This window comes from Leucoraja erinacea, chromosome 13, assembly GCF_028641065.1.
Source record: "Leucoraja erinacea ecotype New England chromosome 13, Leri_hhj_1, whole genome shotgun sequence".
In the NCBI taxonomy this organism is placed as follows: Eukaryota; Metazoa; Chordata; class Chondrichthyes; order Rajiformes; family Rajidae; genus Leucoraja; species Leucoraja erinaceus.
This window is the reverse complement of record NC_073389.1, coordinates 37579186-37867543: the sequence shown is the minus strand read 5'-3', so window position 1 is coordinate 37867543 and position 288358 is coordinate 37579186. Positions and strand designations below refer to the sequence as shown.

The 288358-nt window shown below is 43.2% G+C and overlaps 1 protein-coding gene and 1 long non-coding RNA gene across 2 annotated transcripts; one reads left to right on the top strand and one right to left on the bottom strand.

The window, feature by feature from the left end:
* Window positions 1–186415: 186415 nt before the first annotated feature.
* LOC129702880 (uncharacterized) lies at window positions 186416–272150 on the bottom strand. The gene is made up of 4 exons (XR_008724467.1): window positions 272113–272150; window positions 247429–247509; window positions 187124–187199; window positions 186416–186507 (listed from the first exon to the last, which is right to left on the bottom strand). It is a non-coding gene; the product is annotated as an uncharacterized LOC129702880 (long non-coding RNA).
* LOC129702879 (synapse-associated protein 1-like) lies at window positions 255634–285151 on the top strand. The gene is made up of 9 exons (XM_055644941.1): window positions 255634–255819; window positions 267931–268049; window positions 271015–271081; window positions 272426–272499; window positions 274268–274407; window positions 280189–280337; window positions 281123–281181; window positions 281307–281451; window positions 283673–285151. The coding sequence occupies exons 1-9, from the start codon at window positions 255678–255680 to the stop codon at window positions 283795–283797; spliced, it is 1020 nt and encodes a 339-aa protein (XP_055500916.1). The 5' UTR covers window positions 255634–255677; the 3' UTR covers window positions 283798–285151.
* Window positions 285152–288358: the final 3207 nt, after the last annotated feature.

The following is a 288358-nucleotide window of genomic DNA, read 5'->3' as shown; positions in this document are numbered from 1 at the left end:
GCCAGGACGCATGCGTGTCATTCTCCAAAGCAGCGGTGTGAAATCACAGATAACTGTAATGACTAAACATAGTAAGATTAGAGAAGAGATACCAGTTGAGTATATGATCAAGGGTGGGAGCGGAGGGCACGTAATCCCTCAACGTTACTCCTCATAAAATAACGATCAAACTTCAAACTGGTAAGTTCTCGTTTAATCTTACTATTTTACTTCGGAGTCACGTGAGTGACTACGTGAAGATTTTAAAGCTCTGTGATTTCATGCTGTGGAAACGAGTCCATGCATCACATCTGCCTTGATTATGGGGAGAATAGTGTTAACATCATTAGACATCAATACGATATTGAAAACCCAACGATAAATATATTAACACCAAATTATAGCCCCTATTTATGGGGTAAAATTATATTACAGAACTTAAAATTGTTTCTGCAAATGTTCCAGGTTCAATGACTGGTTTGTTATAAAATCGTTGGAAAGTTTTCTCCGTTGACCATCCTGCTGTCTTGAGGATTTGGTCCATAGGAACATCCAACTTCATAGCTGCCGATGTAGCTGCAGCCCTGGTGAAGTGAGATTTTAAAAATGCTAGTGTCTACTCCAGCCTTTATTAGGACCTGTTTTAGCCATCTAGAGATGGTCTAGACTGTCACTTTTTTGAGTGGCTGTTTGTAGCTGATTAAAAGTGACATTTCTTTGCCTCTGATGATCTTAGTATACTCCATATATAATAGTAAGTGTGTTACAATACTGAGATGATCATATGTCGGGTAGGCCCTGAATTCTGTTTTTAGGCCTGCTGACCCCTGTCTGTTCTATTTGACTAATTCATTGATGTGAAAAGTTAAATTTCCAGATGAAATAGTCATGTTGTCCAGCCTTAGTTTCTGTAGCGACTGGACCCTTTGTGCCGTGACCAAGGCCATCAGCATGACTGTTTTCATAGTCAGTTTCTGTAGGGACAGAGCTGTAGCTGGAGACCAGTTTCTTAACATGGTCAGTACAATGCTCACATCCCATATTTGGGAGTACCTGGTTCTTGGGGGATTAACATTAGAAAATGCCCCTCATGAATTTGGTAACCAGGGGTGTGTCCCAACAGAATGCCGCTCTGTTCCTTGCCACAGATATGTTGACAGAGCACTTCTGGCGCAGTTGATGGCACTATGACTGAGCCTCTCATCGTAATGGAGGCTTGCCAGGAATTCCAGAACAGACGGGATGTTCATAGATCTGTGGGTGATGTTATTGTTGTGGCAGTACTTTTGCCATTTCTTGATGACACCAAGTACTGTTTTTTGGTGGACTGTCTGTGGGCCGCTGAAATAATATCCACTGTTCGGTCCGTCAGTCCCAGGTGTAGTAGAGGTGCTTTCAAACTCTACAAATTAATAGGTTTATATAATTATGACATGGATAACTTCCCCTTGTTGCGGGATGAACCAGTAAATTAAGTCTATGATGGATGGTGATGCATGGTTCTAATACCATGTCGAGTATCACCGGGACCCATGGTTGAGTAGGCCAATCGGGTACTATCAAAATACCAGACGCGGTGTCTTGCTGTATTTTCCTTAATACCCAACTGATGAGGCAGAAAGGAGGGAATGCATAAATAAACAATATCCCCCAATGCAGTGAAAATGCATCTGTTGCCGCAGCCCCAGGTTCTGGTTCCCATGAACATAATTCGATAACTGGTGTGAGCCTGGATGCGAATTGATCGATATCTGGTGTTCCATACTGTGCTGTAATTTCAACAAATACATTTTTAGCCAACATCCATTTAGTGTTTTCATTTAATTTGCGTGACCTGTTGTCTGCCACTAAATTTAGTTTACCTGGTAAGTAGGTAGCTGATATCCAAATATCTCTCTGGATACACTATTGCCAAATTGTGTTAGCCAGATTGTCACATGATGTCGATTTGTTTCCACCCATATGGTTGATATATGCTACCACGTTGGTGTTGTCAATTTGTAGTCTAACATGCTGGTGATATAACCCAGAACAATATGACTTAAGGCCATGGAATGCACTTAACATTCCCAGGTAGTTTTTGCCCAGCGTTTGTAATAATGATGCCTCCTGTGCATTCCATCTCCCCCACAGCTGGAGATGGAATTGGTAGCACCCCAACCAAGTGCACTGGCATCAGTTTGTAGTACCATAGACGGGTTGCTGAAAATGTTTGGATTGGAACAATGCCTAATGTTATCTTTCCACCATTTTAGTTCCATTATGGCCTCTGTTGGTAGCTTCATTGGTCTGTCAAAATGACCACCATAATTTTTGAGTGCTCGTATTTTAGCCCTCTGTAATATTTGATAATGGAAAGGTCCGATTTGTGTGGCTGGAAACGCAGCCACTGTTATGCCAATTATTCTTGCTACCAGTCTGATGGATGGTTTTGTGATGTCAATGATTTTGCTGCAAGCCTCCATTAAGGCTGTAACCTTTTCTTTCGGCAAAGTCACTGACATGTGAACTGAGTTAAGGGTGTACCCCAGATGATCCATTGTGTTAAATAACATCTGTGGTCACCTCTAATGGGTACTTTATAGTAAGCATCTTTTAAATCGATGCTTGCCATGTAGTAACCTTAGGAAATCAATTGCATAGCAGTAACAAAGGTTTCCATCTAGTAATGAATATATAGTACGAAAGTATTCAAATTAGTCAAATCTATGATGATGCGGCAACCACCATCTTGTTTATGATAAAGATTTTGGACACAAATTCCTGTGATTCGTGTTGGGTTTCCTCCATTACTCCTGTTTTATATGGCCACTGTAGTTCAGCATGCGCTTTTGATTTTTCTTTGCTTGTAAGCACAAACATTCGGTTCGGTACATGCTGAACTGGAGGATTATGTTTTTGTATAAATTCTATGGTATAACCCTATACTTCTGAAAATATAAGTGTCGGTAGTTAATTTATTCCATGCATCCAGATAGAATTGTAATCTCCCACCAACCTCGTAAGGAACCAGACCCACCTACCTCCGTGGTTACTATTGGTAGGTTTGTTACTTTTTCGACATCCTCCGTGGACGTTGAGGCGCCGGTGTCCGGATCTGTAGTTGGGTCGGTGTTGAGAGTTAGCGCATTCCCCAGGAAGGCCGGCCTGGGCCATGGCCTAAAAAGACCGATGTTGAGTGTTCCTGGCCTTTGTGCTTTCACCAGTTTGTCTTGGCCGACTGGTGGTGCGTAGGGGTGCTGTTTCTGGCTGAAGTAGTTTTTAGACGTTGCTTTAATGAGCCCCAGGGTTTGACCCTCGTCGTCAAGTTCTTTTACCTGTTTTGATAAGTTGCCTCCAAATAGTAATATTGGTGGCTTGGAGGTTCCAGGTTTGCATAGGCCTGCAAATTAGGGTCTAAAGCCGGTTGGATGGCACTTTTTCCTAATGCTGTTTACTCGTATTGGTAGTTGCAAAATAAAGCCAGTGCATCCTGGTGATCTTGTGTCATGTCTTTTTTGTTTATTGTGCGGGCGAAAACCGTAATTCCCGCTGTTAGGACTTTCAGAACTTTCTGTAGTTTCAAGTCCCTGGCTCTGATTGAGGCTCCGACATGTTTTCAAATACACTGGTTGACACTGGGAACATTCAGTGATTTGCAGTTCCCTGGTGGTAAGTGTCTTGCTGTGGTGTCCAATAATGCCTGTCCTTATAGCTGGTTGAATGACAAGTAGTTGATACTTGCAGCTATTTTAGGTTCCAGGTTTTGGCCAGTTTGGTCGGGTTGAATAAACTGGGACACCATATCCAATAGGTTTTCTTGCACCCCATGTGCACTAGGGGTATGTTCTGCACACCCCTCTTCAGGGTCAGCCCAGATTTGACCCCCTGAACTCCCCTCTGATGAGTGAGAAACACTGTGCAGCCCTACAAGAGGTACTGCTGTAGGACTTACTAGCTGCCCAATGTGACTAGTCTCCATCTCCCGGAGCCTGTCACTTTGGAGTATTTGCTCCAACAGCCGCACCAACTGGCTCCAATGCTCTCGGGCACTGGCCACTTGCGGCTGCTCCAGTTCCTGCAGCCGCACCAACTGGCTCCAATGCTAATGGGCACTGGCCGTCGCGGCTGCTCCTGAAGCCGTTCCTGCTCCGGTTCCTGCAGCCGCTCCAACCGGCTCCAATTCTCACGGGCACTGGCCGTCGCGGCTGCTCTTGTTCCCCGCTCCCAGCCGCTCCAACTGGCTCCAATGCTCACGGGCACTGGCCGCTCGCGGCTGCTCCTGAAGCCGCTCCAACCGGCTCCAATGCGCACGGGCACTGGCCGCTCGCGGCTATTCAGACGGACTCATCGGATTCAACGACTCTGTTCATTTTTTGCTTCGCTCTACCGCCCGGCCGTGTCCGGTGCGGGAGCGAAGTCGGGTACAGCTGTTCCCATTACGGGAGATTGGTGTGCCGTTGGCTGCTGCTGCCGGCTGCCCGCAACTCTGCGGTTCTCCCCCGCCAGCTTTTTCGCAACCTTCGTGGATCTGGTCCATGTCTCCACCTGTCAGGTAAGTGGAAGGAACACAGAGTCTCCTTACCTGCAGTTCCGGCTTTCAAATTCTGCCGCTAAGGGGAACGTCGTTCCTCCTGCTGTGACTCATTGCAATGTGTGTAGCGATATGACACGCATGCGTCCTGGCGGGGTTCTTCACGTAGTCACTCACGTGACTCCGAAGTAAAATTAATAATCACTTGCATAAGTATGGATTAACATGGGAAATCCTGTTTAGTTTCATTTACTGTAGAGAGACGGCACAGAAACAGGCCCTTCGGCCCACTGTCCACGCTTACCAGTGATCACCCACACACTAACACACAAACGACAATTTACAATTTTGCCACGCCAATTAGCCTACAGACCTGTATGTGTTTGGAGTGTGGGAGGAAACTGGAGCATCGGTAAAAAACCCACGCAGGTCATGGGTAGAACTTACAAACTCCTTCCAGACAGCACCCATGGTCAGGATCGAACCATGTCCCTGGCGCTATAAGGCAGCAACTCTACCGCTGTGTCACTGTACCGTACTACTGTCATCTGTTCAGGACCAACAGACAGAGCACTCCTGATAATATGCTGGCCTCAAGAGTCAAGAGTCAAGAGTCAATTTAATTGTCATTTGGACCCCTGGAGGTCCAAACGAAATGCCGTTTCTGCAGCCATACATTACACACAAATAGACCCCAGACACAACATAATTACATTTAACATAAACATCCATCACATAGCTGTGATGGAAGGCCAAATAAACTTATCTCTCCACTGCACTCTCCTCCCCCCCCGATGTCAGAGTCAAAGTCATAGCCCCCGGCTGGCGATGGCGATTGTCCCGCGGCCATTGAAGCCACGCCGGGTGGTGCGAGGTGGAGCGAGGCCTATCCCCTGACCTACATTGAACAGTATCTCTACCCAAACTTGAACAGTGCATCTTGTGGAAATGGCAGCAAAAAATAGACCAGGCCCTTAAAATTCCTACAAGGTGGTGAGTTGTACTCTATTTACATTGGACGTTGATTTTTTTCCAAAGCTGCTGTTTCCATTAGAATTCAAGAAACATAAGAAAATATGAAGTTAATCAAAACAGAACAAAATTAACAGCCACTTGGATAAATGCGGATAAATACAGGCAAGATGGCAGGGATCTGTTAAAAGCAAATCATGCTGAATTAATTTGATTGAGTGTTTTGATGAAGTAAGATAGCAAAACATGCACAAATAAATTAAGAGTAAGAGTAGTCCACTCAGCCCCTCGAGACAGTTCCACTATTTAATAAGATCATGACTAATTTGACTGTATCCTCAGCTCCATGTTTCCATCTAATCCCAGCAATCTTTCACTCTGTTGCACAACCATGAATTTACTGGATGCTGCCTTTGAAATATTCAAAGACTGCTTCCACCTCCCTTTAAGGAACTGAGCTCCAATGGTTTGTAGCAAAAGGGGAGAGAAAAAACCCTCTCATTTCTATCTAAAACTGGCAACCCGTCTTGAGTGAATCTTTTTAATCAGTGATTAAAGATTTTCTTACAAAATAATACAACCTCACTACATTCACCTTGTCAATACCTCTCGGGAACTAATATGTTTCAATTAAGTCACTTCTGCTCTTCAGTGGATACAAGCCTAGCCTTTCCACACGACAATTTGTAAGATTGTAAGAATGGATGATATGGACATGGAATGGAATGGAATTGAAATCTTTATTGTCACATGTGACAAAGCACAGTGAAATTCTTTGTTTGCATACCCAAGGTATACAAATAGTGGCCACCTACGGTGCTGACAAAGTCACTAAGTATGCCGGCTCCTACTTTGTTCTCCCCCCCCCCCCCCCCCCCCCCCCCCCCAATACAGTGGTTCGCCCACTCTGGGTTCTCCATTGTCCATTGTTCTCCCTCCCTCGACCCTCATCTCTCCCCATTGTCCATTGTTCTTCCCCCTCCCTCATGGCGGTCCCCCCACGCTCTCATCGTCCGCTGATTGCGCGTCGACCCGCGAGGCTTCGCCAACGCCGCGTGGCATGTTGGGTCAGAGGGTCGGTTACTATGCTGTATGGCTCAATAATGATGTGCTCATGGCATAAAGCTCTCAGAACTGCTAAAATTGAAATCATTTAAAAAAGCAATAAAATAGATCTTAGTATGATTAGAAAAGCTAAGGAGAGGTGGTTCTATTCAAAACAGTCAGCCACAGTATCAAGATTTGCCATTGTAGTTAACCACATATGATCTTTCCTTCTGTATTTCTCTAATGAACAAAAGGAGAGACATCGGATAGACACTCAGAACCTTTTTCCCAGGGTGGAAATGTCAGACTAGAGGGCATAGCTTTAAGATGAGTGGGAACCTTTGAAATAGTTTAAAGGAGATGTGCAGAGCACGTTTTTTATACAGAGGATGGTGGATGCCTGGAACACACTGCCAGGTGAAGGCAGGTACAACAGTGACATTTATGAGGCTTTTAGTAGGCACATGGATATGCAGGGAATGTAGGGGTTTGGATCTAGATGTCTAGATGATCACTGTTTAGCTATGCAGTTGATGGTAATTTATCTTGCATTATGCTCAGCACTGACAATATGGGACGATGGCCTGTTCCCACGCTGTGCTTTTCTATGTTCTATGTTCTAAAAATTGTGAAAGCTACGAACGACTCAAGTAAAAATCATTTTACAAAAGTTAGTACATTATGCATGTTTCAGTGCCTAAAATAGTAAAAGCATTTCATGCTGTTTCAGCCCTGTATTACAATCCAAATGGTTGATCCACATATCTCCAGTGCATCCAGGTAGCTCCATGTGAAGGCAACCTGGTAGTCTGATTTAACATCCCACCAGTATCATAAAATCTTAATTTGAAAAAACTGCAGGAAATTGCATGCAAGTCATTATAATGCACAATTAATGTTATGATGTTCTAAGTGTGCCATTATATTAAAACAAAGCGATTCAGGGTTGAGTCTATGATTCGTACTTTTTTCCTTGTTTATTTTAATCAGACACATCCTTGGTTTAATAACAAACAGGTTGATTTGTTGAGAATCACAGCATGGTCATGAGTTATTTGCACTTGTTTATTAATAATGTATGAATGCTTGGGCAGGAGCTATAGAAGCCTGAAGTCCCACACCACCAGATTCAGGAACAGCAACTTTCCTAAGCTACCATGTTCCTGATCCAACCCACACAATCCTAGTCTTATCTCAACAACAGAACACCATGGCCAAGACTTGTCTTTATTTTTAATTGTGTTTTGCACAAACGTGTTGGTTTTTGCAGTCTTTTCTCTTGGAGACATAGAGCCATACAGCATGGAAACAAGCCCTTTACGCCAACCATATTGTCCCGTCTAAGATAGTTAACCTTCATTTGGCCCATATCCCTCTAAACATTTCCTATTTTAAATATATTTTAAATGTTATTATTGTAGTGGCCTGGACGCGGTCAGAAAAAGGCTAAGACGCCAGGCAGGTTCAAAGGTTCTTTAATGAGGGTTGTGAGCATCCACTCACCATGAGTTCCACCGAAGGGATGAAACACTCCTAGCAAACCCCAGAGCAGAAACCAGAAGCCTGTGAGCAGTCCCTCGTCCCTGTCCCTCAAGTGCCGAGGGGGATGACCCAAGGAGTGGCCTAATATCCAGGGACCTCCACATTATTGTACATGTTTTAACTACTTCCACTGGCGTTTTAACTACTTCCACTGGGTATCATTCCATATACTCACCACCTTCTATGTGAAAAATTTAACCCTCATGTTCCCAGTCAATCTTTCCTCTCTCACCTTAAATCTACACCCTCTAATCTTTGATATCCCTGCGCTAGGAATTCACACTACGCATTTATGCTGTCTACTCCCCTGATAATTTTATACACCTCTATAAGATCATCCCTCCTGGCAACAACTTTGCAAGTCTTTCCTGAAGCTGTTCTATCTTAATGGCATATTTCATAAAGTGGGGTGACTATATTCCAAATGCAAACTCACCAGCACCTTGTACAATTGTAACATAACATTTCAACTTCCATACTATGACTGACAAAGGTCAACATAACAACTGCCTCCTCGTCACTCTATCTACCTGCAGGGATATGTGTACTTGTGCTCCTAGGTCCCTCGGTACTACAATACTACCCAGTTTACTGTGAAGGCTGTGCTCTGATCTGACTTCACAAAATGCAACACCTCACACTTAGCTAAATTAAACTCCATTAGCCATTCCTCAACCTATTTGCCCAGCGCATCAAGATCCTGCCGTAATTCTTGATACCCATAGAAATGTTATGTGTAATTTATGGATAATTTATGCTTTTATGTATTTGTTTGATTTTGTCTGCCTTTGGCGCAGCTGAAAACAAGGCTTTCATAGTACCTGTACCATACCTTGTGTATATGACAATACATTTGATTTGACTTGTCTTGGCTTGTCCTGTTACTTGTTAAAAACCTGGGGAAGGCAATGTTGTCATAATTATGAACAGTAGCAAACTCAGTTACAGTTCTTGTATATCCAGCTGGTGGATCCTGGATAGGGCTGCTATTGTGCCTGGAACAACACAGAGGCTACAAGTAAGAGACCAGCAATTATGCTAGCTGCTCTGATAAGCATCAGAGAGAGTCAACATCTGCCTGCACACCCTATGCGATGTGCACTGCTTCACACAAACTGTTCTTCCCTCTGCATTCACAGGAGGTTGACTCGAAGCATAAGTTGGGTGTGCCAAACCTGCAATACATTGACAGTATAAATCAGAATTACACAGAAGACCTATTCGTTACAAGTATAGCCAACAGTCCCTTTCCTACATGTAGCGTTGTATACCATGTGTTTACTGCTGCTTCCGCAGCTGATAACTACTTATCTTGTTTTCACTGAAAGGTTTTAGATATTAAAGTTAACTGTTTCTGTAATTCCAATTGAAATATAAACTAACGGTACCTGTCAAACCGCTGGTCCCAGGAGCTATCCCTAATTTGAGGAAGGATATTCTTGCTATTAAGGGTGTGCAGCGTAGGTTTACAAGGTTAATTCCCGGGATGGCGGGACTGTCATATGCTAAGAGAATGGAGCGGCTAGGCTTGTACACTCTGGAGTTTAGAAGGATGAGAGGGTATTTTATTGAAACATATAAGATTGTTAAGGTTTTCCCCAAACATGTTCCCGATGTTGGGGGATTTCAGAGCCAGGGGCCACAGTTTAAGAATAAGGGGTAAGCCATTTAGAATGGAGACGAGGAAACACTTTTTCTCACAGAGAGTTGTGAGGCTGTGGAATTCTGTGCCTCAGAGGGCGGTGAAGGCCGGTTCTCTGGATACTTTAAAGTGAGAGCTAGATAGGGCTCTTAAAGATAGGGGATATGGGGAGAAGACAGGAACGGGGTACTGATTGGGGATGATCAGCCATGATCACATTGAATGGCGGTGCTGGCTCGAAGGGCCGAATGGCCTACTCTTGCACCTATTGTCTATTGTCTATCATTAAATACGCAACTTAGTAGGTTGGAATCTGAGAGATTATGATCAGCAGTATGAATATTGACTTCTCTAACTTCAAGTAACCTTTGCCTTCCCGCTCTCTCCATCCCTCCCTCTTCCCAGTTCTCCAACTATTCTGACTGTCCTCATTTACATTTCATCTCTGTTTGCTTTGTTGTTACCTTCTCCTAGCTAACAATGATTTATTCTACATTTTCCTAGAGCTTCAACCCCTTTGTCTTGTTTTCACATCTTACATTTCCTTATCTGTATCTCCCTCTCCCCTGATTCAGTCTGAAAAAAGGGTCTCGACCTGAAATGTCACCCATTCCTGCTATCCATAGATGCTGCCTGTCCCACTGAGTTACTCCCGCATTTTTGCGTCTTATAGGTTGGATCCAGCTTCTAAATACTGAGCTATTTCTTAGTTTAATTGTTTCACTAACTGCCCCCATTCCTACAATCACTCCTGATTAAATTTCAGTCATATCTGCACACAATTGTTGTTAGACAAACTGACCTATTTCTTCCCAGTGCACACCTACTGACTGATGTAATAATATTATATTAATATCATAAGCACATTGCCTGCTACCTTGCAGCCCCTCAATCAATGGTTTGTATAATTCTGCATATGAAACTGTATTTGAAATTGTGGTCAGGTACTCTTAGTCCCTTCACGACCTGTCGCCAAGGAAGGAAGAGAAAATGCAAAGTCCAAAAAATGTTGAAAATGATTGAATGGATAGATTTTGCACATGTGTCTGATACAATGGCATTGCATTATCTTGTGGAGATTAGCCTCTGCTGACTCTGGTTTTCAGTTCTAAATGCCTTTTACTACCTTAAAATGTCCCACAGCACTTTATAACCCATTACATACTTTTTAACAGAGCAGTCATTGTTGGACTGTAGGGAACATTGCAGCCAATTTTCCCAACAGCAGAGGTTATCGGAAGAAGCAATGTGATAATTACGAGATAATCTGTACGAGTTATGTTAAGTGAGGATAAATATGAGTCAGGTCACTGGGATAAATCCCCTGCTTTTTCATTGCCCTGAAGTTAACTCTTCAGGGAAAGGTAATGGCATAATGATGGAGAAACTCAGCGGGTGAGGCAGGATCTTTGGAGCGAAGGAAATAGGCCACGTTTTGGCTCGAGACCCTTCTTCAGACTGTTGTGAGGATTGGGGGGGGGGGGGGGGAAGAAGAAAGGAAGAGGCACAGACAGTGGGCTTAGGGAGAGCTGGGAAGGGAAGGAGAAAGCAGGGACTACCTAAAATTGGAGGTCAATGGTCATCCCGCTGGGGTGAAAACTGCCCAAGCGAAATATGAGGTGCTGCTCCTCCAATTAACGGTGGGCCTCTCTCTGACCATGGAGGAGGCCCAGAACAGAAAGGTTGGATTCGGAATGAGAGGGGGAGTTGAAGTGCTGAGCAACTGGGAGATCAGGTTGGTTATTGTGAACCAAGCGGAGGTGGTGGGCGAAGTGATCGCCAAGCCTACGCTTGGTCTCACCGATGTAGAGCAGCTGACATCTAGAGCAGCGGATGCAATAGATGAGGTTGGAGGAGGTGCAGGTGAGCCTCTGCAGCACCTGGAAAGACTGCTTGCGTCCTTGGATGGAGTCAAGGGGGGAGGTAAAGCGACAAGTGCAGCATTTCCTGCAGTTGCAAGGGAAAGTGCCAGAGTAGGGGGTGGTTTGGGTGGGAAGGGATGAATTGACCAGGGAGTTACGAAGGGAGCGATCTCTGCGGAAAGCAGACAGGGGAGGAGATGGGAAGATGTGGCCAGTTGTGGGATCCCGTTGGAGGTGGCAAAAATGTCGGAGGATTATTTGTTTATATGTGACGGCTGGTAGGGTATTAGGTGAGGACAAGAGGGACTCTGCCCTTGTTACGAGTGGGAGAATGGGGAGTGAGAGCAGAGATACGGGGTATAGCAGAGACCCTGGTGAGGGCCTCATCTATAGATGAAGAGGGGAACCCCCGTTCCCTGAAGAATGAGGACATCTCCGATGCCCTGGTTTGGAACACCTCATCCTGGGTGCAGAAGCGGCATAGATGGAGGAATTGGGAGTAGGGGTTGGAGTCCTTACAGGAAGCAGGGTGGGAAGAAATGAGGTCCAGATAGCCATGGGAGTCAGTGGGTTTATAGTAGATGTCGGTCAGTATCACCTGCGATGGAGATAGTGAGGCCTAGAAATGGTAGGGAGATGTCGGAAATAGTCCAGGTGTATTTGAGTGCCGGCTGGAAGTTAGTGGTGAAATGGATGAAGTCAGTGAGTTGTGTGTGGGTGCAGGAGGTAGCACCAATGCAGTCGTCGATGTAGCGGAGGTAGAGTTCAGGGATAGGGCCATGGTACGTCTCGAACAAAGATTGTTCGGCGTACCCTACAAAGAGGCAGGCACAGCTCGGGCCCATGCGCGTGCCCATAGCTAAAGATTATTCGACGTACCCTACAAAGAGGCAGAAGATTGTTCGACATACCCTATAAAGAAGAAGTACCTCTCTTATAGAACAGCACAGCACAGGAACTGGCACTTCAACCCGTAATATCCATGCCAATCATGATTTAGTTTCTTTTAGATTAGCTTAGAGATACAGCACGGAAACAGACCCTTCGGTCCACCGAGTCAGCACCGACCAGCGATCACTGCAGATTAACACTAATCTGAACACATTAGGGACAATTTACAATTTTACCATGCCAATTAACCTACTAACCTGTACATCTTTGGAGTGTGGGAGGAGGAAAACCGACGCAGTTCACGGAGGGAATGTAGAAACTCTGCACAGACAGCACCTGTAGTCAGGATCGAACCCGGGTCTCTGATGCTAAAAGGCAGCAAAACTACCGCTGCGCCACCGTGATGCCAAGATAAACTAATCTCCTCTGCTTGCACGTGATCCATAACCCTCCCCCCACCCAATTCTTGACTTCCCTCTAGTTAACTTCAGCAGCATAGACAAAGCAGCATGTCCTCCCTTTGAACTGTTTCTCAAGGTTTATGTCTGATTGGCATGTGATTGAATGCAGTAAAGCATTCAGGCCACTGCCTCATGTCCTGACAGCAATAATAATACCTTCCTGATGCAGTCTACAGCAGCCTGTTGTATTTCAACCCCCGGCTGACACATAGAATGACGAGGAGGAGAAAAACTATGTGGAAATTCATCACTTCCCGTCAATCTGAAATGCAACAGGCTTGGCAGATTGCCTCAGAATTGAGGCATTATTATTACTGTCTAGAAAAGGACCAGGAGATCGAAAGCTACTGTAAAAATTTTAAATTAAAATTAGCAGCCATCTTCAAAATCTTCTCTTAAGCATTTGGGATTTGATTGTGTCTAAATGAATGGCACGATTCTTCCAGCCTCCAGATATTACTGCTAATTTTCTAATCGATTTAAATTACAATTAGTGATTCTAGTGAAGGATAAGCTGAAGTCTAAGAGCTCCAGGCATCACTGGTGTTACCTCCAATATAGATTGTACTGGTGGAGTTGAAATCACACTTAATCATTAGTAGCATAGACCAAATATTTATAAATTGATGACTTTTTTTTTGTTTAGTTTAGTTTAGTTGGTGTGGACCTGATGTGCCGAAGGGCGTGTTTTCACCCTGTATCTATATGTGAGCTGCACATATCACAGATTATTAATCAAACTGTTTCCCGTTCTTGGTTGGATAAGCAGACGGTTTTGTTTTCCTAACAGTTCGGATGAAAGGTCATGGGCCTCATCCATCAGCTCTTGGTTCTTTCTCTACAGATCTGGCCTGAAAATTCCAACATCTTTTGCTTTTATTTCGCATTTCTAACATCTGCAGTGTTATCAAGCTTTGAACATCATTAAGTCTTTTACTCTGTTCATCTGGTAATCTCTTCCTTATGAGCCTGTCCCACTAATGCGAACTTTTCGGTGACTGCCGGCACCCGTCATAGGTCGTTGCAGGTCGCCGAAAATTTTCAACATGTTGAAAATCCAGCGGTGACCAGAACAAGGTACGACTCTTTTACTGAAAGGACCCTCAAGCAGGTGAAAGATTAACAACAGTGGCCCGTTCCACAATTCTATTGAGTCAGTACATTTATAAATGAAATGAGATTGCAGAAGAGTCGTCTTGGTTGGCTTAATATCCCTGCTGTGTGCTTTGCCATTCTGACGAACAGTCGACACCAGTTCACACCAGGTAATAGTGTGTCTTGACATGCTTTGCAGTAAATTGAGTCATTTGTTTAGAAAACCTGTATATTGAGCTGGCTTTGCAACTGATGTGAAGTCCTTTCACAGCCGTAAAAGCTCAACACAGTCTTCTTCATCTTTCCCATTTTTTATCGCTATCATGCTGGGTTCCTGAAAATCTGACAAATTGTTCCCCAACGATATGCATGAAACAGAACAACTTACAATACTACAGATGATAGAGAACTAATATGGCCTGGAGACCAGAAACTACTGCATTGTGCCCTGATTTATAGGAATTTACTCACTATTGTTGACAAGCTAACTGCAGAAAATGGAATTACTATTGATATGAAGAGCTTTATTAGCAGTAAGAAAATTTAACGAACCAAATAACATTTAACAGAACTGGGCAACTCAGAGAGATGAAGATATGGGTCCTCTCCAGGTATTTGCTGGGTTTCGTTCCTGAGAACTGTTCCTAACTGGAACAGTTCGTAAATCGTCAATGCAGACACAAACCGAGTTCCCACACAATAGTAGATGCCTCTAGCCCTGCACCAGATGGCAAATCCATCCTGCCACTCATCCAAATTCTCGATCTTATGTACGAGCTCTTCTGCAATATTGTTTGCCATACGTCCATGGGTATAGAGTAAACCAGGGGGCTGAGCACGCAGCCTTGAGGTTCAGTAGGTGTGAATTATGCCTTTTTAAATGTAAGCATTTTTCTGGGCAATTCCTTCACAGGAAAGATAGGAGGGGGGGGGGGAATGCGATGAACTTCAGTGAGGTGGGGCGGAGGATCATTCATCCATGTTGAACACTTTTCTAAGGCTTTCTTCCCTCCCAGAGAAAGAGACAAGAGAAACCGGTGACTTTTATTTATTAGTGTGTTGCGGTAAATTCACAGATTTCAGAGGTTGAATCAAAAAACGAGTTAAATGAAGATTCCAATTCACCATTTGGTGATATTCACAATTTTTTTCACAGTTGGCATAGCAGATTTTGGAAATCTACTGCAACAAGAAAGTTATAGATGGGAGATGGAAAAAAATAGCTGCAGTTAGGCTAGGAGTTAGCAATCCCAATACTGAACATACATAGTGAAGAATGATGCACATGGAACCTCGGGCTCAACAGGGGACTGATAATGAACAGATTCACCTGGTTAAAAAGGTCATCGTCCAATCAGCCATTTGTGGTGCATTGGGAGTGGCAGGAAAGGTCACTTCTACCACCGGTGTTGATGTCAAATGAGCAGTGTGAGCACCAAGATGACATTTTAGGAGTCAGACATCATTTTTTTAAAATTATTTTGAAGACTGAAAAATCTCTCCTCTTCACAATACAATACAATACAATAATACTTTATTAGCCAAGTATGTTTTGCAACATACAAGGAATTTGATTTGTCAAGTCAGTCATACAAATAAAAAACAACGGAAAACACAAAATACATTTTAACATAAACAACCACCACAGTGACTCCTCCACATTCTTCACTGTGATGGAAGGCAAAAAAAAGTTCAATCTCTTCCCTTCTTTGTTCTCCTACAGTCAGGGGCCTCAAGCCTTCCGTTGACGGGATGATCTTAACTCCCATAGCTGGCGGCGTTTGGGCCTTCGCATCAGGGCGATCAAGCTCCCGCATCCGGGGGATGTCAGCTCCCTGCGGCGAGAGATCGGACCCCGGGTCGGGGCTGGTCAAACCTTCTGCGTCGTTGGAGCTCCCGACATCTATGGTCTCTGCCCAAGACTGCAAGCTCTCGATGGTAAAGTCTGCAGGCTGCGGTTGGAGCAATCCCAGGCAAGGCATCGGCTCCGATGTTAAGTCCACGCCCCGCAGTGGGGCTCAAAGTCAGTCCGAGCAGGCCTCTGACTCCAGGATGTTAGGCCACAGTGCAACTGGGGATACGATCCGGAAAACAATCGCATCTCCGGCCAGGTAAGAGAATGAAAATAAAGTTTCCCCCAACCCCCTCCCTATCCCCAAACATAAAACAAACCTGAGAACATTTACACAAACTTTTTAAACACACTAAAAATAACAAAAAAAGGAAAAAAAACTGTCAGACTGTTGAAGGGGCTGCCAATCGTGCGGTGCCCCTGGTGGAATGATATGCCAGAGGCTAAGGTAAAAGTAAATCACTTATCTTCAGTTGCCCGGCAATAATGCACGAAGTGTTTGATGTGCTCTGGTTTTGGGCTTTGAACTTCTCCACACACGTAATACATTTGCTCGACTAATAAAAGTCTCATCAGTTAGAGCAACATCAATGAGTGGTAGCATTGCCAGCTCAAATTTTGCAGGCGATACAAAATATTCTCTCCTTAACTGACTCTCTCAAGTATACGCTGGTGATTCCTAGATGTCTTATTGAGTGTACTTTCAGAGATAGGGTGGGAATTAAGAATAGCTAGCAATAATAACAAAGCACATTGTGTTTTTATTGGGGGGAAATAAACTAAAATATTAACTGCAAGAAAATGGATGAAATATGGTACCTTAGTTGCAGCAATAAAAGCAAATTACTGCAAATTCCTACACTTCTTGTTGCATCTTCAGTTCCTTCCTACACATTTTGTCTGCTCCACTGCACCAGTTGCTAATCACTTTGACTCCCCCTCTCATTCCCGCTCTGACCTCTCTGTCCTGGGCCTCCTCCATTGTCAGAGTGAGGCCCAGCACAAATTGGAGGAACAGCATCTCCTATTTCGCTTGGGCGGCTTACACCCAGCGGTATGAACATTAACTTCTCTAACTTCAAGTAACCCTTGCTTTCCCTCTCTCTCCACCCCCCTCCTCCTCCTTCCCAGTTCTCCAACCAGTCTTACTGTCTCCAACTACATTTCATCTCTGTTTGCTTTGTTGTTACCTTCTCCCAATTAACAATGATCTATTCTACATTTTCCTTGAACTCCATGCCCTTGGTCCTGTTTTCACATCTTACACTTCCTTATCAATACACTTCCTTATCTCTGTACCTCCCACTCCCCTGACATCAGTCTGAAGAAGGGTCTCGACTTGAAATGTCACCCATTCCTTCTCTCCAGAGATGCTGCCTTGTCCCGCTGAGTTACTCCAGCATTTTGTGTATATCTTTGATTTAAACCCGCATCTGCAGTTCCTTCCTACACTGCAAATTCACTGTCATATTGATCTTAAAAGTATGATAAACCCAGAATCTACCAAGAAACTGGTCCCAACCTTGTGAAATCTATTTACTATAAATGAGCAGCTGTGGTCAACTTTTCACCCAGTGTACGAGTGGTGCAGGGCTGTAGACTTGATAGAAAGAGAAACATCGTTAAACCAAGTGACATCTTGCGCATCCTTGTGGAGCCTAAAGCTCCCATGTGCAATAAATTGCACTTTGCCGAGATGCAATGTAGCAAACTTAAATAGCTGCAAGTGTACTCGTGGCAGAAGCTAAATTGGGATTCTACATCATGAAATCACTTTATATTGCAAATGAATATTCCATCATTTATGTTCCTTTCTCTCCCTTGTATATATAACAGTTTTGCTCAATCAACAAGATGAACATCTGAAAGTACTTGATACCTAACTTTTATCTGGGACCTGAACCAGCTATGTGAGACAGGCTGTTCACTGAACTTGTACTTATTTTTGCGTTCTGTATAGCTATGAAGATGCGGGCAAGCTCCAAGTAAATGCTTGACCACTGAACAGTTATCGTTGCTTCTGTGTGCAAAGACCAAAAAGAAAACCATCCACATCCGAGCTGGGCCTGGGTACCACTGAGCTTGCAGCTTGCCATCTGTCACAGGCTCACTGATTAAACTCAACCATATAAGAGCAGACGATTATCCCAAGGGCACTGCAGCACAATGGAGTCGCAATTATATCAGAGTCATATAAATCTTTGATTAAGCACGGAGTGCTGCACTCATTTCTCAGAGCTTGATAGAATCCAATTAGATACAGCATGGAAACAGGCCCTTCTGTGTCCATGCTGATCATCAATCACCTGCTCACACTAGTCCTATGTTATCTCTCTTTCTCATCCACTCCCAGCACGTTAGGGGAAATTTTGCAGAGGCCAATTAAACTAGAAACCCGCATGTCTTTAGGATGTGGGAGGAAACTGGAGAACCCAGAGGAAACAGGGAGAACCTGCAAATTCCATGAAGACATCACCCAAAGTCAGGATAGAACCTGAGTCTCTGGAGCTATGAGGCAGAGGCTTTACCAGTTGAACCACTGTGCTGCTCCACTTTCATAATAAAGCTTTAGTAGATTGCACAAAAGGACACAAAGTGTAGAGTAACTCAACGGGTCAGGCAGCATCCCTGGAGAACATGGATAGGTGATGTTTCTGGTCGAGACCCTTCTTCAGATTGTAGAGGGGAGAGAAGAAAGCTTGAAAAGGGGAGAGGCAGGACCTGCGTGGTAGATAATAGGCCGACACAGGTGAGGGAGGGAGGTCTCGATAGGCAGCTGGTTGGAACAAAAGCCAAAGATAAGAAAGGAAGGAAGATGTGAGACAGGTTTGACAAGTTACAAATTGTAAAGCCACAGGGAGGAAATTGGCAGGAGAGGGGAGGGGTGAATGGAGAGGTGAAATAAGTGGGCATCCATGTGGGGCACAGGAGAGGAAGATGGTGCGAAGAGTGAGGGAGGGGGGCTTTGGGGGAGAAAATAGAGGGGTTACCTAAAATTGGACAATTCAATGTTTATACCATTGGGTTGCAAGCCACCCAAGCGGATTATGAAGTGCTCTTCTTCCAGTTTGTGTGTGACCTTACACTGGCAATGGAGGAGACCAAGGACGGAAAGGTCAGTGTGGGATTGGGAAGGAGAGTTAAAATGGTTAGCAACTTGGATATCCAGTACTCCATCAATTTGTGTTCTTTTGTGTATCAATCAGCATCTACAGTTCTTTGTTTCTACATTTTTGGTAGATTGTTGGTGTATAATTTCCTTTTACTCTTTAGGGTGTATGAAAAGTTGATGTTAAAGGATAAGTTTCATATAGTCAGGCAGTGTATGTAGAGAGTGGACCACCAATGCTGTTTCAGGTCATTGAATCCAGAGATGCACCCTGTCCCGCTGAGTTACTCCAGCATTTTGTGTCATTGAATTTCTAAAATGTTCTCAACTCTGTTCAAAGATCATTAATCTGAAGCATTTCCATCTCCACAGCCACTGCCTGACCTTCTAGGTATCTCCGTTAATCTCTCTTCATATTTCCAACACCTGATCTATTTTCCTTTTGTGTTTTCTTAAAGTTGGAGGTATTGTTGTCTTCAAGATCCATGCAGGGAATGACCACCTACTCGAGTAGGATGTAAACACTTTGCCGAGGGCTTGCAGAGGAAAGGGACAAGCACAACTGACAAGTGTGGGTTATCCATGTAACTAACAAATTAAATCATGGATTGGATGCATTTAGCAAAGGTTCCTTTTTAAGAGATATAGACCAAGGGGGACTTGTTGGGTCCCGTCCCCTCAATGTGCGATTGGGGGGGGGGGGGGGGGGGGGGGGGGGGGGGGGGGGGGGGGGTGGTGTGGTGTCACACACACTAACCACCCCCACACACATACAAACCACCCCCCCCCCACACACACACACACACAAACTAACCACTCCCCTTGATATCTAAATAATTAAAAGTCTGATCTTGACCACTTCCTGTTTGCACTACATATTGATTTTAGAAAAAAGGCTACCACTGTGATTTTTGGCCATCTTACTCGGGATCCCCCTCCGCTGCGCAGGACAAGAGGATTTTTCCCATTGATGAAAAATAAAAGACATTAATGTTTAAATAATGATGAGATTCTCTCTCCTGTCAATCACGCCATGAAGGCCACGCCCTCTTTGGTGGGAGGGGGAGGGACTATAAAACCCGGAAGTGTGGAGGTGCATCAGTTCTCTGCAAGATAGGGGAGCAACAGGTCACGACTCGCAGTCTGAGCTGTGAATAACACTGAACACATGTCTACTAAACTGTGAGTGGTTTTACTGACCTGACCGTGCCCTTAATGTGGTTTGAAAATGTAGTTTGAAAATACAAAAGCTGTTTTTGGTTTGAAAATGCAAAAGTGTTTTTTGGTTTGAAAATACAAAAGCTGTGTTTGGCTTATTGAAAATGAAACACACTTCAAAACTCTTTAGATTCTAGAGTAGTTCCTGAGGATTGGAGGGTAGCTTATGTCATCCCACATTTTAAAAAGGGAGGGAGAGAGAAAACGGGGAATTAAAGACCAGTTAGTCTAATTTCGGTAGTGGGGAAAATGCTAGTCTGTTATTAAAGATGGAATAGCAGCACATATGGAAAGTGGTGAAATCATTGGACAAAGTCAGCATTAATTTATGAAAGGTAAATCATGTCCGACAAATCTTATAGAATTTTTTGTGGATGTAACTAGTAGAGTGGAAAAGGGAAAACCAGTGGATGTATTATATCTGGATTTTCAGAAGGCTTTTGACAAGGTCCCATATAGAAACATAGACATAAAAACAGAGAAAATAGGTGCAGGAGTAGGCCATTTGGCTCTTCGAGCCTGCGCCGCCATTCAATATGATCATGGCTGATCATCCAACTCAGTATCCTGTACCTGCCTTCGCTCCATACCTCCTGATAACTTTAGCCACAAGGGCCACATCTAACTCCCTCTTAAATATAGCCAATTAACTGGCCTCAACTACCTTCTGTGGCAGAGAATGCCAGAGATTCAACACTCTCTGTGTGAAAAATGTTTCCCTCTTATCCTTAAACTGTGATCCCCTTGTTCTGGACTTCGCCAACATCGGGAACAATTTTCCTGCATCTAGCCTGTCCAACCCCTTAAGAATTTCGTAAGTTTCTATAAGAGATTAGTATGCAAACTTAAAGCACACGGTATTGGGGGTTCAGTATTGATGTGGATAGAGAACTGGCTGGCAGACAGGAAGCAAAGAGTAGGAGTAAACGGGTCCTTTTCAGAATGGCAGGCAGTGACTAGTGGGGTACCGCAAGGCTCAGAGCTGTGACCCCAGCTATTTACAATATATATTAATGATTTGGACGAGGGAATTGAATGCGACATCTCCAAGTTTGCGGATGACACGAAGCTGGGGGGCAGGGTTAGCTGTGAGGAGGATGCTAGGAGGGTGCAAGGTGACTTGGATAGGTTGGGTGAGTGGGCAAATGCATGTCAGATGCAGAATAATGTGGATAAATGTTAGGTTATCCACTTTGGTGGCAAGAACAGGAAAGTAGACTGTTATCTGAATGGTGGCCGATTAGGAAAAGGGGAGATGTAATGAGACCTGCGTGTCATGGTACACCAGTCATTGAAAGTAGGCAGTGTTAAAGAGGGAACTGCAGATGCTGGAGAATGGAGCGAAGGAAATCGAAGGTTAGTGTCTCCTCCCCTTCCTCAGCTCCCCTGCTGTCTCCTCCCACCCTCCAGCCTTCCGGCTACTCCTCCTTTTCCCTTTCTTGTCCCCACCCACCCCCACCCCTGATCAGTCTGAAGAAGGGTTTCGGCCCGAAACGTTGCCTATTTCCTTCGCTCCATAGATGCTGCTGCACCCGCTGAGTTTCTCCAGCTTTTCTGTGTAACCATTGAAAGTAGGCATGCAGGTGCAGCAGGCAGTGAAGAAAGCGAATGGTATGTTAGCATTCATAGCAAAAGGATTTGAGTATAGGAGCAGGGAGGTTCTGCTGCAGTTGTACAGGGCCTTGGTGAGACCACACCTGGAGTATTGTGTACAGTTTTGGTCTCCAAATCTGAGGAACGACATTCTTGCCATAGAGGGAGTACAGAGAAGGTTCACCAGGCTGATTCCTGGGATGGTAGGACTTTCATATGAAGAAAGATTGGATAGACTCGGCTTGTACTCGCTAGAATTTAGAATATTGAGGGGGGATTTTATAGAAATGTACTAAATTCTTAAGGTGTTGGACAGGCTAGATGCAGGAAGATTGTTCCCGATGTTGGGGAAGTCCAGAACACGGGGTCACTGTTTAAGGATAAGGGGGAAGTCTTTTAGGACCAAGATAAGATAAACATTTTTCACACAGAGAGTGGTGAATCTGCGGAATTCTCTGCCACAGAAGGTAGTTGAGGCCAGTTCATTGGCTATAATTAAGAGGGAGTTAGATGTGGCCCTTGTGGCTAAAGTGATCAGGGGTTATGGAGAGAAGGCGGGTACAGGTACAAGATACTGAGTGCAGGGGCAGAGGGAGGGCCGGGGCAGAGGGAGGGCCGGGGCAGAGGGAGGGGCAGAGGGAGGGCCGGGGCAGAGGGAGGGCAGAGGCAGAGGGAGAGAGGGCAAGGGCAGAGGGAGAGAGAGGGGCAGGGGCAGAGAGAGGGGGGAGAGTCTTCAGCAATGATCTTTGGTCTCAGTCCACGGCCCTAATTGCTTGTTCTTTGTACTTCTCTTTTGAATAATGGGCGGGCAGCGAGCGGCCGTGAGACGTCACTCGCAGCACGTGAAACACAACATGCAGACCCATTGTGACGTCATCACATCATCAGCCAAAGCAAGTCGGTTTTATTTTCAAAGTTTCTTCAGATTTTTGAACATTTTGATTAATAATTCGAGAAATAATGCATCCATTTTTCAGATGAGGCAATTTCAGAGTCCACTGGATAAATCTCTACCGGAATATGTAAAAATGTTACCGCATAGTTTTTTTCGCGAAGATGTGATTACACACAAACACACACACACACACACACACATCCAAGATCAGAGTTTTATATTGATAAGGATATAGCACTTGTCAATGTAGAACCAGGGGAAGAGGAAAGTTATGTTGATATCTGAAGAAGCAAAGGATATCAATAATTTTGAACACTGCCAAGCCAGGCCAGGCTATTTTTAGTGAATCCTCTATTCTTAGATACTTATTCACAGCAACCTTTGTTTAACTCCTCAACATAAAATATTTCCTGAGACCAGATGACATTGGATCCAAAAAAAGTTATTAAACTTGGCTTATACGAAAATGAAATATCTGAAGATTTTCAAGATGAATAAGTTCTGGTATTGTTAAGAGCTTCAAGTTCCTCAGCATAAATGATACCAACGATTTGGCATGGACTAACCACATTGAATCGACAGCCAAGAAAGCACACCATACCTCTACTCCCTCAATGGATTGAGAAAACTCAGCATGTCTCCAACAAATCTAACAAACTCCAACAGATGCACTGTAGAAAGCATACCGCTGAGGTACATCACAGCTTGGGTTTGGAATGGCTCTGCCCAAGACCACAAGAAATTGCAGAGAATTAAGGATGTAGTCCAATTCTTCACACAGACCAGACTCCCCACCACTAACTCCATCGACACACCATGCTGCCTTATGAAAGCAGCCTGTTTCATAAAGGTCATTACTTCTTCTCCCTGCTCCCATTGAGCTGAAGATATAAAAGATTGAAAGGGCACTCCACCAGTCTCAGGAACAGTTTCTTCCCACTGTTGTCAGATTTTTGAACAGTCCTTCCATAAGCTCAAGGACCCAACCTATCTCACTGTGTTCATTGGTCTTTTTCTCTGGAACTGTTACCCGACAATGTTGAGAAACTATATTCTGCACTTTGTGCTTGTACTATGTACTTGAGTTTGGCTAGATTTGATTTGATTGAATAGCATGCAAACAAAAGCTTTTTATCCTACTGACACATGTGACAATAATAATAAAACTTAACCAAAGGGAACTGTATAAGATTAATTTCCATTGAATGTCTGCATTAAAGTTATAAAATGTGTTTTAAATTATGCTATAATTAATCCCAATTATGGGTACTCCATTTATGGCTCTGAAATTAACTATCCATGAATATCCAAGATGAAGGGGCATAAATATAATCAGAGATCATCTCCATAACAATAGCTTGCATTTATGTAGTTCAACAATGGATGATGGCACAAATCTTTACAGTAATAATATCAAACAAATCTTGGTGTTCGATGAGATAATGGGTTATGAGGATACAAGGAATGGATGGCGTTTGAGGAGGGTTTAAGCTCCATGCAGCTGAACTTGCAGCCTCCAGGGGTGGATGGGTGGAAATGGATGCACTGAATTTCACAATTGGGGTGCTGGAAGTGATAATGTAGAAAGATATGAAGGAACAGAGCAACACACAAAATGCTGGAGTAACCTAGTAGGGAAGGCACCACCTGGATAGAAAATGGACAGCCTATCTGAACTCAGTGTGAATAAAAGCCCTGACCCAAAATATAATTTACCCATTCACTCCCCAGATGCTGCCTGGCTCACTGAGTTCCTCCAGCACTTTATGTTTTGCTCAAGATTCCAGCATCTGCAGTTTCTTGTGCTTGTGTGAAAAGAGTTGAGTGAATGGTGAGAGCAGGTTAGAATCTGATCAACACTGTTCATTGATGAATCCCAGATTATAGTTGTTTCAAGGAGGGAATAAAGAAAGTGCAGATGGAAGAAAGCAATGGGTCAGGCAGCATCTGTGGAGGGAACTGGACAGGCGACGTTTTAGAAGCTGAGAAACTGATTAGGAGGGCACTGGAATAGTTACATATTGAAATAAAACTTAGAGAAACAGTCAAAAGGTGGCACCCCACAGAAGCAGGTTTTACTGTCCGCTTTGAGCGTGGTGGCCATCGAGCAACCACTGACGTTCACCCCATTTTATTCTCCCCACATTCCCTTCAACTCCTCCCGGACACTACCACTCACCCGCACACATGAGGGCCAACTTAGCCTGTCACGTTTTTGTGAAGTGGGAATAAACAAGACCCCCCGAAGAACCCTATACAAGGAGAGCACTGGCAGTCAAGATTGAAGCCGGTCCACTGGAGCTGTGGGGCTTCTACCTATTTGTGGCAAGGCCTTTCTGCAAGAGGCATTTACGCCAATAGAAACAATTCTCACGTATTTATTTCCAGTTTTCCCTTAGAGTATTATAAGTGCTCATTTATGTGGTTTACTGAAAAAACATTACATTATCATTATCTCTGTATAATGAAAATAATGATACGCATTAGACAGTGAGTTATGAGATATTTACATAACTCATTCTCCAAAATGTAATTGCTTCTGTCGGGGCTAACTGTTGATCTTAGGAAGTTTATGGATAATATACAATCGGAAACAATTTAAATATAATTTAGTTTCTCGAAAATTGATTAAATCTGCTTAGGTTTACTGCACTCACATAATTGTGTGCTTCACACCAGAGTCACGTGGAGATAAGAAGCTGCAGATGATGCTCTAGGCTGCGTCTGTCTTTCTGCAACAAACATGGCGAGCCTGTGGCATCAATGCCTGTCAGAAATGCTGGTACTGGAATACGTGAAAAGCACGTCCAAAAATTAGTCCTTTTGTTAAATATATGAAGTGAACACTTCTGGAAGTTAGAAAATTAATCATTGTGATGCAGATCTTGTGGATTGGTATTGGATATCATCGAACTGGAGAGAAGGCTGTGGGTTGCTTCAGTCGTAAGTTTAGAATGCACTACTACCTCAACCTTGAGAGTGGCTTGCATGGAGTAAACCAGTTTATCATTTATTAGTAGACTGAAAGTGCTGGAGTAACTCAGCAGGTCAGGAAGCATCTCTGGAGAACATGGATAGGTGACATTTCACTCTGAGGAAGGTTTCCAACTCAAAACGTCACCTCTCCATGTTCACCAGAGATGTTGTTCAGCTACTCAAACATCACAATAGGATTGTGGCTGGTGAATACCATTTAATAAGTGCAGAGGTACACTGGAAAGCCAAAGCATGGTTACCTCAGACCTATATTGTCCTGCACTGACTTTACACATCAGCATGCTGTTGACTTTGTTGACTCTTGCTCCACAATGAAATGTCAGGTGCAGAATCATCAGTTTCTTATCCTTGATTATTTCATAGTCATAGAGTGATAGTGTAGAAACAGGCCCAACTTGCCCGCACTGGCCAAAATGTCCCTACCACACTTGTCCCACCTGCCCGTGTTTGGTCCATATCCCTCCAAACCTGTCCTATCCATGTACCTGCCTAACTGTTTCTTAAATGGTGGGATAGTCCCTGCCTCAACTACCTCCTCTGGCAGCTTGTTCCATCCACCCACCACACTTTGTGTGAAAAAGTAACCCCTTGGATTCCTATTAAATCTTTTCCCCTTCACCTTGAACCTTGGTCCTCTGTTCCTCAATTCACCTACTCTGGGCAAGAGACTGTGTGCATCTACCTGATCTATTCCTCTCATGATTTTATACATTTTAAAATGACTCCGGATCTCACGTGACGCATTTTTGTTACAAGTAAATGTACAGCATTTTACACTCTTTAAAACTTTACACACGAATGTTCTACGCAATTGCATAACTTATTTAGGGCATGGATCTCACAGTTCACCCTTCCCCTGGATAGGACTCACTTGCTAATTTGAACAGTGTGCATTGGCCAGAAAACTCCAGGCAGTGCAATGAGGTTTAATATGCAGCTCCATCCCCATTGCCCCAAATTTGGTATTTAGAAATCAAGCATTCTTGAACATTCTTGGTGGGTGTACGGAATGAGCTGCCAGAGGAGGTAGTTGAGGCAGGTACTATCGCAACATTTAAGAAACATTTGGACAGGTACATGGATAGGACAGGTTTAGAGGGATATGGGACAAATGCAGGCAGGTGGGACGAGTGTAGATAAGGGATGTTGGTCAGTGTGGGCATGTTGGGCTGAAGGGCCTGTTTCCACTCCATATGACTCTATTTGCTCTCTGTTCAAAACAGGTTTTACTTACAATGACCATATATAATTTACCACGCACTTTAAATCTGCACCCCCAGTCCTTGAACCATTCATTATTGGGCCTCAATAGCCTCTGACAACCATGTGATCTCAAGCACTGTGGCAGATGTCATTGCATCCTTCAAAAGGCTGAATCCACACAAATTGTTCAGCCTAGATGGCATACATGAGCGGGCAGTAAAGACCTGTGCAGACCAACTACCTGGAGTATTCAAGCACATCTTCAGCCTCTTGCTTCTACGGTCTGGGCTTCAAACCAGACTGTTAGACCTGAAAAGTCACAGAATCACTTTCCATCTTGTATTATGTTACCTTTATTCCTTGTTCTGGCAAAAAGCATGGTGAACGATTGTTACACGCAGCAGCTCCCAGACCAAGATCCGATTAGAAATTAAACATTGAAAATTATGACGTTTGCATTAAATTTAAATTAACATTTCTTTTAAAGGTTAATAATGTGGTGCAAATTGTCAGCTTTAGCGCCAAAGGAGGTTTAACAGGAAGCATTTATATAGATTGGAATATTGATCAGTGGCCTTCTTTACCAACAGAGCAAATATCAATTAAGGATTCATCATGTGACGTGAATGAAACCTTAACAAGAAACCTATTGCTCACAATTTTGTCATTTTCTGTAAATTACACAAAAAACTCACACAGAAATATTGAGAATTAAGTATGTTTTGGTTAGTTTTTTGATAAACTAAAATAACAAAAAATATATATTATTTCCTGTACCTTGTTGTTTTTGGTTGGAAGAGTATTGAGAATGTTTGTTATGGGGAAAGGTCGATAAATGCTTCAGGATTTACAAATGAGATTAGGCAAGGAGGGAGAAGAAAAGATAATAAATGTTAGTGTAATCACTTGGCATGTTATCTTATCTCTGGGCTATAATGGCTTCATTTTCAATTTTCACATCTTTCATGTACTAATGAGGCGCGATTCTGTGGTGTGTGAAGTTGCACATTTCCCCAATGCCCTCACTGCTGTGTGCTAGATGCTTATCCGATCTCACTGTTCTCTGAAGCAGCAGATGGCACAAAGACAGTGGGATCATTCATTGAGCTGACTGGTTCTGTAGATTTGGATGTGGTCAATTCACTTAATTGGCCGCAGCACCTGTATCACACTGCTACATTAATCTGTGATCTGCAGATGCTCACTTCTACCCATGGCTGAGTTCTCTGGCTACTGTAAAGAAAAACAACTGCAGACTTGCTTCTCGGACTGGAGGCCTGTGACTAGTGGTGTGCCTCAGGGCTTGGTGCCGGGCACGTTACTGTTTGTCATCAATGATTTGGATGAGAACATACAGGGCAAGATTAGCAAGTTTGCTGATGATACAAACCTGGGAGGTTTTGCAGATAGTGAAGATGGTTGTGAAAGATTGCAGCAGGATCTGGATCAATTGGCCAGGTGGGCGGAGGAATGGTTGATGGAATTTAATACAGAGAAGTGTGAGGTGTTGCATTTTGGGACGTCGAACAAGGGCAGAACCAAAGATCCTATAGCAGAGCAAGATGGGTTACTCTCACGCAAATGTGAGGTACGCTCATGGGCGGATTCATGGGTGATTATAGGACACATTTTAGCAACCTGACTCCGCCATCTTGGTCCGCCATCTTGCTCCGCCATCTTGCTCCGCTTTCTTGCTCCGCCTTCTTGCTTCCGGCCAAAGATTGGATCCGCAGCGGGGAGAAGGAGTGCAGGGAGAGAGAGTGCGTGGCAGCGGGGAGAGAGAGAGGCAGGGCCCGGGGGAGCGGGGAGAGAGAGTGCGGGGCAGCGGGGAGAGAGAGTGCAGGGCCCGGGGGAGCGGGGAGAGAGAGTGCGGGGCAGCGGGGAGAAGGAGTGCGGGGTCCGGGGCAGCGGGGCAGCGGGGAGAGAGAGTGTGGGGCCCGGGGCAGCGGGAAGAGAGAGAGTGCGGGGCCTGGGGCAGCGGGGAGAGAGAGTGCGGGGCAGCGGGGAGAAGGAGTGCGGGGTCCGGGGCAGCGGGGAGAGGGAGTGTGGGGCCCGGGGCAGCGGGGAGAAGGAGTGCGGGGCCCGGGGTAGCGGGGAGAGAGAGTGCGGGGTCCGGGGCAGCGAGGAGAAGGGCATAGGAGGGGGGACATTGTATGAGGGAGCAGGTGAGAGAGTGCCGGGGGAGGGGATAAGGCCTAGTGTGTGTGAAGTTGCAGGGAGGTTTACAATGTTTCTTATTTAACCATATAACCATATAACCATATAACAATTACAGCACGGAAACAGGCCATCTCGGCCCTACAAGTCCATGCCGAACAAATTTTGTTCCCCTTAGTCCCACCTGCCTGCACTCGTACCATAACCCTCCATTCCCTTCTCATCCATATGCCTATCCAATTTATTTTTAAATGATACCAATGAACCTGCCTCCACCACTTCCTCTGGGAGCTCATTCCACACCGCCACCACTCTCTGCGTAAAGAAGTTCCCCCTCATATTACCCCTAAACTTCTGTCCCTTAATTCTGAAGTCATGTCCTCTTGTTTGAATCTTCCCTATTCTCAAAGGGAAAAGCTTGTCCACATCAACTCTGTCTATCCCTCTCATCATTTTAAAGACCTCTATCAGGTCCCCCCTTAACCTTCTGCGCTCCAGAGAATAAAGACCTAACTTATTCAACCTATCTCTGTAACTTAGTTGTTGAAACCCAGGCAACATTCTAGTAAATCTCCTCTGTACTCTCTCTATTTTGTTGACATCCTTCCTATAATTTGGCGACCAAAATTGTACACCATACTCCAGATTTGGTCTCACCAATGCCTTGTACAATTTTAACATCACATCCCAGCTTCTATACTCATAATTAAATGTTTCTTATTTAATGTCCCTTGTCTAGTTTGAAATAAAGTTCATTATTGGATTAGAAGAAATATAATTGTGTGTGTTATATACATTTATATAATTTTCATGTATGTGTGTTTATAAACATTTTATTCTTTAACAAGAATCAACAGAATTATGAACTAACAGAATTATGAATCTAACCCTATAATCACGCACAAAAAGTCCCCCCCTGTCAATCACCCTGCGAGTCGGGTCGGTTCCGGTTACTACAAAATCAACTCAAACACTGCTTGTGAGCCATTTAAAAAGAAATGATTTAAAAAACATTAAAAAAGACTATTCCCAGAATCAAATTTTATTCTTGACAAGAAGTTTGAACTGACAGATTTATGAATCTGACCCACACAAACTGTTGCCCCGCAACATTGATTACAGTGCGAGTCGGGTCGGGTTAGGTAGGCTCAGGTTGCTAAAATGGGCGTGGAAAAATGCCCATGATCCCCTCCATAGCGTACTACACGTCAGTCCATTGCATTTAGCAGGAGTAGCCTATCTTGCTCTGCTATAGGATCTTTGGGCAGAACCTACACAGTAAATGGTAGGTCTCTGGGTAGTGTTGTAGAACAGAGGGATTTAGAAGTACAAGTGCATGGTTCCATGAAGATCGAGTCGCAGGTGGATAAGATGGTCAAATAGACTTTTGGCACTTTGGCCTTCATCATTCAGAGTATTGAGTATAGAAGTTGGGAGGGCATGTTGCAGTTGTATAAGACGTCGGTGAGACAGCATTTAGAATATTGTGTTCAGTTCTGGGCACCATGTTATAGGAAAGATATTGTCAAGCTTAAAAGGGTTCCGAAAAGATTTACGAGGATGTTGCCAGGACTAGAGGGTGTGAGCTATAGGGAGAGGTTGAGTAGGCTGGGTCTCTATTCCAAGGAGCGCAGGAGGATGAGGGGTGATCTTATAGAGGTATACAAAATCATGAGAGGAATAGATTGGGTAGATGCACAGAGTCTCTTGCCCAGAGTAGGGGAATCGAGAACTAGAGGACATAGGTTTAAAGGGAAAAGATTTAATAGGAATCCGAGGGGTTACTTTTTCACACAAAGGGTGTTGGGTGTATGGAACAAGCTGCCAGAGGATGTCATTGAGGCTGGGACTATCCCATCGTTTAAGAAACAGTTAGACAGATACATGGATAGGACAGGTTTGGAGGGATATGGACCAAGCGCAGGCAAGTGGGATCAGTGTAGCTGGGACATTGTTGGCCGGTGTGGGCAAGTTGGGCCGAAAGACTGTATCACTCTATGACTCTATGACTCGGAAAAATAAAACACAAAGTTGCTGGAGTACCTCAGTGGTTCAGGCAGCCTATGGAGGGAACAGATGGGTGAGATTTTGGGTCAGCATAATTCTTCAGACTGATTGTATTAGGGGGGGAGAAGCTGGAAAAGAGAGGGCTGGACAAAGCCTGCCAAGTGATAGTAGATACAGGTTAGGGTGCTTTGATTAAAAGATGGTTGAACAAGGGCTAGAGATGACAAGGAGACTAAAGCATGTAAGAAAGGAAGAGGAGTGAAATGTGAAGCCAGTGGCACGGATATAGGTGACGGGGATGTGGGGAGGGAAAAAGCAAGGCACGCGGCAAGATAGTGGGAGAAATAAGTGTGCACTCAGTTGGGCAACAAGGAAGGTGAGAAAAAGGGGAGGGGGGGAACCTAAAATTGGAGAGTACAAGGTTCATACTATTGGTTTGTCAGCTCCCCAAGGGGAATCTGAGCTACTGATCCTTCATTTTGTATGTGGCCTGGCAATGGAGGAGGCCCAGGACAGAAAGATCAGTATTGGAATGGGAAGGGGAGTTAAATTCATTAGCAACTGAGAGATCTGGGAGGCCTTGGTGGACTGAGTGTGTGTTCAGTGAAATGGTCACGCTTAGTCTCACCAATGTAAAAGAAGCCACATCAGGGACACCAAATGCAGTAGATTTGGTTAGAGGAGGAGCATTGAAACATCTGTCTTACCTGGAAGAGCTACCGGGCGGGGTCCCTGGATGAAGATGAGGGAGGAGTTGTAGGAACAGGGATTACATCTCCTATAGTTGCACGGGTAAGTAGCTGGGCAGGGGGTGGTTTGGGTGGGAAGGGATGAATGGTGTCGATGGAATGTGGAAAGGGGTGGGGATGGGTCGAAGATTCCACTGGTGATGGAATCATGTTGAAGGTGGGGGAAATGTCAGAGAATTATATGTTGGATGCGGAGGAGGGTGGCGTGAAAGGTAAGGACCAGGAATACTCTATACTTGGTCCGGCTGGGTGGAGAGGGAGTATGAGCAGAACTGTGGGACATATCAAAACCAGTGTTGATTGCTGCAAAGTCTTTAACATTTATTATTTGCTTTGATAAATTTGGGTACACTGGAGACAAAGATTGACAAAATGTTTGAATTTTTCACATGACTCACCTTGTTTTCCTTCAGCTGGATATTCTGCTCTTTGTAAGTAGTTGCCAACAGGATACAAGCGCTGTTTTAAATTCTGCTAATATCACTGATGCAAGAGATTGTTCTCTGTTAGACGCAAAATGCTGGAGTTACTCAGCGGGACAGGCAGCATCTCAGGAGAAAAGGAATGGGTGACGTCTTGGGTCGAGAACCTTCTTCAGATAGATTGTTCTGTGTTAATGGTTTCAAAAGAAAAGTTGTGTTCCACTGCTCGTTTTCTTTTCCCATCACATTCACAATTGTATATTTGGTCTTTAGTGATAATAATCTTGCTAACTCAAGCAGCTCAGTTTGATAGTGTTTCCAAGGGGTTGCCTTCACAAGTGTTTTGATGTGCATCCTTCAACAATCTCTTTTTGTGGCGTTTGTTCAAGGTTAAAGAATTTGCATCTTGCAGCAAGTTGGCCCAGCGGCACGCAATATCGATCAGCCATTTATTTTGCTTATATCCATGTACAATGGGATATGTGGCACGGTGGTGCAACTGGTAGAGCTGTTGCCTCACAGCTCCATTGACCTGGGTTCAAACCTGGCCTCTGTGCTGTCTGTGCAGCGTTTGCGTGTTCCCCCGTGACCACATGGGTTTCATGTGGTTACCCCATTATCCTCCCACAACCCTAAGACGTGCGGATATGGTCGGTAGAAGGGCATGTTTCCGCACAGTATCCCTCTAAACAGTGAATGTACTGAGGATTACAGCTCATTTAAATGCATGTCATTGTTATAAACTGGCTTGCCTAAATTCAGTTTGATTGAATTTTGCGTATTTGTTATCTCTGGGGTGGCAACGGTGTGAACTGGTAGGCTGACTTAGCATCAGATACAGCTGCACGAAGTCTTACATACTGGATGAAAATACCAACGCAGAAATTTGTTATGGCTGAAACTCTTCAAAGAACAGAATCTGGCAGCAGCTGTACTTATCATTGAGTATCCAGGACCACTGCCAAGCATAGTGTAATAGCCCTTTTTCACGTGGCGACTTGACGCAAGATGTAGCCAGAGTGGAGTGGTCGTGGTCTAACACGATATCACACGATATAACGGGGGTAGAGTAAAGAGTTCCCACGGTACTCGGCAATTCTGTCATTTGTGCGAGTGACTTGTCCGTCTCCCGATCTTTCCCGAATGAACATCGTGGACTGTAGTGTAGTTAATCACGTGGCACAAATGATGTTACTTTGTTGTCACACACTCTATTTGTTTTTTTCACCCGAGCTCTTTAATGAGCTGAAGAATAATCTGTTTTTTTAGACAAATGTTGTTTGGTGTGATGCACCTTCTCTCAATATGTGCAAGAAGTCGTCTTTTTATTTTGTCAAATATGAATAAAGACTGTATCTCACATTGACCGTGATTATTGTGTTATTTTATGATCTACTGAGAGGTGAAACTTTCAGTCTGAAGAAACTTTCAGCCCGAAACGCCACCCGTTCCTTCTCTCCAGAGATGCTGCCTGTCCCGCTGAGTTGCTCCAAGCAACTGGTGTCTATCTTCAAAGGACTGACCAGGACTGCCTCTCTCTCTCTCTCTCTCTCTCTCTCTCTCTCTCTCTCTCTCTCTCCCTCTCTCTCTCTCACACAGGCATGAATGGATGAACTCCGCAGGCCAGGCAGCATCTACGGTGGGAAATGGACAGCGACCCATTCTTCAGGCTGCCTTATGTCTCCCCCCCCCCCCCCCCCCCTCCCCCCCTCACCCCAACTCCCACCCACACACGCGAATGCTGGAGAAACTCAGCGGGTGCAGCAGGGCCGAAACGTTGTCTATTTCCTTCGTTCCATAGATGCTGCTGCACCCGCTGAGTTTCTCCAGCATTCGCGTGTGTGTGGGGGTGGGAGTTGGGGTGGGGGGGGGGGGAGAGAGACATAAGGCAGCCTGAAGAATGGGTCGCTGTCCATTTCTCTCCGTAGATGCTGCCTGGCCCGCGGAGTTCATCCATTCATGCCTGTGTGAGAGGGAGGGAGAGAGAGAGAGAGAGAGAGAGACAGTCCTGGTCAGTCCTTTGAAGATAGACACCAGTTGCTTGGAGCAACTCAGCGGGACAGGCAGCATCTCTGGAGAGAAGGAACGGGTGGCGTTTCGGGTCGAGAGCCTTCTTCACACTCTCCCTCCCTCACTCTCACACAGGCATGAATGGAGGAACTCCGCGGGCCAGGCAGCATTTACGTTCCTTCTCTCCAGAGATGCTGCCCGTCCCGCTGAGTTGCTCCAAGCAACTGGTGTCTATCTTCAAAGGACTGACCAGGACTGCCTCTCTCTCTCTCTCTCTCTCTCTCTCTCTCTCCCTCCCTCTCTCTCACACAGGCATGAATGGATGAACTCCGCGGGCCAGGCAGCATCTACGGAGAGAAATGGACAGCGACCCATTCTTCAGGCTGCCTTATGTCTCTCCCCCCCCCCCCCCACCCCAACTCCCACCTACACACACGAATGCTGGAGAAACTCAGCGGGTGCAGCGGGGCCGAAACGTTGTCTATTTCCTTCGTTCCATAGATGCTGCTGCACCCGCGGAGTTTCTCCTGCATTCGCGTGTGTGGGTGGGAGTTTGGGGGGGGGGGGGAAGACATAAGGCAGCCTGAAGAATGGGTCGTCTGTCCATTTCCCTCCGTAAATGCTGTCTGGCCCGCGGAGTTCATCCATTCACGCCTGTGTGAGAGGGAGGGAGAGAGAGGGAGGGTGAGAGAGAGAGACGCACACACAAGGTGGTTGCGAAATCTTACCTGCCTGTTTCAGTGACAGACACCCACCGCCAGTAAATGAAGACACCCCCATCTTTCAGACAAAAAGAGACACACTGACATTAATGAAATGCTTAGCTAGTTTTATTAGATTTGTATGTAAATAGCAAACTGGCTGGATTCACTCTATCCAACTTCCGGGTTCACCGTTCGCAGGAGTTCCCACGGTGACCGCAAGAGTTACTACGGATATCGCACGGGACACTTCGTTCATAAAATGTTGCAATGCTCAACCACAAGTGCACAAGACACTCTTGGACAAATTCAAACATGTTTGAATTTTCTCCCGAGTACCCAAGGTACACGATTACCTGCCGTTAGCGCCACGGTGGTCCACGAATGCCGTATTGTTACCGCACGAGGTTCCCACGATGTCAAACTCTGGTTACCTCTTGCGTCAAGTCGCACCGTGAAAAGGGGGTTTAACAATAGCTGCTTTCTTTATTTCCATACCTGGGACACAAGACATGCACAGAAGAGGAAGCACATGGAGTGTTCTTAAATGGGAAACGTTCCAACATACCATAATAAGAACATATCAACACTACAGTCATCATGGTCTTATATTTAGTTTAGTTTAGTTTAGAGATACAGCGTGGAAATAGGCCCATCGGCCCGTGGAGCCGCGCCAACCAATGCTTACGCTAGTTCTATCCTACACACTAGAGATAATTTACAGAAGCCAATTAAACTACAAATCTGCATGTCTTTGGAATGTGGGAGGAAACAGAGCTCCCGGAGAAAGCCCATGCAGTCACAAGAAGAATGAGCAAACTCCATACAGACAGCACCTGTCAAGATCGAACCTGGATCATATTCATGGGGTTGTGAGCATAACTGGAGGGATCTGTAGTCCATCCATTATCTCCTATGCTACCTTTATTTAATTGCAAAATTAAACTTTATTAGTCATTAAAAAATATACTAAACAAAAACAATGCAAAATTCTTTATAAGTTTTTAGTCCACCTATACATTCAATATTGTTGGTGTTTTACCAAGTGGTATTAGCACATCTCTTTTCCCTTACAAACACCATTGTCACTCGTGTGGCACCCTGGGATGATATCACTTTCCTTATTTGAGGGGTGTTCCCACCAGACTCTGCCCTTCAATGTCCAGTGACAAAAGGACCTTAGACTGTGGTCCTTCTCCACAGTGCCTTTGTACTGAGCTTCAGTGTATCCCTCAGAATGTACTCCTGCAGTCTGGAATGAGCCAGTTGGCAACTTTACTAGCGGACCAAAGGGCATCTATCACTGGTGTTCCATCAGCAATTGATGTCCATCTCCGAACGTGTTCCTGAGAACAGCCCGTAAATCAGAGCCCTATTACACAGTGTTTGAGATTAAGGATCCCATAAGATCCATCGATTCCTTGTCCCGCAGTGCTTGCAAGATGTCGTATGCTGACCACTGCCTGAAGGGCTTGTGGTCAAAGGAGTTGGTCTGGAAGAACTTTTCCATTTTTGATCCCGATAAACTGGGAGATAGCCCGGATGATCAAGAGGGTGGAGTGTGGGGAATGGGCCATACCTGCACCAAGTACAGCAGTCCCACGAGCACCTCACGGGTTCTTATCAGTAACCACGAGGGAGTGCAGCTTCCTTAGTACAAACCTTTGTTTAATCCCGGCTATCCACTCCAGCCAATTTCTGTTACATACCATGGCCCATGCAATCCAGATCTCCAGCACCTACAGTTAGTCAGACCTGGTGGCGAAGGGGACGGGAGATTGGTCAGGCATTTGCCAAAGAGCATGGCCTCGCTCTTCCTGCGGTGCCAACCCAAACTGGTCACAATCCACAGACCGACCGTGGATCCGAAGAGAAGACAGCGACATCATCCATGTATGGGAAGATGGGGGGGAGAAGAAAGGAAAAAGGAGGAGGAGCACGAGGGCTGAGGGAGAGATAGGAAGGGGAGGAGACAGCAAGGGCTAACAAAATTGGGAGAATTCAATGTTCATGCCCCCAGGATGCAGACTCCCATATTAACTGGTTGCATCACAGCCCAGTTAGGCAACTCGAATATCCAGGAACAAGGAAGTTTACAAAAAGTGGCGAACACTGCCACTATTACTGGTATGGACAATTGATTTTTATTGCAACTTATTTAATTAAATGAATTTGAACTCCCTGGCATAAATGGAAGAATTGAACTCTCTTCACCAAGCCTTTGGACCTTCGATTTACTGGCCTTGTGCATCATCACCATGGTAACATAACCCTCCTTACTGTAAAACAGGGGAGCTGTTAAAATACAGAAAACTCACTTTTCCTGATGAAATATGGTTCAGAGTGAAACTTCTTCGCTCAAACAACAAAGGATTAAGTTTCAGGGTTTATGCTTCCTTTGCAGAAGTGTTTATTGGGACATGTAATTCACCAGCAGACATTAGGATTGCAAAATGGTTGCTTCCAGTTAATTATTTCATTGCAGGCATGATAGCCAAAAGATTGGTGAGCAATCACGCATGTATTTGTCTTGGCTTCAATAGAATGAGTGTAAAACACAGTGGGAGGCAAGAAATGTTTGGACAGGATGATGAATGGTGCTGTGTGTTAATCAAGCAGAAATAGCCAAAACCTACGCAGGCAATGGCAATGCCGTACACTTGCAGTTACTCAAAATGCCTCTCAATCACTGGATTACAAAAGATAACCTTTCTTCTGCTTCGTATTTCACTGCTTCTACAAGAATCAGAGCAGGTCCAGGAACAGAGAATCAATCCAGGTGTCACATCCTACAACATACTTGGTGTCACCCTTGAAGAATCCAAACAAACCAAGTATCTTGGCATCAAATTGCAGAATGATCTGCGTTGGAATGGTCAGACTCATCATGCAACAGTGAAAGCAACAGGTGTCCTAAACTTCCTGAGGCGCAACTTTCATCATTGTTCAGCTTCTGTCAAGGAGAAGCTGTATTTCACCCTCGTTAGACCTCATTTGGACTACGCAGTTGCAGCATGGGACCCATACACAAATAAAAACATTTCATCCATCGAACGTGTCCAAAGACAGGCCGCTCGATTTGTTACTAACACCTATGACAGAGAAGCGAGTGTCACCAAACTTCTGAATTCTCTGGGGTGGAACCCTCTCCAAGACAGACGTGAAGCTCACCGTTTGACCTGTTTTTACAAAATGTTAAATGGTCAGCTAGACATAGATCACAAGACCTACACCAACCCCAAACCAATTAGGAGCAGACGAGGGCATTCGATCCAATTTGTGATCTCAGCTACAAAGACAGATGTGTACAGCAATTTGTTCTTCCCCCGCACAATTAAAGCATGGAATAATCTCCACCAAACTATAGTTACTATAGTTACCCAACTAGATGCAACTAAATTTAAAGTAGCACTTTCTTCCCAATAACCCTTTCTGGCTTAATCCCTCCCTTCACCACCTCTAGTTTAAATTCCAGTTGGAATATTTTGGAGGACCAAGTAACCAAGAACCAAGGTCCCTGCAGCAATGGACAAAACCTGTAATTGAGACTAGCACCTGTATGTGACTGTCCAAAGCTCTTTTCAAACATTGCCTTATTTTGCTCAATATATTGCTCACGTGAACAATTAAATGGTTACGTTGACAGAGAGAGACACAAGGAACTGTAGATGCTGGAAACCTGAGTAAAATACAAAGTTCTCGAGTAACTCAATGAGTCCGGCAGCACCTCTAAAGGGAATGGATCGGTAACCTTTCGGGTCGGCTCTCTTCTTCAGGCTGATTGTAGCATGGGGAAAGAGCTAGAAAACAGGTGAGAACAGACAAAGTCTGGCAATTATGAGCAGGGATTTATGTTGGCTGGGTTAGAAGAGGTATATTTTGATTTTATGACCATTTTAAGTCCAATACACTCTCCATCAAACCTTGCCTTCCGAGAAAGCAAACTTTGGCAAGTTTAAACTTTAATTCGAAGCTTGCACTCAAGTAATTGTAATATACTCCAGTTTACAGTTAGTAGCTACTTTCTATGCTTGAAAATGATAATGAGTGATGGTGGCCTTCTGAACATTGGAACAATTAACATGAGGGTCAATCTCATGCATTTAGTGCTGAAGCATTAAGGAAGCATTGGAAAATATGCTTATCTCTATCTATAAATATGAGTAACTCAGCGGGTCAGATAGCATCTCTGGAGAAAAGGGACAGAGTTTACATGGAAGAATTCCATGAGTAATGAAGCCTATGAATATAAAGTAAGTTGACTAATTAAATGAGGCACCATGTTACCTCACTGAAATGGGATGGGACCACATTGTTTTAACTGTGAAGATTGTCATGATAAAACTATCTGAACAATAACAAAGCAAAACACGAAAGTGCTGGAGTAACAGTATGTCAGGCAGCACCTGTGCAAGGAATGGATAGGACATTCTCAGCCATTCCCTTCACAAATGCTGCCTGACCCATTGAGTTACCCCACCACATTGCGTTTTGCTTAAGATTCCAGCATCTGCAGTTCCTTGCGCCTACTCTGAACAATAACAACCCTGTGTAGGAAGAAATCGGAAATGCTTGTTTACACTGAAGATAGACACAAACTGCTGGAGTAATTCAATTGCATCTCTGGAGAAAAGGTATAGGTGATATTTCGGGTCGAAACCATTCTTCAAACCTTGTCAGATTAGGCTAATTAGTGCAGCCGTGTGCGGATGGGGCGCCGATGGACAAGAAGCCGAAGCAAAGAAGTAGGAGCCAAATAACTGAATGGAAACAAGGCCGAAACACCAAATAACTGAATGGAAAGGAAGTCGAAACGGCAACTAACCGAAAGGGTGGGACGACTAAATGCAAACTAAGTGAAAGGGCGGGACGCCTAAAGGCCAACTAACTGAAAGGCTGCATCACCTAAAAGCAAACTCACCAAATGGACGCTCTGCCGAAACGCCACCTATCCGAAAGGCGGCGTCACCAAGAAGCCAATGAACCAAATGCCGCTCAACAGAGAAGTCAAATAACGGACATGACGTTGCCGGGGGGGGAGGGGGGACTTGTCAGTGATTGGTTCAGACCCCCACCTCCATCACATCTCTGTGGAGGGATGAACATTGTCCCACACCTCCGCTGCACCCAACCCGCAGCCCGCGGAGGGTGGCCGTGGGAGAGTGGGGGCTGTCCCGAGGGATGCGCACCTTTGGCCGCTTACAACTTGGTGCTTGGGTTCAGATTGCCCAGTCACCTATGGCTTGTGTGGGAAAATGACCCCCACCCTTCCGTCCCCCCTCTCTCTCTCACCTCTCTCTCTCTCTCCCCCGTTCTCTCTGCCCTTTTCTCTCTCCCTCCCCTCCCCTCTCTCTCTCTCTCTCCTCTCTCTCTCCCTCTCTCCTTCTCTCTCTCCACCTTCTCCCTCTCTCTCTCTCTCTCTCTCTCCCCTCTCTCTGTCTCTCCCTCTCTCTCCCCCTTCTCTCTCTCTCCGCTCTCTCTCCCCCTCTCTCGCTTTCCACTCTCTCTCTATTCCCTCTCTTTCTCCCTTCTCTCTCTCCCCTTGCCTCTTTCTCTCCCTCTTCTCCCTCTCCCCCTACTCTCTCTCCTCCGTCTGCACCAGTGGGAGGTTGGAGGTCATTTTCCCACACAAGCCATAGGTGATTGGGCAATCTAAACCCAAGCACCAATTTGTAAGCGGCCAAAGGTGTGCATCCTTCGGGACAGCCCCCACTCTCCCGCGGCCACCCTCTGTCTCATCTCCCTCATGTGGCCGCACTGTGGGTCGGATGGTGTGGAGGTGTGGGACAGGCTGGTCCCTCCGCCCACCCAGAGTCACTGACTGCGATGCACCGCCATTGGACCCCCACCCCCACACCGCCATTGGACCCCCCCCCCCCCCGACCCCCGGACCCTGACACCCACACCGGGTGATTCACCCTCACCCCGGCCACCGGAACAGATGGCTCGGGGCAGAGTAAATCGCTTTTAAAACATGGGGACACACACACATTCCCTGGTGGGCCGATGACAAATGTGCATGCCAACGAACAATTTTATCTCCCACTCCCCCGCCCCCATTGACAACAAGCAGCACGTTTTATTTATTACCGTCTGGTTGCTTGCGGAATGCACACAAGCTCCCACGCACAAAACACCAGATAATCTGTAAACTGTTTTAATTGAAGATGGACACAAAAATCTGGAGTGACCCAGCGGAGCATGCAGTATCTCTGGAGAGAAGGAATGGGTGACGTTTCGTGTTGAGACCATTCTTCAGACCTGAAGATTGAGTCTGAAGAGTCTGAACCCGAAACGCCACCCATTCCTTCCCTCCAGAGATGCTGCCTGACCCACTGAGTCACTCCAACATTTTGTGTCTATCTTTGCTATCAGTGCCAGGCAACTTCCATAGCTGCTCTGCATAAGTGTAGTCAGACGTGAATCCGCTCTATGATCTTTCGCAGTGACCCGTCCGTGCTGTGATTGCCATAGAGGCTTTTCAACGTCATTTTCGTTACCCATTATAAATTAAATTCAGTAGCTAATAAAGCTACATCACCTTAAGTCCAAAATATTCTGGCGACAAGCGGACATGACGTCAAAAAGCTGAAAAAAAAATGCTAGAGAAAGATTTATGATGTTTGTAAATAAAACAAAACAAATATCAATCTCTTTGAATCACTGACATCACAAAGCTGAAAAAGAACATTACATATCGAAAAGGAAACAAATATAATTTTGTTTTAATCCCTCAGGTAGGGGTAAATAGTAATCGACTTGTTTACTTTCTGAGAAACCTTTCAGTTTGACCATGGATTTTGTGAAAACAACATGTGGTGGAAGGAAGCTCCTTCTCAATGGTTACACATACATTGTGGACAAAAAGGTTAACAAAACCATATACTGGAGGCGTGAGAGACGTAAAGTGTGTAATGGTCGATTTAACATTATAAACAATACTGAGCAGGGTAATGCTTCTAACCATTCACACCCTCCTGATGGTGCTCATAATACTGTTTTGAAAGTTTTGGGCAGTCTGAAAACTTGAGCTGAGCATTCTGAAGTGGTCACAAGCAATGTGATTAATAATATCACAGAAGGATTACCACTTAGTGTTGCTGGAGCCCTGCCTAAGAGAGAAACAATAGGAAGAATGGCCGCACTGCTCACCGCACAAGAAATGTGGACACGAGTGAAGATTTGAGTACAATATCACGAGGAGAAAACTTTCAAAATGCATGAAAGTGCCACGTAATTATTTTATCGACAGAGAAGAATTTGGAACTTTTATCGAAAAAGGAAACATGGTTTGGCGACAGCACATTTGACTCTGCCCCCCGGGAAAGCAACTCTATACTATACACACTATTATTTCAGAAAGCAAAATTTAGCCATTAGTATACTGTGTTGCAAGCAACAAGGAAGAAAAAACATATGAAGACATTTTTAAGTTTGTGAAAGATAAAGGAGTTCAGGTCCCAACTTCGAAAACAATTGACTTTGAAAAAGCAACAATTAATAGTATAAAAAAGAACTTCCCAAACACGTCAATTTATGGTTGCTTCTTTCATTTTGGCCAATGTCTATGGCGAAATATTCAAACTCGTGGATTGCAACAATGGTATGCCAAGCCTGACAATGCACTTCTCATTAAGCAATTACAAGCTCTTGCATTTGTCCCTCCTGAAGATGTTCAAGAAATATTTGATGAATTGGTGCTCTCCATAAATGCCGAAAGTGAAGAAATGTTAGGTGATTTTTTTGAGTTTATTTCAAAAGTACATGGTTAGGAATAGTTCAAAGAGGGAGGCGAAGGAGACCACTTTGCGATTGCGAATTATGGTCAGTCTACACTCGAATTCAGGATAATTTGCCAAGAACAAACAATTCTCTAGATGGTTGGCATCAGGCCTTTAAAAAGAAACTTTGTGTAACTAATCCCACAGTGGTCAAATTACTTAAAACGATCAGAAGTGAACAGGCATCAAATAAAATGTTAATTGTGCAGGCATCTACAGGAATTGACATTTCAAAGCCTAACAAAAAATGTGCTGCCATTAACGAAAGAATAAAATCTATTTGCAATTCTTAAAATAAAGAAGAAGAATTGGCTTTCCTAAGAGCCTTAGCTTACAATATTTAAATTGATTTTTATTCCTATAATTCTGTTGTATCTTGTGCAGTTTAAAATAGTTAAATTGTTGTTCCTTGTTACATTTTAAATTAGCTATTCTGTTGTTCCTTGTTACATTTTAAATTAGTTTAATTGTTATATCTTGTTACATTTTAAATTAGTTATATTGTATCTTTTTACATTTTAAATTAGTTAAATAATAAATTTGTTTGTGTGTTGTTGCAGCAAATATTGCCTTTTTAATTTGTTTCAGTGTTTCATATCCATTTATCATTTGGAGTTCATGTGCGTTCGGCATCAGATTGTTTTTTGGCTTAAATCTGGTGACAGCCAAAAGCCTCTGTGGCAATCGCAGCAGTTTGAAGTCGCTGCCACCATTTCACAAACGCAAGATGAAGCTGCCCCCACCCTCTATTATTCTCCCCCCACTACGGCCAGTGATGCATATCACTGCCTCTGTGGCAATCTCTCCAGAGAACTGGCCTCCGCCGCCCTCTGAGGCAGAGAATTCCACAGACTCACAACTCTCTGTGTGAAAAAGTGTTTCCTCATCACCGTACTAAACGGCTTTCCCCTTATTCTTAAAATGTGGGCCCTGGTTCTGGACTCCCCCAACATAGGGAACATGTTTCCTGCCTCTAGCATGTCCAAACCCTTAATAATCTTATATGTTTCAATAAGATCCATTCTCATCCTTCTAAACTCCAGATTATACAAGCCCAGCCGCTCCATTCTCTCAGCATATGACAGTCCCGCCATCCCGGGAATTAACCTTGTAAGCCTATGCTGCACTCCCTCAATAGCAAGAATGGCCTTCCTCAAATTAGGGGACAAAAACTGCACACAATACTCCAGGTGTGGTCTCTCAAGGGCCCTATACAACTGCAGAAGGACCTCTTTGCTCCTATACTCAACTCCTCTTGTTATGAAGGCCAACATGCCATTCGCTTTCTTTACTCCCTGCTGTACCTGCATGCTTACTTTCATTGACTGATGAACAAGGACCCCCAGATCTGGTTGTACTTCCCCTTTTCCCAACTTGACACCATTTAGATAATAATCTGCCTTCCTGTTTTTGATACCAAAGTGGATAACCTCGCATTTATCCACATTAAACTGCATCTGCCCACTCATCCAACCTGTCCAAGTCACCATGCATTCTCATTGCATCCTCCTCACAGTTCACACTGCCACCCAGCTTTGTGTCATCTGCAAATTTGCTAATGTTAATTTGAATCCCTTCATCTAAATCAAATGCTTTCTGAAAGTCCAGGTACACAGCATCCACTGGCTCTCCCTTATCCATTTTCCTAGCTATATCCTCAAAAAATTCCAGAAGATTAGCCAGAGTGGAACACACACACACACACACACACACACACGCACGCACACGCACGCACGCACGCACGCACACACACACACACACACACACACACACACACACACACACACACACACACACACACACACACACACACACACACACACACACACACACACCGTTTCCTTCACCAGCCCAAGTCTGAAGAAGGGTCTCGACCCAAAAAATCACCCATTCCTTCTCTCCAGAGATGCTGCCTGTCCCACTCAGTTACTCCAGCATTTTGTGTCTATCTTCGGTTTAAACCAGCATCTGCATTTCATTCCTACACAGTAAATCACAAAACCATTTAAGCGAGGCAGAGTCAATGGGTACACATACTGTAAGAAAACAGAATACAAAACTGATTTCAAATACAAGTTACAATAAACAAATTCCCATCAGGTAACTTGGGTTCCTCTGGCAGGCCCACCTGAAGTGAAGGTTGCTATTTAATGCAACTCTGACACCAACTGGTCCTCCCCAGCTTATAAACCTTACAGATTTACTTGTACCCGTACTGACCTGTACTTGCAAATGTGCATTTTAGGAGACCGGTGGCATGGATTTGTCAGCTGCTGCAGGGTTGCAGGCATCTCACCCAAACAAAGGGGGACTTGGTTTGCTGCCGCATCTCCAACTTGCGAACTGTTCGTGTTTAAAACAATTCACAAGAACACAACCCTGCAGCCACAGGAATGCAGCCTCAACCTTGTTAAAGGAGTTGACAAACAACGCAGAGAAATATTATGGTGTTAATTAACTCCAGCAATAAAAGAAAGACTTGCATTTCAATTGCACCATTCGTTACCTCAGAATAAATCCATAAACACCAAGCGGTGTATTTATTTCTGTCAGTGCGACCAAGTTCCCATGCACGATATGTGATAATGATCGGAAAGAATATTATTATTAAGTGCTAGTTGAGAGATAAATATTGACCCAGATACCAAGGAAACCCTCTCTGCTTTTCTTCACTTCAAAGTAACGGAACCTTTTGTTCTCTGGTATGGTGTATAGTTTTGGTTCACTTAAATAACAAAAGAATGGACCTGCTACAGAAGGAGTGCAGGGATAGTTCACGGGACTGGCTTCAAGATATGACAGGTTGAGTAGAGATTGAATAAACTAGGAATTAATTCTCAATCGTTTAGAAAATTAAAGGGATCCCATCAAACTATGCAGAATTCTTAAAGGACGTGGCAGTCGAAATACAGGGGGGATGTTTCCTCTAGCTGAGGAGTCTAGAATCAGGAGGCAAGCAGTCAGAATTTAACGATTCAAGAGATTAATGGTACTTTTATTGTAACATGTGCAAACACACAGTGAAATTCGTTTCTTACATACAGTCCAGTAAATATACCATACTAAAACATCCCCTTGGATAAATATCCATCCACTGCCACGCCAATTCCACTAATAAATGAGAGTCTGCACACGGTGGAAGCTTCATCGATTTCCTTGAGATAGGGAGAAACTTCATTCTGCACTCTCCTTTTTCAACCAAAATAGTGAACATGGACTATAACTAATGGGATGGATTTCACAGGGTGGAGATATCCCCCTTCTCTTCTTCAAAGCAATGCCTTCGAATCTTTACTCACAATTTTCTCAAAAAAACAGCACGTCCATCAACTTCTCCCTAATTCTCTTACTACACACCTCTGGGGGACGTGAGGATCAATCAAAGGTGTCACTGCAAAAAAAAACAAGCTACAAGCAGCAACATTATCCACTGCACCACTCTTAAGGGACTGTCCCACTTACGAGTCCTTGGCACGCAAGTGACCTCGTGGTCGCGTTGAGGCGCACGGGCATCGTATGGCCATGCGGGGCCAGTCCCACTGAGAAGCGCGGAGGGGTATGTAGTTGTGCGCGAAATTGCGAGGGGCTCCGAAATTTTTGTAGCGAGCAAAATCTTCGCGCGCCAACGGCCTGTCGCATAACTGACGGCCAAAGTGGGACAGGCCCAAGACCCTGGTGCGACGCAACGTCTCACCTCCAACAGCAGCAGAAGCAGGCAATCGATCGCCGAGCTCGGCCTGGGGCTCACGGCCGTTGCGGTCCAGATCTGCCCCCACTCCTACTCCCAGAGCGGGGCCAAGAAAATTGAAGATAGACACAAAATGCTGGAGTAACTCAGCAGGACCGGCAGCATCTCTGGAGAGAAGCAATGGGTGACGTTTCGTGTCAAGATCCTTCTTTCAGACTGAAGAAGAGTCTTGGCACGAAACATCACCCATTGCTTCTCTCCGGAGATGCTGCCGGTCCTGCTGTTACTCCTGCATTTTGTGTCCATCTTCAAATGACGTGCTCAGACGGCTGTGCGAATGCATGAAATCGCACGTGAACTTCGCGGGACCGTCGCGCCTCAATGCGACCACGAGGTCGCGTAATTAGCATGCCAAGGACACGTAAGTGGGACAGGGGCTTTGCAGCCACATGCTGCCTCAACAAGGCCAGTAACATAATCAAGGATGAGTCACACCTCGGCTACTGCCTCTTCTCCCCTCTCCCATCAGGCAAGAGGTATAGAAGTGTGAAAACGCACCCAATCAGATTCAGAGACATTTTGCTTCCCAGCTGTTATCAGGCAACTGAACCATCCTAACAACAAATAGAGAGCAGGTCTTGAGCTACTATCTACCTCATTGGAGACCCTCGGACTATCTTTGATCGTACTTTACCTGATATTACCTTGCACTAAACGTTATTCATGTTATTTCCCTTTATAGTGTATCTGTACACAGTAGTTTGCTGAATTGTAATCATGAATATTGTCTTTCCGCTGACTGGTTAGCATGCAGCAGAAGCTTTTCACTGTACCTTGGTATTCGCGACTACAAATTAGATTAAAATAAACTAAACATCCATGGAGATGGGGATTTCTCTGCACAAGGTAATTGGCCATGGTTTTGCAATATGACTATAGGGGAGATAGATTCTTGATTAGTACAGGTGTCAGAGGTAATGGGGAGAAGGCAGGTGTTAGGAGAGATAGATCAGCCATGATTGAATGGCAGAGTAGACTTGATGGGTCACATGGCCTAATTCTACTCGTATCCCTTTTGATCTTGTGGACCAGTTAGGACAATGTCCATCTCATCTCTCCCATCGTGCAGGGAGGTAATCACAACCCATCCAGACTGAACGCAACTGCTTAGACTTTTAACCTATAAAATAATTCAGAAACACATAGAGATCTTCATAAACTTTCTAAACACTTCTAAATGCTATAAAAAAAATTATGTTGTAAGTGAGATATCAAAAAGAATCTGGAATGTTCAGCACTTTATGTCCTTATTTTGTAAATGTATTTTTAAATTAGTATTTCATTTCTGGGAAATTTTCTAAATTAACAAATAGTTTAAAGTCTGCAGTCGGGTCTTGTACGGCAATTCTCTTCCATTAAAATCTACCCCCTAATTCAACCTCCTGCAGCAGAAACCCGCTGAAGCCCGATTCAGGGGGGAAGCAGCCCTTTTACCTGCAGCAAGAAGTGTGTGTTTAACAGCAACGGAATGATGCGGGGCAAAGCACCGTGAAAGAGGCAGGGTGAAGCCGCCAGGAGAAGGCCTGGTGGCGATCGAGGTCGGGCTTGGCGTTCGAGGTCGAAGAGAGTGGCGGCGGATGAGTTCAGGGGCCGGTGGCCAAGGAAGTCAGCAGTCAAGGACGTGTCAGAGGAGGTCTGATGGGCCTGTGGTGGGTGTCGGACATGACACCGAGAACAAAGGGAGGCCTGGCATGGGGCGGCGCCCTGTATGTGGCGACTCTGTGCATAATTGTGTGTGCAATACAAAGAATCTCGCTGTGACATGTCGCATGTAATAATAAAGTATCAATGATTCATTCATTCACACCATAGAGGCCAAAATTACAGATACAACATAGAACATAGAAAAGGCTGCAAAGAAAAAAATACAGCCCAGGAACAGGCCATACAGCCCATAATGTTGTGCTAAATATGATCTCTTCTGCCTACACATAAACCATAACCCTCCATTTCCCATATATTGATATTCCACGCGTTTCATTCTCTGGGTAAAATAACTTGCCTCGCACATCTCCCTTAAAGTTTATCCCTTCTCACCAACAAACATCGACGTCTGAAATTAGACAGGTTTTTTCTGGCATTTCTACTGCTTTTATTACTTCTGCCTCGCTATATCTATGCTGATATCACTCCCCACTGCCTGCATATGTGCTTGTTTATCCCTGTGGCAACTTGAACAAAACATGAAGCTATGCTCAGCATGCAGGATTTCAAACAGTTTTTTTTAAATTGTGCACAATATATTTAAACTACATGCATGAAGGGTCTGGAGAATACTAGGAAACAATTTAAACTGTGGGGGAGATCCAGAACAACATGGTCACTTGGGAGGGTCACAGTGAAACAAAACATTCAGACAACGCTTAGTGAATATCTATAACTGATAGTACAATGAACAATAGCTGGAAATCTGAATCAAAAACATAAAATGCTGGAGATACCCTGCAGGTCTAGAAAGGTCATCAACCTGTAATATTAATGCTGCTTCTTTCACCACAGATGCTTCCTGAACTGCTGACTATTTCAGCATTTTCTCTAATGTCTGGCATAACAAACCCAAGGGGCCGGTACATAATTCAAAATGTTATAAACTGTAATTAATAAATGCTTTAGGGAATCATAAAATATTGTGCTAGGGCCAGTTTAATGGATTCATAGAACAGGTTCACTGAAATCCATCCCAAACCTGAAAGGACTGAAAGTGCTGAATAGACTTATCCTCGATTCATTGTCCAAATCCCTCTATTAATCAGTTACTTTATGCCACCCTGTGATCCCTAAGTCTCAAGGGAATGCAGATGTTTTTTAAGCAACCACTTCTTCTAAAGTAACCCTTTAAACCATTCAGATAAATATGCAGTTTAAAGTATTCTTACTGATGTATGTCCCCCTAACTAAAAGTCGATCTCTGGTGGTAATCCAGCTAATGTAGTGTGGAACTGGACCAATGTTTCCTCACAATTAAATTTCATCACAGACAACACAAAGGCCAATATTACTAATGCTGTCTCTGTTACGTTTTGTACCTGGGCTGCCAATTTGATGTACTTTAGAAAAGTACATTTTATTAATATCTTGCCATAACATAATGAGTAAGTGTGATTTTATTAACCATGAATGCTCCCTTTGGCACATCCTGCTTATTTGCAATGTCCAACTGACATTAGATATATTAAAAAATAGCAACAAAAAAAATCAGCATTAACATTTCCAGATCATCTTGTCTGTCACAAAGTGTGTTTTGTAAATTGTATATTTAAGATCAAAGTTTGGTGCTGAAAAACAATAAGGATGCATCTCCTTATCTCAATACTAAGATTTACTGGGGGTTTTTTAAATTAGACCATGTGTTTATTTACATACCACGATATATGGTTTACTGCTTTTGAATTTCATGGTGCTTAATTCCATACAAGTTTTTCTATTTGCAAGTTCTGTAACAATTAGAGATAGTTTTACCAATCCAGTGTTCAAAAAGGCTGTTGGAAAATATTTTGAGATTTCAATAGTTGGCAAGCGGGCAAGAAATTACGAACAATGTTAATATGAATGAAATAATTAGGCAAATGGCACATTAATAAAAATCAAAGACTAGACTGGCAATTGATTCTTAAAGGGTTGACGGTGGATATGCAATGGAAGGCATTAGAACTACAATAATTGTTCATCCCTGTTTGGCAAAAGAATAAATCAGGGAAAGTAGTGCATCCATGGATAATAAGGGAAATCAAGTCATGTATCAAGTATCAAGTATCCTTTATTGTCATTCAGACTTTTTAGTCTAAACGAAATGACATAGAATAAGATAACAAAACACACAATAAACACAGATTTAACATCCACCACAGTGAGTCTACCAGGCCCTCCTCACTGTGATGGAAGTCAAAAGTCTTAAAGTCCTTGTCTCTTCCCTCCTTGTTCTCCCTCTGCATTGAGGCAATCCAGGCTTTCGATGTTGCGACCCTGCCTGGTGATGGTAAGTAAGTTCTGTCGCTGAATCCGAGCTCCGCGAATGGGCCAGTTCAAACTCCGCGGCCCGGGGCAGTCGAAGCTGCCGAAGCTGCTGCCCTCCAGTCCAGCGGACGCAGCTGTTGTTGCGGGAGCTCCGGAAAAACAGGTCACCAACCTGGGACCTGCAAGCTCCCGACAATGTCGTCCACTGGGCCCGCGGCCGAGCCTCCGAGGCTCCGAAGTCGGATCGCCACCGTCGCAAGGCCGCCACAGCCCTGAAGTCAGCCAGCCTCGCATTGGTAAGTCCTGGCTGGCTCTGCATCTGGAGCCTCGAGGTCGGTCCCAGTTGGAGGCCGCCAGCTCCGCGATTAGGCCTCAGCTCAGACGGAGATGGGGGATACGACAAGAAACGGTTGCATCCCCCTGAAGGAAGAGACTAAAACAAGTTTCTCCCCCCCCCCCCCCCCCCCCCCCCCCACACATACACAACTAAAATAAGCCAAAATAAACTGTGACAACGGGACAAAAAAGAAAACAAAAAAAGAAAGACAACGGACTGCAGGCATGCCGCAGCTGCTAGGGCAGTGCCACCACATCCAGAAATCAGGGATAGTATCAAAACAAAAGATGAAGCATACAAATTAGCCAGAAAAAGCAGCCTACCAGAGGACTAGGAGAAATTCAGAGTCCAGCAGAGGACAAAGGGCTTAATTAGGAAAGGGAAAATAGATTATGAAAGAAAACTGGCAGGGAACATAAAAACTGACTGCAAAAGTTTTTATAGATATGTGAAGAGAAAAAGATTAGTTAAAACAAATGTACGTCCCTTGCGGTCAGAAACAGGTGATCATGGGGAACAAGGACCAATTGAATAACTACTGGTCCGGTCTTCACTAAGGAAAACATAAATAATCTGCCGGGAAATAGCAGGGGACAGGGGGTCAAATGAGATGGAGGAACAATGAAATCCAGGTTAGTCGGGAAGTTGTGTTAAGTAAATTGAATGGATTAAAGGCCGATAAATCCCCAGGGCAGATAGACTGCATCCCAGAATGCTTAAGGAAGTATCCCCAGGAATAGTGATGCATTAGCGATAATTTTTCAAAATTCTTTAGATTCTGTTCCTGAGGATTGGAGGGTAGCTAATGTAACCCCACTTTTTAAAAAGGGAGGGAGAGAGAAAACGGGGAATTACGGACCAGTTAGTCTAACACCGGTAGTGGGGAAAATGCTAGAGTCAGTTATTAAAGATGGGATAGCAGCACATTTGGAAAGTACTGAAATCATTGGACAAAGTCAGCATGGATTTATGAAAGGTAAATCATGTCTGACGAATCTTATAGAATTTTTTGAAGATGTAACAAGTAGATTAGAATAGGGGAGAACCAGTGGATGTGTTATATCTGGACTGTCAGAAAACTTTCGACAAGGTCCCACATAAGAGATTAGTATGCAAACTTAAAGCACAGGGTATTGATTGATTGATTGATTGATTGATTGATAGAATTTATTGCCATATAACCAGGGTCGGTGTAATTTTGGGTTGTCAGCCGCGGTACAATAATAAAGAACACACAACCACAATAAAATATATAACACAAACATCCACCACAGCATTCATCACTATGGTGGAAGGCACAGGCGTATAGGGGGTTCAGTATTGATGTGGATAGAGAAATGGCTGGCAGACAGGAAGCAAAGAGTAGGAGTAAACAGGTCCTTTTAAGAATGGCAGGCAGTGACTAGTGGGGTACCGCAAGGCTCAGTGCTGGGACCCCAGCTATTTACAATATATATTAACGATTTAGACGAGGGAATTGAATGCAACATCTCCAAGTTTGCGGATGACACGAAGCTGGGGGGGCAGTGTTAGTTGTGAGGAGGATGCTAGGCTGCAAGTTGACTTGGATAGGTTGGGTGAGTGGGAAAATGCATGGCAGATGCAGTATAATGTGGATAAATGTGAGGTTATCCACTTTGGTGGCAAGAATTGGTGGAACGCACTATGGGAACTTCATTCGCCCCCCTGCACGAACTATACAACAGGAGGTGCAACTCCAGAGCAAATAAAATCATGGGAGACCCCTTCCACCCCTGCAACGGACTGTTCAGGCTGCTACGGTCAGGCAAACGCCTCCGTTGCCATGCGGTGAGAACGGAGAGGTTGAGAAGGAGTTTCTTCCCAGTGGCCATTTGGACTGTAAACGCCTCTCTCACCAGGGACTAACTCTACTGAACGTTTTTCCTTCCATTATTTATTATGTAAAAGAATATGTGTGTTATGATTGTGTTTATAATTTGTTTGGTTGTTTGGTTGTTTGTCTTTTGCACAAAAGTCCGCGAGCATTGCCACTTTCATTTCACTGCACATCTCGTATGTGTATGTGACAAATAAACTTGACGACTTGACTTGACTTGACTTGACTTGACTTGAAAAGGAAAGTAGGCTATTATCTGAATGGTGGCCGATTAGGAAAAGGGGAGATGCAACGAGACCTGGGTGTCATGGTACACCAGTCATTGAAAGTAGGCATGCAGGTGCAGCAGGCAGTGAAGAGAGTGAATGGTATGTTAGCATTCATAGCAAAAGGATTTATAGTATAGGAGCAGGGAAGTTCTATTGCAATTGTACAGGACCTTGGTGAGACCACACCTGAAGTATTGCGTACAGTTTTGGTCTCCTAATCTGAGGAAATACATTCTTGCCATAGAGGGAGTACAGAGAAGGTTCACCAGACTGATTCCTGAGATGGCAGGACTTTCATATGAAGAAAGACTGGATAGACTCGGCTTGACCTCGCTAGAATTTAGAAGATTGAGGGGGGATCTTATAGAAACTTACAAAATTCTTAAGGGGTTGGACAGGCTAGATGAAGGAAGATTGTTCCCGATTTTAGGGAAGTCCAGAACAAGGGGTCACAGTTTAAGGATAAGGGGGAAGTCTTTTAGGACCAAGGTGAGAAAGAAACATTTCGCACAGAGAGTGGTGAATCTTCTGCCACAGAAATTAGTTGAGGCCAGTTCATTGGCTATATTTAACAGGGAGTTAGATGTGGCCCTTGTGGCTAAAGGGTCAGGGGGTATGGAGAAAAGCATGTACATGATACTGAGTTGGATGATCAGCCATGATCATATTGAATGGCGGTGCAGTCTCAAAGCGCCAAATAGCCTACTCCTGCACTTATTTTCTATGTTTCTATGTTTCTAATAACGATAGGTCGAGAATTAACAATCTTGTCAACCATGCACATGAATTTGCATAATTTGAGAAAGCTCTTACGATATTGTGAGGGAGAACTGTAATCAGCTCAGAGGCACTTAATAAGGCACTTCAACAGATCTCAAAGAATCTAAAAAATTGTGTTCCTGGGTCATTTTCTTTCTTTAAAGGGCGATTTTTTTCGGCGACTGCCGGCGTCATATCAGGGTCGCCAAAAGATTTTGAACATTTCAAAATCCAGCGGCGACACAAAAAATGTTGTGAAAAAAAATGGCGGGTAATACGTCATCATGCCGCGTCACGCCGCGTCACGCGTCACACTGCAAATTTTTCGGTTGCCTGATACGTCAGTCAATGATGCCGGCAGTCGGCAAAAAAATCGCCAAATGGGACAGGCCCTTAAACTATTTTATTCTTTGCTCTTTCAAATGCCTTCTTCCAATGTATTCTTAACATTTGCAATGTACACAGTGCAAGTTATAGATTCAAGTAACAAGTGTTTGCTGTGGAAGAGCCAGTTTTCAGAAGCATTATCCTATTTTGCCTCCGTTGTTTTTTTAAGTTTTGCACATTTTCTATATTCTAAATCACTCAATGTAACCAAGTGTACTCTCTTCATTTCACTCGTCACTAATTTAGAGTGGCACTTAAGATTATGTTCTTCAACTTCAACATAGACATTACTATACCCAGGTGTAACTTCTCAAGATCCCATTATTTTGTATACTCTCATGTAAAAAGCAACCACATCTAGAAATTAATCGGTGATCGGTAGCGTTAAAAGAGTTTTATAACAGTGTTGCCACATAATACTCTTCTTTTGAAATTAAATCTATCGATTTCAATGGAATAAATTTCAGAGGCAGACCATGAAGCGCTGCTACTACCACAAGTTTCATGCTACTGATCCTCCCACCCCACTCCCCACCCTTTTCCCACAATTTAAAATATGTATGTGGAAACAAGGAACTGCAGATGCCAGTTTACAAAAGAAGGCACAAAGTACTGGAGTAACAACAGCACCTCAGGTAAACTGAGACAGGTGATATTTTGGGTCAGAATCCTTTTTCAAACATCAGGAATTAAACCTGTTCGATTCTTAACATTTCCTAGTCCTTATGGTGCTGTTGATTTGTTGAGTATATCTACTAGTTTGTGGTTTTATTTGCATTTTGGTGCAATGTGTCTGAAGCTGCCCTCTCATGTGAAAGGACACATTCCCAGGCATTATTTCCAAGAAAAATTGACATATTGGTTCTTGTATTCTGAACATTATTCATTCCACAGTCATTTTACTGGTTGTTGGAGCGTGCAGCCTGTGAGCTTGCTATTGTGTTACTTACGATACAATTGTCTCCATGTATCCAAAGTGCCTCATTGGTCGCAGCAATTGAGACCACCTGAGGTTGTAAAAGGCATCGATGAATTGCAAGTCTTTCTTTCAATCTGACTCTCCTTGTTTCCAAGAAGAAATGACACAGAAAAGCAATAGTTCCAGGTATATTTTATTGGCATTCTCATATCAATACCTATTGAATATACCCAGTAACAACAGTGTAAGCACTGTCAAGGTATGTTCAAAGGATTCTTTTCTATGGTGTTGGGGATCTCAGGAACTGAAACCCCATTAGAAAATTGACTGTCATATGCTGTGAGAATGGAGCGGCTGGGCTTGTACACTCTGGAATTTAGAAGGATGAGAGGGTATCTTATTGTAACATATAAGATTGTTAAGGGTTTGGACACACTAGAGGCAGGAAACATGTTCCCGATGTTGGGGGAGTCCAGAACCAGGGGCCACAGTTTAAGAATAAGGGGTAAGCCATTTAGAACAGAGACGAGGAAACACTTTTTCTCACAGAGATTTGTGAGTGTGGAATTCTCTGCCTCAGAGGGCGGTGGAGGCCGGTTCTCTGGAAACTTTCAAGAGAGAACTAGATAGGGCTGTTAAAGATAGCGGAGTCAGGGGATATGGGGAGAAGGCACGAACGGGGTACTGATTGGGGATGATCAGCCATGATCACATTGAATGGCGGTGTTGGCTCGAAGGGCTGAATGGCCTACTCCTGCACCTATTGTCTATTGTCCATTGTCTATAAAATAGGCCTTCGTTAAAATTGATGTAGCATCTCAAATCCCCTTTCACTCTGCAATTACATATTTTGTCTGTCCTATGTGACCATTTACAGATTTAAACCTACTCCAGTAAACCAAAAATGATTAGAATACAGTGGGGCTGCACAGTGGCGCAGCGGTAATGTGTTAGAGATCTAAACTGAGCAATCTAAACTCATCAAAAAAGACAATTCCTTGTGGCAGAGATTGTAAGCTATGACGTTAGCAGCAAATGCAAAGGCATTAGGGCCATTAATGTTGGAGATTTCTGCAACATTAGGGCATTATGTGGCTCTTGCTAAGTTTTGTATGGTTGTTTACCTGACACAATAATCGACAATATTATGATCAGGCAGGCCCTACAACTCAAACCCAGTGCGGCCACCAGACAACGGGACGTTTTGGCTAAGTTAAGACTATTATTTTTAACAACTTTGAACTTGAAGGGAACAAGATGGCACCAAGAAACATGACGACACTTGTGTACTGCCTCAGTGTAATGTATTATTCATACACTGTTGTACCTGATCGTGATTGTGCCTATGTGTGTAGGTTAATAATAATTTTAAAATACAAAATGGATTCCAATAAAACTAAGACAGGCTTTCACCGTCTTCTACTAAATTGCCGCCATTGGAGCTCCGAACCGGAGCAGGCGGTCGGACTTGGTAAAGTTGGAGAGGCTCCGAACGGGAGAAGGAAGCCGGACTTGATGAAGTCGCCGGTGAGGCTCCAGATGGGAGCAGGCGGCTGGCATTAATAAAACTGTCGGGCGCGGCCCCTACAGCTGCCGCCTTGAGGCTCCGAACAGGAGCAGGCGGCCTGAATTTGGAAAGCTAATGGGCGTGACCCTTGCAGCTGCCGCCAGTAAGGCTCCGGATGGGAGCAGGCGGCTGACCGCGGAGAAGTTGACAGGCGCAAACCGTGCAGACATCTCCGTGGAGACTCCAGAAGGGAGCAGACGGCCTAACGCGGAGAAGCTGAAGGACGCGACCCGTACAGCTTCCTCCATTGAAGCTCCAGAAAGGAGCAGTCGGGAGTCACTAGCTGGCCCCGCATTAGCAGCCTGTTAGTCCAGGCTTACAGCACTGGCAGGTGTGACCTGTCCAGTGAGCCCCGCTGAGGCTTCGAAGGAGCAGCTGGCCAAAAGAGCAGCCTGTCGATCCAGGCTGGGAGGAACTGGCAGCGCGATCTGCCAAAAAATGCAGAAGGCTGTCGATTTAAGCTCAGAGTACTAAGGCTCCAAAGGAACAGAAGGGGCTGAAAGGAGCGACCTGGCTAACCAGGCTGGGAGTAAAACTGGTAGCATGCCCTGCACAGTAAGCTCCAGCAAGGCTCCAAATGAGGCTGTAGGCCGAAGGAGCAGTCTGTCCTATTGGGCTCAGAAATGCTGGCAGGCGTGTCTTGCACAGCAATGTCGATTTTGAGCTCTGGAAGGGAGCTGTTTGGCAAGCATGGGGCTCAAGATGTGGTCAGACTTGGTCTGCAATGGAACATCACTGATGCTTCAACAAGGAGGGCGACCAGGGATCAGAGACGCTGGCAGGTAAGGAATTTTGTTTCAGGAACGGGCTGCTACTCCGAAAATAGGTGCAGCGGGCCCGAAGAAGCTGGCACTGCCTGTGCAGCTATTGCCATGGAGGCTCCGAAAAGGAGCAGGCGGCTGGAAGAGGCTCCGTAAAGGAGCAGGTGACCGCATTCCCACCCCCATCCACATTAACGGGACGGAGGTGGAACGTGTTTCTAGCTTCAGGTTCCTGGGTGTTAACATCTCCGATGACCTCTCTTGGACCCACAATACCTCAACTCTGATCAAGGAGGCTCACCAGCGTCTCTTCTTCCTGAGGAGACTGAAGAAGGTCCATCTGTCTCCTCAGATCCTGGTGAACATCTACCGCTGCACCATCGAGAGCATCCTTACCAACTGCATCACAGTATGGTATGGCAACTACTCTGCCTCCGACCGGAAGGCATTGCAGAGGGTGGTGAAAATTGCCCAACGCATCACCGGTTCCTCGCTCCCCTCCATTGAGTCTGTCCAAAGCAAGCGCTGTCTGCGGAGGGCGCTCAGCATCGCCAAGGACTGCTCTCACCCCAACCCTGGACTGTTTACCCTCCTACCATCCGGGAGGCGCTACAGGTCTCTCCGTTGCCGAACCAGCAGGTCGAGGAACAGCTTCTTCCCGGCGGCTGTCACTCTACTCAACAACGTACCTCGGTGACTGCCAATCACCACCTCCCCCCGGACACTTATTATTATTTATTCAAATCATTTGCTATGTCACTCTTCCAGGGAGATGCTAAATGCATTTTGTTGTCTCTGTACTGTACACTGACAATGACAATTAAAATTGAATCTGAATCTGAATCTGAATTCAATAAGCTGACAGCTCAGCCTGTTAGGCTCCGAGTGGGAGCAGGTGGCCGGATTCAGTAGGCTGATGGCACAGCCAGTGCAGCTACGGCCATTGAGGCTCACCTCCGTTTTGGGGCTCCAAGGGAGCAGGAGACTGGTCATGGAGAGCTGATGGGTGTGGCCGTACAGACACCTCTGTTGAGGCTCAAAAAGGGAACCAGCCAGATGCCTATTGGAAGCAACACCTGGCTCAGAGTTGCGTTATATTCCTCCCCTCTAGACTCCGTTGGGGCCCCAGAAGGGAGCAAGCCCGGACTCGGAGTCATTAGCAGGTGCGGCTTGTCCAGTCAGTATATAATACAATTGTGCTCAGGAGACACTTACAGGCTGCTCCAGTCAGATGCCGGTGGAAGCCACACCTGGCTCAGGGTTGTGTTATATCTCCCGCTCAGAAGAGGGGAAGCAATATCTGGCTCAGGTTTGCATTGCAATATCTCCCGCTCAGAAGAGGGGAAGCAACGCCTGGTTCAGGGTTGCGTTATTTTAGCTCCCGCTCAGAAGAGGGGAGTACTGAAGATTATTACATAGGTAACTCCGATTATGGGGATATCGACAAGGAATTCGAATCCCCTGAACTTATGGGGGATATGCTGCAGTTTAATCATATGAAGGAGTTCCGTCTCTTATCACATAATTTTCTATCCCTTCGGGGATAGGAGATCCACTGGAGAAGATCTGGCTAAGAGCATCAGTGATTTAACTTATTATCAGGTAAGGAGGGGTATATGTGGGTTACAGCTGGGAAATATACCAGCCCAGATGAACTACCTGACGTTGGATGTTCCAAATGTCAATCTCACCATTTGGGTGACTAAAATTAGAGCACATGGTGTAGTGGCCATTTGGCCTATTTTGCATGTCATTGTGGATGGCATGTTCCTTTAAATTTTAGCCAGCCCGTTATAATGTGGGTGGGATTTTATGACGTGTCTTGGGGCGTGTTTATGCAGCTTAACTGCTTGCGTGTTAGTTTAGTTGGGGATTCGTTTTGGACAGGAGAGGGAGAAGGTTTATCCTTCGACCATGTCAAGCCATGTCAAGCCATGTTAAGCATGTCTAGCCTCATGTGAAGAAGGAGACACGAGGAGTTTTCTAGTATCTGAAGCAATGCGTTGGAGTTCGAAGAAGATTGCTGGAACAAGTCGGAAAACCTTGGATGTATCTTACTTTTATATCTACAATAAAGAAAATATTCATTAAAAGACTGTGTGCTGAAGCTTTATGAAAGTAGAAGCTCTGAAAGTCTCTGAGGCAGCTTGCATGCGTACCGAAGATATTCCCCTTATCCCCTCTCGCCCAATTAGTGGCTAGGGAGTTAATTTCCTGAAAGATCTGAAAAATCTGCCGCTACACATGGTATTGGGGGTAGGGTGTTGACATGGATAGAAAATTGGTTGGCAGACCAGAAGCAAAGAGTGGGAGTGAACGGGTCCTTTACAGAATGGCAGGCAGTGGCGAGTGGATTGCCGCAAAGCTCAGTGTTGGGGCCGCAACTGTTTACCATATATATTAATGAGTTCGAAGAGGGAATTAGGAGCAGCACTAGCAAGTTTGCAGATGACACAAAGCTGGGTGGCAGTGTGAACTGTGAAGAGGGTGTTAGGAGGTTGCAGGGTGACCTGGACAGGTTGAGTGAGTGGGCAGATGTGTGGCAGATGCAGTATAATATAAATAAATGTGAGGTTATCCACTTTGGCGGCAAAAACAAGGGGGCAGATTATTATCTCAATGGTTAGGTTAGGTTAGGTTAGGTAAGGGGGAGGTGCAGCGAGACCTGGGCGTCCTTATACTGAATGTTGGCGTGCAGGTACAGCAGGCAGTGAAGAAAGCTAATGGAATGTTGGCCTTCATAACAAGAGGATTTCAGTATAGGAGTAAAGAGGTTCTTCTGCAGTTGTATAGGGCGCTGGTGAAACCACATCTGGAGTATTGTGTACAGTTTTGGTATCCTAATTTGAGGAAGGACATCCTTGTGATTGAGGCAGTGCACCGTAGGTTGATGAGATTGATCCCTGGGATGGCAGGATTGTCATATGAGGAAAGATTGAAAAGACTAGGCTTGTATTCACTAGAGCTTAGAAGGATGAGGGATGATCTTATAGAAACATATAAAATTATTATAGGATTGGACAAGCTAGATGCAGGAAAAATGTTCCCAATGTTGGGTGAGTCCAGAACCAGGGGCCACAGTCTTAGAATAAAGGGGAGGTCATTTAAGACTGAGGTGAGAAAAAACTTTTTCACCCAGAGAGTTGTGAATTTATGGAATTCCCTGCCACAGAGGGCAGTGGAGGCCAAGTAACGGGATGGATTTAAGAGAGAGTTAGATAGAGCTCTAGGGGCTAGTGGAGTCAAGGGATATGGGGAGAAGGCAGCACGGGTTATTGATAGGGGATGATCAGCCTTGATCACAATGAATGGCGGTGCTGGCTCAAAGGGCCGAATGGCCTCCTCCTGCACCTATTTTCTATGTTTCTATGTTTCTATAACTTCTCATTCTCAACTCCAATGGCCATTGGCCGAGCTGTTCAACCATCCCCCTTCATCTCAGGAAACAATCTAATGAACTTTCCATAAGCTGACTCCATGCTAATGAATCCCTCCTTAAATAAGGCCAAAACCTTAAACTATACTCTGAACTTAATCTCAACTACAACCTGTATAGTTGTAGTATAACATACACAATATTTAAAAGCACAATGATATTCAGAAACCTTTATTACAATAAACAAGGGGCATTCAAAATTACCCCAACTGATTTTATGTAGTAAATTAAAGTAACAAACACATTTACAAGGCGACTGAATCCTGGTGTCTCTTGATGTTTCACCAGTAGCCGTGAGGCATCTTAAAGTGCGAAAATAAGGTAGTGAATTAGAGAGGAAATTTCAGCCCTTATTTTGACAATCTATTTGGGTTCTAGATGAAATCTCCCCGAAATTGCTATTTTATGTCTTTCATAGTTCACATACTTTTATCCACATTGCTTCCACGATTAGATGATTTGTAAAATATTCCATTATTATGATCGATGTCTTCACACCTTTCCATCAATTCTTGTCTCCATTGTAACAAGGGTAAATGCTGCTCTTTCCACAGTTAGAAGTTCAATAATCTATATAAAAAAACAATTGTCTGCTTCCCTTTTCAGTTATCACCTTTGCTCAGTCAAACGTAAGGGTCTGCTCTTGCACACCAGCAGTAAAACCGATATAAAGTCTAAATTAATCCCCTGAGATAACAATTACCCATCCTTTCCAATGGTCTGTAACCACTTTGCAATCTATCAAGCATAATGATGTTCAAATGGTTTGAATTAAGTTGAAAATAAAAAAAGCTGTGTGTGCTAGAAATCTAAAAATAAAAAAAAACACTGTAAATACTCAACTGGTCAGGCAGCATCTGCGGAAAGAGAAACAATTAACATTTCAGGTCAAAGGCCCTCTGCCAGAACTTGGAAATGGAGAAAACAAATTAAAGTTTACCCGCAGGGAGAGGGATGGATAGGACAACAAGAAAATCTTGGATAGGATATGGGCCAAGGTTGCCATGGTGATAAGCTGTTGATGAAGAAGTTTGCCTCATAGATTAATGACGAAGGTCAAAGAGACAGAAAATAAAGGCACGTGCAAAAGCTGTGAGACCTGCGTCAGAATTGTGGGAAATGCCCAGCCAATCAGCCAGGGTCAATTAATAGAGTTAATATTGCAGAATGGATAACCAACAGCAAAGCTGTTACATACAGAAAAATCAAGTTATCTGCAATTGTTGAATTCGATATTGATTGAAGAAGGCTGCAGTTTGCATAAATGGAAGATAAAGTGCTGCCCTACCTTATTGGAACAGTTTGGGAAGGCACTCACAAATAGATCACTGTGGGAGTGGGATGGAGAATTAAAGTGTCCCGCCACTAAGTGCTCAGGGTCACTGCTGCAGATTGACCACTTGTCCTATTACCTTGTCTCTTCACATCTTCTAGGAGAAGCAGTAATTCGCTTGAATACTGCTTCCAAACTGGTGTATGATATTGATGCTCACACACTGGAGATCTCTGTCTTGGAGATACCAAATGCAGATTAGAGTAATTAATGCTCGAAGATAGACACCAAGTGCTGGAGAAGCTCAGTGGATCCGGCAGTATCTCTGGAGAAAAAGGATGGGTGACATTTTGGCTCAGGACCCTTCTTTAGACTGAAAATAGAGAGAAGGGCAGTGGAGGTAAGAAAAGGCCAAAGCCAGATTAGGTGATGGTGGGACCCTCCATTCTGTGCTCAAAGTGACTGAGCTTCCAATCATCTGTCATTTTAATTCTCTATCCCACTTCAACTCTGACCTTTCTGGTTCTAACCACCTGCATTGCTCCAATAACCTTGAGGAAAAGCACCTCATTTTCTGCTGCAGTCTTATTAAATTCAGCAATTTCCTGTTTGAGTTAGAATTGGCCATTTACCTTAACTGTTGGGTATCAGATCAGCCAGTGTCTCTTTCCTCACAAATGCTACCTAAATTGGTGGGTATTCTTTTCAATTTACAATTTCCAGCAACTGCTATGTTCTACGTCTCACAGTTCCAGCAAGATCTTTTGCATTTTATACTCGTTCATTTTATACTTTGTTCATACAGTTCTCATTCATCTACTGACTAGCAGGCACAAGAGGTATTAGCCCAGTGCTTGGCATTCTCGATGTCTGTCTTATCACATACTTTCCCTGTTTTCTCCACACTCCCTCTCTCTCTGCAAACTAAACATACACTGAATGTCTGAAGAAGGGTCTCGACCCAAATCGTCACCTAGACCTTTTCTCCAGAGATGCTGCCTGACCTGCTGAGTTATCCAGCATTTTGAGTCTATATTCGGTGTAAACCAGTATCTGCAGTTCCTTCCTAAACACACATGTGTTTTCTCACTTCTCAAATTCTGATGATCATTGATCCGAAACATTAATTCTACTGCTCTCTCCATGGATACTACCCAACCTGCTGTGTATAGTGAGCATTTTACATATTTATGGTATTAAAAAATTCATATAATTCATAAGAAGAGGAGACCTACCCCAGTGTCTTGGCAAACATTTATCCTTCAGTAACTGTCAGACTGTTTCTTATCACGTTTCTGATTGTGGGAACTTGTTGTGTGTGATGTGCTGCCTTGTGACCTTCATTGCAACGCCAACTACATTTCAAAAGTGTTTAATTGGTTATAAAGTGCTTTGAGACATCCTGAGGTCATGCAGAGGTGCTACATAAAAGCAATTATTTATTTCACATTAGGCATTTTCCTTCCCTAAGCTAGCCATGTATAAACTGTGAGTATTAGTCATGGACTAGTTTGAGGCAGTTCTTCCAGGCAATAAACTACCACACAATGTGTCATCTCATGCAGCTTCCATAACCTGATCTATTTAAGTATGTACAATGAAGAAACACAAAGAAAAATGTTGAAGAAAGTTGATAAATAATAGTCAAAGAATTACAGAAATCAATTTGGATGCTGAGACATATTGTCATCATCACAATGGCAGGAATGGCCATCAGTGGTGTACTTTCTGTGATAAAAGACATAATCTTTATAAAAAATGATGCGGCAGATCTCGTTAGCAATATAAAGTAAATCATCTCATTAATATATTGTGGTATGAAAATGAGACATCATTGGAACCAAAGAACATTTATTTCCCATTCTATCCATGCATCTCTTTCTTCTTTGTATAATTATCAAAGTGCCGTTTACTTAAGATGAAAGAGGCAGAATTAAATCATTACATTTATTTTGATGCACTCTGTTACAGTCATGTATTTTTCACGTCAGCTTTAGCTGGCTGCGCCCAGTGTTGAAACCAAGTTCAAAATGGTAAAGCTCCCACCATTGGTAGACATAAAGTGCTGGAGTAACTCAGCGGGTCAGGTAGCATCTCTGGAGAAAAGGAATAGGTGATATTTTCGGTCTGAACCCTTCTTCAGAAACGGTGTGAAGAAGAGTTCCGACATGAAACTTCACTTACTCCTTATCTTCAAAGGTACTGCCTGACCCGCTGAGTTACACCAGCCCTTTGTGTCTATCTTCGGTATAAACCACCATCTGCAGTTCCTTTCTACACGGACATACCATTGTTGCCAGTCAAGCAGCAGGACTCCCTCAAAATGATAATCTGCTGGTTGCCACAGATTCAATATTTTGTCATTAATCCATGGAAACAGCATATATTCTGCTCCTCTCTGGAACAAACTGCTTTCTTCATCTGCTACTGTTCCTCACAGCCTTCTAGATCAGATAAGATCAAGATTTGTTTATTGTCATATACACCAGGGTGCAATGAAATTCCTTGTTCACATGATGCTCACTGGGTAAACATTATTTGAGCAGTAATGATTAATACAACAATAAATACATTGTCAAGTGTCAAACAACAGAATGATGTAAGTTTGCACTGCAAAAACCAAGCAGACCCAATGAATAATAATAGTGAGATAGAGTTAAGAACAAGAGTATGTGGCCAGGAATGTTCTTAAGTGTGGACATCCAAGCATTCAAACTCCTGTATCTTCTCTCAGAAGGTAGAAGAGAGCGAAGCGAATGGCCAGGGTGACAGGTATCACTGGCCATATTCCAGGCTTCCTGATACAAAGCACCGTGAAGATGGACTGGATAGAAGGAACTGGCAAGCCTGTGATGGACTAGACTGTGTTCATCAGAATCTGCAGGTTCAGCTGGTCAAGAGCAGAGCAGTTGCCAAGCCAGGCTGAGATACATCCCATCAGAATACCTTCCAGAGCGCAACTATAGAAGTGCAAAAAAATCCAAAGATAGACACAAAATGCTGGAATAACTGAGTAGGACATGCAGCATCGCAAGAGAGAAGGAATGGGTGACATTTCGAGTCGAGGCCCGCCTTCAGACTGAGAGTCAGGCGAGAGGGAAACTAGTGATATGGAAGAATACAAAGGGAACGTTAGGTGTGAAAAGGACATATCAAAGCAGATGATGCTCAAAGGAAATGTAGAATTGTTCTTTGTTGGCTGAGGGGAAGGTGACAACAAGGCATATAAACAGTAAAATTAATCAGGAGGACAGTGAAACTAGTCAGAGAACTAGAATGGGGAACGGGGGGGGGGGGGGGGGGGGGGGGGGGGGGGGGGGGGGGAGGGGGGGGGGGGGGGGGGAGGGAGGGAGGAAAGCAAGGGGTTACTTGAAGTTAGAGAAATCAATATTCAAAAATCAGTCTGAAGAAGGGTCTCGACCCAAAACGTCACCCATTCCTTCTCTCCAGAGAGCTGCCTGTCCCCCCTGAGTTACTCCAGAATTTTGTGTCTATCTTCAAGATTAAAATAATCCACTTGGGCATGCCAAATCTTCTCAGATTCAGATTCAGATTCAATTTTAATTGTCATTGTCAGTGTACAGTACAGAGACAACGAAATGCATTGCATTCTCAGACCAAAACATATGCAAAAAGACATTCATCTATTAGGAATAGGAATACTTTATTGTCACATGTGACTAGGCACAGTGAGATTCGTTGCTTGCATACACAATGTATATAAATAGCAGCCACCTACGGCACTGACAAAGTTACAAAGCTCGCCGGCTCCCCCTTTTATCCCACTCCACAACAGTTCCCCCATACCCGGTTTCCATTGTCCATTGTCCCCCCCTATTGTCCATTGTTCTCCTCATGGCAGAGTCCCCCCACGCTGGGTGGGGAGACTGCCATTGGTCTTCCCTCCCCCCCCCCCCCCTCACGGTGGTCCTCTATGTTCTCATCGTCCATCAACTGCGGGTCGACCCACAAGGCATCGTTGCCGCCACGAAGCTTCACCACCGACGAGGCTTCAACCGAAGCCTCACCGCTGTCGACACCCCACCTCACACCTCCGTGGTGCCGACCCAGGCCCCAGCCGCAGGCTGCGTCGGCCGCATCGACCGACCCGGGCTTCTACCGGCAAGGCCCCGGTCAGGCCCCAACTCGGGCTTCTACGTGGCGATCTGGTCAGGCCCCAACCCGGGCGATCCGGGGCGCCTCGATAAACATGGACTGTGGTCCCAGTCCACAGCCGCGGGATCCGTCGGGAAGCCTTCTGTTGCGCGGCCCGTCGGGAATCTATTAAAGACCTATTGTATCAGTATTACAGGTCTCGCCCAGCCTGCTTGAGCGAGACCTGAGGCTCCTGCCCTCCTCCCATCAAAATAAAAATATGGTTAACAATGTGTGGACTGTGGATTCATCCACAGTCCACACATTGTTAACCATATTTTTATTTTTATTTATATTTTTATTTTGTATTTTTATTTTTATTTCTACTATCTTGCACTATGACCAGACGCTAAACTGCATTTCGTTGTACCTGTACTCGTATTTGTGTAATGACAATAAAGTTGAATTGAATTGAATGGAATTGAATTGAATTAGCAAATTTATCATTTAACTTTTAGCTTGTTTTCATCTGGTATCAACACAGTGTTTCACACAAGGTAATCAACGGCTCATATTGAGACAGTAATTCGTACAGTCTGGTAGGCAGCCAGCAAGAAGTGAAAAGGAAGAACATTCAAATCCATTAATTGATCCTTGGCCAGAGGCAAGGGTCAGAGATGTAATCCTTACAGGAAAGTCAAAGGCAGCAGGCAAAGAACCAAGAAGTAAGTTGCTCAAGTTTATCAATGGCTAAGTACTGAAGTAGTATTAATCCAGTGTTTTTGGCTGTATAAACAAAGAATTATCAGCAGGAAGAAACTCATTGCCAAGTATCAGCTACAACATTTGTTTGTATTTCTAGTGACATCTATTGCCACACTGAGACATGGACCCTTCGTTTCTCTAGGTATTCTAGTCAGTATGTTGGGAAAGCGGAGTACTAGGATACCAAAAATCATTAGTTTACTGATCCATGAGCTTAAGTGGCCAGTTGTTGCTCATGACTAACAGCATCGTGCTCCTTCTTGAGTTCAGGGTGGCCAATAGCCAAAGGCCTGAATGGCTCAGAATCATGACTGGGGTTGTGGATGGGGTAATGGCTGTGCAGCTCCACAGTGAGGATGGTTGAGATGGGATTAGACATATATGGAGGAAGAGATGGTGTCTAAATGTTTCTTAAACGTTGTGAGTGTTTTTTTTTTAAATTCACACTTTGTGTCATTTGTGCATGTGCATTTCTGAAGTGACTGAAAATAACCCTGCATCCTTCCACCCTGACAACTGTAACCGTTGCCACAGTTGTTTCAATTCCACATGTGCTGAGCCACAGACCATGGCCTGAAGAGTCCTGGGGGCAGCTGCATCCTAGCCGTCAAGTGCATGATCAGGATTAATGCACCTTGGTAGCGAATAAGCACAGCAAATCTACCTAGGGATTTGGAAAGAAAATGATATAAATAATTGAAAACCGCACTCTGTAAGAGATGAATGGGAAAGTAACTGAAGCAGAGATAATTATGTGAATGGTGGTGGGTTTAAGGGTGGAGGCATTTGGACAAAGTGATTTGTTTCGAATTATTCAGCAATAAATGGTATTCAAGCAGAATCTTGAAATAGGAAACCTGGCAGAAGAATATGGAGAGATAGTTTCAGAATACTGGGTCAGGGCAACTGAAAGCACAGTCTTCACTGAGGGTTTAGTTTATGGTTTAGTTTAGAGATACAGGCCCTTCAGCCCACCGAGTCTATGCTGACCACCACTCATCCATTCACACTAGGTTGTCCTATTTTCACATCCACTCCCTGCACATTAGTAATATTATTTTAAAAAGAGGCTATTTAACCGACAAGCCACATATCTTTGTGATGTATGAGAAATCCGGAGCACATATCTTTGTGATGTATGAGAAATCCGGAATGAAACGCCGAACAGTCACAGGGAGAACATGCTAGCTCCACACCAACAAGTTTAGGATTTAAGCAAGGTATCTGGTGCGGTGAAGCAGCAACTCCAGTTTAGTTTAGTTTAGTTTAGAGATACAGTGTGGAAACAGACCCTTGTGCCCAACAAGTTGATGCCAACCAGCGATCACTGCAGTACCATCCTAGACACACACCAGGGACAATTTACAATTTTTACCAAACCTATAGTAGGTATGTTACAAAACCTACCTGAATCGTCATTGGGAATCTGCCCCAGGCCGTGTCAGCGATTTTGGTGCTGTTTGGAGGGGGCGGGTTTAAAGCTCGATTTTTACTAGGCTGTTCCAATCGAAGATGTTCAGCCTAGTAAATCATTAACAGAAAATCGCTGAAAGACCCCGTCGCAAAAGGTATTATTAGTTTTATATGCCTCGAATAATAGTTATAATAGTTTTAAAATCACTCTCTCACCCCGCGACCTCTCGCAGCCCCAGGGTTTTATAAAGCAGACAATTAAAGGTATGTACCTTATTTTTACATTAAAAGGGGCTTCCTAAGAACCCTATATATAAAGTTTACTATAGCGAGTAGTTCATTTTGGGCTCTTTATATACCGCAGTATTTTTCTGGGCATTTGAGGGCACAAATCCAGCGCAATGTGAACGTTCTAAACCAGCGCGTTCACAGGAACCCACTAGAAAGCCGATTTAAATGGACTTTAATTTACAGCAATTGAACACTAAATTACTTCCATTTGGCCTATAAATTGATGTAAATGAGATTTAAAAATCATGTTTTATTGTGAATTATTTGTGAATATTATTTGGACACTTAGGCTATTTAAAAATGTTAATCATTTATTAAGAAATGGATAGATGTTTAGATCTAGTAATTGAAGTTTGAAATTAGCTACAATTGGGTAACTAACTAATTATATGCTTTAATTTCAGGTCATCCAAGTAAGATTATTTTATATTTGTTTCAGAATGGTTCAATCTATGATAACTGAAAATTTCATTCAGTTCTCTTATTTTTTAAGAAGGTTATGGGCTTTTGTCTGTCCATGATCACAGCTTTTTTGTTATGTCCATAGAAAATCAATAGGGAACAAGATGCTAATTTCCGAGTATGAAAATGGCCATAACTTTTGTATTACTTGAGATATGAAAGTGAATTAGGTGTCAAATTAAACTTATTTTTATGCTTTATCTGATGAGATAAATTGCAGACTTGATTTTTTAAATCTCAAAATTTTGTAACATTGCTACCTATAGTCTGAGGGAGGAAACTGAACCACCCGGAGAAAACCAATGTGGTCACAGGGTGAACGTACAAACTCCATACTGACAGTACCCGCAGTCAAAATCAAACCCAGATCTCTGACGCTGTAAGTCAGGAACTCTACCGCTGTGCCACCGTGCCGCCCTCTACCAGCACTGTTGAGGCAAGGTTGATAGATACAAAGGGAAGAGTCAAGGGAACTGGAAGTTCTGGGGAATGGGAGATAGCATAGATAAACAAGAGTAAACTATACACGAGGATGGAAAAATTAGTTGACAATAATTCCTAAACGTTAATTCTATGTGTTGTCTCCTTTTTCTATTACTCAGCGTATAATAAGGAAAAGTGTAAGATTATATTCAATTGGCTGTAAGACAAAATAGTTATTTTGCACAGTAACAAACTAATTTGTTAATAAAAGACCTACCATGCAGATTCAAAATGTTATTCCAAAGATTTGGTAAACCTGAATATTAAAGGCATAGATCTTAGTTTCAAAATGTTGTCTCATTAAACAGTAGTTAAATATAAAATTTAGCAAATATTAATTGCAAAATCTGAATTTATTATACCTCAGTATCAACCTTGTGTCGGCGATCAAAGTTAAGATAATACATCATGATATTAATATCTAATATAGTAAATAATGACCTTATGCATAAATCAGCATTTAAGATGAAATTTAATTATTGCAGATTGCTGTGTTAAAGGAGCAACAAATGCAATCCAAGACAAAACCAAATAAACCAAGTAAACCAAGCAACTTCCCAAGGGAGACGTGCATAGAGACAAGGTGAGTTCTTTAATTCTTCCACTTTTGGTTAGTAACGGTGCTTTGACGGGTTGGAAAAGTTAAAATAAATAGTTAAATTACAGTGCAGTGTTAAATTACTTAGCAGGTTCATAGCTGCTAAAGTCCTTTTGTACCTTCAGCCAAGTCCCATGGGAAATGGGACTGCTCTAATGTACAACCTTTTTGCCACAGTTCTACCAGACTAATGGCAACGATGACCAGAAATGCAACAGATTTGCAGGCCTCCAGAGAGCATTCCAGATCAATATAGCAAGCAGTCCAGCAGAACGCAACGCTCAGAAGTGTCAATAAATTGTTTTCTGTTAACCTCCCTCTGCATTTGGTTGTCCATTTTAGACATTGTAATGGAAGGATATTTAAAATTTCAGTGGCTCTTCACCAGTCCGCCGTCCCCTCCACTCTCTCTACTATAACTGGGGCGGTACAGTGGCGCAGCGGTAGAGTTGCTGCCTTACAACGCCAGAGACCCGGGTTCGATCCTGACTACAGATACTGCCTCTACCGAGATTGTACACTCTCCCTGTGACCCAATGGGTTTCCTCCAGATGCTCAGGTTTCCACCCACACTCCAAAGAGGTACAGGGTTGTAGGTTAATTGTCTTCTGTAAATTGTAAATTGTTCCTAGTGTGTAGGATAATGCTTGTGATCGCTGGTCGGTGTGGGCTTGGTGGGCCGAAGGGCCTGTTTTCGCCCTGAATCTCTGAAATCTAAAGTCTAAACTGCTATCACTATAAGGGTCTGGCCCCTTTGTTTCTGCCCCCCTGTCTCCCTCTGCCACCCTCCTATCCCCTTGCTTCCTCTCTCCTGATTCCTCATTGTCTTTCCCCTGACCTCACTTCCTCTGTCCTGCTGCCTCATTCCCTTCCTCCTGAACTCTCACTGACCCTCATCTCCACATTTGCTGCCACCCTCACCATGTATAGTGAATAATGACCTTATGCATAAATCAGCATTTAAGATGAAATTTAATTATTGCAGATTGCTGTTTTAAAGGAGCAACAAATGCAGCTTGCTCCCAACTAGTCAACGGCCTCTGTCTTCCAAGTACCCAAATCATCTCCCTGGTCAGAAGACTGCTCCATTTGAAGTCTATCAAAAAGGAGTGAGGGGGACCCTGCCATGCCCCACCTAATCCCTGCCAAGAGTGAGTATGTGTGTGCACCACAAGGGTGGAAATGATGGGTAGTGGTGGTTTGGGGTTAGGCCAGTGGAAGGCCAGAAGCAAACCCCCGTGCACAGATAGCGAGTTGTCCCAAGGATAGTGAGTGGCCCATGAGTTGTGGACCCTCTATGTGACTCGTCCTGACCACGTGCTCTAAGCATCAAATGCATATGAGATCCATCTCTCTTATCATGATTCCAAGCACGTCAGAACACTGGACTTATGACTCAAGTAATTTGTTTCCAATATCTGATAGATCAATATGTTTGCATGCTGGGTGACGTAAATGAAATCTTGATCAAGATACTTGTTCTCAGTTGCCTGATCACTCTCATTATTCTCGTGTCTCTAGTTCTCTCTGAGTTGCCCAACCAGAGTCAGTATATCCTGCATTCTGAGCTGATTTTTAAGTAATTCAACGGGTTTCTGCTCAATCTTAAAAAGTACCTTCTTCATATAATGTGATCCAATTATTGCAAATGTGAGCCTCTTTGCTTCTTTTTCTCAGCAAATCATTGATGATTAGCCCATATTCCTTTTTATCATCCTCTGACGTCAAGAACCAAGGGAACATTGGCTTCATTACTTTATCTCTAAATGTGCTGCTCTTTACTGTCATTATCCAAAATACATTTCCAACACAATATATAATTTTATTTTTTATCTATTCTCCCATAGACATCACTGACAATGCCAGCACGTTTGTTCATCACTAATTGGTCCTGAACTAACGAAGCTGTTAAGAGTCGATATGTCTACAGAGACTTAGGCCAGACAGTGTTGGGGCAGTTTCTCACCCAATCTAGCTGGGCGAATGTGTAAGAAGGAACTGCAGATGCTGGTTTACACTGAAGATAGACACAAAAAGCTGGAGTACTCAAAGGGTTAAGCAGCAATTCTGGAGTAAAGGAATAGTTTAGTTTAGTTTAGTTTAGTATAGTTTAGTTTAGAAATACAACATGGAAACAGGCCCTTCGGCCCACTGAGTCGACACAGACCAACGATGCTCGCACATTAACAAAAGCCTACACAAACTAGGGACAATTTACACTTATACCAAGTATACAAACCCAAGCCAATTAACCTAAAAGTCTTTGAAGGTGGGAGGAAACCGAAGTTCTTGGAGAAAACCCACGCAGTCATGGGGAGAACGTACAAACTCCGTACAGACAGCACCCGTATCGGGATCGAACATGGGTCTCTGGCGCTGCACCACCATGCCACCCAGCACCACCATGCCGCCAAACACCACCATGCCGCCCTGCTTTTGCCTAAAACATCACCTATTCCTTTTATCCAGAGATGCTGCCTGACCCACTGTGTTACTCCAGCATTTTGTGTCTATCTCTAGTTGGGTGAATGGCAGATTTCCCTCAGTGAAACAAATTATTTTTTATTCACAAAAATATTAGTATAATGATTACTTTTAATGTTTAGTTTAATTAGCGATACAGTGTGGAAACATGACCTTCGGCCCAAGGAGTCCATGTTGACCAGCAATCACCCATACATACTCTACATACATGCACTAGTTTGATCCCACACCAAGGACAATTTACAGAAGCCAATTAACCAACAAACCTGCACATCTATGAAATGTGGGAGGAAACCGGAGCACCCGGAGCAAACCCACACGGTCATAGGGAGAACATTCAAACTCCATACAGACAGCAACCATAGTAAGGATTGAACCCGGGTCTCTAGCAATGTAAGGCAGCAGCTCTACTGCTGAGCCACTTCACTGCCTGGTACAGACTGGGATTTATATTTATATCCAGATTTACTTAATTATCTTAATTAAATCTCCCAGGTACCAGGCTGGGGTGTTGGGGTTTAAGTCGTGATTCAGGATCAATAGACCAGAACTAAGCCAGCAGGATATGATACTGGAATCCTGTAAATCAGACAATTACAGACATCTTCCTTCCTTCCTTCCTTCCTCAATCCACTTTCGACAGAGCAGAAGTGGTCTTATAAGATGACCTGAGTTTTCAAAGTCCATTTTTGTACAAATAGTATGAAAATAAATCTCAATTTAACTTCCAGCAACATCAGCATTGTTTAACATCACAGACAAACTTCACAGTTCAACACTTAATACCAACCTCCTGCTGTTCTGCTCAATTTCAAAATCTCAGCTTGGTAACTCATTCAAAATTAAACTTCTTAATGCATGCACATCCCACACTATGCACACTAAAATCCTTGCCCATTTCATCTGATGCGACTGCAGAGGGAAACAATGATTTTTCCAATCTTATCTCGGTTATTATCACAGCAACCTCATCAATTAAAAGGTTCAAATCTCTCCAGAGATCTCTTACAAGAACTTTACTGGCCTGAGTTATTGATTTTTTGTGTGTGTAAACTTCATTGCGTGTGGCTGATTTCAATTTTGCAAATGGTGTTCTGATGACTATTCATTAAGGTATTACCATATGACCAGTAATTTTCTACAAAAAAACAATGAAGCAATCAGTCCTTTGTTACAGTGCTGTAACTGAACTGTTACCTATATGTTGTTCTAATATATCAGTGGATAATCATCCATACAGATTGAGCTCATTTTTTTTCTCATTATCCAATTTCTTAATTCATTGGAATTAACTAAAATCTAATTATAATAGAGCATGCAAGACAGAGGGCGGCACAATGGAGCTGCTGGTAGAGCTGTTGCCTCACAGCGCCTAAGACCAGTGTTCGATTTTGACCTCAGGTGTTGTCTGTGTGAAATTTGTACATTCTCCTTGTGACCGAGTGGGTTTCCTCCGGGTGCTCCGATTTCCTTCCACACCCCAAATTCGAGTTAATTGGCCTCTGTAAAATCGCATCTAGTATGCATGAGAAAGTGGGATAACATAAAACTAGAGACAACAGGTGATCGATAGTCGGGATGGTCCTGGCAGGCCATAGGGGCCTGTTCCCACACTATATCTCTAAACTAAAAATAAATATATTATGGGATTTACTTTGCAAAATGGAATGATGATAAGAAGAAGTGAAGTGTCATTTCAGTCATAGACTCAGAGAGCTGTGTAGCTTGGAAACAGGCCCTGCGACCCAATGTGTCCAAGTCGACCAAGTGTTCATCCAAGCTAGTCCCTTTTGGCCCTCATCCTCTTCTATCCAGCTACATATCCAAATATTGACGTGGGAAAGGATGGAGTTGTGATGCGAAAATGTGTTGATGGAGTAAAAACCAAATGTGTGTGTGTAACGTGAGAACATACAAGAACAGTATTTACAATGATGCAATGATCACCTGAACATATCTCAGTTGAGACTTAGAGCTACACTCTGTGCGGAGTTTGTACGTTCTCCTTGTGACCGCATGGGTTTTCCCTGGGTGCTCCAGTTTCCTCCCACACTTCAAAGACTCCAAGGAGGAGATGCCAGTTTGATGAGATGGCAGCTGTATTATTCTTGCCTCTGGCATGTCACTCATGTGTTATATCACCAGGTGCAGATTTGCCTCCACACCAGCGGAACAGTGGCGACGCAGTAAAGTTGCTGCCTTACAGAGCCAGAGACCCATGTTCGATCCTGACTACGGGTGCTGTCTGTACGGAGTTTGCATGCTCTCCCCGTGACCGTGTGGGTTTTCTGCGGGTGCACCGGTTTCCTCCCACACTTGTGTGGGTTTGGCAAATTTGTAAATTATTCCAAGTGTGTAGGATAATGCTAGGGGCGCGGACTTGGTGGGCCGAAGGGCCTGTTACCGCGCAGTATCTCTAAAATTAAAGCTAATACCAGCCTCCGAATCAGGTGTGGGCTATTGATGGACAGTAAACCACATGGCCATTTATTGTGGCTACTGAATTTAACCAAGAAGTGTCACACCACCTCTGGTCCACAGTAATTAGAGGGGACACAGCTGAATGTCTGCATGAAGCTCTAAGTACATATGACAGCAGGCAGCGAGAAGCCAAACCAATCTGATATCAGATGTTTATACTTTCTTGAAGACTAAGGATGATGGTGATAGCGCGATAGGAACAAAAGGATACTGTCCATCCCCTCGAGCATGTCCTGCAAATCGATTTGATGACAGTTGACCTGTGCCTCAACTCATTTGCCACTCGCAGCTGAGAGATGTTAAATTGATCCTGACATCTGTGGTTTTCTGGGTGAAAGTTCTACTCTTGCATTAGTTTGTGTGAAAAAGAGCTTCCAGATTTCACACTTGACTAACCCGTTTCTGAGTTTATATCTCTTTGCTCTAAATTCACCAACAAGGCCATGTTTCTCTGTGTTCATTCTAATCACAAAGTTGTTTCAGAATCTGTTCAGATAGAGATACTAGGCAAAAACTAGTCCCACTCGCTATTCTCGACCCCCAGCCCTGCAAATTCGTTCCAATCTTGTAATTATCCAGCTCCCTTTCAAATTCCAAAGACATGCAGGTTTGTAGGTTAATTGGCTTCTATAAATTTTCCCTAGTTTGTCGGATAGAACTAATGTACAAGCAATCACTGGTTGGCATGGACTCAGTGGACTAAAGGGCCTGTTTTAACAAGATATCTAATAAAGATTATTTTATAAAGCTCCTGCACCCTCTCTCCACCCTTTATAACTTTCCTACGGTAAATCTGCTGCTGTAAAACTGTAAATTTGCTATTGCTGCAGAACCTTCTCTTAATTAGCGTTCTCTGTGAGCACCTTTATGTTGCATTCTATCATTTCAGCTGACTCATTTAGATGAATCCCCAAGCAGATAAATCTGAAAGTTCGATTTCCAATTTGTACAGTAAACAAGTGATATGCTTAGGGCTAACGCCCAATCAGCGAACACATAAAAATGCAACAACTGGGTGATTTTACTTTTAAAAGATGGTTTCCACTCAAATTGCTGTGTTAAAACTCAACCCACACAGACCCCGCTAGCAGCTGCCTGTATAGATCACTACTGCTGCCTCATGGTTGATCGGATTAATGAGCAAAGAGCCTCAACCTTAAAGAACCCCCACCATGGCAGCCCCTTATGTCAATAAAATAAACTATAGATGCTGGAATTTGGAACAAAACCAGTATACTGGAAGAACTCAGTGGGTCATGAGGCCAGAGAGTATAGAAACAGGCCCATTGGCATCCGACCGTCAGTAGCTCTCTATACTAATCCCATTTACCACTGCTTGGTATTTAGCCTACTATGTATTTGGCGATTCTGGTGGCACAGTAGCACAGTGGGTAGAGTTGCTGCCTTACAGTACCAGAGACCTGGGTTCGATCCTGACTACGGGTGCTGGCTGTACGGAGTTTGTACATTCTCTCTGCGACCACATGGCTTTTCCCCATGTGTTTAGAGATGCAGCACGGAAACAGGCCTTTCGGACCACTGGATCCACGCCGACCAGCGATCCCTGCACATTAACACTATCCTACTCCCATTAGGGACAATTTTTACATTCACCAAGCCAATTAACCTACAAACCTGTATGTTTTTGGAGTGTGGAAGGAAACCGAAGATCTCTGAGAAAACCCACGCAGGTCACATGGAGAACGTACAAACTCCGTACAGACAGCGCCCATAGTCGGGATCAAACTCGGGTCTCCGGGGCTGCATTCGCTGTAAGGCAGCAGTTCTATTGCTGTGCCACCAGGATAGAACTAGTATACGGGTGATCGCTGGTCAACGAGGGCTCAGTGAGATGAAGGGCCTGTTTCCATGCTGCATCACTAAAACTAAAATTAAATTCAAGTGTTCATCCAGATACTTATTGTGCTTCAGAGGTCCTGCCTTCACCTTCTTCTCACGCAGTGCTTCTCAGTTTCCAACCAACAAACTCTTCCTCAGATCTTCTCTTTTTCCTCACCTCATCCAGTTTTAGACATCTGGCTGCTGTGGAAAGTTTCTCACCATCAACCACATCATTGCCTCTCATAATTTCACATAATTCTGTCAGGTACCTCCCCAGCTCCAAGGAACAAAAACTCAGCCTGTATGCTCCCTGGAGATGAAAGAAAGCACTGGAGACAGGTACTTGTTATGTGCATGGCCACCCTGCTCACTCTCATCAAAGTTTGCCATTGATCAAGTCCTTTGCCACAAGTGGGGGGGTCAGTATGTCTGTCTTGTGTCTGTCTCCTTTCCCCAGACTCTGTCTGAAGAAGAGTCCGGTAGGCGGCGCGACTCTGGTCAGCAGCGGCCTCTGCAGCCTGTCCGCGTTTTTATTTTTTTTTAGTCTGTGTTTTTATGTAGCTTTTGTTATTTTATGTTGGGGTGTGTGTGTGGGGGGGCGGGGGTGGGGTGGGATGGGGGGGGAAACTTTTGAATCTCTCCCTGCACTGGAGACCCGACTTTTTCTCGTCGGGTCTCAGTTGTCGTTGGGGCCGCAACGAGGAGCGGCCTCCAACAGGAAGAAGCCGGGGACTCTGGTGCTATGACTCACCGTCGCCGTCGCGGAGCTGGCCGAGACCGGAGCGGGTGGAGCGGTGGAGGAGCGCTGCTGCTGCTGCCGCTGCTGCTGCTGATGCGGAGGCTGCTACTGCGGGTCTGCGGACGGCGGCACCGGGAGCCCGCGGATCCCTGGAGGGAGACCGCTTTTCGGGGCTCCTGCAACGGCGACTTCTCCCGCCCGAGTTGCGGGGTCGAAGAGCTCCTGGAGCGGGGCCTAACACCACTGCCCCGCGCGGCTTGGAATGGCCGCGGGACTCTGCGAGCGCACGCCGGGGGCTCTAACACCAAGACCCGGTGTGCGACCTCGCACCACCCGGCGTGGCTTTAATGGCCGCGGGACAATCGCCATCGCCAGCCGGGGGCTTTGACTTTGACTCTGACACCGGGGGGGGGAGAGTGCAGTGGAGAGATAAGCTTTTTTAGCCTTCCATCACAGCTATGTGATGGATGTTTATGTAAAATGTAATTATGTTGTGTCTGGGGTCTATTTGTGTGTAATGTATGGCTGCAGAAACGGCATTTCATTTGGACCTCCAGGGGTCCAAATGACAATTAAATAGACTATTATTGACTATTGACCCAAAATGTCACCTATTCCTTTTCTCCAGAAATGCTGTCTGACCCGCTGAGTTACTCCAGCTATCTTTGTCTATCATCAAATGTCCTAATTAGGATTCTTTACTTCCTGCGTACTTGCTTGCTGTGTGGTTTTCTCAGTTTTTACGGTGCGTTAGATATAATGGTCATAGGTTGCCTGTATTGGAGCTCTCTGCTGTCAGTAAGCCACTTTGATGAGATCATTATGTATGTGAATGATGCCAGAGAAACATCAGCTGTAATAGGAGGCATTGTGATAGGATGTGCCCAATCCAATTTCATGATGGGAGGAAGCTCAACGTGAAATGGATGCTGTTGCATTAAAACAGGGATCAAATGACTTTATGTATGATTTGTGCAATGTAAAAAGTGCAAATGAATTTAATTTCTTGGGTTATATATTAGTTTCCATCATTCACTGCTACTTGTTTCCACAAATGTAACCAATAAGCGAGTTCGGTATTCCGAAAAACGCAAGGAATCATGGGATTTGTCAAACGACAGTCATGATGAAGAAAAAGCGAATGAAGTGCTGGCTGCATGAACTGTGTATAAATTGTTAAGTATTCTATGCATGAATGAATCTAGAATTCTGTCAACTCAATAGCGGACTGGTGCAGCAGCACTTCCGTTTAATGACTTACATAACATCTGACTTACGCAAGAAACCAAGGGACGTAACTCTTATGTAAGACAGGGAGCGCCATATTCAATTCAGATTTGACAAGCATTACTTTCGGATCTGTAGTATACCTTGCATTATTTAGAATTGCACTGCTTAACATTGCTGAGACATTGCAAAATTCAAATCAGTAATATGTTGAATATCTCCGATATGTTAAATCCAATAATTTCTTATTGTAACTATTGATTTATTAATTTAATTCCTTTATAGTGATCAAGGTGAACGATGATTTTATGGAATTCATGAAATATTTTATAACATCTTCTACATTATTTTGGATCCGCTTTAATAGATGCATTAGTGATGAGAAACATTGAAATTTCATTTTTCTGTTGAATTAGTGTTTCTAAACTATTTTATGAAATGAATTAATCAGCTATTCAATGCAAAAGACTTATCATAGCATGCGGTGTGCATGAAGAGAGTAAAATGGCAGAATAACACCTGACCATAAATGGCTCATGGCTTGTTTCTAATTCCCAGATAAAACACAGATGAATCTGTAAATAGAAATTAATGTATTTGATATGAAAGCAAGAATAAGAATCAAAGAAGGATGTTGTCCTTTATGTCTACCTTTGGTTATGTTCTGTTTGTATTTTACAATTAATTCCAAATGATAAAATTAAGGCGGTGTGAAACTTTCAAAGTATTCAAAATATTATAATATTAACTTTACTTTACAACTACAGACTGGTTTCTCGGCTAATATGGGCCTTGTGGGCCAAAATTATTCGTTTCAGGCAGGCCAAACAACTCATTTAATTTCATTTCCATTTCAATTTCAAGCACAGGGCAGGCCAAACATCTGATTTCATTTCCATTTCCATTTCCATTTCCATTTCAATTTCAAGCATAGGGCAGGCCAAACACTTCATTGCATTTTCATTTCATTTTCATTTCCATTGCAGTTTCAAGCACAGGGCAAGCCAAACAGCTCATTGCATTTTCATTTCATTTCCATTTCCATTGCAGTTTCAAACAAAGGCCAGGCCAAACAGCTCATTGCATTTTCATTTCATTTCCATTGCCATTACAGTTTCAAGCACAGGGCAGGCCAAACAATGCATTTCATTTTCATTACGGGCTAACAAATGATTTATTGCAAGTACATTGCAGACTCACAGTTCAGTTGATTCACAGCTTAGAATCACAGTTGTGGCCTCTCCCTCATGATCTTTCAGAGTAACAGGCGTCCAGGCATCTTGGGTTTTATAGTCCTGCCCCCCCCCCCCCCCCCCCCCAGAATGGGCGTTACCTTCATCACCGTTATTGACAGGTGAGAGGACAAATCAACTGATCTCAAGATTTTTTAAGCACTCATAACTTTTTTATTTTTCATTGATCGGAAAAATCCTCGGGGCTGCCTCAGCGGAGAAGGACTGGGAGTAAGATGGCCACAAATCACAGCGATATAAGGTAGCGTTTTTTTCTAAAATCAATATACAGTGCAAACAGGAAGCGGTCAAGATAAGACTTTTAGTTATATAGATATCTGACAATCCACAGGGACAGTTATTTTTTAAGATCATTGTTTACCAGGCAGTAATCGCAGTTTAGATTACCATTACAAATTTGCCTGCATATCATAGAAAAGTGCAACATTTTCAGAGTATATTACCATGAACAAAGTTAGCAAGTTTTTAAGCAGCTTTTTGCAGGTTTTTACAGAAAAGTTTTATTATTCTTAGTTTCTTATTCTATCTCCTGTTTCTTCTGTAGCCATGCTAAGTAAAATAATTAAATTCAAATTAAGTATTTTTCCTCATTGGGATCCCTTTAAGAGATGTCTGCAAGGATTGCACCTGCTGGACAAGACACTCACAGGTGAGAGAACTTCGATCACATTGAATGGCACATTGACATCAACAATGCCATTCTTGGCAAGGCCCATTCACAGGGAATTCTAAAGATTTTGTTCTGTGAACTGCACAACTGAAGTCTTGCCAATTATGTAGCTTTCACAAACAACCCACAACTCTATTTAAATGCCACAAAAAAACCTGGTCCTGCTTCTACATAACCATATAAACCATATAACCATATAACAATTACAGCACGGGAACAGGCCATCTCGGCCCTTCTAGTCCGTGCCGAACACTTACTCTCACCTAGTCCCATCTACCTGTCTCAGACCATAACCCTCCATTCCTTTCCCGTCCATATACCTATCCAATTTATTTTTAAAAGGTAAAAACAAACCTGCCTTCACCACTTCCACTGGAAGCTCATTCCACACAGCTACCACTCTCTGAGCAAAGAAGTTCGCCCTCATGTTACCCCTACACTTTTATCCTTAATTCTCACATCATGTCCTCTTGTTTGAATCTTATAACCATATAACCATATAACCATATAACAATTACAGCACGGAAACAGGCCATCTCGGCCCTACAAGTCCGTGCCGAACAACTTTTTTCCCCTTAGTCCCACCTGCCTGCACTCATACCATAACCCTCCATTCCCTTCTCATCCATATGCCTATCCAATTTATTTTTAAATGATACCAATGAACCTGCCTCCACCACTTCCACTGGAAGCTCATTCCACACCGTTACCACTCTCTGAGTAAAGAAGTTCCCCCTCATATTACCCCTAAACTTCTGTCCCTTAATTCTGAAGTCATGTCCTCTTGTTTGAATCTTCCCTATTCTCAAAGGGAAAAGCTTGTCCACATCAACTCTATCTATCCCTCTCATCATTTTAAAGACCTCTATCAGGTCCCCCCTTAACCTTCTGCGCTCCAGAGAATAAAGACCTAACGTATTCAACCTATCTCCCTACTCTCAATGGAAAAAAAGCGTATCCACGTCAACTCTGTCTACCCCTCTCATAATTTTATAGACCTCTATCAAGTCCCCCCTTAACCTTCTACGCTCCAAAGAATAAAGACCTATCTTGTTCAACCTTTCTCTGTAACTTAGGCGCTGAAACCCAGGCAACATTCTGGTAAATCTCCTCTGTACTCTTTCTATTTTGTTGGCATCTTTCCTATAATTTGGCGACCAGAATTGTACACCATATTCCAGAATTGGCCTCACCAATGCCTTGTACAATTTTGACATTACATCCCAACTTCTATACTCAATGCTCTGATTTATGCTCCGATTTATAAAGGCCAACACACCAAAAGCTTTCTTTACCACCCTATCTACATGAGATTCCACCTTCAGGGAACTATGCACAGTTATTCCTAGATCCCTCTGTTCAACTGCATTCCTCAATTCGCTACCATTTACCATATATGTCCAATTTTCATTTGTCCTGCCAAGATGTAGCACCTCACACTTATCAGCATTAAACTCCATCTGCCATCTTTCAGCCCACTCTTCCAAATGGCCTAAATCTCTCTGTAGACTTTGAAAATCTACTTCGTTATCCACAACACCACCTATCTTAGTATCATCTGCATACTTACTAATCCAATTTACCACACCATCATCCAGATCAATGATGTATCTGACAAACAGCAGTGGACCAAACACAGATCCCTGAGGCGTCCCACTAGTCACCGGCCTCCAACCTGACAAACAGTTATCCACCATTACTTTCTGGTATCTCCCATTCAGCCACTGTTGAACCCATCTTGCTACTCAACTATTATTACCCAACAATTGAACCTTCTTAACCAACCTTCTATGTGGAACCTTGTCAAAGGCCTTACTGAAGTCTATATAGACAACATCCACCACTTTACCCTCATCAATTTCCCTAGTAACCTCTTCAAAAAATTCAAGAAGATTAGTCAAACATGCAACGAGACCTGGGTGTCATGGTACACCAGTCATTGAAAGTAGGTATGCAGGTGCAGCAGGCGGTGAAGAAAGCGAATGGTTTGTTAGCATTCATCGCAAAAGGATTTGAGTATAGGAGCAGGGAGGTTCTACTGCAGTTGTACAGGGTCTTGGTGAGACCACACCTGGAGTATTGCATACAGTTTTGGTCTCCTAATCTGAGGAAGGACATTCTTGCTATAGAGGGAGTACAGAGAAGGTTCACCAGACTGATTCCTGGGATGTCAGGACTTTCATATGAAGAAAGACTGGATAGACTCGGCTTGTACTCGCTGGAATTTAGAAGATTGAGGGGGGATCTTATAGAAACTTACAAAATTCTTAAGGGGTTGGACAGGCTAGATGCAGGAAGATTGTTCCCGATGTTGGGGAAGTTCAGAACAAGGGGTCACAGTTTAAGGATAAAGGGGAAATCTTTTAGTACTGAGATGAGAAAAATATTTTTTACACAGAGAGTGGTGAATCTCTGGAATTCTCTGCCACAGAATGTAGTTGAGGCCAGTTCATTGGCTATATTTAAGAGGGAGTTAGATGTGGCCCTTGTGGCTAAAGGGATCAGGGGGTATGGAGAGAAGTCAGAGGTACAGGATACTGAGTTGGATGATCTTCCCCCTTATCCTTCAACTGTGACTCCTTGTTCTGGACTTCCCCAACATTAATCTTCCTGCATCTAGCCTGTCCAACCCCTGAAGAATTTTGTAAGTTTCTATAAGATCCCCCCTCAATCTTCTAAATTCTAGCGAGTACAAGCCGAGTCTATCCAGTCTTTCTTCATGTGAAAGTCCTGACATCCCAGAAATCAGTCTGGTGAACCTTCTCTGTACTCCCTCTATGGCAAGAATGTCCTTCCTCAGATTAGGAGACCAAAACTGTACGCAATACTCCAGGTGTGGTCTCACCAAGACCCTGTCAAGATCGTCCCGTCAACGGAGGGCTCGAGGCCCCCGACCGAGGAAGAACAAAAAGAAAGACTTGAACTTCATTTCGCCTTCCATCACAGTGAGGAATGTGTAGGAGTCACTGTGGTGGATGTTCATATTAAAAAGTGTTTTTGAGTGATTTGTTGATTTTAATTGTATGACTGACCTGGCTAATGAAATTCCTCGTATGTCGTAAAACATACTTGGCGAATAAAGTGTGATTCTGATTCTGATTAGGAGGGAGAGATAGATCAGCCATGATTGAATGGTGGAGTAGACTTGATGGGCCGAACGGCCTAATTCTGCTCCTATCACATGATCTTATGATCATCTGAAGTGACTATTCTGCAGCATCAAATGGTTATCCAAATTTTTGCAGTTCAAAAAAAAAGATACTCTGTTCAGAGCAACAAAGATATACATCAAGTAAATGATTTGCCAACTGTGTCTCCATTTTGATCTCACCAATTGCAGCTCCTTTAACTGCTTCACAAAAGAAAATTAATTAACTTCCATTGCAAATCAATATAATTTTATATTAACAAACTTTGATATTTTCACAGTTAAATAGATATTCTATTCATATCTGGCTCTGTAGCAACAATTCTAAACCTATGCCTAATATTTGTGATAGATGATTGCAGTTTCTTTAGTGCTTCTAATGTTTGTCATTCTAATAATCAGATATGGGACCACGTGATCCATCTGATAAGATCAGATGTATATGAAATCAAAGTATAAATCATTATGAATTTGAAAGTCAGGAGGAAAGGTCATGCTTAATTCTGCCGTGTAATGAAGCCAATTAAATTTTAGCAAATGTTTACAAGTTAAACTAGGCACATTTAGTTACTGTCATTTGCATTTTATCTTTACGTTCAATCAACAGCGTGTATTCCACCATTTCATGACTGCAAATTAAATCATTAGGATATTCTGCCATGATAAGAGGTGTTTTTCCTATAATTCCAGTATCAGCTGAAATAAAATCTTTTGAAACATTACTATTGTGTCACAACACTGCAGGCAGCAGATTCAGTACCCAGCAGGTCAAAGCTTATAAAATGTGCAAGGTCATTTCAAATCTGGCGTATTTAGATCACACCTGAAGTATAAATTTAATATCAATGGACGGGAAAGGAATGGAGGGTTATGGTCTGAGCGCAGGTATATGGGACTAGGGGAAAACACGTGTTCGGCACCGACTAGAGGGGTCGAGATGGCCTGTTTCCGTGCTGTAATGGTTATATGGTTATATATGATCAGTTTAGCATGATTTGACCCATCCACTCGTTTATGTTTGAAATTACAAGTGATAGGAGCAGAATTAGGCCATTCGGCCCATCAAGTCTACTCCGCCATTCAATCATGGCAGGTCTCTCTCTCCCTCCTAACTTCATTCTCCTCATAACCTCTCTGCCACCTTCATAGAATTCATAGAAGAAGACACAAAAAAAACATTTTGAAATATTAGAAAACCAGTGGCGAAAGTGAGGAACAGATCTGTTCAATCATGCTAAATCCACTACATTAGTGGTGATGGCACATTGTATTCTGCTTCATTCACATGATGGTGACTCCATTTCCATCTACAGGCACCAGTAAATACATTTGCTGAAGAAGGGTCTCGACCCGAAACGTCGCCTATTTCCTTCGTTCCATAGATGCTGCCTCACCCGCTGAGTTTCTCCAGCATTTTTATATACCTGTAAATACTTGTTGGTATTTTTAGAGCAATGCTCTCAGATTTACTGTCACGTATACGTGTTTCTGAATTACTTGCTGCTTTTCAATCATGTAACCCCTGCGTCAAAATGTGAGGTACCTGTACTTCCTTTATTGCTACTCGCCTGGTAAAATTTCTAGGCACAAAACTTGTGCGTGTCTGATACACAGCTGTCACTAACAATATTCTAAAATCTATTTTAGTCATTCAAATCTCATGGTTCTAATCTTAATGACGATGTAATACACTAAATTATTCCGCCACTTTAAAATGTACTAACGTTCCACTTTACATGCAGGAACCTACATTGAACTACCATTAATGCCAACAAAATACTATACTACTATAACAGCATTTAAAAGATATTTGGACAGGTACGTGGATTGGAAATGTTTAGAGGAGGTGGGCCAAATGCAGGAAGGTGGGACTAATGTAGATGGGGCATCTTGATTGGCCTGGGCAAGTTGGGCTGAAGGGCCTGTTTCTGTGCTGTATGATTCTATGACACTAAAATGAGCCTAGATGCACGTGAAAATATTTCAATAGGAACTGCACGGGATGTCATCTTGATAAAGAATTTTCCACCTGCTTATATGCATCAATGACAAATGACAGCTTGCTGTGCAAGAGGATTACATGGGAGATAAGGAATACAAAAAGACCATTCTATTCAACTGCTCGTGTTCATGCTCCAGTCATGCCCCCTTTCTGCTTTCCCTCATATACATTTGTCAGTGTAGTCCTCTATTACCTTCTTCCTTATTTGTTTGTCCAACATCTTTCAAATACAGCAATATGATTCACTTTAACCACTCTCTGTGAAAGCAGGTTCTGCACCCTTGTGGAATAATGGGTATTAATGTAGACTAAATAATAATTTCTCATTGAGAGGTTCCTGATTTGTATATATATATGGAGTTATGCTGGCATTTCCACAAGAACATCAGGAACCTCTCAATGAGAAATTATTATTTACATTAATACCCATTATTCCACAACGGTGCAGAACCTGCTTTCACGGAGAGTAGTTAAAGTGAATCATATCGCTGTATTTGAAAGATGTTGGATATTCGAGGTGAGGAGAGCAGGAGTTGGACAGGACTGCCACGTCTGAGCACCACGCAGAGTTGACCATGAGCCTGACCTCTCCTCTCCTTTTCCCAGATACCAGTGTACGGTCCATACGGTGGATGGAGAACCCTTCAGGCTGGACCGCTGGGTCTGGGGAGCTGGGGGTGAGCCATGTCTGTGAAATAGAACACAGAGCATTCCTTCAGCTCCCTTTGATAAAGCAGCCTTGCCCTCAAGTCCTCTTGCCCTGAGTCTGGGAGCTGGTGGAAGAGAGGGAGGGGAAGGGGGGCGGGGGGGGGGGGGGGGGGGAGGAAAGGGAAGAGGAGAGGGGGGAGAGGGAGGAGGAGAGGGGGGGAGGAGATGGGAGAGGAAAGGAGAGGAGGCACCCCCCCGCTCCTCCCCCCCCCCCCCCCCCCCCCCCCAGGGGACGGGACCCAACGGGTCCCCCTTGGTCTAGTATGACAATAAAAACATTCTCGATTCTCTCCACCACCGTCCCCTCGATGAAGACATGTTTCTGGATCCTTGGCCTTCAGTCAACAATCAGTTCCTTGATTTCACTGATGTTGAGAGTAATGGTGTTGTTCTAGCCCCATTTGATCAGCCTGACCTGCACAACCCACAATCCTACCTCAGGCAGCAAGTGCTCATTGACATTTCATGAGATGATTCCAATGAGTATAGGACTGTGCTTAGACCAGCGTTGGCACAAAGCTTTCTGTACAATTTCAAAGCATGAAATGTGGCTTCCGTCAATAATCAACTCAGCATGAAGTTTAGCAAGAAATTCACCAAAGTAACAAATATGTTCTGGATTCCATCGTGCTGAACCTCATCGAGATTTTACACATTTAATGACAGCAATTTTCAGTTGAACGTCCTTTTGCTACCGTCCATTAAAACTGCCAAGGTAATATAACAGAAATTTGAATGCTATTGATGATGGAGCTATAATTGAAAGTACAGAACCATATCACTCACCAACACATTAAGTAGGTGTATTGTTCACTGTCATAGTGACAGGTGTACCTGGGTGAGTTGGTGGGTCAGCTTTGGAGAGAGTTGGCAGCTTCAAATTCTTATGCATTAACATCCTGGGTGCCACACGTAAGTAATCAGCGCCTCTACTTTCTTAGAAAGTTAAAGCTATTTGACATGCCATCAACTACTCCAGTGAACTTTGCCTGATGCACTGAAATTATCGGCAATTCCAATGTACAGGAATGCAAGTGGCTACAGGGAGTTGTGCACTCCGCTTGGTTCATCACAGGCACAGCCCTTCCACATTTGAGAGTAGCTACAAGAGGCACTACATCAAGAAGGTAGTATCTAGCATCCAGGATCGCAACCATCCAAGCCAGACAGAGGCCCGGAGGCCTGAGGTTCTGCACCACCCAGTTCAGTCACAGCTATCAGGTTCATGAACTGACCTACATAAGGGCGGCATGGTGGCACAGCGGTAGTGTTGCTGCCTTTTGCTCTTACAGTGCCAGAGACCTGGGTTCGATCCAGGCTACAGGTGTTTGTCTGTACGGAGTTTGTACGTTCTCCCCGTGACCGTGTGGGATTTCTCCGAGAACTTCGGTTTCCTCAACTCCAAAGACGTGCAGATTTGTAGATTAATTGGCTTGGTAAAAATTGTCCCTTGTGTTGCATAATGTTAATGTGCAGGGATCACTGGTCGGTACAGACTCAGTGGGCCAAAGGGCCTGCTTTCGTGCTGTATTTCTAAATTAAACTAAACTAAACCCTAATCCTACCTCGACAACAGAACATGATGGACCACATCTTGCATTACCATGGACTAATAATTCCAATAATGTTTCTCATTAATGTTTTGTTTTAATCTTGATTTTTTTCACTGTCTTGTGGGATTTATGTGTAGCTAATGTTGTCTGAGTCTATGAGCCTGTGATGTTGCAGCAAGCAAGATTTTAATTATACTTCTACCTCACTGTACTTGTGCACATGGCAATAAACTAGTTTTGACGTGACTTGACTGTTGGCCCTAAATACAGCTCCCATTTAATAATACATGAAAGTGAAATCCAAATACCTACACATATCTACACATTTAATAAAACCCACAATTTCTCTACCTTTTATTTGAGCAATAACTGGAGACTCTATTAGTCAAACCAACTCATTAAGATGAAATATTTTGCTGCTTCAAAAAGCAGGCTTCTGTTCTATGCAAAGTGTAATCTGCTGCCTACTTCCCAATCACACCCTATAATTGCAGCAACCAGTCTATGATCCCTGTTGATTTTCAACCACAATGCAAATCTACGTCAGCTACCATGGCATCAACTATGACTCTCTTTATTCTGTGCTCGGCTTCTGTGCTGCTTTTATTCCCAACAGGTCATCAGATTAAATCTGCCATTTGAGCAACAGGACTTATCCCTCCCAGATGTGGTTGATGACTACGTTTAAGAACCGTAAACAGCTCTGTGGCAGGAGATCAATGAGTATGCTGTGACAAGAGCCGCATTGGACAGACAGTCGGTATCTGACAATATCTCCTTTAACTGGGTTCTTCTGAAACGGCACTACCCACATCTATGGAGTTGTCAGCTGCGTGTTCCACAACTTCTTCAGTACTCTTACATCAACTATAACAGCTTGGCTTCTGTCAAAATCCTGAGGACTTTTTTCCACAGACCTTAATTGAGATTTTAAAATGATTAATATTTAAAATATATAAAACATGCATATGTCATCATAAACACTAAGCTAAACCAAAATAATTTCCTCATTCCAGCGGCCAAGAAATTAGTGTGTACTTAAATGTGATCCATTACAGAGAGAAGGTAGTAGAATGGGATTGAGTGGGAAAATAGATCAGCCATGATCGAATGGTGCAGCAGACGTGGGCCGAATGGCCTAATTGTGCTCCTATATCTTATGATCTTATGATTTTATGATCTTGTGATCTCTGCCGGACGAGTTCTCAGGATAACGCTGGGGAGTTTCTGGAGAGTGGCTCCACAGCTGGTTGCCGTATGCCCATGCCAGCAATGGTGCGACAGACTGTATGCCATCTGCCACACTGACAACTTCTGCCATCCAAGCAGCTGGGCACTGGTTGCTCACTTTGGAACCAGAGCCTGGAAAAATCAGCCTGGCATCATGTTGCCGCAGTGCTGTGGCCCTGGCATTCTTCGATGCAAACATAGTTCAGGGATACAGCTAGGTCATCCTGACCCAATTGCACAGTGAGGGAACCGTTCACCGCCCTTCCATGTCAAATACAAAACAACAATAATACATTCTTCATGATTTAAAGGAAAATAAATCAACCAGGCATCAGGCTGACAGAACACTCTCAACGCTTCAGGGTTTATAAGCTTTGCATTTGCTCTCCCTCATGTTTGCTTTTCATCAGTAATATTCTTGATTGCCTGCTTGAAGCTTGACACTCAACCTTGTTAGGTTGTAAAGTAAGAGCATTCATGGAATCTAAAAAGGCGACTAACAACCAGTGTTCCTGCAGCAATCTGAATAATAAATTCAATTACAATTGCAAAGTTGCAAGCGCGGTGTTTTCAATATTAAGTATTCCTGATGTCTGCAATGTGGTTTAATGGTCTAGAAATTTAATATCACAAGGAAACAAGTTGAGGATATGGGGCAAACTTTGTACATGTTCAGAGATGTTACCCTAGCCAACTTGTAATAGTCAGAATCCAGCTTCCCACTCCACTTGTTATCCATCAAATGTTGCAGTTGTGACAAAGCCAGCATTGATTGCTTATGCCTCATTGCCTCTAAATCAGGATGTGTTACAGCATGGTTGGGAACAGCTCCATTCAAGACCCCAAAAATTGCAAAGAATTGTGGATGCAGCCCAGACCAACACACAAACCAACCTCCCATTGACTCTATTTGCACCTCACGCTGCCTCGGTAAGGCCACAAACATAATCAAGGATGAGTCTCATCCCTGTCACTCCCTCTTCTCCCCTTTCCCATCAGGTAAGAGATACAGAAGTGTGAAAACACACACGTCCAGATTCAGGGACCGTTTCTTCCCAGCTGTTATCAGACAACTGAACCACCCTAGCAAAAATTAGACAGCAGTCCTGAGCTACTACTTACCTCATTGGGGATCTTTAAACCATCTTTGATTGGACTTTACCTTGTACTAAATGTTATTCACATTATTCCATTTATCAGTGGATGGCTCGATTGCAATCATGTATTGTCTTTCTGCTAACCTATTAGGACGCAACAAAAGCTTTTCACTGTACCTCAGTACATAAGCGTAGGAAGGAATTGCAGATGCTGGTTTACACCAACGATAGACATCAAAATGCTGGAGTAACTCAGCGGGACCAGCATTCCAATTCCTTCCCATTCAGAAACCCATTTCTTCTCTACAGAAATGCTGCCCATCCAGCTGAGTGTCTGTCTTGCATGTATATGATTCAGGCTTGTGATACTCATACCCTGATCTGAGCCCCGTGGGACAGTAAGGATGTGTGGACCTCACTGCTGGGCAGGAGGCTGCAACAGATTGCCTAAGAGTGGCGATAAAAGATGCTTGTCAGTGCCTGGGGGTGTATCTCCCTGGGAAACATGATATTTTAAATCTAATTTGGTAATCTCTAGCAGGGCCAGTGGCTGTGCATAGTCCGTAAGATGGTGGGTTCAATGGGGCAGAGCAAGGTCTTCGTACCCACATTACTGGAGATTTGGCAAGACTAGAGACCATCCAGTCTGACTTATGTATCTAAAAAGGAAACTTTTTCAAAGACAGAAAATGGAAGTGAACATGCACAGGAAGAGCATGCACATCAGTGTAGCTGAAGTAATCTTCATTCACCCGTCACCTTATCCCTAAATGAACTGTAATATCTGTCTCCTTAATGTAATCCTGGGCTGATGGTTTAAAACATGTGTCTGTGGATAAGATTATCAGTTGATTCCTCTCTTTTCAGTTTCACTCTCTTATAGCTTTAATCTTGTACAGGAGTGAGAGGGAAATGGAATCTTTGAAGTGATTGCAGCCAGAGAATACGAAACCGGTTCTATCCATTAACGCTGCCAGCTTCTTAAAGGAGAGAAGGGATGGTTTTAAATTTATTCATTATAACTCTCAAATATTATTGCTTTTGATGTATCTATTATTGGCTGCAAATGGAAGACCTAAAGTTAAATTTAGTCTCTTCCTTTTAACAACGGACTCCCGCATGAAGAAACAATATATTTACCCCTCCGCCCTCCTTGTTCTCCACATCTTCCAAAAGGATTCATATGCTTTAACCGGTGTGATTATACTTTGCCATGGCAAGTAGATTAAATGCTCTGCCTGCATTGTTCTTTGTAGGCAATTTAGTTCATTTTAGTTTGCAGTATATTTTAGTATTGTGTCTTTGAGGAATTGTTTTAAATCAACCACTTTAAATTGCTCTCAACAAATTATATTTACCACCAAGAAATACATTCCATAGAGCAGGAGGCCAATGCAAAGAACTCTAAATGGATTTAGTAAAGCTTAAATATTAACGATGCCCCAATCAAGTTCACTCCCTCAACAAGAATCGTCCAACCAGCGTCAACACACTGCGATCAAATTGTCTATTATGGTCAACAACACTGTCTAAAGTTGTGGACGTAGCTGAGACCTCCCTTCCATTGGCTCCATCTACACCTCACGTTACCTCGGCAAGGCCACCAGCAAAGATCCTATAGCGGAGCTCCGCTATAAGATCTTTGGCCACCAGCATAATCAAGAACCAGTCTCATCCCAGTCACTCCATCTTTTCCCATCAGGCAAATGGTGAAGAAATGCAGACCTCCAGATTCAGGGACAGTTTCTTCCCAACTAGTATCAGGCAACTAAACCATTCTATCGACAACTAAAGAGTGGCCCTGAGCTACTATCTACCATTTGAGATAGGGGCATGGCTATGCAGGGAATGGATAGATATGGATCACCTGCAGGCAGAGGAAATTAGTTTAACCTGGCATCATGTTTGGCACATTGTGGGCTGAAGGGCCTGTTGCTGTGCTGTAATGTTCTATATGATCTAGGCTCAGATATAACTCCTTGATTTTTTTTTCTCTGTCATTACACTAAATAAAATCAAATTATTGCAGTAAGGTTAGCTAATGTTATATCTTATGCTGTTTATGGCTGTTATAAGGCAAAAAAAGATGTCCACAAATTATATTTGATGAAATCCTATTTTGAAACTGGTGAAATATCCCTCCCATCCAAACCCTCTCCCCCCCCCTCACCCAATCCACCTCCCTCTTCACCTAAAGGTGCAATAGTACTGTAGCACCGAAAGCCAACATCTTTTTAATATTATTCATCTGATTAGAGTGGCGGTGACTAAAAAAAATCCAAATCTCTCCAATGAAGATGATATGATATGCCATTTATTGTCACTATACATGTACAGTGAAACTGAAAGCTGCTCGTACTCAGTGCATACATACAATTTTACACAAAAAACAAGAAACAGAAAAACAAAACAGAAGGCAGATGGGGGGGGGGGAATAGGTGCACAAATTCTACGGCGCTACATACATATATACATATATACAGATGGAAGTCCGTGTTGGGCGGTGTAGTCAGTGCATGTGTGGATTTGAATTTATGGTAGATATAATTCTCGGGAAGCAGCTATTCCTGAATCTGTTTGTCCTGGATTTGATGCACCTATAGCGCCTTCCAGAGGGCAGCAGGTCGAACAGTCCAAACGCAGGATGGGAGCTGTCTTTGGTGATGCACCTATAGCGCCTTCCAGAGCGCAGCAAATTAAGTTTGAAAACCTTTGCGTTTCATTTTGTGTTGTTTTAAAAATGAAAGATATTTATAATAACCTGGCTCATCAACTGCACTGCAGGAGTTCATCCTGTTGAATTTCTTCCTGTGGTAACAGTCAAAATGGTGCTTTCACTGTTCTAACTCAGATCTCAAAAACACCTCCATCCCCCACCAGGAGGGCCTTAAAGCCCTCCGATTCTTCCTCGACCGCAGAACCATCCAATTTTCCTCTACTATCACTCGACTCCGCTGGTCCTCACCCTCAACAACTTCTCCTTTGACTCCTCCCACTTCCTCCAGGTTCAAGGCGTAGCTACGGGCACCCGCATGGGCCCAGCTATGCTTGCCTCTTTCTGGGTACGTTGAACAATTCCGTTACATTGATGACTGCATCAGTGCTACCTCCTGCACCCATGCAGACATGGAATTCACCACCAATTTTCATCCTGCACTCAAATTTACTTGAACCATCTCCGACTCCTCCTCCCTCCCCTTTCTTGATCTCACAGTCTCCATCACTAGAAATAGACTATTGACTGACGTCTATTATAAAACACACTGACTCCCACAACTATCTCGACACCACTTCTTCCCACCCGGCTTCCTGCAAAGACTCTATTCCCTATTCCCAATTTCTCCGTCTACGCTGCATCTGTGCTCAAGATGAGGTGGGTGAATGAATAATTAATTAATTCATAAGTTTATTGGCCAAGTGTTCACATACAAGGAATTTCCCTTGGTGCTCCACCCGCAAGTAACAACGACATATAGTGACAGTTAGGAATGACATAAAACATTAAACATTAATAATAAAACATTATTGATTAAACATGCGAATTAAGTAAAATACCAATGCAAAAGGAGGCTTCAGATTTTTGGTTATTGAATAGGTGTTCCATACTAGAACATCCAAAGAGCCCTCATTCTTTAGGGAACGGGGGTTCCCCTCTTCCATCATAGATGAGGCCCTCACTTGTGTCTCCACAGTACCCTGCAGCTCTGCCCTTGCTCCCCCTCTTCATTGTCACAACAGAGACAGAGCCCCCCTATTCCTTACCTTCCACCCATCAGACGTCGCATACAACACATAATCCTCCAAAATTTCCGCCCCCTCCAACGGGATCCCACCACTAGCCACATTTTCCCATTTCCACCCCTTTCCACCTTTCACAGAGACCGTTCCTTCCACTACTCCCTGTTTAACTCATCCCTTCCCATCCAAACCACCCCCTCCCCAGATACCTTCCCCTGCAACCGCAGAAGATGCAATACCTGTCCCTATACCTCCTTCCTCGACTGTCCAGGGACCTCAACAGTCCTTTCAAGTTAGGCAGAGGTTCCCTTGCACCTCCTCCAACCTCATCTACTATATCCATTGTTCAACATGTGGACTCTTATGCAGTGCATCGGCGAAATCAAACGCAAACTGGGCGATCGTTTCGTGGAACACCTTCGCTCAGACCGCGTGACCCAACCTGATCTCCCGGTTACTGGACACTTTCATTCTCCTTCCCCATTCCTACACAGCACTTTCTGTCCTCGGTCTCCTCCATTGTCAGAGTAAGGCTAAATGCAAATTGAGGGAACAGCATCTCATATTTCGCTTGGACAGCTTACAGCCAAGTGGTATGATTTCCCTCACATCAGGTTGTTTTGGAATTCCCTCTCTCTGTATCTCTCCTCCACCCAAGTCGCACTAGCTTATCATTTTCACCCTACGAACAGTTTACAATGGCCTGTTTCCTTTAGCATCGTTACGTTTTTGCATATCTTTCATTCATTGTTCTTTATCTCTCCACATCACCTTCTATATCTCTTGTTTACCTTATCCCTAACCTGTCTGAAGAAGGGTCTCGATCCAAAATGTCACCCATTCCTTCTCTCCAGAGATGCTGCCTGTCCCACTGAGTTACTCCAGCTTTTTGATTCTATCTTGATACCTGGAGCCATTTATCTCAAACTTTAAATTGATCATAGCCCAAGGAAATCAAATCTTCTCACATTTGACTGGTGGACGTCCCACCTACCTTAATCTGTACATTATAGAGCAACGAGGTATCTCAGGGTCAATCCACAGTTACTGCAAGGGATATCATTGATTTATTGCACTCGTCTTGGTGTTTTTTTAATAAATCCTTTTGGTGGGGAATAACTACCTTGGGCAAAAAGATACATCAACAGAGGTTGGATAAAAAACCTAAACAGACATCAGTCCATTATTATTGAAGACAACTGAAAAATATTACTTTGTATCATTAGATATAAACATTAGCTTCAGTAAGATTTCTAGCAAATTAAAGCTTATTGAAATTCTGATGGTTTGCATTGCCAATTCCATTTTACTTTGAATTATTCAATCACAAAACATGACTGCTGCTGGTAGGCCAGGACATGCAGTATCTCATGGAGAAATATAAAACTTTTTGCAAATTAATCATTCATTTTACCTGGATTTAAGATCTATCCGAATGGATGTAGCATCAATTACCATTTGAGTTTAGCATAAAAGGTCCAGCAACACTATTTTGTCAATCTGCCATAACCTTTCTTATCTTTGGGATATGATGGTGTAATTAACCATTCAGTCATTTGTTATTTTTCCTCGCAGTTGCCAAGTGAGCAAGCAGCATGAAGCTGAGATTCTTCCGACATCTATTGTGAAGATAAATCGTTTCTATGAAGTGGAAATGGTAAAAATGTATCTTCAATTGTAAGTGCTAAATACAGGACATATTAACACATATGGAACTAAACATACAGTAGAAGGTATAATGCAAAACTGACAGTAATTGCAAAGAGGCAGATAATGAAACAATCTGAGGTTTAATACTTCTTGCGTTTCATGTAAGTTCTGTTCATCCCCCGTAACCATTCCTGCTCTATCCACTGTGCATCAAGCAGCCCTCATCTATATTCTCCGCTCCACACCTTCCCAACTCTTTCACTCTTCCGTGCGAGAACACTCTAATATTGCTTAGTGCAAGTTTTTCATCAAAAGGTTCTTTTTAACAGATTAGCCTCCACAGAAAGGTACAAAGATATGCCAAACAGATATAAAACCTGGACATGGTGGGATGCACTAATGGACGATTGAGCTTGAGAATTTAATGGGAAGTCATCATTCAAATGCTGGCTGACTGCGCACTATCATTGTTTTCCGTTCCTATTTCTGGCAGTGAGCTGAGACTCGGTAAACTCACAGCATAGCATGGTGTTTAATCTGGCTGATTCAAGAGGTAAAGAAGTGGAAAGAAGACAGATGTGCATTTAACGAACACGGCACATCCCAGTGAGGTGTTTAGCTGGTCAGGTACTCGCAAGATGTCGTCACTTTTGGAATGCAGGCCAATAAGGACCATAAATCCTACCATCAATTTATTTTAAAAGAGGAGCATAATCAAGATGAGCATGTAGGGCACATGGTGACGCAGCTGCTGCCTTACAGCGCCAGAGGCACGAGTTTGATCCTAACCACAGGTGCTGTCGGTACGGAGTTTGTGACCACGTGGATTTTACCCGGGAGCTACAGTTTCCTCCCACACTCCAAATACGTACTGGTTAATTGGCTCTGGTAAAAATTGTAAATTGGCCCTAGTGTGTGGCATAGTGTTAGTGTATGGGGGAAATCGCAGGTCGGCACAAACCCAGTGTGCCAAAGGGCCTATTCCTGCGCTGTATCTCTAAACTAAATAGAATTTACTAGAATGTTGCCTGGGTTTTTTACTAGAATGTTGCCTGGGTTTCAGCAACTAAGTTACAGAGAAAGGTTGAACAACTTAGGGTTTTATTCTTTGGAGCGCAGAAGGTTAAGGGGGGACTTGATAGAGGTTTTTAAAATGATGAGAGGGATAGACAGAGTTGACGTGGAAAAGCTTTTCCCACTGAGAGTAGGGAAGATTCAAACAAGGGGACATGACTTGAGAATTAAGGGACTGAAGTTTAGGGGTAACATGAGGGGGAACTTCTTTACTCAGAGAGTGGTAGCTGTGTGGAATGAGCTTCCAGTGAAGGTGGTGGAGGCAGGTTCGTTTTTATAATTTAAAAATAAATTGGATAGTTATATGGATGGGAAGGGAATGGAGGGTTATGGTCTGAGCGCAGGTATATGGGACTAGGGGAGATTATGTGTTCGGCACGGACTAGAAGGGTCGAGATGGCCTGTTTCCGTGCTGTAATTGTTATATGGTTATATGGTTATTATAAACTAAACTAAACGTTGATTACCAAGGCATAGAAGACAACATACCATGTGTTGGTAAATGGGAAAAGTGCAGATAACTACTTAATGGTCAGCATAGACATGGAAGGCCGAAGGGCTCCATGCTATATTACTCGATGATTCCTTGACTTTAAGCTATTTTGCAATTAACTGAGCAGGTTTGATTCCTGTTTGCTAAATAATCTGAGCCTTCCAAAACCAGAGGGAAATTTTTTTTCTGGTAATTTAACTTTTAATTCTGTGAGCTACAATTCATTTCCAGTCATGCAATTCACATAACATTTTCAACGTTAGATCAAGGCACAATTAATATTTTAACATCCCTGCTGTAGCAATAAAAAAATATTAAATTTCTTGCATGTCAGTGTAAAATATTTCTTCCCACGTTTTTCAATGTTCACTCAGCTGTTTTTCTAATCAAATGGGAAAACCATGGAAACATAAATATTTTCTTCTCCCTGCAAAGGATACAACTCATCACAGAATAGATAAGAATGTTTCTCCAACTAAATATGTTGGTCTGCTCTGTACGTGTATTTATAGCTGTCTCTAGACTCAAATACACAATGCTGATGTCTCACTAAACATTCAGGATTGGCAATTATTTCTCACACTGCTGAAAACAAACAGGATTCTGGAGTTGAATATATGCTTTACCTGAGATTGAGTAGATTATGTCAATTTCCAGGCTCCTGGCAAGAAATTCAACCCGTCTTTCCAGCAGGAATTTTGTTTGTAACAGAAACGTGGTCCCAGTTTAAAATGTACCCCAAACTACATTATCATCCATTTATTATCTGCAGTGTGATTTGTAACTTTGTCTGAAAAAATGTTAGCACTTGCTTTTTCATAGAACACTACCTTACACCAACCACGCTCAACCATTTAATCAGCCAATTAATCAGCCATGATTGAATGGTGGAGTAGACGCGATGGGCTGAATGGTCTAATTCTGCTCCTATGTCTTATGGTCTTATAGTCTCATAGTTTTCCCTACAAACATGTCATTTTAAGGCTCAAAACGCAAACCACTTTCTTTGCTGAATCACACCATAAATCACTATGTGCCCCATGAAGAAATGGTTTCCAAGGTTGCAGCTGTAATAATAAGTGGAATTTATCAGGTTGGCAAAGTAGAGTTGCTGCCATACAGTGCTTGTAGCACTGGAGACCCGGGTTTGATACTGACTACATGTGCTTGTCTGTACGGAGTTTGTATGTTCTCCTCATGACGGCTTGGGTTATCTCTAATATCTTCGGTTTCCTCCCATACTCCAAGACATACAGGTTTGTAGATTAATTGGCTTGGTATAAATGTAAAATTGTTCCTAGTGTGTGTAGGATAGTGTTAATGTGCAGGGATCGCTGGACGGTATGGACTCGGTGGGTCGACGGGCATGTTTCCGCGCAGTATCTCTAAACTAAACTAAAAAGTGCCAACACCTTTAAGATCCTGAAATACTTCAGAGCAATGGTGTATGCAAAAATTGACATATTGCATTAAAACCCAGGGAGATCTGGACACAGCAACACAGCTCTGGTGCCGATTTAAAAAAAAGAAAGACATTTTCTAAACTTCACCTTCCTCTTCAAATACGAAACCGCGGTCTATATTTTCAGTGTTTTACTAAGGGAGAACAAGGCTGGAATACCTGAGTAACAAAGTCTTACTGTTATGACATAAACTATCCCACGGTTATCCTATGTTTCTTCTGACCATATCTCCTACCCTTGATATAATGGGCCCAATATTTTCTACCTGACACAACAAAAAGAACAGAGGACAATCTTGCCCCACCTCAGATAGTCAATGTGTAGCATCAGATCTGCCGTATCCCCTTCAGTGCTCTGACTAATCTCAGGCACTGGCTCCTGTGGTCATCTAAAAATGTGAATAACCTTGTTGGGAGATCTGATGAAAATGGGGTACATGACAAATTCAAATATTCCTCACAAGGATTCGAGCACAAAACCAATCACAAGAAAACCTGTCCTAGAGCACTTTAATCAGCATTCTGTCTATTTGATTAGAGATCGACAGATATCGGTGAGCAGTGTACACGTTCCCTGATGTTTAATTAATTTGCAGCACCCTGAACACACCAAAATCCAGCAGGAAATGTAATCTAAATTTCACGGAATCATAGCTGTCTAACACCTTTGAATTGAAGTAGTGTTTTCCACACACTAAATATTATGAATTGATTTTTGACTCACTGGAGTTACAATTGATAGCCCTGACCAGACAAAGGTCTGCATTGCAACGCTGATTAATTCACGTTCTTCTTTGTCAGGCAGGGAGCGTGTTGATTTTGATCAATATGCTATTATAACAATTGTTTTATCTATCCACAATGATCGTGATTTTATCAATTGAATGCATCGGCAGAAGGTCAGTGATACGAGTCCAGTTAAAGCTGGCCTGCACCATTGGAACGCAATAATCAGGAACAGGAGCTGGAGGTTATTCTGCAAGTAAATCCACCCGCGGAAATAATGAAAAGTGCCACCACTTGGGAGAGACCAAAACTGAAACTGCTGGACCACAGTGATGATGGAACATGGGAGAGATGCCTTGAATCCGTGATGTGTCACGAGACTTTCCCGGCACACACGCAGGTCACTGTGGCAGCTGGTGCCAGGAACTATCGGCTTGAATGCAGTTCAGTGCTTTCACACAAGCAGTCCAAGCCATTAAAAGCCAAATGTATGACAAGCCTTAGATCTTGTCTGTCATTTGGTTGTCAACACTCTCTCACAAATATGGTATCTAACATTACATAAAGTGTTGGAGTAACTCAGTGGGTCAGGCAGCATCTCTGGAGAACATGGATAGGCAACGTTTCAGATCGGGAGCCATGCTCAGAAACAGAGATGCGCCCATGGGTCCTCACCCTCATGGAGAAGATGAGCTGTGGACGAGGCTGGAGCCCATGGTGAGGCTGAAACAATCACAAATGCTGATGTGTCTCATGCTTTCCCTCGTGTCCCACCTCCCCTGTAATCCAGTGGTGTAGAGACCATAGATGGCATAAGCTTGCACATTTACTTTACCTCTTTCTCCTTCTACACACGTCTTCCCAATTCTGAATCCCCACGGTACAACCGGGCCTGGCATTGGCAGAAGACACTGAAGATAATGAAGGGGAAGATACACCAAGATCAGTGTCAGCCACAAGCTCAGATATAGACACAGCACATGATGATGAGTATAGAGTGTCCAGGCATGGTGAAACATTGGGCATCAGTGGTCTTATTCTAGGGCAGGAGGCATGCCTAAGGAGGTCCTAGTTCCAGTGTAGTGGATTCAGATAAAGACTCAGGCGAGAGTGGATTGAGGACCAATGCAAAATGAAATCAATGTCAAGGAGCAAGGAGGGGTCCACATCAAATTGGTTATGCACAGACCTGGGCCATTTATTGTACATGGGGGTGTGGCCAACTCTGGTTGCACACCAGTGGACTCACATGTGTGAACCAAAACATTTTTTTGTTACATCAATCCAGCAGTTTCATCGTCACCATTACCAGGATAATCTTCCACTCCAAATTTATCTTATTACAGGAATAATAATTACCCGGATGCAGACTAGAAATTCAAACTCCATGCCTCAGATCAAGGAACCATTTTTTAAATTAACAATTACCACCATACGCTTGAACGATTGTAAAAGGGTTTGGGATATATTGAAAGGAGCATGAAAGGTGTCTCATAAAGGTGTCTACTTTTTCTTCACCAAACATAGAGACAAAATGCTGGAGTAACTCAACGGGACAGGCAGCATCTCTGGAGAGAAGGAATGGGTGACATTTCGGGTTGAGACCCTTCTTCAGACAGAGTCTTCCTGAGTTAGACCAGCATTTTGTGCCTATCTTTGGTGTATAACCATTTGCAGTTCCTTCCTGCAGAATTTGTCTACTTTTTTTTCATATTTTTCAGTTTAGTTTAGTTTAGTTTACTGATACAGCACAAGAACAGTCCCTTCGGCCCACCGAGTCTGTGCCGACCAGCAATCCCTGCACACTGACACTATCTTACACGCACTAGTGACCATTTACTAAGCCAATTAACCTACAAAACTGTACCTCTTTGTAGTATGGGAAGAAACCGAAGATATCGGAGAAAACCTGAGCAAGTCATGGGGAGAACATACAAACTCCATACAGCCAAGCACCTGTAGTCAGGATTCAACCCAGGTCTCTGGTGCCGTATAGCAATAGCTCTACCGCTACAACACTGTTGAGCATCTGGTGGCTGGGAATATGAGATAGCACTGGCTGGTATAATGCACATCTAATTTACCAACTCAGCAAATTATATGTCTACTGTCAGTCTGAAATCCTGTTAAGTAATGTATATCAAGGATACAAAACTATTGTGTTTTTGATTGTTTTGAAGCATGATATTTTGCCTATCCTACTAATAAATTACTTCACTACATCATCTATCTATGTTACTAAAAGTCTGATCATGACCACTTCCTGTTGTTTGTATATTGATTTTAGAAAAAACGCTGCCACTTATGGCTGTGATTGTTGGCCATCTTACTCAGAGTCCCGCTCCGCGGTGCAGGACAAGAGGATTTTTCCCATCGATGAAAAATAAAAGAGTTATTAGTGTTTAAAAAATGTTGAGATTCACTCTCCTGAAGGCCACGCCCCTTCCGGAGGGACTACAAAACCGGAAGTGTTGACTGCCTCAGTCAGTCTCTGCAAGATGGGGGAGCGAGAGGGTCACGTCTCTCAGTCTGAGCTGTGAATAACACTGAACACATGTCTACTAAACTGTGAGTGTGGTTTTACTGACCTTGAGTGCCCTTAATGTGGTTTGAAAATGAAAATGTGGTTGGTTTGAAGTGAAGCACTGCAAATGGCTGTTGGTGGTGGTTGGTTTGAAGTGAAGCACTGCAAATGGCTGTTGGTGGTGGTTGGTTTGAAGTGAAGCACTGCAAATGGCTGTTGGTGGTGGTTGGTCAGAAATGAAGCACTGCAAATGGCTGTTGGTAGTGGTTGGTTTGAAGCGAAGCCATGCAAATGGCTGTTGGTGGTGGTTGGTCTGAAGTGAAGCACTGCAAATGGCTGTTGGTGGTGGTGGTTGGTTTGAAGTGAAGCCATGCAAATGGCTGTTGGTGGTGGTGGTTGGTTTGAAGTGGAGCACTGCAATTGGCTGTTGGTGGTGGTTCGTTTGAAGTGAAGCACTGCAAATGGCTGTTGGTGGTGGTATATTGACAACTTCCTGTTTGCACTGTATATTGATTTTAGATAAAACGCTACCGCATGGCTGTGATTTTTGGCCATCTTAATCAGTCCCCCTCCGCTCATCAGATGCAGAGGATTCTTCCCAACAATGAAAAATAAAAGTGTTATTTGTGTTTAAAAAATGTTGAGAATCTCTCTCCTGTCATTTGCGTCATGAAGAGGAGGAGGATTATAAAACCCGGTAGTGTGGGTGTGGCTCAGTCTGTAAGACGGGGGAGGGAGAGGTCACGACCCTGTCTGAGCTGTGAATCAACTGAACACACTGAATGTCTACTGATCTGTGAGTGTGGTGTTTATGTGGTGTTTTGTGGTGGTTTCACCCTGCATGAAATGGTATGAAACTGCATTTGAATTTGGTGGCCTTGCACTCTGCATGAAATGGTATGAAACTGAATTTGAATTAGATGGCCTTGCACGCTGCTTGAAATGGTATGAAACTGCACTTGAATTTGGTGGCCTTGCACCCTGCTTGAAGTGGTATGAAACTGCACTTGAATTTGGTGGCCTTGCACCCTGCTTGAAATAGAATTTCAAGGAATAGCCGGGAGTCAACTACAAGCCCACCACCAGAGTAAGCTGCCAGCACATCAGGCTTGAGTGACTGAGCTGCCACCCCAAGAATCCATTTGGCCCACAATGTCCATACTATCCTTCGAGAAAGCAGACCCTTCAGCCCACAATATCTATACTAGCCTTTGTAAAATGTGTACAGGATAGTTTTTTGCAGCAATACATAAAGGTAACTACTAGAGAAGGGGCAGTGCTTGAAGGAAATGAGCTGTTAGGAAATGAGACAGGTCAGTTGACGGAGGTATGTGTTGGGGAGCACTTCGGGTCCAGTGATCACAATACCATTAGTTTCAATATAATTATGGAGAAGGTCAAAACTGGACCAAGGGTTGAGATTTTTGATTGGAGAAAGGCTAACTTTAACGAGATGCTAAAGCATTTAAAAGGAGTGAATTGGGACATTTTGTTTTATGGGAAGAATGTAGTAGAGAAAAGGAGGACATTGAAAGGTGAAATTTTAAGAGTACAGAATCTTTATGTCCCTGTTCGGTTGAAAGGAAAGAGTAATAATTGGAAAGAGCCATGGTTTTCAACGGAAATTGGACACTTGGTTCGGAAAAAGAGAGAGATCTACAATAATTATAGGCAGCATGCAGTAAATGAGGTGCTTGAGGAGTATAAAGAATGTAAAAATGCTAAAAGAAGATATGAAGTTGCTTTGGCAAGTAAGGTGAAAGTAAATCCAAAGGGTTTCTACAGTTATGTTAATAGCAAAAGGATAACGAGGGATAAAATTGGTCCATTAGAGAGTCTGAGTGGACGGCTATCTGCAGAGCGAAAATAGATGGGGGAGATATTGAACAATTTCTTTTCTTCGGTATTATTCACCAAGGAGAAGGATATTGAATTATGTGAGGTAAGGGAAACATGTAGTGTAGCTATGGAAACTATGAGGATCAAAGAAAGACACTTTTGGAAAATATAAAAGTGCATAAGTCTCCAGGTCCTGACAGGATATTCCCTAGGACATTGAGGGAAGTTAGTGTAGAAATAGCAAGAACTATGACAGAAATATTTCAAATGTCATTTGAAACGGGAATGGTGCCGGAGGATTGGCGTACTGTGCATGTTGTTCCATTGTTTAAAAAGGGTTCTAAGAGTAAACCTAGCAATTATAGACCATGTAGTTTGGCGTCAGTGGTGGGCAAATTAATGGAAAGGATACTTAGAGATAATATATATAATCATCTGGATAAACAGGGTCTGATTAGGAACAGTCAACGGATTTGTGCCTGGAAGGTCATGTTTGACTAAACTTCTTGAATTTTTTGAAGAGGTTACAAGGGAAATTGATGAGGGTAAAGCAGTGGATGTTGTCTATATGGAGTTCAGTAAGGCCTTTGACAAGATTCCACATGGAAGGTTGGTTAAGAAGGTTCAATTGTTGGGTATTAATAGTGGAGTAGCAAGATGGATTCAACAGTGGCTGAATGGGAGATACCAGAGAATAATGGTGGATAACTGTTTGTCAGGTTGGAGGCTGGTGACTAATGGGGTGCCTCAGGGATCTGTGTTGGGTCCATTGTTGTTTGTCATATACATCAATGATCAGAATGATGGTGTGGTAAATTGGATTAGTAAGTATGCAGATGATACTAAGATAGGTGGTTTTGTGGATAATGAAGTAGGTTTTCAAAATCTACACAGAGATTTAGGCCATTTGGAAGAGTGGGCTGAAAGATGGCAGATGGGGTTTAATGCTGATAAGTGTGAGGTGCTACATCTTGGCAGGACAAATTAAAATAGGACGTACATGGTAAATGGTAGCAAATTGAAAAATAGAGTTGAACAGAGGGATCTAGGAATAACTGTGCATAGTTCCCTGAAGGTGGAATCTCATGTGGATAGGGTGGTAAAGAACGCTTTTGGTGTGTTGGCCTATATAAATCAGAGCATTGAGTATAGAAGTTGGGATGTAATGTTAAATCTGTACAAGGCATTGATGAGGCCAATTCTGGAATATGGCGTAGAATTCTGGTTGCCAAATTATAGGAAAGATGTCAACAAAATAAAGAGAGTACAGAGGAGATTTACTAGAATGTTCCCTGGGTTTCAGCACCTAAGTTACAGAGAAAGGTTGAACAAGGTAGGTCTTTATTCTTTGGAGCGCAGAAGGTTAAGGGGGGACTTGATAGAGGTCTTTAAAATTATGAGAGGGATAGACAGAGTTGACGTGGATACGCTTTTTCCATTGAGAGTAGGGAAGATTCAAACAAGGACATGATTTGAGAATTAAGGGACAAAAGTTTAGGGGCAACATGAGGGGGAACTTCTTTACTCAGAGAGTGGTAGCTGTGTGGAATGAGCTTCCAGTGGAAGTGGTGAAGGCAGGTTTGTTTTTATCATTTAAAAATAAACTGGATAGGTTTATGGACGGGAAAGGAATGGAGGGTTATGGTCTGAGTTCAGGTAGATTGGACTAGGTGAGAGTAAGTGTTTGGCATGGACTAGACGGGTCGAGATGGCCTGTTTCCGTGCTGTAATTGTTATATGGTTATGTATGGTTTTTTCGATGTCTCTGCTGTCAACAGAAATGCCCTTGCTGTCCAAAAAGCAAAGCACCTGTTGCTCCAGTGACTCACGGTCGTTCTCCGAGGCATCGGCCCCGTGCCTCCCGGCAGCAGTGTCCTCAGAGGCTGCGGCCGCCCTGGCATAACTCTGGTGTTTGGTCTTTAGACCGCTGATGATCAGATCATTCATCCGGGAGTATTGCTCGAGGTCGGCCACTCGATTCTCCAGAAAAGTGATCTTTTTATCCTTTTCCATGTTTTGTATTTTTAGTGTTTGGATTCCTCCCATCAGATCCATGATTTTCATTTGTTGGGATGCGACTTTTGTGATCTCGACTGACAAGAAGTCGAGAGATTTCTTGATCTCCTCCACCTCGTCAGGGTTTACGTTTTTCTTTGGCGGCATGGTTATAGCGCTCCAGAAAGAAAACATTGGAATTGGTGGAGAGGTGGAATATTGCATTGGGGGACCAGCCCTCCCGTCTGAACACTTAGTCTAGTCAAGTAGACTACAGAGTTGTCGACAAACACATTCAATATGGATCTAACATTTAGCGAAAGAGAAAGATTTAGAAAAAGCACTTCTCCTCTGTTTATTTAGCATTCAGATATGCAAACATTTTTAATTGTGATCCATGCATCCTACTAGGTTACAAGAGAGATGGTTGCATGTAATCTTCTGGACTGGCATGTGAGTTCAATCTCCCAAATGGTTTTACACAATATATAAATCTGATCCTTATAGCAGTACATCTATCTCCAGGCAGTTTTAAATAAGTAATGCATCTGGAGTTGTTGCTATTCATATCATTTTGCCACCTTGTTTTGTTCCACTGAGAATTGAGCTCATATTTTTCTGAGCCTGTGGAGGTGCTGCGGGATATGTGAGCTTGTTTCGGCTGCTCGGCATCTAGTGAATGATAATCGGCAGTGGTCAAAATGGGAGAGAGAACGTGGTTAAATCATAGTGCAGTTTTTCTGAAGTCAGGACTGAATTATATAACAGAGTTGTGAAAAGTTAGTTTTGTGGGTGCCTTTCATTTCAAAGTTGGGATAGTTTGTAGAGTTGATCCATCTGCGATTCTTGAAGGGCTAACCGTGTATGTATGTCTGATCTCAAGCAGCGTAACATGGATTGAAGTACCTGCTCTTAAAAGAGCATACTAAACTAGGTATTCCTTTAACTATTCATGGACTTTAGGGAGAAAATAACTGCTGTCACTGGCACACTAATTGATCTTGCCTTATGTTACTCAGTGTGATGGATGGCAGAGAACGCAGTGAATTTGACAACATGAAAGAGGTTACAAAACACCACTCAGATCAGTTATTCCCATCCCATATTGTGCAACTTAGCCATTGGAGGGGTTTAGTCCGCCTTTGCTGAGTATGTTTCTGATGGGCGTCTGATGTGGATTACTGTGGCCATCAAGCTAGATCTCCCCAGCTGACTCACGGCATGAGTTATTTAAATACAGTGGTGAAATGGGTAGGCATGGAGCAGATTTAATGCAATGCAACAACGAAGTGAGGGATTTTGAAGAAAGGATTGAGGTGAGACAATAAAAATGGTAAAGGGAGCGCAACAACAGGGAACACCAAATCAAAACAGACTTCAGAAAATGCTGGAGCTGGTTGAAAAATAAAATCACTGCCTTATAATTGAAGTTAGGAGTCCAGAAATGGCTCCAAACAAATATTTGGTGTCAAAACACCTTCAATTGACACCCTGACAGTGTTTGTGAATGTCAAATAATGAGCATGAACTTCATTCATATGTTTAAGAGAACAGTATTGCCATTCCTTCTCACCAGAGGTGCTGCCTGTCCCACTGAGTTACTCCACGATTTTGTGTCTATGTTTGGTTAAAACCAGCATCTGCAGTTCCTTCCTACACAACAGCATTGTTAGGTTTGTTTGTGTAAGGTCAAGCTGAAATTGTGATTAGAAAAAAGACCAAAGGTGTTGGAGGAACACTGCGGGTCAGGCAGCATCTCTAGAGAACATGTATGGGTGACGTTGCAGGTTGGGACCTTTCTTTGAAACATCACCTATCCATGTTCTCCTGAAATGCAGCCTGACCTGCTGAGTTACTCCAGCACTTTGTGTCTGTAATCCAGCATCTGCAATTCATTGTGTCTCCATTTCTCTGAAGTTGAGATTGTCAGATTCAGTGCAGAATTCCATTAAAAAATGATTCTCGTTTGATAGTTGTTAGCACATAACCCACAAGGGCAATCCTCGCAACTGGCTTTCAAAGGGACGTACTACAAAACAAACAGGACTCTTCTGCACAAAGGAGGGTGATTCTACTTAATATGTGGATGCTGCAATGATGGATAGGTTGTGAAAGTGTTTCCAAGACAAGCTGATGAGCTTGTCTCTGTAAGGGCATGAGTGCACTATGAATGTCTGAACTTTGGGGAATCTTGCAACGAAGACAAAGAGGCCTTGCAATAAAACCTCTTCTGGAATAATACTCAGTCTGGAAAGCTGAAAGTGACCTAAGCCCTGACCTCTTAACGGTAAAGCAGTTACACTTATGAAGGTGTATTTAAGGCTGTAGGAGTCAGAGATTTCAGAGAAGGAATTTAAGTTGCACAGTTTTCAGGGGAAACAAAGTGAGTAAAATCTGTAGGAAAGAACTGCAGATGATGGTTTACACCAAAGATAGACACAAAACACTGAACTCAGCGGGACAGGCAGCATTTCTAGGTAGAAGGAATGGTTGATCTCGACCTGAAACATCACCCATTCCTTCCGTCCAGGGATGCTGCCTGCCCCGCTGAGTTACACCAGCATTTTATGTATATCTTCTGAGTAAAATCAAGTTGTTCTGAGAAGAATGTGTCTTCTCCTGAGTAGAAGGTGGCTTCTTGTCTCTCCCTGCCAGTTCTGACAAAGGGGAGGTTTGATGAATAAGCCATTTTCTAGAGGCACTCAAATGATGTGTGCTGCATTGCAGTTTAGAACCATTAGGGGGCTGTTTTCAACCACGAAAAAAAGTACTAGGTATAAGGACAATATAACCAAAAAATAAACTAGACCAATTTCTTATTGATGCTAACACACCCAGATTGTCAATAAGCAAATTTGTGCGGTAGCTTTGTTCCACAGGGTAATGTGAAATAATTTCTGATCCCATGGACTACATTTCTCTAAATCTTTACAGTTCACTAATCAGTCCTCAGTTAGTCAGCAGGACACATATGGATACGTGTGAACACCACGCTTTGAAAATGGTGTAAAGATCTCAGAAACTGAAAGGCATCAGTTCAATGAAGGGATTAGAGAAAATGTCACTGTACTTTTTGGAGCAGAGAATATTGTAAGGATTTTCACAGTAGTTCCAGGCTTTGAAAGACATGGAGGATACTGGGGACAAATCATGTCATAGAGTTATAGAGTCATAGAGTGATACAGTGTGGAAATAGGATCTTCGGCCCAACTTGCCCACACCGGCCAACATGTCCCAGCTACACTAATCCCACCGGCCTGCGTTTGGTCCTGATCCCTCCAAACCTGTCCTGTCCATGTACCTGTCTAACTGCTTCTTAAACATTGGGATTGTCCCAGCCTCCTCTGGCAGCTTGTTCCATACACCAACCACACTTTGAATGAAAAAGTTACCCCTCAGATTCCTATTCAATCTTTTCCGCTTTACCTTAAATCTATGTCCTCTGGACCTTGATTCACCTACTCTGTGCAAGAGACTCCGTGCATCTACCCGATCTATTCCTCTCATGTCGGCGACAGGAGGGTCAGTGACTAGGGGGCACGGCATAACACAACAACTATCAAGGAGGTGAGAATTATTTTATGCAGCTTGGAAACTGCATGGGTCATCATTGTGTAGGGTTTGGGCACAATTATGTCAGATAAAAGAGAAGATGCACTATACATAAGTTAGTGATATATGTAGGGTTTCAATGAAAAGAAATGCAAAGTCTGAAAATCTGACATAAAAATCAAAGCAATTGCAGGTGCTGGTTGTTCCAGTTTTACCCTATCAGAAACAACCCCCACCTCCACATTCCCTGCAGCTTATGAGCTTTTATTTTGATCTCCTATCCAGTTCTGATTAAGTGGCTTTAACATGAAATGTTAAAGGGCCTGTCCCACTAACGCAACTTTTCAGCGACTGTCTTCGACCTTCAAGCTCGAGGGCACTCGCCTGAAAAACCCCCGAGCTGGATCGACCGTCAGTCATGAAACCGCGAGCCAGATCGACTGTCTGCACACACAAACATTTCACAAAGGCGGGGGCCAGGGAAAGCGGGGGAGCGCTGTCTGAAATTCACACCTATGAGAACAGGAAGGTAAAAGACGGCTGGCACAGTTACGGTAAGTCCTTTAGAGAGTGCGGAGAGGGCGACCTTTTTTTACTTATGGGTATATTTCAGCTTGCTGAAAAAAACGCCACGACCTAGCTGAGGCCTCGAGTACGTGGGGACAATTCTCAAGCATGAAGGAGAATTACAAAGACCTCGTGTCGACCATGTTGCGAGTATGAGTCGAGGGCAAACTCTTCTAAACTGACCGGTATGCCAATTAGGTCCCCGCAGTGGGACAGGCCCTAATTTGCGAGTGTAGAAGATTTTAGGATTTTTGAAGACCTCCTTCAACTATGTAGAAGACCTCCTTCGACCTCCTTCAACTATTTTAAAGACTAGCTTCGACTAGCTTCGACTAGCTTCGGGAAAATTGGACACCAAATAGTGGAGAGTGAAGACGACCTCCTTCGACTCCTTTGACCTCCTTCGACTATGTTGAAGACTACGTTCGATTACCTTTGACTACCCTCGATTACCTTCGATTGCCTACGAATAACATGCCGACCTACTTCGACTAAACTTACGAGTATCAAAATATCGATTTTTTTCCATGGCGATCTTTTTTTACTCGCGGGCATTTTTCAGCATGCTAAAAAAAACCCGCCGTGACCTAACTGAGGCCTCGAGTACACGACTACTCTCGAGCATGAAGGAGAATTACAAAGACCTCCTAGGACCTCGTGTCGACTATGCTGTGAGTATGAGTCAAGGGAAAACGCTTCTAAACTCGCCAATTAGGTCCCTGTAGTGAGACAGGCCCTTGAAAGATCGTATTTTTCTTCCAGTGTCAAATTTAAATTTCTGCATCATCACTTTAAAAAAAAAGTATTTGGAAAATAAACCTCTCATTTTGCATTAAACATTTCCACTTGCTGCCCTGTGACTTTTGTTGCACGCAGTATGTTACATTACTCTTGTGTTCTTTCCTATTATTCTACACTGGCGGCTCCTGTTTCCATTCTTTCACTTATTGCCCCGAATCTCTCTCTTCAACGCAAAAAAGTTAACATTTTATTGGCTTATATTTATTTGATGCCTCTGCATTATTTGTGTTTCCAATAAATTATGCAATGACATTGTGAATCCTGGCAGTATATATGAAAATATCTGTCCTTCCCAAAAAATGGGATCCCTCATTTGCAATTCATGAATTATTTCAATAAAGTAAGATATCTACTCCTGTGGGACATCAGGTAACAGGATTATTTAATATCCATTTGAAGAATATTTTTACACTTCCCTTGCTGCATATTCATCACATCAAGCTGTTTCTTAACATTTTAAAGAAGCATTAATATTTGTGAAATCTCCATGCTGTAGTGCATAATAATCCATGAAAACCAAGTGCTCTCTTTGGGTCAAGGATGTTTCAAAGCTGAAGATTGATCTAACAATCAGAGAATTTAAGAAAGTGATAATGGAATGAGAGGGGAAAAGATTTAATAGGAACCTGTGGGGCAACCTTTTCACACAAAGGGTGGTGGATATATGGAATGAGCTGCCAGAGGAGATAGCTGAGGTAAGTACTATCATAACATTTAAACAGCATTTGAACAGGTACATGGATAGGGAATATTTAGAAGGATATGGACCAAATAAAGGCAGATGAGACGAGTGTAGATGGGGCATGTTGTTCGACATGGTCAAGTTGGGCTGAAGGGTCTGTTCCTATTCTGTATGACTCAATGACCCCAGCTGTACAGTGGCCATTGACAAAAGACTAATTTGATTTAATACCGATGTAGACCATTTACGAGGACCATTTTCCTGGCTTCTTCCCGCAAACCTCACCTTCCCCTGCACTTTTCCCCGTAAACTTGGGTCATTTAATATGACGATCCTTATCTAAATTAGTATTGCCATATTCACCACTCAGTCTTTGCTCATTAGCTCCTTGTCAAAGCATGGCGCGATTTTACAATTCTCTTCCATGATTTGATAGAGGACAATAATCCTGCAGCATTCATTCTGTATTTCTCTCTCTTGGTGCTGCCTGACCTGCTGAGCATTTCCTAAATTTGCTCATTGCTTCCCAAATTCTCCTCACTGTTTTCAAATCTCTCCCTGCTCTTCCCTCTGCATCTTGATAATCTCTTCAAACTATGTAACCTTCTGAAATGTTTCATTCTTCTGTTATTCAGGCCTGTATTAGAGAAGACATCCTGAAGTTAGTCACTCTTTCACAGCTCTCCATGCCTTCTGCGATCTGACCTTTAGTTTTAGAATTCCCCCTCTGTACTTTACTGCATTTTCATCCATCTTGAAGCCAACCGATGGCCATGATTTTTCCCATCTGCTTTGACATCTTTTAAAACTTGGCATCATTTTTTATTTGCTAACCAGTCTTGGGATGTTTTGCTCTATTATATGTGCTCTAAGAATGGAAGTTGTTATGTTACAGCTCTTTAAAACAAACTTGGGGACAGAATTTGATTTGAATTTGAAATAAAATTTAGCTTTTCCAATCTTCTGCGCAAAATCTGATATTTTCTACAAGGGCAGTAAAACAATATTCCAGTCAATTAATCATTGTGTTGTTACTATTAATTATTCATTTTTGGCTTGTTTGGGATAGCAAGCCCCTTCATATAAATACTTAAAATGCAGCAGAGCACCTATGAGATGAATTAATTGACTTTCAATTTAGTGCAAACACAGTGGCCAGCCTGGTCTTTACTAATGAGCATCCATGTAAAATAGACAAGGATTTGCATGCTGTTTAAACGGAAAATGCAGAAATACTCAGCTTAAGTAGCACCTGTGGAGAGAAGACAAGGTTATGACAAAAAGTCATTAATTTGAAACGCTGATTTAATGGCCTGAACCTAATTAGCATTCCCAGCATTTTATATTTATATTTCAGTTTCCCAGCACATAGATCACTATTTATCTTTGCATTTGTTTCTAAATAGTGTACACGGGTTTGTAGTTGGGATAAATTATCTGCATTTACAGTTTACCAGGTGGTACCAGCACAATATATTAAAACTTATCTTTATCTGGTACTATAGATCAATGTTAGTGCATTGTGGGATATAAGAAATTCACACTTCTACTATTGCTCACATGTTATGACTTTACCGAGCAGTATTTGTTTGACACGCTATGGGTTAGTGACTTCTGTACAGAATGTTTTATTAAAAATCATCTAATGATGTGACAATACTTTGATATTTGCTGTATTTGTTTGACATGCTGTGGGTTAGAAGACAATGAGTAAATGAATTGATCCTGCAATCTTCAATTAGATGTGTCAGCATTACTTCATGAAAAGCAGGAACCATTTTCCATTTCCTCACAACACAGAAGAAATGTCATTCCGCCCATCAAGACTATGCTGGTTTACAGAGCAATTCCATCAATCCCATTAGGGATCATTCTGGGGTTATACAATTATGGTGAAGTAGCAGCTATTAATTTAAAACAATAACCAGTATCTGGAATGTGTAGGAAAGGTTGGCAGTTGTTGGTTTAAATTGAAGGTAGACACAAACTGCTGGAGTAACTCAGCGGGACAGGCAGCATCTCTGGAGAGAAGGAATGGGTGACGTTTCGGGTCGAGACCCTTCTTCAGACTGATGTCAGGGGAGCGGGCGGTACGGAGATAATATGTAGTGTGAGACAGTAAGACTGCTGGGAGAACTGGGAATGGGAAGGGGATGAAGAAAGAGGGAAAGCAAGGGCTATTTGAAGTTAGAGAAGACAATGTTCATACCGCTGGGGTGTAAGCTACCCAAGCAAAATTTGAGGTGCTATTCCTCTAATTTGCGCTGGGCCTCACTCTGACAATGGAGGAGGCCCAGGACAGAAAGGTCAGATTGGGAGGGGGAGTTAAAGTGCTGAGCAACCGGGAGATCAGGTAGGTTTAGGCGGACTGAGCGGAGGTGTTCAACGAAACGATCGCCGATACTGCACTTGGTCTTGCCAATATACAAGAGTTGACACCTGGAACAGCGGATACAGTAGATGAGGTTGGAGGAGTTGCAAGTGAACCTCTGCCTCACCTGAAAAGATTGTCGGGGTCCATGGACGGAGTCGAGGGGGGAGGTAAAGGGACAGGTGTTGCATCTCCTGCGCTTGCAGGGGAAAGAACCTGGGGAGCGGGTGGTTTGGGCGGGAAGGGACGAGTTGACCAGGGAGTTGCGGAGGGAACAGTCGCTGCGGAAAGCAGAAAGGGGTGGAGGTGAGAAGATGTGGCCAGTAGTGGGATCCTGTTGGAGGTGGCGAAAATGTTTGAGGATTATATGCTGTATGCGACAGCTGATGGGGTGGAAGGTGAGGACAAGGTGGACTCTGTCCTTGTTACAAATGGGGGGAAGTGCATTTCGTTGTCTCTGTACTGTACACTGACAATGACAATTAAAATTGAATCTGAATCTGAATCTGAATCTGAAGTGAGAAAAAGTAGAGCTGCGGGATATCAAGGAACCTCAACTATTATGGAAGAGGAGAACCCCCATTTCCTAAAGAATGAGGACATCTCCGATGACCAGGTATGAAAAATCTCATCCTGGGTGCAGATGCGCCGTATCTGGAGGAATTGGGAGTAGGGGATAGAAGCTTTACAGGAGCCAGGGTGGGAAGAAGTATATAGAGAGTCAGCGGGTTTATAATAGATGTCAGTCAATAATCTGTCTCTTGCGATGGAGACGGTGGGATCTAGAAACGGTAGGGAGATGTCATAGATGGTCCGGATTTTAAAACCTGGTGAAATCTCCGCTTTCAGTAGGGGCGGGAATGGCGAGGGCGCCGATTGGATGAGAGAGACGTCGGTCAGCAGGCAATGGGGATGGGACATCATGATTCAGCGTGATCATTGGAGGAGGGAGGTGTCGGTCAGAGGTGGAAGTAGGGGGGGGGTGGGACTGATGATAGATTGGATAGATCGCAGTGATTGGAGGAGGGAGACGTGCCGAAACACTCTCGGCGCAGACCTGCGCCTCATCCGCAGCCAGTATCGATCCCGGCTCTCCGGCGCTGTTCCATCCCCACCCGAGTGTACCCCCCTCCCCCCATGCTCGGGGGTGTCCAGAGACGTCGGGAGTCAGACGGGAGCTGTGCCCCAGGCCCACAGCCAGTGTAGAGAAGCAGCGCTAAACCCAACTCAACTCTGCCTGTCCCGCCAGGTTAACCTACAGCCCTGCCTGGACTTGCGGGAAATATGGCCCTGGTTTACAGCCAGCGCGGAGAAGCAGCGCTAGTGTCCCGTCAGTCCAGGCAGGGCTGTAGGTTAACCCGGCGAAGCAGGCAGAGTTGAGCTGCATTTAACACTGGATTGAGCCTCCAAATTTTCGCGAGCGTGGCCACCAAGAAATTGTGTCCCCACTGTCCCCCGATCCCCTTCATATTTTGATAGTGTTTTCCGTGCCTGGTCGTCAATGTAGCAGAGGTAGCGTTCGGAGACAGGGCCGGTGTGCGCCTGGAACAGTGATTATTCGACGTACCCCACAGAGAGGCAGGCATATCTGGGACCCATTGGCCCTTTCTGCTTTCCGCAGAGATCGTTTCCTTTGCAACTCCCTGGTCAACTCATCCCTTCCCACCCAAATAACCCCCTCCCCAAGTACTTTCCCTTGCAACCGCAGGGGATGCAACACCTGTCCCTTTACCTTCCCCCTCGACTCCGTCCAAGGACCTCAACAGTCTTTTCAGATGAGGCAGAGACTTGCACCTCCTCCGACCTCATCTAATGTATCCGCTGTACCAGGCATCAACTCCTTTAATTCAGGTATTGTGTGCCCAAGAGAGTCAGCCCTCACAACACCAATGTCGAGCGTTTGGGTTCTCTGTCCTCAGAAGCTTCTCAACCATCCATATGAATTATTTTGTCCCAGCACATTTTTTTAATGTTCAGAGGTGTCTTGGCAGCTACAGTATATTGTCATTAGAAATGTGTAATTATGCAGCGTCACTCACCTATAGTCAATATATTAAAGACTGGCAGATTGTTATACCCATTGAGATTGTGCATAATCATTTATTGTTGTCTTTTTGTTCATTCATTCAATGTATTTTAAGTTTGGAAATTACTACTCTTGATGAATATAGACTTTTATATCAACCAGTTTCAGTCTCCAAGTGGCTTAATTTCAAAAGACATAACAAATCCCATTCCCCCAGTTATTTCCCTGTAACATTGTCTTTCTCACATGCCTATCAATTCAACTTTGATTCTCAAAATACACACTTGGGGATAATTTACAATAACCAATTAACCTACCAAACCAGCAGATCTCTGGGATCTGAGAAACCATTAAGTATTTTATCGATTATACCAATGATGGATGATATCTGGCTTAACACAAAATGATCTAGACTACTAATTATTTTTCAATCATTTAATGATGAGCTTCTCCTATCTATTTTAATGATGGTAGCAGTAGTGGAGCATTGGCTTCTTATGGATCCTGTTGGTCTATTTGGAAATCAATTTTGTTTTTCATTTTACCAGATTGCATCAATCTTTCACTGAAATAATGAAACAATAGATTTATTTGACAACTATGGGGGTAACATCATGCATATATATACACTACTGTAATCAGGTACATGAATAACAATGTGCAATTTTTTTTACCTTAATTACATGCAAGCACATAATTAATGAGCAGGGTTAAAACAATTAGACTGGATTTAGAGAGGATGTTCCAGTAGTGCAAGAGTTTTTTTTAGAGCTACAGTGTGGAAAGAGGCCCTTCGGCCCACCGAAGCCATGCCAACCAATGGTCACCCATACACTGGTTCTATCCTACACGCTAGGAACAATTTACAGAAGCCAATTAACCTATAAACCTGCACACCTTTGGAATGTGGGAGGAAACTGGAGCACTCAGAAAAAACCCATGCCGTCACAGGAAGAACTAGCCTCGGACCAGAGGGCACAGCCTCAGAATAAAAGGACGTGACTTTAGAATGGAGGTAAGGAGGAATTTCTTTAGCCAAAGGGTGGTGAATCTGTGGAATACTATATGTGCAGAACAGCATAAATACTATATTTTGGCTGACATAGTGGCTCAGTCACACATTGCCAGAGACTTGGGTTCAAGTGACTTTATGGTAGCTCTTTCTTCCCAAAAACCCTTTCTGGATTAAGTCTTCCCTCCACCACCTCCAGTTTAAATTGCATTTGGAATATTTTGGAGGACCAAGAAACCAAGAAGAAGAAATCCTGACCTTCGGTGCTATGTACATGGAGTTTGTCATGGATTTCATCCCCTCTCTGAAAATATGGGTTTCCTCCAAGTAGTCAGTTTTCCTGTCACGTCACAAAAATATGTGGGCATGAAGATTAATTGGCTACTGTAACAATATCCCCAGTGTGAAGGCAAATAGTAGAATCTGGAACAAATTGAGGAGAATGGGGGGAGAACAGAAAATGAGATTAATGTAGGATTAGTGTTAAATGGAAATTAATGGTTGGCACAGACCCAGTGTGCTGAAGGGCTTGTTTATGTGCCCTATGATTCTTTGACAAATAGTTTTTTTCTTTAACAATCCATGGTTTAATTTAAGATTCCTCATTTGAATCATGTTTCAGAGGTAGCGAGATATGAGAATTTCCACAGAGCAACATAATTTTATAAAAAAATGTATAGTATTCTATTGGCAGGATTCAGATTTATGTATTACATATTAAATAAAACACACTATCTATTTTAAGCAAAATTAACCTGCAATCTTACACTTGCAGTTAGAAAAGTTCCATTTATAGGGAGTATGGGTCAGAAAATTATATTTAGTTTTGAGATACTGCGCGGAAATAGAACCTTCGGCCCACCAAGTCCGCACCGACCAGCAATCCCCGCACACTAACACTATCCTACACACACTAAGGACAATTTACACATATACCAAGCCAATTAACCTATAAAGCTGTATGCCTTTGGAGTGTAGGAGAAACCGAAGATCTCGGAGAAAACCCACGCAGTCACGGGGAGATCGTACAAACTCTGTACAAATAGCACCTGTAGTCGGGATCGAACCCGGATCTCCAGTGCTGTAAGGCAGACACTCTACCGCTACGTCACCATGCAGCCCACGATTGTGACAATACAGTATCAGCTCCCTCAACTACTCATTGTGAACGCAACTTATTGGGAGAATTATTTGCAGAATTACCCCTTGAGTCAGAACGTGCTGACACACTAGGGATCAATAAAGTACAGGTTGTTATCCAGCTAGACTGAAGCATGTGATTTTAGCTACACCAACAGAGACTACCAACAACTCCATCACCTCCTATTTCATTAAGGAAATAACTGGATGTTACATGGTGCTTCAAATCACCATTCCTGCCATCCTAGAAATTTTGCAAAATCCATTTGAAAAGCTTTAAAAAGACAGCAGTTTAAGAATATACTTTATTACCACACATAATGCATAGAAAAATAATCAGTGGGTGGATTTTGGAATACAAGTTGTAAAATTTCATTCATTGGCCCATAAATTGTTTTTCTCATTCCAGATTCTGCTCAATCTTCTGAGCATCAAGTATTTTATGTTTTATACACATTTTTCACTCGTATTGCGACTAAGAAACCGATCAAAACATGAAAGTTGAAAGGAAAAAAATGGTAGTGCTTTTTTTAATGGGTAAGATTGAAAGGCATGTCTTAATACCTCAATAGTTATCCACTGTGATTGATTTTAAACCCTTCTATCCTCTGGATGTGACTTCAGAAAAATAGTCAGAATGACTATGACACGGAGAGAGGCCAATCTGCCCATTGTGCCCATGCCACTGCAAATGCTGGGATTTTTATAACAATAAAAAGGAGGAACTCACTGGGCCAGGCAGCATTAAGAGTGAAATAGACAGTCACTGTTTCAAGTCTAGATCTTGAAAGACATCTCAAGCCCTACATCTAGATTTCAATTTTGTATCGAATTGTAGTGCAAAGCTTTGTATCAAGAAGTTATATACCATTTTTAAACGCACCTCAAACTGGATATTGTGATAAATAAAATAGTTCTGGGCATTCAAAGTTATGTTATGGCCAATGATATACTTCTAACATGGATAGTGCTGCAGTGTAGGAAACAGAACAGCAATTTACACACAGCAAGTCCCACAGGGAAAACTATACTCATTAGATTACTTATAAACTCACTATATAACCCGTTCTTAGTGACACCGATAGAGTAGTAACTGTTGTGCTACTTCTTGCAAAATAGTGTTACTTCTTGCAAAATAGTGCAATGGGCCCATCAGAGAGGCTGCATGGTCCACTGATTATTATTTCATTGAGAAGACAAAAGTACAGCGCTTTGTCTTACATTTCTAGAGCAGATGTTTATGCTCTACTTTCCAGGAGTGGACTTGATTCTACAAAATTCTATCTCAGAAGCAGCCCTGCTTTCAATCGAGCCATTGCAATGCAAGCTCAAAGGCAATTTGACATAACACAAGTTGCAAATCATTTTCCTTTCAAGGAGCTTCATTTTATTTGTTACAGAGCAGAATGACCTGTCATTTTACCTGTGGGGTCTTGTGGGTGTAATAGGAGATGACTGAAAGAGGAGGATTGAAAAGGAGATCCATTCAATTTTTTTCTCCATTAATTTTTTTTAAATCTCAATGCCTTAAGAGTTCTGCAAATTACCTATCAATAGGTCCTTGTGCTTTCTAATTGTTATCATCGTGATTGCATTCCAGAGATAACACAAAGTATTTAGCTAAATGGTGGTGCTTGGACATTACAAAGAAATTGTATTTAATTTTCATCCCCCTCACCTTCAGCCCCCAGAGGATTATAAAATGAAAATGCTTATAATCTATGTGTACAGAAAATAATACATACATTTTGAATTAAGATAAAATACATCTTTACTTGTCATTGTAGTGTATCTACTTTAGATACTAAGGGAGGGCTGGCAGTTTTTGGTTTATTTTTCTCCATATTTGTTCCTTTCTTTTCTTCTCCTTGGGAGAAAGCATTGGGATCCTTTGCCTTTCTTATTCTCATTTTTACCAAAATGCACAAAATGTGTTAGGGTGTTTCTTTGAATTTACTTACTTTCTCATTAGTATTTAACAGGGTGACTCCTAAGTCAATGTGGGCCAGTGGTTTGCTTTGCACTGGGATAAATCAGATCCCCTGCTGAACGACTGTGAGAAAGAATTAAAAAAAGCTTAAACCTCCACAGAAGGGTCCCAACCGAAACATCACCAGTCCGTTTTCTCAAGTGAAGCGGCCTGACCTGCTGAGTTTTTGTGCCCATCTTTGGTATAAACTAGCATCTGCAGTTCATTTTTATTACACATTATTAAAGATAAATGAGTTAGCGCAAGGTTTGTTTTTTGTTTTGCTTTTGAGTGTAAAATGCAAGTCACAGGTTACACTTAGTTTTTAGTTTTAAAGATACAGTGCGGAAACAGACTCTTCTGGCTCACAAAGTCTGCTCCAACCAGCGATCACCCCGTACACTAGCATTAGGGCCAATTTACAGTTATACAAAGCCAATTAACCTACAAGCCTGTACGACTTTGGAGTGTGGGAGGAAACCGAAGATCCTGGAGAAAACCCGCACGGTCACGGGGAGAATGTACAAACTCCGTACGGACTGCACCCGTAGTTAGGATCAAACCCGGGTCTCTGGCGCTGTGGCGCAGCAACTCTACCGCTGCGCCACCGTGTCACCCACCCTGCTACTTCTGAGGCAATTTCAAACATATGCGACTAAAAGAGCTTTGCACACAATCACACATCATATGTGCAAATGACACCTGCATTAGAATGCATCTGGAAATGCCAGTCTGATTTTTTAATGGCACGGCTTCCAATAGAAATGGGCACACATATGCAATGTTTATGTGTACTGTGCATCTAACATGTGATGTTTGGTCTAAGTTGTGTTGCTCTTAATTCCTGTGAGGGGTCTTGCCCCAGTGCTTCCCCGGTGGAAATTGCTTATTTTTTGATCTTCTCTATGTTGTTTCATCAGAAGTAGAGAACTCTAGTGCCAAACTCAGCACAGAAATATTTAAAGGGCAGATGTATAACACAATGTACATGGAGGGTTTCAAAATTCATCAGATGCACAGATTCATTTTTAAACATGAATCTTTGCAGGAATCAAATATTCATCATGTGCATTCTGTTTTCATCCAACAGAAGATAACTAAAAAGGCAATACAGGGAGAGAAGATGAGGTATAAAAGGTAAGCTTGCCAAGAATATAAAGGATAGTAAAAGCTTCTTTAGGTATGTGAAGAAGAAAAAAATAGTTAAGACCCAAAGGTGGACCCTTGAAGACTGAAAAAGGTGAATTTATTATGGGGAACAAGGAAATGGCAGAGGAGTTGAACAACTACTTTGGATCCATCGTCACTAAGGAGGACACAAACAATCTCCATGATGTACTGGTGGCCAGAGGAAGGAACTGAAGGGAATCCACATTAGGCAAGAAATGGTGTTTGGTAGACTGATGGGACTGAAGGCTGATAAAAAAATCCCCTGGGCCCGATGGTCTGCATCCCAGGGTACTTAAGGAAGTGGCTCTAGAAACTGTGGACATATTGGTGATAATTTTCCAATGTTCTATAGATTCAGGATCAGTTCCTGTGGATTGGAGGGTAGCTAATGTTAACCTACTTTTTAAGAAAAGCGGGAGAGAGAAAACAGGGAATTATAGACCAGTTAGTCTGACATCGGTGGTGGGGAAGATGCTGGAGTCAATTATAAAAGATGAAATAGCGGCACATTTGGATAGCAGTAACACGATCAGTCCGAGTCAGCATGCATTTACAAAGGGGAAATCATGCTTGACTAATCTTCTGGAATTTGTTTGAGGATGTAACTAGGAAAATGGACAAGGGAGTGCCAGTGGATGTAGTGTACCTGGACTTTCAGAAAGCATTTGATAAGGTCCCACATAGGAGATTAGTGGGCAAAAATAGGGCACACGGTATTGGGGGTAGAGTGCTGACATGGATAGAAAATTGGTTGGCAGACAGGAAACAAAGAGTAGGGATTAACGGGTCCCTTTCAGAATGGCAGGCAGTGACTAGTGGGGTATCGCAGGGCCCGGTGCTGGGATCGCTATTTACAATACATATCAACGATTTAGATGAAGGGATTCAAAGTAACATTAGCAAATTTGCAGATGACACAAAGCTGGGTAGCAGTGTGTACTGTGAGGAGGATGCTATGAGAATGCAGGGTGACTTGGACAGGTTGGGTGCTTGGGCAGATGCATGGCAGATGCAGTTTAATGTGGATAAATGTGAGGTTATCCATTTTGGTAGCAAAAACAGGAAGGCAGATTATTATCTAAACAGTGTCAAGTTGGGAAAAGGGGAAGTACAATGGGATCCGAGGGGGCACAGTCGAGCATGGCTGCCCAGCCTGCAGCTGTCCGTTCTATCACCCCTTTTTACATTTTTTAGTATGTTAAAAGTTATTTTGGAGGTCTAATCTTTTTTTTTGGGGGGGGGGGGGGGGGGGGGGGGGGGGGGGAAAGGGGAAACGTCTTCTCAGTCCCTATCTGGTCAGAGATGCACCTTTTCTCCGGGCCGGATCTTCGCCCCTTCCTCGCGGCATCCCACTGGGACTGGAGCGGCGTTTCCTGCCGGGACCGGCCAGTACTTCGGCTTCGGTGGCAGCGCAGCATTGAAGCACCATCGCGGAGCGGGCGATGCCTTGCCCAGGTCGCCGTGTGGTGGGCTGAGACCGCCGACTCCCAACATCGCGGAGCTGTTGTTGCGGAGCTGTTGTTGCGGAGCTTCCAGCCGCGGCGGCCCTGACTCTGAACACCGCAGAGCCTGGGATCTCTCGCCGAGATCGCCAGTGTCGGAGCTCCGACCAGCGTGGCCTGTGGACTTCAGGTCTCTGGCAGCAAGTGGCCGTTCCAGAAGCTCCAAGCCACTGAAGAGTGTTCTCCCGACACCGAAGCCCCATCAACCGGCGAGAGAACCTGAACATCGGGCCGCCGTTGCGGCGACTGCATTGGCCTCAATAGGCCCGATCATGGGTGAACAAGGGGAAGAGGAGTGGACTTTGTGCCTTCCCTCACAGTGTGAATAATTGTGGGGGGATGTTTTTATGTTTTATGTTCAATTCTTTTTTAATGTGGTGTCTTTATTGGTGTGCTGCAAATGGCAATTTTCTGAATTTCCCTGAGGGGATTAACAAAGTATTTATCTATCTATCTATCTGGGGGTCCTTGTTCATCAGTCAATGAAAGTAAGCATGCAGGTACAGCAAGTAGTGAAGAAAGCGATTGGTATGTTGGCCTTCATAACAAGAGGAGTTGAGTATAGGAGCAAAGAGGTCCTTCTGCAGTTGTATAGGCCCCTAGTGAGACCACACCTGGAGTATCGTGTGCAGTTTTGGTCCCCTAATTTGAGGAAGGACATTCTTGTTATTGAGGGAGTGCAGCGTAGGTTTACAAGGTTAATTCTCGGGATGGTGAGACTGTCATATGCTGAGAGAGTAGAGCAACTTGTATACTCTGGAGTTTAGAAGGATGAGAGGGCATCTTATTGAAACATATAAGATTATTAAGGGTTTGGACACGCTAAAGGCAGGAAACTTGTTCCCGATGTTTGGGGAGTCCAGAACCAGGGGCCACAGTTTAGGAATAAGGGGGAAGCCATTTAGAACAAAGATGAGGCAACACTTTTTCACGCAGAGAGTTGTAAGGCTGTGGAATTTTCTGCCTCAGAGGGCGGTGGAGGCCAGTTCTTTGGATACTTTCAAGAGAGAGCTAGATAGGGCTCTTGAAGATAGCGGAGTCAGAAGATATGGGGAGAAGGCAGGAACGGGGTACTGATTGGGGATGATCAGCCATGATCACATTGAATGGTGGTGCTGGCTCAAGGGGCCTACTCCTGCACTTATTGTCCACTGTCTATTGCAGGTTTCATGTCAAGAATTGAAAGCAAAATTTTGCGGATCCTGGAAATTTGAAATAGGAACAGAAAATTCTGGAAATAAAGGATAGGACATAAAAAAAATACCTAAATCAAATCAGTGACTGCATCTCTAAACAAAAATAATGGTATGTCCAACTTATATTTGCATTTCATAGTATAAAGTCTGAAAACGTAGGCAAATATCAATAAGACATGACAAATGAAATTAGCAATATAATTATTCTTTTGGCCCTTTCATTTATTTTACCTTGAATCAAATTTACACCTTGGAAACAAATTCCTACATATGTTCAATCAAAACAGTTGTAAAATATTACAGATGTTTAAATCTGAAAGTAAAGAAAAGAATGCTGCTAAGACCATTGACCTGAATATTAACTCTACAGCTCGCACCAAAGATATTGCCTATCCCCATTGAATGTAGCAGCATGTTCTGTGATTATTTAAAATATTTGGATATTCTACTTAGAATGAAACAGCTGCCATTGAGGGAATCTTTTCTACGTCCACTATTTGGGCAGGATTTCCTCTGTGTATATTTGATTAATGCATTTCTTATCTAACTCATAAAGAAGATGTTTACAATCCATCTCCAAACAGACAAAGGGAAGACATTTCTAATCTTCCTCTTCATCGACAGCAATTAGACCTGATGATCTCAAAAGTACATTCTGGCTTAATCAAAGCTTCACAACAACAGCAGAAACATACCTCGTGTGTTTCTGTCATTATTAAATACTGCCACCTGATTTACTATGAAGCTTTGATTAGAACAATCTTTTACCAGCAGCATACACAGAATTCATGCTGCTAAAATTACAAAATAATCTAAAAATGCTGGGCCAAAAGACCTGTTCTTCTGCTTTATTGTTCTAATGTTGGGCACTCCTAAACTACAAGTTGAATCCAAAATTTCTTTCCCATCAGAAAACCTCCCTTCAATCAGCAAACTTCCTCAGCCTTGCACACAGCAGAGTAATGCAATGAATGTAACATCAAAGTGCATTGCATATTCAGCCCAAAAGGCCTTTGCAAGTCTTAATGCTGCACATAAACCTCCTCCAACCCTCTTGAACTCACATGAATCAGTGAACTCTCCTACTCTTTTACCCCCTACGTACTTGTCTGTCTTCCATGAAATTATATCCACGCTATGGTCCACCAGGTTGCATGTTAAATAGATTTGTTACAAAAATAAAAATGCTCACAATTTTTTTATGGATGAATTTGCAGCAACTAGGTCTTCAGTTTTCTTTTGCTTCCCCAAGAGGGAGCATTTCCTTCCTATCAGACTCCTTCATAATCATAGAAACATAGAAACATAGAAAATAGGTGCAGGAGGAGGCCATTCGGCCCTTCGAGCCAGCACCGCCATTCATTGTGATCATGGCTGATAGTCCCTTATCAATAACCCGTGCCTGCCTTCTCCCCATATCCCTTGACTCCACTAGCCCCTAGAGCTCAATCTAACTCTCTCTTAAATCCCTCCAGTGTTTTGGCCTCCACTGCCCTCTGTGGCAGGGAATGCCATAAATTCACAACTCTCTGGGTGAAAATGTTTTTTTTCACCTCAGTCTTAAATGACCTCCCCTTTATTCTAAGACTGTGCCCCTGGTTCTGGACTCGCCCAACATTGGGAACATTTTTCCTGCATCTAGCTTGTCCAGTCCTTTTATAATTTTATATGTTTCTGTAAGATCTCCCCTCATTCTTCTAAACACCAGTGAATACAAGCCTAGTCTTTTCAATCTTTCCTCATATGACAGTCCCGCCATCCCAGGGATCAATCTCGTGAATCCTGGAAAGGACATCTGGTATAAGTTAATTTAGAAAACAATGCACGGTTTAGTTTAGTTTAATTTATTGTCACGTGTACCGAGGTACAGTGAAAAGCTTGTATGAATTTTACAGTTCATAAACAGGCCATTCAGCTCAATTAGTCTGTCCTTTCTTTGCTCTCCTCTTTGGAATTCAAAACAAAACTGAAGGTTGGAAAAATATTGGTAGCAAATTAACCCAGTAGATAAATTCTTTAAAGTTCAATGGCTATTTTCCATTTTCATTACACAGCAGTTTAATTAGCTAAAACTTCAGGTTTCAGCTTTTTCATTCATGTAATGCCTTGTAAAGGAATGCATTTGGATACAGTTCATTTGTTACCTGTCCCAGTATTAACCTCAAGCTAAAAATCAGCTCACAGCAGCAAATACATTCAAAAAGTACACCAACATTATTGGCTTTTAAAAAGGGTTGCATTTTAATTTAAAAGTTAGTAATAATGCATTTTCCATTTGTATGTTTAGGTGATAAAATCATCAAATTTTTAATATAGAGCTAAGGTGCAATAATAAGTTAAAATACAAAGGCTACCAGGACCGGGTAATGGGGGGGGGGGTATAAAATAAAATACATTTTTAATAAAAACATGGTTGGTATATCCTTTTTTGCGGAGGTTTGTGTTACAATAGAGCGACTGATTTTCCTTTTTTCCTTTTTTTTCCTTTCTTTCTAGGGTCTTAATTATTTTCTTTGCTTCCTTCTCTAATTCCTTCCCTAAGGGGTTCTTTTCTCCCAACACTTTCCTGCACCTTCACGATTCTTGCTTACTTTTCTTACTTCTTTTATTTCTTTCTCTTTTAAAGCTCAAAAAATGAAGTGGTACAACATAATGTAATAAGATATATGCGATGTATTAATGTGATTTACTGTACTGCTAATAATAATAAAATTAAAAAAAAATAAAATTAAAAAAAAAAAAAAGAATTTTTAATATAGTCATGTGGCATATGCCAAAAGCTTTCACCGACATGTTAAGTTTGTACTGTGCAATTGCATATTGTAAAAGTATGATGCTAGCCAACTATTAAAAATGCCAAACGAAAACAGCAGAGTAGATAAAAATGCATAAGTAGGTGCACTACAAATTGGAAAATTCAACTCAATATTATGGAAAGACATTCTTGCCATAGATGGTCTCCTAATCTGAGGAAAAACATTCTTGCCATAGAGGGAGTACAGAGAAGATTCACCAGACTGATTCCTGGGATGGCAGGACTTTCATATGAAGAAAGACTGGATAGACTCGGCTTCTACTCGCTAGAATTTAGAAGATTGGGGGGGGTCTTATAGAAACTTACAAAATTCTTAAGGGGTTGGACAGGCTAGATGCAGGAAGATTATTCCCGATGTTGGGGAAGTCCAGAACAAGGGGTCACAGTTTAAGGATAAGGGGGAAATCTTTTAGGACCGAGATGAGAAAATCATTTTTTACACAGAGAGTGGTAAATCTGTGGAATTCTCTGCCACAGAAGGTAGCTGAGGCCAGTTCATTGGCTATATTTAAGAGGGAGTTAGATGTGGCCCTTGTGGCTAAAGGGATCAGGGGGTATGGAGAGAAGGCAGGTACAGGATACTGAGTTGGATGATCAGCCATGATCATATTGAATGGTGGTGCAGGCTCGAAGGGCCGAATGGCCTACTCCTGCACCTATTTTCTATGTTTCTATGGATTTCTATTTCTTTTGTTAGTCATGTAGTCATACAGCACGGAAACAGGCCCTTCGACCCAACTTTCCCATGCCGACCAAGGTGAACCATCCACACTAGTCCCACCTTCCTGCGTTTGTCCCATATCTCTCTAAACCTTTCCTATCCATGCACATGTCCAAATGTCTTTTAAATATTGTTATAGTTTCTTCCTCAACTACCTCTTCCGACAGCTCACTGTAAAAAAGTTGCCCCTCAGATTCCCATTAAATCTTTCCCATCTCATCTTAAATCTATGTCCTCTGGTTCTTAATTCCCCAACTCTGGGTAAAAGATTCTGTGCATCTACCCTATTTATTCCTCTCATCGTCTTATACACTTCTATATGATTGCCACTCATCTTCCTACGCTCCATTGAATACAGTCCCAGCCTGCCCAACCTCTTCTTATAGCCCTGGTCCTCAAGTCCTAGCACCATCCTTGTAAATTTTCTCTTCAGACTAAGTCTGTTATCAGTGCTGAGGCAGTTTAAGCTATAAACAAAGTCTGAGCACATGGGATCCAAGGAATTAAATCAAAAATAACTGACATAGCATATAACATACCAAACGAATTCAGATACCATCTGCCCTCTTATGCCAGTCTATGGGTTTCATTTGCAGCCATCTCAGAACCCACAGAATTGAAGGGGGGAAACAAGCCATCCTCCAGTCCAAAGAAGCGTCTAAGAACAAAAAAACATATGCCAGTAAGTAAAGTAAAAACAGGGGGAAAATATTACAGTGGAAAAATAAACTTTAAAAAGAAAGCTGGAATGAGCTGTCACCAAATATAATTGATGCTAGAACATATTGTGAAACCTGGAAATAATTTAACATTTGTGTGCTGATGGGAACAGATTTAATTTCACCCACACAGTTTATTGTGTCACGTGAACTATATGATTGTGTACAGCAGCCTTGAACCGTCTAATCTGGTGAATGTGTGTTCTATGCATCCTAAAGTGAATGCAGCTTTCCCAATAAATGTCTTGCATTATGTTTCTTGTCATGTACCTTGTGAAATAGTTTAACCCCACATTAAGTTGGACAAACAGATGAACTTGCCGTGTTTTCTTCCACTAAGTTTACCATAAGAATTTCCAGTATACTTCCCTTAGTTGAGTTCTATTTCTCCCTATTTTCACTTCCCCATTATGGCAAGTTTCCAGTTGCATCTATGGAATGGTTCCATTCACCTTTGACATGAAAGTTACCTTTTGCTAACCACCTCTTAAGAGCAGCATGCTGGCGCTGCAGTAGAGTTGCTGCCTTACAGCGCCAGAGACCCGGGTTCGATTCCGACCACAGGTGCTGCCTGTACAGAGTTTGTACATTCTCTCCGTGACCTGCATGGGTTTTTTTTTCGAGATCTTTGGTTTCCTCCCACACTCCAAAGATGTACAGGTTTGTAGGTATAAATTGTATATATTTATATTGCTATAAATTGTCCCTAATTTGTGTAGGATAGTGTTAATGTGCAGGGATCGCTGGTCGGTGCGGACTTTGTGGGCTGAAGGGCCTGTTTCTGTGCTGTATCTCTAAACTAAACTAAACCTCTATAGCAATGTATTTTGGCAATCCAATTAAATTCTCATTATTGTGAATCATTCAACTCATTTGAAAAGCAGCTGGTAATACTTTCATCTTGTCAAATTAGCCTACCACCTGTAGCCAAGTTTACTCAAAGCTGGATCTGTGGAGATTGAGGCATGCAACCATAATGGAACAATGACATGCTTTGCAGTTCACTATCCCAGCCATGGATACTGGTATTGGAACAACAGCTTGAGTGTGCATGGAGACATGACCAATTGATCTTCTTGTGCCCCTTAAACCAGCAGAAATCGTTTGCATAGAACGTGCTCTTTTCACTCCAGCGCAGTACCGAGGGGCTACTTGTGTTTCTGATGAGCTGATAACCCAAGGTCATGAAGAGCAGGGAAATTGTCTCTGGTGTCCTTGCCAATATTCACCTCATTCAACATTTAGTCATTACCATGTTGATATATGTGGTTAAATATGTGGCATTTCCTAAAACACAGCAGTGACTACATTTCCAAAGCATTTTATTACCCAAGCTCTCAGGGGAAGAGGCGATAAAGCTGCCATCAAAATGCAAATCGTTTTTAATTTGCTTGATGCTAGCCACAGACATGATGAATGGTAAAACATTTAAATACAGTATATATATATATATATTCTTACAAAATGTGGAACACATTCGAAAATCGTTTATTTATGGTTTGTAGAGGGTTCAGTTATTTTAGCTGAATGGGACAAGGATTTGTTGCTCAATTGTCCACACAACAGCAGGCGTAAGAAGTGATTTATTGTATGAAATGAATGAGACGTGCTGATATGCTGCAGTGCTACATAAAGGAAATAGTTATCACTATGTAATTGGTTGTAAAAGGCAATTATTACAGTGAGGGCTTTTATTTAGTTTAGTTTGGTTTAGAGATACAGCACGGAAACAGACCCTTCGGCCTATCGAGTCCGTGCCAACCAGCGATCCCTGTATACTAGTGCTATCCAACACACTAGGGACAATTCGTACCAAAGCCAATTAACCTACAAACCTGTACATCTTTGGAATGTGGGAGGAAACCAGAGCACCTCGGGAAACCCCACACAGTCACAGGGAGAACGTACAAACTCCACACAGACAGCACCCGTATTCAGGATCAAGTTTGGCACTGTAAGGCAGCAACTCTACCACTGCACCACTGTGCTGTTTATATTTTAAAATATTAATTTCTGTGATCCCCCTTTGTTTAATTGGGGTTAGCCCTTATTATCTGAAATGTGCCATCAAAGTAACTCTGTTCATGATTTAGTCACATACTGACATTTACAAACTGCATAAGTAAAACAGCTTAATCCCAGCTCTCTTCATCATAACACAGAGGTCAAGAAATTTGATCACATAATATTAGGCTGCTCCCCATTGGACTATCTCAATCAAGGTGGCACATTATTGATGTTGCAAATGGAAAAATGCTATACCTGTACTACAATTGGATAGGTATATGGACGGGAAAGGAATGGAGGGTTATGGTCTGAGTGCAGGTAGATGGGACTAGGTGAGAGTAAGTGTTCAGCACGGACTGGAAGGGCCGAGATGGCCTGTTTCCGTGCTATAATTGTTATATGGTTATACATTACTACAACTGGCAGCAGAATATCCATGACCCAAGAAGAATCATGCTGCACAGACACAACTCTTTGTCCCATCTCTACCCCGACCATAAAGTACCTAATTACCAGCACTTAGTTCATAACCTTGTATGTCTTGGCGACTTCTAACATGTTGTGAGAATGCCTGCCTCCAGTCCCCCCTTAGGCTGCGCAGCCCAGATTCCAAACATCTATCTTCTGGGTGAAAAAAAATCTTCCTTGGATTCCCTCTAAATCTTTTACCCCATAGCCGAAATATAGGTCCTCCAGTTTTAGATACCTCTGCTGATGAGGAAAACAAATTCTGCCTACCTACCCTGTCTCTGGCCCTCATCAATTTGTGTACCACTATTTAGGTTCCCCTCTTATCTTCCTCTGCTCCACCCAATACAGTCCTTCCTCATAACTGAGACACGCTGCAACCATACCAGTGTAATTATGTGCTTCATAGAGTACAGGGACCAGAACCTCATACTGTACTCCTGTACAAATAGTTATGGGAGACCCACACAACATGTAGAGATAGAGAGATACAGAACAGAAATACAGGTTCTTCAACCCACCACTGACCATCAAGCACCAATTTACACAAATCTTACACAAATTACTTTTATTATTCTCACCACATTCTCATCAACTCCCCCCAGACTCTACTATTCACGCACACTGTGGTATTTGTGGTGACAAATCAACCTACTAACCTACATGTCTTTGGCATGGCAGGAAAGCTATAGACACAGGGAGAACGTGCAAACTCCACACAGACAAGACTCAAAGTTAGGATTGAACCAGCATGCTTTTGAGAGAGCTCTTCGGCCTAACAAAATCAAGGGATATGAGGAAAGAGCAGAAACAGAGTGCTGATTTTGGATGATCAGCCACAATCATAATGAATGGCGATGCAGGCTCCAAGGGCCGAATGGCCTACTCCTGCACCTATTTTCTATGGTTCTATGTCTAGTCTGGCACTTCAATGCAACAGCTCCATCAGCTGCCCTACTGTAATGGTACACCATAGATTCCGGGCTTCATTGCTTTCAAACAGGACTTCTACCTGTAAAGTTCATTTATTATTATGAATGTCAAATCTCACACTGCAAAACATTAGGTAAGTTAGAAAACAAGTGAATTGAATGGGTTATAGAAACTAAATAAATGAACGAGATTTCAGCTGTATAGGTCAATCAAACTGAATGGTATCAATTTATGGTATAAACAAAAAAGGCAAGTCCCTAAATAATTTTGATCGAATTAGGAAATAAAGGTCTGAATCCTACCTGTTCTTTAACTCTCTTTCCTTTCTGCCCACCTCATGTTGACACTTAGTACAATAAAAGGTCATGCTTGATCTTGATTTGAAAGATTATCTGTTTACCATTGAGCCTTGTGGAATATCATACTTTGAGTTTATTCCCCAATTATATTTCAAAATTATATACTGACACTTTCTAACAAAACTTTCAATGCACATCCAGTCAACCTATAATATGATGCATAATGTAAAACACACCCTTCTTTGTTAAATCTCTCTTCAGCTGACAAAATGGCTTACTTAAATACAGGGATTTCAGAAAGTCACAAGCTTAAAAATGTAATGATGTGTTCAGGAGCAATAAGGATGATTTAATACTTAACTTTGGTTATGCCATCCTGTAATGTGCATTTATTATGTCTTTTAAAGGTAAACAGGCAGTACCATTTTCACAGGATGGGATATCAAATACTCAAGGGCTTAATTTTAATTTGAGAGGGGCAAATTTTAAGGGAGATGTGCGGGGTAAGTCATTTACACAGAGGGTAGTGGGTGTCTGGAGCATGCTGCCAGTGGTGGTGCTGATGGAGACAGATACGACAGTGGCATTTAAGAGGTTTTTGAATAGGCACATGGATATGCAGGGAAGGAGGGATATAGATCATGTGGATGCAGATAAGAGTTTGGCTTAGCATCATGTTTGGCACAGACATTGTGGGTGAAGGGCTTGTTTCTGTGCCGTACTCTTCTATGTTCAATGTTCTTAATGTAATTGCATTCAGTCATGTACCTTTGTTTACCTACTTTTTCTGGGGGGAAAAATAAATGGGGATAAAAAAAATTAAAATGATTTAGAAGATATATTGTGCTAATAGATTGATTCTTCTTCTCATAACTTATTCTCTGCAGGATTTATTTGCATCTTTCTTCGTGATGTTTGACAAAGTGCTTAAAGGTTGTATGGTGGTTCCAGTTTATTTCCAACCACAGAATTTAATTTAAACTAGTGCAAGAGCAGTTCAGCTCTCCAAAAACTCTCCTATGGGATCACCAATTATTTTCCTAAGCCTTTAACACCATGGTCAAGGAAAACAGAAAATAGACTAAGATTTATAAAGTGCTTTTCATTTCCGTTGTTACTTAACGTTTATGCTGTAAAATAGTTGTGTAAGAACAATAATATTATTAAGTGATGTGTATTAGCGCTTGGTGTTTAAAACATGAACCATACTTAAGTTACGATCATACGACCAATAATCATTGGGTGCGACTATAATTGGAGAAACCACTTTCAGATTATGCAATAGGAATAGGCAGAAGAAACACACCAAAAAGAAAATGGGAATATTCTTAAATGGGAATAAGTCAAAAGAAAAGGGAAGGAAAGGGGAAAGATGAAATTACACCCAATGAAGCACATTTTATTTGAAGATTGCAAAAGTTGCAGAATAAGTAAATATAAAGATTGCATGAATGAACAACGTTTAAAAACAAGCTAGAATTGAAATAAGGACATATGTTCCCTGAAAGTGGAATCTCATGTAGATAGGGTGGTAAAGAAAGCTTTTGGTGTGCTGGCCTTTATAAATCAGAGCATTGAGTATAGAAGTTGGGATGTAATGTTAAAATTGTACAAGGCATTGGTGAGGCCAATTCTGGAGTATGGGGTACAATTTTGGTCGCCTAATTATAGGAAGGATGTCAACAAAATAGAGAGAGTACAGAGGAGATTTACTAGAATGTTGCCTGGGTTTCAGCAACTAAGTTACAGAGAAAGGTTGAACAAGTTAGGGCTTTATTCTTTGGAGCGCAGAAGGTTAAGGGGGGACTTGATAGAGGTCTTTAAAATGATGAGAGGGATAGACAGAGTTGACGTGGATAAGCTTTTCCCACTGAGAGGAGGGAAGATTCAAACAAGAGGACATGACTTCAGAATTAAGGGACAGAATTTAGGGGTAATATGAGGGGGAACTTCTTTACTCAGAGAGTGGTAGCGGTGTGGAATGAGCTTCCAGTGGAAGTGGTGGAGGCAGGTTCATTGGTATCATTTAAAAATAAATTGGATAGGCATATGGATGAGAAGGGAATGGAGGGTTATGGTATGAGTGCAGGCAGGTGGGACTAAGGGGAAAAAAAGTTGTTCGGCACGGACTTGTAGGGCCGAGATGGCCTGTTTCCGTGCTGTAATTGGTATATGTTATATGGTTATATGGTTAAGATGCAAACAAGGGGACATGACTTGAGAATTAAGGGACAGAAGTTTAGGGGTAAAATGAGGGGGAACTTCTTTACTCAGAGAGTGGTGGCTGGGTGGAATGAGCTTCCAGTGAAGGTGGTGGAGGCAGGTTCGTTTTTATCATTTAAAAATAAATTGGATAGTTATATGGATGAGAAAGGAATGGAGGGTTATGGTCTGAGCGCAGGTATATGGGACTAGGGGAGAATACGTGTTCGGCACGGACTAGAAGGGTCGAGATGGCCTGTTTCCGTGCTGTAATTGTTATATGGTTATATGGTTATATGGTAGAGAACGAGATGGTGTTGGGTCGGTTGAAAAGTATTCAGATGGGGAAATCAACAGGGCCCTATACGGGATCTATCGCAGGTATTGACAGAAGTAGAGAGGAGATTGCAGGGACCTTGATGAAGATCTTTGTATTCTCTCCAGCTGTAGGCGAGGTCCCAGAGGTCTGGAGCGTAGCCAATGTTGTTCCTTTGTTTAAGAAATGAAGTTGAGATAATCTAGGAAATTTATAGGCTAGTGAGCCTCACGTCAGTGGCAGAGAAGATATTGGAGATGATTGTCTAAGATAGGATATACTTGCATTTAGAGGAGAATGGGATAATTAGGGACAATCGGTATGGCTTTGTCCAGGTTGATGCTGATCTCTGCCACAGTTCACTGCTGTTTGCTGCTCATTGTTGCTTTAAGGAGGTCACCCCAGCTCCATGCTAAGGAAAGAAGATATTACCTGCTTTTCTTTCAGCATACACAAGTAGGCAGAATGGGCAAGGGAATCTGCTACTAATGGAGGTATTTCCTTTGTGTGGGTATTCATTGTCGTCCCCAAGATATTGTTACTCCCAAATGAGGCCTCCCTTGTAACCTCCTGTCCGGCTGTATCCCTGGAGAGTCTCTGTAACTCCCTTACACAAAGAACATGCCTCTGCAGGGTAATTTCTTCTACCAGCCTATCTAAGGTGCTACGTTTGACCAAGGCCCCTTCACACTACCATAATTAAATCAGACGGAGGGCTGTTAGTTAAAAACAAACTGCTGGAGAAACTCAGCAGGTCAGGACAGGCAACTTTTTGGGTCGGGAACCTTCTTCAGACCGGTTCTGACCCGAAATATCATTAAATATTAAATACTTTCTTTAAAACACGAGAGTATGGTAACTCTTATCATTTTGATTTCCGAGTAGGTTTTATTTTTACTTCAAATTTCACAAAATTGAAAGATATAATGAAACTTCATGGACCTAATCTACTGAACAAGTAAATAAATTGTTCTTAATAAAGCAAATGAGTAAGTAACTACAAGATGACTGGCATTGTTAGAAAAATGCCTCAAGAGGGCTTGCTTTCTATTTACTCCTCTGTGCAAATCTATAAATGCTCTTTGTTTTGTTGAGTTCAGAATGTGTGAGATTGTACCATGTGCTGAGGAATGGCTGACGTAGTTTAAATCAGATAAGTATGAGGTGTTGCATTTTGGAAAGTCGAACCATGGCAGAATCTTCATGGTAAAGGGTAGAGCCCTGGCGAGTGTTGTAGAGCAGAGGGATCCCGAAGCACAAGTACATAGTTCCCTGAAAGTGGTGTCACAGGTAGATAGGATGGTGAAGAATGCTGGCTCTATCAGTCAGAAACTCGAGTGTAGAAGTAAGGACCTTTGAAGATTGGGTCTCAACCCAAAACGTCACCCATTCCTTCTCTCCACTAATGCTGCCTGTCCCGCTGAGTTACTCCAGCATTTTGTTTCTATCTTTGGTTTAAACCAGCATCTGCAGTTCTTTCATACACATAGAAGTAGGGACATTAAGTTACAGTTGTACAATACATTGGTGAGGCCACATGTAGCATTGTGTTTACTTTTGGCCACCCTGTTATGGAAAATATGCCTTTAAGCTGGAGAGAGTGCAGAGAACATTTATGAGGATGTTGACTGAACCCGAGGCCCTAAGATATAGGAAAGGTTAGGCAGGCTACGACTTTATTCTTGAGAGTGCAGGAGGCTGATGGGTTATCTTATAGTGATGTATATAACCATGAGAGGAATCGACAGAGAGAATGCACAGAATCTTTTTCCCCAATATACGTAGCAATGTTACAAAATTTTGAGATTTTAAAAATCAAGTCATCAATTTATCCCATCAGATAAAGCAAACAAATAAGTTTAATTTGACATCTAATTCACTTTCATATCTCCAGTATTAGAAAAGTTATACTCATACTCTGAAATTAGCATCTTGTTCCCTATTGCTTTTCTAGTCTTAACTCAAAAGCTGTGATCGCCTAACAGCTTGGATTGGAGCAGCCTTTTCTGGAGTCGGGCCTGGATCATCATCAGGGAGCGCAGCATTGACGTTTTCCATCGTGCAGTGAGCGAACCCTTGCTGGGGGACGCCAAAGAGGAGTGCTCCAAGGGAGCCTGGGATCCCTCGCCACAGAAGAGCTCTGACCACCAGACTGCGGCCTATAACATCCTGAAGCCGCGGACTCCGGTAGGAAAGTGCCGATTAGGGCAATCCAAGCCGTGGAGTGTGTTCGACCATTCATGGCCTCGACCACGGGTGAACAAGGGAGGAGGACTGGCTGAACTTTGTTGCCTTCCACCACAGTGAAGAATGTTGTGGTGGATGTCTGTGTTAAATCTGATTGTGTATTGTGTGTTCTTCTTAAGTGTATCGCTGCTGGCAAGTTCATTTCACTGCACCTTCGGGTGTACGTAATGAATAAAAGTGACTTTGACTTTTCAACATTGGTGTATCATGCCTACCTTAATTGCTTTCAGTTGATCTTCTCACAGCTTTTAATATATACTAGACTAAGTGGGAGCGCTAGTATGGGTGTTGTGGGCTGAAGGGACTGACTTCCAGAGGGCTAGTATGGACATTGTGGGACAAATGGATTCTTGGGGTGGCAGCTCAGTCACTCAAGCCTGATGTGCTTGCAGCTCACTCACGGCTGCTGGGCTGGCAGTTGACTCACGGCTATTCCATGGAATTCCATTTCAAGCAGGGTGCAAGGCCACCAAATTCAAATGCAGTTTCTTACCACTTCAAGCAGGATGCCACCAAATTCAAGTGCAGTTTCTTACCACTTCAAGCAGGGTGCAAGGCCACCAATTTCAAGTGCAGTTTTGCACCCCTTCAAGCAGGGTGCAAGGCCACCAAATTCAAGTGCAGTTTCATACCACTTTAAGCAGGGTGCAAGACAACCAAATTCAAGTGCAGTTTCATACCATTTCAAGCAGGGTACAAGGCCACCACATTCAAATGCAGATTCATACCATTTCAAGCAGTGTGAAACCACCATAAAACCACACAAAACACCACACTCACAGTTCAGTAGACATTCAGTGTGTTCAGTTGATTCGCAGCTCAGACAGAGTCACGACTTCTCCCTCCCCCATCTTGCAGAGACTGAGTCACACCCACATTACCAGGTTTTATAATCCCTCCCCCCCTCCCACCGGAAGGGACGTGGCCCTCATGGACAGGACATTGTCATTGACAATGGACATTGACAGGAGAGAGATTCTCAACAATTTTTAAACACTAATAACTCTTTTATTTTTCATTCATGGGAAGAATCCTCCGCACCTGATAAGCGTAGGGGGGGCTGAGTAAGATGGCCAAAAATCACAGCCGTAAGTGGTAGTGTTTTATCTAAAATCAATATATAGTGCAAACAGGAAGTTGTCAAGTTTAGACTTTTAATCATTTGCTGTGCTTTATTTCAAACCAACCACCACCAACAGCCATTTGCAGTGTTTCACTTCAAACCAACCACCACCAACAGACATTTGCTGTGCTTCACTTAACATAGAAACATAGAAACATAGAAATTAGGTGCAGGAGTAGGCCATTCGGCCCTTCGAGCCTGCACCGCCATTCAATATGATCATGGCTGATCATCCAACTCAGTATCCCGTACCTGCCTTCTCTCCATACCCTCTGATCCCCTTAGCCACAAGGGCCACATCTAACTCCCTGTTAAATATAGCCAATGAATTGGCCTCGACTACCCTCTGTGGCAGAGAGTTCCAGAGATTCACCATTCTCTGTGTGAAAAAAGTTCTTCTCATCTCGGTTTTAAAGGATTTCCCCCTTATCCTTAAGCTGTGACCCCTTGTCCTGGACTTCCCCAACATCGGGAGCAATCTTCCTGTATCTAGCCTGTCCAACCCCTTAAGAATTTTGCAAGTTTCTATAAGATCCCCTCTCAATCGCCTAAATTCTAGAGAGTATAATAATAATAATGTTTATTTATATAGCACTCTTCAACAAAACCAGTATTTGAACCAAAGTGCTTTACAGAGATTGATTAAATTAACTGAACAGATCAAATGTCAATAAATCCATACAAAACAAAAAAGAGAAAAAGAAAAAAAGACACAGAACAGTACACTATAGAAATCAACATGAAACGTCCCCCCACAGCAGAATTCACTGTGAGGGAAGGCACTAAAAATATCCAGTTCTCCCCCTCATAGTCCACCAAGTCTATCCAGTCTTTCTTCATAAGACAGTCCTGACATCCCAGGAATCAGTCTGGTGAACCTTCTCTGCACTCCCTCTATGGCAATAATGTCCTCCCTCAGATTTGGAGACCAAAACTGTACGCAATACTCCAGGTGTGGTCTCACCAAGACCCTGTACAACTGCAGTAGAACCTCCCTGCTCCTATACTTCAAACCGACCACCACCATTTGCTGTGCTTCACTTCAAACCAACCACATTTTCAATTTCAAACCACATTAAGGGTACTCACACTTGGAAGAGATGAGACTCCTCCTAGCAGGCAAAGCAGATCACTTCCAAAAGACGTGGTCTGCATTTATGGAACTATTACAAGCATAAGGTGCAATAATAAGTTATAACATAAAGGCTACCAAGACCTGGAAACGGGGGGTATAAAATAAACTTTTAATAAAAACACGGTTGGTATATCCTTTTTTGCGGAGTTTTGTGTTACAATAGAGCGATTGATTTTCCTTTCTTCTTTTTTTTTCTTTTCTTTCTAGGGTCTTATTTCTTTTCTTTGCTTCCTTCTCTAATTCCTTCCCTAAGGGGTTCTCTTTTCCCAACACTTTCCTGCACCTTCACGATTCTTGTTTACTTTTCTTACTTCTTTTATTTATTTCTCTTTTAAAGCTCAAAAAATGAAGTGGTACAACATAATGTAATAAGATATATGCGATGTATTAATGTGATCTACTGTACTGCTAATAAAAATAAAATTAAAAAAAAAAAAAAAAAAAAAGGGTACTCAAGGTCAGTAAAACCACACTCACAGTTTAGTAGACACGTGTTCAGTGTTATTCACAGCTCAGACTGAGAGATGTGACCTTTCGCTCCCCCATCTTGTCGAGACTGACTGAGGCACTCAACACTTTCGGGTTTTATAGTCCCTCTGGAAGGGGCGTGGCCTTCAGGAGAGAGAATCTCAACATTTTAAAAAAACTATTAACTCTTTTATTTTTCATCGATGGGAAAAATCCTATTGTCCTGCACAGCGGAACGGGACTCTGATCAGACTTTTAGTAATATAAACTTTTAATAATGCTAAACTGATTTCATCTAATAATGATTATTGTACACTTTTTATTCTTTGCATTATTTTTAAACCATTTTACTAGAGGAAACTGAGTGTAAAAGATGTTCCTTGGCAGAGAGGTCATCAGGCTCCGATTATGTGACGCACAGCCCCAACTCTTACCTTTTTCCGACTATTGTGTATGCACAGCTGTCATATTCTAAGTATTCTTTATTGAGTCGGTGTTGGCATCAAACAGAGAATGTAGTAACAGTATTAATATATTTTTGATTGCTATTATATTTCAATTTATCATGTTCCTTGACGAATCTACAGACTTACATTGTTTCCTTAATTCACAGGTCAAGCATATATCTTAGTGCGTAAGTCGTGCACACAATCACTATTATTTCCCCAGTTTAAAGGAGACTAATTGCCAGGTAGTGTGTGCAGAGAGAATTTGTCAAATGTTCTGCTTTATTCCGTCAATGCAATTGGCATTTAAAATTAATTTTCATCATTAACTTCTGCCCAATATCCTTTGATATCATTGCCAATAAACATCAAACATGGCTCTCAAACTGAACCAAATCAATGCCTTGTTGCAAAGTAAAATTTGATATATTTTATAACAAAAAATGATTTTAAAATGGAATCAAAAGTTAAAGTTTTGGGTCGATGGCTTCTCATTCAAACATGCATTGATCATGAAAAATGCAGACCACTCATTCAAAACCAAAGCATTGGAAAATAGTTCCAGGTATATACATTTTAAAATTGAATAACCCTTCATTGCTGCTTTTACTCCAGTGCTCCTTCCACCTGGATATGATCCCAACCACAGCTCAAATAGCGGCCTCGCCAGATTGTGACTGCAAATCTACATTAGTAGCCAGTAATGGCTTCACACAAAGCTCCAATTTCATCCCATCTCATGTCTGTATCAACAGGCTATACCTCCCCAACTTCTGTCTCCCAATTATGACAGCAACCCACTTGATTCCTTCTCTTTAATAATGAATGTAGTGAAGTAAGACCTTAGCGGTAGAATTACTGCCTTGCAGTGCCAGAGGCCCGGGATGGATCCTGACTACGGGTGCTGTCTGCACCTTGAACCCGTGACCGTGTGGGTTTTCCCCGGGTGCTCTGGTTTCCTCCCACACTCCAAAGACCTACAGGTTTGGAGGTTAATTGGCTCCGGTAAAAAATGTATATTGTCCCTAGTGTGTAGGAGAGTGCTGGTGTATGGGGTGATCACTGGTTGGTGCAGAATAGTTTGGCCAAAGGGCCTGTTTCAACACTGTATCTCTAAACTAAACCTAAACTAAACATTTGAGTCCATTACGAGCGTGTTCCTGTTCAGTTGCAATCAAAGCCTTTTGCGCCATGGAACTTTAAACCAGCAGCTCTTCATAGTAAACAAGCACGAGCCCATCACTCACCACAGGTTTAACATGGCTTTTCAGGTGCTGATACACTGAGTGTTTCCTTTGTTAATATTGTGCACTGCCTTGAAAGTTTCTTATCAATCCGTAGATTCATTTTTTTAATGCAGATACTGGAAATTTGACATAAACCCAGAAAATGCAGGTGACACTTGGCAGATCAGGAAACATAAGTGGATAGATTTAATGGGAACCTAATGGTCCTGTCCCACTTAGGCGATTTTTCAGCGGACTGCCGCTTGAAAAACCGGGAACTGGAACGGCGATTGTCAGAGTGAAACACACACGCACACACCACACATCACAAAGGCGGGGGCCATGGCAAGCGGGGGAGTGCTGTCTAAAAAATTCCCACGGTGCAAAGCCAAGGTGATACAGACGCACAATGTGATGAACAGGAAGGTTGGCGCTGTAATTAAGACAGCTCGACCACAGTACGTCCTTCAAAAGCGGGGGAAGGAGGGGGAAGGAGGGGAAGGAGGGGGAAGGAGGGGGGAAGGGGGGGGGAAGGAGGGAGAAGGGGGGGGGGGGAGGAGGGGGGAGAAGGAGGGAGAAGGAGGGAGAAGGAGGGAGAAGGAGGGAGAAGGAGGGAGAAGGAGGGAGAAGGAGGGAGAAGGAGGGAGAAGGAGTGTAGTCAACTTTTAAGAAGCCAGAGATGCATGGTTGTGAAGTCCGGCAGACATTTAACATTACCGATCGGCTATTTGGTTCTGAAAATTACTGCTTACCTTTTTTTTGCTCCAAATGAGCCAATGAAAATCACCGGTCAGCATCGGCTCCAACCTACAATACCTCCGAGAACCTCCGAGAGCCTTCAACCTCCTGGCAACCCACTAGGACCTCCTTGCGACCCACCTATGGCTCGAGAATCCGCGCTACACTCCATGGCGACTTCATTTTTCGTCGCCGCTAATTTTTCAACACGTTGAAAAATTCTCGGTGACCATAATGAGGCTGTGACTAGTTCCCAAAAGATGGGAACTCCTCACGACCATGAAGGCAGCTTCCCGGCGCCATGTGGCGACTGCAAAGTCTCCTGCAGCCCCGTAAAAAGTCGCCTAAGTGGGACAGGCCCAATGGGTAACTTTTTCATTCAGAGGGTGGTGCATATATGGAATATGTTGCCAGAGGAATTAGTTAAGGCAAACACAATAAGAACATCTAAAAGACATTTGTACCGGTACATGGATAGGAAAGGTTTAGAGGATAGGGGCCAAACATGGGCAAATGAGACCATCTTAATTACAATCAGCATATCTTTTGATAGCACAGCTTTAAGAATCTGCAATACAAACTGCACAACATCTTTTCACCCCTTAATCCTTAAAGACAGTGTATCCAGGCAATTAGTTACCACTGAAACTTCAGAAGTAACAAGTTGTCAAAATGTATGATATCAAAAGGTGCATCCATCAAGGCAGGTTAGTATCCAATAGGCGTTTTAAATGCAATTTGAATCCCACCATTGCCAGAGATTATTCATTGGTTGTCTGTGTATAGGCCATAGTTACATTAATCTTACACCCTTTGGTACTTTCAGATGTCAGTGAAGAGCAGAGCTGTCAATGGTGATGTTCTCATTGTTCAGTGCACATCACCGATGAAACATGACTTATTCTGATAACTAATTCAGTCGGTAAATGTTAAAGAATTTTCTGAAAATTTGTCGCAGAACAACAGTGTGAATATGATGCGATGGGATTTTTGAATGAATGAATGAATGAATAAGTTTATTGGCCAGGTATGTACACATGCAAGGAATTTGACATGGTGCTCCACTCGCAAGTAACAAAACGACAGAGTAAACAATTAAGAATAAAACATAAAAACATTAACAATAAAACATTAATGAATGAATGAATGAAAACTTTATTGTCATTCCGATATACACCTAGACACAGTGCACCTTGAACGAAATTTTGTTGCATTTTACTCTCCAAAATCAGTTAAAAGTTAAAAGTTCCAGGTGCGTCCATAAAAATGCGTCATGCGCATGGTTCTGTAAAATAAATATATATTAAAAAGTTTTTAAAAGTGACGATATTTAAAAATTATAAAATTATAATTATAAAATTATAATTATAAAACTCAGAGAATTGTGAATCTGTGGAATTCTTTGCCTTAGAAGGCAGTGGAGGCTAATTCTCTGGATGCTTTCAAGACCGAATTAGATACTCTGAAAGATAGCGCAGTCAAGGGATATGGTGAGAAGGCAGGAACGGGGTACTGATTGTGGATGATCAGCCATGATCATATTGAATGGCGGTGCTGGCTCGAATGGCCAAATGGCCCACTCCTGCACTTATTGTCTATTGTTTATTATAGTTTAAACATGTGAATTAAATAAAATACCAGATCAAAAGGAGGTTACAGACTTTTCTTTATTGAGTAGAGCTACTGCTCAGAGGGAAGTGCTTCAAAGAGTTTGAGGCCAGGGTGAGAGGGGTCAGAGATGATCTTACCCACATGCTTCCTGGCCCTTGCAGTGTAGAGTTCATCAATGGGAGGAAGGTTGCAGCCAACAACCTTCTCAGCTGATTGAACAATTCGCTGCAGCCTCCGGATGTCGAGCTTGGTGGCTGAGCCAAACCAGACAATGATGGAGAAGGTGAGGACAGACTCTACAATGGCAGTATAGAATTGGACCATCATTGCCTGTGGCAAAGACCTGGATCTATATTCAGTGAGAAGAAGCTTTCACAAGCACTCACAATCGATGCCAATCGCCAACCACTTCTCCCTGACCACCCATATTGAAGCAGTGGTCAAGAAAGCACACCAACCACTCTACTTCCTTAAAAGCCTTAGGAAGTTCAGCATGTCCCCAACAACTCTCACAAACCTCTACAGATGTGCCGTAGAATGCATTTTATAGGGATGCATCACAGCATGGTTTGGGAACAACTCCATCCAAGAAAATTGGGGATGCAGCCCAGACTATCTCACAAACCAACCTCTGTTCTATTGACTCGTTTCACAAATTGTTCTATTGACTCGTTTCACAACATTGACAAATTTCACTATACCAATTGGTGTACGTGACAAATAAATGTCCTTTGTCCTTTGTTCTTTGTCCATTTAACACCTCATACTGCCTCTGCAAGGCCTCCAGCAAAATCAAGATAAGTCGCACCCAAGTCACTCCCACTTCTCCTCTTTCCCATTGGGCAAAAAGTATAGAAGTATAAAAGCACACACCACCAGATTCAAGGACAGTTTCCTCCCAGCTGTTATCAAACAACTGAACCATCCTACCAATAATTAGAAAGCAGTCCTGGACTACTATTTACCTCATAGGAGACCCTCGGACTATCTTTGCTCGGACATTTCTGGTTTTATCTTGCACTAAACATTATTCATATTATTCCTTTTATAGTGTATCTGAGCAACTGTGGATGGCTCGATTGTAATCATGCATTGTCTTTCCACTGACTAGTTAGCATGTAACAACAGCTTTTCACTGTACCTCATTACACGTGACAATATACTAAATTCAACTCAAACTCTCACTTTCAAAAACCTTCCCTCGTATACCTGCATCACAAGCCACTTGTGCTGCCTTTTCCAAATTATATTTGGTGAGTGCGTTTTTTGGACATTTTACTTAAAGGCTGGAGTCCCAAAAGTGCAGGTATTGCAATAAGATACTCATATCCTCACAGACACCTCCCTGGCAGGAAAACCTGTTCTACATGAGCAGGCAAAGGTTTCTCTGCACTGTTGGGAGATTTCTAGTTGATGGCAACGTGTGTCTATTCCTCCCTGTGGTTGAAATGGTGCTGATTGTCTGTGAAGACATAAGAAACTGCAGATGCAGGTTTAAAGAAAAGTCACAAATACTGGAGTAACTGCGGGTCAGGCAGCCTCTCTGGAGAGAATGGATAGAAACATAGAAACATAGAAAATAGGTGCAGGAGTAGGACATTCGGCCCTTCGAGCCTGCACCGCCATTCAATATGATCATGGCTGATCATCCAACTCAGTATCCCGTACCTGCCTTCTCTCCATACCCCCTGATCCCTTTAGCCACAAGGGCCACATCTAACACCCTCTTAAATATAGCCAATGAACTGGCCTCAACTACCTTCTGTGGCAGAGAATTCCAGAGATTCACCATTCTCTGTGTGAAAAATGGTTTTCTCATCTCGGTCCTAAAAGACTTCCCCGTTATCCTTAAACTGTGACCTCTTGTTCTGGACTTCCCGAACATCGGGAACAATCTTCCTGCATTTAGCCTGTCCAACGCCTTAAGAATTTTGTACGTTTCTATAAGCTCCCCCCTCAATCTTCTAAATTCTAGCGAGTACAAGCCGAGTCTATCCAGTCGACTCTTCATATAAAAAATATGAATGTGATGTTTTGGGTTGGAACTGGTCTAAAGAAGGGTCCCAACCCAAAATGTCGGCTATCCAAGTTCTCCAGTGATGCTGCCTGACTTGTTGAGTTACTCCAGCACTTAGTATTTTTTTTGGATTCTTTGTGATACCTCCTGTCAAAGCTATGAAAAAAGATGGAGGAGATCTTAAGAGCTAATGACTGGCATTGACTAACTCAGAAATGAGTACAAAATTTGTTACCGCCACGTTACCAGGCCAGAGATCCAGGTTCGATTCTGACTACGGATGCTGTCTGTACAGAGTTCATGCATTCTCCTTGTGACCACGTGGGTTTTCTCTGGGTGCTCCGTTTCCTCCCACATTCCAAAGCCGTGCAGGTTAAATTGGCCTTTGTGTGTAGGATAGAACTAGTGTATGGGTGTACATTGGACGTCGTGGACTAATATGGCTGAAGGGCCTGTTTCCAAGCTGTATCTTTAAATTAAACAAAACTAAACTAAAAAGTTAACATAATTTGTGTCAGCAAGATGTCTAAGTGCTGCACTGAAGAATTTCTACGCCTCATTACAGCTGCTTTTATTTGATGTTGTTTTCATTATACGATGTTAATGCCATTAGTGTCCATAAAGTTTGAAATGTGGTGTTACCCAATATTAATGATATGCTCTTACCACACTTCATTAATCATATAGTAATAGATACATGATTGAAAATTAACTACTTATGTCCATTGTTAGAAAATGTCAGAATCTCCATTCATTAAAGTTTGAAGAGATGTTGCCATGTTATAAATGATTTTATCTCACTGAGTGTGTAACTCTTCAATTATATTTCCAAGGCAACATCACATCATACTCAGTATTACTGTCATCACTCTTATTAGTCAATTGCCTCCGTCTCGACATAAAGGCTAAGTTTTGCAAATAACAGCAAAGTGCAAACAACTTACCAATCACAATGCTTTGCCGCCCACTAGTGGAATTAATTTGCAACTTATTGGAGACGCAAAACACTGCAGACCTTAAGCAAAGAGCAAAAATGCTGGAGGAACTCAGCGGGTCAGGCAGCATCTGTGGAGGGAATGGACAGATGACATTTCATAGATTGTAGTACATAGAACAGTACAGCACAAGAACAAGAACAAGTCCATCGGCCCATAATGCCTGTGTCAAACATGATGCCAAATCGTATTCTTATCTAAATATAGACACAAAATGCTGGAGTTACTCAGCGAGACATGCAGCATCTCTGGATAGAAGGAATGGGTGACGTTTCGGGTCAAGACCCTTCTTCAGGCTGGACTGTCTGAAGAAGGGTCTCCACCCAAAACGTTACCCATCCCAACTCTCCAGAGATGCTGCCTGTCCTGCTGAGTTAATCCAGCATGTTGTGTCTATCTTCGGTTTAAACCAGCACCTGCAGTTCCTTCCTACACACATCACCTCTTATCTGCCTGTACATAATCCATATCTCTCTATTCCCTGCATATCCATATGTTTATTTAATGCCGCTATCGTCCACCAGGGCGTCACCCACCAGGGCAGCATGGTGGTGCAGCGGTAGACTTGTTGCCTTACAGAGCTTGAGGTGCCGGAGACCCGGGTTCATACTGAGTTTGTACGTTCTCCCCGTGACGGCGTAGATCTTCTCTGAGACCTTCGGTTTCCTTCCACAATGCAAAGATGTACAGGTAAATTGGCTTGGTATAAGTGTAAATTGTCACTAGTATGTGTAGGCTAGTGTTAATGTGCGGGGATCGCTGGTCGATGCGGAGTCGGTGGGCCGAAGGGCCTGTTTCCACACTGTATCTCTAAATTAAAAACTTAAAATCATATCTAACTCAACCACCACTGCCGGCAACGCATTCCAGGCACTCACCACATTCTGTATAAAAAAACTTGCCCCAGACATCTCCTTCAAATTTTCCTCCTCTCACCTTAAAGCTACATGCTCTATCTTGTATTTGGTGTTTCAAGTGAAGACATTTCTTCAGACAGGCTAAATGCAAATGTAAATTCATTCAAAATTCTTTACCACATTGGATGCTCTACCAGGGGATCACTGCTGGGAGTGAACAGAATAATCAGCACTTTTCTCTTTAACCACTCACTGAGTCAGGCAGAGTCTTAACTAGAAGTACAAATTAGAGAAGGAATGGGTGACATTTTGGGTCGAGACCCTTCTTCAAACTGAAGATGCAGCACACATCATTTAGTGTCATAGAGTGATACAGTGTGGAAACAGGCCCTTCGGCCCAACTCGCCCACAGTGGCCAACAATGTCCCAGCTACCCTAGTCCCACTTGCCAGCACTTGGTCCATAACCCTCCAAACCTGTCCTAACCATGTGCCTGTCCAACTGTTTCTTAAATGATGGGATAGTCCCAGCCTCAACTACCTCCTCTGGCAGCTTGTTCCATACACCCACCACCTTGTGTGTGAAAAAGTTACCCCTCGGATTCCTATTAAATCCTTTCCCCGTCACCTTGAACCTATGTCCTTTGGTCCTCGATTCCCCTACTCTGGGCAAAAGATTCTGCGCATCTACCCAAACTATTCCTTTCATGATTTTATGTACTGTACCTCTATAGGATCTCCCCTCATCCTCATATGCTTCATGGAATAGATACCCAGCCTATTTAACCTCTCCCTATAGCTCATACCCTCTAGTCCTGGCAACATCCTCATTTGTGTGCTTATAGACAAAAAAATGACATTCTTCACACCTCCCTTTCATCAGAACAGGGAAGGAGACATAAGAAGACACCTTCTACTTAGGAGAAGACACATTCTCAGATTTTACTCAGAGGATAGACACAAAATGCTGGAGTAACTCAGCAAGACAGGCAGCATCTCTGGATAGAAGGAATTGGTGACATTTTGGGTCGAAACCAACCTTCTATCCAGAGATGCTGCCTGGCCCGCTGAGTTACTCCAGCATTTTGTGACTATCTCTGGTTTAAACCAGCATCTGCAGTTCCTCCTACAGAGTATAAAATAGAGCATTTAATTCAAGGAGTTATGTGCACAAACAGAAATGTATAGCTTAAGCAATTTCAGCATCTCAAGCAATCTTTACCAACTTTTATAGATGCACCACAGAAAGCATGCTAAGGTTAAACAAATCTCCTCTGCCTGCAGTTTGAGGATAACCACAGTTTGAGGATAAGGGGGAAGTCCTTTAGGACCGAGATGAGAATTTTTTTTTTCACACAGAGAGTGGTGAATATGTGGAATCAGAGGGTGGTTGAAGTCAGTTCATTGGCTATATTTAAGACGGATTTAGATCCCCTTGTTCTGGACTTCCCCAACATCGGGAACAATCTTCTTGCATCTAGCCTGTCCAACCCCTTAAGATTTTTGTAAGTTTCTATAAGATCCCCCCTCAATCTTCTAAATTCTAGCGAGTACAAACCAAATCTATCCAGTCTTTCTTCATGTGAAAGTCCTGACATCCCAGGAATCAGTCTGGTGAATCTTCTCTGTACTCCCTCTATGGCAAGGTTAGGAGACCAAAACTGTACGCAATACTCCAGGTGTGGTCTCACCAAGGCCCTATACAACTGCAGAACCTCCCTGCTCCTATACTCAAATCCTTTTGCTATGAATGCTAACATACCATTCGCTTTCTTCACTACCTGCTGCACCTGCATGCCTACTTTCAATGACTGGTGTACCATGATACCCAGGTCTCTTTGCATCTCCCCTTTTCCTAATCGGCCACCATTCAGATAATAGTCTACTTTCCTGTTTTTGCCACCAAAGTGCATAACCTCACATTTATCCACAATATACTGCATCTGCCATGCATTTGCCCACTCACCCAACCTATCCAAGTCACCTTGTAGCCTCCTAGCATCCTCCTCACAGCTAACACTGCCCCCCAGCTTTGTGTCATCCGCAAACTTGGAGATGTTGCATTCAATTCCCTCGTCCAAATCATTAATATATATTGTAAATAGCTGGGGTCCCAGCACTGAGCCTTGCGGTACCCCACTAGTCATTACCTGTGAAAACTGTTGTGTATGTAAGTAGCACTATCAGCGAGGTCTATGTTATTAATCTATGTAGTCAGTATTACTTCAGAACTGCCCAGTAAAGAAAAAAGTATGCCAATCTGACAACAGCATTTGAAGATCTTACAAAAATTGCTTTCTACACCGTCTCATCATTGTTGCAGATTCAGCCAACTGCCTTCCGGGGTCTGAATGATTCGACAGATTTTCTTAATGTGGGATGTGTGTCTTTGAATGTTGCAAGGGTGGCACGGTGGTATCATGGTATAGCTGCTGCCCTACTGCGCCAGAGACCCAGGTTCGATCCTGACTACGGGTGCTGTTGTAACGGAGTTTGTACATTCTCACTGTGATTGGCGTGGGTTTTCTCCAGGATCTCCAGTTTGCTCCCACATTCAAAAGACGTTTGTAGGTTAATTGGCATCAGTAAAATTGTAAATTATCCCTCGTGTGTGTAGGATAGTGTTAGTGTGTGGGGATCGCTGGGTCAAAGGGCCAGTTTCTGCGCTGTATCTCTAAACCAAACAAAATTAAATCAGGCTATTTTGTTGTGCATGTGTCTTCAGATTGTTTTGGATTTGTAATGATATGTGGCATCTAGCGCATGATCAGTGAACAATTTAAAACATATTAATCTAGGCATGTAACAGTAAAAGTTAATGGTTGTTCTTTAACATGGTTAGTTGCTATCTTCCTGCCAATGACTGATTGTAAATAAACATGAGGCAGATCTCCACGCTAAAGTAATTGCCTGTCAAATTGAATCAACGTGTTTTAAACATAGAAACATAGAAACATAGAAATTAGGTGCAGGAGTAGGCCATTTGGCCCTTCGAGCCTGCACCGCCATTCAATATGATCATGGCTGATCATCCAACTCAGTATCCCGTACCTGCCTTCTCTCCATACCCTCTGATCCCCTTAGCCACAAAGGCCACATCTAACTCCCTCTTAAATATAGCCAATGAACTGGCCTCAACTACCCTCTGTGGCAGAGAGTTCCAGTGATTCACCACTCTCTGTGTGAAAAAAGTTCTTCTCATCTCAGTTTTAAAGGATTTCCCCCTTATCCTTAAGCTGTGACCCCTTGTCCTGGACTTCCCCAACATCGGGAACAATCTTCCTGCATCTAGCCTGTCCAACCCCTTAAGAATTTTGTAAGTTTCTATAAGATCCCCTCTCAATCTCCTAAATTCTAGAGAGTATAAACCAAGTCTATCCAGTCTTTCTTCATAAGACAGTCCTGACATCCCAGGAATCAGTCTGGTGAACCTTCTCTGCACTCCCTCTATGGCAATAATGTCCTTCCTCAGATTTGGAGACCAAAATTGTACGCAATACTCCAGGTGTGGTCTCATCAAGACCCTGTACAACTGCAGTAGAATCTCCCTGCTCCTATACTCAAATCCTTTTGCTATGAAAGCTAACATACCATTTGCTTTCTTCACTGCCTGCTGCACCTGCATGCCTACTTTCAATGACTGGTGTACCATGACACCCAGGTCTCGCTGCATCTCCCCTTTTCCTAGTCGGCCACCATTTAGATAATAGTCTGCTTTCCTGTTTTTGCCACCAAAATGGATAACCTCACATTTATCCACATTATACTGCATCTGCCAAACATTTGCCCACTCACCCAGCCTATCCAAGTCACCTTGCAGTCTCCTAGCATCCTCCTCACAGCTAACACTGCCCCCCAGCTTAGTGTCATCCGCAAACTTGTAGATATTGCCTTCAATTCCCTCATCCAGATCATTAATATATATTGTAAATAGCTGGGGTCCCAGCACTGAGCCTTGCGGTACCCCACTAGTCACTGCCTGCCATTGTGAAAAGGACCCGTTTACTCCCACTCTTTGCTTCCTGTTTGCCAGCCAGTTCTCTATCCACATCAATACTGAACCCCCAATGCCGTGTGCTTTAAGTTTGCATACTAATCTCTTATGTGGGACCTTGTCGAAAGCCTTCTGGAAGTCCAGGTACACCACATCCACTGGTTCTCCCCTATCCACGCTAAAGGACAGGCAACAAGTGATTACTGAGAAATAACAAGAGCAATGCGCGTCACGAGAATGGCACTACACCTCTCATTTGATTAAATTGACTTCCAGCTCCATTACACATGGCAAATCATTACTCATTTGCCTTTACTCAGATAGAGGAGGCAGAAACGGGGTAAAAGAGCAGGCTCTTACACGAGGCGGAGACGGGGGAAAAGAGCAGGCATTCGCGCTAGGCTAACAGCTAACCCCACCTGACCGGCAGTGCCCTCGCTTCTCCTCTCTAATGTCCGCTCCCTGGACAACAGACTTGACGAACTGCGTCTTCTCAAAACAACATACAGGGATATAAGAGACTGCTGTGTGTTTGTTTTCAGGGAATCATGGCTCCACGGTAACATCCCGGACTCGGCAATACAGCTGGAGGGAATTACATCGTTCCGTGCGGACAGAGAGGCAGCTAGCTCTGGTAAGAGCCGAGGTGGAGGCCTGTGCTTGTATATAAACAAGGACTGGTGTGTGAACGCTACGATAGCCGGGAAACATTGCTCTCCGCTGATAGAATTCCTCATCGTGAAATGTCGGCCTTTCTATCTGCCGAGGGAATTCTCCGTTGTTTTTGTTGTGGCTGTATATGTTGCTCCAAGTGCTAATGTAAATTCTAAGGCCAACAAAGCACTGGGAGCCCTGCATGATGCCATCAGTGAGCTCAAGACCAAATATCCTGATAGCTTCATTGTGGTGGCCGGGGATTTTAATCACACCAGCCTTAAGACTGTGCTCCCAAAATTCAAGCAATATGTGGATTTTGAGACCAGGGGAGAGAACATCTTGGACTTGGTTTACACCAACACCCCAGAGGCTTACAAGGCAGCCCCACGCCCTCACCTGGGCCACTCAGACCACATTTCAATGCTTTTAACACCAGCCTACAGACCTCTGCAAAAACAATTCAGAGCGGAGAGAAAACACCAGATTCAGATTCAATTTTAATTGTCATTGTCAGTGTACAGTACAGAGACAACGAAATGCATTTAGACAACGAAATGCATTTAGACAACGAAATGCATTTAAGACAACGAAATGCATTTAAGACAACGAAATGCATGGTCTGGGGTACACCAGGGTCTGGCCAGAGGAAGCAGCCTCAGCACTGCAGGATTGCTTCCTGCACACTGACTGGGATGTGTTCAGGACAGCAACATCCTATGATGACCTCATCAACATCGAGGGGTACGCAGAGACTGCAACCAGCTACATTGCCAAGTGCACCGAGAATGTCACTATCATGAAAACCTTCCCGCACGTGGAAACGAAAAGCCATGGATGACAGCAGAGGTGCGCTCGCTGCTGAGGGCTCGTGATGCAGCCTACAGAGCCGGTAACACAGCCGCTCTTCGATCTACCAGGACTGCACTGGAAAAAGGAATCAGGGCAGCAAAACGTGCCGACGCGGGGAAAATCCAGGGACACCTCTGTGACACAGTAGACACCAGGAGGATGTGGAAGGGAATCCAAACACTGACGGGGTACAAGGCAAGGCAGCAGGTAACCGACACGGACACTTCTCTCCCAGATGAACTGAACAACTTCTTTGCACGTTTTGATGCAGCAAACACCACACCCAAAGGGAGAGCCAGCCCCTGCTTACAAACCGACCAGCCAGTCCTGACCATAGACCCGATGGACACACGGAGAACCCTGTCCAAGGTCAACCCGTGGAAAGCAGTCGGACCCAACAACATCCCAGGACGTGTGCTAAAGGAATGTGCTGAGGAGTTAGCAGATGTGCTAACAGACATCTTTAACATCTCCCCTAGTCAAGCCATTGTCCCCACAAGCCTCAAAACTTCCACAATGATCCCCATAGCAAAGAAACCAGTTGTTGCCTGCCTAAATGACTACCACCCTGTCGCCCTGACCCCAAAAATAATGAAGTGTTTTGAACGTCTGGTGAAACCCCACATTACTGCCAGCCTCCCCTCATCGTTAGACCCCCTCCAGTTTGCCTATCGCCCCAAACGTTCTACAGAGGATGCCATCTCTACCACGCTGCACACAGTGCTCACACATCTTGAAAACAAAAACACATATGCCAGAATCCTGTACATTGACTTCAGCTCAGCGTTTAAGACCATCATCCCACAGAGACTTGTGGAGAAACTAACCCTGCTGGGCCTCAACACCAGCCTGTGTCACTGGATCTTGGACTTTCTGACAGAGAGACCGCAGTCAGTCCGTGTTGGCAAGAACACTTCAGGCTCGATCACGCTGAGCACAGGCTCCCCTCAAGGCTGTGTGCTCAGCCCACTGTTGTTCACATTGCTCACACATGACTGTGCTGCCAGATTCAGGGACAATAAGATCATAAAATTTGTGGATGACACGTCAGTGGTGATACTGATCAGCGGAAATGACGAATCAATGTACAGGGAGGAAGTAAAACAACTAGTGGACTGGTGCGGCAAAAATAATCTAGAATTAAATGTCGACAAAACAAAGAAACTAAAACAGGCCTCACTCCCCACCAACATCCTCAGGACTTTCTACAGGGGTACGGTGGAGTCTGTACTCACGTACTGCATAAATATGTGGTACTCCACCTGCAACTGCTCGGACAGGAAGGCTCTGCAGAGGGTAGTGAGGGGAACAGAGAGGATCATTGGCGTCTCCCTACCCTCGGTACAAGAACTGTTCCAGAGCCGCTGTCTGAAAAAAGCTCAGAGAATTGCTAAGGACAAACTGCACCCCCTCCACATACACCTGGATCTCCTGCCATCAGGCAAGAGATATCGCAGCATCAAAGCTCGGACTACAAGACTGCTAAACAGCTTCCTGCCACAGGCTGTGAGGCTGCTAAACAGTCACTCTGTACTCACAGTCACCCGATTCTGAGGCTTGGCACGGACACTTTAATAACTGGCATTGGCCACTTTAATAACTGGCACTGGCCACTCAAATCAGCTGCCCCGGACATTTTTATGATTGGTTTTACTGTATTTTAACGTTGTTGTTTTACCTGCTTTTAACTATTTATACTGTTCCATCAGGGACTGGATTGTTTTTAGTGTTATTATGTGTGAAATGTTTTAAATTTCATGTGCGATGCTCCGGTATTCCCTGGGAAACGTCTTTTCATTTTGCACTGTACAACTGTTGCTTGCAAGATGGCAATAAAGGTTGATTGATTGATTGATTGATTGATAGAAATACAAGAATGAAGCAGGAGAGAACGCGAGGGCGTGTATTTTAAGGGCATGTTGCCCTTAAAATACAGTCTACTCTGTATCACTCCTGTGAACAATGAATGTCATAGGAACGTTCCCAAAGCTGGCAGCACATGCCAGGAACAATAAAAGTTTTTAAAGCCCAGGTGACAATGATGCATCTAATGTTTTAAATAAAAATAACTTGCATCTATTATGCATTATGGAGAATCTCAGGATGTGTCCTAGTGCTTTACAACCAACGACTATTCACCCACTGAAAAACCACCCAAAAAAAGGAGACTATCGCTCATATCCATGGCCACACCAGTCCAACCCTCACATCACCTTCTCCCCTACATATGTGACCATGTGGGGAGCAGTAAGCAATCTAATGGAGACCAAAGAAAGCAGTGAGACTGTTAACCTTGTGGACATCCCTCTAGTTGCTGCTTTAGGAAATGCACCAACTGAGGGTACTTGATGGTCACCTCAGATTTCCTCCCACACTCCAAAGATGTACATGTCTGTAGATTAATTGGCCAGTAAAATTATAAATTGCCCCTGGTGTGTAGGATGGTGCTAGTGTACGGGGTGCTCACGGGTCAGTCCAGACTCGGGGGGTAAAGGACCTTTGTCCATGCTGTTTCTCTAAAGTCTAAAGTCAAAAGGGTGGGACGTGATAAATTGCTGTGTTTGTAGCAATGTCCTGCCCCAGTTGAATCTTGTGCCTCCCTCCAGTGGCCCTGCCAATGCAAAGCACAGGATGATTACTTGGACAGAGATCGTAGCCCACAGCCCTGTGTCACTTGAAAGATCCATCCAGTGTAGATGGCATTTCCATTATTCTAATCATTGCTTACTATTGCAAGCAATATTTCAGTGGGCAACGTAATCTTAGTTTATTGTATTGCATTTATTTTTGTACGGTCGAAAATAATACTATACAATATATATATAAAAATATATATGTTGAAAGGTATATATTGTATTAGTGTGTGTATATATATATATAGTATGCGCACACCTATAAATACATACTGTATACACACACACACACATATATATATATATCACACATATATACGTGTCACATATATATATATATATATATATATTGTACAGTATATACATATGATAATACAATGTACTATATACCTTTCAACATAACATTCATCCTATGGACAATTCTGTAATATTACCTGAATCGTTATAATAGAGGAGTATTGTTGTTATTGCTGCTATAGTTATATTACTCATTGTATTGTTATTACTATTGTGTGGGATTTTGGTTAGTCAGCCTCACCCCACATTAATTTTGGTTGCTATTGGCAATGGCTATATTGGTGACTTATTTTGTGTCAGGCAGGAAGTCCCCTGGAGGACCCGTGGAGACGGCATTTTGCATTACCTGCTACTGTGATTGTCTATGATTGAAGAAAAGTAAAGAACGCAACTGTAGCCCGATTATTACCCACAGCCCAGAGTGACTGGAATAATCAAAGCCAAAACCTAGGGTTACAGGCAGTATCAACCGTGCACCAATTCAGATCCTTTAATTGAACACTACTGTTGATGTCGGAACAATGGTGCTCATTGTTTTGTGTCTGTGAGGGTTCAAAAAAATCAATGCTTGTGCCAATAAATTCTCATTTGTGCCAACAAGAGAGGAAAAACATGGTGGATGACTCGTGGCACCATTGCATGCATTGTTGTCAGCAGAAACTCATCAGGTGCATGCAGGTGAACTGCGTGTGCCAATTTCTCAACGTGCACACTTTCACCCAGAAATAGACACTGGTACATTCTAAACCAGATAATATCAGTGGACAACTATCTGCAGAGCCAAAAGAGATGGGGGAGATATTGAACAGTTTCTTTTCTTCGGTATTCACCAAGGAGAAGGATATTGAATTATGTGAGGTAAGGGAAACTCTACTTGAGTAGCTATGGAAACTATGAGGTTCAAAGAAGAGGAAGTACTGACACTTTTGAGAAATATAAAAGTGGATAAGTCTCCAGGTCCGGACAGGATATTCCCTAGGACATTGAGGGAAGTTAGTGTAGAAATAGCAGGGGCTATGGCAGAAATATTTCAAATGTCATTAGAAACGGGAATAGTGCCGGAGGATTGGCGTACTGCGCATGTTGTTCCATTGTTTAAAAAGGGGTCTAAGAGTAAACCTAGCAATTATAGACCTGTTAGTTTGACGTCAGTGGTGGGCAAATTAATGGAAAGAATACTTAGAGATAATATATATAAGCATCTGGATAAACAGGGTCTGATTAGGAACAGTCAACATGGATTTGTGCCTGGAAGGTCATGTTTGACTAATCTTCTTGAATTTTTTGAGGATGTTACTCGGGAAATTGATGAGGGTAAAGCAGTGGATGTTGTGTATATGGACTTCAGTAAGGCCTTTGACAAGGTTCCTCATGGAAGGTTGGTTAAGAAGGTTCAATGGTTGGGTATTAATGGTGGAGTAGCAAGATGGATTCAACAGTGGCTGAATGGAGATGCCAGAGAGTAATGGTGGATGGTTGTTTGTCAGGTAGGAGGCCAGTGACGAGTGGGGTGCCACAGGGATCTGTGTTGGGTCCACTGTTGTTTGTCATGTACATCAATGATCTGGATGATGGTGTGGTAAATTGGATTAGTAAGTATGCAGATGATACTAAGATAGGTGGGGTTGCGGGTAATGAAGTAGAGTTTCAAAGTCTACAGAGAGATTTATGCCAGTTGGAAGAGTGGGCTGAAAGATGGCAGATGGAGTTTAATGCTGATAAGTGTGAGGTGCTACATCTTGGCAGGACAAATCAAAATAGGACGTACATGGTAAATGGTAGGGAATTGAAGAATGTAGGTGAACAGAGGGATCTGGGAATAACTGTGCACAGTTCCCTGAAAGTGGAATCTCATGTAGATGGGGTGGTAAAGAAAGCTTTTGGTGTGCTGGCCTTTATAAATCAGAGCATTGAGTATAGAAGTTGGGATGTAATGTTAAAATTGTACAAGGCATTGGTGAGGCCAATTCTGGCGTATGGTGTGCAATTTTGGTCGCCTAATTATAGGAAGGATGTCAACAAAATAGAGAGAGTACAGAGGAGATTTATTAGAATGTTGCCTGGGTTTCAGCAACTAAGTTACAGAGAAAGGTTGAACAAGTTAGGGCTTTATTCTTTGGAGCGCAGAAGGTTAAGGGGGGACTTGATAGAGGTTTTTTAAAATGATGAGAGGGATAGACAGAGTTGACGTGGAAAAGCTTTTCCCACTGAGAGTAGGGAAGATTCAAACATTGGATATGCAATAGACTTCCGGTGGCGGCATGCTTTGCTAGCAGTCGCAAATTTTCAAGCTCCGCTGAAAAAATCGCGATTTTTCGCGTTAAAATCGGGTCTGGAGGTCGGGACCGATTTTAAAGACTTACCGGAGTTTCATGTCGCGGTGCTGATGACGTCATCAGTAAGCGCCGTGAATTTAACGGAGGGAAAGTCAATTTAAATGAAAAACACATCTCCAGGTCAGAGCCCTCAGAGGAGAGTGACAAAACACCTGCTGAAGACTCAGGAACAGCAAGAAACTGCAAAACTAACCTCTGGAGTGGATTCTGGAATGGCTACACGATCAAAGACTGAGTTGATCACAAAAGAGAAAACTGAAATAGAGGAATTAAAGAACTCGGTAAGAGATTTGAAAAATGATGTGAAAGCTGGAAACTTAAATTTGATGGAAAACATACAATACAACATTAATGCTGGTAATGAAAAAATACTTGCGGGCATTGGTGCTCTGCAAAAAAAAGTTGATGATGTGCAAGAAGAGCTAACGGGGAAAATTAATAAGGTGTCAGAAGAGTCCACAAAGATGTTTGAGGCTGTGCATGAAACTATTTCAGCGAATGCAATTGCAGTGAAAGATTTGGAAGCTGTTGTGGAAGAGATGGCTGGAGATATGGAGGCAATGAAGTTAGAATTAGACAGCCTCAAGAGCCAATTTACAAAAGTATCTGATAAATGTGTTGACCTAGAAGCTCGCTCAAGACGTCAAAATATACAAATACGTGGAGTGAAAGAGGGAGCTGAGGGGGACAACGCTCGTGAGTTCACTGCCAATTTATTCAAACATGTACTCAATTTACCTGAGGCACCTGTAATTGAAGAAGCACATCGACTACCTAGATTTAAACCAAGATTTCAAGGAGAACAAGCCTACCCACGACAGATCATAGTCAAACTTCGGGATATCCCATCAGTGGAAGCGTTGATGAAAAAAATTAAACATGGAGAGAAGATGATGTATGGAAATGATTCTATTAAACTTCTACGGGACTACCCTTATGAGATTGTGCAAAAGAGAAGAAAGTTCTCACAGACCAGAGAAGCTCTTTACGGTGTCAAGGGCGTCATATGTGGAGTGTTTTATCCGGCCAGGATGCGTATCACTTTCAAGGGAATCTCAAAAACATTCACTAACCCGGTAGAATCCCTTAAATACGCTCAAGAAATCGTGGCTAAGGTAGCAACAAAAGAAGATTGATCACCAGACGTCATGAACTAATTAATGTGCTTATTCCCCCAACAAGAATATTAGTAGAAAAGTGAAAAAAGTGAATAACACCAAGCTTTAAAAATTATTATTCGCAACAGATTTTCCACGAGACATGTCTAGACATTATAATCTTCTCTCGAACATTGTTGAATTTATCTCAAGGACACTGATGCTCAAATACTGAGAGAGAGCGAAAAACATCACATGGCTTACATACTTTTACAGAGTTTTACAAAGTATAGAGAATTATTAGTAATTAATAATTAACAATACTAATACAGAAACTGATATTGATAAAAATGTGTTATAACGCAGACAACATGGTAATCACACAGGTTCTGCAGCTCGAGTGGGGAGGGGAAGAGACTCAGGCACCTGGCTCAATTCCAGGAGCCTGACTCTGGTTAACCCTTTCAGCGAACAGCTCACTTTTAACAATACTAAAACCAATTACAAATAGTTAAGAGATAAAGAGAGAGGAATATATGTAACTGAATACTTGATTAGATTTGATAAGTCGGAATGAAACATATATATATATACACTGAAATGGGGTGAAATAGAACTGATTTGGAAACGGTACCGACCCCCTAGGTTTTGGGTAATAAAGGCAGCGGGGCTAACCTCATAACAGCTACGCCGGAAGCAATATCGATGTCGTATCCCACAGACGAGTGGGCCACTCACTACGGTGTCGGAATCCCAGACACCGTACATTTATTCTATATACTTTTTTTTTTTTAATCACAATATGTCACATTCATGTGTTTTTTTTTCAAGGACAATCGCAGAGGGGAACTACCAAGAAAGTCTATAATATAAATGCTCCCAAAATAACCAGAGTCCTGAGGTATGGATGCACCATAATAAGTAAGGTCATTAAAATTGGTAAAAATGTATGACGACAATCAAAGGAAAATGGGAGGAGTCACACTATGTAGTTGGAATATAAGGGGTATTAATGAACCTATTAAAAGGGGCAAGATACTAGCTCAGTTGAAATCATACAACACGGACATTTCGTTCCTACAGGAAACGCATCTAAAACATCAAGATCAGACGAGACTGAGGGCTAACTGGATAGGCCAAACATTTCACTCTTCATTCACTTCCAAATCCAGAGGTACTGCAATTATTATTCGTAAAGGAATTCCATTTAAATCAAAGAATACTATTTCAGATAAGGAAGGGAGATATCTTATAGTAGCAGGAGAGATCAATAATACGCCAATTACGCTGGTAAATATATATGTGCCCAACTTTGATAACCCTCAATTTTTTAATAAAATTCTGAATATAATTGCAGAATTTAATTATCAAAATGTTATAATCGGAGGAGACTTCAACTGTGTTTTAGACCCTTATTTAGATAAATCGATGCAAAAACAAAAAGGCAATATGAAATCTAAAACCAGTGAACTCTTACATACATATATGGAAAACACAAATATAGCAGATGTATGGAGGATTGCAAATCCGACGGGAAGGGACGACTCGTTTTATTCAACGGTGCATAAAACATATTCACGGATAGACTATTTTCTTGTGGATACAAAATTAATTCCACATACTATGAATCCTAAATATCACATTAATGCGATTTCAGATCACTCTCCTTTAACCTTTGTTTTTAAATTAGAAGCAATGTCTATGAATAAATCGTTCTGGAGGTTTAATTCGCAACTTTTAAAAGACCCACAAGGGAGTATATATCTAAAAAAACAGATGGACTTATTTTTTGAGATAAATGATACACCAGATATATCCCCCACGCTATTATGAGAATCCTTTAAAGCATTTATTAGACGAGTCATTATTTCATTTCAATCTTATCAAAATAAAAAGAATAAGAAAGAACAAAGACATTTAGAAGAACAAATAAAACAATTAGATACAGATAATGCTAAAGATCCAACTATGGATAAACATAATAAAATCCTATTATTGAAATTCAAGCTAAAAAAATTATTGTCAGAGAAAGTTATAACAATATTCCAAGTTACAAAACAAGAACACTTCGAATTCGGGGACAAACCCCACAAACTTTTAGCGCGCCAATTGAAAAAACGGGAAAAAGAGAATGCAATACTAAAGATTAAATCAGATAGTGGGGAATTATTAACATTACCCAAGGATATCAATAAAAGATTTGCTCAATTTTACCAAAATCTATATACATCTAAAACGTCAATAGATAATAATAAAGTTTCAGAATTTCTGGAAAATTGTAACCTCCCAAAATTAGAATTGAGGGAACAAGAGGAACTGGGAGCAACAATTACTTCTAAGGAGATAGAAGACACAATAAAAACACTAAAGAATGGAAAAACACCAGGACCAGACGGATTCAGTAATGAATTCTATAAAGCCTTTTACGATATAGTTACCCCACGATTACAGAAAATGTATACATACGCTTTTAAAGAGCAAAGCTTACCCGAAACATTAGCAGAATCAACGATCACATTAATACTTAAAAAAGATAAAAACATAGAAGAACCAGGCTCATATAGAGCTATTGCTTTGTTAAATACGGATCAAAAAATAATAGCGAAAACACTAGCAAGTAGACTAAGCAGGTACGTTAGTAGACTAATAAATGGAGATCAAACAGGATTTATACCTAAGAGACACTCATTCAATAATTTGAGACGTCTGCTTAACATAATGCACTCACATAAATCTCACGACCAAGAGTTATCTATTATCTCACTGGACGCAGAAAAAGCGTTTGATCAAGTAGAATGGGATTATATGATTAAAGTATTGCAAAAATTCCAATTGGGAGAAAACTTCATCGCATGGATAAAACTATTATATAACAAACCTACGGCTAGAATATTAACTAATAATATATTATCTTCGAAATTTGAACTATCAAGGGGCAATAGACAAGGATGCTCATTATCACCGCTGTTATTTGCCTTGGTAATTGAACCCCTTGCTGAAAAAATAAGAACACACCCGGATATTTATGGTTATAATACAAAATATTCAAAGAATAAAATATCCCTATATGCCGATGATGTACTACTGTACATCACAAAACCACAAATTAGTATTCCAAACATATTAAATTTAATTGAGGACTTTGGATCCTTTTCGGGATATAGAATAAATTGGAACAAAAGTGAAATTATGTCGATAAAACCAAAAGACTCAACACATCTCCGGAAATTTCCCTTTAAAATAGCTACAGAAAAATTCAAATATTTGGGAATTGAAATTACTAGAAATTACCAGGATATGTTTAAAGCCAATTATAATCCCTTACTCAAGAAATTGAATAATTTGATTAAATTTTGGAAAACACTTCCGATGTCCTTAATAGGCAGAATAAATGCTATTAAAATGATTTTCTTACCACAAATCCTATACCTATTTCAATCAATACCTATATATCTCCCAAAAAAGTTTTTCAAAAAATTGGACTCAGACATTACAAATTTTATATGGGATTATAAATCCCATAGAATACAAATAGCACACCTTAATAAACGAAAAGAGCTGGGGGGTCTAGCGCTCCCTAATTTTATGTATTATAATTGGGCAGTAAATATTAAAAATATGATTCACCTGCTGGACAATTCTGCACAGCAGGCGGACTGGATGGTAATGGAAAAAGGGGACTGCTCCCCGAGTAATATAGGAGCGACCATCCTCTCACCAATAAATTTGAATAATAAAAATTATAATAAAAATCCAATTATACATAACACAATAAGAACATGGAAACAAATAAAACAGAATTTAAAATTAAGAAACCTATCTCTTTTAATACCAATAGTCAATAATCCATCGTTTAAACCATCAATCATAGACAAATCATTTATACAATGGGAAAGAATGGGAATCAAAACGCTCGAAGATCTGTATGAATTGGGGAATTTACTATCATTTCAACAACTACAACTGAAATATAATTTGAAAAATAACCAATATTTTAAATATCTTCAAATTTGTGATTATCTGAAAAAACACACAAAAGACTATCATAATATGCCTTCCGACTTATTGGATGAAGCAATGAAGACAAAGGCGGAATCAGCTAATTTAATATCGTACCTATATAATATCATTTTAAACATAGAAATACCCACAACAGATGGAATTAGAAAAGATTGGGAACAAGAATTAGCTATAAAAATCTCAAAAGAGACCTGGGATAATCATTTACTACAGGTGCATAAATGTTCGATCAATGTACGACATACGCTCATCCAATTTAAAACATTACATAGATTATATTATTCAAAAACTAAATTAAATAAAATCTTCCCTAATGTTTCACCAATCTGTGATAAATGCCTGTGTCAAGAAGCTACCATAGCGCACTCTTTTGTTTTTTGTACAAATATCCAAAAATTCTGGTATGAAATATTTGATATTTTTTCAAAATTGATCAAAATAAAACTGGTACCAAAACCAGAATGGATTATCTTCGGAATATCGGAAGGTAACCCCGAACTAAATGTGTTTCAGAAGAATTTATTTAATTACGGGCTAATAATGGGAAAAAAGCTTATACTTAAATTCTGGAAAAATGCGCCCACACCAACAATAAAAATGTGGATATCAAATATGTTTGAAACATTACATCTGGAAGAGATGAGATTCCTCTTAGCAGGTAAAGCAGACCAATTCCAAAAGACGTGGTCTATGTTTCTGGACCTATTACAAGTATGAGGTGCAATAGTAATTTAAATAAACAAATAAATAAATAAGTGGTATCAGGACCTGGTAACGGGAGGTAAAACAACAAAAACAGACTTGGTTGGTAGTCCCCTTTCTGCAGAGTTTAATGTTATAAAAGAGCGATTGTTCCTATTTTCTCTTTCTTTCTTTTCTAGGATCTATTTTCTCACTTTACTTCCTTCTCTAACTTCTTTTCTAAGGGGCTTTCTTTTCCCAACACTCTTGCACTTCACGACTCTCGCGCACTTTCTTTACTTTCCTTACTTCTACCTTTTTCTTAAAGCTCAAAAAAAATGAAGCGGTACAAAAAATGTATTAAGATATATGTGTTGTGTAGTATTGTAATTTACCGTACTTCTAATAAAAATAAAATTAAAAAAAAAAAAAAAAAAGGATATGCAATGGAAGACATTTGCAATGGAAGACATTTAAAGGCTGCATGGATGAACTACAAAAATTGTTCATCCCAGTTTGGCAAAAGAATAAATCAGGGAAGGTAGTACATCCATGGATAACAAGGGAAATCAGGGATAGTATCAAAGCGAAGGATGATGCGTACAAATTAGCCAGAAAAAGCAGCATACCGGAGGACTGGGAGAAATTCAAAGACCAGCAGAGGAGGACAAAGGGCTTAATTAAGAAAGGAAAAATAGATTATGAAAGAAAACTGGCAGGGAACATAAAAACTGACTGCAAAAGTTTTTATAGATATGTGAAAAGAAAGAGATTAGTTAAAACAAATGTAGGTCCCTTGCAGTCAGAAACAGGTGAGTTGATCATGGGGAACAAGGATATGGCGGACCAATTGAATAACTACTTTGGTTCCGTCTTCACTAAGGAAGACATAAATAATTTGCCGGAAATAGCAGGGGACCGCGGGTCAAAGGAGTTGGAGGAATTGAGTGAAATCCAGGTTAGCCGGGAAGTGGTGTTGGGTAAATTGAATGGATTAAAGGCCGATAAATCCCCAGGGCCAGATAGGCTGCATCCCAGAGTACTTAAGGAAGTAGCTCCAGAAATAGTGGATGCATTAGTAATAATCTTTCAAAACTCTTTAGATTCTGGAGTAGTTCCTGAAGATTGGCGGGTAGCAAACGTAACCCCACTTTTTAAGAAGGGAGGGAGAGAGAAAATGGGGAATTACAGACCAGTTAGTCTAACATCGGTAGTGGGGAAACTGCTAGAGTCAGTTATTAAAGATGGGATAGCAGCACATTTGGAAAGTGGTGAAATCATTGGACAAAGTCAGCATGGATTTACGAAAGGTAAATCATGTCTGACGAATCTTATAGAATTTTTCGAGGATGTAACTAGTAGCGTGGATAGGGGAGAACCAGTGGATGTGGTGTATCTGGACTTCCAGAAGGCTTTCGACAAGGTTCCACATAAGAGATTAGTATACAATCTTAAAGCACACGGCATTGGGGGTTCAGTATTGATGTGGATAGAGAACTGGCTGGCAAACAAGAAGCAAAGAGTAGGAGTAAACGGGTCCTTTTCACAATGGCAGGCAGTGACTAGTGGGGTACCGCAAGGCTCAGTGCTGGGACCCCAGCTATTTACAATATATATTAATGATCTGGATGAGGGAATTGAAGGCAATATCTACAAGTTTGCAGATGACACTAAGCTGGGGGGCAGTGTTAGCTGTGAGGAGGATGCTAGGAGACTGCAAGGTGACTTGGATAGGCTGGGTGAGTGGGCAAATGTTTGGCAGATGCAGTATAATGTGGATAAATGTGAGGTTATCCATTTTGGTGGCAAAAACGGGAAAGCAGACTATTATCTAAATGGTGGCCGATTGGGAAAGGGGGAGATGCAGCGAGACCTGGGTGTCATGGTACACCAGTCATTGAAGGTAGGCATGCAGGTGCAGCAGGTAGTAAAGAAAGCAAATGGTATGTTAGCTTTCATTGCAAAAGGATTTGAGTATAGGAGCAGGGAGGTTCTACTGCAGTTGTACAGGGTCTTGGTGAGACCACACCTGGAGTATTGCGTACAGTTTTGGTCTCCAAATCTGAGGAAGGACATTATTGCCATAGAGGGAGTGCAGAGACGGTTCACCAGACTGATTCCTGGGATGTCAGGACTGTCTTATGAAGAAAGACTGGATAGACTTGGTTTATACTCTCTAGAATTTAGGAGATTGAGAGGGGATCTTATAGAAACTTACAAAATTCTTAAGGGGTTGGACAGGCTAGATGCAGGAAGATTGTTCCCGATGTTAGGGAAGTCCAGGACAAGGGGTCACAGCTTAAGGATAAGGTGGAAATCCTTTAAAACCGAGATGAGAAGAACTTTTTTCACACAGAGAGTGGTGAATCTCTGGAACTCTCTGCCACAGAGGGTAGTTGAGGCCAGTTCATTGGCTATATTTAAGAGGGAGTTAGATGTGGCCCTTGTGGCTAAGGGGATTAGGGGGTATGGAGAGAAGGCAGGTACGGGATACTGAGTTGGATGATCAGCCATGATCATATTGAATGGCGGTGCAGGCTCGAAGGGCCGAATGGCCTACTCCTGCACCTAATTTCTATGTTTCTATGTTTCTAAACAAGGGGACATGACATGAGAATTAAGGGACTGAAGTTTAGGAGTAACATGAGGGGGAACTTCTTTACTCAGAGAGTGGTAGCTGTGTGGAATGAGCTTCCAGTGAAGGTGGTGGAGGCAGATTCGTTTTTATCATTTAAAAATAAATTGGATAGCTATATGGATGGGAAGGGAATGGAGGGTTATGGTCTGAGCGCAGGTGGGATATGGGACTAGGGGAGATTATGTGTTCGGCACGGACTAGAAGGGTCGAGATGGCCTGTTTCCGTGCTGTAATTGTTATATGGTTATATTGGTATTGGTTTATTATTGTCACGTGTACTGGAATTATAGTGACAAATTTTGTTTGCGAGACTATACAGGAGTATGATCAGGCCATTTTATAAGTAATTTTATAAGAGAAAAGTACCAGAGTGTGATGCAATAGAAACATAGAAAATAGGTGCAGGAGTAAACCATTCAGCCCTTCAGGCCAGCACCGCCATTCAATAGGATCATGGCTGATCATCCAAAATCAGTACCCCGTTCCGGCCTTTTACCCCATATCCCATATTCCCTTAGCCCTAAGAGCTAAATCTAACTCTCTTGAAAACAACAATGTTACAGGGAAAGTACAGATTTTTTTTTAATTGCGAGAGCCACGACGAAGTCGGTTACGAGATTACGACCATATCCTTAGTGCATGTGAGGCATAACAGAAAGATGAAACTGTTCCTCAATATGGTGGCAAGTGCTTTCAAACCTTTGCATCTTCAGCCCAATGGGAGAGGGGATCAGAGTTTAAATGGTCCTTGATTTTGCCTTCGTAAGGCAGAGTGAAATGTAGATGGAGTTGAAGGGTGAGGAGAGGGGTCTGGACTGAGTGATAGACTGGCTACAACTAAACGCTCTGCGGTCTTGGGCAGAGCTGTTGCAAAACCAAACTGTGATTTATCTTTAGAAGCTTCTAAGATTCATTAGAGACATGCTGAACTTCCTTAGTCTTCTGAAGAAGAAGAGGAGTTAGTGGATTGCATATAAATTGATTAATGCGTAATTAATTCATGAAACATAAGATCTAATAGATCTATTTTTTAGATTTAATAATCTCATAAGAGAGGAAAGGTCACCACAGTAAACCAACTAAAGAATTTCAGCTCTTAAAGAATATAATTTCTGACAAACTAAATACTTTAGTTGGTTAGCAATTCTATTTTTTAAGAGCTGACCAACAATACATCCACACTCCAACTCACAATCATTCCGCAGAACATAATTGTTGATTTGCCCTGTCTCATGCCATTTGAACAGAAATTATTTTTCCTGCAAAGAGAGGCCATAATGACCCAAAGTTGGCAAGAAAGCTGAGGGAACCATCATACTCAGAAGCCAGACACTTCAACTGATTTTGCTACCAATTGCAAGTTGTTCTACCAAGAAACGGAAAGGGAGAAGAAAATTGGGAAATGCTTAAATTGTAAACAAATCAAAAAAGGGGTAAACAAAAAGACTATAAAATGTCTCTGAAGAACTCATGTCTGAATATGTTTTATGATGTATTTTTTATTGGAATTTTTTTTGCAATGGTCAAAATGACAATTTGCACCAACCAAACAGTTATGATTAGATAATTTAATTACGGATGATGGATGAAGCATAATAATGTCAAGACGTAAGACACAATTCTTTGCTCTTCTTCAGAACATATTCTGCACTAAACAGGGCTTTCTCAGCTATCACATCTGTATGACCACAGTGGAATGTCAGATAAGTTTCTTACGGCCCTGGTGTCCTGCTTGACTGTTATCCCTAACTTAAAATGACTAAAGCTAATTATGTGTTCTTTACTACATTACTTTTTCTGGGAATGTGTTTTGTGCATTTTTTTTGTTGTTTTTCCCTTATTACTACAGTATTATTACATTCCATAGATAAAATAAAGCTAATTAACTGCTTATATTAGAAATCTGAAGTAAAGTCATCTATTGGTACTTCACACACTGTAAAACCCTAGGGACAATCCTAAGATCATGTCAGGTGCTATATAAAGTCCAGTTTTTTTTTAAAAGCATGTTGCCTGGACCATATCGTTAGAGGGTAGGACAAGGATAAGTGAAGTAAAAAAAAAATTAGGAGTCCTAATTGTTCATACATTCAGCTACAACCAGTACTGCAGAAATATAAACATGCCATTCTTTTGCTCCAGAACACCTAACGCACCACTTGAGAGTAGTGGCCCACTAAACTTGGGCCGTTACTACCAGAAGTAGTGAGCAGTGGCTTGACTTATGGACAAGCAAATTAGAGGCAGTCAGCCGCTCATCCCCTGAATCCCAGTCTGCCACTTAGTCGGGTCATGGCTGATCTAAATACCGTATAACATCAATTCTGCATCCCATCCACTCCCAACAACCTCTCACCCTTTTCTAGATCAAGAATATCTCCTCTTCTGACTTTAAACATTTATTCCACTGCCCTTTGAGAAGGAGACTTCCAAATCACATCCATGCCTTAAATGACAATCCCTGACATTAGTAACAGAGCACCCAGTTCAACATCACTTCACAAGTTGCAACAGCCTTTCCATGTCCATGTTCTTTTAAACCTCTCAGCATCCCCGCCAAACTTTATTTTGTGTGTCTGTGTATCCCTCATGCACTGATGATATCAGTTTAAAGCCACATCTATCTTCTATACAAAACTAAAACTCTGATCTTGTTATCATCCGGTATGGCGGTCTTTCTATTTGCGCGAAAACAGTTTGCGATAGCGCTGCGATTTTTCACCAGTTCACTCACCGTTCTCCTGTGCTGCGATTGCACAAAGTTTTGTTCCAATAGGTTGAATGACGTAAAAGTTAGCCAAGTTTAAAAATCTTAAAAACCGCACGTGCGCAGATCGATCTCGTCTCCTGCCAGTCGGTGGTGCGCGGATTAGTCTCTTCCCGTCACTCCCCGCGCCAGTCCGCGCCATCGCGTCTTTACTGCAGATGAGGGTGGCCGGCAGAGGTTTAAAACCGGACTTTCGGAGAGACCTGAAGCAGCCCCGCCCTAAGCAGCAGCCCCACCCTAAACAGCGACCCCGCCCTATGCAGCAGCCCCACCCTATGCAGCAAAGCCCCGCCCTATGCAGCAGCCCCGCCCTATGCAGCAGCCCCGCCCTAAGCAGCAGCAGCCCCACCCTAAACAGCGACCCGCCCTATGCAGCCGCCCCGCCCTATGCAGCAGCCCCGCCCTATGCAGCCTAATGCAGCAGCCCCGCCCGCCCGCCCTAAGTATGCAGCAGCCCCGCCCTATGCAGCAGCCCCCGCCCTATGCAGCAGCCCCGCCCTATGCAGCAGCCCCGCCCTATGCAGCAGCCCCGCCCTATGCAGCAGCCCCGCCCTATGCAGCAGCCCAGCGTCGGACACCCGACCCGACCCAGCCCAGCATGGGTCAGCCCAGAGTCGGAGAACCAGCCCAGTCAGAGACCCATCCAAATGAAAAGCGGAGACTCTGATCCCGGCTGAGGAGAATGACCAGCGACCAGTGCCCCCTGTGAGTCTCCATCGCACCGCCAATTCCAGCTACTACCCCCCTCTGGTCCCCCTCCTGGCTCCTTCCCCTCCCCCCCCACCCCCGTCCCTCATGGCCCTTCCCTCATTTTTTCCCCCGAGCTCACTCCCCCCTCCCCCACAACCCCCCCTCCCCCACAATCCCTCTGCCCATATATAGCCCCCCGCCCCATAACCCTTCTCCCACAACCACCCCACAACAACCCCCCCCCCCCCCCACAACCCCTTCGCCCTCACAACCCCCCCTGCCCCCCCCCCCCCCTGCCCCCACAACACCCCGCCCCCACAACACACACCCCACCCCACAAACCCCTCCTCCCCAACTACCCCCCCCCACACATCCTCCCCCCCCCAAACCCCCCTCCCCCCTACCCCCCCCCCACAAACCTCCCCCCCCAACCCCCCCTCCTCCAAACCCCCTCCTCCCCAACCCCCCCCCCCCCCCCCCCCGCCCCCACGGTGCTCTGGGTGAGTGGTGGAATATTGCGTTGGGGAATGGGTTGCGTTGGAGGACCAGGCCTCCCGTGTGACTGGGACCCAACTGGTCCCATTTAGTCTGGTATAAAATAAAACTGTTTTTTTTCAATTTCACAGCTAACATCTGACATCGGAATTTCTTTTTATAATTTTCAAGGTAATAATATTATGTGTCAATGGCAAATTTTAAACAAGTTCACAAAATAACTGTACTAATAAAGTTTAAACAAGTTCACAAAATAAATGCAATCAACCTCAACATTGAATTTTACATCAAAATCTCATGCATTTTCAAGGCTGGTGGTTGCCAGTCAATTTGCAATTTCCTAACCTGAAAGGAAAATGATTTTCAAAGAGAACCAGGCAGGGAAGTCATTTAGAGAGTTCTGGATAAAATGCATGTGGTTCCATTCAGTTGGATGCCCAGGAATTAGTGCCAGAGTCATGGAATCAAGCTGCATGGCCACATGCTCTTTGGCCCCTTGAGCCTATACCAAACAGCAAACATCCATATACACAACCCTCCCCCCCTCCCCTCCCCCTATGCCTCACCTGGATCCCCACCTATTTCTCCCCTCCACCACGTCCCGTCCCAGCTACTTTCATCCCTCTGGCTTCACAATCTGCAACTCTTGAAACCTGTGTCGCACCTTCTTTTCTTATCTTTGGCCTTTGTTCCAACCATCTGCCAATCAAAACTCCTCCACAAAGACCTTGTTTTATCGTTGGTCAAGTTTTGGCAATTAAGACCTCGTTTTATCATTAATCAAAGTTTCTGTGCAAGAACTCGTTTTAATGAAAGTCAGATTTCTGTCATTAAGACCTCATTTTACAGTCAAGTTTCTGAGTAATCTTGTCATCTGAGAATATAAAAACCATACCAAAGTTTGTGATAATATTAGATTGCAGAGCATGGCATTGCTATCCCCACCTGTTAAAATCAAGCCTTTATTACCTTTTGCAGAGCAGTATTTCTATGCCTAACTGCAATTTCATTTGGCAATTATCCTGTCAGCGCAGCAGCTAACAGTTTTCTGCTGAGGAAACAGATCTCATTATTTTCTGTAACGAGTGTTGCATTAAACTCCTCCTCCTTTCACCTCAACAATCTATCGAAATAAGAAAAAAAATCTGCAAGTAAATTCAATTTAGAAGATGTCACCAGGTTGAAGACATAGTGATATCAGCCACATTATCTGCAACAAAAATGCCTTCATCTGATCATTTTCATATGAATGGCCATAATTTATATTCACAAACATTAAAATATGTTCCAAATAAGAGTAGAACGTTATTTTTACTTTCCAATTCATGCCAGAAGCTCCCATCTGATTAATCCTGTTTTGGCTAATGTGAAATATTCCACATTTGCAATTTATTGGGCAAGGATCTAAATTTTTATTCATTTAAATTTTTTTCAGATTTTGCCTGCCCTAAGATTCAATCCACTCTACCTCACCTGTGCAAAAGTAATAAAGAAACAGGGCTGTCTGTACGGAGATTGTATGTTCTCGCCGTGACCACATGGGTTTTCCCCGGGTGCTCCGGTTTCCTCCCTCACTCCAAAGACGTACAAGTTTGTAGGTTAATTGGCTTTGGTAAAAATTGTACATTTTTTGGAGACCCAGATGGTCTCTACTGGAGCTCCCAGACAGTCTCCACTTCGGAGCTTCCACGTGGATTATGTGTTGGAGCACTCATTACTGTGGATATACCCATACCTCAACCACCGTAGCGGTTCAGGAAGGCAGCTCACCACCAACTTATGAAGTGCAATTGGAGCTAGGCAGCTAAATGCAGGTGGATCAGAAGGAAGAGGGAAATACTCAGCCAACATTTATTTGGTAATGAGTTGGAGGCCGTTGGCTGATAATCAGGGTGATGATCACTATGCCAAGAGGTTGCAGCATGACCAGTGTTTGCTCTTCCCCATGCACTTTAATAGTTAGCAAATTAGCCCTTGCTTTAAATCTGTTAAACCACCCTTTATTTGCAACAAATTATTCATTTTCATTACCATGCTTTTTCTTCAAATCGTTGAACAGACTCTTTGCTTTTACGAATAATTATCAGACAAAGCGATGCACGCCATTGGTTTTGATCTTCAAGCCAAATCACCAACGGTTTTTCCATCTCAATTATCAAACCACTTTGCTGCTATGTAATGGTGACAACCTGTATTTGTGGCCGCTCCCTTAATGCGCTCAAGTATTCAAGCTGGCATTTAGGGGGAGGGAGGGGGAGGGGCAGGGGGAGGGGGAGTGGGGGGGGGGGGAGAGGGGGGGGGGGGGGGGGGGGGGAAGGGGAGGGGGGGGGGAAGGGGAAGAGGGAGGGGGAAGGGGAACAGAGGAAAAAACTCAAAATTCTCAAAGGTCCCTTGAAAAATTGCAACAACCCCACAGCCTTCTGGGAATCTCCGGTTCGTGATCGCTCAAAGTGAAGAAGAAGAATACAGAATGGTCTTGAGAATCTTGAGACACATTAAGTGCTGTGTAAATGGCAGAAGGAGAACACACCCACAAACTAACCACTTGCTTGCCCCATCAGCAACTCCAGGAATGAATAGGCTAACCTATGATGAGCGTTTTGTCGGTCACTGGGCCTGTACTCGGGGGGACCTTTAGAAAATGATGAGGGGACAGAGTTGATTGGACAAGCTTTTTCCCTTTGAGAATGAAACATACAGGAATACTTGAAAGGCTTAGGGGATATGAGTGGAGTGTGGTGGCGGTGTGGAATGAGCTCCCCAGTGGAAGTGGTGGAGAGGATGTTTCCTCTAGTGGGAGAGTCTAGGACTATAGGTCATAGCCTCAGAATTAAAGGACATTCTTTTAGGAATGCGATGAGGAGAAATTTCTTTAGTCAGAGGGTGGTGAATCTGTGGAATTCTTTGCCACAGAAGGCTGTGGAGGCCTTCAATGGATATTTTTAAGGCAGAGATCGATAGATTCTTGAATACTACACATGTCAGAGATTATGGGGAGAAGGCAGAGAAGGGGGTTAGGAGGGAGAGATAAATCACCCATGATTGAATGGTGGAGTAGATTTGATGGGCCAAATGGCCTAATTCTACAATCACTTATGACTTTATGACTCTCTGTCACATCTGCACAGACTCTGCAGTTCCCACACTAGGCTCATCAGTCATCTTGTAACACACAAAGTTCAAGTAGAAGAAAGTTATACTTGATTCTGACAGATTGCCTAAGAAGAAGTAGCATATTATAAGAAGACCTGCCAGGCAATATTGTAAGACAATGCTGTAGGAGTTAAAGCAGGAATTGAATAAAGCTGAATTTTAAGCTCAAAAGAGTGAAATAGGAATACCCTATGTTCATAGACAATTAAGTTGGAGCAACTTGAAGGTGGCATGGTGGCACAGCAGTTGAATTGCTGCCTTACAGCGACAGAGATCTCAGTTCAATCCTGACTACGGGTGCTGACTGTATGGAATTTGTACATTCTCCCTGTGACGCGGGTTTTCTCTGGGTGCTCCGGCTTCCTCCCACAACATACAGGTTTGTAGGTTAATTGGCTTCTGTAAAATTGTAAATTGTCCCTAGTGTGTACGATAGTATTAGAGTACGGGGTGATCGTTGGCAGCGGGGACCCAGTGGGCCAAAAGACCTGTTTCCACGCTGTATCGCTAAACTAAAATAATCTAAACTCTGACAATTAAGTGAAGTTCGGTAAAACGTGTACTTAAATGAAAACATTGTGAGTATAAACCAAAAAATTGTGAAGCGTTAACTAAGAATTCAAAGAATTAAATTAACAAAAAAGGTATCAAATTCTGTAGCATGAGAAAGGAAAGCAATGAGAGTCACTGGCATAGAAGAATTAAAGATGAACGGCATGCAAACAATAAATAACCAAGCGCATGAAAGGCCTAAGAGGAATGAAGTGGTTGTGAGAACAAAATGTAGGCACAGAATGGCCAATTCTCAAGAGAAAAATATACGAATGCACTCAGCACATAATTTGCAATTTACATGCCTCATTGAGCTGTTGTATGAAGATAAATTCCTAACCACCATAACTCAAGGTCGAGATAAACTAAACAAGAATAATAAAAAGCTTCTTCCTAATTAATTTCAACAAGGAGAGATCCATTTACAGATAAAATCAGAAATAATCTTCTCAATTCTTCACAGGTTGCAGAGACATTCACTGAAGGAGGGTCTCGACCCGAAACGTTGCCTATTTCCTTTGCTCCATAGATGTTGCCTCACCCGCTGAGTTTCTTCAGCATTTTTGTCTACCTTCGATTTTCCAGCAACTGCAGTTCCTTCTTAAACATTCACTGAAGGAAATAGCAGCAGCTCAGATTCAATCTTTATTGTCATTATGCAGTGTACAGTACAGAGACAACAAAATGCAGTTAGCATCTCACCCTGAAGAGCGAACATAGAATAATGAGCTGTAAAATATATATGTACAAACAGTAATAGTAGTGCAATTTTTCTGGGGGAAGGAGTGTCCGGGGGGGGTGACTGCCAGTCATCATGGTGTAGAGTTAAGTAATGTAACAGCCGCAGGGAAGAAGCTGTTCCTGAACCTGCTGGTCCGGCAACGGAGAGACCTGTAATGCCTCCCGGATGGGAGGAGGGTAAACAGTCTGTGGCTGGGGTGAGAGCAGTCCTTGACGATGCTGCGCGCCCTTCGCAGACATCGCTTGCCTTGCACAGACTCAATGGAGGGGAGTGAGGAACCGGTGCTGCGTTGGGCAGTTTTCACCACCCTCTGCAGTGCCTTCCGGTCGGAGACAGAGCAGTTGCCATACCATACTGTGATACAGTTGGTAAGGATGCTCTCGATGGTGCAGCGGTAGAAGTTCACCAGAATCTGAGTAGACAGATGGATCTTCTTTAGTCTCCTCAGGAAGAAGAGACGCTGATGAGCCTTCTTGACCAGAGTTGAGGTATTGTGGGTCCAAGAGAGGTCATCAGAGATGTTGACCCCCAGAAACCTGAAGCTGGAAACACGTTCCACCTCCGTCCCGTTAATATGGATGGGGGTCCGCGTGCCGCCCCTAGATCTTCTGAAGCCCACAATGAGCTCCTTGGTCTTCTTGGAGTTAAAGGCCAGGTTGTTGTCAGCGCACCGTGTTGCTAGGAGCTGGACCTCCTCCCTATAGGCCAACTCATCATTGTCGCTGATGAGGCCAATCACCGTTGTATCATCTGCATACTTGCTATGTCCGTGAGTGGTAATTGAATGCCAGTAATAGAAGAATCACAACAGAATTCACAAGGCCCCATGAGTGACTGTCTAGTCTGTAGCTTTTACAGCAGGGAAAGCAAAAATGGTCCTGCTATTTCAAATGATACATTGAAAAGGATTAACTGAGAATTAATTTCCTGTCAACATCCTCATATTTACACCTTTTGTCTCACACCTTCTGCCATCAAAATCCCCCCTCGCCTATATTGATTTATTACCAGCCAGGCTTTGATCTGCTCCTCCTCGTCCAGCTTTCTCCCCCCAATACCCACCTCTCCACAATTCTCCCCTACAATGTCTGAAGAAAGGCCCCCCACCTGAAATGTTGACTATGCATGTACTCCACAGAAGCTGCCTGACCTGTTGAGTTACCCCAGAACTTTTTTTTTTTTTTTGTAAACCAGCATCTGCAGTTCCTTAAAGGGGCACAAAGTGCTGGAATACTCCACTTATCCATGTTATCCAGAGAAACATTTCCCATCCATGTTCTCAAGAGGGTCTGAAAGAAGGGTTTTGACCCCGACAGGACATCTATCCATGTTCTCCAGTTCTGCTGAGTTACTCCAGCATTTTGTGTTGGTGTATTAACCAGCATCTGCAGTTCTTTGATTCTACATCTGCAGTTCCTTGTTTCCTCACATTCTGGGACTGTTTTCCATGTCATGTAGTTCTAGCTCTCCAAGAGGCTGCATGTCATCAGCCAAACACTAATCTAAGAAGAACTCCAACCAAAATGAACCATAAACGGAGTAAATGAAGGAATTGATTTTCATCTAGAAGTCTCGGAATTTGAAGGTAATTATGTGTAAAAGAGCCATTATTCGTCCTCACATCCAAATTCCACACTTTAGAGAGAGTTGAGAGTGCCACTGGATAGTCTCATTGAGCAGGGTCATTTAAATAGAGGAGAGAAGACATTGTCATTATGCAAATTATCAGATAAAGTGGCAAACAATTGAATATGAGGGAATTATTTAAAAAATGCAGAGTAAAATATACATTTAAAAAGTGTCAGATAAGATTTAGTCAGGCCATGTCTGGAATGGTGTTCACACCTTGCTGCATGTGGGCACAAGTTACTTCATTCTCTGAGAAGCAGCCACTTGGCTCATTTAAACTATCCTTTGTGAATAGATCTAAAGTAGACCTAGATATGAGTGGTGGTCTCTCATGAGATGCCGCCTAACCCGTTGAGTTACACCAGCAACTTTGTGTCTACCTTTGGTATAAACCAGCACCTGCAGTTCTTTGTTTCAACTATCTATTATCTGATTTGAGTTGTGGCTGTGATGTGGGACAGCAGTGTAGTATATTTTGTGGCTGTGATGTGGGACAGCAGTGTAGTATATTTTAATCAGCTCTGACGAATGTAGTGCAGTGTAACAGACAGTGCTGTAGCAAATTCGGAGATGAATGGTTAGTGAGGAGATGTTGCAATCTGAACCAAAATGCCCTCAGCAGGACAGTGTAACTGAGTTCCTCAAAAGCTGATGTTGCCTCCAGTGGAAGTATTTTGCTTGCTAGGTGGTTAACTGGGTGCCTAGGGCTTTGAAGATGAATTGATGCCAGCTGTAATTGAGCTCTACAGACCTTCTTGCTTCCACGGACAATGGGGCAGTAATAGCCCACCAGAGATTAGAATCAGCTTTGTTGGGGCTGGCTACCACAGATGTTCAGTTCAGAGTCTATTTCGTATAAGCTGGGGCAGTCTGATGTTGGTCAACTTTGTTCTAATGAGCTATTTCTGTAGGTCATTTCACCAGCTCAGAAGCTCAACATAACTGAGATCAGAGCCACAAATTTATGCCTTTTGTCCTTTCTAAGATCAGCCACTATGCTCCTCCAAACAATGTTCCCCTGAGAGGAATTCAGGGAAGGACTTTATTGGCTCTCGTGTTCAATATTGGATGCAATGTACAATGTGAGAAATGTGGGGAAAGATTTAACTGGAACCTAAGGGGTAACATTTTCACACAAAGGGTGGTGGGTGTATGGAACTAACTGCCAGAGGAGGTAGTTGAGGCAGGTTATATCGCAACGTTTAAGAAACATTTAGACAGGTACTTGGATGGGATAGGTTTAGAGGGATATGGGCCAAATGCAGGCAGGTGGGACATGTTGGGCGGAGTGGGCAAGGTGGGCCGATGGGCCTGTTTCCACTCTGTATGACTATGATTCTAAATGAAAATGGGTCAAGAGCTTGTCCAAAGGAAAAAGGTAATTGCAATTGTAAAATAAAATATACAAAGCCAAACTTCCCTCAATTAAGAGTTTGGGCTACTGTGGCGATTTGGGAACAGAGATGGAATGCAAAAGAATGGTTTAAACATGGAATATGTCACAGACAATTAGCAGAATAATTTTGATTGAATGCAGTCTAAACATAATACATCTTTTTCTCCCATTGAATTCCTTTACCGGCATAACAGAAACAAATATTGAAGAACTAAGGCTTTTAAATTTAGTGCTTGCTCGTACAAAACAAAAGCTGGCAGCGCAAATAAGAGCTGCCAAACATCAAACTGTTGCCTTGTATAATGATTTGAAGCAAAGATTCTCTGGAGAATCTGTTCAATTTTGTACAGAAAGCAATAAGTAAAATCATCCCCCTTCTGTTATTTTGTTAGCCTGCCTGTTATTGGAGGAAAACAAACAGCGTTAAACACTAATGGTACTTCATATTCATAATTTATAAATCACTAAACTATTATTTCTCAGAGGTCCAACAGATGGATTTTAAACAGTATCAGTGTTGTGCAATTTAAAAGCCAATTATTTTACAGGTACTGAAATGTAACATGTAGCCACAGAAAAAGTTATCTTGATTTGAAACATTTGATTTCTTTTTAATGTACAATAGGATCTTTTGAAAAGTAATTTTTCACAGAAAAACATTATACTTCAATGTTATTTCATGAAGATCCCAATGGAATGCAATGCATAATCTTCACATTTTTCATCTTCTATCATACGCATTATTACTTGTAAACTTATTATCAGCATGGAAAGATTTCTCAGTGTTTTTTGCTCCAGATTCTACTACAAGTAACTGATGTGAATCTGGTCATTGAAACCCCAAGGAAATATCCATCTTTTCAAAGCGGTCTGCCACAAATAATTATACAGATCCACTGACTCCCTTCGACTTTGGTGGTTGTCAGTTTTTTTGTTTAGTTGGCTGGACAATAAACTGACCTCACTGCTCTAAAAACAGAAAGACATGTCAGAGCAATTTGATTGCTTTGGTGATGATCATTGATCAGTAGCTTTTCCCTTCTCAGATCTCCTTGCATCTGAGTAAATGTAAATTAGTGCAAAGTGATTTTCTTTCACCTCCCTCCAACAAAAGACTTGTATTTTGCTGTAAGCTAGCATAGCATCCCCACTATTGAAGTGTAAATAGGACGACAACTTTTTATTAAATGTGCAATCACAGTTAAACACTGAAATCAGGGAGATGCTTTCTGGGAAGCCAAGATCCCCAGTATTTAACACATTATATTCCAAGAAAACACATCAGAAATACAGTGGATCTTTCCCAGTCCATTTTGTCCAGTTTTAATGGGTCATAGGCTTTAATTCCTGTCAAACAATGTTTGTGGCACTGAATAGCTTCTTTAAGTGGGAAATCTCATTAATTTGGATATCAATTATCATTGAAGATTTAAAAATATGTAATTTATCTGTTTTGTATTTGTGGCTCTTCCCTAATGTCCCTCCTTTAACCTTCCTTTACATGATGTGGCAGTAAATTAACCACTCTTCCATGTCCAGATACTCCATGCTCAGAAGGAAGTCTTCTATCTGAATCATTAGGAAGGTACACAATTGTCTGCCCATCCACATCATGGGCACTGGATCCTCAGATCATGAAGACATTAATTCTCAGATCCCTTTCTAATTGCCACTGGTGCTACTTCACAATTCCACATAATGTCTCTGCATAAGACTGAGATTAGCTGGTGTGGTTTATTCAAATCAAGGACATGGTGGATTTTATTTATGTATGGTAGCATAATAACAGGGTAGTTTTATTACCCTACCTGGAACTTGTAAGTTTAATGGCCAATGGCAATGTGCTAGTTATATCTCTGCATTTAGTTAAGACTATTCTAAGTGGGACCCGTTGGGTCCCATGTTCACACGGGAGGATTGATGGTTGGTCCCCCAACGCAATATTCCACCTCTCCACCAATTCCAATATTGTTGGCCAGTGGGAGGGGGGGGGGCTTTCTGGAGTGCTAGTATGGGTGTTGTGGGCGGAAGGGACTGGTTTCCAGAGGGCTAGTGTGGACATTGTGGGCCAAATGGATTCTTGGACTGGCAGCTCAGTCGCACAGGCCTGGTGGGCTGACAGGCCAGTCACTCGGGCCTGGTGGGCTGCCAGCTCAGTCACTCGGGCCTGGTGTGCTGGCAGCCGACTCACTCACGGCTGGTGGGCTGGCAGATGACACACTCATGGCAGGTGGGCTGGCAGACGACTCATTCACGGCTGTTGGCCTGGTAGTCGACTCACTCACGGCTGGTGGGTTGGCAGCCGGCTCACTCACGGTTGGTGGGCTGGCAGTTGACTCACTCACGGTTAGTGGGCTGGCAGTTGATTCACTCACAGCGAGTGTTGATTCACTCCATCTCACACACACACACACCACCCTCCATCACACACACACCCTCTATCACACACACACACTCCATCTCACAGACACACACACTCCCTCCATCTCACACACCCTCCATCTCACACACACACCCACCATCTCATACGCACACCATCTCTCACACACACACACTCACACCATCCATCAAACACTCTCACACACAACATATATATGACAGTGAATCTCTTGAATCTACTCACGCGATTAAGCACAGCCTCTCCTCTGAGTGGGACTTCCGCAGTGAGTGGGACTTCCGCAGTGAGCGGGACTTCCGCAGTGAGTGAGTGAGCGCGACATTCAGTTCAAGCAGCACAGTTTGCAGACCAACCCTTCAATTCAATTCAAGCAGCACAGTTTGAAGACCAACCCTTCAATTCTGTTCAAGCAGCGCTGTTTGCAGACCAACCCTTCAATTCAGTTCAAGCAGCACAGTGCAGACTCACAGTTCAGTTCACTCACAGCGTAGATTTACAGTTCTGGACTCGACACTCACTCAAGGTCTTCCAGGGTGACTGACTCACGTCCAGCCTCTGGAGCTTTATTCTTCTGCCCCCCCGGAAGGGGCATACCTTCATGATGGTGACTGACAGGCGAGAAGACCAATCTGCTGATCTCATGATTTTTTAAACATTCATAACTTTTTTATTATTTCACCGATCGGAAAAAAACTTGGGGCTATTGGAGGGGAGGAGGACAGTGAGTAACATAGCGAAAAAATCATAGCGATATAGGGTAGCATTTCTTTCTAAAATATATTTCCAATGTAGACAGGAAGTGGACAAGATGAGACTTTTAGTAATAATATAGATCTTTTGATGATATTTCTATGAATTTCTATGAATTATTTTCTCAATATTAACATCAAGGAGCAGCATGTGGAAAATAATCCAACGGCTGGAGTCATACTGATACAAAGGAAGAATGTAGTGATTGTTGGATATCAACCATCCCTGCCCGAGGCAAATGTATCATCAATGACCTTGCTTCCATCAGAAGGTGACAATGATGCTTGCACAATGTTCAATTCATCCATCCAACATGCCTCAGCAAATGAAGTAGCCCATGACTACAAGCAGCAAACCCAGACAACATTTAGCCAGGGGGTAATAAGCAGCAAATAACATTTGTGCCACAAACATGGTAGACAATGACTAACTCCAACATGAGACAGTGTAACCCCTGATACTCAATCGCACTACAATCGTTGAGTTCAACGACAGCAAGGTCCTGGGAGTCATCAATGATTACAAACTTGTTTACATCAGCTACATAAATATAAGAGCTAGTCAGAGCCTAGGCATCCCATGGTTGGTGACACATCCTGCCCCCCCCCCCCCCCCCCCCAAAGCCTCCCCCATCTTCTACAAGCGCACGGGTATGATGGAATAGTTTCCACATGTCTGAACCAATGCCATACCAATCACACTGAAGAAACCAACATATTCCAGGACAAAGCAGCCCGTGTGAATGTCAGTCCAACCCCCCACCCCATTCTAAACATTAATTCCCTGCACCATTGAGCACAGTAGCTGCAGTGTGTTTCTAATAAAACATTAATGTAAGCAGTTTTGGGCCCCATATCTGAGGAAGGATGCGTGGGCATCGGAAAGAGCCCAGAGGAGGTTTACGAGAAAGAACCCAGGAATGATTGGGTTAGCAATAAGCACATAACATAGGAAGTATTTTTTGCTAACTCTTATGAATTCTCATGCGAGGAGTGTTCAGTAAAAGCCTCATATGAAAAATAAAATCAAATGTTATTCATTTTATTCACTAATACTCCACCTGAGATTATTTTAATTCATATAGGAAAAGTCCTTTTCACATATCTCCCTGTTGTCTTGTGGCTGCAAAATCATTGCACTGATCAGTGTAGTGGCTGGATAAATGACTTTCAGGTTACTGATAATGCACTAATGCTGTTCATACATTAGTCTTCGACTTAACCAATTAGTGAAGCACAAACAGTTCCTGATTAAAATTTTATAAAAGTAACAGATTGATACTGAGATTGCTACAACGTGAACCTTGCAACCGTGAAAATTACTTCTAAGCCTGAATAAGAAACATTGTAAATTACTGAGCTTGGGACCAAGCAACAACTGAGACGTTGCAAATCACAAGAATTGCAAAAATGTTTCTTCTTAATTATTTCAATTGCTGTGTTTCAAGGAGCTCATCATCATGGTGGGATTTTCCAGGTTCTTTATTATCCAGAGGTTCACCTGCATCTCCTCCAACCTCATCTATTGCATCCGCTGCTCTAGATTTCAGCTGATCTACATCGGTGAGACCAAGCGGAGGCTGGGCGATCGTTTCGCCGAACACCTCCGCTCGGTCCGCAATAACCAACCTGACCTCCCGGTGGCTCAGCACTTCAACTCCCCCTCCCATTCCCCATCCGACCTCTCTGTCCTGGGTCTCCTCCATGGCCAGAGCGAGCAATACCGGAAATTGGAGGAACAGCACCTCATATTCCGCATGGGGAGTCTGCATCCTGCGGGCATGAACATTGAATTCTCCCAGTTTTGGTAGCCCTTGCTGTCTCCTCCCCTTCCTCAGCCCTCGGGCTGTCTCCTCCCATCCCTCAGCCCTCGGGCTCCTCCTCCTCCTTTTTCCTTTCTTCTCCCCGCCACCCCCCCCCATCAGTCTGAAGAAGGGTTTCGGCCCGAAACGTTGCCTATTTCCTTTGCTCCATAGATGCTGCTGCCCCCCCCTGCGTTTCTCCAGCATTTTTGTGTACCTTCTTTACTATCCAATCTAGTGGAAAGTGGGAGGTCGATGGTGGCCTTTGCTTCCTCCAAAAGATGTATAATGGAGAAAGGCACGGTGGCGCAATTGTAATTGGGGTGACAAGATGGCACAGTAGTAGAGTTGCTGCCAAACAGCGCCAGAGACCCGTGTTCGACCCTGACCTCGGGTGCTGTCTGTACAGAGTTTGTGCATTCTCCCTGTGACCACGTGGGTTTTCTCTGGGTGCTCCAGTTTCCTCCCACACTCCAAAGAAGTCTAGGTTTGTAGGCTAATTGGTTTCGGTAAAATTTTAAATTGTCCCTAGTGTGTAAGATAGTGTTAATGTGCGGGGTGATTGCTGTTCGGCACAGATTCGATGGGCCAAAGACCTGTTTCCGTGCTGTATCTTTAAAGACTGGTCCAGAGCTATGCTTATAACAAATACAGCTTGACTTATGTACAGCGCGATATTTTCGGGCATCCCAATGAACATGAAAGCATGGCAACACAGAGACACAAATAAATTCTGGCTAAAAAACAAGGTGCTGGAGGAACTCAGCAGGCGGGCAGTATCTGTGAAGAGAATAGACAGACATGTTTCATGTCAAGCCCTTTCTTTTGAAAGATGGAGTAGCGATTGGGGGAGGGAGGGTAGAAAGTTGGAAAAGATAGGTGGGAGATGGGGCAAAACCTGGCAAATGAAGGGTCTTGACCCGAAACATCATCCATTCCTTCTCTCCAGAGATGCTGCCTGTCCCGCTGAGTTTTTTGTGTCTATCCTGGCAAATGATTGGTAAGGATACAAGTAAGGGTGGGGAGTGGTGATTGGCAGATGGGTGGAGATAGTGACAAAGACTAGAGGTGAAAAGCAGGCAAAAGGGTGTTCGATAAGGGAAAGAGAAAATTAGTGAAATGTAAAACCTGGCGAGGAATATGGGCGGACAGAATCAGGATTGGGATGAAAGGAAATATGGGACAGGGATGGGAGATGAGTGTAGAAAACGAGAGTGTAAGGACCAGGATAGCTTGGATGGTGGGAGATGGTGAGAGGAATGTGTGGGCAATGGAGTGGGGAGGGGTTATTTAGGGGAAAGAGAGGAGGATATGGGGGATTTACTTAAAATTGGAGAGTTCAATGTTCATACTGTTGGATTGTAAACTAAAGCAGAATATGAGGTGTTGTTCTTCCAATTTGTGTGTGGCAATGAAGGAGACCCAGGACAGAAATGTCGGCATGGGAAGGATAGTTTAAATGGTTAGCAAGCAGGAGCTGCTCTTCGATTCTTTTGCCTCAAGCCTTTGATCTTTTCATCTCTGACCTTTGTCCAACCATCTATCAAACACCCTCGTATCAGCTGTATCCACCAATCACCTGCACGGCTGTATACTGCTCCTCCTCTCTTCTAGTTTCTTACCCCTCCATTCCACAATCAGTCTAAAGAAGGGTCCCAACCCGAAATGTCACCTATCAATCAATCAACCTTTATTGTCATCTTGCAAAGCAACAGTTCCTTTTTCCATCTGGGGGGAAGTAGAGTAAGAAAGTAAGTTGAGATCTGTAGGGCACAGAGTGGAAAGCCTCATTTTGTCAATAGATGCAACAGAGATGGGGTAATTGAGAGTAGAAGATGGTGCCATAGCAAAGGAGGTGTAGAATAAGTAGGCATGGGAATGGGGGGGGGGGGGAGTGTAGTTGTCAGTCAATAGTCTGTCCCCTTAAAGGTTCAAAAAGGTTCAAAGGTATTTTATCGTCACGTGTACCAATTAAAGTACAGTGAAACTTGATTTACCATGCAGTCATACTAAAAAAAACAAGATAGACAACTACATAAAAGTTAACATAAACATCCACCACAGCAGATTCCCCACATTCCTCAATGTGATGGAAGGCAATAAAGTCTAATCTTCTTTCCTCTTTATTCTCTCGTGGTCGGGGCAGTCAAACTACATGCAGTCGGGGCGATCGATGCTACCGCGGCCACTGCGGCATCACCTGGTGGAATCAGTCCCCTGTGATGAAGGCAGAGAAATTGAGAAAGGGGAGAGACATGTCAAAGATAGTCTAAGTGAATTTGAGGGCAGTTAGGAAATTACAGTAACTGTCAAGTTGATGAAATCAGGACAGATTTCCATTACTTTCTCCACAATAATGTGCGTGAGGAATGCCAATTCCAATTCCACCAAACAGAAATATCTCTCCAACTTTTCGGAAATAAAAAACAACCACCGAGCAGTGATGTTTTTTTCCCCAAAGACTCCATCCAGTGTTTTTAAATTTTTACTTGCTGATGGGCTACAAAATTATTTATCTATAAATATCCATTTCACAATGAAACTGAACAATGATTCCAATCTATGTATAATCTTTAAGAAATAGCTGCCTTTCATAACAATGAGCATTTAATCTATTTTGATTTGGCATTGCTTTTATCCATTTTCTCCCACAGAAAGTATTTAAAATTTGTAAATCGCTTGAGCTTATCCTTTTAGCCAGCTTAAATGCTTCATGTATCATGCAATAAAATAATAAAATGCAATGCTGCTTTACAGAATATCCATCATCATCCTTATAACTATAAAACTCTGATCTTGGATGTGTGTGTGTGTGTGTGTGTGTGTGTGCGTGCGTGTGTGTGTGTATGTGTATGTGCGTGTGTGTGGGTGTGTGTGTGTTGTGTGTGTGTGTGTGTGTGTGTGTGTGTGTGTGTGTGTGTTGTTCACATCTTCTCGAAAAAAAAACGACTGCGAACGGGAACACCTTTGACAAAAAACCTTTGAAAAAAACCCTGCTGTCTTCTTGTTCCTTGCGAGTGTGACGGCACCCCACCCCCCCCCCCCTGACCATCCCCCCCCCCCCCCCCCCCACCCCCCTCAAATCCTACCCCCTCCCTCTCTGCCCCCTCTCCATCTCCCCCCCCCCCCCTCCCTCCTTCCCTCTCTGCCCCCCTCATGCTCCCTCTCTGCCCCCCACATCTCCTGTGAGGGCAACGGGTTTGGGACGGGTGCATTTTGCAGCTGGGAGCGAGGGAGTATAGCATTCGGGAGCCAGCCCTCCCCTGTGACGACGCCCCCCCCCCCCCCCCCCCATCTCTGCCCTTCCCCCACGCTCCCTCTCTGCCACCTCACGCTCCCTCTCCGTGCCTGTGTGTCCCTCTCTGTGCCTCTGTGTCCCTCTCTGTGCCTCCGTGTCCCTCTCTGTGCCTCCGTGTCCCTCTCTGTGCCCCTCAGGCACCTACCAATTATCTTCCTTCTACACGTGGACCCCAGTCTAAGGAAGAAGGATCAAAACCTGAAACATCGTGTTCATTCCCCTCCACAGATGTTGCCTGAGCATGGGTTCCTCCATCTTCTTCTATGTAGGGTTCCTCCATCAGTCTGTAGTTTGCACTATATAATAAGATCATCAGAAATGTCTCCAGGACCAATTAACCACTTAATTAATTGGCACAAGGAAATTAGCCACCGCATTCTTCAGCTACCAATGATTTGAATTTTTAAGAGGCACTTTCAAACATGTCCTCAGAATCCTTTTAAACTCTTCTGCTCTGCAACTTTACTTCTGCCACCCCTTATCATGTACCACATTATATGAAACTGTCTAACGTCAAAATGAGTATGTCTCTTTTTGAGCTACATTAAAGCTAGACCAAATTGGCCATTACATACTCCAAATGTTTCACACTTCACCGTGAAACTTTTCACTTTGAAAAGCTTATCTGAATCCAACACTTCCAGATGTACAGACGCTCTCCCAAATGCAAATCAAAACTCATATTCTGAAAACCTACTGCTGCTAAATCATTATTGTGGCTCCTGCCTAAAATATGCTTCAATGTGCAAGTACAGCTGTCCCAAAACCTAGATTTTCAAAGTTCATTATTTTCTTACTATTGATTTGATACTGTTTTTTTATTTTATGTCCTGGTTTCAAGAACTCAGCAGTTCTTTCTTACCCATCACCTGTCCCCCAGGAGGTTCCGAATCCTGGGGGAAAGATACATACCTTATTCAGCTTTAGGTCTAAAGTAACTGAGGTACTGCAAGGCAGCGTCTTTGCATTCATAAACTCAATTGTCTTCCTGTAAAGAAACAAAAAACTACGAATCAAAAGGTTATCCTTTTTTTGCATCCTACATCCTGGGGGCATGAACATCGAATTCTCCCAATTTTGTTAGTCCTTGCTGTCTCCTCCCCTTCCTCAGTCCCCCTGCTGTCTCCTCCCATCCCCCAGCCTTTGGGCTCCTCCTCCTTTTTCCTTTCTTGTCCCCGCCCCCCCCCCCCCCCCCACCACCCCCGATCGGCCCGAATCTTTGCCTATTTCCTTCGCTCCATAGATGCTGCTGCACCCGCTGAGTTTCTCCAGCTTTTCTGTGTACCATCCTTTTTTTTTAACCTGTCTTTTTTAACCTCATATATACAGAATATTCTGTTTGCGGAGAATCAAGGAACTGCAGATGCTGCTTTATAAATAAAAAGACACAAAGTGCCCCAGTGGGTCAGGAATCATCGCTGGAGAACATGGATAGGTGACATTTCGGGACAACACCCTTCCTCATACTGATTATGGTGGTGGAGCAGAAATCATCGCTGGAGTGAGGAGGGGCAAGCCTGGCAAGCGATAGGTGGATACAGGTGAGAAGGGTTGGACAAACGCCGAAATCAAATGACAAAAGTAGTGAGAAAAAAACAGAAAATCGTGAGATACGGTAGTCCTTGGCGGACCAAGCAAATTCACAGAGTCTATGCTTAGTCTCGCCAACATAATGGTAGCGACATCATGGACACTAGATGCAGTTGACGAGGTCAGAGGAGGTGCATGTGAACACTCTGTCTCACCTGGAAGGACTACTGGGGCTCTGGGTGGATGCAAGGTAGGAGGTATAGAGACAGGTGTTACATCTCCTGCCATTGCAGGGGAAAGTATCTGGGGAGGGGGTGGTTTGGGTGGCAAGGGAGGGGTGAACCAAGGAGTTGCAGAGAGTGTAATCTCTGTGGAAGGTGGAAAGGAGTGGAAATGGGAAGCTGTGACTGGTGCTGAGATCACGTTGAGAGTGGCAGAAATGTTAGACATTGATATGTTGGATGCGAAGGCGAGTGGGATGGAAGGTGAGGACAAGGGCAACTCTTGTTGTTCCGTCTGGGGGGGAGGAAGAGCGAGGGCAGAACTACATGGAGGAGATGCAGGTGAAGGATCCATCTATGACAGTGAAAGAAAGAGGACATCTCGGCATTTGCACTACATCACTGCATGCAAAATGTTATTAATGCTCACCAGTGAAATAAAATATTTCAATCTCTCTTGCCTGGGAATAACCAATGGGAACTATAGTGAGGATGTCTGACTTTATCATTGCACAGGATGACGCTGACAGCAACCACAACACTGCAGACACAGCACAACAGCTCTGAGATGTATATCAAAGAATAGGACTGTTCAGCTGGTGTTTAGCCGTAGACAGCAGATAAGATCAGAGTATCCTGACGACGGCCCAATGTCTTTGAGCCAGCCAAGCAAGCCAAAGGGTGGCCACCAGGCACCAAGTTCCGTCTGTTGTACAACTCATGCATGTTTGAACAGGATGCCTGCAACAGGAGTGATGTTGATGCTCAGGATTTAACGGAGAAGACCGTTGTTGAGCTGAAGCAATGATTTTGCTGGTTCTATTCCTGTGCCTTCGGATGACTGGTATACCAGAGTAGATTTCAAGATTCACAGCAGTTCAGCTACAGCTGTGTCCCTTCCCTTACTGTCAGCAGTGCAATGGGCATCTGCAGAACAGGAGAGAGAAATAGACCATATGAGGAAGTGTCAGCTCAAACACAATTTCAAGCCGGGATATCTGTGAGCAATTCTTCCAGCTGCAACATCAGTCACTGTAGATAGCACAGACATAAGGGAGACCTACATGGGGGGAAATTGGATGATACTGAAAAGAGTTTGTAGGCAATTAACTCTCGCCTAGTCCTTGTGCTGCATGCAGCACCTGCTGTTTTAAAAGTTTCCTGGACAAAGCAGCAAGTTGGTGTAATGCAGCATTAATTGGCAAGGGGCCCAACACTAAAACACATATTTTTAAAGAAGTGAGAGTCCTTTGAAAGGAATCATACTTGTTTGTTTTGAAGAATATCTGAATACATGAATATGAGGATGTGAGCAACAACGTTTTCAGAAGGTGCATTGGAATTCACTTCAGGATGTGGAGGCATAGAACAAAGAACAGTACAGAGGAACAGGCCTTTCAGGTTGTGATGTCCGTGCTGAACATGATGCCAGATTAAACTAATCTCTTCTTCATCAGTGATTCTGAATTTGTAAAAATGTTATGTTTTGGGTTTTTTTTCAAATTTTTTCAAAATGTTTTGGTTGTCAAATGTTTTTTCAGGCAAGGTGATTAGGATGCAAGAGAAAGGGAAGCATGAGCTGTCAGTGGTATAGCAATGGTTACAGTATAAGAAACGTTAGTGGATTTGCCTCTCATTGTCTAGGTATGTTACAGAACTTACCTTCAGCGGCGCTGCAGTTCTGCCACTGGCCGTGTGCGCGATTTTGGCGCCTTTGAGGGGGGGGGGGCTACTACCTGTTGCTGAAAATTCGTCCCGACTGCCGTTCTCTGAATTATTTTTTTTTAATCGTGGGACAATTGAATTGCTGGAGTAAAATAAAAAGCTACTTCTAACGCTGTCAACGCCAACAACGGGACGGATCTCACGTATGGGACAAAATTTCATCGGCGAAAATATGATTATGTAAATATACAAACTGGCAGTGTTTTTCCTGCCGATATGGTATAAATTCACCGCAACCACAACGTTCCAATCGATCGCGTTCCACAAAAACCCACTCGCAAGATGATTTAAATGGCCATTAATTTACAGGAATTAAACACTAAATTCCTTCCATTTAGCCTATAAATTCATGACAATGAGATTTAAAAATCATGTTATATTGTGAATTCTTGTGTGAATGTTATTTGGACACTTAGGCTATTTAAAAATGTTAACCTTTTCTTAAGAAATGGATAGATGTTTAGATCTAGTAATTGAATTTTGTAATTAGCTACAATTAGGTAACTAACTAATTATATACTTTAATTTCACGTCATCCAAGTAAGATTGTTTCATATTTGTTTCAGAATGCTTCAATCTATAATAACTGAAAATTTCATTCAGTTCTCTTAATTTTTAAGAAAGTTATGGGCTTTTGACTGTCCTCGATCACTGCTTTTGAGTTAAGTCAATGGAAAAGCAATAGGGAACAAGATGCTAATTTCAGAGTATGAAAATGGCCATAACTTTTTTAATACTGAAGATATGAAAGTGATTTAGGAGTCAAATTAAACTTCTTTTTATGCTTTATCTGATGGGATAAATTGCAGGCTTGATTTTTTAAATCTCAAAATTTTGTAACATTGCTACATTGTCAGGGTGGGTTGTGAATATGACTCCTAAGGGGATATGAAGCAAAGTGCTTGATCAGGCTGCATCACTGGAGAACATGCATATGTGGCGTTTCAGGATGAGACATATCTAAAGAAGGATTGTTCAAGTCTGATGAAGGGTCCTAACCTAAAATGTCACTTATCCATGTTCTCCAAAGTTGCTGCCTGACTTGCTGAGTTACTTCAGTACTTTGGGTCCTTTTGTGTAAACCAGCATCTGCAATTCTTTGGTTCTATTCCACGGATGAGTTTGCTCTCTTCAGATTTTGATCCGAAGTATCCAGTAGGAAAGTTCCTTTGGAATAGCCTTGCAGTTGGGCATTACTAATCCCAATTACATCATTACTCAAGGCATAGTATAGTAATAGAAACATAGAAACATAGAAAATAGGTGCAGGAATAGGCCATTTGGCCCTTCGAGCCTGCACCGCCATTCAATATGATCATGGCTGATCATCAAACTCATTATCCTGTACCTGCCTTCTCTCCATACCCCCTGATCCCTTTAGCCACAAGGGCCACATCTAGCTCCCTCTTAAATATAGCCAATGAACTGGCTTCAACTACCTTCTGTGGCAGAGAATTCCACAGATTCACCACTCTCTGTGTGAAAATAAAATTCTCATCTCGGACCTAAAAGACTTCCCCCTTATCCTTACACTGTGACCCCTTGTCTGGACTTCCCCAACATCGGGAAAAATCTTCCTGCATCTAGCCTGTCCAACGCCTCAAGAATTTTGTAAGTTTCTATAAGATCCCCCCTCAAGCTTCTAAATTCTAGCGAGTACAAGCCGAGTCTATCCAGTCTTTCTTCATATGAAAGTCCTGCCATCCCAGGAATCAGTCTGGTGAACCTTCTCTGTACTCCCTCTATGGCAAGAATGTCCTTCCTCAGATTAGTAGACCAAAACTGTACACAATACTCCAGGTGTGGTCTCACCAAGGCCCTGTACAACTGCAGTAGAACCTCCCTGCTCCTATACTCAAATCCTTTTGCTATGAATGCTAACATACCATTTGCTTTCTTCACTGCCTGCTGCACCTGCATGCCTATTTTCAATGACTGGTGTACCATGACACCCAGGTCTCGTTGCATCTCCCCTTTTCCTAATCAGCCACCATTCAGATAATAGTCTACTTTCCTGTTCTTGCCACCAAAGTGGATAACCTGACATTTATCCACATTATACTGCATCTGCCATGCATTTGCCCACTCACCCAACCTATCCAAGTCACATTGCAGCCTCCTAGCATCCTCCTCACAGCTAAAACTGCCCCCCAGCTTTGTGTCATCCGCAAACTTGGAGATGTTGCATTCAATTCCCTCATCCAAAACATTAATATATATTGTAAATAGCTGGGATCCCAGCACTGAGCCTTGCGGTACCCGAGTTGTAGGGAGCGCTATCGAGTATGGCTGCCCTGCCAGCAGCTGTTAGTCCTTTCACCCTTTTTTTATTTTTAGTGAGTTAAAGTGTTTGTTTTTGGAGGTCTTTTAGTCTTTTATGTGGTGGGTGGGGGGAGGGGATGGGAGAAAACTTTATTTCCTGGTCCCTACCTGGTCGGAGAGACAGCTTCCCTCCGAGCTGCATCTTCGCGCCCCCCCTCCTCGCAGACTACCATCGGACTGGAGCGGCCTTTCCTGTCGGGACCGGCCGGGACTACAGCTCCGGCGGCGGCACAGCGCTGGGATACCAACACGGAGCGGGCAATGCCTTACCAGGTCGCCGTGTGGTTGGCTCTGGAGTGCTGTGACCGCTGATTTTAACATTGAGGAGCTGTGGCTGCGCAGCGTCCAGCCGCTTGGATTTACAACACCGCGGAGCCTGGGATTTGAGATCGCCAGAGTCGGAGCTTCAGCCAACGCGGCCTGAGGACTACGGGTGCCGCGGTCTCCGGGGAGGAAGCAGCCGTTCCAGACATTTCCAAGCCGCTGAGGAGTGTTCACCCGACGCCGGAGTTCCAGCTTTCCAGCAAGATGGCTTGAAAACATCGGACTGGCTGCGGAGGCCACAATAGGCCCGACTGTGGGTGAACAGGGGATGGGACTGGACTTTGTTGCTCCCTTCCCCCACAGTGGGAACCATTGTGGGGGGATGTTTTTTGTTTTTATGTTTATTGTTAAATTCTTTAATGTTGTGTCTTATCTTTATTCGTGTGCTGCAATGCCAAGTCAAATTTTACTACACCATTTGGTGTATGTGATAATAAATGTCCTTTGTATCCTTTGTACCCCACTAGTCACTGCCTGCCATTCTGAAAAGGACCTGTTTACTCCTACTCTTTGCTTCCTGTCTGCCAGCCAATTCTCTATCCACATCAATACTGAACCCTCAATACCGTGTGCTTTAAGTTTGCATACTAATCTCTTATGTGGGACCTTGTCGAAAGCCTTCTGAATATAACACATCCACTGGTTTTCCCTGATCGACTCTACTAGTTACATCCTCGAAATATTCTGGGGGATTAGTGAAAATAGATTCTATTAAATTGTTCAAAAGGGAGCTAGGCAAGTATCTGAAAGGAATTAAATTGCTGGGCTCAGAGCAGGGGAGAAGGACTAACTTGGCAGGCTTTGTCCCGTCCCCACCTCATTTTTCCAACTTCCATCCCCCAACCACAATCAGTCGGAAGAATGGTCCCAACCGAAAACATTGCGTATCCATTCCCTCCACAGATGCTGCCAGTACTCCAGCATTTGGTGTTTGGCAACCCTTCCCACTTTCTTGCAGGTCGTTGTTTTATCACAGGAAGCAGCAGGAAACAAAGAGGACAAACATGTTTACAAGTTTTGACATCCACCAGACAATGCCAGACTTCATAACCAGTGACTGACCACTGAGAGTGCTGAAGAATGTTTGTGCATGCTTAATATCCATTCTCTCTTCTCACCAATCACCGGCCCTACTTACGTGCTGTGGGTGGCATGCTTTCTTACCTTATCTATCAATCACAACGCACCCTTTGTCTCTTTCTCTTACCTAACACTGGTAAATGTTGGTAAATGCCAAGAAGCATTCGGGCCACTCGCTGACTTTAAAACAAAAACTCTGACAAAAACTAATTTCTATAAATGTAACAATTTTAACAACCCCCTCCCCCATGTCATAGGGCACTTCACAAAATGATCTGAGTTGGAGGAATGCCAATATCTCAGGAGTGACAGGAATAGAGGAAACGAGTGACAGCAAGGAATGAAGCCATGGAGATATTTAAAAACAAGGATGAGTTTAAAAATAAAATGCTTGTTAACCAAGAATTCCAATTATTCCAATTATTCCTGAATGTAACGTTTTCATCATGGGAAGCTATGCCTTAAACTGCCAAGTATCTAAGCTGCAGAACTTCCTCTCAACATCTCTCAATGTATCTCTCTCCTCCTGCAAGACACTCTTTAAATCTTGTCTCTGTGACTAAGCTTTTGGTCACTTGCCCAACTATCCCTTTGTCAGGCTCAGTATGACACGTGCTGTTTGATACCACTCTCATGAAGTGGCTTGGGGCATTAAAAGTGGAAACAAGATGTTGCTGCACAATGTAAATCAGTAATTTATGTAATACTGAATTATCAGCCATAAACATGGTTCATCTTTTCACAAATATATGGTGCCTTTCATATCACTAGAGTTGTGATCAGGCATCTCAATGGCTGGTTAAGTATGACAATAAGCTATGAGTTTCTCCTTGTTTTTAATGGGGAACTTATCAGCTCAATTCTGTCACCTGAAAGGAGCATGTTTACTTGACAAAACCACCCAATTAAAGCTGATTCTCTTATTGTAAGATCTCTTTATCAATGCATATTTTTTTAATATGTAGGTTATTAATGAATAATTTGTCTTGAATAGTGGTATGTAAACCAAATAGCTGAATGAATATTGCACAGCACTTAGACTACAGAAACAAGCCATTAAGCCCATGATATCCCTGTTTGAGATTCTGCCTCCTCCCAACCTCCTTCAATTAAACGTCATCAATAGACCAGCATGTTAGGCAGCAGTAAGAGAAACTGTTAATATTTCAGACGAATGTGGTTCCTAATTAAATGTAAAGGGCCTGAAAGATGAACTCTATTTTTTTGTCCACACATGCTCCATTTCTAACACTCTCCTTCTCATGTTTTTAGGGCTTGAGATACAGTATTTGGTTGAGTTTTGGATCAAATAAAGCAGACAGTGATATTCACCTGGAATCAATACTGGGACTGCTGTTATCCCTGTTCTCTTTTATTGACATTTCTTTGTGAGAATGGGGGTCAGAGAGGTGGAACTGAATAAAAACGTCTTGAAATGCACTGAGACCACAGAAAATATTTTTGAAGGTGGCAATGCACATCGAATAAGTGCTTTAAGAAGCATATGGGATTTTTTGACTTAGAAATAGAGCCACTGAGTATGTAAGCAAGAAAGAGATATTGTTTGTTCAGCTGCAACTGGAGTATTTCACCATACAGTTTTTCACAAAGAATGTAACGTCCCTTGGAGAATAAGCAAAATAAAATGTAGTATGGTTTCAGAAATGAGGGACTAGTGTTGAAAAACCTAGGATTGCTCTCTTTTGAGCAAATAAAGCTCAGAGGCGATATGGTAGAAGGATTCAAAATAATGAGGATCATACACAGATCAATATAACCCAAAGGACACAGGCGTTAGATGAATGGCTAAGGAGCAAAAGAAGACTTGAATGGTCGGCATTTGGAATGCTTTGCTTGGTAGGGTGATGGAGCCAGACTAGGTTGTGGCTTTCAAATGGGAATTCCATTTGCATTTGAAAGAAATAACTGCAGAGTTATGATTCAGATGTGGTAAGTTCCCATCACATTATATGGTTTTATAAAAACCGTGATCTTTGAACTTAAGTTCTCTTTTTCAACTCTTTGCTATTCTTTTACATTACCATGCATACATTAAGATCTATTTTGTAAAGAAACACTATGGTTATCAGCATAAGATTTAGGTATAGAACCTGTGATTAGTGATGAAGCAGCAGCACCTTATCTTGATCTTTTGAAAATGTAGCAATCCTTTAGTAATGACCTTCCCCGTTCCAATGCTTGCTGATATCAGGCATGTTCAATGCAATCCCTTAAAACAAGCAGCTGTGATCCCATCACACTGGTTAAGCAGGGTATCACATTATAGAAATAGAAGGAACTGTAGATGTTGGATTATTAAAGACACAAAGTGCTGGAGTAACCCAGCGGTTCAGGCTGGGTTACTCATGGATAGGTGACATTTCGGGTCAGGACCTTTCTTCAGTCCCGTCCTTTTAAGTTACTCTGCTGCTTTGTGCCTTTTTTTGTTACATTATATAACTCTCCAAATTAGGAAAAATTAGATGACATTTTATTAACAGTTTAATAAGTTACAATGATTTGAAAATGATTGAAAGGTACAATCATGATCACAATGGAAGCTGCAATATAAAACAAACTTGTCAAAAATTAAAAGGAATTATTCCAAAAATTCTTATTTTGTAACATTTATAGAAGAAAATCACAAACCTCATGCATAGAATTAGTTTATCATTCTAGATGTTTTGCTGGTCTGTAATTACAGCAAATTTTGCCAATAATTTAATAGTGTTCAGAAGGCTAATAGCCCTGTCCCACGGTACGAGTTCATTCCAAGAGCTCTCCCGAGTTTGCCCTGATTCGAACTCGGAGATTTACAGTAATGGCCACTCGTTGGCACTCGGGGCTCTCGTGGACATTTTTCAACGTGTTGAAAATTTTTCACAAGTCTTCCCGTGCTTACCTGCCATTAACGAGTTTTCACGAGTACCTGCCGTTAGCATAACGAGCCGCTAAGAGACATCCCTGAGCTCCGACGTACCCGCTACATTTATTCTCCGTGCTTACCACGAGTTTGATTTTTTTTTTAACTCAGGAGAGCTCTTGGAATGAACCCGTACCATGGGACAGGGCTTTAAGAAGGTGATTTTATTAAAATAAGTAAGATTCTTAGTTGGCTTGGGGGGCAGATGCAGAAAAGATATTTTCCCTCAAGGAAGATACAGTTTCAGAATAAGAAGTTACATATTTAAGACAACGATGAGGAGCTTCTCTAGGAGTTATGATTCTTTGGAATTCTTTATCCTCAAGCTTGGTGGAGGCTGAGCCATTAAATATTTTCAAGGCCAAGGCATTGTTGGATCTTATAAGATTCAAGGGATACAAGACCAAGTGCAGACCCATTGGGTCTGCTCCCCCAAAACACCCGTTCCCTACCCGTAGCCCCCAAGGGAGGCGTGGTCCTCCAAATCAACCCATTCTAGGACGTAAGTGAAGCTGATCACTGCTAGCCAAGCCATTGTGACATCAGCAGTTGAAGTTGTCATAGTGTTTTTGAGAAGATGTAAAGACAACCACATATACACACACATATACACACATACAAGTTCAGACTTTTAATAAGTATAAGACCAAGTGCAGGCTCATTGGGTCTGCTCCCCCAACGCACCTGTTCCCTACCCGTAGCCCCCACTGGAGGCATGGTCCTCCTGATAACTGCAAGCCAAGCCATTGTGACATGATCAGTTGAAGCTGGTCATTTTAAATTCAGTCTTTTGATATTTTTTTACTTTAATCAGTAATAAGTTGAGAAAAAAAGCATAAAATGTCCAGTAAAGTTGTTCTCTGCCTCGAGGGGGAAAATGTGAATCAGAATATGTAAAAATCTTGTAAAAGCTGGCATATTTAAAGCTTTAATCGCAAATATCTTGTCAAATATAGGATGAAATCTTCAGTGAGGCTGATCACTGCTAGCCAAGCCATTGTGACGTTATCATTTGCAGCTGGTCATTTTAATTTCAAAGTCTTTTGACATTTTTAGACTTTTAATCAGCAATGAGTCGAGAATAAGTTGAGAAATAAAGCATAAAATATTCAGTGAAGGTGTTCTCAGCCTCAAGGGGGAAAATGTGAATCAGAATATGTAAAAAATCTTGTGAAAACTGCCATTTTTAAAGCTTTAATTGCGAATAATGTCAAATATAGGATGAAATCTTCAGTGAGGTTGATCACTGCTAGCCGAGCCATTGTGACGTCATCAGTTGAAGCTGGTCGTTTTAATTTCAAAAGTCTTTTGACTTTTTTAGACTTTTAATCAGTAATGAGTCAAGAATAAGTCGAGAAATAAAGCATAAAATGTTCAGTGAAGGTGGTCTCGGCCTCGAGAGGAAAAATGTCAATCGGAATATGTAAAAATGTAATTGTTTTAGCGAAGATGTAAAAACAACCACATATACACACACATACATATATACATACATATACACACATTCAAGGTCAGACTTTAGTGATTCAAGTTTCAAGATTCCCCTGCAGCTTATTTGTGCTCCAACATTATTTCTAGAGTTCATGTCACTAAGTGAAGATGGTCAGGATGTCTCACAACAAGATAACTTCAAAACTACCTGAAAGTCAAGGCAAACCAAATGATTTCAGCTTAATTCCACTGGAGATGACAGTAAATAGCACAATCTGGATCACTGACAGCAACTTTGAAAAACCCTTGTTAAACCATGCACTTGCAAATATCTCTTGTTGCCAGCAAACAATGCTAGTTTTCCCTTCATCACTACTGCAAAATCCAGGCCATTATTTCAGACAGCAGGTGATAAATTCACAAAAGAATTGTAGCCTAAAATTATTGCAACAACAAGCTATTGATAAAAGTACTGTCCTTGCACAAGAATAAAGAAACAAAACCGGTACAAAACAAAGCTTTTGATAGTTTTCAAAATTACATATTTAAAGCCTACATAGGCTGAACAAACAAACACTTTTTTTTTTGAGATGGATGAGCAATCATTAGTAGCATCAAATACCACAAACTACTTTGTAGTCTTGTGTCCAATTCTTAGTTGAAAGAAAAAATCGAGGTTGTATGAAAAAAGGGTTACATGAAATATAGTAATAGGCAGCCTGTATTACATCTCCCCCAAATTTTATTTACATTGTACGTGTTAGAGAAAATCCAAATTGTCCCCAGTGAGTGCTGTCAGAAAAAATATTTTGATTCATCTATTTTGGTAATTAGTATTATACTGCTTTTGGATTGTTATTTCCAAGCAAAGAAAATAATGAAACCCTAAATTCCCACTGAACTGTCTAAAATGTGAATCAGAATATGTAAAAATCTTGTAAAAGCTGGCATATTTAAAGTTTTAATCGCAAATATCTTGCCAAATTGCCACATTGCTTCGAACCTGAACCTCACTCTTTCAAGCTGTGCCCTGTAATATACTACGAGCGAAGCACAAACACTGGATTCAGGGAGTTTCCTGGGTGATAGTGCCACCTCTCCCCTTTGATTCATCACCACTAAATAGACAAAACATACCTTTCAAAGTACGGCTCAGCAAGGGCTGAATTTTATTCTGTTGAAATGTTTATGAGAAGGGTCCTGTTTGCAAATATTGTGCTGACAACCAAATGTCAACATTGCCGGGATATTTCCAACTTTGGATGAAGATTTCTAAACTTTGAAGGAAAATTTCTGCAGCTTAGAGTTAATTCAACAAGTGTGCCATGTGGCATGACTTGAATACAATGCTGTACCATACAATGTCATTAGTTGAGATTTACTGCCTTCAATAAAAGGTTCCTTTGACAGCTCAACATCTGTTACTTGCCATTTCAAAAGCAACACTGTAGAGCCTACAAGCATCATCTTGGCAAGGAGTTCACTATGCTGCAGTTTAAGGGAACAGCAGGATGATGATCTAGAATAAACTGGATAGAGTTAAAAAACTGCAGATACTGGAAATCTGAAATTTAAAAAAAATCAATGGGTCAGATAGCATATTTGTGGGAGGGAAAAATTGCACCTCGGATCCTTGTCCTCATTAGAAATGGTAAAGAGTGAAAACAAATTAGTTTTCAGTAACTCCTCTGAGTGGAATGATGGGTGGAATAAAAGGATTATCTCTGATAGGACATCCAAATGGGTTAAAGGGAGCAATGATTAGTACAGGTATCAGAGGTTATGGGGAGAAGACAGGAGAATGGGGTTAAAAGGGGAAGATAGATTAGCCATGATTGAATGGCGGAGTAGACTTGATGGGCCGAATGCATAATTCTACTCCTATCACTTATGACCTTATGATCACACACATATAAATGCATTCGTTGTCTCTGTACTGTACACTGACAATGACAATTAAAATTGAATCTGAATCTGATATTAGGATACAATAAACTGCAGATGCTAAAATCTTGAGCTAAAAACAAAGTGCTGGAGGAACCCAGCAGGTCAGGCAGCATCTGTGGAGGGAATGAACCGATGACAGAGTGTTCTGTATGCATGGTTTATATCACTCTATGACTTTATAACTCTATGGCGTTTCTGGTAGGGACGCTTCTTCAGACTGACAAGCTCATTAAGCTTCTTTATCTGTGTAATGTATTGTCAGTGGCAAGGGGTTAGGACATGTCTAGCAGACCAGACAAGATAAACTGAGCCAAACTGATGATAGGCACAGATGGCCAGTACTGATCATAATCATAATCATAATCATAATGGTACTTTATTAGCCAAGTATGTTTTGCACCATATATGATGAATTATATTTGCCATAGTCATACCAATAAAGAGCAACAAGACACCCAAATAAATGTTTAACATGAACATCCCCCACAGCGCCTCCCCCACATTCCTCACTGTGATGGAAGGCAACAAAAAGTTCAATCTTCTTCCCTTCTTTGTTCTGCCATGGTCGGGGCAGTCAAACCTTCTGTTGTTGGGGCGCTCTTGGCACCCGCAGCCGGCGGTCGAGCCCTCCCCATAGGGGCGATCTTGGCTCCCGCATCAGGGGGATCTCAGCTCCCTTCGCCGGGTGATCGGACCCTGGGTCGGGGCTAGTCGAACCTCCTGTGACTTTGGAGCTTCCTGACATCAGTCTCTACCTGATACATACTGGAGGAAAGAATGAGTTACCTAATATTGAATAATTTGAAATTGAGCCTTCAGGCTGCAATATGCCCATAGGAAAGATGAGAAAATGTTCCTCAAGCTTGCATTTGAGGTCATAGTTAGAGTGCAGAAAGCTGCAGACTATAAGGTCAATGTGGGAATGGGATGGGCAATTAAAGTGGTAGCACACTGGAAGCTCAGGGCCACCCCTGTGAACTGAATGCAGCTACTCCACAAAGCAATCACCCAAACTGCATTTGGTTTCTCTAATGTTGAGGGAACAACATTGTGATCTCCAAACGCACCGCACCAAAAATGTATGTGAATCACCACTTCACTTGAAAGGACTTTTTGTCTCCCTGGATGGTAGTGGTCTTACAATATACCACTGTATATTGTAGCTCCAAAGGCATGCAGAATATGGAGGATATTCTTTGAGCATCCTGTATTCAAAATGTCAACTGTTTAGGAAATTACTGCAAGGTTGCAAAATGGATCTGCAAAGCAATTAACAACTTGGCCAAAGAATCAGAATTATTAATGTTTTCCAAATCTGGGTCTATTGCAAGATAGCCCTTTCTGAGTAGTCATAGTGAAGGGCATCACTGGTCAATGACTTAGCAATCAGAACAACATGACGATTCATAACCAGTAGAAATCAGTGCCGAGGAAGTATCTGTAATCTGTTTAAATAGGATGGTGGATTCAATGCACAGGAGATTCAGGATTACAGCAGTGCCATTGCAAGATTTCAGATACAAGGTGACAAGCAAATGTCAACTATGGACAGGAATCTGTAGAATCTGCAATAGACAATACTGATGGAGAAGAGCGCCTGTCCGGGACAGAATTCACCTTATTGTTTACAGAATCACATAGTGACCTAAATTAATGCAGACTGAGATTGATGCCCTCAAGGGGAAATGCATTGAAATATAGGCAGCTCAAAGGTGCTTAAGATCATGTGAAGAATATCACTGTGAATATTTAAGAAAGAATACTACAAACCCACTGACTGCCATGGCAATTTGGACTACACTTCTTCCCACCCAGCTTCCTGTAAGGACTCTATCCCCTACTCCCAATTCCTCAGTCTGCGCCGATAATAATAATAATAATAATAATAATTTGAGTATTATTTTAAGTCAGTTCCAAGCACACAAATACACAACAGTTTAGTTTGCGACTTTATTTGAAGCAGAACTAATATGTGAATGCTTCATTGAGCATAATTGCTACTGGTAACCAACCACTTCGTCCGAGCACAATATCGCACGCGTCATGCAAGCCATCTTAAATGACCACCCAAACTGTTATTTGGAAAACTAAAAAGGTGCCAAGGTTGCCCGGCTGACAACAGCGAAAAAAAGTTAAGTGAGAGCCATGATTTCGCTTGGGTAGTTTACACCCCAGCGGTATGAACATTGACTTCCCCAATTTTAGGTAGTCCTTGCTTTCTCCCTACTTCCCCTCCCCTTCCCAGCTCACCCACAGCCTCTTCCTTTCTTCTTATCGCCGCCCTCCCCTACCCCCACCCACCAGTCAAATTCCCACATCAGTGTACAGAGACAACGAAATGCAAAGAAGGGTCTCGACCCAAAACGTCACCTATTCCTTCACTCAATAGATGCTGCCTCACCCGCTGAGTTTCTCCAGCATTTTAGTCTACCTTCACTGTGAATATGGGCTTTTAGCATTCACCTTGTACAGTACAGCCAGTGACAAAATAGACTGAAATCAATCATAGCAGAATTAAAAGCCATCGAGACAAATCAGAAAGGGCAAGTCAGAAACAATTACTTTGTGACTTCCAAAGGGGCAGCGGGATTGAGGAAAAATTCTGAATCTGTTGGAATTCAGGATGCAATAGTGTGGAAGCAAAGGAGGCAACTAAAACAGTGTGAAAATCAAAACCAAAATGCAGATGCTGAAAGTCTAAATTAAAAATAGAATATTTTACAAATACTTAGCAGATCAAGCTGCATCTGTGGAAAGAGTAACAACCACTGTTTCAGTTTGAATATACTTCATCAAAACTAAAACAGAGGTTGTGATTGAGTCCAGTAATGTTCCAAATTACTTTAGTAGCTGTTGTTCCTTTTGTGTTTTGCAAAGTATTCAAAATACATAACACAACGGGTTCACTATAACTATAATGACTTAACAATTGCAGATTTGAGATCAGATGCCTATGAGGTATATCCAGGGAACAACTGAAGACAATCGTGCTTGAATGGATACATTGCAGAGCTTTGTGGACAAATGACTAGAAGACCAAATTAATCTATAATGGGTTACATTTAAAATCTTATAAAGTAAATAATTAGATTTTTGTATAATGTCAGTGTTTTGCCTCAAAATGTCTCTTTGCCTCTAGAAGTGCTGCTTAATTTGTTGAATTGTTCCAGAGTTTATTTTTTGTTTGATTCCAGCATCTGCATTATTTGTGTTTCCAATTTGAAACATTAATTTGGTTTCAATCTCCACAAACACTTTCATTATTTTCTGTTTTTATTTTGTTTGCCAATATCTGCAGGATTTTGCTTTAGCATTAGTTTTATTTAGGACAAAAAAAATTAGTTGAAACTTTTGGCTTATGTTTTTTTCCCAAACGTTTAAATAATAATAGCAAATGGGTGTGAAATTATGATTTTAGTGTGGTTTTTCGCAACTATCTGCTTTCAAAAGAACTATCTTCATGCGTTTTAGGTACATTTTGTACTTTATTGCTGCTCAGTTGTAATTGTCATTGTGAGTTAATTGCAGCAATTACACATGTCACCCAAAATGGAAAAAGCCCAATCATACCAGTAATTAAGCACAATGATGCATAATAATACCCTAAAAAAAAAGTCATTCCAAATAATCTTTTGCATGATGGGTTGGTTGTTTCATCCAGTATTTGTACTTTTGAAAAAAATCAATCCATCACATGCAGTACACGTATTGGAAGTACAATAGCATGTCATAGATAAAGGCTATCCATGTTCTCCAGAGATGCTGCCTGACCTGTTGAGTACTCCAGCACTTAGTTTCCTATGCAACCCAAGTCCACACACGCCTTTCAAGGAACCATCCAGTCTTAGCCCTCCTCCGCCACTCTTTCCCAACATACCGCAATCTTTTCTTCATGTATTAATCCAATTCAATTCGGAAGACATTTATTGTAACTGTACCGATCATTCTTTTAAACAGTGGATTTTGCGTTAAATACTGTACATTTTCCATGTTCCATATGCTTTATTCCACATGCCCTAAAACTGAGTCCCATAATGACCCTTCAGCTCTCAGAAACTGTTTTGGTTTGTTCATTTCATCAAAATCTCAACAGTTTTCAAAATGCCTCCTGTTTTATTTGTATTCATTAGCCCTGGATTGCACAAATTTATATAATGATTTTCTAGTCTGTCCAACCACTTCCAAAGTTCGTAAACAAACCCCCTAAGGTCGCTTTTAATATTGTAAAAATTAGCTGATCTATCCATTACCATGTCCAGAAATTCAAATTTGTCATTAACTGCTTCACCATGTACCACATTGCCAGGTTTTGTGCTACCGACAGTGATCGATATTACATCATTAACACTTTGATGCATAAATCGTGTGTTCTTTGTCTCTCCCTTTCATTCCAAGCTTGATGGTTTGAATGGTTACAGTATTATTTACTTTGCATTTAATTATGAATGCTGTAATTCATTATTTCAGACTGTTTCCAAACACACACAAACTATAATATTGTAAAGCGAGATATCAAGCCAATTTGATTTTTCTCATCAGAAAAAATAACTTAGATCATTACATTCGAATAAACGTTTCAATAGAATGTACTGACATTTCAAAATAGATCTCCTCCCTCACAAAGCCAATTTCGCTTTCAAAAAACACTCAATGAAACAGTTCTCTATATGAAAGTTTTTTTGTGTACTACCTTTGCTGGTTCTTCAAAGACTTCCAGCATTTGAACTATCCAGATGTCACCACTGCACCTTGATAAATTATACACATGATGTTTTCTCAGACTACAGGCCAGATTTAGTTCAGATTCACAAAGCTGGCTGTAATAATTTACTTTAGCTCATCCTTTTGCAGTGGCCTAGGCATGAGGTTCCCGAGGAACCAATTGTTAATCAAAGCAAAGAAATATCAAAAAGTACTATGTTTGACATTAGAACTTTCAGTTACTGCGAACAACATAATGGGAAAATAACTCAAAATCTCAACAAATTGATATTAATCTTTTCATAAAGGTTTTAAATAGATTAATCTTCCCGGCACTGCAGATAAGGCTACTCCAGTAGTTTTCTTTGATAACTATGCCTTATCCTTCTGCCTTTTCTTCGATCACATTCTGCCCATTTAACTTTCTCTGCATCAATCTTGGTTGTGTTCCATTTATAATCTCTTCGTTCTTATTTTAGAAGAAAAGGAGTGACAAAAAATTTGCAGTCTACATTTTGCCACTCAAAATACTTATTTTCTTCACACATTTAATGTTTAACCTCTCCCTCTGACTAACTCTTCCTTTTTATTCCATTGTTTCCTTTTAACTACACGAATACAGGGAAATGGGCCAAACACTGGCAGGTTGGATTAGGGTAGATGGAGCACCTTGGTTGGCATGGCCTAAGATGGGAAGAAGGGCCGTTAACTTGCTGTATGACTCTATGACTTGATCAAACCAATATTCTGCCCTCTGCAAAGATCCATTGAAAATACCTGCACCTTAACCATTCCAGGTTCAGTTGGAGAGAAACCTCAATCCAATTGCATTATTGCATCTGCACCAATCTGCCAAGTAGTTAGGATTTTATTAAATCTCTCACTAGAGTCTGAAAGAAGAAGAATGGTGAAGCATTAAATAATCAAACAAAATCAAATCTCTACTTAATGCCAAACTTCAAAGGAAGATAGCAGGGCGTTGTTCTTTGTGACAACTTTCAATGCTACTGAAGTCAGAATGTTGGCCAGGTTTTGTTATAAAATGCCACAGCCTGTTCCATTATCACTATCAACATGATGAATAACAAATCTATAGAATGTTCATTTGACTCTCTGATAATGCATTGAGGTTTGGGATCCAATTTGTGTGCTAATCTGTACAGACTGCTTTGATTAAAATGAGATAAATAATCGAACAATTCTCGTTTGTATTGCCAGCAATCCATCCCACAACACAACTGATTAATAATACAACTCTGAAGAAATAAATAAAAGATCCCTTTTTTCCCCAGGGTGGAACTATCCAAAGGTAGAAGGCATGGTTATAAGATGAGTGGGGGAAAGTTTAATGAAGATGAGCAGGGCAAGTTTTTTTACACAGAGGGAGGTGGGGGCCTCGAACGCATTGTCTGGGGTACTGATGGAGCAGATTTGAAAGTGACATTTAAGAGGCTTTTAGATAGGCACATGGAAGTGCAGGGAATAGAGGGATATGGATCATTAACGGGCATTTGAGATCAGTTCAACCTGACATTAAGTTCAGCACAAACAGAGTGGGCCAAAAGGCCTGTTCCTGTACTGTACTGTTCTATATTCTAAGCTGTATATTGTCAACATAGGTTTTAATGGTGTTAAAGGAAATTCCAAAATGAACTGTGAGGAACAATCTTCAGGGGTTTTTTTATCAGTAAAACAAAATAAATGAAGTATTGTACTGATAAAGGTGTTAGCCTTCTAAAGAAACTAGTGTAATGCCAAGAACTAGTCTATTGTTCTATTTCTTCCAGATCTCATGAAACAATCCACAAGAGAGCAATTGATTGTTTACAGCCTTCAGCTGCTTATCATCTAGTAGTCATTTGATCTTCAGATAATATATATATATTCTATCGCTATCTAAATTTGGCAGTATTCATGGCATTTTAATCACTTTGGTTGCTGCTTTGGTTGTGGCTCAGTGATGCCCATAATACTACATTGGTTTAATTATTACTGCACTGAGATTTTGATGTATTAGTTCACCAAGAAACAATCCATCAGCCTAGGGATTATTTAGTTCTGTTACACAGTATTGACCAGCCAATGGTTTGCTTCCAGCGACTCATCACATTATTACCTAAAATAAACAATTCATCTTTGAGATTCAGACTTTGAGTTACTCATTTCTCAAGAGGCAGTTCTGTTTTTTTGCGTTTTTGACCTGATATGTCCAACGCAATTATTTCAAAGTACCAAACTGCATATTTTATATCCATTTATCATTACTTTTTTGTGTAGATGCTGGTTTATACTGAAGATAGACGCAAAGTGCTGGAATAACACCGGGTCAGGCAGCATCTCTGGAGAAAAACGATGGGTGGCATTTCGGGGTCAGGACTCTTTTTAAAAGCTTTTTTAAATGAACTTTCGTCTTCAGGGTTGTTCCTTTGGACATGATAAAGGTATATCAGATTATTAATTAAAGTGAATGTTGGGCATACGAGGGATAAAATCTCTTTTCTTAATAATTATTATTGTCATGTGTACCAAGGTACAGTAAAAAAATCTACAGGAAAGAACTGCAGATGCTGGTTTACACAGAAGATAGACACAAAATGCTGGAGTAACAGCAGGACAGGCAGCATATCTGGAGAGAAGGAATGGGTGGCATTTCGGGTCGAGACCCTTCTTCAGGCTGAGCATCAGGGAAAAGGGAGTCTAGAGATATAGAAGGGTGTGAAAATTACAGATCAAAGTGCATGATGATAAGTAAAAAATGTAGAATGGTTCATTGTTAGTTCTGGGGAATGTGACAACGCGGCATACAATCAGTAATATTTAATCAGGAGGACAATAGAACCAGTCGGAGATCTAGGATAGGGGAGGCACGGGGAGAGAGGAAAAGCAAGGGTTGCTTGAAGTTAGAGAAATCTATATTCATACCGCTGGGTTGTAGTAAGTCGGCATTCTTGATATTGGCAGGGGGATTGGAGCAGTGAAAGGTAGGATAGGTACATCATTAAGGTCATTAGGTGGGCACCCTCCTTCTCTGACGTTTCATTGATAAACCCACAATGTCTCCAGAGGGCTCAACTGTGATACTCGGTCAAACTCTCTTGAATCTTGAATCTTGAATCTTGGCGTCCCAGGTACAACCCCCTCAGTTCCATACTCTCCTATCTTCACCTTACAGACCAATTGTTGTCTTTCATTTTAATCCAAAGCCAATTGTTGCTTTTTTTCTGCTGAATTTGACAATGGCTTGATTGCTTGTTGGAGGGAGCAACTACTCACCCCCCATTGTCTTCAATAGACTGGTCGTAGATGTAGCAACGAAACCCCTGCATCCGACTTCTACAGGGAAAATTTTGGTCTTCCAGCCATTCTGGGCAGCTTCAGTTGCCAGTTCAGAGCACTTGGTCTTTTTCCTCTCATAAGCTTCTTCAACACCATCTTCCCATGGTACTGTCAATTACACAAAGTGTGCCAACTTGGCCGTTGTGGACCACAGGGTCATGTCTGGCTGGAGTGTTGTAGCCACAATGTCTGGGGGAAACACAAGCTCTTTGTCAAAGTCCACGTATATTTTCCAATCCCGAGCAGGCTGCAGAATGCTTGCATCCTTTGATGTTATCTAGTTAGATTCCTTTATTGTCATTCAGACCTTTCGGTCTGAATGAAATTTCGTTGCCTGCAGTCATACACAATAATAATAAATAACAAAACATACTATAAACACAAATTAACATCGACCACGGTAAGTTCACCAAGCACCTCCTCCCTCACTGTGATGGAGGCAAAAAGTCTTAGTCTCTGTCTCTTCCCTCCTTGTTTTCCCTCTGCGCTGAGGCGATCCAGGCCGAAGATGCCGCCCTCCAGTCCAGCAGACCTCCGAAGTGATGTCGCCGCCGCCTCAGCTCCGATTCGGGCCGCTGCTGAAAGCCAGAATGCCGCATCCGCTCCGAGTCGGGCCGCCACCGCCTCAGCTATGAGTCGGGCCGCTGCCGAAAGCCGGAACGCCACCTCAGCGAGTCGGGCCGCCACCGCCTCAGCTCCGAGTCCCGCAGCCTCAGCCCCGAGTCGGGCCGCCGCCGCTTCAGCCCCGAAGTCAGCCAGCCTAGTCCTGGCTGGCTCTGCCTCCGGAGCCTCGAGGTCGGTCGCAGTTGGAGACCGCCAGCTCCGCCATTAGGCCTCAGCGCAGACGGAGGCAGAGAAGGGGGATACGACAAGAAAAAGTTGCATTCCCCCGAAGGAAAAGACAAAAAAACATGTTTCACCTCCCCCCCTCACACATAACACAACCTAATAAACTAAAATTTAACTAAAACAAGACAAAAAAAAACAACAAAAAAAGTAAAAACAGACGGACTGCAGGCGAGCCGCAGCTGTTCAACAGCGCCGCCACTTCCGGAATCCGTGCTCTGGAGGTTGCTGGTACAAATGTTGTGAAGTGGACATTTCCTGCGATGTTTGGGGGGAAGCATTTGTGGTCGTTCGCCTCTGGCCCAGGATTGATGCCAGCTGTCCGAGAACTTGGTTATGCCGCCAAGTGTAATGCCCTTGGACGAGGCTCATAGTGCATCCTGTTAAAATGTGCCTTAGTGAAGCATTCTCTTCTGCACTGATGTTGCCTTGTGCCATTGAGGAGCTTTTGGGCCGAGCCCGAGCCCAGCTCTCCCATGTTGAATTTGGCCAACCACATCCCTGAAATGAAGAGCAGACTTAGCACTCTGAACAGCTTCAGATGGGGTCCACTTCCTCACCGTTGCCACATGGGGGCTGCTGTTCGAATAACAGTATCTTCAGATTCAGTGAGGGTCATGACCAACCTTGCTTTAGTGCATTTGAACTCTTCCACAAGACCTGCAATGGGTAATTCCAATTTGCCACTCCCGTCAGTCCGACGTGCATATTTTATGCATTTACATGGAGGCTGCTGGAGAGTGCAATGAATCAATAGACAATTTGGTATTACTTGTACAAATTTCTTTTGAGACCTTCAAACAATATGGGGCTTGTACAGTAGAGCCTAACTGAGCAATTATGGCCTGCATCAGCCTTACTTGAAGGAGGTCAAACCTTATCAGATCTACTGCTGGGATACTTGCCTCTATATTAGAAACATAGAAAATAGGTGGAGGAGAAGGCCATTTGCCCTTCAAGCCAGCACCAACATTCAATATGATCATGGCTGATCATCTAAAATCAGTACCCCGTTCCTGCTTTCTCCTCATATTCCTTGATTACATTCTAAGATTAAGAGCTATATCTAACTCTCTCTTGAAAACATCCCGTGAATTGGTCTCCACTGCCTTCTGTGGCAGAGAATTCCACAGATTCACAACGCTTTGGGTGAAAAAGTTTTTCCTCATCTCAGTTCTAAATGGCCTACCCCTTATTCTTAAACTGTGACCCTTGGTTCTGGACTCCCCAAACATCGGGACCATTTTTCCTTCATCTAGCCTATGTAATCCCTTATGAATTTTATATGTTAAGATCCCCTCTCATCCTTCTAAATTTGTGTATATAAGCCCAGTTGATCCATTCTTTCATCATATGTCAGTCCCGCCATTCTGGGAATTAACCTGGAGACCTACGCTGCACTCCCTCAATAGCAAGAATGTCCTTCCTCAAATTAGGAAACCACAACTGCACAGACCCCAGGTGTGGTCTCATCAGGGCCCTGTACAACTGCAGTAGGACCTCCTTGCTACTATACTCAAATCCTCTCACTATGAAGGTCAACATGCCATTTGCTTTCTTCACTGCCTGCTGTACCTGCTTGCTTACTTTCACAACTGTCGCAACCCCGTTTGAAGAAGGGTTTCGGCCCGAAACATTGCCTATTTCCTTCGCTCCATAGATGCTGCTGCACCCGCTGAGTTTCTCCAGCTTTTTTGTGTACCTTTGCTTACTTTCAATGACTGATGTACAAGGACACCTAAGCTCGTTGCAACTCCCCTTTTCCTAATCTGACACCATTCAGATAATAATCTGTCTTCTTGTTCTTGCCACTAAAGTGGATAACCTTATATTTGTCCGTGTCATACTGCATCAGTCATGCATCTACCCACTCACTCAACCTATCCAAGTCACCCTGCAGCCTCATAGCATCCTCATCGCAGCTCACACTGACACCCAGCTTTGTGTCATCTGCAAACTTGGAGATGTTACATTTAATTCCTTCATCTAAATCGTTAATATTTGTTGAGGCACATTCCTATTTAAATGCTTTTCCAAGAGTTTGCTTTCCCAACCACCTGCCCACCCCGCAAATAATGTCCCAATGCTTTCCCTTCAAATTCCACCTGCCACTTTGTCTGACGCAACCCCAATCTCAGAACTGCTTTCTCCTTTTGACCACCTGCAGCCTATATGTTCTTGCAAATGGCACCGCAATGTTTGTGAAGCCTATTCAACCACAGAAAACATATTGACCCTCACATACGATGTTGGTTCCTAGCCAGCCATGTCTCAAATTACCAAACATTACAAACAAAAGCATAACGCTTTAAGAATTTTCATTTTAACTTGAAAGAATCAATAATAACAGTATCTATCACATCCTTTGGGAGCTGCTATTACACAATGCATTCTCATCACAATTATACTTTGAGTAAACGTCTGTTTTATTTTAAATCCGAGCCAAACAAAGTAGCTTTTTAATGAGAAAGTACAGGTGAGAACACAAAACAGTCAATCTTGCAATCTATAGATCCTCCATCAAGTCACTTTTTTAACCTTCTGCATAGCTGTCAGAATTTGTTTGGATCAATGTTTCCTATGAAATGATATTAGATAAAGTATTTCAAAAGTATTTTGCAGTATGGGAATGTGTTGAGACATAGCAAGCGAGAAATTGTACTATGCCTCAAAAGGATCATTTTCTGATTTATTCCCAAGAAACATGAGTTGAACAAAAGTTTGACTTGTTTGTTGCACCAGGGACCAGGCCTAAGCTCCTCACATTATACCAATAGATGTGTGGATGATCTCCCATTTTCCCTATTGAAGCCACTGTGCACCTTGCCAGGATGTTAACTATTCTGGGAGATTTTTCCTCCCACAGGTTCTTTGTGTCATCACAAAATTGAGATGGAAATTCCTAATTTCCCTGTCCAATTGTAGTCAATTGAGTGAATATATGTTTAAGTGACCTTGATGTGTTTGGGGAATTCTAGTCCGCTCGTACAATATGCCAGAATAATACTGAAGCCTATTGCAGATCTACTGCTTGCTTGAATTCATTCCAATCAAACAAATTTCCCATGGAAACCATGAATACAGTTATTCTAAGGATCAGCCCTTAACACCACGTAGCCTGGGAAAAACATTAAGGTTGCCATTAAATATTTGACATGATGATTACATTTATTTATTTTTTCCAAATTATTTATTTTTAAACTATTAAAGTTATTTATGTGATTATGAATTCAAATGGTTCAGGAATCAAGTTGGCATTTCAGTGATTAAAAAAAAAGACTTGAGGCATGCTATTGTAAGAATTGTTCTTACCATATGATTTATCTTGGTGGGAAAAGTACATATTTAATTAAATTGACATTTGTAGCTAGTTTGTTATTGAGTCATAGAGTGATACAGTTTGGAGCAGGCCCTTCAGCCCAACTTGCCCACACTGGCCAACATGTGGGCAAGAGACTGTGCATCTACCCAATCTATTTCTCTCATGATTTTATACATTTAATATATGATTGGTATCACTACCATCTGCCTATATTTGAATCATTCGTCATTTTCAGTTAAGCCATAAATAAAAAGAATCATAATTGTCTCCTGGCAGCAAATTAGTCAATAACACACACACACACATTTAAATAAGTAGGAAGACAGAAGATCTCCAAGTTTCGATGAATCAGCGTCATATTAAGCAATCTTTTATATTGTGCATATGAAAGTGGCAACATATTATTTCTCTTGGCGGTAAAAACCATACAGGTTACATTTAGCCTCAATATGCTGGTTATTCCTCAAACGATATACATGGAAGCAAAATCTGACGCTAGATGTGAATCTTAAACTGCTTGTCTCCACAATAGAAGCAATTGAAAAAAGAAATTGTGCGAAAATCTCATATCAACTTCATGCAATATAATAACATTGGCTACAATGATTACAATGATTACAATTAGCAGACTATTATCTAAATGGGTGCCGATTGGGAAAGGGGGAGATGCAGCGAGACCTGGGTGTCATGGTACACCAGTCATTGAAGGTAGGCATGCAGGTGCAGCAGGCAGTAAAGAAAGCGAATGGTATGTTAGCTTTCATTGCAAAAGGATTTTAGTATAGGAGCAGAGAGGTTCTACTGCAGTTGTACAGGGTCTTGGTGAGACCACACCTGGAGTATTGCGTACAGTTTTGGTCTCCAAATCTGAGGAAGGACATTATTGCCATAGAGGGAGTGCAGAGACGGTTCACTAGACTGATTCCTGGGATGTCAGGACTGTCTTATGAAGAAAGACTGGATACACTTGGTTTATACTCTCTAGAATTTAGAAGATTGAGAGGGGATCTTATAGAAACTTACAAATGTCTTAAGGGGTTGGACAGGCTAGATGCAGGAAGATTGTCCCCGATGTTAGGGAAGTCCAGGACAAGGGGTCACAGCTTAAGGATAAAGGGGAAATCCTTTAAAACCGAGATGAGAAGAACTTTTTTCACACAGAGAGTGGTGAATCTCTGGAACTCTCTGCCACAGAGGGTAGTTGAGGCCAGTTCATTGGCTATATTTAGAAACATAGAAACATAGAAATTAGGTGCAGGAGTAGGCCATTCGGCCCTTCGAGCCTGCACCGCCATTCAATATGACCATGGCATTTAAGAGGGAGTTAGATGTGGCCCTTGTGGCTAAGGGGATCAGGGGGTATGGAGAGAAGGCAGGTACGGGATACTGAGTTGGATGATCAGCCATGATCATATTGAATGGCGGTGCAGGCTCGAAGGGCCGAATGGCCTACTCCTGCACCTAATTTCTATGTTTCTATGTTTCTATTATTCAAATACGTATTGGGTAGAATATTAGCATAATACTAAACCAGGTGGGACCCATTGGGTCCCTGTCACAAGGGAGGCCAGGTCCCCCAATGCAACCCGTTTCCCCAACGCAATATTCACCACTCACCCAGTCCCCCAACGCAACATTGCACCACTCACCCATAGCCCCGAACTGCGCTGGGGCGGCTCATTTCTCCTTATCCCCCAGCCTGCCCCTCCTCTTCAGCCTCACAATTGCACTTGCTTCCAGGACTTTAAAAAAATAATCCAATTGTACTTCCCCTGCCTCCCCCATCAGTTTCTCCCCCTCCTGTTCAGCCTCCGTTTTCTAACTTAAAAAACTTGCTGGCAGGACTGAACAATTTCAGGGATGGCAGCATTGTTGCAGGGGGGGGGGGGGGGGGGGGGGGGGGGGGGTGCAGCAAGGATTTTGATCCCATTGTGATGTCACAGCTGTAACTGCGATTGTGCAGATGGAAACATTTCTCAAACTGGAGTTTTGTGAAGATAAAAATGTGAATAACGTGAAATAAAACATCAATCTGAATGAAACTTGATACAACTCACAACAGGACAATGGTGAGTAAGGTGGTGTAAAAATGGTAGCACTATCATGTACCAATTTGGCATAATTCAGGGCATCAAGACATGAGTATTCAAACTTTAGTATACAAACTTAAAGCACACGGTATTGGGGGTTCAGTATTGATGTGGATAGAGAACTGGCTGGCAGACAGGAAGCAAAGAGTAGGGGTAAACGGGTCCTTTTCATAATGGCAGGCAGTGACTAGTGGGGTACCGCAAGGCTCAGTGCTGGGACCCCAGCTATTTACAATATATATTACTAATTTGGACGAGGGAATTGAATGCAACATCTCCAAGTTTGCGGATGACACAAAGCTGGGGGGCAGTGTTAGCTGTGAGGAGGATGCTAGGAGGCTGCAAGGTGACTTGGATAGGCTGGGTGAGTGGGCAAATTCATGGCAGATGCAGTATAATGTGGATAAATGTGAGATTATCCACTTTGGTGGCAAAAACAGGAAAGTAGACTATTATCTGAATGGTGGCCGATTAGGAAAAGGGGAGATGCAACGAGACCTGGATGTCATGGTACACCAATCATTAAAAGTAGGCATGCAGGTGAAGAAAGCGAATGGTATGTTAGCATTCATAGCAAGAGGATTTGAGTTTCGGAGCAGGGAGGTTCTACTGCAGTTGTACAGGGTCTTGGTGAGACCACACCTGGAGTATTGCGTACAGTTTTGGTCTCCTAATCTGAGGAAAGACATTCTTGCCATAGAGGGAGTACCGGGAAGGTTCACCAGACTGATTCCTGGGATGTCAGGACTTTCATATGAAGAAAGACTGGTTAGACTCGGCTTGTACTCGCTAGAATTTAGAAGATTGAGGGGGGATCTTATAGAAACGTACAAAATTCTTAAGGGGTTGGACAGGCTAGATGCAGGAAGATTGTTCCCGATGTTGGGGAAGTCCAGAACAAGGGGTCACAGTTTAAGGATAAGGGGGAAACCTTTTAGGACCGAGAATAGGAAATCATTTTTCACACAGAGAGTGGTGAATCTCTGGAATTCTCTGCCGCTGAAGGTAGTTGAGGCCAGTTCATTTGCTATATTTAAGAGGGAGTTAGATGTGGCCCTTGTGGCTAAAGGGATCAGGGGGTATGGAGAGAAGGCAGGAACAGGATACTGAGTTGGATGATCAGCTATGATCATATTGAATGGTGGTGCAGGCTCGAAGGGCCGAATGGCCTACTCCTGCACCTATTTTATATGTTTCTATGTTTCTATGAGTCACAGACAGAGTCACAGGCAGACTCACAAAAAAAAAACAAGATGAGAGTTTGTGAAAAATATACATCTTCTAGATGCGCTGTGACGCATCCTCAGTGATGTGACATGGGGTCATCGGGTGTTTTGGGTCTCACAACATCAGACACCCTCGCCCAGGCGACCCAGCCAGGGTTGATTAGGCCCCGACTTGCATCCCAGCAGCAACCGCCCACGGATCGGCCAACTTAATAACTACTCTGCAGGGGTTGGGAGACTCCAGTGCGTGGAGGGACTGGGCTCTGTGGGGTGCATCCCGGCCGGGCTCCTCCTGCATCTCACCCAGTTCAAGGCCTGTGCGCTGCACCTCTTTCTCCTTCTCCGAGCATTTCATTCTCGCCTGATGGATTTTTAGGCCACGGTGGTTCAATAGGCCTTTCCTTAGCTTTGTTGGGTGTCTTTCGGGAGACACCACCTAGGGTGTTAACCCAACCTGTCCCAGATGCCGTCTTTCCGTACCGTCAACTGTCTCTCCAGTAGTCACCAAATTATTTCTTGGTTGTCACCCAGTCTATTCCTAGGTGCCCCTGGCTGAGCCATACTTCAATGTGACAAAGATACATCTTCTAGATGCGTTGGGACGCATCCTCAGTGATGTGACCTGGGGTCATCAGGTGTTTCGGATCTCACAACATCAGACACCCTCGCCCAGGCAACCCAGCCGGGGTTGATCAGGCCCGACTTGCGTCGCAGCAGCAACCATCCACGGATCAGCCATCTTAATAACTACTCTGCAGAGGTTGAGAGACTCCCAAGATTCTAGCACCAGTCTTGGTGCAGGGTCTTGAAATGTCAATTGACACTTTTTGCCTCCACAGATGTTGCCTAACCCACTGAGTTCTTCCAGTATTCTGTGTTTTGTTCTAGATTCCATCATCAGTCTCATTTGTCTTCAGCACCTGATACTTCTGCCGAATGTTCTACTAAACTGTTCATCTCCTTTACAAAAATATTCTGGCCACCCCAATCCCCACTTCCTACAATGCTCAGGCTTCATTTCTTGTCCAAATTGTCATTTTATCACATTCCACCACATTAGCAGTTATTGGAAAGAACCTTTTGGAATCAATTGCTCTTGCCTGGTCCATATGACACATCTGGTGCACTGAAATATGCTGTACCGATCGTCATTACTGCACGGGTTTTCAATCCCCCCCACTGCCGGTTCAGGTCACACACCAAATTTAGTCTCTCAACTGAATATACTTTCCTGTCTGGGAATGTGTAACACAGAATTCCATGGAAAAAGGAACACTGCAAACCCAAACAAAACAGATAAGAGCAAAAAAATTTTAAAAAATACAATCATTATAAACATAGAAAATATAGACTTGTAGCGGATAGTTAGTGTTGTCCCAGTTATGACAAGATATTCATACCAGAACTAGTTAGGTTGCTCAATGATCAGAAATTTATTTTGGAGACAGATTGGAATCACCTCTGCTATCATTGCAAAAGCTCTGACTGGAAGATAAAAATTGTTAACATATTTATCATGCTTACTCCAGCTTTTTGTGACTATCGTCGGTTTAAACCAGCATCAGCAGTTGCTTCTCACACAAAACTTAATAGAAACTCTGCACAGGGTATTTTAATCTCATTGCATAAAAATAAATAAGCCCTGGTATTTACAGAAGGCAAGGAGGAAGCAGGGAGTATTAACAGCATAGAAGTTCCTCCAAGGCAGAAGTGCGATTGGGTTTAACAACAGCATCTTATTAGAATAACTTCCATTTCCTCATCGCTGGTCAGTAAACTGAGAATATGTTTGTTGCTGGGCAAAAGAGCGCTGCACTGGTACATAAGTGATCCCAGACAATCAAGCACATATTGACTTCATAGGGAGATGTACAACATTGTGCATATTTTCTGGAGGGTGTGGGGTTTGGGGATAAGACACCGGAAGAACCTTTTCTGCTTCCCCTGATCCATAAATCGGTAGAAAACTACATTCTCTGTTCATGTCTCACTTCAACATCTTGATCAGTCAGGGTATCAGGGATTATGGGTAGAAGGCAGAATGGAGTTGGGAGAGAAAGACAGATCAGCCATGGTTGAATGGCGGAGTAGACTTAAGGGGCTGAATGGCCTAATTTTGCTCTTCTCTCATAACTTATGAATGTATGAATTGTCAAATTTGCCCAATCCTGGGAATCCCAGGCCACAGTCATTTAATTTAAATTGTACAAAATTAGAAGCAGGGGATTTCTTTTAAACATTCTAATCACTGACCCCCCCTTTCCTGTTTTCTCCTTGAAACAGCAGAGGGATTTATTCACAAGCCTCCAAAACTGTTGAAGGCAAATAGAACTGCAGAGTATAAGTGGTAAATCAGAATAGGTGCATCAAATCCAGGACAAATAAACTCAGGAATAGTTGTTTTCCGAAAATTATAACTACTCTTAATTCACACATGCACTGACTTCACAGCCCAACACCCGGACTTCCATCTGTATATATGTATATAGCGCCGCAGAATTGTGCACCTATCCCCCCCCCCCCCTCCCCCCTTCTGTTTTTGTTTTATGTTTCTTGTTTTTTGTACTAAATTATATGTATGCACTGAGTACGAGCAGCTTTTAATTTCATTGTACATGTATAGTGACAAAAAATGGCATATCTATCTATCTAAATTTCATTGAACAGATTTCATATTTTAAACATCAATTGTTCTCTGGCCTCCTTCTGCCAGAGGAACTAAATTTATCCCAACCCAAGGGGCAGTACAATCAGGGAGAAAAGTACTTTGATTACGTTGATTTATTTCTAAGTAGGGCCATTTACACTTGCTCTTTAGACTTAGAAGGTATCTGTTAAAGAGAGCTAAAATGATAAGAATGCAATCCAAAATGTCACCTATTCCTTTACTCCAGAGATGCTGCCTGGTCCACTGAGTTACTCCAGCATTTTGTGTCTATCTTAGAAACATAGAAAAAAAATAGGTGCAGGAGGAGGCCATTCGGCCCTTTGATTCAGCACCGCCATTCAATATGATCATGGCTGATCATCCAAAATCAGTACCCCGTTCCTGCTTTTTCCCCATATCCCTTGATTCCATTAGCTCTAAGAGCTAAATCTAACTCTCTCTTGAAAACATCTAGTGAATTAACCTTCTGTGGCAGAGAATTCCACTGATTCACAACTCTGGGTGAAAAGTTTTTCCTCATCTCAGTCCTAAATGGCCTGCCCCTTATTCTTAAACTGTGACCCCTGGTTCTGAACTACCCCATCATGGGGAACATTTTTCCTGCTTCTAGCCTGTCTAATCCCTTAAGAATTGTATATGTTTCTATAAGATATCCTCTCATCCTTCTAAATTCCAGTGACTACAAGCCCAATCGACCCATTCTTTCATTATATGTCAGTCCCGCCATTCCGGGAATTAACCTGGTGAACCTACGCTGCACTCCCTCAATAGCAAGAGTGTCCTTCCTCAAATCAGGACACCAAAATTGCACACAATATTCTAGATGTGGTCTCACCAGAGCCCTGTACAACTACAGTAGGACCTCCTTGCTCCTAAACTCAAATCCTCTCACAATGAAGGCCAACATGCCATTAGCTTTCTTCACTGCCTGCTGTACCTGCATGCTTACTTTCAGTGACTGATGTACAGGGACACCCAGATCTTGTTGTACTTCCCCTTCTCCTTGCCCTCAACACGCTTTATTTATTCTAAGTCTCTTCATTTCACTGGCACGTCAACATGGTTGAAGATGCTGCTCATGTTATTGTGACCCTGCTTATCTCCGGGCTACATTTTGTCCTCTGTTGCAATTCATTCTTGAAACTAAACGCAAGGGAATTAAGAGAATCTCAAAAAAAAATCAAGAGAATGTGAAAAACGATTGAAAGGCTATTTGATTTTTCTTTAATGTTTGGATTAGTGTTTTATTGCTGATGTAAGGCAGATGCAAAACATGTCAAGATCTTTGCAGCTTCTGGAACAAATACATATTTAACTATGATGTCGCACTGTAAATATTTTTACAAAATGCGACTGGTGTAAATCATTAATCCTTCATTATTTGTGGGGAGTTGACAGAAGGTGAGGTAAAGATAAAGAGAAAATTAACCATTGAACTCCTCTTACGAGCTTCTTGACTGATTATGCAGGAAGAATAAAGGCAGTAGTCCTTGGAAGCAATGCACAGAGTTAAGAGTTAGTCAAGGGTTATAAAATTGTGTGGAAGTAGAAGTCATTAATTCAAAACAAGAACCAGTCTTCAGAATATCTGTTCTAATTTATATTGAAAGCATTTTGAAATTAAAAGCACAGCTTTGCAAATAGACAGGCTGCTTACTCACGTGACTATGACTTTCTCTTATGAATTAGCCAAATGTAAAACAAAGGGTTTAAGAAGGAACTGCAGATGCTGGAAAATCGAAGGTACACAAAAATGCTGGAGAAGCTCAGCGGGTGCAGCGGCATCTATGGAGCGAAGGAAATAGGCAACGTTTCGGGCTGAAATCCTTCTTCAGACAAATGGGCCTTGAAAACAAAGGGGCCTGCCTGTCAAACCAGAAATCTTGGTTTAAAATAGAGCAGCAAATATGCCCCCCAGGCACCACTACCTGGAAATGTGGAGAACTGAAGAGAAGTTAAATGAGTTTCACGTCCTTGAAATTTTGGAAAGAAATAGCTGCAGAACTTTTATATCAAAAGAATTATCAATTTGTTTTTTTTCTGATGTGTGGTGCAAAGTCTCTAATTATAGTTTAAGCAAATGATATGCCAGTCAATTCTCTCGATCATGGTAAAGTGGATCAGAATGAGAAATGATTAAAAATGAAAGGGTTGTTTGATAAAAATTCAAGTTGATCTGGAAACATTGAAAGTTTACAGTGATTCAGTCGGAGGAAGACAGATCAGTATTTCATCTGATAATGTGCACATACACAGCTGCTACCTCTGGGTGTTTTTTTTCCTTTGCCTTATCTGATACTCTTTTAAACCAGACAAACCTCAAAAATGAAATGAATCTTCCAACAGTGCCTTCATCCAGATGCTCAGTTAAATACAAATTGTCCATGAATTGGAGGCTCCATGGAAGCAACACCACTACTATACAGTGCACCCTGCTGCTCATTAATGTAAGCATTAGTTGCACTGCACTTCTTGAAATGGTGGCACTTACTTCATTCATAGAGTGGATAAGCAAGCAAACAGACCTGGTCCGGTGAGGCAGGGGGTCGCATGCTTCTTTATACGCACACTTACATAAAATATGTGTTGCTTTATTTATGGAACATCAACTATCAGCTTGCTGCACTTCTAATGCATATTTAATAGAGTTATAGAATGATGCATCACAGATCAATTGCTGAATTCTGAATTAGGGTAGTATTTTAAACCAGAAGAGAATTAAATGATGACAAAGAATTAGACTAATTTGAAAAAAACTACATAAATGAGCCATCAATTTCACAATGATTCTAGGTTTACATATGGCAGTATAAAGCAAAAAGAATGGAAAATGTTGGATAATATTTTATGAACATTATTGTGGAACCAGCACAACCTAGGTGGCCTCGACTATGTCACCACCAAAATATTAAATGACAAGGAAAATAATAGGGAGTTATTTACAGGATTATGCAGATGAATATTCCAAATCAAGATTATATGATGGTACAGCCTTTACTTAAATGTGTGGACAATTGCTAAAAGAGTAATCAGGATAAACAATTTAATATTCCCAGATGTCCGGTAGGCGGCGCGACTCTGGTCAGCAGCGGCCTCTGCAGCCTGTCCGCGTTTTTATTATTTTTTGTCTATGTTTATATGTAGTTTTTGTTATTTTATGTTGGGGTGTGTGAGGGGGTGGGGTGGGAGGGGGGAGGGAAACTTTTAAATCTCTCCCTGCACTGGAGACCCGACCTTTTCTCGTCGGGTCTCAGTTGTCGTTGGGGCTGCAACGAGGAGCGGCCTCCAACAGAAGAAGCCAGGGACTCTGGTGCCGACTCACCTCAGCGTTGCGGAGCTGGCCGAGACCGGAGCGGGTGGAGTGGTGGAGGAGCGCTGCCGCTGCCGCTGCTGCTGCTGCTGCTGCTGCTGCTGCTGATGCGGAGGCTGCTACTGCGGGTCTGCGGACGGCGGCACCGGGAGCCCGCGGATCCCTGGGGGGAGACCGCTTTTCAGGGCTCCTGCAACGGCGACTTCTCCCGCCCGAGTTGCGGGGGTTGAAGAGCTCCTGGAGCGGGGCCTGACAGCACCGCCCCGCGCGGCTTGGAATTGCCGCGGGACTCTGCGAGCGCACGCCGGGGGCTCCAACATCAAGAACCCAGTGTGCGACCTCGCACCACCCGGCGTGGCTTTAATGGCCGCGGGACAATCGCCATCGCCAGCCGGGGGCTTTGACTTTGACTCTGACATCGGGGGGGGGAGAGTGCAGTGGAGAGATAAATTTTTTTTGGCCTTCCATCACAGCAATGTGATGGATGTTTATGTAAAATGTAAATTATGTTGTGTCTGGGGTCTATTTGTGTGTAATGTATGGCTGCAGAAACGGCATTTCATTTGGACCTCCAGGGGTCCAAATGACAATTAAATAGACTATAGACTATATGTAGTTGTCAACAGCATTTCTGAGAGGTAGATTTAACACCTTTAACATCAATGAAACTCCTGAGTTAGACACAAAGTGCTGGAGTTAACACAGCCAGTCAGGCAGCATCTCTGGAGAAAAAGGATGGGTGATGTTTAGGGTCGGAACCCTTCTTCAGACTGCTAGTCCTGAATCTCGATGAAAGCCCTGATCTCATTGATCCCGTATTGTTGAGGGGCTAAGATTGTTACAGAGTTAAAGTAAAACACTTCTCTGTCGAGGAAACCAAATTGCATGAGGGTGGAACTCAAAAAGGCCATTTCGCTGACAGAAGGTATTTAAAATGCATTGGGGAAGACCTGCCCAATCTCTCCATCTAACTCAGCCCCCAAAGTCCTGGCAATATCCATGTAAATCTTTACAACATGCTTCCCAGCTTAATGGTATTTTTCCTATAGCACAGTAACCAAAGCTGAACACAATGTTCACTCGTGTTCATAAAAGCAAAAATGCCTCTTGAAACCAGTACTCTTGAAACTTATGGAGACAGGGGGAAATGCAGATGCTAGAATCTTGCAAGGAATACAAAATGTTGGAATAATATAGTGGGTCAAGCAGCATCTCTGGATGACATGGATAGGTGAACTTTGTGGGTCGGGACCCTTTTTCATACTTGGAGTCAGAAGAAGGGTTCCAATCCGAAATGACACCTATCCATGTCCTCCAGAGATACTGCCTGATGCACTTAGTTATTCTAGAAATGTATGTTCTACCTTTGAACCTTATATTGCAAAGCATTCCTATATTCTGGATCAACAATAATGCAGAATACAAAACAAGTCAAGTCAAGTCAAGTCAAGTCAAGTTTATTTGTCACATACACATACGAGATGTGCAGTGAAATGAAAGTGGCAATGCTCGCAGAATGCCCAATCTCTCCATCTAACTCAGCCCCCAAAGTCCTGGCAATATCCATGTAAATCTTTGGACTCTCTCCAAATTTAGTATAGCATGCCATCTTCCTCTTTGATCCAAACTCAGTCCCTTTCGATGCCACTGTTACCTGAGAACCTCATCCCAAGAATGATAGCTCCCTTGATTGGCTATATTGTCCCCAGTTATCTCATATCCTTGAATGGTTTCAATTCTCGCATATTTGGGAACTCACCTTTCCAGTGTTTAAACAATTCCAAACCTTACACCGTTACTAAAACACTGCATAACACCATGCACAAGCTGCATAGCACTTAAATGCATCTAAGATTTGTCCTCCACAAACATCAGGTTCTATCTCGTACACCGGGAAATAGAAGCAGGAATAGGCCATTCTGCCCCTAAAGCCTGCTCTGCCACTTAGTATGATCATGGCCGTTCTATGCTGACAGCAGCTTTTCTGTGCCAGTTCCCCAAATTTCTTGATTCCACAATCTTTCACATTTTTTATTGAGTTATAGGCTCATACAGCACAGAAGCATGACCTTTGACCCAACTTGTTCAAGCTGACCAAGATGACCATCTACGCTAGTCCCATTTGCCCACATTTTATCCATATCCCTCTAACTTTTCCTATTCATGCATCTGTCCATGTGTCTGTTCACAACGATACCCTTTAGTTCTTGATTCCCCAACCCTGAAAGAAGGTTGGAGTGCATTATCCTTCAGTCTCTTATGTTCCAAGGACTAAAGTCCTAACCTGCCCAATTTTTCCCTCTAACTCAATACCTCAAGTACTGGCAACATCCTCGGAAATCTTTTCTACACTCTTTCCAGGTTAATGACATTGTTCCTATAGCAGGGTAACCGAAACTGAACACAATACTCCAAGTGCGGTCTCACCAAAGTCATGTATAATTGTAAAAATCTGTAAATAAGAATGATGAAAAATCCAACAAACCAGGACAAACATGATTAATGATGACCAAACAAGATTTATTAAGAGAGGTCTTGTTCAACTAACTTGATTGAGTGCTTTGATGATAGGGAGAGTGGCTTAGGGCAATGCAATTGATCTTTCAAAAGCATTTGATAATGTACCATATATTAGACTTCTTAGAAAAAAGTAAAGACTCGGGAAAAAAAGGGGCAGCAGTAGCACGAATACAAATTTCATTAGAAAATAGCCGAAAGACCGATTTTTCAGACTGAAGGGAGGTAAACAGCAATAGTTCCTAGATTTCAGTGGTCATATGGGGAGAAAACAGGCACGGGTTATTGATTGGGGACGATCAGCCATGATCACAATGAATGGCCATGCTGGCTCAAAGGGCCGAATGGCCTCCTCCTGCACCTATTTTCTATGTTTCTATATTCCATGTTTTTGTAAGCAATACTAATGTGGACTTCAGGAATGGTATGATTATTGAACACCAAGGATAATAATAATGATGCACAAATATGGGCTTATAGAATGGGAAAATATTTAGTAATTGGAACATTTGCATCCTATTATTTTAGGGTATTGATCACTCATTGACTTTATCTGGAGATGATCATATTTGCAATCATTACCTGACAAAATTGGGCTAACCTCAAAAATTGGAATTGACACGATTCACCTTTCTGCCCTTGTCAACACAAATACCTTCTAATAATGGATAATGGAATCCTGAATGGGCAATGAGAATTGGCTATAGAAGGCATCTTCAAAGGTCCAGGGAATGGATTAGTTTTTTTCTCTGGCATATATTGTATCTCATAAGGAGCTAATTATATTGGTGCCTTCATTACATTACTATACTATGCCTTGAGTAATGATGTCATTGGGATTAGGTGGCAGAAGGCATATTAATGCCCAACTGCAAGGCTATTCCAAAGGAATTCTCCTACTGGATACCTCGGATAAAAATTGCACTCGCAGACTCAGCTTTGCCAAGGCTGCCACCCTGAGATATGTAAAATTCAAGAGGAAGAACATCAGTTCCTAGCTTTTCTTCCTAAACTACCCTCCCCATGGAAAGGATGCAAACATGAGACGTGATTATCATCCTGTTTGCCATAAAATACTATCTGGTACCCATAGTAAATCTCTGTAAATCCTCCTATTTGGTGTTCACCACAGGACTAGAAAATTCATGCAGAGATTGCAAGTGGAATTGAATGTTTTCATTAACTTTGATTCAGTCAAAGCTAGATGGTAACTCAGATGTCTGGATTTGGCAGTATTGACAGATTACCATAAATGCGGCAAGTTATTGATAGTACATACCCATAAACGCCCTCTTCATAATCCCAATTTTTTCATCAACAGGAACAGTTTTCACTCATTCCATATTGCTGTGCATTCACAAGAAGAATTGTCTGATGGTCAATGCCACATTTCCAGGAGGCAGCCTGGCTCCTTCATCCTCAAGGAAGCCCCAATGTTAGACATATTTAATAGCCACGATAATTGACCCCAGAGATCACATTGGCCTTAGCTTAATGTTTCATTTGAAAGATAGCTCAATACGACACCTGTGTGTCAATTTAGACTTTGTCTTCGTCCTGGATGATCCATCCAGGCAGACCATGCCATTTTTCCTGTATCTGTGGGTTTTGAGATGTAAATGTTTTCTAAAATACAATTCTCAGGAAAATTCTTTGTTAGTTTAACTCCTGCTGTGAAGAACATGCCTTCTGCCATTGCAAACTACATCTATAGAATGTCTGAACGGTTTCAACCCGAAACATTGCCTATTTCCTTCACTCCAAAGATGCTGCCTCACCCGCTGAGTTTCTGCAGCATTTTTGTCGACCTTCTATAAAATGCCAGATGTTCAATCTTTTAAGCTATTTCTGATTTACTTTGAAAATAAAAATTTCTCTCTTCATAAAAAAAACTATTCCAATATTTTCTTTAATGCAAAACCTACAGAAGCAAAAGATGTACAGAGTGCCATAGAAAAAAGTGTTTAAAAAAAGATTACTGCTTAAGATGGCAAGCTATCATTCTCTTCATGTCCTTCACTGTTCGGTCTTAAATTTCTAAAGGTAGACCTATGGTTCTCTAGTCATATTACTATTGTATGAATACGGATAGCATGTGAGGACAAGAATTAAAATAAATAAGGCACACATGCATTGGGAAGGTTTTGGGAGACTTGAGTAATTTTTTTCCAGATTCTCACTTAGAATTTAATGATCCCACTTTATTTATTTGTTCATAATGGGATTTGAAATTTCTTACTGACTGGTATCCAATTTGTTTTATTCCTATTCAAGGCATTTGGGGCCTTTATATCTTAGCTGTTGATTATTTTATTAACTATTTTCCTTGACCACACCAAAGGTGACAAAATGAATCCAGATCATGCTCAATTGAGCCTATGCCTCGTGTTTGCAATTCCTTCCCAGCACCTCACTAACACCTTTGCTACACCAACATTTTGAGGCCCACAGATCTAAATAATGCTGGAAGACTTATTAACACCGACATCCCTCAATGCATTGGGCCTCATGTAGTAGATCCTGATCCACCAGTCTTCGACTGCCATGATGACTTTGACAGCTCATGCAAGTAAAGGCATCTCAACTGATTCTAAATCTTTATGATGACAATTAGAGACATTTCAATAGATTTTGATAATTGAAAGCTAAAAATTAACCATAAAAAGTAATCAATTTAAAAGGTAACTGATATCAATGTTTTGAATTTATATTACTAAATCTCTGATCTTGACCGCATTTGGCCCACTGTGCTGCGATGTCCGACAGAACGCCGCCACCTACGGCCGACATTTTTGGCCACCTCGCTCAGAGCCCCCCCTCCACCTTACGGGTGCGGAAGATTTTTCCCATCAATGACAAATCAGAGAGATATTAATGTTTTTTAAAAATTCACCATCCTCTCTGCTGCCCCTGCAGGAAGGAGGGGGAAGGACTATAAAACCAGGAAGTGGTGTGCCTCACTCAATCTCTGCAAGATGGATGAAGCCTAGGGTCACGTCTCTCTGAGCTCTGAATAACACTGAACAAATGTCTACACAACTGTGAGTACCCTTAATGTGGTTTGAAAATGAAAATATGGTTTGTTTGAAGTAAAAAGGCACTGCCTGCAAATGGTTGTTTGGGTGCTTTGGCTTGAAGTTAAAAGGCACTACATACTGCAAATGGTGGCTTGGGTGTTTTGCTTGAAGTTGAAAGGCACTACTTACTGCACATGGTGGCTTGGGTGCTTTGGCTTGAAGTTGAAAGGCACTACTTACTGCAAATGGTGACTTGGGTTCTTTGGCTTGAAGTTGAAAGGCACTACTTACTGCACATGGTGGTTTGGGTGCTTTGGTTTGAAGTTGAAAGGCACTACTTACTGCAAATGGTGGCTTGGGTGCTTTGGCTTGAGGTTGAAAGGCACTACTTACTGCAAATGGTGGCTTAGGTGCTTTGGCTTGAAGTTGAAAGGCACTACTTACTGCAAATGGTGGCTTGGGTGCTTTGGCTTGAAGTTGAAAGGCACAACTTACTGCAAATGGTGGCTTGGGTGCTTTGGCTTGAGGTTGAAAGGCACTACTTACTGCAAATGGTGGCTTGAGTGCCTTAGCTTGAAGTTGCACTACTTACTGCAAATGGTGGCTTGGGTGCTTTGGCATGAAGTTAAAAGGCACGGCTTACTGCAAATGGTGGCTTGGGTGCTTTAGCTTGATGTTGCACTACTTACTGCAAATGGTGGCTTGGGTGCTTTGGTTTGAAGTTGAAAGTCATTACTTACTGCAAATGGTGGCTTGGGTGCTTTGGCTTGAAGTTGAAAGGCACTACATACTGCAAATGGTGGCTTGAGTGCTTTGGCTTGAAGTTGAAAGTCATTACTTACTGCAAATGGTGGCTTGGGTGCTTTTGCTTGAAGTTGAAAGGCACTACTTACTGCAAATAGTGGCTTGGGTGCTTTGGCTTGAGGTTGAAAGGCACTACTTATTGCTAATGGTGGCTTTGGTGCTTTGGCTTGAAGTTGAAAGGCATTACTTACTGTAAATGGTGGCTTGGGTGCTTTGGCTTAAAGTTGAAAGGCACTGCAAATGGTGGCATGAGGTTGAAAGGCACTACTTACTGCAAATGGTAGCTACGGTGCTTTGGCTTGATGTTTAAAAAAATCACCATTCTCACTGCTGCACCTGCTGGAGGGAGGGGGAGGGACTATAAAACCAGGAAGTGGTGTGCCTCACAGTCTCTGCAAGATGGATGAAGCCAAGGGTCACGTCTCTCTGAGCTCTGAATAACACTGAACAAATGTCTACACAACTGTGAGTACCCTTAATGTGGTTTGAAAATGAAAATATTGTTTGTTTGAAGTAAAAAGGCACTGCCTTCAAATGGTGGCTTGGGAGCTTTGGTTTAAAGTTGAAAGGCACGACACTGCAAATTGTGGCTTGGGAGCTTTGGCTTGAAGTTGAAAGGCACTTCTTACTGCAAATGGTGGCTTGGGTGCTTTGGCTTGAAGTTGAAAGGCACTACTCACTGCAAATGTTGGCTTGAGTGCTTTGGCTTGAAGTTGAAAGTCACTACTTACTGCAAATGGTGGCTAGGGTGCTTTGCTTGAAATTGAAAGGGACTACTTACTGCAAATGGTGGCTTGGGTGCTTTGGCTTGAGGTTGAAAGGCACTTCTTACTGCAAATGGTGGCTTGGGTGCTTTGGCTTGAAGTTGAAAGGCACTACTTACTGCTACTTACTGCAAATGTTGGCTTGAGTGCTTTGGCTTGAAGTTGAAAGTCACTACTTACTGCAAATGGTGGCAGGGTGCTTTGCTTGAAGTTGAAAGGGACTACTTACTGCAAATGGTGGCTTGGGTGCTTTGGCTTGAGGTTGAAAGGCACTACTTACTGCAAATGGTGGCGGGTGATTTGGCTTGGTTGAAAGTCACTTCTTACTGCAAATGGTGGCTTGGGTGCTTTGGCTTGAAGTTGAAAGGCACTACTCACTGCAAATGTTGGCTTGAGTGCTTTGCTTGAAGTTGAAAGTCACTACTTACTGCAAATGGTGGCTAGGGTGCTTTGCTTGAAGTTGAATGGCACAACTTACTGCAAATGGTGGATTGGGTGCTTTAGCTTGATGTTGCACTACTTACTGCAAATGGTGGCTTGTGTGCTTTGGCTTTAAGTTGAAAGGCACTATTTACTGCAAATGGTGGCATGAAGTTGAAAGGCACTGCTTACTGCAAATGGTGGCTTGGGTGCTTTGGCTTGAAGTTGAAAGGCACTACTTACTGCAAATGGCAGCTTTGGTGCTTTGGCTTGAAGTTAAAAGGCACTACTGCAAATGCACTTACTTTGCACTGTATATTGATTTTAGATAAAACGCTACCACTTACGGCTGTGATTTTTGGCCATCTTACACAGTCCACTGAGCAGGTGCAGAGAATTCTTCCCATCATTGAAAATTAAAAGTGTTATTAGTGATTAAAAATTGTTGAGAATCTCTCACCTGTCAATCACGCCCTGAAAGCCACACCTTTTCCGGTGGGGGGGAGGGGTTATAAAACCCGTAAATGTGGGTGTGGCTCAGTCTCTGCATGATGGGGGAGGGAGAGGTCATGACTCTGTCTGAGCTGTGAATCAACTGAACACACTGAATGTCTACTGAACTGTGGGTTTGGTGTTTTGTGTGGTTTTATGCTGGTTTCACCCTGCATAAGATAAGATAAGATAATTTTATTGATCACATACACCTAGGTGTAGTGAAACATAAAAACATACCCCGACAATGGTTCCCATTATAATAATAATAATAATAATAATAATAAATTTTATTTGTTGGGTGCCTTTCAGACATCTCAAGGACACCTTACATAGATTAACAGGAATATAAACATATAATCAGAGTAAAATAAATAATAAAGACATCACAGAGACACAAACCAAAAACAGAATTCAGTCCAAAAACAGAAAATCAAAAACACAACGTGAAGAGAGAGCAGCGGCAGCCAAAGCGCGCCAGCGTCCACTCTCCCTCCACGGCAGCCATCTTGGACAAAGACTAACAGGATTACATTACAGACAAAAAAAAATCATCCCTCCACAGTGGGCACCACTGTGAGGGAAGGCACAATGTCCAGTCCCCACCCCAAGTTCACCCCAAAGTCAGGCCTATTGAGGCCACCGCAATTGCCTCTACGGAGGCCCGATGTTCCTGGCCGTTCTCACCGGGTGATCTTGCCCCCGGCGTCGGGAGAGTCCTCTCAGCGGCTGGGCCAGCTGGAACGGCCGCTTTCTAGTTGGAGACCGCGACTTCCGAAACCGACAAGGCCGCGCCGGTTTGGAGCTCCCAGGCTCCCGATGTTGAAATCGGCACCGCCCGCTCCGCTCCACAGACCCACAGCCCGGAGGTGTTGAACACGGCGGTCTCAGCTCGCCAGAGCTCCAGCGCGTCGATCCAGCGCGGCGACCCAGGCAAGGCATCGCCCGCTCCACTCCACGAAAGCGCTCCAGCCCACTGGTAGTGCTGAGCGGTCCCTGCCAGGAAACGGCGCTCCAAGCCCGCTGGTAGGCCACGAGGACGGGTCGACGGGCAGCCCGGAGAAAAAGCCGTCTCACCGACTAGGTAGGGACCTAGAAGTAGAGTTGACATCTACCCCCCACATTAAAAAGTCCATATCCCCAACGAACGAAAAACAGGACTCACTAAAAACTATTAAAAAAAAGCGAATTAAAACGGACGGCTGCTGGCTAGCAGCCGTACCTCAAGATGGCTACTCCCCCTCTGAGGGAAGGCACAGTGTCCAGTCCCCATCCCATGTCCACCCATAGTCGGGCCTATTGAGGCCTCCACAGTTGCCTTTAAGGAGGCCCGATATTCCAGGCCGTTCTCGCCGGATGATGGTGCTCCGGCGTCGGGAGAATCCTCTCGGCGGCATGGGAACCCTGGAACGGCCGCTTCCCTCACCGGAGACCGCGGTTTCCGAAGCCAACAAGGCAGCGCCGGTTGGAGCTCCACCACTAGCGATCTCATCGAGAGATCCCAGGCTCCCGGTGTAAAGTTCTACGTCGCCGCCCGCAGCTGGCCGCTCCACAGACCCGCAGCTCCGCGATGTTTATCTCGGCGGTCTTCAGCTCACTCGGAGCTCCAGTGCGGCGACCTGGGCAAGGCATCGCCCGCTCCACGATAGCGCTCCAGCGCTGTGCCGCCACCGAAGCCGAGGTTCTGGGCGGTCCCCTCAGGAAACACCGCTCCAGGCCCGCTGGTAGGCCACGAGGACGGGTGGAAACTGCAGCCCGGAGAAAAGCTGCCTCTCCGACCAGGTAGGTACCCTGAAAGATAGTTTCCACCTCCCCCCCCCCTCCCCCCACATAAAAAAATCTAGACCTCCAGAACAAAAGCACTTTAACTAACTAAGAATAAAAAAAGAGATGAAAAAGACGGACAGCTGCTGGCTGGGCAGCCATACACAGGACAGCGCCCCCTCCAAAGTGAAATGGTATGAAGCTGCATTTGAATTTGGTGGCCTTGCACCCTGCTTGAAGTGGAATGAAACTGCACTTGAATTCAGTGGCCTTGGATCCAGCATGAAGTGGTATGAAACTGCACTTGAATTTGGTGGCCTTGCACCCTGCTCATAGTGGTAAGAAACTGCACTTAAATTTGGTGGCATTGCACCCTGCTTGAAGTGGTTGGAAACTGCACTTGAATTCGGTGGCCTTGCACCCTGCTCATAGTGGTAAGAAACTGCACTTAAATTTGGTGGCCTTGCACCCTGCTTGAAATGGTAGGAACATGGATTTGAATTTGGTGGCCTTGCACCCTGCTTGAAATGGAATTTCAAGGAATAATCACGAGTCAACTGCCAGCCCACCAGCCATGAGTGAGCTGCCAGCAGATCAGGCTTGAGGGACTGAGCTGCCACCCCAAGAACCCATACCAGCACTCCAGAAAGCCCCCCCCACTGGCCACCAATATTGGAATTGGTGGAGAGGTGGAATATTCCGTTGGGGGACCAGCCCTCCCGTGTGAACATGGGACCCACTTAGTCTAGTTACTATATATAATTCAAATAAAGATAAAAAAGAAAACATTTGCCTTCACTTCCTTTTCTAATTAGGTCTACAATCCTGTTCAAACAAATGGAGTTGTGTTGGCTTGAAGCTAAGGGTCGGTACGAAGCTTATCCAATCCTCAGCACAACACACCTCAGCTCTCCCCTGGACTCATTGATGGAAGGTCTCTGTGCTGGTTTCTGATCTCTGGTGCATTACTCGTTTATTCAGTGCAAAGCAGTCACAGGAGTCACTAACCTGCTCACCAGTCATCCTCCTCTGAACTGCCACCAAAACCTTCAGCCCAATTTCCCAACGAGGATTATTTCTCCCATTTAATTAACTCTTTACTTTTTGTTATTTATATTGATCTATTATTTCAACTGATCTGTTGATTAGGTTTGATTCATAATATTCAATCTCTATGCCTTATTTGTTCCAATCCTACTATATCCTTTTTTAGCTAAGGGATTCAAAACATGGCACAGTATTCCAGGTGTGACCTCATTCACAATTCTAACAGTTCGAACTAAACCTCCCTATTCTTTAACTCCAGACCCTTAGCCAATATAGGCAAAAATGCCATTTATCTTAACTACTCATTGGACCTACCTACATTTTTTGTGAGTCATGCAGTTGAATGCCTGTACTAAACTTACACCCTTATTTTCATCTGCAACCTAGGAAGGATGACATATCCACTCTAAATATAATCAGTTTCTTTGTACATCCTCAATTTTCAATATCTCAACCAAATCTTCTTTTGTTGTAATCATTACAGCATATTTTTCCTTGGTAATGGCTCGTTTTCACGGGGCGACTTGACGCAAGATGTAGCCAGAGTGGAGTGGTCGTGGTCTAGCACGATATCACACGATATAACGGGGGTAGAGTAAAGAGTTCCCACGGTACTCGGCAATTCTGTCATTTGTGCGAGTGACTTGTCCGTCTCCCGATCTTTCCCGAATGAACATCGTGGACTGTAGTGTAGTTAATCACGTGTCACAAATGATGTTACTTTGTTGTCACACACTATATTCATTTTTTTCACCCGAGCTCTTTAATGAGCTGAAGAATAATCTGTGTTTTTTTTAGACAAATGTTGTTTGGTGTGATGCACCTTCTCTCAATATGTGCAAGAAGTCGTCTTTTTATTTTGTCAAATATGAATAAACACTGTATCTCACATTGACCGAGATGATTGTGTTATTTTATGAGTTACTGAGATTTGAGTGTTTAGTCTGACAGAAAGCTATTCGTTCTGTTTCAAACGGCACCCGTTCCTTTGTTCTCCAGAGATGGCTGCCTGTCCCCCTGAGTTGCTCCAAGCAACATTTTGGTGTCTATGGTTCAAAGGACTGACCAGGACTGCCTAATCTATCTAAATTAAGTCTTAAACTCTCTCTCTCCTTCTGTCTCTCCCTAACCTCCTCTCTCACACAGGCATGAATTGATGAACTCCGCGGGCCAGGCAGCACCTACGGAGGGAAATGGACAGGTGACCCATTCTTCAGGCTGCCTTATGTCTCTTCAAGAACTACCCCCCCCCCCCCCCCCCCTCACCCCCAACTCCCACCCACACACACGAATGCTGTGAGAAACTCAGCGGGTGCAGCGGGGGCCGAAACGTTGTGGGTCTTTTTTCCTTCGCTCCTGAATAGATGCTGCTGCACCCGCGGACCCCACTTTCTGAGATGTATCTCCAGCATTCGAAGACGAGTTGGAGTTGGGGGGGGGGGGGGGGGATATATGAGAGAGACATAAGGCAGCCTGAAGAATGGGTCGCAGTCCATTTCCCTCTGTAAATGCTGCCTGGCCCGCCGGATACCTCCATTCATATCATGTGAGAGGGAGGGAGGGAGAGAGCGAGAGAGAGAGGCACACACCTGTGATGCGAAATCTTACCTCCAGTGTTTCAGTGACAGACACCCACCGCCATTGGAAATGAAGTCACCCCCATCTGTTCCTCACCTCCCTGCTCGAATGGACCCAACCTTTCCCTCCCAACTCCTCCTGTCCCAGACCCAAAGGGAAACTGAAGGTTTCCCGCTGTGATTAAAGAGTTCCCACGGTAGACTGTCCAAACTGGGACCCTGGTTCTGGACTCCCCCAACATCGGGAACATTCTTACAGTAATTTCCATGTATTTCCCATGCACAGCCACTTCCCAGATAAAGCAGATATCGATTTTCCCATCTAGCCTGTTCAATCCCGTAGATACGATTAGACAGGTATCTAGTTATGGAATTCATTTAAATGATTTCTATCGCCCAGTTCCTCTCATCTTTAAATCGGGTTCTGGCCAGTGCAAAAGTTGCAGATGCCGGATTAAAACGAAGATAGACACAACAGTAGTTCATGCTCAAGCTGCACTATCAGAGATATCTCGACCCGAAATGTCACCATTTTCCTGATTCTCCCCAAAGATGCTGCCTGCCGTCGAACTCATTCTCTTTAAACCGGCATCTGCTCTTCCTTCCGAAACATACCAAGAAATAAGCGAACTTTTCGGGCCGAAACGTTTGCCTATTTCCTTCGTTCCATAGATGCTCTTAAAACAGGCTGAGTTTCTGAGCATTTGTGTGAAGTGGGTACCAGGCAGGGGGGGTAGAGAGATAAGGCAGCCTGAGGAAAGTCTTGCCTGCCTGTCAATTTCCCTCCGTAGATGCTGCCCTGCCTGCGGAGTTCCTCCAGTTAGAAACTGCTTTCAGACAAAAAGAGACACACTGACATTAAGGAAATGCTTGTTAGCTAGTTTTATTAGATTTGTATGTAAATAGCAAACTGGCTGGATTCACTCTATCCAACTTCCGGGTTCACCGTTCGCAGGAGTTCCCACGGTGACCGCAAGAGTTACTACGGATATCGCACGGGACACTTCATTCATAAAATGTTGCAATGCTCAACCACAAGTGCACAAGTCACTCTTGGACAAATTCAAACATGTTTGAATTTTCTCCCGAGTACCCAAGGTACACGATTATCTGCCGTTAGCGCCACGGTGGTCCATGAATGCCGTGCTGTTACCGCACGAGGTTCCCACGATGTCAAACTCTGGTTACCTCTTGCGTCAAGTCGCACCGTGAAAAGGGGGTTTAAGGAGAGATGTAACGTACCTCAGCCATGCCCTCTGCCTCTGTGAACAGGTCGCTAATCTTCCCTACCCCTCTTCTTACAATTTATTTGTTATTTATCTGAATGCTAAAGACTTGAGATTATTTATTTTCATTTTCAATCACTTGTCTTTTTCTCCCTTTGACCTCTTTGTTTTTCAGCCTTTAACTTGTGTTACAAACAGGATATGTGTAAGAAGGAACTGCAGGTGCTGGTTTACACTGAGGATAGATACAAAGTAACGGGATAACAGTGGGTTAAGCAGCATCTCTGGAGAAAAGGAGCAGGTGACGCATTGGCTCAGAACGCTTTTTCAGAAGAAGGTCTGAAGTAGGATTCCAATCCAAATTGTCACCTACTCCTTTACTCCAGAGATGATGCCTGACCCGTTGAGTTACTCCAGCATTTAGTGTTTATCTTTGCTACAAATATCTATTAGTTCTGTTTCATTCGGCTCTCTGTCCTTATGTTATTCAGAGTGGTCTGGCTTTAGTTCCCTACTTCATTGAAAACCCACCATTTTGCTTGTAAATTATTGGTTCCAATTTAACTAGGCCATATCTGTCCTAATCTATTTAAATGACCAGTTTACCAATGAGAATGTCCAGAATGATTGTATTGAAAGCTGAGCTATAATCCACAAAGAGCATCCGGACGTAGCTCTGCCCCTGCTCCAGATGGCTACAGCACAGAGTGGAGAAGTCTTAAACTGAGTCTCCTTCTGTCTATTGCTAACAATCCCTCGATTAAACCGTCTACTTTTGATAGGGTGTTTGTTCAATGGAAAAACCTAGGAATTAATACTGTGGGAGACATCTATTAGAAGGGGACTTTCTTTTCTTTTCAAGAACTACAGGAGAAATATCATTTGAAAGCAAACAATCTTTTTAGATACCTTGAAATCCGAGATTATGTGAAAACATACACACAAGATTGTCCTTTTATGGGTCCAGATATATTAGACGACTGTCTGAATAGACATGCCGATACGAGTAAGTTGATATCTAATTTTTATAACATTCTCTTAAATGCTGATACCCCACTTTCTGAGATGTATAGGCGAGCATTGGAAGACGAGTTGGATTTATCTATTTCAAAAGATATATGGGAGGAAAGCCTACTATACATACAGTACAGTTCTTTAAATGTCAGGCACTGCCTAATACAATTCAAAATATCATGGTCGGCGCATAGAACGTGGGTCAAAGTTCCTGTGCTGTACTATTCCATGTTCCATGTTTTGTTTTATTGGACATGCCTTAGACTGTCTCAGTTCCTCACCTCCCTGCCGGAATGGACCCAAACTTTAGAACAAATCTACATTCCAGAGCCAAAGCCAACAAAACCTCAGTTGTGGATGGTGGGAGGTTGCTTACCATTGTGCACGGTGGGATGTCCAGCTCAAATCACTGTCAGTTCATTTACTCTGCATATGAAAATGTATTTGCTGTACAAGTAATTTCCATGTATTTCCCATGCACAGCCAATATATGGACCACTTCCCATATAAAGCAGATATCGATTTTAAAGTTCATCAGCAACTTAAATGAGCCTCTGATCCATTGTGCAAAAGTTGTTTGAAGACCGACCTCAAATTAATGACCTATTTTTCAGCAGTAGTTCATGCTCAGCTGCACTGTGGAGATATCTGAAAGCAATGCAATGCCATTTTCACTGATTCCTCCAAATTCAATGGAAGGATTAGCAAACCAATATTCACATCCTCTATCACACAAACATCCCGAACACTGAAGTTCGAGTTGTCCTCAGTCGCCTATGTGTTTGTTCATATGTTCGACACCGGGCTCTTAAAACAGGCACACTATTCTGAGCTGTCATAGGAAGGGGCTACCAGGCAGAGAGGGAAAGATTCAAGGAAGTTCTCAGACCCCTTTAAAAATTGCAACATCTCCACTGTTTCCTGGGAACCTCTGGTCCTTGACCTGAAGTTAAAGGAGGACAATTCAGGATGATATTGAAAATTTGTGTATTGGGAGTACATAGATATCATTCATAAGCAGTAGGAGGAGATCACCTCACAAACTACCACATCTGTCCTGTCTGTGGAAGAGTCTGTGGTTCCCACTTCAGCCTTATCAGCAACCCCAGAGGCCATAATCCAGAGCAGAAGCAAATCCTCCACCATTCCAAGGGACTGCCGGTGAAGAAGACAACGTTGCTGGAACGACAATATGTATAGTACTTAGGTTTCAGATCTCTGCAGAGAGTCTTCAACCTGAAATCTCATATTTCAAAGACAAAAGCAGCAATTGCTATCACCATAAATAGCAGCGAGAAAAAAATAACTATATTGCAAGTTTTAAGCTTAACACTTGAACAAGCTTACACATAAGCATCAATTTCATTCACCTGACATGAGAAAACTGCTTGAAACAGTGATGTGCATTCAAGTGTGGAAACATGATTCATATTCTTATTGAAAAAGGATAAGAGCCATTTCTAAATCCAATTACATAGATACATAGAAAAAAGATGCAGGAGTAGACCATTCAGTCTTTCAATCCAGCACCACAATTCAATATGATCATGGCTGATCATCCACAATTAGTACCCCATTCCTGCCTTCCCCCTCATCCCTTGATTCCGCTAGCCCTAAGAGCTCTATCTAATTCTCTTTTGAATGTATCCAGTGAATCGGCCTCCACTGCCTTCCACAAATTCACAACTCTCTAGGTGAAAAAGTTTATCCTCATCTCAGTTCGAAATGGCCTATCCCTTATTCCAATCCCTTAATATTTTTATATGTTTCTATAAGATCCCCTCTCATCTAAATTCCAGTGAATACAAGCCCAGTTATTACATTCTTTCATCATAAGACAGACCCGCCATTCCATGAATTAACCTTGTGAATCTATGCTGCACTCCCTCAATAGCAAGAATGTCCTCCCTCGTATTAGGAGACCAAAACTGCACACAATACCCCAGGTGTGGTCTCACCACAGCCCTGTACAACTGCAGTAGGACCTTTTTGCTCCTATACTCAAATCCTCGTGTTATGAAGGCCAACATGCCATTAGCTTTCTTCACTGCCTGCTGTACCTGCATGCTTACTTTCAGTGACTGATGTACAAGGACACTCAGCTCTCATTGCACTTCCCCTTTTCCTAATCTGACACCATTCATATAATAATCTTCCTTCTTGTTCTTGCCCATCACTCCCATTAGGATCTTTTTGCCCTTACAATTTCTCAGTTCTGTCCCCAATGACTCTACATCATCTGATTCTATGTCACCCTTCACAAAGGAATTTAATTCCTTACCAACAGAGCTATCTTTTCGATAGGACGCATAACCATGAATAATCAGTTCCCAGCTCTGATCCTCTTGCAGCCATGTCTCTGTAATTCCCATCACATCATACCTACCAATCACTAACTGAGCCCCATGCTCATCCACTTTATTTCTTATTCTTTGCACATTCATATATAACACTTTTAATTCGGTATTCACCTCCTCTCTCATGCTGTCCTATTTCACCTGACCTTACTCTCTTATCCCTTCTTGAACTTTCCGTCCCATTAATTCAGGTGTCTTTCATAACTTTTCCTGTACTCTCTTTCCTTTTAACTCCATCCTTATACTTCCAATTTGTCGACCCATCCCTCCCGCTATTTAGTTTAAACCCACCCATGTAGCACTAGCAAACCTGCCTGCCAGAATGTTGGTCCCCCTCCAGTTAAGGTGCAACCTGTCCCTTTTGTACTTGTCACCCCTACCCCAGAAGAGATCCCAGCGGTCTATAAATCTAAATCCCTGCCCCATGCACCAGTTCCCCAACCACACATTCAGATCCCCTATCCCCCTGTTCCTGCCCTCACCAGCTCGAGGTTCTGGAAGCAAACCAGAGATAACCACCCTGGTGGTCCTGCTTTTCAGCCTTCTTCCTATATCTCTAAACTCGCATTGCAGAACCTCCTTCCCCTATTTCTCAACGTCGATTGTGCCGACATGTACAACCATTTCCGGCTGCTTCCCTTCCCCCTTGAGGACGCCCAGCAATCTGGCCGAGACATTTCAACAACTAAGTTACAGAGATAGGTTGAATAAGTTAGGTCTTTATTCTCTGGAGCGCAGAATAGGGGGGACTTGATAGAGGTCTTTAAAATGATGAGAGGGATAGACAGAGTTGATGTGGACAAGCTTTTCCCTTTGAGAATAGGGAAGATTCAAACAAGAGGACATGACTTCAGAATTAAGGGACAGAAGTTTAGGGGTAATATGAGGGGGAACTTCTTTACTCAGAGAGTGGTAGCGGTGTGGAATGAGCTTCCAGTGGAAGTGGTGGAGGCAGGTTCTTGGATAGGCATATGGATGAGAAGGGAATGGAGGGTTATGGTATGAGTGCAGGCAGGTGGGACTAAGGGGAAAAAAAAATTGTTCGGCACGGACTTGTAGGGCCGAGATGGCCTGTTTCCGTGCTGTAATTGTTATATGGTTATATGGTTATCTTGGACCCTGGCACCAGGGAGGCAACAAACCATCTTCAAGTCTCGCCTGTTACCACAGAATCTCCTGTCTGTACCACTCACTATTGAGTCATCTACCACTACGGCGTTACCTGACGTAGGTCTCTCCGGTTGAGGCCCATTGCCAGGATTTGATTGAAAGACCTGTCCGCCGCTCGGACTGGAAGTGTTGTCCATCCCGGCAGCTTCCAAGAGGGTGTAGCTATTTTCAACAGGTACTGCCACCGGGCTCTCCTGCACTCCACGCTTACTTCCCTTCCTCATCGTCACCCACCTTCGCTCTTCTTGTATCCTTGGTGTAACAATGTAATTGTAAGTCCTGCCAGGAAGCTCTCGTTTTCCCGGATGGTCCTGAGATCATGCAGCTTCTCTAACACAGTCCTTCAGGAGCTGCACCTGGACACAATTTCCACAGGTGTAGTTGTCAGAGGCATCAGCAGTGTCCCTGACTTCCCACATCCTGCAAGAGTCACACTGCAGCAACTTGCCTGCCATTATTTCAGTGGACAAATCCCAATTGGTTATGCCACTCACCTTGAAAGTAGTCTCCTCGCCAAAGATTCTTGAGCCAAAGACTTGCACTTTACTCACCAAGGCACTTCACCTCAACAAGGCCGCTCCACTACAGCTGCACTTATTTTTATCTGCTACCTAATCAACTACTTTAGGGCTCATTTGTCAATTACTTGAACCTGGGCCTTTGGCGCTCTTTTTAAATCTTCATTCCCTCTGACTCGCCTTCTTTCAGCCAATACTCGCCCTCGCTGCTGCTGGCTGCTGCTTCTCTCCGACCTTCACGGTAAATTTGTATGATTCAAAATATAATGGATAGTACTAAGTTTAGATACAATGCCTCTTTCAGCAAGATTAATGTTTTTGTACATTGCTGGATAAAATATGAAATGACTGTTGTAGTAAATGTAATACATAAGCACATTGGATTATATTCCAGCATGGTGCTTTTGCTCCTCCTTGTGGTCTTTTACAGTAAGAACATTGTGAATTATTTGCTCTTTTGATTCTGGTGTTCTGGATTTTTACGGAACTGCCTCCCATCATTTCAGATAGACACAAAAAGCTGAAGTAACTCAGCGGGACAGGTAGCATCTCTGAAGAGAAGAAATGTGTGATGTTTCGGGTTGAGACCCTTCTTCAGACTCGCTGAGTTACTCCAGCTTTTCGGTTTAAACCAGCATCTGCAGTTCCTTCTTACTCATCCCGCTGTCTCAGGGTGCATTTACTTGTTTATGGATACCTTTGTGAATGCAGGTGACCTGAACTTGGTGACCAAGCTTCAGTGGTCATTACTCATCTACGTTCCACTGCTGGCCTCTACGTAGAGAACCTGCTGAGATTCCAAAGCTGGGAAACCTCTTCTTGACTCAAGTTAACCTCCTGTGTCAAATTAAACCTGGCCGTGCAGGAGGAAAAATGACGTTTTTGTTTTGGTATAGTTTGTTTCATATTTACAGGTGTTTATCAGCATTTTAGTGGATTTTGTGTTTTTTCTAAAGTAGTGTAGCGGCAGATTTTTATATCGTTCAAGAGATTACTCCCTCTAGCCGCTAAGTGGACTACATGATTAAGGAGAATGTCATTATACGCATGTGAGCCAAATTCTTCCAGTATTCTTTTATTTTTATTTTTATTTTTTGTTTTTTTAGTTATTAGAAGCAAGTGTACAAAAATATAACCAATGGCATGTGACATAACACAGTTATTGTACAGCTTCAATTTTGACTTTTAGCTATAGTTAGAAGAAAAGAAAGGAGACAAAGCAAGAGAGAGAAAAAGTGAAATGTACAAAGATAGAACCCCTAGACTACCAAAGTGGTGTAGCCAAAGAGTAAATAAAAGAAAGAAGAAAGGAATAGAGAAATAAAAAAGACAAAAAAAAAAAAGAAAAAAGTGATGATATACCTGCCTCGCATCCCTCCCCACCCATCACCCAACCCGTAATTAGATTTAACTCCAAAATTGTCTTATACCATATTATCCTTGTAATAAATTCATGAATGGAGTCCATGTCTTCGAAAAATGATCTGTTTTTTCTGCTAAGACAAGTCTAATATTTTCAAGATGTAGCGTCTCAGACATGATTGTAATCCACATTTTAAGTGTAGGAACAGATGTATGTTTACAAAATTTGAGTACAGGTATTAGTTTTTTCCATTATCAGGCCATAATTAAGGAAATATCTTTGAAATAATGATAGAGCAGGCTTCTGATGTCTGCGGGCGCCTCTGTGGTGCCGAGCGGTCAGCCAGTAGGCTGGGCGGCCAGGCAGGCGAGACCACTTCACGGCCTCCGTGGTGCCCAGCCGCAGGTGCGTCGACTGCTTCATCCGACCAAGGCTTCAACACGCGGGGCCCTGGCCATGGTTCTATGCGGCGATCCAGGAGGCATCGAGACCGCAGTGGAGCCATGCGATGATGGGGCCACGGCGGCGGTAGGGCCTTGCGACAATGGGGCCACTGCGGCGTTGGGGCCTCACGGCTATGGAACCGCAGCAGCGGTGGGGACTTGCAGCAGCGGTGGGGCCTTGCTGAATTTCAAAATCCGCGGAGAAATCTATCTATTTCTCTTCAGTTTTTTTTCCTGTCTCATTACTGATGGGGGATGAAGGGGAATAGAGGGAGAAGAGGGGGGAGGGGGGAGGTAGGGAGTGGGGAATAGAGGGAGAGGAGGGCAGTGGGGGAGGTGAGGAGTGATAGTGGGGGGGGGGATAGGGGAGGTGAGGATTGGCGGAGGTGGGGGATAGGAGGGTGGTGGAGAGGGAGGGAGGGAGGGAGTGACTGAGGGTCGGGGAAAGGAGAGGGCGGGAGAGGTGAGGGAGTGATTAGGGGAGGAAGAGAGGGGAAGATCCTGGGGAGATGATGAGGGAGAGGAGTGGGTAAGGAGGAGGGGGGGAGTGGGGGAGGAGTGGGGATAGAGGGAGAGGAGAGCAGTTGGGGAGATCAGGAGGGATAGTCGGGGGGATAGGGGAGGTGAGGAATGAGGGAGGTGGGGATAGAGGGATAGGAGGGTGTAGGGAGGGGAGAAGAGGTATGGACGGAGGGAGGAAGGGAGTGACTGAGGGTAGGGGAAAGGATAGGGCGGGGAAGATGAGGGAGGGATTGGGGGAGGGGAGGAGGAGGGGAAAGAAAAGGGCGGGTGAAGAAGAGGGAGAGGGAGTGCCGGGGGATAAGGGGAAATGAGCCACGCCTGCACAGTTGGGGGCTATGTGTGAGTGGTGGAATAGTGCGCTGGGGAACGGGTTGTATTGTGGACAGCCACCCAACGGGTCCCACTTAGTCTGGTGGGAAAATATAAAAGGTATTGAACCATGGTCTCAGTCATTTGAACTATATATTGCACAAGGATCTTTGTGTCTTTTTTTTTGTAAACCAGCCTCTGCAGTTAGTCTCCATGTTGCCACTGCTTGCATGAACTGTTTATTACAAGTGGGATGTTACACATCCAGAACCACGTAATCAAATAATGCATTTTGTATTCGAGAAGCTGCAATGTTATACTTGCAATTAGTGATCGATTTTACACTACAATCAATCTCCTAGGGTCAGGGACAACCACAAGGACGACAAAAACAGACAGCATGGGCACAGGTCCCACCACTAAACATTAAGTGCTGTATGTAATGTGTGATTGTTTAAAGTACCCTCCAAAAACTGTCAGCTTTAAAGTCCTGCACATGTACAATCTGGAGTTTAGAAGGTTGAGAGGGGATCTTATTGAAACATATAAGATTGTTAAAGGTTTGGACATGCTAGAGGCAGGAAACATGTTCCCGATGTTGGGGGCATCCAGAACCAGGGGCTACAGTTTAAGAATAAGGGGCAAGCCATTTAAAACAGAGACGAGGAAAAACTTTTTCTCACAGAGAGTTGTGAGTCTATGGAATTCTCTGCCTCAGAGGATGGTGGAGGCCAGTTCTCTGGATACTTTCAAGAGAGAGCTAGATTGGGCTCTTAAAGATAGTCAAGTCAGGGGATATGTGGAGAAGGCAGAAATGGGGTACTGATTGGGGATGGTCAGCCATGATCACATTGAATGGCGGTGCTGGCTCAAAAGGTCTAATGGCCTACTCCTGCACCTATTGTCTATTGTCTAATGTCTATCTCCGTCCACGTTAGTGACTGGGAAACAGTTTCCCCCTATTCCCCACCCACCACATAAAAAAGACTAGGAAAATAAGGATACAGTGTGAACCGACGCATTATTATGGTGGGAAAGTACGATGACAAAGCGCTGAATAAACAAAATAAACATCCTTTAACACTTTAGAAGCATATAAATCCAATGCAACTTCTTTGGGCGCAACTTTGTGAAAATCCTGATGGCATGGATTGCTGTTTCAGCAAATAATCCTATTCTTGCCTTAGGAAGAGTGTACTTGCTGATACTGCAAAACATATGTGATATGCAGATATTACTTTGCAAATAAATGAATGCCTTGTACTTTCTTCTTATATGCATGATGTTCTTAAGGGGAATAATATGAAAATCTTCTCACTGAAGCAATGTTTTTACATTTAATTTTCACTGGATCAAAATGCTTTCCCAAAAAAGCCAACAAGCTTTTGCCTTTAAATACAAGGAAGAACATGGAGGCAATTAATTATTTCCATATACACATTTAGCATTCTGTTTGTCTGCAATAAAATTACTTGGCCAGATTGTGCTGAGCTTTGCTCGTACTGCCCAAAATAATTGCCAGTGTTTAGCCATTTAAATAGCCATAGCTCAAAAATTCCATGCGTACATCACAGTCAGAATGTTTTTACTGTTCAGCTGAACCCACCCAGCACTTAATGGCAAGTATACTTTCAAGTAGTAAGTTACTAGTTCGGCATTCTAATGGTAGCTATATATCTATATTACTAAAAGTCTGATCTTGACCACTTCCTGTTGTTCTGTATATTGATTTTAGAAAGAACGCTGCCACTTATGGCTGTGATTTTTGGCCATCTTACTCAGAGTCCCCTTCCGCTGCGGAGGACAAGAGGATTTTTCCCATCGAGGAAAAATAAAACAGTTATTAGTGTTTAAAAAATGTTGAGATTCTCTCTCCTGAAGGCCACGCCCTTTCTGGACGGACTATAAAAAGTGTTGAGTGCCTCAGTCAGTCCCTGCAAGATGGGGGAAGCGAGAGGGTCACGTCTCTCAGCCTGAGCTGTGAATAACACTGAACACATGTCTACTAAACTGGGAGTGGTTTTACTAACCTGTCAGTGCCCTATATTGGTGGTTTGAAAATATAGTTTGGAAATGCTAAAGCTGTGTTGCCTTTGGTTTGGAAATTCAGATTCAGATTCAGATTCAAACTTTATTGTCATTGTGCAGTGTACAGTACAGAGCCAACGAAATGCTAAAGCTGTGTTACCTTTGGTTTGGAAATGCTAAAGCTGTGTTGCCTTTGGTTTGGAAATGATCAAGCGGTGTTGCCTAATTAAAGTTGCCTTGCCTAATTAAAGTTGCCTTGCCTTCTATATAATTAAAAGTCTAATCTTGACCACTTCCTGTTTGTGCTTTATATTGATTTTTAGAAAAAACGCTACCACATACAGCTGTGATTTTTGGCCATCTTACTCACACAGCCCCCTTCCGCTCATCAGGTGCCAAGGATTTTCCCATTGATGAAAAATAAAAGAGTTATTAGTGTTTATAAAATGTTGCAATTCTCTCTCCTGTCAATCAAGCCATGAAGGCCATGCCCCTTCTGGGGGGGGGGGGACTATAAAACCCAGAAGTGTGGGCGTGGCTCAGTCTCTGTAAGATGGAGGAGGGAGAGGTCAAGACTCACTGTCTTCAGTGGCCTTGCAGCGCCCTGCTTGAAATGGTATGAAACTACACTTGATTTTGGTGGCCCTTGCACACTGCTTGAAGTGGTAAGAAGCTGCACTTGAATTTGGTGGCCTTGCACCCTGCCCAAGAATCCATTTGGCCCACTAGCCCTCTGGAAACCAGTCCCTTCCGCCCACAACCCCCATACTAGCCCCAAAAAGCCCCCCCCCCCCCAACCCACTGGCCACTAATATTGGAATTGGTGGAGAGGTGGAATATTGCATTGGGGGACCAGCCCTCCCATGTGTTGCTGTCTAGTGAAACTATATGTTATGTTTAAGCATGATATAATAATTTTACTATTGTGAAACAGATGACTTACATTGGGAAAACTTTACCGATAGGCCACCAGGGGCGCCGAACGATTGGCAACCCCAGACAACAGTCTGTCTGCTTTTTTATCTTTGTAAAAATGTCGGTGCATTTTAAAAGTTTTAGTGAATGTTTGTGTAAATGTTTCATGTGGGGGGAGGGGGAATTTTTTTTTCAATTTCTTACCTTGCCGGAGATGCGATTACTTTCCGGGACGTGTCTCCGGTCGCTCTGCAGCCTGCAATCAATGGAGCTGGAGGCCTCCTCAGATTGACCTTGAGCACTCCCGCAGGGCATGGACTTAACATCAGAGTTGATCCCTTGCCTGGGATTGCTCCAACTTCGGCCTTTATCATCGAGCTCGCAGTCTCGGGAGAGGCTAGTCGAGAGCTCCAACGAACACAGAGGCTTGACCAGCCACGACGCAGGGTTCGATCATTGGTGCGGGTGAGCTGACATCCGCCTGATGCAGGAGCTGATCAGCCCTACGCGGAGGCCCCCGACCACGGGGCAGCAAACAAGGGAATCGATTGAACTTTTATTTGTCACCTTCCATCACAGTAAGGAATGTGGAGGAGTCACTGTGGTGGATGTTTATGTTAAAATGTATTTTATGTGTTCTGTTGCTTTTTATTTGTATGACTGACTTGGCAAATGAAATTCCTCGTATGTTGCAAAATAGACTTGGCTAATAAAGTACTATTGCGATTGTGATTGTATTAGTAAATGCTAAAATTGTGAACTAAACAACTTTCTACTTCAATGATTATATAGAATGCAAAATCAAAACATATTTGTTCAGCTACATTATTATTGAAAGGTTTCTGGTTTGGATACATTTAGTAATTTAGCCACAAATTGGACCCAAAAAACTACCCAAACTTGGTGATGCGCTTTTCCTCAGATTTCTGCTGACTCATACTGCCAAATAAAAAATCTGCCACATCCAAGCAACATTGAAAAATCATATTTCTCAATAACAACGATGACATATCCATACAACTCATGAGTTGTAACCTAAAGCACTTTAATTAACACAGCTGAAAAATAATTTATCACCAAAAGCTGGCATTTTAATGTCTGATGTCTGTTCCAGCATCTGATACTAATGTGACTTTAAATAACTGAAGAAATGTATTACACTATTTATGTAAGGATTATGGTAAATTAAGAAATGTACATAAACGCTTTTAAAACAGACCAACATAGAAATATAGATAAGTACAGCACTGGAACAGGCCCAGACGGTCTACAAGTCAGCTCCAAACATGATGCCAAGCTAAATTAATCTCTGCCTGCTTATGATCCATACTCCTTCATTAATGTTCATGTTCTTCCTCCTAACCGAGTGCAAAAGAGTGGGGAAATTGAATTAAACTTGTACTTAAAAATGCTCAATCCTTTGTAATTGAAAAACTGATGTTAAGAAAAACAATTACAAAAACTGACACACTGGTAAAATCTCTACATAGCAAATAATAGGAGCAAAGCTCAAGCTTGCAGTTTCTATTTCATGTTAGAAGAGTAGAACAGTATAAAATGCTGGTATAGACAATAGATAAAAGGTACCAGCCAGCACCGCCAGTCAATGTGATCATAGATGATCATCCACAATCAGTACCCCATTCCTGCATTCTCCCCATATCCACAATATATTTTTTTTCATCTAGCATTCTTCATATTTTCAATTATCATGTCCTCAGATTTATTTGTTTGACCATTATAATCCATTTTGTAAACTAACAACAAGAGATGACAGCACCTAATCAGCTCGTCGATTCTCTCTGAAATTAAAGCTTTTCAAATGAATGAGGAATCGATATGCAAAAGACCCATGATGAACCTTTATAATACATTGGTTTGCCAACAATCAGAGAATTGTGGGTATATTAAAGATATAAAAGTACTGAGAAGTGTAGAAAATACTTACCAAAATGATTTTCCTGGGATGAAGGATTTTGTTTATGTGGATAGACTGAAGTAGCTCGAGTTGTTCTCCTTAGAACAAAGGCTGGAAGGAAACATGACAGGGTGTTTAATATTATGAAGCATATGCATGAATAGGAAGAAAATATTAATATTAGCGGGGAGTCACAAATTAGGGGATATTGAATGAAGAAGGTTGACAAAAGAACATGAAGTGACTTGAGGAGAGGTAGGAGGGGACTGGGACTAGCTGTATTGCTCTGCACTATGGCCAGTATTTACTCAATTGCTGAAATGACCTTCTTGAAAGTTGTAACCATTCTATGATTCCATAACAGGAAAGATTTCACATGCTTAATCCATTAGTTCATACAGAACAAACGTAGTTCATTACCAATCCCAGCAATTAACTGACACCTTTTTCTACTGTGATAGCATCAAATGTGGGCATAAACCATCAAAGTGTAAAATAACAACTGTTTGTGCCTGGAATGTTAATAAAGCTAGTTACAATGTATACTTGGAAATAAAATGATTATTTCGTCATGCATAACAACAGGAAAGGCAAAAAATTGCAAGATATTTCAGGATTTTTTAACCTGATAAACATTAAAATAAGCTTGTCTTATTATTCTTTATGAATAATTCAATCCTTGATAAGTTAAAAGTCTGACTTTCAATTTAATTTATTACATGTTCTCAGATCCAATATTTTGCTTCATATTTATTATCGTAGTACATCATCAACAGGACCACACTGACAATAGACAATAGGTGCAGGAGTAGGACATTCGGCCCTTCGAGCCAGCACCGCCATTCAATGTGATCATGGATGATCATGCCCAATCAGTACCCTGTTCCTGCCTTCAGTTCCTCCATCACCCCAGATCCTCTGGCCAGTACTATATCAGGAACATTGTTTGTGTCCTCCTTAGTGAAGACAGATCCAAAGTACCTGTTCAACTCATCTGCCATTTCCTTGTTCTCCATAATAAATTTGCCTTTTTCGGTCTTCATGGGTCCAACTTTGGTCTTAACTAATTTTTTCCTCTTCACGTACCTAAAGAAGCTATCCTGCTTTTAATTCTTGGCTGACTTACCTTCGTACCTCATTTTTTCTCCCCGTATTGTCTTTTTAGTTATCTTCTGTTGTTCTTTAAACATTACCCAATCCTCTTGCTTTTCTGCTCATCTTTGCTACGTTGTACTTTGTAATTCAGCAAGTTTACAGAATAAATAAAGCTGTCCTATATACTGAGTGTTTCCTCACACCAGTGAAGGAAAAGGCAGCCAATACTACCATCTAGTGGTAGAGCGAATTGCACTGTGAGATGGATTTCTCCAGATCCAGGCAGAGGGTGATCATGGTTAGTCGGGAAGTGGTGTTGGGTAAATTGAATGGATTAAAGGCCGATAAATCCCCAGGGCCAGATAGGCTGCATCCCAGAGTACTTAAGGAAGTAGCTCCAGAAATAGTGGATGCATTAGTAATAATCTTTCAAAACTCCTTAGATTCTGGAGTAGTTCCAGAGGATTGGCGGGTAGCAAACGTAACCCCACTTTTTAAGAAGGGAGGGAGAGAGAAAATGGGGAATTACAGACCAGTTAGCCTAACATCGGTAGTGGGGAAACTGCTAGAGTCAGTTATTAAAGATGGGATACCCAGCTTTTGTGAAATCATTGGACAAAGTCAGCATGGATTTACGAAAGGTAAATCATGTCTGACGAATCTTATAGAATTTTTCGAGGATGTAACTAGTAGCGTGGATAGGGGAGAACCAGTGGATGTGGTGTATCTGGACTTCCAGAAGGCTTTCGACAAGGTCCCACATAAGAGATTAGTATACAAACTTAAAGCACATGGCATGGGGGTTCAGTATTGATGTGGATAGAGAACTAATTTGGCAAACAGGAAGCAAAGATGTGGAGTAAACGGGTCCTTTTCACAATGGCAGTCCAGTGACTAGTGGGGTACCGCAAGGCTCTCCCTGGGACCCCAGCTATTTACATCTTATATTAATGATCTGGAGAGGGAATTGAAGGCAATATCTCCAAGTTTGCGGATGACACTAAGCTGGGGGGCAGTGTTAGGTGTGTGAGGAGGATGCTAGGAGACTGCAAGGTGACTTGGATAGGCTGGGTGAGTGGGCAAATGTTTGGCAGATGCAGTTTAATGTGGATAAATGTGAGGTTATCCATTTGGTGGCAAAAACGGGAAAGCAGACTATTATCTAAATGGTGGCCGATTGGGAAAGGGGGAGAGTCAGCGAGACCTGGGTGTCATGGTACACCAGTCATTGAAGGTAGGCATGCAGGTGCAGCAGGCAGTAAAGAAAGCGAATGGCATGTTAGCTTTCATTGCAAAAGGATTTGAGTATAGGAGCAGGGAGGTTCTACTGCAGTTGTACAGGGTCTTGGTGAGACCACACCTGGAGTATTGCGTCCAGTTTTGGTCTCCAAATCTGAGGAAGGACATTATTGCCATAGAGGGAGTTCAGAGAATGTTCACCAGACTGATTCCTGGGATGTCAGGACTGTCTTATGAAGAAAGACTGGATAGACTTGGTTTATACTCTCTAGAGTTTAGGAGATTGAGAGGGGATCTTATAGAAACTTACAAAATTCTTAAGGGGTTGGACAGGCTAGATGCAGGAAGATTGTTTCCGATGTTGGGGAAGTCCAGGACAAGGGGTCACAGCTTAAGGATAAGGGGGAAATCCTTTAAAACCGAGATGAGGAGTACTTTTTTCACACAGAGAGTGGTGAATCTCTGGAACTCTCTGCCACAGAGGGTAGTTGAGGCCAGTTCATTGGCTATATTTAGAGGGAGTTAGATGTGGCCCTTATGGCCAAGGGGATCAGAGGGTATGGAGAAAAGGCAGGTACGGGATACTGAGTTGGATGATCAGCCATGATCATATTAAATGGCGGTGCAGGCTCGAAGTGGGCCGAATGGCCTACTCCTGCACCTAATTTCTATGTTTCTATGTTTCTATGTAAACAATTGTCCATAACCCTGCACATGAACTGCACTGGCAATGAAGAGATGTAAGAGTATGTTTGAACAGAAAAATATCTTAATTCCAAGCAGCTGGTCTCCTTTCTGGACAGAGTTTTCACTCTATAATGGCATCAAGGGACTTAACCCGAAAGAATGTCTGTCCACTTCCTTCCACAGGTACTTCCTGACATTGTCAGTTCCTCCTGCGGTCTGTTTTTCACCCTGCGTCCCCAAAGTAGACCCTCAGATATTTCAAGCCTGATTTAATTTTCTTGGACTACTTTCCAGAATGTTTGTTTAATAGACCATGGCTTAATATGTAAGAAAAAGCCTATCTGTAACTTGTGCTTATATGTGCTTGCGTTTTATAGCTGAAATTGATTGATTGGGTGGTAATTGCCTCGATAGAATTGATATGTCCCAAATACTCCCTGTTGGATTGCAACCTTGTCGTGGTCGGGGAACTTGTGTGTCTCAGTGACCCCGAGATCTATGCCAGCGGGAGATTCGTCTCCTGTGAGGGTCTCCCATGCTGGGCAGGTAGAAGGGTAGAGGCAAGACGAAGAGCGATCCACTGGTCCTCCAGTTGGAGGTTGAGCACAGGGCTAACAACCCTGTCTCGTAAAACAAATATCTTACGGAAACAGCAAATGAAGGAATCAATACTACGACAGGAGTGGAGGTCCTTCGTTGCTGCCCTACTTGCCAGGAAGCATAATGGGCAGAAAGTAAGTAAACTGGATATACCTAGTCATTTGCTTGGTAGGTGGGAATTTTGAAATTGGTACACGTTAAATCACACTGGAACCCAAATCTTCAGCATTCTAGCAAGGGCGTTAAGAACCTGTAATCTTCAATTCACAGCTATTTCTTCACTAGACTAAGTGGGACCCGTTGGGTCCCATGTACACAGTATGGACATTGTGGGCCAAATGGATTCTTGGGCTGGCAGCTCAGTCACTCAGGCCTGGTGGGCTGGCAGCTCAGTCACTCAGGCCTGGTGGGCTGGCAGCTCAGTCACTCAGGGCTGGTGGGCTGGCAGCTCAGTCACTCAGGGCTGGTGGGCTGGCAGCTCAGTCACTCAGGGCTGGTGGGCTGGCAGCTCAGTCACTGAGGGCTGGTGGGCTGCTGCTCAGTCACTCAGGGCTGATGGGCGGGCAGCTCACTCACTCAGGGCTGGTGGGCTGGCAGTTCAGTCACTCAGGGCTGGTGGGCTCACAGTTCACTCACTCACAGCTGGTGGGCTGTCAGTTGACTGACACGGCTGTTGGGCTGACAGTGGACTCACGGCTGGTGGGCTGAGCTGGCAGTTCACTCACGGCTATTCATTGAAATTCAATTTCAAGCAGAGTGCAGGCCACAAAATTCATTTCATACCATTTCAAGCAGAGTGCAGGCCACCAAATTCATTCAATACCATTTCAAGCAGAGTGCAGGCCACCAAATTCAAATGCAATTTCATACCATTTCAAGCAGAGTGCAGGCCACCAAATTCAAATGCAATTTCATGTCATTTCAAGCAGAGTGCAGGCCACCAAATTCAAATGCAATTTCATATCATTTGGGCTTTAAACTCCTGGCCCCCCGGTAGGGGCGTTTCCTTCATCATGGTGATTGACAGGCGATAGGACCAATTAGTATACAAACTTAAAGCACAAGGCATTGGGGGTTCAGATATGGATAGAGAACTGGCTGGCAAACAGGAAGCAAAGAGTAGGAGTAAACGGGTCCTTTTCACAATGGCAGGCAGTGACTGGTGGGGTACCGCAAGGCTCAGTGCTGGGACCCCAGCTATTTACAATATATATTAATGATCTGGATGAGGGAATTGAAGGCAATATCTCCAAGTTTGCGGATGACACTAAGCTGGGGGGGCAGTGTTAGCTGTGAGGAGGATGCTAGGAGACTGCAAGGTGACTTGGATAGGCTGGGTGAGTGGGCAAATGTTTGGCAGATGCAGTATAATGTGGATAAACGTGAGGTTATCCATTTTGGTGGCAAAAACGGGAAAGCAGACTATTATCTAAATGGTGGCCGATTGGGAAAGGGTGAGATGCAGCGAGACCTGGGTGTCATGGTACACCAGTCATTGAAGGTAGGCATGCAGGTGCAGCAGGCAGTAAAGAAAGCAAATGGTATGTTAGCTTTCATTGCAAAAGGATTTGAGTATAGGAGCAGGGAGGTTCTACTGCAGTTGTACAGGGTCTTGGTGAGACCACACCTGGTGTATTGCGTACAGTTTTGGTCTCCAAATCTGAGGAAGGACATTATTGCCATAGAGGGAGTGCAGAGACGGTTCACCAGACTGATTCCTGGGATGTCAGGACTGTCTTATGAAGAAAGACTGGATAGACTTGGTTTATACTCTCTAGAATTTAGGAGATTGAGAGGGGATCTTATAGAAACTTACAAAATTCTTAAGGGTAGATGCAGGAAGATTGTTCCCGGTGTTAGGGAAGTCCAGGACAAGGGGTCACAGCATAAGGATAAGGGGGAAATCCTTTAAAACCGAGATGAGAAGAACTTTTTTCACACAGAGAGTGGTGAATCTCTGGAACTCTCTGCCACAGAGGGTAGTTGAGGCCAGTTCATTGGCTATCTTTAAGAGGGAGTTAGTTGTAGCCCTTGTGGCTAAGGGGATCAGGGGGTATGGAGAGAAGGCAGGTACGGGATACTGAGTTGGATGATCAGCCATGATCATATTGAATGGCGGTGCAGGCTCAAAGGGCCGAATGGCCTACTCCTGCACCTAATTTCTACGTTTCTATGTTTCTAATCAGCTGATCTCAAGATTTTTTAAACATTCATAACTTGTTTATTTTTCATCGATCGGGAAGATCCTCAGGGGTTACTCAGCGGAGGAGAACTCTGAGTAAGATGGACAAACATCATGGCGATATATGGTAGCGTTTTTTCTAAAATCAATATACAGCACAGACAGGAAGTGGTCAAGATGAAACTTTTAGTTATATATAGATAGATGTCAGAAGGAGACGAATGCATCAGCAGAAGAATAATATGTAAGAAGTGAAAACAGGTCATTCTCAGTCATCACAATACAGTTTGGGATATTGACTTTTATACACAATATACTATGCGTGTATCTTTCAAGCTATTGCTTGGTAAATCCATGAAGGTTGGTCCACCTTCTCCACCAGCCGCCAGAATACAGTGAGGTTAATCTTGCGCAGTTCCTTTGCTTCATTGTAATTCCAGTCAGTCAAGTGGACGCATTGAAAGTGGGTTGAAGCCTGAAAATATGTCTATGAAACCTTGCAGTATTAACCCTCATACAGGTAAATAATCTGCTGAAAAATTGGGACAATTACATTCTTTATCAATACCCAAAAACCTACAACAGATCAGCAGAAAATCTCTATTTTTCTGTACATAACTAAAACTGATCTTGTGCTCTTCTGGTTTGCGGGGTTTTGCTATTTGCGCAAAAACTGTACGCGATAGCGCTACGATTTTTCACCAGGTTACTCATCATTCTCCTGTGCTGTGAGTGCAACAAGTTTGGTGGTATATTGTAAACGTTACCAAGGTTTAAAAATCTTTAAAAATGCTTGTGCGCAGATTCCTTCACTCAGCACCACGCAGATTGGTCTCTTCTCCTGTCAGTCAATACCATGGCGGGGATGGCGATGCCCCTTCCTGCCCCACTGGCGGTGGCCTGTCTCACCTCACTCTTCTTCTTCTTGCGTATGGCGTGCATGGCCCAAAGTTGTAGGACAACTTGTTCTATTTGATCTTATTTGATTACGCATGCCAGATTGATTGCATTCGTCAAAACAGGGCGGACCACGTGAAGGTTGCAATCTTCCAACCCCCGCCTCATTCACAAACTCCTCTCTCCCCTCCTCACAGTAACTTGTCTATCGTCTCCCCCACCACCGGCGGCGGCCCCGGGGGGGGGGTTCAATAGAGCCCCAGTGGAGGCCCTGGTCCCGTCTCTCTCTCCCTCATCACTCACCCCTCTCCCCCGCCCACCTTCTGTGGCAGTGGCAGTCCCTTCTACCCGTCCCCCCGGGTCCGTCTTCTCCGCCGCCGCTTACGGCCTATTTGGAGATCTTCTCCACCAGCTCATCGAAACTCGTGGTGCCCACCGTGACGAACACTGACTCCATCTCCTCCCCTCCACCCCTGCGGCCCTGCAGCGGCAGCGAGCAGGCAGACAGATAGGCAGGTGGGCAGCAGCGGGCGGGTGGGCATACTCACACTTTCACCTTGAATGAGTTTCTTCATCCATCAAACCAGACTCTCTTCACTTGATTCACACAAAAGGGACAGTGAAACAGACAGCAGTATCAAGAAGCATACCCAAAACCTTGGAGGCCAATGTACTTCATGTTGTGCACTGAATTTCTAATCATTTCACGCAGATGTTGTTAGCTCACCAAAAATCTTGAGCTGTTGATCTGTAGGTTTAGGTTTATTGTTGTCTTATGTACCGATGTACAGGTAAAAGCTTTGTTTTGTATGCTATCCGATCAAACCAGATAATATACGTATACAATCAGGCCAAACTCGTGTAATGGATAAAGTGAAAGAAAAGACACAGAGTGCAGAATATAGTTCTCAGCATTCAGTGCAACAGTTCCAGAGACAAAGTCCAATGCTACAATGAAATAGAGAGGGGTCGGACTGTACCTCACCTTATTTTGAAACGTGAATTTTGTTCTCCAAGGTCACGACTAAGCTTTCTGAACATTAGGGTGAGATTTAATGAGAAAGCTGAGGAGCAACCTTTTCATTCAGAAGGTGGTGGGGTCTATGGAATGAGCTGTCAGATGTAGTTGAGATATGTTCTATAACAGCATTTAAAAGACACTTGGACAGGTACTTGAAAAGGTATATTAATTAACAACAATGATGCTGCCTGACCCGCTGAGTTATTCCAGCATTTTGAGTCAATTTTTGGAATAAGCCGGCATCTGCAGTTTCTTTTTAAAGCATAAGATTTAGAGAAATATGGACCAAATGCGGGAACATCAGGCTAACTTAGATCGGGCCCCTTGGTCGGCATGGATAATTTGGGCCGAAGGGCCTGTTTCAGTGTTGTATGAATCAATGACTATCTCCAGCATCCCCGAGTTTTCTTTCAGGGTTTTCAGGGTTTCACTTTGCTGCGGCCGCGCTGGGCAGGGCGCATGCGCGGCGGGTTGGCAGCCCTTTGGCTGAGGTGACGGGCAGCGCTACCGTGCGTCGCAGCGGCGCGTCACCGGGCGGGGCTGGGCCGGGCCGAAAGGATGTTTCGGACGGTCGGCACTTGGTTCGGGCTGGAGGAGCCGCTGCCGCCGCCTCCGTCGCCGCCACTGAGCGACCCCGGAGAGGGGACGGCGGCCGGAGATGCGGCCCCGGAAGCGACGAGCCAGGTCAAGGGGCTGAGCGGTGAGTCCGATGTCGACGCTGGGGCAGCCCGGGTTCAGGCCGCGGGGCCGATAAGATCTTTGGCTGAGCCCAACGCAGCTCTGAGCCCTGCCCCCATCCCCGTGCTCGCCTCGCCCTCCCTACCTGCCCTCCCTCCGACTTCCTCTCCTCACACCCTTGGGAGGGCGGGCACCGGGAGCCCTTGTCCACCGGACCCCGGGAGAGTGAGCACTCCCATTTCCCCCGCTGATTTTCCCAATGTAACAGGTGGAAGCAGCACCTCTGCAACACCTCTTCTCTGATGTTTTCGGTATACAATCAAAACTGACTCAGCAATGTAACTCAGTCTGAAGAAGGGTTTCGGCCCGAAACGTTGCCTATTTCCTTCGCTCCATAGATGCTGCTGCACCCGCTGAGTTTCTCCAGCTTTTTTGTGTAACCAGCAATGTAGCACTGAGTTTGTGTTTTAGTGCTGGATGTGCTGTTTCTCTGATCACACGTTAACCTGTGGTGTTATCTGCCAACTTCCTAGATTGCCTACTTTAGACTTAATGTCTTGTATTATTGAATCTGTCTACTACTTTGTATCTATGTTTAATCAGAGCTATAGGCAGCCTTGATTTAGAAATTGACTCTCAAATAATCTGTTGGATTCTTTGGGAATCAAAGATTCATCTAGATACTGCTGAAAGCAACCCATTTATTCAGCTGTCCTCTTGATTTACAAGCTGAAGGGTCTGAAATTTTAATAGAAATTGTAAAATCATTAACGTTGAAGCCATGTATCCCAAACATTATGGTGCCCTGAAATGGGGGGACTAATGTATAAACACAGCTGTAATTTCTACATGGTAAAACCAAAATGTATAAAAATTGCATTTATTAAAATCAGACAATCTGCAATTTAACCACATCTGATTTTTTTTTCTATTATAAATCTCAAATTGTGGAGTACAGAGGCAAATAAATGATGGGTCTTTGTCCCAAACATTATGGAGGACACTGTATGAGTGTACAGTACAGTAACGAGACGTTAGGCAATCCAGTGCTACTCTGCCCCACATTAGGCCTGTATCCCTTACCTTTCCACGTATCCGTTTAAATGCCTGGTAAACATGGTAACTATCACATTCTACTTTCTTCTCTGACAATTCATTCAAGATATTCACCACACTTTTTTTTGCAAAACTCAACTCCTAGATCTCCTTTAAATTGTGGCACTCTCACCTTAAACTTGTGCACACTATTTCATGTCATGGGGAAAGAAAGATTTTGATTATCCTATCTATACCCCACATCATTTTATAAGCTTCTATTAACTGTTATGAGCCTCATAGAAACTCAGTTTATCCATTCTCCTGTATTCAACAATGCTGACTCCTAGTTAATCCCTGCCTTTCCACGTTAAGGTCACAAGTGATAGGAGTAGAATTAGGCCATTTGGCCCATCAAGTCTACTGCCATTCAATCATGGCTGATCTATCTCTCCCTCCTAATCCCATTCTCCTGGCTTCTTCCCATAACCTCTGACACCTGTACTAATCAAGAATCTATCTGCCTTCTATCTGCCACGGGGGTTCACAGTTGTTGTTACTATGGCTGTTTATATTCCACCAAGCGCTAATGTCAAGCTAGCACTGATCGCCCTGCTAACATCCATCAACAAACTACAGACTGCGCACCCTGATGGGATTTTCATCGTGGCTGGAGACTTCAACCAGGCAAATCTAAAAACTATCCTCCCTAAATTCCACCAGCATGTCACGTGTCCGACGAGAGGTCAAAACACATTGGATCATGTATACAGCAACATCAAGGATGGATATAAAGCCTCCCCCCTCCCTCACCTCGGCCAGTCTGACCATCTATCCCTCTTTCTCACCCCAGCATACAGACCTCTCATCGTGAAAACTAAGCCCAGTGTGAGAAACATAAAGACTTGGCCTGTGGGCGCTGCCGCCCAACTTCAGGACTGCTTTGAGCACACCCAGTGGGATCTTTTTGCAAACCAGGACATAACAGACTACACATCCACAGTCATGTTCCACATAAAGAACTGCATCAATAACGTTACTGTCGACAGAGAGGTCAGGTGTTATCCAAACAGCAAACCATGGATGACCAGTGATGTTAGGAAGCTACTGAGGGAACGCAACTCAGCCTTTCGCTCTGGCAATGATGAACTGTACAGCACTGCCAGATCCAAACTAAAGAGAACCATCAAAGAGGCAAAGGCAGCCTATGGAAGAAGACTAGAGGGGCACTTTAACGAGAGGGACCCTCAGTGTGTCTGGCAGGGTATTCAGCAACTTACCAACTACAAGGGCAACGGGGCGCCAACCATCAGCAGCGGTAGCAACTCGCTAGCTGAGGAGCTCAACCACTTTTTCGCCCGTTTTGAGCTAAATGAGGCGGAGCCTGCACCTGCAGCCGCATCCAGCACCGATGACCTGGCACTCATTGTGAGCACAGAGGATGTCAGGAGAGCACTCCGCAGTGTCAACCTCAGGAAGGCTGCCGGTCCAGATGGCATCCCAGGGAGAGTACTGCGGGACTGTGCAGATCAGTTTGCGGAGGTTTTTAGTGACATATTTAACCTCTCTCTGTCAACATGCACTGTCCCCAAATGCTTGAAGACTGCTACCATTGTGCCTGTTCCCAAAAAAACATCTATCACCAGCTTGAACGACTACCGACCTGTTGCTCTCACTTCAACTTTGATGAAGTGTTTTGAGAGGCTGGTCCTCGCCCACATTAAATCATCACTTCCACCCACCCTGGATCGGCATCAGTTTGCATATAGAGCTAATAGGTCAACTGAGGACGCCATCAACATAGCTCTACATTCTGCACTGTCTCAGCTGGAGCGTCCTGGCTCATATGTGAGGATGTTGTTTGTAGATTTTAGTTCTGCATTTAATACCATCATCCCCAGCAGAATGGTGGACAAACTGTCTGTCGTGGGTGTTAATGCCAACAACACATGCAGATGGATCAAGGACTTCTTAACAGACCGTCCACAGACTGTCAGGATGGGGTCCAATCACTCCCCAGTCCTGACGCTCAGCACAGGAGGGCCACAAGGTTGTGTGCTGAGTCCCATCTTATACACAATATACACCCATGACTGCACACCAATACACAGCACAAACCGGGTCATCAAGTTTGCGGATGACACGACTGTGGTGGGGCTGATAAATAACAACAATGAGTCTGCCTACAGAGATGAAGTCCAAAAACTGACTGTCTGGTGCACTAAAAAATAACCTGGTACACAACCCAACAAAAACAAAAGAACTGGTTATTGACTTCAGGAGGAGGAGAGAGGAACCTGCTCCTCTCAACATCAAAGGAGACATGGTGGAGAGAGTCACTGACTTTGTTCCTGGGAATATACATCTCTCAGGACCTCAAATGGAAAATGGACACCGTCACTCTCGTAAAGAAGTCACAGCAGCGGCTGTATTTCCTGAGGTCTCCGCGGAGAGCAAACGTTTCACAGCCGCTGCTGCTGTCCTTCGACCGGTGCGCTGTGGAAAGTATCCTCTCCTATGGCATCCTGGTGTGGTTTGCTAGCTGCACTGTGGCTGAGAGGAGGGCGCTGCAGAGAGTTATTAAAACTGCACAGAGCATCACAAACGCTCAACTGCCCTCCCTGGATGACATATACAGGGCCCGATGCTTGCGCCGGGCCACAAACATCCAGCAGGACACATCCCACCCTGCCAACCACCTTTTCACTCTGCTACCCTCTGGGAGGCGATACAGGTCTCTGAAGGCTCGCAGACTAAAAAATAGTTTCTACCCATGTGCGATAAAATAACTTAACTATAACAGAGAACACTGGGGAAGCACAATATAATTTGGGGTGCAAGATAACGCGCAATATTCTTTTAAAATATTTTTAATACCTATTTATTATGTGTATATGTTATGTGGATTTTGTGTATATGTGAGTCAATGGCTGTTGTGTTTTGTTCTTTTTAAAGGAAGGAGATGCAATGGAATTTCGTTGTACAGTATTGTGCAATGACAATAAACGTATATTATATTATATTCTATTCTTAAAAATTTCAACTGACGGCCTCCACAGCCTTCCGTGGCAAAGAATTCCACAGATTCACCACCCTCTGACTAAATACATTTCACCTCATCTCCTTGCTAAAAGAACATCCTTTAATTCTGAGGCTATGACCTCTAGTCCTAGGCTCTTCCACCAGTGGAAACATCATTTCCACATCCACCCTATCCAAGCCCTTCACTATTCTATGTTTCAATTAGGTCCCCCCCCCCTCATTCTTCGAAACTCCAGCGAATACAGGCCCAGTGCCGACAAACTTTCATCATACGTTAACCTACTTATTCCTGAGATCATTTTTGTAAACCTCCTCTGGTCCCTTTCCAGAGCCAGTGCATCCTTCCAGGTATGGTGCCCAAAATTGCTCACAATATTCCAAATGTGGCTTTACCAGCGCCTTATAAGGCCTCAGCATTCCATCCCTGTTTTTGTATACAAGCCCTCTTGAAATAAATGCTAGCATTGAGTTTGCTTTCTTTACTACCGATTATTATACACGTATCCAACAGAATCTTCTCCAACAACCTTCCCACCACTCTTGTAAGTCTCACAGGCCTGTAATTTCTTATTGTCCTTTCTGAACAGGAGATGAATTAGCTATTCTCCAGTTTTCTTTTACCTCGTTAGTGCCCAACAAATATGCAAATATACTCGTCATAGCCCTGGCAATCTCCTCTCTTGCTTTCCTTAACATCTGGGATAGTCGGACTGGAGTTTTATTCACCCTAATGTGCTCCTATATTTCTGACATTACTTTATCCCTCCTGATAACACACACTATACAGGATATCAGTGGATCCCTTAATTTGCAGCCTCCACGTGTATCTCCCTGATGAATACCATTGAGAAGTACTCATTTATGATCCGACATATTGCCTAACTCCATGCATAGGTTACCCCTCAAGTACCTCAGGGAACTTCTGCCTTACCTTTTTTTTAAATAGATTTAAAAATTCTCTTTTGTCCTACTTTCCAATGTCATTTCAGAGCAGGTTTTTGCCCAACTAATTTATTTCTGAAATGTTCTCTTATTTCCTGTAAATTTCAAGTCGCGTTTGATTAAATTTTTCTGTTAACACTTTATTTTTAACCAATCAAACTTTAATAATGCAAAAGGGCGGCGTGCGGGAGGGTTTGTTTTGAAAGCGCCTTTAGCTGGTTTGTAAGCAGCGGCCGTTAGGGCGGGTGGGGTGAGGGAGGAGGAGGAGATGGAGCCGCTGTCGCGGCCGCTGCTGCCGCTGTTCGGGGCCCATCATTCACTCCGACCCTTCGTCACCACGCACCTAGTAGTATCTTTGCCCTGCATGACAGCCGCCACCGATACAAAACGTCACGTTCCGTTTGTCCAGAGATGCTGCCTGACCCGCGGATTTACTCGTTATTTGTGCCTATCTTCGGTATAAACCAAGTTGCCAAGCCGGGCAAAATGACTCGGCGTTTAGGTTGCCAGGCGGCACTTTGGGTGGTCAATGGTACCCGGGCAACCCCTAATTTCGAGCCCTGAATGACCAAGAGAGAGAAGTAGAAGCTGTGACTGGAAGTCAGAACAGATGGAATGTACTAAAGAAATTAGATGGTCTGTGTTAAAAAGACAGCTTTTACTGTCAACGCTAAAATAAGCATAGTAAGAACATTGTTTTTTTAGTAGCACTACACGGGTATACACATGCTTAACCTTATAAGAGAACTAGACCAACTGGGACCCATTGGGTCCCTTTCACACGAGGGGGCATGGTCCCCCAATGCAATATTACACCACTCACCCATAGGAAAGATTTAGAGGGATATAGACCAAGTGGGACACGTTGGGCCCCGTCCCCCAACGGGGGGGGGGGGGGGGGGGTTGCGTCTGCACCCACCCCGGTGTACAGGCGCCCCCTTGTAGTCAATCACCCACCTCACCCCCCACACAGAAATTTATGGGATTTATGGAGGCAACCAATCGTCCCCAAGTTGGAGGGGGCGGGGGAGAGTTGGGGGGTGTGGAAGGGGGGCGGGGGTCAAGGGTGTTTTATTGTCATGTGTCCCAAACAGGAAATTAAAATCCTAGCTTGCATGGCTGTAGATAAACAGCTGTTCCGGAACCTGGGCGTTACATTTTTCAGGCTCCTGTAGCTTTTTCCCGATGGCAATGGTGAAATGAGTGTGTGGCCAGGATGGTATGGGTCTTTGATGATGTTGGGACGGAGGGGGGGTGGGCGGTGTATGTGAATAACCCGGTGGGGGGTGTTGGCTGCCTTTTTGAGGGTGGGGATGTGAATAACCAGGGAGGGAGGAGTGTAAGTAAACCGAGGGGGGGTTGAATAATCCGGGGGGGTGTTGGCAGCCTTTTTTAGTTGTGGATGCCGCTTCTTCTCCGCGCTGGCTGTGGGCTTGGGGCGGAGAAGAAGCAACAACCCCAGCTTAACTCCCGCCAGGCCAACCGACAGGCCCGGCCTCACCGCTGCTGCGGCCTCATCTCCTTCACCGCCGCGGACTCGATGCCTCATTCATGGCCGCGTAAAACCCCAGCCGGGGCGTCAGGTAATTTAAATACGGCCCTCCCCCTGAAGTCACTGTATGCTTGTGAAATATTCTGTGTGTCAAATGGGTGCCGAGTCACCCGAGCCATTGTGCCCGCCCACCTCATTGTGACGTCATCAGGCGAAGCTTAATAGGCAGTTCTGCCTTTTTTTAAACTTTAATCACCAATAAGTCATGAAATAATGCATCAAATCTTAAGTGAAACTGATGACTGCTTAGAGGGGAAAATGTGAGTCAGAATATGTAAAAAAATGTATTGTTACCGCGTACCATTTTGGCAAAAATATAAAGACACACATGTGGCGGCTCCTAAGGGTCGTGCCATTATACTGCCGAACCCCTCGGCACAGGAATGGTGCAGTCCGGAGGCGGCCCTCAGCCGGAGGGTTTAAAAGGCAGGGTTTGGGTGCCACCTTCCTCTGGTTTCGTCTTCCCTTCAACCGGGAGGAATACAATAAAGGTGCTTCTCAAACACTGGACTTCGTGCCTCCTTTTGAGACCCACGCACCACATTGGTGACCCCGACGCTCCATTGGCGTCATGATGGAGACACGACAAAGCCCTACCTCCTCACACGCCAGCCCGGCCCGGGCTCTAGACGCAGTCGCCGTTAAGCTGCCCACTTCTGGCCACGCGGCCGCTCATCTGGTTCCAGCAGGCGGAGGCCCAGTTCAACCTGCGGGGCATCACGGTCGATGCCACCCGCTTCTATTACCTGATGGGAGCCCTCGACCAGGATGCGGTTGAAGAAGTAACGGACTTCCTCGCAGCCCCCCCCGGACAATAATAAATATATCGGACTGAAAGAGCTCCTGCTCCAAATTTACGGACTGAGTAGGATGGAGCGGGCAGGTAGGATCCTGCATATGGGGGCCTGGGCGACCGGCGGCCATCCACCCTCCTAAAGGAGATGGTGGCGTTACTAGACGGGCACACACAGGCTCGAGTACACCTACCTGCATCTGCTGCCGGCCTACATTCGGTTGCAGCTCACCGACGTCTCGTTTGCCGACCTTCGGGCCCTCGAGAGGCGCGCCGACGCCTTGTGGATGGCGCGCCCTGATGACATCAGCGCGCTGGGCGTCAGCAGAGACGGGGTCGCGCTGAGGTCGACGCGCCCTGATGACGTCAACGCGCTGGCCGTCGGCAGGCACGCCGATGATGTCACCCCAGCAGCTCCCGATTTCCTCCGGTGGGGCGGGGGAGCTGTGGAAGGAGTGACAGCTCCAATCCGACGGCCCGCACGATCACCCCCAGCGGCAGTGAGGGGTACTGCACCTGCAGTCCAGCGCCAGCAAGCTGCAGGCACCACCAGCAGGGGCAGGCAAGCTCCAAATAGCACCAACACAAGGAGCTGGTGCTATTTCCATCAGCGCTGGGGTGCTGCAGCACGACAATGCCGCCAGCCATGCACATTCCCGGGAAACGCCTGGGCCAGCTGCCAATAGTCCTCGCGGTGGCCGGCCAAATTCACCGCCTTTTCACCTGGGATCGGTGCTCCGGGACCAGCTTCCTCGTGGATACAGGAGCGGAGCTCAGCGTCCTGCCCCCTTCGCTGGCCGACATTAGTTCTGGTAAGCGGGGGCCCGTCCTCACCGCGGCGAACGGCAGCCCCATCCGCACATATGGACGGCGCATGGTTCCCATCGTGCTCGGCTCCTGCCATTTCTCATGGAACTTCACCATTGCCGACGTCTCCCAACCATTGCTCGGGGCTGATTTTCTCCAGGCGCATTCCCTCATGGTGGACGTCGGGCGTCAGCGTTTGGTCAACGCCACTACAATGGAGCCGATCACGTTGCCCTTTGATCAACCGGTGGGACGGCCACTGGCGTCCGTGGATTCCCGATTCGCACGGATCTTGGCTGCGTTCCCGGACATTCTCACTCCGCAGTTTCAATCAGCAACCCCCAGCCACGGAGTGGTGCATTATATCCCGACTACCGGCCCACCACTCCATGCACGAGCACGACGACTGCCACCAGATAAACTGCGTCTGGCACGGCGGGAATTCCGCACGATGGAGGCCTTGGGGATCGTCCGCCCTTCGAGCAGCCCTTGGGCGTCCCCACTCCACATGGTCCCTAAGTCAAGCGGGGGCTGGCGACCTTGTGGGGATTACCGACGGCTGAACGCTGCAACAACAGCGGATCGATACCCCGTACCCCACATCCAGGACTTCACGGCCCATTTGGCTGGGGCCACAATTTTTTCAAAAGTGGATCTGGTACGGGGTTATAATCAGATCCCGGTTCACCCGGATGACGTACCCAAGACGGCTATCATCACGCCATTCGGGCTTTACGAGTTTACTCGGATGCCGTTCGGCCTCAAAAACGCTGCACAGGCCTTTCAGCGCCTCATGGACGGGGGTTTGTCGTGACCTCGAATTCGTGTTCGTGTACCTGGACGACATCCTGGTGGCCAGCCGCTCGCAGCAGGAACACTGCGCTCACCTTCGACAGCTCTGTCAGCGGCTCAGCGAGCCGCTGACAGAGCTGTTGATGGACAAGTGATGGAGATGGAGCGGTTGATGGACAAGTGCAAAACGGCACTTGTCCATCAACCTGGACAAGTGCCGTTTTGGGGTCAACGAAATTGACTTTCTCGGCCACCGCGTGACTGCGCAAGGCGCGGTTCCCCTGCCTGACAGGGTTGACGCCATCCGTCGGTTTCCCCGCCCACGCACGGCGCGTGGCCTGCAGGAATTTGTCGGCATGGTGGCATTCTACCATCGTTTCGTGCCATCCGCGGCCCACATCATGCGGCCCCTGTATCAACTTCTGGCGGGTGGGCAGCAGAAGAGCGTTGAGTGGACCCACGAGGCGGAGGCAGCTTTCGACGGCGCGAAGGAGGCCCTTGCTCGGGCCGTACTGCTGGTGCACCCGCTGGAAGATGCCCCGACTGCTCTCACTGTGGACGCCTCGGAGTCGGCGGTTGGTGCTGTGCTGGAGCAGCTGACAGGCGGAGTTTGGCGGCCTCTGGCCTTCTTCAGTCGGCACCTAAACCGTGCGCAGACCAAGTACAGCGCGTTCGATCGTGAGCTCCTGGCTCTGTACCTGGCTGTGCGCCATTTTCGTTACTTCCTGGAGGGCCACCCGTTCACCGCCTACACCGACCATAAGCCGCTCACTTTCGCCCTGCAGAAGGTTTCCGACCCCTGGTCCGCACGTCAGCAGCGGCAATTGGCTTACATCTCCGAATACACCACAGCCATCCACTACGTCGAGGGGAAAGAGAATCGGGTGGCCGACGCATTGTCCCGCCCTGCTATAAACGCCGTGTTCGAGGTGGCGCCCGGAATGGACTATTCTGCTCTGGCGGCGGCACAGCTCACGGACGACGAGGTGCCCGCCTACCGGACTGCCATCTCCAGCCTCCGCCTTGAGGATGTCCCTCTCGGTCCTGGGGGAGTGACAATCCTGTGCGATGTGTCGTCCGGTCAGCCGTGCCCCATCGTCCCTGCCACCTGGCACCGGAGAGTGTTCGAGGTGATCCACGGACTGGCTCACCCATCAATCCGGGCGACAACGGCACTGGTGGCAGCTCGTTTCATGTGGCACAGTCTGCGCAAGCAGGTTGCCCATTGGGCTCGCACCTGCATCCCGTGCCAGACGGCAAAAATCCAGCGCCATGTCCGCGCACCTCTCCAGGAGTTTGGTCTACCTCACCGGCGGTTCGACCATCTCCACGTGGACATTGCGGTGGCCGGAGGCCATTCCGTTGGCTGACACCTCAACGGCTACGTGTGCTTGTGCGTTGTCCGCGCACTGGATTGCTCGCTTCGGGGTGCCGGCGCACATCTCCTCCGACCAGGGGCCACAGTTCACCTCCGAGCTGTGGTCAGCCATGGCTCGCTTGCTGGGGGTGCAGCTGCACCACACCACGGCTTACCACCCGCAAGCTAACGGTCTGGTGGAGAGGTTCCACCGGCAGCTGAAGGCGGCATTGAAGGCACGACTCTCCGGCCCAGACTGGATGGACGAGTTGCCGTGGGTCATGCTGGGCATCCGGACCGCTCCCAAAGAAGACTTCATCATCATCGGCGGAGTACGGGTCGCCACTCACAGTGCCCGGGGAGTTCGTGCCGTCGGCGCCGGAGCAGCAGGAAAAGCCCTCCTCCACCCTTCAATGCCTTTGCGAGCGAGTTGGCAGGCTCGCACCCGTCCCGACGTCCCGCCATGGGACATTTCGCCCACACGTGCCATTGGCCCTCAAGGACTGCCCGTATGTTTTCTTGCGCCGTGATGCCCACCGGACGACACTCCAGAGGCCGTACGAGGGCCCGTTCCGGGTGCTGGAACACGGGCAGTCGACTTTTGTCCTGGACATGGGGGGCCGGCCGGAGGCCGTGTCGATTGACCGTTTAAAGCCGGCGCACCTGGACATTGACCAGCCGGTGCTGGTTGCCCAACCTCGGCCCCGAGGGCGCCCCCCCTCACGACTCCCTCCACCTGTCACTCCACCTGTCCTTCCGCCGGTCCCTCGACCTGTCCCTCCACCTACGCCCCCGCAAGCCCCGGGATCTGCTGACTTCCGCACGCGGGCCGGCCGGGTCGTGCGCCCGTCGGTGCGTTTTGTGCCTCTGGTTCTGGGGGGGGGGGTGGTTCCTGTGGCGGCTCCTAAGGGTCGTGCCATTATACTGCCGAACCCCTCGGCACAGGAGTGGTGCAGTCCGGAGGCGGCCCTCAGCCAGAGGGTTTAAAAGGCAGGGTTTGGGTGCCATCTTCCTCTGGTTTCGTCTTCCCTTCAACCGGGAGGAATACAATAAAGGTGCTTCTCAAACACTCGACTTCGTGCCTCCTTTTGAGACCCACGCACCCCACACACACATATATACACAAACACACACACATACGAGAAGAGGGAAAAGATTGACGTGGTACCAGACTGCTATAGAATGCAATAGAAAAGTCAGGTATTGTATAGTGAGAGGTAGGAGACGCAGAAGATGATGTATAAGATAGATGAACAAAATTGAAGAAACAATTTGATCGTCTCTGCAGCATAATAGGTAGTTGGTGAAAGCTAATCCATGGAATTACCAAAAATAGGTGTCAATTTAGAGCCTGACTTGCTAAATGTATCCAATTTCCAAAAGTAGTTCAGCAAGATCACACCTGTGAGAGAAATGCAGTCAGATAGTGGTCAGCGTCTGTCATATCATCAAATATTTACTTAACAGTTTAAGATTCTCTATTTAGTGACTTAGTCATAAGAACAATGGTTGAAGTTGGCAATTGCACTGAGTCTTTTGGGTCATTTAAGTGTTTGGTTATTGTAAAACGGGTTGTGTCTATGATGTTTCCTAGCTTGATCCCTTTCCATTTCTTTAGTTCAATTTCCAACATAAAAACTCTCTACAGGAAATCTGATTTTATTATAGATGCTATGATTTGTATTTCTGTAGATCAAATTCTGTGGATAAGTCAGATGCTTTTACTGAGCCTTTTAATACCTAAATGTTAAAATTTGATTATACATGTGAGAGGTTTAATTGCAATATCTGATTTGTATTTTATCCTGCTCAGATTATCTGTTCAGTTTTGCCACTGCAGCTACAAAAAAGATATCAGAATCAGTGGTTGAGACTGCACAAACTATAAAGAAATCTGTGGAAGAAGGAAACATTGATGGTGTGATTGACAAGGTTTGTACCTTTTCATGGACATTAAATTGGATTTCTACAATTCAAGAGTTGACGTTAAGTACTGAATTATATTGATTATTGCAGCTAACATGGCAGCTTGAGGATTTTATCTTTTGATTTTATTCATTTGGAAGAAGTAATTGGCACAGCCAGTATTTATTGTCCATCCCTAATTGTTCATGAAAAAACGGTGGAAGGTCACTGCCATGATTTACTGCAGTCACCCAGTACTTGCATGGAATTATTGGGTAGGAGGTTCATATATTTAGAGCTAGTTATGCAAAATGAATGCAGAAATAATGTGTGTGGGGGTGGGGTGTGAGGTGAGGGGAAGCATCTCTGGCCCTTGTTCTACATAGTAGAAGTAATAGATTTGGGAAATAGTAATTATGCCCTTTAAATTAAGAGATAAGAGTAGAGATATTCCTGTGTAATGTATTCCGGTGTGTCTTTTGACTATACTGCACACAATAATGTGACAAATGGGGTCAAATTTCAAATTCTTTCAAAAAAGTTGACAAGCACTTTATTAGGTTCATGACTAAACATAGTATCAACAACAAATATAAGAAAAGATAGCATGTTGGAGGCAAGTTTCTGAAAATGGCATCAGAATTCACAAATACATTTTGTGTAACGGTTGTTGCATGGTGTCCACCAGTGACCTGGTTGGCACAGTATGTACACATATTTCTTATTCCTTTCTATGTTTATGAATACCACATGGAATAATAAAATTGCAAACACCATTTCCACTTAATTCACCTGATCATTTAGTAGAATACTGCATCCGTCTAAGTGGGCACCGCAACATGCATTACATAAACGTTTACATAGAAACATAGAAAATAGGTGCAGGAATAGGCCATTCGGCCCTTCGAGCCTGCACCGCCATTCTTTGTATTGTATTGTATTCAATTTATTGTCATTGTCTCAATTTGAGACAACGAAATGAATTTTCCTTACAGGCAGTATCATTAAAAAAAATCACAAAGAAATTATAAAAATAAATAATAAATAAATAATAAAACATATTAAAAATAAAATTGAAATTGAATTAAAATTTTTAAAAAAGCACAAATACAGAAGTCCACGACACAACATAACATAAATGGCACCCAGGTGAGGACGGCACCATAGTCCAGCCAGCCTCCCCTCCGTGTTCATCCGTGGACGGGGCCTTCCAAGCACCCGCAGTCGCCGCCCCGGGTGGCCCGATGTTCAGGCCCTCACGCCGGGCTGGTGGAACGCCGACGCCGAACCCCGACGGTGAGCAGCCTCCTCCTCAGCGGCCCGGACCTCCTGATCAGCCGCCTCCCGCTGCCGGAGTCTGCAGCTCCCGAGTCCGCAGGTCGAGCCGGGCAGAGTCACAGGACCCCGCGCTGTCCATCAGCGCCGCCCGCGTTGGGAGCTCCGCAAACCGCAGCTCCGTGATGTTGGTGCAGCAGGTCCAGCACTCCGGGCTCCAAACGGCGACCCCCGGTAAGGCATCACCAGCCCCGCGATGTTCCAGCGCTGTCCCGCCGCTGCTGGAGCTCCGGTCGATCCCGGCAGGAAAGGCCGCGCCAATCCAGGTAGGTAGGCCGCTGTGGGGGGGGGGGGGAGGACGCGACTCGAATAATAGTCGCGTCCTCACCAGGAAGCGGCTGAAGGACGGTATCCCCCGCACCGTGCCCTCTTCCCCCACATAAAAACACCAAAAAAAAACAAAAAAAAAAAAAAAACACACTTTTACATAACTAAATAAACAAAAAAACAAAAAGATACCGGGCTGTAGGTGGAGGCTGCTGGCACCAGCGCCACCGGAAGTACAATGTGATCATGGCTGATCATCCAACTCAGTATCCTGTACCTGCCTTCTCTCCATACCCCTTTAGCCACAAGGGCCACATCTAACTCCCTCTTAAATATAGCCAATGAACTGGTCCTCAACTACCTTCTGTGGCTGAGAGTTCCAGAGATTCACCACTCTCTGTGTAAAAAATGTTTTGCTCATCTTGGTCCTAAAAGATTTCCCCCTTATCCTTAAACTGTGACCCCTTGTTCTGGACTTCCCCAACATCAGGAACAATCTTCCTGCATCTAGCCTGTCCAACCCCTTTTTGTAAGTTTCTATAAGATCCCCCCTCAATCTTCTAAATAACCAATTTATGTCCAAACATTTTTTTTAATTGATTTTTAAAAGTCGGAAAATATATCGTAAATGGTTGTTGCGTTTTTGACACCACGAATGTTTTTGATATATTAAATTGGAAAGTAAGAAAAAATAATTAACTCGCCCAAAGCTCGCTACTACCATAGGTTACCTCGTTGGGTGTTTGAAAAGTATTAGCGGTTTGGAGCCTCTGTGGTTTAACTTACGGACGTATCGACCCCGATAATGGTCGTTGTGACAATGGACACCATACACAACGACCGTTACGGGATCTTTATGTTATATAGATATAGATGAAGATTTTTCATTATCAAAACATATATGTATGAAGGGCCATATGAAGTTTATTTATTAATTAAATATTCATGACTAAATGTGGCAGCGTTTTTAATGCCACATTTTTGGTATCCAAAATGATGGGAAAACGATGAAAATTTGTCTGTTATGAAAAAAGTTTTTGTCTTTCAGTCTTGAAGTTATCTAATTTATATTTGCTATTTATGTTTCCTATGATGGGTAGATTTTTGTTAAGAGCAGTGTATTGGTGTAAAAAAGTGAATACTAATCTTGTTTGTCAATAACTCTCCAGTATTGTAAAAAGACACATATTTACAATTAGTAACATTAGTGCAATTTTATAAGCCTTGAATTTCATTACTGTTTAATGATGCAAAGCTCAACTATAACTTTTCAAAACATTACTAAAAGGCATCGAAACAGGCGAATTAAGAATTTTATGCAACTGATGTTGACTTTTATGTTCAAATGTTTCCACTTAGTGTGGGTATGAGTTTTTCCTTTACATTTTAGACAATCATTGGAGATTTTCAAAAGGAACAAGACAAGTTTGTGCAAGAAAAGCTGGTAAAGAAAACAGGTGCTTACTACTTATAAATTGTTTTTATTTACATATTTATATCTTAGAATATTCAGTACGATTCTTTAATGGCATTATTGTGATGATTCGCTTATTTGATCAAATTATTTTGTCATCCTAGTTTATTGCGCTGTGATAGATAAGTTGTCTGCACTAAAATATCTTCAATTATATCAAAATATCTCCACTGTCCATTGCTTTTCTTCAGCTAAGATATATTTTAGTTGATTGAAAGATACAGCATGGAATTAGGCCCTTCAACCCCACCAAGTCTACATTGTTATCCCACTTTCGCCACGACTCCCTACACAATGGGCAATTTATAGAGGCTGATTTACCTGCAAATCCGCAAATCTTTTGGATGTGGGTGGAAACCGGAGCACATGGAAGAAACGCACATGGTCACAGTGAGAATGTGCAAACTCCACACCGACATGACCCAAGGCCAGAATCGAAGTTGTTGGTGCCGTGATCATTCATGTGCTACATGTAATTTCATGGTTTTTAAAGCATTCACTATATTTGCTATTATCTAAAAAAGACAGGTAATCCAGTAAAGAGGTTAAAAAAAATTGTGCAACATATTAATATTGTAAATAGAATTAAATTTAAAATAAAAACTTCATACTTGCAGGATGCCATTATTTCATTTATAGGAAGGCAAATTATAAAATAGTATAAATGCTCTGTGTGATTTCAGATGATTAAAGAAACCATGTTCTCTATTTCATGGTGTTCTATTATTTTTTGTATGCTTTGGAAATTAAATTCTGGAAATGTGCATTATTCTGTAAAAATTCTCAATCGCTTTCTTTATATTTTATTTGTGTTAAATGTTTATTCTTTACTGTTTTAATGCAAAGTGAAAGTTGTAGTAGTATTCCAGATTGATGAGATATGGCTAGAGGTTAGCCCAATGGTTTTATGGAGTTTGGCTTGCAAACTCAAAAAATGATTTATTACGACATTCTCCAAATCAACCCCACTTCACCTTTTGCTTGTCACTTCTTGTGCCACCCTTCCCCACTCACCACTTTACATTGGCTATCTTCCAGTCCAGATGAGGGGTCCTACCCGGAATATTGTCCATTTTGCTCCACGGATGCTGATCACCCCACTGAGTTCCTCCTGCAGATTTGGTTATTACTCAAGATTCCGGCATTTGCAGTGTTTTGTTTCTAAAAAAAACTAGAACGATGTTGAAGTTGCAGTTATAATTGTAGTCTGAAATTTGTCTATATTGCAAAATCATTTTAGTTCGAGAAGTTCTTGATAAACTATAATCATTGCATGATCTTATTAAGATAAATTACCATTGCTAACAATACTTTGTAATTTTTACAGATGCTGCAGTACCTCCTTGGGTTGGATACAGTGAGGAAGAAACTATTCAGCAACAAATCTTAGCATTATCAGCGGTAAGTCTGATATTCTCAAATTTTTAATTGGATTTACGTGAAATAATGTTAATGTCGAAGACCCAAGATTTTAATGTTTTGTTTACAGATACAGTGTAGAAATAGGCCCTCCGGTCCACTGAGTCCATGCTGACTAGTGCTCACCCAACCACTAATTCTATCCTACACACTAGGTACAATTTGCAGAAGCCAAATAACCTACAAACCTGCACATCTTTGGAATGTGGGAGGAAACCTGAGAAACCCCACGCAGTTATGGAGAATGGACAAACATTATACAGACAGCACCCGCAGTGAGGATCGAACTTAGGGTCTCTGGCGTTATAAGGCAGCAACTCTACTACTGTGCCACTGTAAAATTAAACTGTTAATCTGGACTTTAGTGATGGAATAGCAGACTTTCCAAGTTATTGAAAAAATTTCGTATAGATACACTCTAACATACTTTGAAATCACTTATTTTTAGATCTTATGCAATAGAATAATTTTCTAGTGACCCCGGTAACTTTCAAGAAAGTGCAAGGAAATATGCTTCAAGGGAATGAGAGAAACAGACTAGGGATTTTCAACCAAAAATGAAAAAAGTTGGGGGAGATTCGAGAGAGGCAGAAAAGATGGGTGAGTTTCTGGGGAGCAGGGGAAACGGGCAGTGACGTTTTGGGAGAGTGCAGGAAACACAGGTGAGTTTTTGGGGAACTAGGGAAATGTGGTTTTGTTTCGTGGAGCGCGGGGGACAAAACTGGAGAGTTTTGGGGAGTGTGGGAAACATGGATGAGTTCGGGGAGCACGGGTAACTTGATTTTATCCTCTCAATATAAATTATCTGCCCCATATTTTCCTTAAAGTAATTCTCATTATCTTGCACTGAATATTGTCACCAGTATGTTTGCAAACATTTCCTTTCGTTTGGTTAGAATAGGCACAAATAGATTGCACCGAGTGGAAGTCACACTAAGTTTACTATCTAGAGCCACAAGATAGGTTAAACCATGGTTCAATGATGCCACTTCAACTGCTGAAGCTGATGATAACAGTAGCACAGCTGGCCGAGCCGCTGCCTCACAGCACCAGGGACCCTGGTTCGATCCTGGCTGGGGCTATGTGTGACAAGTTTGCATGTTCTCCCTGTGACTGTGTGGCCCTCTCCAGGTGCTCCGGTTTCCACTCACATCCCAACAACATGCGGGTTTGTAGGTTAATTGTCCTCTGTGTCCTCTGTTAATTGTCCTCTGTAAATTGCCCTACGAGTGTGTCAAACTCATATTCTTTGATACCTTGAAGAAGGGTTTTGGCCCGAAACGTTGCCTATTTCCTTCGCTCCTTAGATGCTGCTGCACCCGCTGAGTTTCTCCAGCTTTTTTGTGTACCTTCTTTGATACCTGATGTTTTTATGTTCAGATAGGCCTTCCCCTAGTTACCTGACAAACAACCAAATGTAAAAAGAATTTGCAGGTTTCCAATTTAAGATCAAACTTATATTTTACTCCCAGTAGTCTATTCCAGCCCACCTGAGGTTATGTATATTCAAAGACCACCCAGAGTGTTATTTATCAGAGCAGATTGGATTTATTCAGTAATTAACTGTAGTAATTTATAGGTTGAGTCTTTATCTGCATGATTGCTCTACTAGTTTTTATACAGTATCCCTTAGGTTGATTATTGTCATGTGTACCAAGGTATAGTGCAAAACTTCATTTTGCATGCTATCAAATCGGATAATACAATACATAAATATCATCGTTAAACAACTAAGGTTTTATGTTGATAGGAGAGAAGAAACTTTCTTCGAGATCCTCCAGCAGGAGTGCAATTTAATTTTGACTTTGATCAAATGTTTCCTGTTGCTGTTGTAATGCTTCAGGAAGATGAACTCCTGAACAGAATGCGATTTGATCTTGTTCCAAAGCTGTAAGTCTTACACTTCAACTGTGCATGCTAAAAAAATTGCCAGAATGGAACAAAGGCCAGCACAAAACTGTTGAATATCTCTTTTAATAATGTATATAATAACTTATCTGTAGAGCAGTTAACAAATTAAGCGAGTTGTAAATGTAGAGGGAATATCTGGAACAGCCTGATAGATTGAACGTGGTTTCACCAAAGTGAGAAAGTGGCATCAAGCGAGACTCCAGGATGGTGTGCTGCCTCCTTGGTGCCAGAGTCCAGGACCTCTCGGAGCGGCTGCACGGTATACTCGAGAGGGAGGGGGAGCAGCCGGAGGTTGTTGGGAATGATGGCACAAACGATATAGGTAGGAAGAGGACGAGAGCTTCTGCAACACGAGTTTAGAGAATTGGGTAAAAGACTGAAAAGCAAGACCTCCAGGGTAGTGACCTCAGGATTGCTTCCAGTACCTCGTGCTAGTGAAGATAAGAACAGGAGGAGAGGGGAAATGAATGTGTGGCTGAAGAGTTGGTACAGGGGGCAGGGATTTAGATTCCTGGATCATTGGAATCTCTTCTGGGGCAGGATTGACCTGTACAAAAGGGACGGGTTGCACCTTAACTGGAAGGATACCAACATCCTGGCGGGCAGGTTTGCTAATGCTACATGGGAGGGTTTAAATTAGATGGGCAGGGTGGTGGGATCTTGTGCAGGACAGAGGCACTTAAGAGGCTGGAGGTTGGTATGGACTGGAGGGTGGTGAGGGAAAGGTTAGTGGACAGAATAGGCAGGTGAAAGGTGGACAGCGAGGAAGGAGGGTTGGTTTAAACTGCAAGTGCTGATAAAAGCTCAGGATAGGTACATTCCCGTTAGAGTGAAGGGCAAAGCAGGCAGCTAAGGAAGCTTGGCTGACAAGGGAAATTGAGGCATTGGTCAAAAACAAGAATGATGCATGGGACAGGTAGAGGCAGCTGGGATCAAGTGCATCCCTGGTGGAGTTTCAGGAACTAAGGAGTAAACTGAAAAAGGAGATCAGATGGGCAAAAAGGAGCCAGGAGATGGCTCTGGCGGGTAGCATTAAGGGCAATCCCAAAAGATTTTATAAATATACTAGACTAAGTGGGACCCGTTGGGGTCCCATGTTCACACGGGAGGGCTGGTTCCCCAATGCAATATTCCACCTCTCCACCAATTCCAATATTGGTGGCCAGTGGGGGGGGGGGACTTTCTGGAGCGCTAGTATGGGTGTTGTGGGTCGAAGGGACTGGCTTCCAGAGGGTTAGTATGGACATTGTGGGCCAAAGGGACTGGTTTCCAGAGGGTTAGTATGGACATTGTGGGCCAAATGGATTCTTCGGCTGGCAGCTCAGTCACTCAGGTCTGGTGGGCTGGCAGCTCAGTCACTCGGGCATGGTGGGCTGGCAGCTCAGTCACTCAGGCCTGGTGGGCTGACAGATCAGTCACTCAGGGCTGGTGGGCTGGCAGATCAGTCCCTCAGGGCTGGTTGGCTGGCAGTTCACTCACGTCTATTCCTTGAAATTGCATTTCAGGCAGCGTGCAGGCCACCAAACTCAATTTCACAGCATTTCAGGCATAGTGCAGGCCACCAGCATTTCAGGCAGAGTGCAGGCCACCAAATTGCCAGACAACTCATTGCATTGTCATTCAGGGCTAACAAATCAATTATTGTAAGTACATTGCAGACTCACAATTCAGTTGATTCGCAGCTTAGAATCACATTTGTGGACTCTCCCTTGCGATCTTCCAGAGTGACTGACTCACGTCCAGGCATCCGGGGTTTTATAGTACTGTCCCACCCCCCACCCACCTTCATCGTGGTGAATGACAGGCGAGAGAACCAATCAGCTGATCTCAAGATTTTTAAAACACTCATAACTTTTTTATTTTTCATCGATCGGAAAAATCCTTGGGGCTACCTCAGCGGAGCGCTAGCAAAATCATAGCGATATATGCTAGCGTTTTTTCTAAAATCTATATACAGCACAGCCAGGAAGTGGTCAAGATGAGACTTTTAGTTATATAAATAAGGGGGAAAGGGTAACTAGAGAGAGAGTGGGACCTCTCAGGAATCAAAGCGGTCACCTGTGTGGAGCCACAGTAGATGGGCAAGGTCCTCAATAGGTATTTCTCATCTATTTACTGAGGAGAAAGACAGTAGGACGGAGGAACTTGGGGCGGTCAATGGAAGTGTCTTCAGAGCAATCAGGGTTACCGTCGAAGAAGTACTGAAGGTACTATCGTGTATGAAGGTAGACGGGAGCTCCTGGTTGAAATTTATGAGTCTTTAAAAACAGGAGAGATGCAGGAAGACTAGGGTGCCAAATGTTGTCCCTCTTTTCAAGAAGGGTTGCAGGAAAAATGCTGGGAACTATAGGCCATCTGTAGTTGGAACGTCACTAGAGAGCATTCTGAGGGATAGGTTATACAGGCATTTGTTTGGGCAAGTGTTTATTCGGGATAGTCAGCATAGTTTTGTACATGGGAGGTCGTGTCTCACAAAACTGTGATGTTTTTGAAGACATGACTAAAAAGGTTGATGAGGGCAGAGCTGTAGATGTGTACATGGATTTCAGAAAGGCATTCGACAAGGTTCCGCATGGTAGGCTGTTCTGGAAGATTAGATCGCATGGGATCCAAGGAGAGATACCTGAATGGATAGCAAATTGGTTCCATGGAAGGAAGCAGAAGGTGATGGTGGAAGGTTGCCTCTCGGACTGGAGGCCTGTGTAGGAAAGAACTGCAGATTCTGGTTTAAATCGAAGGTAGACACTAAATGCTGGAGTAATTCAGCGGGACAGGCAGCATATCTGGAGAAGGAGTGGGTGACGTTTTGGGTCGAGACCATTCTTCAGACTGATGTCAGGGGAGTGAGCGGGACAGAGATAGAATGTAGTTGGAGACAGTAACACTAGTAGGAGAACTTGGAAGGGGGAGGGGATGGAGAGAGAGGGAAATCAGTGGCTATTTGAAGATAGAAGTCAATGTTCATACCGCTGGGGTGCAAGCTACCCAAGCAAAATATACGGTGCTTTTCCTTCAATTTGCACTGGGCCTCACTCTGACAGTGGAGAAGGCCTAGGACAGAAAGTTCAGATTGGGTGTACAGAACAGGCCGCCAGGGACTATCCCAGCCACAACTTAAGAAACAGTTAGACAGGTACATGGATAGGACAAGTTTGGAGGGATATGGACCAAGCGCATGCAGGTGGGACTAGTGTAGCTGGGACATGTTGGCCGATGTGGGCAAGTTGGGCTGAAGGGCCTGTTTCCACACTATCACTCTATGGAAAGTGATCAATATTGTTGTTGCTGCCAACTATCACAAAACATAGAAAAGAGACTCAATATAGTTACATACTTGGGCCAAGTCTCACTCCTTGGTGATGGGTAAAGTAATGTATGAGAGAGGGGGTCACAAGAGATCGCAGATGCTGGAATCTGGAGCAAAAAAGCAACATATGTGCTGGAGGCACTCTATGTCAAGTAGCATCTATGGAAGAAACAAATTATTGCCAACCAGTGGTGCTGGTCCTGCCACCGGTCCTGAAGCAGATTTTCGAGCCATAGCGTCAATAATTCTCTCCACAGATGCTCAATCTGCTGTTCCTCCAGCATAATATCTAATATTTTTGGTTACTGCTTTAACATTTCATAAAGCATAATGTTTTTTTTTATTAATTAATCAGATTTTGCTGAGACTGCAGAACGTTAGATTTCAATAATGCAGCACCTCTTTTGAGAATTTATTTTAAAAATAGTGAAATTTGGTTGCGTTTCCAAAATAACAACAAAATGGTTCCTTAATGGAAGGTCGAACGAGAGCTTTCCCTACCAAGAAGCATCGACTTATGTAAATTGGATAACATTATTATTGGAGAAAGAAATAAGATATGTGAAAAGAAAGAGATTAGTTAAAACAATTGTAGGTCCCTTGCAGTCAGAAACAGGTGAGTTGATCATGGGGAACACGGATATGGCGGACCAATTGAATAACTACTTTGGTTCCGTCTTCACTAAGGAAGACATAAATAATCTGCCGGAAATAGCAGGGGACCGCGGGTCAAAGGAGTTGGAGGAATTGAGTGAAATGCAGATTAGCTGGGATGTGGTGTTGGGTAAATTGAATGGATTAAAGGCCGATATATCCCCTGGGCCAGATAGGCTGCATCCCAGAGTAGTTCCTGAGGATTGGCGGGTAGCAAACGTAACCCCACTTTTTAAGAAGGGAGGGAGAGAGAAAATGGGGAATTACAGACCAGTTAGTCTAACATCGGTAGTGGGGAAACTGCTAGAGTCAGTTATTAAAGATGGGATAGCAGCACATTTGGAAAGTGGTGAAATCATTGGACAAAGTCAGCATGGATTTACGAAAGGTAAATCATGTCTGACGAATCTTATAGAATTTTTCGAGGATGTAACTAGTAGCGTGGATAGGGGAGAACCAGTGGATGTGGTGTATCTGGACTTCCAGAAGGCTTTCGACAAGGTCCCACATAAGAGATTAGTATACAAACTTAAAGCACACGGCATTAGGGGTTCAGTATTGATGTGGATAGAGAACTGGCTGGCAAACAGGAAGCAAAGAGTTGGAGTAAACGGGTCCTTTTCACAATGGCTGGCAGTGACTAGTGGGGTACCGAAAGGCTCAGTGCTGGGACCCCAGCTATTTACAATATATATTAATGATCTGGATGAGGGAACTGAAGGCAATATCTCCAAGTTTGCGGATGACACTAAGCTGGGGGGCAGTGTTAGCTGTGAGGAGGATGCTAGGAGACTGCAAGGTGACTTGAATAGGCTGGGTGAGTGGGCAAATGTTTGGCAGATGCAGTATAATGTGGATAAATGTGAGGTTATCCATTTTGGTGGCAAAAACAGGAAAGCAGACTATTATCTAAATGGTGGCCGACTAGGAAAAGGGGAGATGCAGCGAGACCTGGGTGTCATGGTACACCAGTCATTGAAAGTAGGCATGCAGGTGCAGCAGGCAGTGAAGAAAGCGAATGGTATGTTAGCTTTCATAGCAAAAGGATTTGAGTATAGGAGCAGGGAGGTTCTACTGCAGTTGTACAGGGTCTTGGTGAGACCACACCTGGAGTATTGCGTACAGTTTTGGTCTCCAAATCTGAGGAAGGACATTATTGCCATAGAGGGAGTGTAGAGAAGGTTCACCAGACTGATTCCTGGGATGTCAGGACTGTCTTATGAAGAAAGACTGGATAGACTTGGTTTATACTCTCTAGAATTTAGGAGATTGAGAGGGGATCTTATAGAAACTTACAAAATTCTTAAGGGGTTGGACAGGCTAGATGCAGGAAGATTGCTCCTGATGTTGGGGAAGTCCAGGACAAGGGGTCACAGCTTAAGGATAAGGGGGAAATCCTTTAAAACCGAGATGAGAAGAACTTTTTTTCACACAGAGAGTGGTGAATCTCTGGAACTCTCTGCCACAGAGGGTAGTGTAGGCCAGTCCATTGGCTATATTTAAGAGGGAGTTAGATGTGGCCCTTGTGGCTAAGGGGATCAGAGGGTATGGAGAGAAGGCAGGTACGGGATACTAAGTTGGATGATCAGCCATGATCATATTGAATGGCTCGAAGGGCCAAATGGCCTACTCCTGCACCCAATTTCTATGTTTCTATGATCCATGACTGCTTAATTTAATGTGCTGAAACATTCCGTGGGCTGTATTGTCTACAAAATTTTCATTTTGAAGAATGCAATATATACTCAATCTGTTTAAAATACAATGCTTTGCTTTATAATGACCTGTTTCTATTCCAGTGTGAAGGAAGAAGTGTTTTGGAGAAACTACTTTTACAGAGTGTCACTTATCAAACAATCAGCACAGCTTACTGCTTTAGCTGCTCAACAACAGGCAGTTGACCAAGAGGAGAGGGAAGATAGCAACGCAGATGATTCTCATTTGACAGGTAACAGACTGTCTGCAGAATTTAGACAAATTATATTCTTCATACAATAAACCTCGCTATGAGTAAATTTGTACTTTCTGCACCCTTTAGAATGTTCCAGTTATGTGTCCTCAATTTCATTTTGAACTGGGTCTTCAAAGGAGTTTTCCCCAACTTCCAACCAATTCTATATTTACCTTGGGCCTGACTGATGGGGGAGAAAAAAATAACACCAAGTGATTTAACAGTGATTTTCTGATTAATTGTTTAAGTGGAGGTGAAACAGTTCACAGCTGGCTAGTAAACAATGCCATTTGTATTGACAGTAGCCATCCTTCAATGAGACCCCCCATCACCCACCCCACCCCGTCTTATTAGCACCTTTACCTGTAGAGAATGATCAATTTATAAGTGTAGAATGTCCTATATGTGGTGGGGGGGAATATAATTTGGGGTGAATCTCTTCTTGTAGGGTAAATATATTCCAAATCACGCTATTTGTAATTTGTAAAAAAAAAATTGAATCCAGTCAAGAATCTCAAATGATATGCATCACAGTTTCAAAAATATAATTGTTACTGGGTTTAGTCAGTGGATTTGATCATGGTTTGCTAACCCTTCCCAGCATGGAAAATTTACAGTATTTTATATTGATACCACCGATTATTTTTAGGCTTAACCTCCTATGTACATCCTCAATTAAATGCAAAGCATTTTATCTCCTGCATTGGATTCTGAAAATCTTTATTTACATTTGTTATTGAGCAATGAATGATTTATAAGAAATTTTTTTCTTGACTTTTCAGAAACAATGCGGTCAAAAACACCACCAGTTCCAATCAAAACTCAAGCAGAATCTCAAGAGGTAACATATTTTCATGAGCATAGCTTATTACTTCCATTGAATGCTTGGGTTTTGCCCATTAATGTAAACACATTGCTTCTTGAAATAATCCACACAAATATTTTGTTTAATGCTATTCCTATCAGGAGGAGGAGGAAGAAATTTCTACAAGTCCAGGTACTACCGAATTTATTAGTGATGCATACGAAGGATGCAATTTGAACCAAGAGAATTTACGGAAAGAAATTAAACAGCTGGTGTTGGATAAAAAGGATGATGATTCAAAAGAAGGTGACACAAACTTAATAGCTATTGCTGCCAGTTTTTTTCCAACACTTAAATTAAGTATCATAAATTTCGAGATGCAATTGTTTTTATCTAAACCATATGTTGTTTAGTCAGCTGCATAGAAATGCAGTAATGCTAAAAATATTTTGCAGACTTGGCTTTCTATATTTTGTAGCTATCATGTAATTTGTTATTTACCTAATATACGTTTTAATACATTTTAAGCCATTAATTGGATTTCAGTAGTATGTATCAGTGTTATTGCTACAATAATGTTAATTAATGCTAAACAGCAATTGTAACATTCACTGGAAAATAGAAAACTTTCTGATTAATGTAGAACACAGATTAAAGGGATTATGATCTCATCGAGCCAATAAATTAGCTGGGTCTTGAAGAACAGAACATCTGCTTCTTAATCTTTGACAAATCAAAGAGATACAGCATGGAAACAAGCCCTTTGGCCCAACTTGCCCATGCCGACCAAGATGCCCCATCTGCACCAATCTCACCTGTTTCCCATAATCTCTAAAAAATTTCCTATCCATGTCCTTTGTCCAAATGTTTTTTTAATAGTTCTTATAGTACCTGCCTAACTACCTCCTCTGAGACAAAAAGCTGGAGTAACTCAGCAGGACAGGCAGCATCTCTGGAGAGAAGGAATGGGTAATATTTCATAGAAACATAGAAATTAGGTGCAGGAGTAGGCCATTCGGCCCTTCGAGCCTGCACCGCCATTCAATATGATCATGGCTGATCATCCAACTCGGTATCCCGTACCTGCCTTCTCTCCATACCCCCTGATCCCCTTAGCCACAAGGGCCACATCTAACTCCCTCTTAAATATAGCCAATGAACTGGCCTCAACTACCCTATGTGGCAGAGAGTTCCAGAGACCCCTTGTCGGGTCTCTTGACCCTCTGTTTCAGGTCAAGACCCTTCTTCAGACTAACCCAGCATCTGCAGTTCCTTCCTACACACCTCTGGCAGCTTGTTCCATATACCAACCACCCTCAGTGTAGGAAAAAAGTTGCCCCTTGAGTTCCTATTAAAGCTTTCCCTTTTCACCTTAAACCTATGTCCCGGGGGAAGGTGGGCAGTGGTATAATTTAGAACATGCATCACTATTTAAAAATTAGGATCTCCCATTTAAGAGACAAATGAAATACATGTTTATCTGAGACTTTGGATGGTCCTTAAATCCTTGAAGGTATTGGTAGTTATATTTTTGATAAAGGCATGAAAGGTTACCCTGAGTGGATGGAATCTGGAGTAGAAATTGCAATTAATTCAGCCATGATTGTATTAAATGATGGAGCAGGCTTGAGAGCCAAGTGGCCTGTTTGTACTCTTAATTCTTCTCAAAACAACATTCAAGAACATTGTTGTATATTGTATTTAATGCAGATACGTGTGAGGTATTACATTTTGGGAAGTTCAAACAGGTCAGGGCCTGGACAGTGAATTACAAGGCTCTGGGAAGTGTCGTAGAGCAGAGTGCTTGTTGTTAATAAGGGTTTTCATTGCATATGAGAATCTAGCACAGGTACACAGTTCCCTGAAAGTACCATCACAAGTAGATAGGATGGTAAAGGCTTCTGATACATCAGTCAGAATATTGAGTATAGAATTTGGGACATTGTGTTATAGTAGTACTGGACGTTGGTGAGGCCACATTTGCTGTATTGTGTTCAGTTTGGTCACCCTGCTGTAAAAAGTATGCCATTAAGCTGAAAATAGTGCAGAGAAGTTACGCAAGGATGTTGTCAGGACTCGGGGGCCTAAACTGTAGGGAGAGATTAGGCAGGCTAGGACTTTATTCCTTGAAGCACAGGAGGCTCTTCATATGATCTTCATAAAGGTGTATAAAATCATGTGGGAAATTGATAGGGTTTGGATAGAGTATTTTACCCAGAAGAATGGATTCAAGTGTGAGTGGAAAGATTTAATAGGAACCTGAGGGTTAACTTTTTTACTCAGAGGGTGATGGCTATGTGCAATGAGTTGTCCAAGGAGGTACAATAACAACATTAAAAAACACTTGGACAGGTACATATGGATAGGTTTAGAGGGATTTGGAAAAATACAGGCAAATGAGACTAGCTTTGGTCGGCATAGGCAAGTTGGGCTGAAGGGCCTATTTCCATGCTTTTAGACTGACTCTTACAGATTGTGAATTTTGCTACAAATGCATCCATTTATCATGAGCTTCATTTTTCAACAGCATCTGCTGACTGGGAGAGAGAACTGCAGCAGGAACTTCAAGATTTTGAAGTAGTGGTTGAGACAGAAAAAGCAGATGAAAATTGGGATAAGGAAATTGAAGAACTATTACAAGCTGAGGATTGAACTGAACAATGGTGCTCACCGATACTTTCACCGGCACACAACTCAACGGGACCAGCATGATTCTTGAATTTTCTTCACACGGTCACCTGAACAGATAACTTTTTTAGTTTGTGAGTATTATTCTGAATAAAATGGGATGAATGATTCATCCATAATTCAGAGTAATTTACCTCTTTATGCTCTCAAGGCAGGTGAGAAAAGTTGTATTTCTAATTACAGGGATTTATGCTTTCTGTGTTTATATCTACCATTAATACTACTTATTGCATTCAATACAGGTGTTATAGTGATTTATAGGTGAATATTGCAACAAGCAGATATTTTGTGTTCTGATTAGTTAATTGTAGTGTACACCAGAGATCAATAAAACTTCTAAGTGCTTCATGTGAATAAGGGTTTTCATTACACCATGGTGTATGTGAGAATGAACTAATATGAATACAAAATATTTGTCTGGTTCAAATATATTTATGATAGGGGTGCAATTTTTTTTTTGTTCAGTTAACAGTTAGATAGCTTCCTTAAGTTAGTTATGGATCTAATAAAAGTTTAACTGAACTGAATTAAAAATGGTTTGTGGGAAATAGTGACGGATTTTAATTTTTTTCAGACCTATAAATCAGATTAGTTCAGAAATAATCCAAAAATGATTGTCATGCGTATAGATTAATAATTTTCGTTTTTCTGAAGTAAAATCTAATGAACTGCAATTGTTCCATAATTCGTGTGTTTTCAAATAAACATAATCTCTTGATTTTTATGGGATTTTTTTGAAAATTGTGTTTGGATGCATTTCTTTAAAATTCACACAACATTGTGGAAAATTGCATAATGTATGTAATTTCATTTTTGCCAAAAAATATTTGTCACACTTGCAAGGCTGGAAATGTAGAAATATTTATAATTTTGCTTTGCTATTTATATTTTTGTGAAATTTAAATCCTGTATTTGTATTAATTCTGAAAGCTATTAATGATTAAAAACACTTGTATTTTCATAATAGTTCCCCTACTCTAACATTTATGTGGTTTAAACATTCTAGCCCAAGTCATCATTTTTCTCTTAATTATCATTTGTTAACATGTTCTTGGCCAACCTGTCATCTTCGTGATGAACAACAGAAAAAGTTGGTAAATTGTTTGTTGCGATTTGGATATTGTCATTTGCATTGCATTCCAGCTGGATTCATAACTCGCCTAAAAATGAGGTCTTTGGGTGTTTCTGTAAAATGCACTTTGTTTCATCACAACACAAGGCTTGGATAAAAATTTGATTTGCTATTAAGTTGTACAAAGTTTCATTTCCAAGCTAAGTGTAACCATGGATGCTTAATAAAAAGTTTTCTTTAGATTCATTTTATTTATGATAGTTTACTGTTCTTTTGTTGCATATTTGACATATTCATATTAGAATGTCAATGATAAATGCAATGGTTCAAAATAAGCGAGTTCGGTATTCTGAAAAACGCAAGGAATCATGGAATTTGTCAAAGGTCACTCGCTATAAAGAAAAAGCAAACAACTGTATAAATTGTATACATTCTTATCTTCCTAATTTATGTGTAAAAATATATTTAATCTGAGGAACAGGGGTGCCAGGTAGCAGGGGAGCGGGGTGTAACAGTGAGATAGAGGGGCGAGTAGGAGATAGGGAGGGGGAGAGATACTCTCGGCAGCTGCACGCACACAGACCCAGACCCTCATCAACAGCCAGGATCCCCGGCCTACCCCCATCGCCACCTTACTACTAAACCCACCCCACAACTGTCACCACTTCCATCCACACTCACAACTAGCCTATTGCTCACCATCCCAGTTCCCATTCTCCACATGTGATGATCCCAACATTTCCTGATGTATTGGAGACTTACATCAACAAAGAATGTAGCTTCCACGATATCCAAGGTCCTTGCCAACCTTGAAGCAAAGCTGCTCCTTCTCTATTACTTTATCATCTGCACCTCAACACTGGTGAAACACATTTGCCTTTGGTTGTCATGGCTTTCACTGTGAGGTCACATGATACCACCTCCATGATAACAATGGGGAGAGATGATGTTGCCCCCCCTCCCCCCAGGTTATCCATAAGAACTGAGGGCGGGAGGAGGTGAACACAATTCTAAGATATTTTTGGTGCACGTAAGGTCCATCTTGGTTCTGCAGCTCATGGTCCTTCTCTTAGTAAGTATCTGTCCTCCTTGATAACTCAGATTACCTACAGCTCTATGCACGAGGATTATATGTATTTCTACTGGCTCTTAAGTGAAGAGGCAGATGCTGAAATGAGCCCGAGCGGACCTGCTCCAACTCAGTGCTCTCTACTTGTAGACCTCCCATCAAATAAGTTCATTCTTCCCTGATCAATACATTTAATCTCCTTAAACTCTAGTAGATCACAATCTCCATATCCATAGTATACATTAAATAAACCATTCCACTGTTGACCTCTGGTAGGGTAAAGCAGTCATAGACAAAGGATGACGTTTTAAATATAGTAGTCATTAATACAAATGAGAACCAGTCTTCCTGAATTACTTCAGAATATAGACTCCAAGTAGTAAACAGTTAAAAGTACAGTTGCATGAGTAAGCACCTCATTAAGGGAGCTGGCTTATGAAGTATGGTCTGTTAACTGACTTGACATTGAGGTATTCTTGTATACATTGATCACACATAAAAAATGGGTCCAAGTTAATTGGCCTACATCAAACCAGACAAGAGACTTTTATTTTGTATTTAGATGTTAGAGATACAGTGTGGCAAGTCCATGCGATCACCCTGTACACAAGCATTATCCTACCCACTAGGACCAATTTACAATTTTACCAAAGCCAATTAACCTACAAACCTGTACGTCTTTGGAGTGTGGGAGGAAACTGGAGCACCTGGAGAAAACCCACGCGATCACAGGGAGAACATATAAATTCCACACAGACAGAACCCATAGTCAGGACCGAACCCTAGTTCTGTTGTGCTATAAGGCAGCAACTCTACCGCTGTGCCATTGTGCAGTTGCATCTTCGTCTAAGTAATCAATACAGTAATTGGATGCATTTACGTATCCAGAAATTCAGCCCCCACAACACTAATTTGGAATATTTCTGGTTTCTGTTAGATCACGTAAATTACTATGTCTACTCAAAGCTATTTGAATGGTCAGTGTGTGCACACCATGGTTACCAAAATATTATGTCTGGACGGCCAATATCGGGGGGGGAAATAAAAAGTTTCAGGGCAGAGCAAGCAGCACTTCGCTGTTTGAGACACTGGCGCTGAGCGGCCAACTGGGAATGCGTTGTGCACTGATACAATTTTTAATTGACGTCACTTGTGCAAAATTCTTTAACACATGTAAAGCCTGTGGGAACCTGAAGCAAATCCTGACAGGAGGGTTGAGGCCTACTGCAACATTAATTACAGGGCTCCACTTCACCTGGGCCACTCCCTCTGGGTCTGAGACATCGGTCTCCCTGCAGGCAACTGCCGCCTTTAAAACTCCAGCATTAGCTAACAGAATGGTAATTGGAGTGATAAAACAGTCAACTCGGAATATAGGAATGGACCATGTACAGTGGTATTGAACCATTGGGAGTTTCCACATACAATGGTGGTTTAGTCTATGAAGTTCTCTGAGAATGTTAAGTAAGTATAGGCACAGGGACATAATCAAAGAGGTGAATCTTCAGCATAGATTTATCACATGGTGCTGAAATATTGAGGACTTGTTTTCAAAGCCATATTTGTATAACATTGGCAAAGAATATGCCTGTACTGAATTTGAATCAAAAGTGTTGCCTACCTCAAAAAGCTTTCATCATCTGCAGAGCTCAGGAACCGGTAAATCAATATCTACTCGCGACCAACCATTTCAAATCACTGCTCACCATTCCACCATTCACCAAGCCTTATTTCTACTCTCACCACTCGTCTCTCACCACACACTATCAATTTTATCCCCACTCCCACCCTTCCCATAAACTTGCCTCGACTCAGCCAAATCATTCCTCATCATCACCATCACATTTGCTACTAACTCCTTATCTCACTGGAACTCATCCTTCTTTCAACAATAAACCATTGCCGATTTGCCGCCAAACCATCCCCATCTCACCACATACCTCTTTCTCCCCATTACAACTCACCCACCCTTCATCAATGACTACCTCCATCCGCACTACAACCCAACCCACAACACTCACAAATTCCATCACACTCATAACGAGCCTATTTCCCACCAACCCTGTTCCCATTCTCCACATTTGATGATGAGCTCAATAGTTCCCAATGCATTGAGAACAGACTTACATCAACAAAGAATGTAGTGCCCTGAGGTCCTTACTGAGCCTGAAGCAAAGCTGCTCCTTCTCCATTGCATTTCATCATCTGCACCTCAACACTGGTGACCAACCTTTGCCTTTGGTTGCCATGGCTATCACTGTGAGGTCATATGACATCCCCTCCATGGTAACAATGGGAAGACCTGATGTCACTGTAGATTGGTTATCTCCTACTAACCAATTGTAGTGCTTGTTAGTAGTAGCTCTGCCTACTATGCGGTTTAT

What these genes read in the sequence shown, in the direction of transcription:
- LOC129702879 (XM_055644941.1), top strand. Translation starts at nt 255,678, where the DNA reads ATGTTTCGGACGGTCGGCACTTGGTTCGGGCTGGAGGAGCCGCTGCCG. An exon ending in CCAGGTCAAGGGGCTGAGCG is followed by an intron (nt 255,820 to 267,930) that starts GTGAGTCCGATG and finishes TATCCTGCTCAG; the next exon opens with ATTATCTGTTCAGTTTTGCC. An exon ending in AGATGATTCTCATTTGACAG is followed by an intron (nt 280,338 to 281,122) that starts GTAACAGACTGT and finishes TTGACTTTTCAG; the next exon opens with AAACAATGCGGTCAAAAACA.